We start from the raw sequence: 227,586 nt of genomic DNA, 5'->3' as shown, positions 1-227,586 counted from the left end.
TACTGCAGTATCAACACACAGTACTACAGTATCACAGTACTACAGTATCAACATACAGTACTACAGTATCAACACATAATACTACAGTATCAACACACAGTACTACAGTATCAACACATAGTACTACAGTGTCAACACACAATACTACAGTATCACACAGTACTACAGTATCAACACAAAGTACTACACTATCAACACACAGTACTACAGTATCAACACATAGTACTACATTATCAACACACAGTACTACAGTGTCAATACACAGTACTACAGTATCAACACACATTACTACAGTATCAACACACAGTACTACAGTATCACACATTACTACAGTATCAACACACAGTACTACAGTATCAACACACAGTACTACAGATTAACACACAGTACTACAGATCAACACACAGTACTACAGTATCAACACACAGTACTACAGTATCAACACACAGTACTACAGATCAACACACAGTACTACAGTATCAACACACAGTACTACAGTATCAACACACACTACTACAGTATCAACACACAGTACTACAGTATCAACACATAATACTACAGTGTTAACACATAATACTACAGTGTTAACACACAATACTACAGTATCACATAGTACTACACTGTCAACACACAGTACTACAGTATCACACAGTACTACAGTATCACACACTACTACAGTGTCAACACACAGTACTACAGTATCACACAGTACTACAGTATCAACACACAGTACTACAGTATCACACACAGTACTACACTATCAACACACAGTACTACAGTATCAACACATAGTACTACAGTATCAACACATAGTACTACAGTATCAACACACAGTACTACAGTATCACACACAGTACTACACTATCAACACACAGTACTACAGTATCAACACATAGTACTACAGTATCAACACATAGTACTACAGTATCAACACACAGTACTACAGTATCACACACAGTACTACACTATCAACACACAGTACTACAGTATCAACACATAGTACTACAGTATCAACACACAGTACTACAGTATCACACAGTACTACAGTGTCAACACACAGTACTACAGTATCACACAGTACTACAGTGTCAACACACAGTACTACAGTATCAACACATAGTACTACAGTATCACACAGTACTAAAGTATCAACACATAGTACTACAGTATCAACATACAGTACTACAGTATCAACACATAATACTACAGTATCAACACACAGTACTACAGTATCAACACATAGTACTACAGTGTCAACACACAATACTGCAGTATCACACAGTACTACAGTATCAACACAAAGTACTACAGTATCAACACACAGTACTACAGTGTCAATACACAGTACTACAGTATCAACACACAGTACTACAGTATCAACACACAGTACTACAGTATCACACATTACTACAGTATCAACACACAGTACTACAGTATCAACACACAGTACTACAGATTAACACACAGTACTACAGATCAACACACAGTACTACAGTATCAACACACAGTACTACAGATCAACACACAGTACTACAGTATCAACACACAGTACTACAGTATCAACACACACTACACACAGTATCAACACACACAGTACTACAGTATCAACACACAATACTACAGTGTTAACACACAATACTACAGTGTTAACACACAATACTACAGTATCACACACACTACTACACTGTCAACACACAGTACTACAGTATCACACAGTACTACAGTATCACACACTACTACAGTGTCAACACACAGTACTACAGTATCACACAGTACTACAGTATCAACACACAGTACTACAGTATCACACACAGTACTACACTATCAACACACAGTAATACAGTATCAACACACAGTACTACAGTATCACACACAGTACTACACTATCAACACACAGTACTACAGTATCACACACAGTACTACACTATCAACACACAGTACTACAGTATCAACACATAGTACTACAGTATCAACACACAGTACTACAGTATCACAGTACTACAGTGTCAACACAAAATACTACAGTATCACACAGTACTACAGTGTCAACACACAGTACTACAGTATCACACAGTACTACAGTGTCAACACACAATACTACAGTATCACACAGTACTACAGTGTCAACACACAATACTACAGTATCACACAGTACTACACTATCAACACACAGTACTACAGTATCAACACATAGTACTACAGTGTCAACACACAGTACCATAGCCAAAAGCCGAGTTCTGTATCAAGCATGATGATATTTGCAAATATAAATAAACAAAGGTGATAAGATTTGTTTCAGGTTACCTGGTCTGAAGGACCCATTGAGCTTATGCTGTGGTGTGGTGTCTGTTGTCAGTCAACTTTACCATTTTTATGACTTCTTGTCATTAACCTGCAGACCAAATGTCATGATATTTGGCTGGTGGGTTGCTTGGATAAAGCTCATCAAAAACTGTGAAAAAAAATGACCTTGACCTTTATTCTAGGTCACATGGGTCAAATTTGTTAAAAGCTAAAATACATCTTCTGAATAATTATAAGGGGTAGAAGTATGGTATTTGCCTGATATGTCCCCAGAATGAAGCCCGAAATAGTTTGCGAAAAGAAATTACCTTGACCCATATTGAAGGTCAAAGGGATTAAATATTTTTAAACCTGATTCTGTTTTGGTGAACATTGAATATTAGGTGAGTAATGCAGACCCATTGGGCCTCTTGTTCAATCTGAATTAGAAATTTGGACTTACTTCATCCTTAACTTACAATACACCATGTCAGGTTAGCATCCTCTTACAAAGTAGATGCCTTGTAAGTGTGATTATGTTCATCCTTCGTGTAACATTTCTGTATTACCTTCCTGTTCCTTAAACAGTTGGTGTTAACATGTTGCTGTTGAGTAAAACATGATTTGATTTGTACCCAATATCACCATTTCTATGATAGATGTCTACAGCTGACAGAAATACATTCAGGGTTTCAAAGGCTTGTTGTAGAGCACAGGAAAGTTGCCATCATGATCTTTATGGGAAATATTTGATGCCCTTAAGTAAAATGAAGTAAAATATGTTTGTTACTTGTGCCATTTTTGGTATGAGCCAGACGACGTAAACCCTTTCTGAAAAGTGTAATGTAATCTTCTTGTTTTTTCTAGGGGCTTCATGTTATTCATTTCATCAATTTTCCGTTTTCTGATGATTTTATATCAATATCTCCACAGTTCAACCATTAACTGAAAATCACAGTACAATGAACTTTATGTGATAAATCTATCTGCAGCTACATATCTACAAGTTGGATTTTAGTCCAATCAATGCATAGAACAGCCAACACTGAGGAGTAGTTTTTTTCTGAGATAAAATTATGTAATAAGTAAAAAACACACAAATACTGTCGCAAATAAATAAACAGCTTTATTGTTGTCAGATATCACAGTCAATAAATTAGATACAATAAGCACTTATCACATATTGAATGAATTGTTGATAAATTAACAATAAGATCGATCCAACTCTTTTCTACATGTTTTTGTATGTCTGTTACATCTAAGTATGTCCTGCTACCAAATCTACTTACAAGTGAGTCACATTAACAGATCTACTTACAAGTGAGTCACATTAACAGATCTACTTACAAGTGAGTCACATTAACACTTACAAGTGAGTCACATTAACAGATCTACTTACAAGTGAGTCACATTAACACTTACAAGTGAGTCACATTAACAGATCAACTTACAAGTGAGTCACATTAACATTAACACTTACAAGTGAGTCACATTAACAGATCTACTTACAAGTGAGTCACATTAACACTTACAAGTGAGTCACATTAACAGATCTACTTACAAGTGAGTCACATTAACACTTACAAGTGAGTCACATTAACAGATCTACTTACAAGTGAGTCACATTAACAGATCTACTTACAAGTGAGTCACATTAACAGATCTACTTACAAGTGAGTCACATTAACACTTACAAGTAAGTCACATTAACAGATCTACTTACAAGTGAGTCACATTAACAGATCTACTTACAAGTGAGTCACATTAACAGATCTACTTACAAGTAAGTCACATTAACAGATCTACTTACAAGTGAGTCACATTAACAGATCTACTTGGAAGATCTATTTAAAAAGAAGTTTATTCCATATTTGTATATCTTTAATTAAGAAAATCAATGCAAAAATATATCCTTTTTAAAATACAATTATATCTTTAACATTGTGGAATGTGCTTTAAAGAAACAACCAGTTCTTTTGGCGTATCAATCAATCATTTTATCCGGAAGCTGTCTCCTCTCCATAAGAATTTAATCAAACATAAGTTATACACTTTAATTCATTTTCTATGCTGAATAATGTCACAGATGTGATGAGTATACCTTTATAAGGTCAAATATAAACAGAATGTCTCTCTGCACACTTATGCTGTGACGCCGCGGAGGTAATACACCCACTGGGCATTAGAGCTACCTCCAGCCGATCGGGCACAAGACACAACAAGTTTACCCATTACCACGGCTTTAGAACCACTATCATTACCGTCGAAGCCCACTACAATACGGTGTTCTTTACGGGATCGTACACTTTCACTTTGTTTCGTTAGATGGAATAACGGATTGTCAACTTGGAACATAAATGGTGTTGTACTTGAAAACACATTACGGAAGGAGATATGTGTGGTACCACCAGCTTTGATGATGTAAGGTCCTTGTGGTTTAGGTACAATACATGTTCCAAACAGAGGGAAAAGGTATTCCCCTCCCTGTACAGAGCTCACTGTCAATGTCGCCCTTTGTTCACCTAGTCGTGAAGGCTCAAATGTCACCTCTAGATTGACCTCAGTGCCACCAGTGGAACCAGGAGCTGCAGCCACAGATTTCTCTACGTGGAAATCAGAATTATCCGTCTGGAAAATAAGATAGTTCAAACCTAATTATTGTCCATGCTAACACAAGTAAAGAAAGATCAATTTACTACTGCCAGCATAATTCCCTGACAGAAAATTCCCAGATCGTAAATAAAAACGAATCATATCAATTTCTTAGTTCACTATTCAAAGCCCCCATGATTTTTCAGTTCCAATAACAGAAAATGACTGTGTATTATACCTAGTTAATTCAGTAATCGTATGTCTGGATCTCAGGAATATCTATATATGTGTATAGGGCTGGATCTCAGGAATATCTATATATGTGTATATGGCTGGATCTCAGGAATATCTATACATGTGTATAGGGCTGAATTGCAGGAATATCTATATATGTGTATAGGGCTGGATCTCAGGAATATCTATATATGTGTATAGGGCTGGATCTCAGAAATATCTATATATGTGTATAGGGCTGGATCTCAGAAATATCTATACATGTGTGTAGGGCTGGATCTCAGGAATATCTATACATGTGTATAGGGCTGTGTGTAAAGGGCTGGATCTCAGGAATATCTATACATGTGTATAGGGCTGGATCTCAGGAATATCTATATATGTGTATAGGGCTGGATCTCAGAAATATCTATACATGTGTGTAGGGCTGGATCTCAGGAATATCTATACATGTGTATAGGGCTGAATTGCTGGATTGCAGGAATATCTATATATGTGTATAGGGCTGGATCTCAGGAATATCTATACATGTGTATAGGGCTGGATCTCAGGAATATCTATACATGTGTATAGGGCTGGATTGCAGGAATATCTATATATGTGTATAGGGCTGGATCTCAGAAATATCTATACATGTGTATAGGGCTGGATCTCAGGAATATCTATATATGTGTATAGGGCTGGATCTCAGGAATATCTATATATGTGTATAGGGCTGGATCTCAGGAATATCTATATATGTGTATAGGGCTGGATCTCAGGAATATCTATATATGTGTATAGGGCTGGATCTCAGAAATATCTATACATGTGTATAGGGCTGGATCTCAGAAATATCTATACATGTGTATAGGGCTGGATCTCAGGAATATCTATATATGTGTATAGGGCTGGATCTCAGGAATATCTATATATGTGTATAGGGCTGTGTGTTAAGGGCTGGATTTCAGAAATATCTATATATGTGTATAGGGGTGGATCTCAGAAATATCTATACATGTGTATAGGGCTGGATCTCGGAAATATCTATACATGTGTATAGGGCTGGATCTCAGGAATATCTATACATGTGTATAGGGCTGGATCTCAGGAATATCTATATATGTGTATAGGGCTGTGTGTTAAGGGCTGGATTTCAGAAATATCTATATATGTGTATAGGGGTGGATCTCAGGAATATCTATATATGTGTATAGGGCTGGATCTCGGAAACATCTATACATGTGTATGATGAGATCACAGATTCTTGGTCACAATTGTTTTTATCACTTATAAGTAAGTAAATACATGAACTTGTATATCTACTGGATCTAAGGTAGATTAATATTGGTATAACCTATAGACTTTGTTGAACAATCTAGATGTTAGCAGACATTTTGTATTTAAACACTGTTCACTTACCTTGCATGTATAGTCTGCTTTGGCCTGTTTTGCAAAGTTGAGGAATTTGGCAATGTGTGACTGTGCCTGGCCCAGACATGTCCTAAAATAAAGTGCTTTCTCAGGGCCAGCAGCAGTGGCTTTCAAGTTGAGGTCGTATGTGTAGCTGCCAAGGTCAGTACATACGTACTCAATTTTTCCCTGGAAATCACCGACCTTAAGAGGCTGGTACTCAATGCTGACTTCACCCTGTAGTAAGATAAGATGGTGTTACTGGTAACTCAGACTAAATGATTCCAAGGCCGAAATGATTTAGAGTGATCCGAATGAAAATGTGGAATGACCCATAGAGTGGGTAACATGTCTGTATCTACCCAGTTGGCTATAATATTGATCTACCTGACAATAATGGAAAAGTATTGGAACACCTGCCTGACCTTGTTCATGTACTTCAAATTTATGAATTCCAGGATACTCAGTAAATGATAAGAAAATGTAATTCTCAACAGAAGCCTGACATCTGGTAAGTACATACTTAGGTCAACATGTGAGGTGCTAAGTAGAAATCTATCTATATTATCTATGTTGTCTATGTAGGTAATTGACCCTGTATAAGCCACCAGGTAAGAACTTAGCCCTGTACAATAATCTGACATCCTTATCCATCAAAATGATGAATGATTTTTTGTAAAGCCGGATAGATGAAATCATCCTATGTTACATCCTGGAAATTGCACATTACACAAAAGCTAATGTAACAGAGAAACTTAAGTCTTTGGTTTGGATGACCTCCAATTCTTAGTGACAACTCCCATGAAAATCCATTCACACTTAATTGTGAGAGATAACAGAGTGATTTAAATCTCCCATCGATGTTTGATCTTTACTTAATAGATCGTCCTAGAGGTGGTCACTTATCACTTACCGTGGAGTTGGCTGGCACATTGAACTGAGGTGGCATGAGAATTTCAGGAACAGTACAAGTTCCGTTGAAAGATACAGCATATGCCAGTGGGTTCTCTATAGAAATAGTGTGAAGCACACTCTGCCTGACAGGGGTTGACAAATCTATTGATCCCACAGTCCCCTGCTTTGTGGCACGGAAGGTCACTTCATAGAACTGGTATTCCTGGGTCTTCTCATTGATAAAGGTGACCTGTAAAGAAAAATTACAAAATTGAAATCCATCGGATATTCTTGTTTCTCAAGAGCAGAGAAAATATTAATTAATTGTTAACATATTCTGTAGGTCAATCACCAGGTAACATTGACGAAATACTGCTACCTTCTCATAACAAATAGTATGTTTAATGGTGTTGTACTAAATTAACTAAGTCAGTTACTAGTAGTGTGTTGTGTGATTGTTTCTAGGTTTCTATAACCTCGGAGTGATGATCAGAATTACACACTTAGTGTCATGTATTAAGATACAGAATGTTCACTATGACATCTGAGTGATGATCAGAATTACACACTTAGTGTCATGTATTGAGATAAAGAATGTTCACTATGACATCTGAGTGATGATCAGAATTACACACTTAGTGTCATGTATTGAGATAAAGAATGTTCACTATGACATCTGAGTGATGATCAGAATTACGTACTTAGTGTCATGTATTGAGATACAGAATGTTCACTATGACATCTGAGTGATGATCAGAATTACGTACTTAGTGTCATGTATTGAGATAAAGAATGTTCACTATGACATCTGAGTGATGATCAGAATTATGTACTTAGTGTCATGTATTGAGATACAGAATGTTCACTATGACATCTGAGTAATGATCAGAATTACGTACTTAGTGTCATGTATTGAGATAAAGAATGTTCACTATGACATCTGAGTGATGATCAGAATTATGTACTTAGTGTCATGTATTGAGATAAAGAATGTTCACTATGACATCTGAGTGATGATCAGAATTATGTACTTAGTGTCATGTATTGAGATAAAGAATGTTTGCTATGACATCTGAGTGATGATCAGAATTATGTACTTAGTGTCATGTATTGAGATAAAGAATGTTCACTATGACATCTGAGTGATGATCAGAATTATGTACTTAGTGTCATGTATTGAGATAAAGAATGTTCACTATGACATCTGAGTGATGATCAGAATTATGTACTTAGTGTCATGTATTGAGATAAAGAATGTTCACTATGACATCTGAGTGATGATCAGAATTATGTACTTAGTGTCATGTATTGAGATAAAGAATGTTTGCTATGACATCTGAGTGATGATCAGAATTATGTACTTAGTGTCATGTATTGAGATAAAGAATGTTCACTATGACATCTGAGTGATGATCAGAATTATGTACTTAGTGTCATGTATTGAGATAAAGAATGTTCACTATGACATCTGAGTGATGGTGCACTTTCTTGCTCCATTTTTATCTTTCAAGTTGATAACATCATACATGTAACAAAATATTTACCAATAAGATTTGAAATACTTGACCATCAACCGAGTGACTTTAAACTTTAGCAAACTTCTCACTGTCCAACTTCACTTCATACTATGAACATCTTCCAATGTTTTTAACTCAGTCCAGTCACTACTTTTAATCTCCTATTCTTGTTAGTGAAGAGATCTGCTAAGGAGCCCGCAGTGCCCAAGAGCTAGCTATGTTCCCTACTTTATTTGAGGGACATTCAATACATTACAGTATATATCATGAGAAATATCAGAAGTCTGGCCTTCTCTAACCTAAGATGATAATTTCTGGAAAAGGACAGACAGACAGACTAAAGGAAACCTGCATTTCCATTCGGGGTCCTAATTAGGTTAATATTGTAATATCTATTTAAACATGACAAGTGTAATACTTTCAGCCTTGTCTAATGTAATATTAATCCACAACTATTTACAGTAACCATCAATAACCTAGCCACGAAATTTCACATTACATTTAACCGCCCCCTACCTTCAGCATTGTAGTACCCTCCTTGTGAGCATAAAAGGTCAGTTTGTAGTCCTTTTTACCGCTGGCAGGAACATCAATATACTCCATACCCTTAACTGATGTGCCTGTGTCGAGTTTGTCTGCCTTGATGGTTTCTCTTAGGACAGCAAATCTGTAGGGATAACGAATACAATGATTTATTTCACCTCAAATACTGGTAATTAGTCAGAGAGACTCCTGAAATGTGTCCAGCTGAATAAACCTGATCTCAACTGGGAGATGACATTGATATAGAATTACTGCTTACAACTTAGATATCTGTATAATGGTGCTGAAAGTGTAACTAGTTGTGTGCTGTGTGATGGATGGTTATCATCATGTGATGTTTATCATCTTATACATCCTTGATACACAGTACCTCCTCATTAACTCTAATCAGCTTGGATTCTTAACATTTATTGGACAAAATACAGCTGTTAAAGAAACAGACATTGATGTCAGAATAATGACCTACTTTCTTATTTCATTTGGATTCTGATTCATAATGTCATAACAAAATATTTTTACCAATAAAATATCAAATATTTGACCTTGACTTTATAACCTAATGACCTTGACCACAGTGTACTTCTCTTTATGAATTTTGCTTCTTAATGTTGTAAGAAGATATTTACCTGGTAAGAAATATAAAATGTGACTCTGACTTTAAACTTGTTGTAAACTTTGACCTTTCATCAGGCACTTTACCGATTTATTTTGGTCAACTTAACTTCATAACATCACGAAAAATATTTACCTTGACCTTGAGTCATGCAATTTATTTGATTTTAAACAATTCTGGTTCAGGTCACAAATGAATTTTTACCAGTAATATTTTTATTATTTAACATATTTTTGATAGTTTGTTCCTAGTTCTATTTTTAGTAACATCAGCCTTGACCATCAAAACTTTTTTCAGTGTATCATCCTATCAAATTTCAGAAGATCTGGCCTCTGGAGATGGACAGAAAAACACTGTGAGTACAGAAAATCAGAGCTTCAGATCACCCTAGAAACACTGTGAGTACAGAAAATCAGAGCTTCAGATCACCCTAGAAACACTGTGAGTACAGAAAATCAGAGCTTCAGATCACCCTAGAAACACTGTGAGTACAGAAAATCAGAGCTTCAGATCACCCTAGAAACACTGTGAGTACAGAAAATCAGAGCTTCAGATCACCCTAGAAACACTGAGAGTACAGAAAATCAGAGCTTCAGATCACCCTAGAAACACTGTGAGTACAGAAAATCAGAGCTTATGATCACCCTAGAAACACTGTGAGTACAGAAAATCAGAGCTTCAGATCACCCTAGAAACACTGTGAGTACAGAAAATCAGAGCTTCAGATCACCCTAGAAACACTGTGAGTACAGAAAATCAGAGCTTCAGATCACCCTAGAAACACTGTGAGTACAGAAAATCAGAGCTTCAGATCACCCTAGAAACACTGTGAGTACAGAAAATCAGAGCTTCAGATCACCCTAGAAACACTGTGAGTACAGAAAATCAGAGCTTCAGATCACCCTAGAAACACTGTGAGTACAGAAAATCAGAGCTTCAGATCACCCTAGAAACACTGTGAGTACAGAAAATCAGAGCTTCAGATCACCCTAGAAACACTGTGAGTACAGAAAATCAGAGCTTCAGATCACCCTAGAAAATGGGTTGGATGTCTTCAGAACTATAGACATGACTTGTAATGAGGTTCAGTGCAGTTCCTTACCTCTGAGGTCGTTTGAGCCAATTGTCCACATTGAGGAGTTCTGTGTGGGCTACCTTACATGGAACATCAAAGTGAGGTTTACCATTGGGCTTCGGAGGTTCAGACACACCCATCATATTGAACAGTAAACCTTGACCATCTGGCATTGGGAAAAAAATAGTTCCCTGCAAAATATCAGAAAGGGATGATCAGGAAAAAAGCAATTCAGTTCCTATGACCCGATAAAGTCCAGTAGACTCTAGTGGACATATTTAACAATCATATATATATTTGGTTCATATCAGTCCTGGTAAACATGACTTTCTATTGTTTGTCTATTGCTTTCTCTACAGAAATTGCTGTGACGATATCCTGCGGTAGAACATTCCGTATTGAACCTTAAGGTCTGCACTTGTATCGTTTATCTGGTATGATTTGGTCACAATTGCTTCATATCCAACAGAAGAAGAAAGACCTTGAAAAGTTTTCCCAGGGGAGTCAGACCCCTGATTTATACAATGTTAAATCCCCTCTATAATGTGATCCCTCAGACCAAAAAATATTTATCACCAGTTACAATTTCTGGAAAAACAAGAAAATCAGTAGAATTGATGGATCCTCCTCAAATAAATGCTAGTTCAGAAAGGGCTAGTTTTGACAAAATTCAGGTATGAAAAATAACAAAGGGAATTATGAAAAAGAGAGTTATGGTTCTTGTACATTGCCATTCTCCTTATCGAGAGATCAATCTATCTATGAAGTTTCATGTTGATATCTCTTAAAGGTTTTGTAATATGCTCCAAACAAAATTATGATGAATGGATATACATTGGACAAAGTGACAAATGATGGACAGGGGACAGTTAGCAGATGCCACACTGTAAGGAATAAGCTTAACAGCACTTCCAATCAGGTGAGCTTAGAAAAACACAGGATTCCTGGTGTCTTTATAAGTGATGTACATACCTGGTGTTTCTTGCCCTCAGGTGTCATAGTTAGTGGGCGATATGTCAGGGGGAACTGTTTTGTCTGACCTGCCTCCACAGTGAAGGTGACCGGCCCTGACCAATACTCTCCATCAATAATAGGTTTTAGAACCCATGTCATGTTGGTTTTGTTGGGAATGGACAGAAACTTTGTCTCAGCCTGTCTCACATGTGTAGACAGGTGCTGAGTCTCCTTTGGAGCCGGAAGACTGACACACATTCCAGTCAGGGTCAAGGTCACTGGTTTGTGTGGACTTGACTCCGGGAACATGCATCGTAAACTCTACAATAACAAATATTGAAAAATATTAACGATACATTCCACACTTATAGGTAAATGTTCATCTTCCATCATGTAGATTTGTATTGTGTATAAGGGTTTCTATAAAGGTGTAGATTTGTAGTGTGTGTATGGGTTTCTATAAAGGTGTGGATTTGTATTGTGTGTACGGGTTTCTATAAAGGTATAGATTTGTATTGTGTGTATGGGTTTCTATAAAGGTGTAGATTTGTAGTGTGTGTATGGGTTTCTATAAAGGTGTAGATTTGTAGAGTGTGTACGGGTTTCTATAAAGGTGTAGATTTGTAGTGTGTGTATGGGTTTCTATAAAGGTGTAGATTTGTAGTGTGTGTATGGGTTTCTATAAAGGTATAGATTTGTATTGTGTGTACGGGTTTCTATAAAGGTATAGATTTGTATTGTGTGTATGGGTTTCTATAAAGGTGTAGATTTGTAGAGTGTGTACGGGTTTCTATAAAGGTGTAGATTTGTAGTGTGTGTACAGGTTTCTATAAAGGTATAGATTTGTATTGTGTGTATGGGTTTCTATAAAGGTGTAGATTTGTAGTGTGTGTATGGGTTTCTGTAAAGGTGTAGATTTGTAGTGTGTGGACAGGTTTCTATAAAGGTGTAGATTTGTAGTGTGTGTACAGGTTTCTATAAAGGTATAGATTTGTATTGTGTGTATGGGTTTCTATAAAGGTGTAGATTTGTATTGTGTGTATGGGTTTCTATAAAGGTGTAGATTTGTAGTGTGTGTATGGGTTTCTATAAAGGTGTAGATTTGTATTGTGTGTATGGGTTTCTAAAAAGGTGTAGATTTGTATTGTGTGTATGGGTTTCTATAAAGGTGTAGATTTGTAGTGTGTGTATGGGTTTCTATAAAGGTGTAGATTTGTAGAGTGTGTACGAGTTTCTATAAAGGTGTAGATTTGTATTGTGTGTATGGGTTTCTATAAAGGTGTAGATTTTTAGTGTGTTTATGTGTTTCTATAAAGGTGTAGATTTGTAGTGTGTGTATGGGTTTCTATAAAGGTGTAGATTTGTAGTGTGTGTACAGGTTTCTATAAAGGTGTAGATTTGTAGTGTGTGTACAGGTTTCTATAAAGGTGTAGATTTGTAGCGTGTGTATGGGTTTCTATAAAGGTGTAGATTTGTAGTGTGTGTATGGGTTTCTATAAAGGTGTAGATTTGTAGAGTGTGTACGAGTTTCTATAAAGGTGTAGATTTGTATTGTGTGTATGGGTTTCTATAAAGGTGTAGATTTTTAGTGTGTTTATGTGTTTCTATAAAGGTGTAGATTTGTAGTGTGTGTATGGGTTTCTATAAAGGTGTAGATTTGTAGTGTGTGTACAGGTTTCTATAAAGGTGTAGATTTGTAGTGTGTGTACAGGTTTCTATAAAGGTGTAGATTTGTAGCGTGTGTATGGGTTTCTATAAAGGTGTAGATTTGTAGTGTGTAGACAGGTTTCTATAAAGGTGTAGATTTGTAGTGTGTATATGGGTTTCTACAAAGGTGTAGATTTGTAGTGTGTGGACAGGTTTCTATAAAGGTGTAGATTTGTAGTGTGTGTATGGGTTTCTATAAAGGTGTAGATTTGTAGTGTGTGTATGGGTTTCTATAAAGGTGTAGATTTGTAGTGTGTGTATGGGTTTCTATAAAGGTGTAGATTTGTAGAGTGTGTACGAGTTTCTATAAAGGTGTAGATTTGTATTGTGTGTATGGGTTTCTATAAAGGTGTAGATTTTTAGTGTGTTTATGTGTTTCTATAAAGGTGTAGATTTGTAGTGTGTGTATGGGTTTCTATAAAGGTGTAGATTTGTAGTGTGTGTACAGGTTTCTATAAAGGTGTAGATTTGTAGTGTGTGTACAGGTTTCTATAAAGGTGTAGATTTGTAGCGTGTGTATGGGTTTCTATAAAGGTGTAGATTTGTAGTGTGTAGACAGGTTTCTATAAAGGTGTAGATTTGTAGTGTGTATATGGGTTTCTACAAAGGTGTAGATTTGTAGTGTGTGGACAGGTTTCTATAAAGGTGTAGATTTGTAGTGTGTGTATGGGTTTCTATAAAGGTGTAGATTTGTAGTGTGTGTATGGGTTTCTATAAAGGTGTAGATTTGTAGTGTGTTTATGGGTTTCTATAAAGGTGTAGATTTGTAGTGTGTGTATATGGGTTTCTATAAAGGTATAGATTTGTAGTGTGTGTATGGGTTTCTATAAAGGTGTAGATTTGTAGTGTGTGTATGGGTTTCTATAAAGGTGTAGATTTGTAGTGTGTAGACAGGTTTCTATAAAGGTGTAGATTTGTAGTGTGTGTACAGGTTTCTATAAAGGTGTAGATTTGTAGTGTGTGTATGGGTTTCTATAAAGGTGTAGATTTGTAGTGTGTGTACAGGTTTCTATAAAGGTGTAGATTTGTAGTGTGTATATGGGTTTCTATAAAGGTGTAGATTTGTAGTGTGTGTACAGGTTTCTATAAAGGTGTAGATTTGTAGTGTGTGTACAGGTTTCTATAAAGGTGTAGATTTGTAGTGTGTGTATATGGGTTTCTATAAAGGTGTAGATTTGTAGTGTGTGTATGGGTTTCTATAAAGGTGTAGATTTGTAGTGTGTAGACAGGTTTCTATAAAGGTGTAGATTTGTAGTGTGTATATGGGTTTCTATAAAGGTGTAGATTTGTAGTGTGTGGACAGGTTTCTATAAAGGTGTAGATTTGTAGTGTGTGTATGGGTTTCTATAAAGGTGTAGATTTGTAGTGTGTGTATGGGTTTCTATAAAGGTGTAGATTTGTAGTGTGTTTATGGGTTTCTATAAAGGTGTAGATTTGTAGTGTGTGTATATGGGTTTCTATAAAGGTATAGATTTGTAGTGTGTGTATGGGTTTCTATAAAGGTGTAGATTTGTAGTGTGTGGACAGGTTTCTATAAAGGTGTAGATTTGTAGTGTGTGTACAGGTTTCTATAAAGGTGTAGATTTGTAGTGTGTGTATATGGGTTTCTATAAAGGTGTAGATTTGTAGTGTGTGTATGGGTTTCTATAAAGGTGTAGATTTGTAGTGTGTAGACAGGTTTCTATAAAGGTGTAGATTTGTAGTGTGTGGACAGGTTTCTATAAAGGTGTAGATTTGTAGTGTGTGTATGGGTTTCTATAAAGGTGTAGATTTGTAGTGTGTGTATGGGTTTCTATAAAGGTGTAGATTTGTAGTGTGTGTATATGGGTTTCTATAAAGGTATAGATTTGTAGTGTGTGTATGGGTTTCTATAAAGGTGTAGATTTGTAGTGTGTGTACAGGTTTCTATAAAGGTGTGGATTTGTATTGTGTGTATGGGTTTCTATAAAGGTGTAGATTTGTAGTGTGTGTATGGGTTTCTGCATCAGTACCATTACATATAGCATGTGTTAATGTCCTGTATTAAAACTGTAATGAAAACTTACATCATATCTGATATCCTGATTAAGTTCTTTTGGATGGAATGTCACCTCAAATGTTACATCCATTCCTGATGTTATGTAACCCTCAGCTGGAGTAATGGAGAAATCTGGTTGAAATTTCTTCACATCCCACTTAAACCTGAAATAGAACATTGAAACTCCATCACATCCACTTTACAACTTTAAACTCCCAGACTGTTGACACATCCTCTTTACAACTTTAAACTCCCAGACTGATGACACATCCTCTTTACAAATGTAAACTCCCAGACTGATGACACATCCTCTTTATAACTTTAAACTCCCAGACTGAGGATACATCCTCTTTACAACTGTAAACTCCCAGACTGATGACACATCCTCTTTATAACTTTAAACTCCCAGACTGATGACACATCCTCTTTATAACTGTAAACTCCCAGACTGATGACACATCCTCTATACAACTTTAAACTCCCAAACTGATGACACATCCTCTATACAACTTTAAACTCCCAGACTGATGACACATCCTCTATACAACTTTAAACTCCCAGACTGATGACACATCCTCTATACAACTTTAAACTCCCAGACTGATGACACAGCCTCTTTACAACTGTAAACTCCCAGACTGATGACACATCCTCTATACAACTTTAAACTCCCAGACTGATGACACAGCCTCTTTACAACTGTAAACTCCCAGACTGATGACACATCCTCTATACAACTTTAAACTCCCAGACTGATGACACATCCTCTTTATAACTTTAAACTCCCAGACTGATGACACATCCTCTTTACAACTGTAAACTCCCAGACTGATGACACATCCTCTATACAACTTTAAACTCCCAGACTGATGACACATCCTCTTTACAACTTTAAACTCCCAGACTGATGACACATCCTCTATACAACTTTAAACTCCCAGACTGATGACACATCCTCTTTATAACTTTAAACTCCCAGACTGATGACACATCCTCTTTATAACTTTAAACTCCCAGACTGATGACACATCCTCTTTACAACTTTAAACTCCCAGACTGATGACACATCCTCTTTACAACTTTAATCTCCCAGACTGATGACACATCCTCTTTATAACTTTAAACTCCCAGACTGATGACACATCCTCTTTACAACTTTAAACTCCCAGACTGATGACACATCCTCTATACAACTTTAAACTCCCACACTGATGACACATCCTCTATACAACTTTAAACTCCCAGACTGATGACACATCCTCTTTATAACTTTAAACTCCCAGACTGATGACACATCCTCTTTATAACTTTAATCTCCCAGACTGATGACACATCCTCTTTATAACTCTAACCTGCATCGACATCCACAAATGATGACCTTTGTTTATATTTGTATGATAAACAATTGATGACCTTTGTTTATATTTGTATGATAAACAATTGATGATCTTGGTTGAATTGAAATATGAATATTTATTCACCCTTATGTATTTGACGTAATTTCACCTTCAAGGAATTTCACGTCAACCAGTCATTTATACAAAATTAAGTAAAAGAAAGGAACATGATATTACATCGAAAGGAGGATAAGTTACTGACCTAGTATTCATATCACCCGTGTTACTCATCACAAGTTTTCGTGTACTCTGACTGTCCTTGACAACAGCACCGAATGGAATGGCATATGTGTCTAAAGTGATTTCCATGCCTAGACAGGAGCCTTGTAGTACAAATAGAGGCTGGTACAATCCAGCACACTCCAGCATTACTTCCTCAGTAAACTGAGGAATCCTGCACTTGGGTGCAAATATCACCTCAACCTTGATGGTGCCTCCCTTGGGCTCCAGTGTAATAGTGTTGGTGGGAGAGATGGAGATGACCCCAGGTTTCTGCAGGGCTACTGACACTGGAGTTAGGGCCAAATTGAAGGTTATTGGGGCTGGACTGTTGTTTACTATAGGAATATATTTCTTGACTAGATCGTTCACAACTCGTGGACCCAAGTTCAAGATTTTGTGTCTTTGATCAGCGACTTCAATCTGAAATCAAAATCAAACATTTTTAATTTATAGACTGAATAACTAGTGCATAACTGACTGCTTTGCTTTAAAACTGTGCCTTAACTCTGAATCATGATACTCTCAATCTTAAACAGTTTGAAACCAACAGACTTACTCTAGATAACTCATGCAAACCAGTGTTAACTGAAGACTGTAGTGTTACCTTCATCTCTGTTCCACTTCCCATGACTTGTATCGAGTGTTTGGACAAGCCGTTTATTTCAAAGGTCATGGTCTCGTTGTACTTGATTGCCTGTCTTGGGTAGAATGTGATGGTTACATCAACAGACTGGCCAGGCTGGATTACACATGCCTCAAAGTTGTGATGGAGATGGTTGGTTTGGGTATAGAGGCAGTCCACGCTAGAAAGCAATGATAATATTATAGTTGTAGTTGTTAGGGGGTTGAGAGGGTTGGGGGATCTGGATGTTACCAGCTGTAGTCAAGGCTGCTTTCGAGTTACACCTTAGTCCAAACCAGTCAGTATAACTCATAATCTCTACATATAACCTCAGTTTGGTCTGTAGAAGCCACATCAATATGCATTCCATGGAATTATGTGAGGGGCAGGGCCAATAGAAGTCAAACAGACTCAAATTTCCAACATCTTCTCAACACCAAGATATGGTGAAATTAAATGGTCTTCATGGATTAAAAGGTCTTAAGGTATTTTACCAAAATTGTCTAATTGTGATTAATTGTACACTGTGATCACTTGTTCCCCATCACACTATTCACTCACCTAATTTCTTTCTTATCCTTGTTTGTGAGCTTGAGGACCTTATGATGGGCAGGCATTCCTGCACGGTAAATAAAACAACTACCAAAGTTACAAGTCTGGAATGAGAAATGGAGTCCAGGGGTAACGCCTAGTCCTTCCAGTGCCACATGGTAGCTGGGGCCATTTGACACCTGTTAATATATAACACAATCAGGTATAGAAAGATTAAGTAATGTTTAAGACAGTTTATTCAAACCTACAACAAAATACAACAAACATGTTCATCCAGCATTACTGTGAAATGTAAACACCCAGAAGGTATGTCACACTATGATGTAGAAGTGATATATTCCCAATATCACAAATTATCACTATTTTGACTTATAGTGTAGACTACTTACCCGCAGTGTAAGGGAACAATCCTTCAGAGTAGTTTTACACGGAGGACAAAACAGTAGCGTACATTTCTGCTCCTCGCCATGTGCCACGCCTCCAGACATGGGTGATATTGACACCATGTCCCGCTTCTTGCTGCCCGTGTTGAGTTCCCACTGGAAGTCAAAGTTGAATTTTCCCGAATTCATAACAAAGATGTTCCTGATCTGTTGTTCATTCACTTCAACCTAAAAATAGAAAACCAAAATTAACACATGAATGAATAAAAAATTGAAGTATTTATAGATGTTTTTCAGAATCTGAGACGAGATCTGAGTCAGTCTCGATGATTACAGTTACACTCAGACTCAAATGGCTTAATTTTTTGTTGATAAGATTGAAATAATTTTACATGTGATTAGAAATAGTCTTCACTTTGGCTGTCTGTTGCGTCTTACCTCACCAAACTTGATGATGTTACGACTGTCCTGGAAGAACTCCTGCTTGTTACCCTGCGAGTCCTCACACGTAAGAGTGCAGTTCATGGAGTATCCCTCAGCCTTAACATTCAGTGTCACAGGTAATATCTTTTTCTTGATCTTACAAACAACGTTGAAATTGACCTCTTTGTCTGTGGTGGGAGTGAAGTATAGATCCACAGCCAACCTGCAATAACATGTTGACATTTGTCACAACAACAACAAACAATATCATCTCCATACCTATCTTACATTTTGCTGAATACCATCAATGAATTCTATTATCAACTTGTATATATTGATAACTGTTCTGAAGCTGCCTGGGTAGGGGTTTAATTCAATCACCGTTTTTGAAGCTGCCTGGGTAGGGGTTTAATTCAATCATCGTTTTTGAAGCTGCCTGGGTAGGGGTTTAATTCAATCACCGTTTTTGAAGCTGCCTTGGTGGGGAGTTTAATTACTGAAAAGCTCTTGTTTTCTACACTACAAACTTTCTTGCCAGAAGTGTCTGTAAACATTTCACGTCATCAGAGGAGTTTCCTCCTCGAGTACAATCATGTAGATCAAACAATTTCTCAAACTTCGTAACTGAAATGACTTTTGAAAAATGTCAAAATTTGTCATGAATACACAGAACTGTCTTTTTAACATACGAAGTTTGAATTAGTCCAGGAAAATCTGTTTATAAGTCCACTCAGGAGAGCTAAGAAAAATTGCCTTTAAACAAGTATTCAGTTATATCAATTTGGGACTCAAAACCAGTGCCCGTTAAAGTGAGGAGTTTTTTTTATATGCACACAAGGCAGGTTTGACTGTACTCTAGGTGATGTTTTATAGGATGTAGTTTCTGTAACTTACAAGGTGCTAATACTTTGATAAAAATTTGTATATAACAAACTATATATGATTATTCAAAGATTATTCATAAAACTGTTTCATTATATCAAATTAATTTACAAATATGCTCTTGTTCAAATAGTAAGAATCTTTTAATCCTTATGGAAAAATAAGGTTACAAAGCTGTACTTCTGGGTCAGCTGTTCCATTTCTTCATGGAATCTGCACCATTAATATAAACAACACCTAAATCCATTCACCTGATTACATCCCTACCAAACTCAGTTAAAATAAATATCATTGTTCTAGCTACAGAAAAATTAATGATAATTTGATATACCTTGACTTGGCAGGAATGTTGCCAGACATTGGTTCAACATGAAGGTGGTCTGAGTATCCGGCTGAATGACAAGAATCTTCCTCAAAGTTGAAGTGAAATGGTTGATCCTCCTGGTTAATGAGATACACCCTTTCTACAGCTTGGTGACCTGAAATTTGACACTTCCAATTACTATCTGCATTTTTCCACAGAGATACATTTGGAACTTTAACAGCAGGAAACATCTTGTAATTTGATTGTGTCTTCAATTTGACTGGCTAGGCCAAATAGAGGACACACATCGAGCAATGTAATTACATCAGTATAACGACGGAACCAATGAATAGAAGCAGTACGTACCTATGAGGAGAGCTTTAAAGTTCATGTGAGAGCGATCCATGGAGATGTCCGGTTCTCTTGCTTTTCCCACCAACAAGAATGGAACACTGATGTCCTGTTCCGGGATGTGGAACTTCCAAAATGATTCCACTATGTCCACTTGGTGGGAGATATATTCAAATGAAACCTGTTTAAAAATTCGAAAGAATTATGTAGAATTTTTTTTTATATAAATACAATGACCTTTTCAGTTCACAATCGTAAACCTTTATCTAACAAGAGGCCCATGGGCCTTAACGGTCATCTGACATCAAATACAAGATTTCAATTTTGAACTTGAGAAGTAGTCGAAAATGTGTTTTCAAGATGGCGGCCATGTTAGATTTCGGACCAACCTGAAATTAACAAACTTTGGTCAGGATCATGTCACGATCATTTCAGGTAGGTTCCAGCTCAATGAGACATGTAGAGCTTGAGAAGAAGTTGAAAATATTTACAGCCGACGACGGACCACGCCGGACAAAAAGTGATCGCAAAAAGGTCATCAGACTCTTTGGTCAGATGACCTAAAAATCTTGTAAGGTCAATATGTGTTAACATCAATTAAATTAAGTTGCCAAATGGCCTGAACAATCCCCCAAGTTCTGTAGAAAACTATTTAAACAATAAAACAAAATCTATGATGTAGTTGAAAAAGGTATTATATTTAACTTGGGAGATTTCTACTGACACAGTGTGGTGACAAGTCAGCAGGAATGTCTGTAGATATATATATATAGGCCTAAGTACACACACAAATTCAAAATGAGACTTACAACTAAAGTAGCAAAACTAAGAATTTTACACTATTTGGAGTTAATAGGACACTGGGCTTCATCACAAGATGCTTACTTACCACAAGGTACGAAGTTTGAATCCTTTTTTTTTCAATCAATTTAGTTGAATTGATTGCATAGTCATCCATTCTTTCAAACCTATATATAAATCATAGAAGCTAGTCCCGATTTCCTCTTTGAAGCCCTGCCCCTCAACCTCAGATGGGCCTATCAACATCTCTTTAACAATTTAGAACCTCTACCCCATGAAAGTGCTTTAGATCAAATCTGACATGTCACATGATTAGGCTGTTAAGGTTACAGAGAGAAAATTCATCCAATTTGTAAATAGTTTTTTCTGTGAGAAGTTACATGATGATGAGTTATACCTGAAACTTCTTTCCACTTTTGATGAGACCTTTAGGTACAACACAGTTGAAGGATGCAGGTTTCTTGGGATCAGCATCGTCTTCACAAGACCACTCAAAACTGTAGGGTTGGTTGGTGGGGTTCACGATAGCAAAGTTTCTGAATAATACAGACAGTGATCGTTACTACCATGTATATATGTTATAAAAACATAGGCATCATTTTAACTCTGCATCAATATCCTGCTAATGTTTCTGGGAACCATATCTCATAAGTACAGATCTTCATCTTGTCTGTAAGTGACTTGTCTGTGAGTGACTTGTCTGTGAGTTGTGAGTGACTTGTCTGTGAGTGACTTGTCCATGAGTGACTTGTCTATGAGTGACTTGTCTGTGAATAAACTTGTCTGTGAGTGACTTGTCCGTGAGTGACTTGTCCGTGAATGACTTGTCCGTGAGTGACTTGTCCATGAGTGACTTGTCTATGAGTGACTTGTCTGTGAATAAACTTGTCTGTGAGTAACTTGTCTGTGAGTGACTTGTCTGCGAGTGACTAAATACTGTGAGAAACTTACTTAATGCTCTTCACACCAACTCCAATACAGTTGAACTCTATGACCCGTGTGTTAGGATCAAGGGTGGAGCCTGCTGGAGCCCCTCCTGGTCCTCTCATTTCAGGGTTACGCCTAGAGCTGGAGATATAGTCAGAGTCCTCCAGTTCAAAGTGACAGTAGGGCATCAGACTTTTGCCCCGGAGTCCCACTACTGGTCCCTGTTGTGTCTTCTCTAGGTTTGGGATACTGAAAAAAAACATGTAAAACTTTGTCACAAAACTAATTTCTGTAATACTGAGTAACATTTCCATCTTGATTTTTAAATGAAGGTGGGAGTTGTATTAACTCTTAATCTACTTACGAGCAGATAAGTCTGGCATCATATTCATTCATATCTAGAGGTGAGAATCTGACTTTGAAACTAGCTTTCTTTCCAGCCTGTATGGTTCCGTATTCAGGTTCTATGGTAAATGGGACATAACTGCTGTCAGCCAGATCCATGCGTGACTCTGGTCGCTCGGCCTCAGACATGAATGTTACAGCCCGTTGGAAGGCAGGCATGTTCTCCATCACTACTTGCCAGCTGTAATCCATCTGAACAGTACCCTTGTTACTCAGGGTAAAACTGTAATAACAAATCATATCTGAAATATTCTAAATGACTCACATTCAATATTCATCCAATCTTCTTCACAAACTTTCCGTCATTCTTCAACTGACAAATACAGAGCTTCAGAGGAGAACCAATTTTGAACAAATTATTTATTATGACATATTTTTTTTTAGCGGTACAGATGAAAAATTGGCAGTCTATTTATAGAATGGTCATTAAGGAACAATCCTCACTAATTTTTATTACAGATTGAAAACAACATTTAAGTCTGTCAGCCACGCAGCTGTCCAAGTTCAGAAACACCAAGGCTGTAAAATGTTTCATTATAGATCCTTTGATGGATAGAATAAGTTTGCTAAAAATAGATTCCATATGAAAGAGATCCCACAAAGATCTTTGTGTTCTCTAGTGAATGATCTTCAGTGGTTCTATGCAAGAAATAAGACCAAACTACAACTGTTAAAATCCAAGACGACTGCATGTCAGCCATTTGTTTCACTCATCCATTTTTAATAAACATTGAAAAATGAATTAAAACAGAAAAAAATAACAAATAAATAAAACACTGGTTCTTCTTATGCCATGAAACAATTACTAAATCATTTACCCTATAAAATCAACCTTTATTGTATTAAAATTAATATTTATTTATCTTATAAATACTGACAAACAAGTCATTATAACTCTTGTTGGTACAGATGGAAGCACACAAGTGGTATATATGTAGTGTAGGAGGAAATCAGATCACCTGGAGATACGATGCCATGGTGAAAAAGGTTAGTGTGTTACCAATGTACCACTTGACGACCCATATTCATGTGGAATCAAATCGTGGACTTACTCGTAAATCCTTGTCTGGAACATTAGAGTGTCTCTGAAGTTTACAGCCTCTATCTTGCACTTGTATTTACTGAAGTCACACAATGCTGTAACAAGAAGGTCAACGTTGCGGCTGGTATCGGGAACCTCCGTGAACACTGGTTCTGGCTCTGTCTCAATCACCTTTTTCTTGGCAGGTCGTGACGACAGTGGGGCCTTGTTACCTCTAAAATATATATACTACACGTTACAATTGTTACACATTTAAGTACCATCTAAGGCTAAAATACAGATTGTAATAGCACAATAACATTCCCAATAATATTTGGTCAACATTCATCAGTTAACTCTACAGACTTAGTTTATCTCTTGATGACAAGTTGACAAACAGATGTCACTCCCAGGTTTCAAAATTGCTGACTTGACCTTCAGACAGGTCAACTAATAAAAAGGATATTTTTGTTTCCATTGGGTAAAAACAAAGTTAATATTCTTTCCTTATCTGTATGTCAGAATATCATTTCTGTGTAATACACACCCGTCATTGACACTGGAGGGTTGAGGAGACGTAGGAACATCCACCCATTTAACTGTCCTGATCCTATCGTCCCAATCTGCCACTTTGTCTGGTTTCTCAAATGTGATCTTCATCACCTTGCAGTTAACCTTTTCCTCGGTTAAGGTTTTGGGCTGGTCACTTTTGAATGTGATGGTCATATCTTTCGTCGATGATGGATGGAGATGGCCGACATTGGGTGAGAATTTTAATTGTGCATTTTCTGGCCATTGGAAACGGTAAATATCAGTTTTGGAATGGTTGGTCATAGCAAAAGAAAGTGTACGAGGTTCTCCAATGGCACAGTCACCAAACTTGATCAAGTTTGGTTTGGCAGCTTAAAAAAAAACAGAAAGAAAATACATCATGGCAGAATTACTCACAAGTCAAAAATAAGAAAATGTCAGCAAGGTCAACCTGGACCTTGTAACTGTCTCACAGTGAGCATTAAATGGTTCAAGGATACAGATCTTTAGAGATTAAGTCAGGGACACAATAACAATGTATATAACAGACATCACTAACAATAACCCTTTCATGTTCTACAATGATTAACACAAAATTAAGAATATGACCGAGTGTCTGAAGTTCAATCCAAATCTTTCAAGGAATGACGCCCCTAGAGTGCTGACAAGGACCTTTTTTTTCTTTAAATGACAATTTCCATGACCCTACGACCTTGTTACTTAAACTTGTCTGTGATATTACTGTCCTTTACATGAATGTTCAGTTTGTTTCTTTCTGGAATGAAACCACTAATGTACTAATAAAGATTTTCTTAAAAACAGTAGCCTACCATCTTAACACTAAAAATTGTCCAAGAATAAAGCTCTTTGTATCATTGAAATGTTTTATCAAAATCCCTCAAGGAATGAAGCCTTCATTTTAAAGTGGGCAAGTTTGACTTTTAACCTTAAACCTTGACCAATGAACCCTGATATCTAACCAAGTGTAAAACTTACTAGTATGTAGATGTTGTCATGAGAGGCAGTACTGAATCTGTTGAGGGATTTGTGAGACATGTGGAACATAAGGCTTCACAGGCGGACATATTTATAGGTATAATGAAAACTACATATAACAATAGATAAGTCAAGAATGACATAAGACTAAACAACTTACCTCCTACATCATCCTCTGCCATATTGCCTTCCTCATTTTCTGGTTCTACTGGAACCTCAACACTCATTATGTTATCAAGAGTTACCTCCTCCTCATAGCCCTCTCCTACCAGCTGGATGACAGAATCTTCATACTGGTTGTCAATCACAGTTAAGCGAATGTGAGCCTGGGACCTTTGCACAGCAATAGGTTTGAAGATGACATCAAAGGAGGCTGCCTCGTTGACATTGACAATAACAGAGGCAGTGTGTGGGCGCTTGGTGACCTCTGTAGGGAAGAAATATTGTGTGTTTGATAGACAATATCCAGTAGTGGTACAATAAACAATCCTTATTCAAACAAATCTCAAGTTTAGTAGATATTCTAAAACAACAACACTTTTCATTTGAGTTTCTCAACTTTCCATTAAAAGAATTCAGCTAAATGTACCAGCTGAACTGGAGAAGTAAAAAAGTATTAATAATGGTTCTCAGACCAATCTCAGTAAATAACAAAACGGCTCGAAGGTAGAACTTAAAAAGATGAAAACGTGAAAAGCTAAGAGCAGACTGGGGAGAACACAAAATACTAACAAATTTTTCAACAGCTTCAAATAAATTTATATGGAAAGAATACAACGCCGTTAAACAGTAAAGTTGGAACGACTGCATCCAACTGGAATGGCCGGATCCCACTGGAACCTAAACTAAAATGAAAAACATGACGAAATATTCATCCCTTTTCTGTTTGCTTCCTACTTCTTTATTGAAAAACTGCTGGTTATAAATGCCCATTTTAAGAATTTTTTCTTCCAAGATAGGACACATATAAAAATAAATATAACTGTGATCGTTACTCATTTCTCAGTGAATAAGTAAAGGTAATTTGAATATAAATAATAGTCGAGCACATCCATCACAACCCCAATGGACAGGCTTGGACAGGTGAACTTAGACAATGGAACTGATATCATTACCTCCAAAGTCGTCCTCCATGACTGCCTGTGTGGATCCCCTTGGTCTCAGCTGGAAGGCCTTGTCTGGATCTATAAGGTCAATATCTACCTTGCTAGGCAGAGTTCCATCGTTGACGAGGATCAGTGGCATCACATCGCTTCTTCCTAATAATATCCGTTTAAACAGAACCAAAGGTTGTCCCCTCTTGTTCCTCACAGTAGGTTTCTGTATACTGATACGAGGCAGGTTGCCTTCACCTGAGATGTCAAAGGTCAAAGTTCGCCCCTTGGCTTGGTTGGATGGCACGCCTTCAATGCTGGCCTCAAACGTTGCTGAAAATGTCTGCATAGATGGAGGGGTGAAGGTGACTGTAGCATACACATGACTGTGGTTCGGGATTAAAGCCTTCGCTGGCTCAATCTCAAACACATCCAGGTGTTTGGTCATTCCCTTTACAAGGATGGGCTTCAGTGACATCACCACATCACAGGGAACTTTATTCACGTTAGCAATCTTGAATCGGGCTGTTGCTTTGTGACCAACTATCACGTTATTGAACACAAACTTCTTCTCATCTTCTCCATACACTCCACCTTCATTTTCCATCTGTAGCTGTTAAATAAGAGAAAAAAACATGAAAAGTAACTAAATCGCTCACATATCATTAAAACATTAATTTGTCTTGTATCAAATTGTATACCGATTGTTAACAATATACCAAAATGTTGTTTGTGTTTACCTGGTTGTTATGTGTGTATCTGTGTACCTGTGTGTACAGACATTACCTGGTTGTTATGTGTGTACCTGTGTGTACCTGTTTTTATCTGTGTACTTGTGTGTACAGACATTACGTGGTTGTTATGTGTGTACCTGTGTGTACCTGTGTGTACAGACATTACCTGGTTGTTATGTGTGTATCTGTGTGTACCTGTGTGTACAGACATTACATGGTTGTTATGTGTGTACCTGTGTATATCTGTGTACTTGTGTGTACAGACATTACCTGGTTGTTATGTGTGTACCTGTGTGTACCTGTGTGTACAGACATTACCTGGTTGTTATGTGTGTACCTGTGTGTACCTGTGTATATCTGTGTACTTGTGTGTACAGATATTACCTGGTTGTTATGTGTGTACCTGTGTGTACCTGTGTGTACCTGTGTGTACAGACATTACCTGGTTGTTATGTGTGTACCTGTGTGTACCTGTGTGTACAGACATTACCTAGTTGTTATGTGTGTACCTGTGTGTACAGACATTACCTAGTTGTTATGTGTGTACCTGTGTGTACAGACATTACCTAGTTGTTATGTGTGTACCTGTGTGTACCTGTGTGTACAGACATTACCTGGTTGTTATGTGTGTACCTGTGTGTACCTGTGTGTACCTGTGTATATCTGTGTACTTGTGTGTACAGATATTACCTGGTTGTTATGTGTGTACCTGTGTGTACCTGTGTGTACAGACATTACCTGGTTGTTATGTGTGTACCTGTGTGTACCTGTGTGTACAGACATTACCTAGTTGTTATGTGTGTACCTGTGTGTACAGACATTACCTAGTTGTTATGTGTGTACCTGTGTGTACAGACATTACCTGGTTATGTGTGTACCTGTGTGTACAGACATTACCTAGTTGTTATGTGTGTACCTGTGTGTACAGACATTACCTAGTTGTTATGTGTGTACCTGTGTGTACAGACATTACCAAGTTGTTATGTGTGTACCTGTGTGTACCTGTGTGTACAGACATTACCTAGTTGTTATGTGTGTACCTGTGTGTACAGACATTACCTGGTTGTTATGTGTGTACCTGTGTGTACAGACATTACCTAGTTGTTATGTGTGTACCTGTGTGTACCTGTGTGTACAGACATTACCTAGTTGTTATGTGTGTACCTGTGTGTACTTGTGTATATCTGTGTACTTGTGTGTACAGATATTACCTGGTTGTTATGTGTGTACCTGTGTGTACCTGTGTGTACCTGTGTGTACAGACATTACCTGGTTGTTATGTGTGTACCTGTGTGTACAGACATTACCTAGTTGTTATGTGTGTACCTGTGTGTACAGACATTACCTGGTTGTTATGTGTGTACCTGTGTGTACCTGTGTGTACGAACATTACCTGGTTGTTATGTGTGTACCTGTGTGTACAGACATTACCTAGTTGTTATGTGTGTACCTGTGTGTACAGACATTACCTGGTTGTTATGTGTGTACCTGTGTGTACAGACATTACCTAGTTGTTATGTGTGTACCTGTGTGTACAGACATTACCTGGTTGTTATGTGTGTACCTGTGTGTACCTGTGTGTACAGACATTACCTAGTTGTTATGTGTGTACCTGTGTGTACAGACATTACCTGGTTGTTATGTGTGTACCTGTGTGTACCTGTGTGTACAGACATTACCTAGTTGTTATGTGTGTACCTGTGTGTACAGACATTACCTGGTTGTTATGTGTGTACCTGTGTGTACCTGTGTGTACAGACATTACCTAGTTGTTATGTGTGTACCTGTGTGTACAGACATTACCTGGTTGTTATGCTGCCAAATGCTCAAGTTCTTGCAGACTCTGTGTTCCTCAAAGATTGAGCCAATGTCATCTACATTGATGGAGGGAATGCATGCTTCTGCGATGAGTTTGTACGGGATACCACCAGGATGGTCATTAGGATCTCGGTCAGATATATCTATAGCCAACTCCTGTATGAAAATATTATTTCATCAGAGTTTGGAGGCCAACAAGTCATAGAATGGTTCATTGTATAACAGAGTTATTAGATGTCTACATGCCTTAAGAATAGAAAAACAATCCAGACTTTGAAAAACAAGAATGGCTTCATAATATTGAAACAGAATTTTATTTATTTTTTGAATTCTTAAATCAAGACTTACTGTTACCTACCAGTCAACAGAAAATAAATGTATCCTTTGAGAGATACAGGGGTGTATGGGTTATATAGCAACTATAAGACAATGTAGACTGTTAAAGAAGTTTAAAAGGTGATAAAGTAAATTATGTGGTATGTGCATCACCTCCTCACAGCTGCCTGGGGTCTCAGCTATACACTCCACGTTGATCACCTGGCTGTTATTACAGGAGATCATTCCAATGGCTGGTGATACTACAAACATCTGTAGAGGCAGGCGGGACTGAGTCACACCCTCCTGTCTGTAACCAACATCGTCACGTTTAAGTCAGAGGTCTACAACATCACTTGTTACTAACTGATAGGTGACACTGGGATCTTAATTACTAGCACTTTTCACAATAACTGGTTTTTATCAAGGATAACAACTCTTCCATATATAGACTTCTATGTGTAGATGTTGAAATCAGTTAGACCAATAGGGAAAGTATTACAAAACTTAACTATACTTCAATTCTCCAGGTTTAGAAACTCAAAAGATGCCTTTAGGTAATTACAATTAAAAAACAATTAAAAAACAATTAAAAAATCGAAGAAAGACAGATACATAACCATGCTAACACCATAAAAAGTGTTGTTTATTTAAAAGTGACACTTTAATTTTTGTTGACATCAGCTTGGTGGATTATTAGACAATGAAAACAAAACCATACAATATGAGGTTGTGATGTCACATTGCTAGGAGAACCAATACCACTGCTTTTATCCAGCTGACTGACAACATTTATTTCTGTATAATTTCCATTTAACCTTATTGTCTTATCCCTGAAGCAAGAGATCTCACAGAGGGATATTGGTTCTCACAGAGGGATATTGGTTCTCACAGAGGGATATTGGTTCTCACAATCTTTTGATCTTAACTTCTTAAATGTTTCATCTTTTCTCCTTCTTCTGTGTTCTTGGCTCTTTGCTTATTTTACACCAGTAATTATCAAGTAGCACAATAAGTTATGTAAAGAAGATTTCTTCTTGTCATTTAATTGCCAACTAGATAACTTGGAGATGGAAATCACCTCTAAGGACCTCGATGTCACTAAATATAGTCAATATATACAGAACCTGTTTGAGTAAAAAAATTATCATTAGGTCTAAATTGTTATAAGATGGGACATTCATGAGAATACCATTATGATATAGAAAATAGCATGTTGATAAAAAGACCTGATCATATTAAGGACTACATCTGCTTTACTTTCCATTCCACTACAATGTCAATTACATTTCTTTCAAAATTTAGAATTACTGAATTTCAGGCACTTAAATCTTTTGGCTGTAGTTTTCTTTGCCTATTTACAGCAACAAATTTACTTATACAAGTATGTCTAGTTATAGAATTTGCAAAATTTCCTTTTTTGGGCCTTCCACTCACATCTATAGAGGCCAGGTTCCATTGTTTATACAAAATTGTTTTCCCTTTCCCAAAAGGATGCTCCAGACCAATTTTGGTCAAAACCTGCTCAGATCTTCATTACAAGGAGTGATATTTGGTAAAAAAAAAAAAAATACAAACGGAAAGCCTTGCCATTGGCCTAAACTCACCAGTCCTTTGGACCTTGTGAACTAAAAACTGTAACGCAATTCTGTCAATCAACCAATGTCAACATTTGTTAACAAATATAACAAGTAAACACAATTTTAAGAAAAACCATCAAAAATTAAAAAAAAAACAAAAAACAAAAAAAAACTCAACAAATATTGACGGAAAGGTAAGCAGTCCAGACCAACAGAATGTTTGTCTTACTAGATGTCATAGCCACAGTGTTATGATACTTAAGCTATGCTGGCTAGAGCAGTCAATCAATATAGGCATGATACATGATGACTGTTTAACATATCTAAAACAAAGTTTGTATACTTCCTTGGCAGTGACAACCATTCTGCAGAAAAATCTAGGTATCCTTTAAATGTGTAAATGTTAACCTAGATATTTTGACCTTCAGACCTAATGTTATCAACAACACTATTGATCAGGAGGCACTTACTGTTATACATTTTAACTCAGATAAATTATTTTTTAGGTATGACTGACCATACAGTGGACTCATGGGTACAAACTTTAACTCTATCTCCGTCTTGAGGAAATTTTTATTTTTACATTTGTTAAATAAACATCTTAAAGACAACAGTCCTGTTATTGGTCTAGATTGCTATTTGGGTTAATACATGCAACACACTGACAGCAGATCGAGAGGTTTAAAAGCAAGCTTTCTACAGGCATTTTCTTAGGTAATAAGTTATCTGGATTAATGTCTAACCCCAGACTGATCTAACCTTCATCCCTCGGGGTTTTATAAGACATCGTCCCTTCAGTAATTTTTCCTTTGTACATAATCTATGTATATATAGTTTATTCTCATGTCCTTCCTCATCCCCCCCCCCCCCCCCCCACACACACACACACACACATTTAAACATTTAATAGCTTGGACAGCCCCTCAGTCTGGCCTTGTCTACCAACCATCCGCCCTATTAGTCCTTCCTCATCTCCGCCACATTTAATACCTTGGACAGCCCCTCAGTCTGGCCTTGTCTACCAACCATCCTCCCTATTAGTCCTTCCTCATCTCCGCCACATTTAATACCTTGGACAGCCCCTCAGTCTGGCCTTGTCTACCAACCATCCTCCCTATTAGTCCTTCCTCATCTCCGCCACATTTAATACCTTGGACAGCCCCTCAGTCTGGCCTTGTCTACTAACCATCCTCCCTATTAGTCCTTCCTCATCTCCCCTACATTTAATACCTTGGACAGCCCCTCAGTCTGGCCTTGTCTACCAACCATCCTCCCTATTAGTCCTCCTCCATCTCCCCCACATATATTACCTTGGACAGCCCCTCAGTCTGGCCTTGTCTACCAACCATTTTCCCTATTAGTCCTCCTCCATCTCACCCACAGTTAAATCCTTGAGCAGCCCCTCAGTCTGGTTCTGTCTACCACTCTTCTCAACTCCCTACTCTAAGTGTCTTGTTACAGTGCCCCTCAATCTGCCCTTGTCTACAGATTTACCCTCCCTTCCAGTATCTACATGCTAATTGCCTTCTGTGCCCCTCAATCTGCCCTTGTCTACAGATTTATACTCCATTTCAGTCCCTCCACCCTAATTGCCTTCTGTGCCCCTCAGTCTGCCCTTGTCAATGACATGAATGCAGTCATACTGTTACCTGTTGCTATTGTGCAAGCGCCTATTAACGACTACATTGTTGATGCGAGACACACCACTGGTAAGCTGAATCTGACTGTGGGTAGTGCTGTATTCACTGTGGTCAGGCAGATTGATAAAGCACACTCAAGTTTAGCACACAATGTAAGCTTTTCAAAGTAGATCAGAACTATACTAAAAGCTCTCTAAGGTCATTTAAACATTTGTTTCCAAATTTACAATTTTGAAAATTTTATTCATCTCACATTTTTTATTTGACAATATCTTTATTTTCCTTTGAGAGCTTTCTGATATTTCTGATGAGATTTTGTTTGATCTCTAATACTTTACATAAGCAATGCATGCATTTAAGAGGTGAGGTACCATTACAACTATCATCAAAGCAGAAAAAGAGTGAAAAAGTCAAAAGTGAAGAGGTAAAGCAATAGCTGTATCACATCTACTAAAAGACAACCAAGTGAATACTGTACAAACAGCAAGAGTGAGACGTACACTACACTGTAGGGGTCAGCAGTACACAAGTCTGGGGTCACACACACTACACTGTAGGGGTAAGATGTACACAAGTCTGGGGTCACACACACTACACTGTAGGGGTCAGAAGTACACAAGTCAGGGGTCACACACACTACACTGTAGGGGTCAGATGTACACATCATATTAGGGGTCACACACACTACACTGTAGGGGTCAGATGTACACAAGTCAGGGGTCACACACACTACACTGTAGGGGTCAGATATACACAAGTCTGGGGTCACACACACTACACTGTAGGGGTCAGAAGTACACAAGTCAGGGGTCACACACACTACACTGTAGGGGTCAGATGTACACAAGTCAGGGGTCACACACACTACACTGTAGGGGTCAGCAGTACACAAGTCAGGGGTCACACACACTACACTGTAGGGGTCAGCAGTACACAAGTCAGGGGTCACACACACTACACTGTAGGGGTCAGATGTACACAAGTCAGGGGTCACACACACTACACTGTAGGGGTCAGATGTACACAAGTCAGGGGTCACACACACTACACTGTAGGGGTCAGATGTACACAAGTCAGGGGTCACACACACTACACTGTAGGGGTCAGATATACACAAGTCAGGGGTCACACACACTACACTGTAGGGGTCAGAAGTACACAAGTCAGGGGTCACACACACTACACTGTAGGGGTAAGATGTACACCAGTCAGGGGTCACACACACTACACCGTAGAGGTCAGATGTACACATCATGTTAGGGGTCACACACACTACACTGTAGGGGTCAGAAGTACACAAGTCAGGGGTCACACACACTACACTGTAGGGGTCAGATGTACACATCAATTTAGGGGTCACACACACTACACTGTAGGGGTCAGATGTACATAACTCAACAGAGGTCAGACATACGCGACAAGTCTGGGGTCAGACATAGATTACAAAGCAAGAGTCAGACAAACACTACACAGCAATGGTCACATGTACACTACACAGCAATGGTCACATGTACACTACACAGCAATGGTCACATGTACACTACACAGCAATGGTCACATGTACACTACACAGGTGACAAAGGCATGTGTCAGTGCTGACCAGGGAGACACAAAAGTCAAGTGAGGCACCTACCTCACGGAGTCGGCCTTCTTTGGTCTGGCGACTGACCGCCCGGAGCTAGAGCCGTCCCGTGACTTGCTCCGTTTATTGTCCTTAATAGGGCTGATGGTGATAGAGGTATAAATAAGTCAGTGCAGCAGCAGATGTGGCAGACAGATGTGTAGGGATCATTCCTCACACACCAATTACAATGTTAAACAAAGGATCATGATATCTAATGAGCAGAATTGCTAACCTCATGTGTCTGATTTTTCTGTGACATTGATACTGACTGATAACAAACAAATGAATTTTTGAAGCAACAAGAGATACCAGAGGTAGCTGAGTCTCCATTAATGTATTTTCTTTATGACTTAAATGCGAGATCTTTTCCCTTTCCTCATCTGTGTTGAAAGGTGACTTAATTAAATGGCAATATCAATAAACAGTACTTGATGATACCATTACTAGAATACTGACATCAGAAATATATCAGTATACTGATGTCAGAAAGGGCCCTGTATACTGACATCAGAAAGGGCCCTGTTACTGATGTCAGAAAGGGTCCTGCAGACTGATGTCAGAAAGGGCCCTGTATACTGACATCAGAAAGGGCCCTGTATACTGACATCAGAAAGGGCCCTGCAGACTAATGTAAGAAAGGGCCCTGCAGACCAATGTCAGAAAGGGCCCTACATTCTGTCATCAGAAAGGGCTCTTTATACTGACATCAGAAAGGGCCCTGCAGACTGATGTCAAAAAGGGCCCTACATTCTGTCATTAGAAAGGGCCCTACATTCTGTCATCAGAAAAGGCCCTACATTCTGTACTCAGAAAGGGCGCTACATTCTGTCATCAGAAAGGGCGTTACATTCTGTCATCAGAAAGGGCGCTACATTCTGTACTCAGAAAGGGCCCTACAATGTGTTGGATCCAGCCAAGCTAGAAGGTTAATACTGATAACAAAGTTACTGTTTGTTTACACCAAACACAAACTATATGTTGCTTTAATATCTCACTGAAACAAAAGTATTTACTAGTTAGATACAGGATGTCTTACATCAAACTTATCATGTACTTATATATGTATATGTTTTATTTTGATCATCTTGGTTCAAAGGAGAAACCAGTAAAGTATTTGAATGTGACCTTGACTTTGAACCAATTGACATTTCCTTATTTGGTTGTGGTTTGCCTGGTAATGTTATAACAGAAAATATTCAAACATGACCATGTCCTTCAACATTTCAGACAAGTCATTAAAAAGTAATCCTTTAACATTTCAGACAAGCCATTAAAAAGTAATCCTTTAACATTTCAGACAAGTCATTAAAAAGTAATCCTTTAACATTTCAGACAAGTCATTAAAAAGTAATCCTTTAACATTTCAGACAAGTCATCAAAAAGTAATCCTTTAACATTTCAGACAAGTCATTAAAAAGTAATCCTTCAACATTTCAGACACGCCATTAAAAAGTAACAATCAGAGGTAAAAATTACTTTTTTTTTGTATCTGTCTACACATCTGCCATTGTAGAGCTACACAAGATTTTAATAAAGATGAAGAAAAGTTATTCTTTATAAAAATTAGACTATTCATTTGAATATATGAGAAAGGCTACATATCATGTTAAAATCAGCACAAACTTCAGTGTATTACTTTAACTGGCGTTTTGTCAGTGAGTACTTAGTGAATCTGTTACTGTAACACGATGGGTGAATCTGTTATCAGTTACTGTAACACGATGAGTGAATCTGTTATCAGTTACTGTAACACGATGAGTGAATCAGTTATCAGTTACTGTAACATGATGGGTGAATCAGTTATCAGTTACTGTAACACGATGAGTGAATCAGTTATCAGTTACTGTAACATGATGGGTGAATCAGTTATCAGTTACTGTTACACGATGGGTGAATCAGTTATTACCTGTTAATGGTCAACAAGACTGAGGATATCAGACTTTTATTTCAACACATGAAGTTTGTGCTGTTTAAAACAAGCTTAAGCTGCTGCACACATGTAAAGGTATACTGTCACAATGTTAATGATTCACCCTGTGGACAGATGGACTCCTCATCATAATAATCACAATAAATAGTCACTTTGTCTGATAAAACCACGACTGACAGGAGTTAGTGGCCATCAATACATTTGATATAGTTGTAGAAGACCTCTGTTCTTGTGGCCAATCACACTTTGAAGCCCTATTACAACCAATGGATATTCCAGCAGTTTCAAAGAAGCCTTTTGATGTGACAGTAACTGAGTTCTTCAAACAAAGTGAGCTAAATCTTTTTACTACTTTTTCATGATTACAGGAAGCCATCTATTCCAAAGGATGTATTTTTTTCATCATGATCATTTAAGAAGTTTAAAAACATCATTTAGCTTTTTTTCTTTCCTCACTTATCAATAATTAATACATTTCACATAACTTCTGCAAAAAATAAACAGGATTATGTAAGGAGCATAGAAGCTGAAAAATCAAGAAAAATATTCAAAAATATTCACTATAAGGAAAAGTGTATAAAAAGCACTGCTCTTAAGTGTCCCATAACACCTCATAGACTGTCAGAAAGGGGACTTGTAAACAGATAACATGTTATGGATGTACTTACGGACGAGCATGACGAGTCTGTGACTGCTGTGTCTCCTTAATCATCTTAACTATGGTGTATTTCATGTCAAACTCGCCCTTGTTTTGGATAACAAACTGACGAGTCTTCTTGCTATTGACTATCATTGAACCAAAGTTGATGTCATTCATGGGTAATATGTTGTATTTATTAAATCCGGCCTTGACTGTGACTTTGACAGGAATGCTTGCTATGATCTCCCCTCCTTCAGCCACATTTGGCTCGATTACAAGACATTTGAGGATGGCCTGGTCCTTGATATGGACTTCCTTCATGGACTTAAACAAGACGGTAACCTGGGTCGGCCTGTCTAGGGGACTCAAACTACCCTTCTGTGGGATAATGGTGAACAGTTTTGATGCATTTGGATTGTCAAGATCACAGTCCTCAAGGTCAAACCTGTAAATTGGTTTAAAAAGGTCATGTAATCAAAAACCTTTATAATATACAAATGAATAAACAGTAACACAGATTTACAGCCACTAAACAGTAACACAGATTTACAGCTACTAAACAGTAACACAGATTTACAGCTACTAAACAGTAACACAGATTTACAGCCACTAAACAGTAACACAGATTTATAGCTACTAAACAATAACACAGATTTACAGCCACTAAACAGTAACACAGATTTATAGCTACTAAACAATAACACAGATTTACCTCCACTAAACAGTAACACAGATTTACCACCACTAAACAGTAACACAGATTTACAGCTACTAAACAGTAACACAGATTTACAGCTACTAAACAGTAACACAGATTTACAGCTACTAAACAGTAACACAGATTTACCACCACTAAACAGTAACACAGATTTACCACCACTAAACAGAAACACAGATTTACAGCCACTAAACAGTAACACAGATTTACCATCACTTAACAGTAACACAGATTTAACACCACTAAACAGTAACACAGATTTACAGCTACTAAACAGTAACACAGATTTACCATCACTTAACAGTAACACAGATTTACCATCACTTAACAGTAACACAGATTTACCATCACTTAACAGTAACACAGATTTACCACCACTAAACAGTAACACAGATTTACAGCTACTAAACAGTAACACAGATTTACCACCACTAAACAGTAACACAGATTTACCATCACTACACAGTAACACAGATTTACCATTACTAGACCGACTTTCTATATAACCTTTGTCTAGAATCTGGTATCCACTTTCATAAGAACTGAAGCCAGATTAGACTTCCTACTTACTGATATTGTATTTCATATTTTCCTCTGTTTTTCAGTGTACATTGTTGTTTCTGTTCTTCTCCAACCCTGATTGTTCCAAAATCTAAACCACCGTCAGCCCCTGTAGATACAGAATCATTTTTACAACATACTGTTTTGGTTATAAAACAAAGTATAGTCATATACTACCAAACCAAAAGTTCTAAAAAATGCACCGAATTGTATAGAACTGTCTTAAAAGTCAAATTTCCTTTCGTATTTCATATTGTGTTTGACAAAAAAAAATCTTACATCACCTTAGATCATAGAAGTTTGAGTGGTGCTTACTACTGGTGTCTACTACAAGGAAATCTCTGATCAAACACAGAACAAGTAGAAGTTTAAACCGGTAAACACAGGCCGATACCTACCTTTGGGAAAACTCATGTCCAGAGCTATATCATAGGCCTCAGCAGTCACCGTAATGTTCTCTGTGCTGAACATGCCAAATATCTCATCCACGTCGTAGATCTTAAACACAAACAAATTAGTCACAACATTTAATTCAGTAACAGTATATATATGGACCAGTGTTATATGCTGTCATCAGTGTACTTTCAGGTACAACTAATGAAAACCATAACAAAAGGCCCTCAAGGCCTGTATTGGTCACTGGTTTCAAAACACTAATTAATAGTCACATAGTCACAAAATTGATTATTTTCAGTTACATTTCGTTTTCCAGTCTGCAAAGTGGTTCTGTGTCTGATCAGTCTCTGACCTTCGAGGAATAGAAAAAGTTTGATAAAGTTGTATGAAGCAATTATGTTCATTTTAACATACAAATACAGTTAAGTGGAACCCTGGCATCAGACACATTCCAGGGATGCTGAGAGTAATCGTAACCCCTGGAGTATCGAGGATGTAGTGATCCTAACCCCTGGAGTATCGAGGATGTAGTAATCGTAACCCCTGGAGTATCGAGGATGTAGTGATCGTAACCCCTGGAGTATTGAGGATGTAGGGATCGTAACCCCTGGAGAATCGAGGATGTAGTGATCGTAACCCCTGGAGTATCAAGGATGTAGTGATCGTAACCCCTGGAGTATCGAGGATGTAGTAATTGTAACCCCTGGAGTATCGAGGATGTAGTAATTGTAACCCCTGGAGTATCGAGGATGTAGGGATCGTAACCCCTGGAGAATCGAGGATGTAGTGATCGTAACCCCTGGAGTATCAAGGATGTAGTGATCGTAACCCCTGGAGTATCGAGGATGTAGTGATTGTAATACCTGTAGTATCGAGGATGTAATGTTTGTAACCCCTGGAGTATTGAAGATGTAGTGATCGTAACCCCTGGTGAATCGAGGATGTAGAGATTGTAACCCCTGGAGTATCGAGGATGTAGGGATCATAACCCCTGTGTCAATAATACGGGTAAAGTCATTCCTAGAAACTAAAAGTCGCTGGGAAACTCACCTCCAATCTTATCATCTTGCGAGCACTTTGTACAGGTTTCATGGCTCTAAAATAAAAATGGAGTGGGTATTCAGATCGAGGTTCTACCACTCCGTTGTCAGCAGCCACTGTGAAATCATCACCAAGGTTTTCCAGCAGGCTGAGTTTCCATCGTACGGGTAACATAGTGCTGTTCCTCAAATAGATTGTCTTTGTATCTTTCCTGTGGACAGTAGAGACAGCAATACGTAACAACACAAGAAATATCCATTCAGACTATTAAAAAAATCTGAGAGAACATTTGTAAGGCTAATTAAAGTCTTCTCTAAACATGATATATCTGTCTGTGGGATGAAACACGATTATGTAAATATCTACCTGTGTAGAAGCACTTTCTCAAAGTGCAGTGCTTTTTTGTCCAACTCCAGTTCAGCCTTCACTCCAACACAGGTAACTTTAAAGACGACAGGTTCTGGATTTTCTCTTATACAACAAACAATCGCATCTTCATATACCTCCGGAGAGCGTGGGTAAGCCCAAATGGTGAGTGTTTGAGTATCACCGGGTTTTAGTGTCATGTTAGGTGGATCTAGCAGGAATGTCTCCCCCTTACTGTCATGCTGGAAACAAAAGCTGATATCTGCCTCTAATGGCGAGGTATTGTTTACCACTAATTTCTCCATGTTCTCCGGATAACGGCCCTCCTTGTACCTGGAAAATTGAAATTGTATATAGTGGCAACACAATTTTATAATAAGTAAGACATGGTATAAACATATACTATCAGATAGGCTTTCTTCACCAGTGTTTTAAGTTTTGCCAGTCTTTGCCAGGAGACTTCACGGTAAACTGAATTCAGTTGTATTCACAGTCTTTGCCTGGAGACTGCACGGTAAACTGAATTCAGTTGAGAATTGTTGTATTCACAGTCTTTTCCAGAAGACTGCATGGTAAACTGAATTCAGTTGTATTCACAGTGTTTGCCAGGAGACTTCACGGTAAACTGAATTCAGTTGTATTCACAGTCTTTGCCTGGAGACTGCACGGTAAATTGAATTCAGTTGTATTCACAGTCTTTGCCTGGAGACTGCACGGTAAACTGAATTCAGTTGAGAATTGTTGTATTCACAGTCTTTTCCAGAAGACTGCATGGTAAACTGAATTCAGTTGTATTCACAGTGTTTGCCAGGAGACTTCACGGTAAACTGAATTCAGTTGTATTCACAGTCTTTGCCTGGAGACTGCACGGTAAACTGAATTCAGTTGAGAATTGTTGTATTCACAGTCTTTTCCAGAAGACTGCATGGTAAACTGAATTCAGTTGTATTCACAGTGTTTGCCAGGAGACTTCACGGTAAACTGAATTCAGTTGTATTCACAGTCTTTGCCAGGAGACTGCACGGTAAACTGAATTCAGATGTATTCACAGTCTTTGCCAGGAGACTTCACGGTAAACTGAATTCATTTGTATTCACAGTCTTTGCCAGGAGACTGCACGGTAAACTGAATTCATTTGTATTCACAGTCTTTGGTTCCAGCTTTTTACTTTTGACAACAACCAAACTACTGTGATTCTTACAGAATGAGCATTAAATACGACCACAACAAAATTTCTCAAGGAAAAGGATAATTTCCAAATGAGATGATGGTGGTGACCATGAAATTCCCTTTTACTGAAACATAAGAATGACAATGACTGTAACCACGTCACATCCCCTATACCTTCACAATGTGATTTAAAACAAACATTACAACAGTCCACTACTCTATTAAGAGAAAAGTTAACACATAGTTCTCATGGTAGAACAGTCAACTCTGTAATGATTTAAGACCAAAACTTAAATCTCTGAATCAGATATAAATTTTGACATATTATGTTGTTTGTGTGATACTGAGGTACATAAAAGACACCAAATATTACCTTTCTCTAGATTTCATGATAAGCAGAGGACCAAACTCGAAGGTGTCTGAAGACAGGATATACTTCTTATGTACGATTTCATCGGACTTCTTGCTCTTCTTACGACTTGGGAACACAATTCTGCAAAACAAAAACAAAATGAGCTTTGTGTCTCTCATCCCCAACCCTATACAAGTAATCTATTGATCTAGACAAAAAACAGACACTATATCTACCTTGGTTCTCTACTGATGGAGGAAAACACAGACACTATACCTACCTTGGTTCTCTGCTAATGGAAGGAAAAGCACATATTCCACGGCAGTACAGTTGGTATCTTCGTCGAGTTCCGACAATTTCAAAGTTAAGTGTCTGGTCAAATTGGCCAAGCTCTTCTGACTGGAATCGCAGACGCAGAGTTACTTCCCCATTGGCTGGGACAATCCATCGAAAGATTGACAGTCTGGTTAAATTACAAACAACATTTGACAGAGGAACCAATTAAAACGTAAAACATACACATAACATTCTCCAACATAATCATCTCAAGTACTTGTTATTTCTGTCAGACTGTTTCTTACTTAAAGTACTAGATTCAGAACAATATTTTGAGGTCCTCAGTCTACACAGTCGATCACATAGAATAACATGTATTTTTATTGTGACATATATATAACAAGAATGTCACAGTAAACTTGACAATAACTGATTAATGTTCAACTGATATTCAGTCTTCTGCTTTCCAAACCATCTAAGATATGTTGGCTCCCATTTATATGTAAATGAGTATGTCTACTCCCACTTATATGTAAATGAGTATGTCTACTCCCACTTATATGTAAATGAGTATGTCTACTCCCACTTATATGTAAATGAGTATGTCTACTCCCACTTATATGTAAATGAGTATGTCTACTCCCACTTATATGTAAATGAGTATGTCAACTCCAGCTTATATGCATGTGAGTATGTTTACTGCTCCATGTACAGGAATACTGGGTTACCTGAGCCCTGAGGTAAACTGGTTACCTGAGCCCTGATATAAATATAGTTGTTTTTATTGCTAACTGTTGTCTGATAATAATATTAATCAAGTTAGAATTATCTTTTATATCAAAACAAAAATACCCCTAAGTCTTATTTTCCTTTATAAACTACAGCAAATTTTACCCCCTCCCTTGAAGACAATTGAGTATTTTGGTTTCACAAAATTTTGAAAACATCCTAGCATATTTCCATCCATGGAAAGTTTTATTTGTCAATTTTGCAGGATCTGAATCTGGAAAAGAAGATTTCTGAAACATAAGCAAATTTCCTACTTTAATGTCCCCTTTCATTCAAGCCCTACTTTTAAGATTTCTCATGAACTACTGATGAGAAAAGGTCGCCTGAAACATCAAGTTATCTAATAAACTAAAATGATATTATTTGTGTGGTTAACATGTGACTAAAAACTTGGGTTAAGTTGTTAATTCTGCCAGAAATTGTGCAACATCCCCTCACAGAAAATTAATTTTTTTTTTCCCTTTGAAATTTCTCATCACTGATACATTCAGCTTTCAGAAATTTTTTTATTCAATACCACTAACCATGGTGTGAGGACAAATTGCATGTTTCTAGCATACTGTGTTATTAATTATAAAAATGTTAAAACACTCAGTTCCAGTTAGTAGGAAACTACCATCTGTGTGCATGAAGCGAAGGCCAGCAGTGAAAGGCCAGCAATAAGATACATCATTAGCATGGAAATCTGTCCAAAGACAAAGGGAAAACAACATGGTATCATAGCATCCACCATCAAAAGTCAAGAGAATACTTGCACTCCAACAAAAAAAAATTAAAAAGATACATAGTGTTCTCAGTATTACCCTGATACATGTCGAGTATCCTAATAAAGTCATGTCTGTTGTAATCAATGAAGCTTAGACAAACTGACCTTCTCTGAGATCAACAGACACTACAAGTGTGCAGTGTATAAAAATCATACCATGGTTATAATATACATTTACTGTTTTCTTAAACAAAGATGTCAAAGTGACCTTGCAGAATCTGACCTCTAACCTTATTACCTTGACCACATAGTTAATATATATGGTTTAAATCAGTGTTAAGTATATAGATAATGAGCGTACATAAGGTCAGTCTCGATATTGTGTGAAATATACTTATCAACTTACAAACACGTTGTGACCTCCGTCACTGACCTTGACCTTGCAGTACCAGTACATGTAATACTATGTGATGTTTACCACCGACCTTGAATCACCTGGTGAATACATGTGACTTCTAGCTTGTATTACATATGTTGACATATAAGTATAAACTAGCTAATCTTACACAGTGACATCATCTTTTTCAAAAAAAGTTGAATTGAAATGCCTATCAGGAAAAAAACACAACTTCATAAGTTCATAAGTTTGGAAATGATCGCCTGATTAGAAAAGGATGGACAGACACTGCCAAACCAAAATATGTCCTTGTTATGATTTGTAACAGACATATTTATAAAATTCTACAATTTAATTTGTTTTGAAAATAATTGTGAGGAAAACAGTGTCATAAATAAATAATAACTCCATTTTCTGAGCGTCTGTTTAGATACTGAAGTGAAAATGGAATCACTTTGTTTATCGCTATTTCCTCACGAGATGATATTTACGGTAAGGGGACCATTCCGAGTACTTGGAGTTGTAGTTGTCTGGTAATGTTGCTGGAGTTTTCATTCCTATCCAGACTCTTCAAATGTCGCTCTTTAAGCATCGTTAACTTCAGGCTTCCTGATGTTTCAGACAAACTTTGTGACTTTTGCGATGTCACTGACCCTTGCAGCGTCACTGTCTTTTGTGACGTCACAGATCTTTGTGACATCACTGACACGTTTTGTGATGTCACAGTTCTTTGTGATGTCACAGTTTTTTGTGATGTCAAAGATTTTTGTGATGTCACAGATCTTTGTGATGCAAGAGATGAAACAGACTTATTTCTACTCTGATTGGTCAACTTGCAACGAAAATATCAATATCTTAACAAAATGTTTTAATTTGAATTTTTCAGAAAAAAAATATGCAAAAACAAGACGTTGACCAAAACTGTAGTGCAAACATGCGTTTTCAACAACATTAAAAGTGGGACAACATCAAATTTACTTACTCTTGATTGAAAGTAAACAAAGCCAAATAATTTTTAAGAAATGCAATGACCTTCGAGGTAAACACTACAGACAGCATGCTCTACTTCTATTTCCTGGTGAAAATATCATAAATACTGGTATATGATGACAACTGAGCCAGCTATTTACAATGTGTAGGTGACCCGACCCATAAGTTATATTTCTGTATTAGTTAAACCTAAAAACAAATGAAAACACAGATGTAAAACAAGGTAACTTAAATGGATGATCGTGTTTTGCATCAATTAGAACTTTCAACACATCAGGAAGAATCTCACACTGTGTCTAAATCGAAAGCTGGACACAAACATGTCAGAAAGAGCTGTGCCATGTGTTTGACTCTAAACCTGAGTTATAACACCACTCAGAGAGAGCTGTGTCATGTGTTTGACTCTAAACCTGAGTTATAACACTACTCAGAAAGAGCTGTGCCATGTGTTTGACTCTAAACCTGAGTTATAACACAACTCAGAAAGAGCCCTGCCATGTGTCTGACTCTAAACCTGAGTTATAACACAACTCAGAAAGAGCCCGCCATGTGTCTGACTCTAAACCTGAGTTATAACACCACTCAGAAAGAGCTGTGTCATGTGTCTGACTCTAAACCTGAGTTATAACACCACTCAGAAAGAGCTGTGTCATGTGTCTGACTCTAAACCTGAGTTATAACACCACTCAGAAAGAGCTGTGTCATGTGTCTGACTCTAAACCTGAGTTATAACACCACTCAGAGAGAGCTGTGTCATGTGTTTGACTCTAAACCTGAGTTATAACACTACTCAGAAAGAGCCCTGCCATGTGTCTGACTCTAAACCTGAGTTATAGCACAACTCAGAAAGAGCCCTGCCATGTGTCTGACTCTAAACCTGAGTTATAACACAACCCAGAAAGAGCCCTGCCATGTGTCTGACTCTAAACCTGAGTTATAACACTACTCAGAAAGAGCCCTGCCATGTGTCTGACTCTAAACCTGAGTTATAGCACAACTCAGAAAGAGCCCTGCCATGTGTCTGACTCTAAACCTGAGTTATAACACAACCCAGAAAGAGCCCTGCCATGTGTTTGACTCTAAACCTGAGTTATAACACCACTCAGAGAGAGCTGTGTCATGTGTCTGACTCTAAACCTGAGTTATAACACAACTCAGAAAGAGCCCTGCCATGTGTCTGACTCTAAACCTGAGTTATAGCACAACTCAGAAAGAGCCCTGCCATGTGTCTGACTCTAAACCTGAGTTATAACACAACCCAGAAAGAGCCCGCCATGTGTCTGACTCTAAACCTGAGTTATAACACCACTCAGAAAGAGCTGTGTCATGTGTCTGACTCTAAACCTGAGTTATAACACCACTCAGAAAGAGCTGTGTCATGTGTCTGACTCTAAACCTGAGTTATAACACCACTCAGAAAGAGCTGTGTCATGTGTCTGACTCTAAACCTGAGTTATAACACCACTCAGAGAGAGCTGTGTCATGTGTTTGACTCTAAACCTGAGTTATAACACTACTCAGAAAGAGCCCTGCCATGTGTCTGACTCTAAACCTGAGTTATAGCACAACTCAGAAAGAGCCCTGCCATGTGTCTGACTCTAAACCTGAGTTATAACACAACCCAGAAAGAGCCCTGCCATGTGTCTGACTCTAAACCTGAGTTATAACACTACTCAGAAAGAGCCCTGCCATGTGTCTGACTCTAAACCTGAGTTATAGCACAACTCAGAAAGAGCCCTGCCATGTGTCTGACTCTAAACCTGAGTTATAACACAACCCAGAAAGAGCCCTGCCATGTGTCTGACTCTAAACCTGAGTTATAACACAACTCAAACAAAAATTGCACTTTTGATTTTAACCCTGAGGTGAAAGTCACAGTGATTTAGTTCAAGTTCACTGCATACTGCCTGTGAGTGACGCATGATTAATCCAACTTTCTTTTAGATAACTCTAAGGGTTCAAAAGTTACAAGACAAAAATTAGAAGAATAAAAAAACAATGGGAAGACCCAGAACTTGTACTAAAATGTGTCCATATAATTGGAAGTACGACTCAATAAAAATAGGATGCTTACAAATGATATTTGTCAAAAAAAAAAAAAAAAAAAACTCTGAAATGAAATTACTTGGATTTGAAAGACTGCAAATGTAGGTCTGTGGAGGTAATTGTAATATCTCAGGCACAAGAATTGTGAAATATGTTACAAATTAAACTGAGGATAAAGTGCAAGAAATATTTATGCTTTGAATAACTGAGAAGGCAAGTATGGGAATTTGGCTATAACAAAGCCTACAGCAGAATATGTAGCCTGGCTGGTGCCATTGCTGTGCTGAGTGTAGGAAAATAGTTGTGAGCCATGATCTGATGCTGATGGTACTTACTTAGGTGTTTTGGCATCAGCTACACCAAACCCTTCCCCGGTAGTGCTGGAATCAACGAGACGGGAAGCTTGTCATGCATTGCTACACAGATATAATGGTGCTATAGGAGCCTTCAACAACAAAACATTGGTGACTGTTCTGCTGAAGGAGACAGTGGATTACAAATATAAACCTTGTGATCAGTGGGGGTAAATAGAGACAAAACAAAGGGATCTCTATATGGACAAGGCAGTGAATGGTGAACAAGATAGTAAAGGGGTGAACAAGACAGTGAATGGTGAACAAGATAGTGAATGGTGAACAAGACAGTGAATGGTGAACAAGACAGTGAAGGATGAAAGGTAAATGATATATGTTTATAGTTAGGGTGAACAGAACAACGAAGGATGGAAGCGCAAAGAACATGCGTATTCAAAAGATGCTGAAAAATATAAACAAGATATTGATCAAAATTTGAACAGGGGAGGTAATGATCATGATGTCACTTCAGATGTGAAGTTTGATCAGTGAGAAAATGAATAAAAAATGAATTGAAATATAAGTATGATCAAGGGAGATAATGAAAGTGACATCAATTAAATCATAAGTTTAATCAAGGGAGATAATGAACATGACATCAATTAAAATATAACTATGATCAAGGGAGATAATGAAAGTGACATCAATTAAAATATAAGTATGATCAAGGGAGATAATGAAAGTGACATCAATTAAATCATAAGTTTAATCAAGGGAGATAATGAACATGATATCAATTAAAATATAAGTATGATCAAGGGAGATAATGAAAGTGACATCAATTAAATCATAAGTTTAATCAAGGGAGATAATGAACATGACATCAATTAAACTATAAGTATGATCAAGGGAGATAATGAAAGTGACATCAATTAAAATATAACTATGATCAAGGGAGATAATGAACACATCATTCATTTAATCTTCCACTATAAACATTTCCTGTTTCATACCCGTGGTTTTCAACTTCTATATTTTTGTCTGCACTGGAATTCTCTCAAAATTTATTTGTCAAACTAATTTTATACCTATCACTGAATTTAGCTGTGAAGTTTTTCCCCAGATTTTACAAAAGAAATCAGAAATGATTGGATTATGACGATGGATAAATATCACGATAGAAATGAAACAAGAATTGTATAATCAAAAAGTATCGGAGAAATTAAAACTTTACGTCATTATGGTAAAACCAAAAGTTTTTAAAAATATGCTTGATAATGATGGAGAGAGAGAGAGAGCATCTTTCAACAAAGCAAAAAGCAAAGGGCAATAACTCTTCCAAAACTTGTTGAGTCAAAATGCTGCAGGAGAAACGGTATTATTATATGTTTGAATGTTCAAGTATACCAAGTTTCAAAAAGATGAAAACTGGGGAAAAGGGTTTGGACAAAATAAGATTAAAATGCTGATGATAAGAGCATTAAATCCTCTTAAAATCATTGACTCTAACTGTTGTTCAGTAACAACATGAGATATATGCCTGCCAAGTTTGAAAAGAGATCAGTCAAAACAGTGGGAGAAGATTTCAGGAGAAAATTAACTGAAAGTTCCCAACAGATACCATATATCCATCCCATTTCCAGCAAAAACTGACCATCAACTTGTAGCCTCTTTCATCAGTATTTCAAATTATTTCCTATACAGTACCTGTTTAAAATGATCTGTGATATATACCCACTAAATTCCTCTACACATGGTTTACTACCCTGTCATAGCATGCTTGTAAACTGTACTGGAAAGATGACAAGGACAGGAGCTAGCACACAGGTCAAATGTCACTGATTAGATATGGAAGATGACATTGGAAGGAAAAGAACTAGCACACAGGTCAAATATTAGATATGAAAGCAAGTCCATGCTGATTATTTAAAAAAGATAAAAAAAACACAATCACTGCATAAAAGATATTAATAAACACACTATATATATACACAGAGGTTATCAAAACTTAAGTTACATGTACTACAACAAAACACAGCTGGTCAATCAAAGTTTTAAGTAAAAAATCAATTTTCTGATCAAAAGATAAATAAATAAAAAATATCACAGAGCCAAACAATACACCCTCATGTCATGATAAAGAGAATTTTTTCATTAAATCAAAATGGACACCAATGTAGGAATGAAACAATAATCGTATAATCTAAACAACTGCGGACATTTTCTGTCTGGATAGCCGTGTCAAGTTTAAAGGGTTTATAAAATGAGGGACTTATACAACTTGTACCACATCTGAATGATTCTTTACAATTTCGTTACAAAAAGTGCCACCGAATTGGATAAAATCTGAGGTAGGAAATCTCTCGACAAAATTGAATGCTGTAAAAAGGATAATAACTCCCCTAAAAGTAGTTGAACCCAAATACTATTTACAAAACAGAATCTTTGTCCTGGTAATAAAGCCTACTAAAGAAGAGATCTATTGAAAACTGGGAATGGAGATCTGTAAACACACAGACTGATATGGATGGACGGATGTGTAGATGGATAACACCTTATCATATTATGTCCTGTCAAAATTTTTGATTGGAGAATAAAAAAACGTGAGGAGTAATTAAGTTGTGATATAATGTATAGATAATTCACCTGTCCAAGTCAGATACTGGAGTGGCAGCTCCGGGGGGAGGCGATGGAACCTGCATTGAATTGCGTCGAGATGTTGTCTTGGATGTTTGTTTCCTCTCTGCACTCTTCTTCCTCTCGCCTTTCTTGTCCTCCCTGCCTCCAGACTTGTCGGTCTTGCCTGACTTGCCTTTGGTTGGAGTTGTGAGATCTTTGTCAGGAGTAACTGACTTCTCTTCCTCTGGTTCAGGATCCTTAGAATCCAAGATACCAACATTGCTGTAAAAACAAACCCAAAACGTAATTTCTCTTTGTAAACAAATAAAATCCCTAAAACTATCCTCACAGTTGTGAGTCATGATTTTAGGAAATGTTGACTGTTAAATGAGGAAACACAATGTCGTTGTGTGGGTTATATCATAATACACTGAGTGCATACATGTTAATTGAAATTTGACAGCATCTGAATCTTGGATAATGAGCGACCAGTATATGAAATGAAGAAAGAAGTGTTATAGTTGTGCTGGCTATGTCACAATTTAGCATTGTTAAATGGCACTGCCACAGTGTAACCTTATATAAGTATACTGTAGGTATACTGAAATACTTACGGATCATCTGGGGATGAAGCAACAAATATGTAACGTCCACCAAACTCAGATACAGGAGGAGCTTTCCTTTTCACAGGGTAGGGCACAACAGCAAATGTGGCTGAAGGTGGAATTGGTGGACCTTTGGGGCCAAGTCCAATTCCATCAAGGACCTGCACATAAGCAATACCTTGTAAATATTCAAAGTTGTGTCTATTTCATCATAAAAGTTACAAATCTACTAATACATATACCTGTATGTGATTGGAAGTTTGTGTAAATTACTTCTTAGTTCTGTCCTAAATTTAGCCAAGGTACTCTTTTACTTTTGTCCTAATATGACTATGTTAATTATTTTAGTCCTGAATACAACTGAGCCTATTCTCTTGGTTTTAAATACAGCTGAGTCTGTGACTGTATCTCTGTCCTAAATACAGCTGAGTCTAAATACAGCTGAACATGTTATTGTATCTCTGTCCTAAATACAGCTGAACATGTTATTGTATCTCTGTCCTAAATACAGCTGAGCCTGTGACTATATCTCTGTCCTAAATACAGCTGAGCCTGTGACTGTATCTCTGTCCTAAATACAGCTGAACATGTTATTGTATCTCTGTCCTAAATACACCTGAGTCTGTGACTGTATCTCTGTCCTAAATACAGCTGAGTCTATTCTCTTAGTTTTAAATACAGCTGAGTCTGTGACTGTATCTCTGTCCTAAATACAGCTGAGTCTGTGACTGTATCTCTGTCCTTAATACAGCTGAGTCTGTGACTGTATCTCTGTCCTAAATACAGCTGAGTCTGTGACTGTATCTCTGTCCTAAATACAGCTGTGCCTGTGACTATATCTCTGTCCTAAATACAGCTGAACATGTTATTGTATCTCTGTCCTAAATACAGCTGAGCCTGTGACTGTATCTCTGTCCTTAATACAGCTGAGCCTGTGACTGTATCTCTGTCCTTAATACAGCTGAACATGTTATTGTATCTCTGTCCTAAATACAGCTGAGCCTGTGACTGTATCTCTGTCCTAAATACAGCTGAGCCTGTGACTATATCTCTGTCCTAAATACAGCTGAGCCTGTGACTGTATCTCTGTCCTAAATACAGCTGAACATGTTATTGTATCTCTGTCCTAAATACAGCTGAGCCTGTGACTATATCTCTGTCCTAAATACAGCTGAGCCTGTGACTGTATCTCTGTCCTAAATACAGTTGTACCTATAACTGAACCTAGGTGTTAACTTAAAGCTGAGTCTTACCTCATTCATACTTGGCAGTTTCTGTAAAGCCATGAGTTTGTCAAAGGGTGTAATAGCTTTATCTGAGCAGTCTATCTGAAGGTGGGGGATACCAGATCCATCCTCCTCCTTGGTAGCTTCCTCAGCAACTTCTCCATCTGCTGGTTCTCCCTGCTGTGTAGCTGCTGCTGCCTACAATGTAATTTCCTCTCTCGTCAGAAAACTGTATCATAACTTTATATAACAAAATACACAAGTGGTCACCAGGGCAGATTTGACCACTTGTTCCTGGTATCTTTCATTTATTTTATAAACAAGAGATAGTAAAGGGATCTTTTTCCTTTCTTTTTTCATATGCTGGGGTCAGTCCTCTAACAGAATATGATCTAGCACAGGTCTCTCATCTCACACTCAATGCTTTCATTCCTTTCTCTCTTGGAATCTTTGTACCCACTACTGATAAGTTTTATCTTTTTTTCTCTTCATGCCCAACTAGAGATAAAAAAAAAAATTATCCATCTAGCACTCCTCAAGAAACTTAAATACTTTCTACCTGATGATGCTTCAGACAAAATTTGGTCAAAATCTTGTCATCCCTGCATATGGAGATGAATTTCAAAGAGCTTCCTCAATTCCTCAAATCGAGCTCAATCTCTCTTAACCCCAAGATGCACACAATGTGGACACAATTCTCACATTCCTATAGAAGGAGTGCGATCTGGATTGTCTAAATTTGCCCCATAGAGCTTAATGGAGGTCCAGACCCACCGTTTATACAAAACTGTTTCCTTTTTCTAATATTTTTAACCCCTAGTATAAACAAAATTGAATGCCTCTTCAAAAGATGCATCAGATAAAAGTTAAGCAAAATCCTGTTGTTTCTACAAAAGAGGGATTGGCTGTATTTTCTGTATTGGACTCTCCTTATCAACTTATTCAATGGTTTATAACAAGGACTGATTTAAAATGAGAATTTAACTGATGGACAAAGGGTAACAGTAGATGCCAGTCAAAAGAGATAATGTCAGTTGAGATCATTAGGGATGCTTGTTTAGCTAAACGTAGACTGCTGGAGATCCCTCGTAATCCTTAATACACACCTCTTTGGCAGCTCTTTCAGCGTTTTCTTTTTCGATCTGTTTCTGTCTTTCCTTTTCCTTCTCTTTCTCTTGTTTGTCATGTTTATCTGTGAACAGAATGACTCTAATATTACTGTAATTGTTAGGTAGTTCATCAATATATATACATGTAAGTATGTGTTTTTTCAGAACAATATTCTATATCTGTATATCTCAATCATGACCAATAATTTCAGGAAAAATGCAAATTAACTGTTATGTACATACCTTTTCCTTTGGCTTTCTTGCCAGATGGTGGGTGATGTTGTCCATCTTCTTCAGACTTTTCCGATGGTGTAGGTGGTCGTTTGATGCCAAGTGTTGTTCTGTCCCAGAATTCTATGAGGTCACCTATCTCCTTGCTGGCATGTTCAACTGTACGGAATCGTTGCATGAGCAAGATTTCAGATTCTTTGAGAGGATCACACAAAACTTCTGGTTCGCTTTCTCCTTTCTCCTTGTCCGACTTTTCCTTTCCATCACCAGGTTTCTTGCCATCCTTGCCTTTCTTACCTTTCCTATAAAGAATGTAGACTTTAGCCATCACCATACCCAGATGTACACAAACTTTAAACATTCATGTATATCACTTTAATGTTTTAACTGTTAGTGGTATCTCAGTCTGTGTTTCCATTTCAGTTAAAAACAGTCATCATGTTTTTAAGATATTCAAATAGAGTCTAACCTGCATTAAACGGCCAATGCGGGGAAATTATGAAAGTGGCCTTTATAGAGAGGTGGCCTCTTAATTGAAGTTCCTTATTTTCGAACCCAAGTTGCGGCAATTTGCACATTGATATTTGAATACAGTTTAATAATCAGGATTGTCATTGTCGTTTAAACGAGTTTTGATAGTGAGTTTGGGGACAAAAAGAGTGGCCGTTAAATTAGGTATCATTAATGAGCAAAAACGATTGGGAGGGTCTGAAAACGGCCGTTATAAGCAGGTGTCCATCTAACTAAAGCGGCAGTTATGACAGGTTAGACTGTCCTTGTAGAGTATAAAGTCTTTGCTACAATATTATTTAACATCAACAGCAAAAGACGTACCATTGAGTGGAACAATATATATCCGTCCAATGATGAAGAAATATTTCAGATTTATCATCAAAATGAATACAGATATGAAAATGGCAATACTGAGTTTAAAAAGATAGCCTTGGTAGACTTACTTCCCATCGTCCAGTACTGTGTCACTCTTCTCTGTTTGATGGGACTCAGGCCGATCAGTAACACTGGATCCAGCCTTGCTGACTGGGTGGTCACTGTCGTGGGGTTTGGGACCTCCCTGAGATTTCTGTACACGGTCTGTACTGCCTGTTTTACCTGTAGCAGCCACACTTTTTTTACCATCCTTGGCTGGCTCTTCCTTAGGTTTCTCAGGACCTTTTTTACCCTTCTTCTTGGGCCTGAAATAAATAAAGATAAAAAGACGTTTTAACTGGTAGGAAATAATACCATGTAAGATCAACGTTATTACAAGGAGTGATTTAATTACATGTCCAAGGATGCATTTCATCATTCTGACTCCTGGGGACACAGTTTATCATTCTGACTCCTGGGGACACAGTTTATCATTCTGACTCCTGGGGACACAGTTTATCATTCTGACTCCTGGGGACACAGTTTATCATTCTGACTCCTGGGGACACAGTATATCATTCTGACTCCCGGGGACACAGTTTATCATTCTGGCTCCCGGGGACACAGTTTATCATTCTGACTCCTGGGGACACAGTATATCATTCTGACTCCCGGGGACACAGTTTATCATTCTGGCTCCCGGGGACACAGTTTATCATTCTGACTCCTGGGGACACAGTTTATCATTCTGACTCCTGGGGACACAGTTTATCATTCTGACTCCTGGGGACACAGTTTATCATTCTGACTCCTGGGGACACAGTTTATCATTCTGACTCCTGGGGACACAGTTTATCATTCTGACTTCTGGGGACACAGTTTATCATTCTGACTCCTGGAGACACAGTTTACTATCAAGAGACAGACAGCAGATGATAAAGATTGTGATGTCACATCTCCTAGTTATCATCTGGTAATCAATAAAGAGCTAACAAATGTTTGAAATATTTTCAGAAATGAAATCGAGTTTAAAATCTATCTTATTTGGTATATCCTATCAAAGGTTATATTATAAGATTGTCCGCCATGAAATCCTATCAAAGGTTATATTATAAGATTGTCCGCCGTGAAATCCTATCAAAGGTTATATTATAAGATTGTCCGCCGTGAAATCCTATCAAAGGTTATATTATAAGATTGTCCGCCATGAAATCCTATCAAAGTTGATTGTCCGCCGTGAAATCCTATCAAAGGTTATATTATAAGATTGTCCGCCGTGAAATCCTATCAAAGGTTATATTATAAGATTGTCCGCCGTGAAATCCTATCAAAGTTGATTGTCCGCCGTGAAATCCTATCAAAGGTTATATTATAAGATTGTCCGCCGTGAAATCCTAAAAGGTTATATTATAAGATTGTCCGCCGGAAATCCTATCAAAGGTTATATTAAATGTTTGCCGTATTTTCAGAAATCCTATCAAAGGTTATATTATAAGATTTTGGTGAAATCCTATCAAAGGTTATATTATAAGATTGTCCGCCGTGAAATCCTATCAAAGGTTATATTATAAGATTGTCCGCCGTGCTTTGCATTCCAGTTTATTCCAGGACAATAATTAAAGACAGGAAAAAGAAGGTCATAATTAAAGTATTACTTTTCTTCTTCAAGTCTCCGTGCCTCTGCTTCAGCAGCTTCTCGCTCCAAACGATCACGTTCCATACGTTCTTCATTCTCCCTGTAACACATCAGGTATATATAACATGTAGGACTATAACATATTGATCCTTCAGATCAAATCATCTCAGAAAAATAAACGGATAGCAATGTTAGCATATTTCACTAAACCTAATGTCAACAAATTTAAGTAAACATGATGTCAACTTTTCTCAGTCAACCAGAAGTCAACATGTTTCAGTTAACATATTTCTGTTATCATGATGTCAACATATTTCATTTCAGCCAATGTCAACATATTTCAGTTAACACAATGTCAACATATTTCAGTTATCATGATGTCAACATATTTCAGTTCACCCAATGTCAACATATTTCAGTTCACCCAATGTCAACATATTTCAGTTAACACAACGTCAACATTAATATATCAGTTAACCAAATATTATTTGTTACCAAGATGTACGAGTACTACCGAGGGTCTTAATGCTCAGAGGAAACCAGGGTACCTGGTCATGAAATATTAACCATACCACACGCCTGATCAGGGAGATAAAACCTGGTGAAGTAAGTGTCACACTCCACCACCAAACACTTACTTCCTGATTCTCTCCTTCTTCATGTCCAGTCTTTTCATGTCAACAGCAGCTTTCTCCTTCTCAGGTAGAGCATCATACTCATCCTCTGACATCTCTTCAAGTCTCATTCTGTCTTTTCCTTCCTCTTCTTTAGCCAAACGATCTGTAAAAGTTCCATATTTAGCCATGTGAGATATCTACCATCAGTATGTAAAGATCTACCATCAGTGTGTTATAGAGATTTAACAGTGGTGTAATAGACTCATACAGATATACTGTATTGTACTATAACATACCATTCTCCTCCTGGGCTTTCTTTTCCTGCTCTTTAAGGACACTGTAGTCAAGTTTAAGTGTGATGAAGTATATGAAACGTCTATTGTTCAGAGCCTTCAAGATAACATTGGCAGCAGTTTGGATATTCTGAGCGAACAAAGTTTCAAGGCCATCCAGTACAACTCCACGATGGCAGTCATTTAGCTATAAATGCAAAAAAAAAAAAAAAAAATCAGTAAACCATTGAAATACACAAGTGTTATAATACAACAATATGTAAAAAATACTTCACAAGCTTTGATTGGTTGCTATTTAATTGGTTGCTCTTTGATTGGTTGCTATTTGACTGGTTGCTTCTTGATTGGTTGCTATTTGATTGGTTGCTATTTGATTGGTTGCTTTTTTATTGGTTGCTATTTGATTGGTTGCTATTTGATTGGTTGCTATTTGACTGGTTGCTCTTTAATTGGTTGCTCTTTGAATGAAGGTTTTGGATTTCCCTGAGTAATAAGTATTACAAATTCACTTACATGAAGGACAATCGACAATTTCATCAACATTTGGACTAACAATAACTATACTAAGCATCACCAACAGACATTTGCAATCTTAACCTTAGATCGGTAACTGTTTGTCAAATGACTTAATGTGATAAGAACATGTAAATGACCTGTAATCTCTCCGAGATGATGTCTACCAAGAGATCCTCAGGTAGGACGCAGCTCATCAAACCCTCTTCACCGGCTACACTGGCACTAACACTCAAGCGACGCGCAATGGGTGCAGCTAAAGGAAGCGGGGAGCTTGGCACCTATAACAATAAAAATTCTACAATTATGTTCAACCACAGAAAGTTATAATTGTAAAAGAACACTATATATGCATTTTACGATGAGTGCTTCTGATATTGTTCTGACAATACATAATGTTTATGACTGAAGTGTGAAGCTCTTAATTATTTGAACAGTGTCAAAATGCTTTATGTATAAAGCTTGCATCCCCCCTGTTCAACAACTCAGTGCAATCAATGATGGTCATTTCACCAGCAGCAGCTACAACAAAATACATAATCAGTATATTTGCTAAATAGGAGGGGTAAGCATTACATTTAAGTATACTCACCAAAACAATTGTTCGAAAGTAAAAAAAAAATCAAATTTTTACAAAAAAAGCAAATAAAAGAAAAATTGCAGTAAGTTCACATCCCTACTAACAACACAATACAGAATTAGCTGGGTTTTTTTTTTCTATCTACAGTTTTTTATCACACATCCTATGTTTAAACAAGAGATCCGGGTTGATCTTGGCACCAATTATCATACCTGTATGATCTTTATTTGTTCTATAAAAAATGGAACTTTCCCTTTTTCCCCTCTTCTTTCCTTTAATTTGCTTTAAACTAATCATTGTATTGACATGTGAGCATTTTGACATGAGTGAAACTGACATAAAAATTGAGAAAATTGTTTGATCTCCATTTGTTCTCTGAAATGTTTTTTTTTCTTCTTCTTTTCTCTTATTTGCTCTTAATCATTTGAGATTTGAGAATCCCTCTAATAAATAGCAATAATAAACTTTAACTCTTGACTTCTCAAAGACGGTTGCCTTTCAGCAATTTTGTCTTTCTCATCTATCTGAACATCAAAAGGCACAAATACATACTGCTGGGAATCTGAAGAGATCCATCCAGTATTTCTACAGAAGTAGCTATAACAAACTTTCATAGAAAAAATCAAAAAGATGGCTGCCTTCAGTCTATTTGTTTTTCTTATCACTCCAAAGATAAAAAAAAAAAGCAGTATTAGGGACCAAGGGGAACTTACATATGAAATTTGAGAAAGATCCATCCACTATTTCAAGAAATAGTGATAACAACTTTATTGTCAAAATCCAAGATGGCCACCTGTAAGCCATTTTGCTTTCTCATCATTCTGAAACTCAAAAGAGTTCAACCAGGGACCAAGGGAAATATTCATATGAAATCTGAGAAGGACCAATCCAAGCGAGAACAAGAACCGATTGACCTCAGACCATAGATAACAGTCCAGGAACGTAGAGCGATTTGAATAGCCCACCATCCGATGATGATGTGCTAAAAAAATGTCTTTTTTTATCAACACAAACACACTGAAATGGTTTGAAAACCATTCTGAAATCTACCATCACCATTGAAACTGTTAATTTGAAGCCAATTCAAACCTCAGTACAAAATCAACCAATTATACATTTGAGAATTAATTCCTAAATCATTATACAACATGTTAGTCAACTTTACCACTGATCCATTAATTAGGCTGCTATATACACAAATAAAAGGCAGGACCAGCAAAATCATGTATCTTATGTATCAAACTGGTTTTTTAAGTTAATTTGAAAAGAAAGTTTGCAGTAAGCATGAAAATAATTTCATTGTGATGCTGTCTGGTATTGTCTGTCAGATTGAATGTTACATAAATTTCACACATTCTGTTTATCTTTTGTGATGAATGTTTTTTATACCAGGAATCTACTGAATATATTGCTTATCATTTCTAAGTATTTGTCTCTGTAGTAATACATTCAATACATTCCATGCAGAAAATATGATAAGAACTGAACAGGTAGTCTAAAGAAGTTCGTTTCTGCCTTTGGTGTTTTCACAATTCAGTTATAAAACCATGAACAGCTGTATAAAACCTGAGAAATACATGTTGTAATGAATTGTGTTTGGTCAACATCACAACGTCCATGCCACACGTTTACTATATGTTACGATAATACAGTTCACACTCCTTTATACCTGCTTCGGTTTTTTGAGCGACTGTAGCTGAGATTTTTCCTGAACTAAAAACACAGAATCCTAAAGAAATGAAGAAAACACATCAAGTCTGACATTAAATTTACGGTTAGAATTCCACATGATGATAAGTCTGTGTTCATTAATGTATGGATTTAGTTTGGATGTAAAGTGTGTGTTATCAACAATATCTCCAAACCAATCTTGGAATCAACAGTATGGTTAACACAATTTGGAAAACTTTAGAAATGGAGGTTATTTTACCAGGAAAAGTTTCTATTTACTAAAGATATACCAATGATACTGCACAAACGAGGAATTAGGGGAAACAACAATGTGTCAAATATTTGATAAAGTTTTTTTTTCAGTTCAGTCTGAAATATGTTGTTTAAACTACTATATGACTACACTAAGGTACTTTTCCATTGTGGATGTAGAAACTGAACAAAATTTCCTTAACCTAGTCACAAGCCTCCAAAATCTTGTGATATATATAATTTTTTTTTAACTCCAGCACAGGAGATTACAAAAAAGGGACATAAATCCTCCCCAATCACAATAACTCCTATTAATATCAACATGGCACAGAGAACACAAAATATGTCATGCAAAATAAGAATTTTTGTGCAGCACAGACAGAAACAAAACACAATTCTACCACAAAAACAATCAAAACATGAACAAGTTAGAAATCAACCATGGGCTGAATTCTGTGTACAATGAAACAGTTCCCACTGTAGTGGTAGGGGACTAGATTATATAACAGTTCCCACTGTAGTGGTAGGGGGACTAGTTCCCACTGTAGTGGTAGGGGACTAGATTATATAACAGTTCCCACTGTAGTGGTAGGGGACTAGACTATATAACAGGTCCCATTGTAGTGGTAGGGGACTAGACTATATAACAGTTCCCACTGTAGTGGTAGGGGACTAGAGACTATATAACAGTTCCCACTGTAGTGGTAGGGGACTAGATTATATAACAGTTCCCACTGTAGTGGTAGGGGACTAGACTATATAACAGTTCCCACTGTAGTGGTAGGGGGACTAGAGACTATACTGTAGTGGTAGGGGACTAGATTATATAACAGTTCCCACTGTAGTGGTAGGGGACTAGACTATATAACAGTTCCCACTGTAGTGGTAGGGGACTAGATTATATAACAGTTCCCACTGTAGTGGTAGGGGACTAGAGACTATATAACAGTTCCCACTGTAGTGGTAGGGGACTAGAGACTATATATAACAGTTCCCACTGTAGTCTAGACCACTGTAGTGGTAGGGGACTAGACTATATAACAGTTCCCACTGTAGTGATAGGGGACTAGATTATATAACAGTTTCCAATGTAGTGGTAGGGGACTAGAGACTATATAACAGTTCCCACTGTAGTGGTAGGGGACTAGATTATATAACAGTTCCCACTGTAGTGATAGGGGACTAGATTATATAACAGTTTCCAATGTAGTGGTAGGGGACTAGAGACTATATAACAGTTCCCACTGTAGTGGTAGGGGGACTAGAGACTATATAACAGTTCCCACTGTAGTGGTAGGGGACTAGAGACTATATATAACAGTTCCCACTGTAGTGGTAGGGGACTAGAGACTATATAACAGTTCCCACTGTAGTGGTAGGGGACTAGATTATATAACAGTTCCCACTGTAGTGGTAGGGGACTAGACTATATAACAGTTCCCACTGTAGTGTTAGGGGGACTAGAGACTATATAACAGTTCCCACTGTAGTGGTAGGGGACTAGAGACTATATAACAGTTCCCACTGTAGTGGTAGGGGACTAGAGACTATATAACAGTTCCCACTGTAGTGGTAGGGGACTAGAGACTATATAACAGTTCCCACTGTAGTGTTAGGGGGACTAGAGACTATATAACAGTTTCCACTGTAGTGTTAGGGGGACTAGAGACTATATAACAGTTCCCACTGTAGTGTTAGGGGGACTAGAGACTATATAACAGTTCCCACTGTAGTGGTAGGGGACTAGAGACTATATAACAGTTCCCACTGTAGTGGTAGGGGACTAGAGACTATATAATAGTTCCCACTGTAGTGGTAGGGGGACTAGAGACTATATAACAGTTTCCACTGTAGTGTTAGGGGGACTAGAGACTATATACCAGTTCCCACTGTAGTGGTAGGGGACTAGAGACTATATATAACAGTTCCCACTGTAGTGGTAGGGGACTAGAGACTATATAACAGTTCCCACTGTAGTGGTAGGGGACTAGAGACTATATAACAGTTCCCACTGTAGTGGTAGGGAAACTAAAAGTCCTTTTACTAAAATACATTGGCATGCTACAACTGAACAAGAAACAAAAAATAAACAAAAAATAAAAAAACACCATATTTGATTGTGACAGACATTATTCTGAGAGATACATAATTTCTACCTTATTTTAATGTACAGCAGAAAGCTGTATTAATCACATCTCATTTCAATGTCATCGCAATCAAATATGGTACAATTTAAAAATTAAATAAAGGCACAAGATTGAAAAGAGCAGAAAGATAACAGAGGGGACAATATTGATATATATAACCTTATCTGAGTTAGGGATTGGGGGTTCCCCGTGCTTGGCTCGCACTGTACCATGGCCTCCCTGAGTAACCTGTTGAAAGGTATTAGTACTGACATAGACTTTTGTTAATGGTTAAGAGTTGTTCAAAAGTTCTTACAAAATCACTAACCACTTAAAAATGGTCAGTAAATCATGAAAGATAAAAATTGAGAAAAATCATTTCCCTTCACAGTCTTCTATGAATATAAGCCATATCGTTTTTAAGTGGATATGATGTTAACTTACGTCGTCTACAAATTTCTACAACAATCTGTCTGAAGTGATAAGGGATGATAAATCATATATATTATGGAAGAACATCTCTCACTACAACTTTGTACTTTTTCCTACTTTTTCAGCACTTTGGGCAATTTAACTTCTTGGAATGATGATGTGATACCCCAGTAAGTTACATTTTTTTAGATGTCCAGAAGATGGTGCCATCACTGAAGATTACCAACAATATCCAAATTCTACCTCTAATATCAACTTCTACCACCAATATCAACTTCTACCATCAATATCAACTTCTACCACCAATATCAACTTCTACCATCAATATCAACTTCTACCAATTTCTACCACCAATATCAACTTCTACCACCAATATCAATTTCTACCATCAATATCAACTTCTACCACCAATATCAACTTCTACCACCAATATCAACTTCTACCACCAATATTAACTTCTATTACCAATATCAAATTCTCAACTTCTACCACCAATATCAATTTCTACCACCAATATCAACTTCTACCACCAATATTAACTTCTATTACCAATATCAAATTCTCAAATTCTACCACCAATATCAAATTCTACCATCCATATCAACTTCTACCACCAATATCAGCTTCTACCAATTTCTACCACCAATATCAACTTCTACCACCAATATCAACTTCTACTACCAATATCAAATTCTCAAATTCTACTATCAACTTCTACCACCAATATCAGCTTCTACCACCAGTATCGAAATTCTACCTCTTATGTCAACTTCTTTAGCCAATATCAACTTCTATCTTCAATAACAAATTATGTGTGTGTGGGACAAATTCTACCTGTCTGTATTATGTGTGTGGGACATCTGATATGTCACCCTGTCTATATAATGTGTGTGGGACACCTGAACTTTTGATGTCATCCTGTCTGTATTTTGTGCTTGGGACATCTGTACTTTTGATGTCATCCTGTCTGTATTATATGTGTGGGACACCTGTACTTTTGATGTCATCCTGTCTGTATTATGTGTGTGGGACACCTGTACTTTTGATGTCACCCTGTCTGTATTATGTGTGTGGGACACCTGTACTTTTGATGTCACCCTGTCTGTATTATGTGTGTGGGACACCTGTACTTTTGATGTCACCCTGTCTGTATTATGTGTGTGGGACACCTGTACTTTTGATGACTAAAGTTTGTGCTTTTCTAGTCATTACAAAATAAATTGCTGTATACTCCAAAAAAGGACAAAAGTACAAAGCATCAGTGAGTGATTTTCTATATCAGAGATCATTTAAATGTTTATAATTTTTTTCATTTCTACTCGTAAAGGATACAAACACCACCCAATATGAACTATATTGTTTATCAGATGTCTTGACTAAATATTAAGTTATTCAGTGAACCCATTTATAACACAACATGCAAATTACAAGTATTAAGAAGTGAGCACACTGTAGAGATGGTTTACACAGACATACCTGACTGCCAGTAGCTCCATCAATAGATGAGGTGTTGATGCCAGTTTTTGCTCCAGCTACGCTGCCACCATGATGCTTGTCCTTGCCCTTCACATCTGAAACAGTGCTAGTCTTACGATTGGACACGACGGAGTGAGCCTGTGACACGGCTGCTGTGCTAGCTGTGGGTGAATGTTGCAAAAATACAGTTAGGATGGGTGATGGGTGAAAAAGGGCAAGCAAGTGAAAGCACACTCCAATACAAAGTGTTCTGTGTGATTATAACTGGTTAGTGTGTTCAATACAAAGTGTTCTGTGTGATTATAACTGGTTAGTGTGTTCAATACAAAGTGTTCTGTGTGATTATAACTGGTTAGTGTGTTCAATACAAAGTGTTCTGTGTGATTATAACTGGTTAGTGTGTTCAATACAAAGTGTTCTGTGTGATTATAACTGGTTAGTGTGTTCAATACAAAGTGTTCTGTGTGATTATAACTGGTTAGTGTGTTCAATACAAAGTGTTCTGTGTGATTATAACTGGTTAGTGTGTTCAATACAAAGTGTTCTGTGTGATTATAACTGGTTAGTGTGTTCAATACAAAGTGTTCTGTGTGATTATAACTGGTTAGTGTGTTCAATACAAAGTGTTCTGTGTGATTATAATACAGTATTGTGATAATTCACAATGTAATCATATATACAGCTGGAAAAACCAAAATGGGGCAAAATATGTCCGTACAAACCAGCAAAATAAAAAACAGTGCTGTCATACAGTGACACATATCCCCTTCAGGACAAATTGTCATACAGTAACACATATCCCCTTCAGGACAAATTGTCATACAGAGACACATATCCCTTCAGGACAAATTGCCATACAGTGACACATATCCCCTCCAGGACAAATTGCCATACAGTAACACATATCCCTTCAGGACAAATTGTCATAAAGTGAAACATATCCCCTTCAGGACAAATTGTCTTACAGCGGTTAAATACAAGGCATCACCATGTAAACTTCTTTAATCACACAAAACACTTTTGAATACTGAAGGTATATAGATATCATATTAACAGGAAGGTGTCACACATGTTGTATTAACAGGAAGGTGTCACACATGTCATATTAACAGGAAGGTGTCACACATGTCGTATTAACAGGAAGGTGTCACACATGTCATATTACCAGGAAGGTGTCAAACATGTTATATTACCAGGAAGGTGTCAAACATGTCATATTAACAGGTGACTTACAGATGAAAATTTAACTATTACATGTTCACGTCACATCAAAATCTGACATAGAATCATATTCTTGTAAATCGGGTTTAATCTGGCAGAATGACATTTTAAAAATCATAAACAAAAACAGATGAAGTAAATCTTTATAGAAAAAATGTTAGACTTGAGGCTATAGTCCAAATCATACTGCCATACTGTATCTATCAGTGGTTAAATTTGATCAATTAATTGGCTCTACTGTTAATACTGATGCATGATTTTTATTTAAAGCTGCTGTTCTCTTGTGCCTTTTGTACCATTCTTTATAAAACGTAAGAAATATTTGACTGTTACATTACGTTGTGACTTACTAGTTCCCTGTGTGTGGGCAGTAACCGCTTCAACACTCAGACCTCCACCTGGCTTCTTTTCCAGCTCCTCACCCTCCATTAACTTCAACTCCTCAGCTCTCTTACGAGCAGCTTCCTGACACATTTCACGGGCGCGCATGCCTGACTTTGTTCCCGTCGAGATAGCATCCAGGACAACCTGGTCTATCGTCAGTATTGCAGCCTCATACTTTCTAGCGAGTGCCACAGCCGTTACGGTTTTGCCTATAACAGATTGTATGACTGATACAACAGATATCCTCACTCAAATATCTATCCATGTCATCTCTTTTGAAAATATATAATAACATCTCATCTGACTACAAGTGAAATTTGTTTTTAGATCTAAAGCATTTGGAGTAAGGAAAATGGTGTCCTCCCTACCAGACATGGGTGCGCCATGGACAATCACTGCTATTCCTCTTCGATTACGTGCCGCTGTTCCTTCGGGTGTCAAATCTATTCCAAGATGTCGGGCAATGGCGGCTGACACTGGTGTGATCTCAAGTTCACCGACTCCAAGGGCACTAGTGGACCGTGCTAACAAAACAATCATGTACCAATTAACCTCACAAATTCGTTAAAAATTTGAATCCGAAACAAATGGCTTCAAAGGTCAAAGGTTATTTTGGTTGTACCAGTTGTCAAGGTTTTTTCTGTGAAAACAGGATTCATTTTCATAGGAGACAAAAACTGGTCTGGGTTTTCTTAATGTCAAGAACTGGTTTGTTTCTCTTATTTATTCAATCTTAATTCAAAGGTATCTGACTTTTACAATTCCTCAAAAACTGTAATAAGTCTATCCTGTCAAAAAAAGGGACAAATCTACCCCGTCAAAAATTGTGATAAATCTAACCCATCAAAAACCAGTGACAGATCTAACAAATCAAGATTTGAGACAGATCTCTCCCTTCAAAAATAGTGATAGATCTCTCCCTTCAAAAATAGTGATAGATCTAACCCTTCAAAAATAGTGATAGATCTAACCCCTCAAAAATAGTGATAGATCTCTCCCTTCAAAAATAGTGATAGATCTCTCCCTTCAAAAATAGTGATAGATCTCTCCCTTCAAAAATAGTGATAGATCTCTCCCTTCAAAAATAGTGATAGATCTCTCCCTTCAAAAATAGTGATAGATCTAACCCCTCAAAAATAGTGATAGATCTCTCCCTTCAAAAATAGTGATAGATCTCTCCCTTCAAAAATAGTGATAGATCTCTCCCTTCAAAAATAGTGATAGATCTCTCCCTTCAAAAATAGTGATAGATCTCTCCCTTCAAAAATAGTGATAGATCTCTCCCTTCAAAAATAGTGATAGATCTCTCCCTTCAAAAATAGTGATAGATCTAACCCCTCAAAAAACCAGGCAATGTCATCAGTGTTTGAATTTAGGCTTTATGTTTCGTGGTATGAAAGTATTGTATCTTTATTAAATTTGTAGATTCGTTTTGGCTTAAGATCAAGACCTGGATCCCATGATACATTGCTATTTCTTTGACATCTAATAGAAATGTTTGTTTTACATTTATTTTTCTTGTGAAGGGGATAAAATTTCTTTAAGAAAAACATTCATCAACATTTATTGTGATGAAAACATAATTTGATTTGGATTAAGGGAGACAACTACGTAACTTAAAAAATAAATCTTGAAAACATTCAGTATCTGGTTGGTGACTTTGAAAATAAAGCATTTTTTAATATAAGCTGGTTTCAAAATTAAGCTGAGAAATCATCTCTGAAAAAGGATATAAGACAAGAATGAAGCCAGACAGAGTCTAATCTGTTAACAGTAAAACTGGGTAATGCTGTATACAACCAACCTTCACTTTCTTCCTCCTTCTTCAGTCTGTCCTCAATGTCAATAGGCTCGACAATGGAGGGTGGTCGTGAGCCAGCAGCAGTACCTACAGCTCCATCAGTCTTAATCTCAGACTCTTCGCCTCGCCCATCACCATCTCCACTCTCTCCTGCTGTCAAAATAGAAATTTGAAAACAAAAGTTTCATAGGGTCTGTATTGCTCACCTGGTTTGATTTGGTCAAAGCTGCTTAATCCAATAATGGAGGATAAGAATTTTAAAGGTTTACCCAAATATTTCTTATTGGATCCCACACATATGTCCCAAGGGGCTCAGACCCTTGGTTTATAATAAATAGAATCATCTCCAACCCATGATTCTTCAGAACGAATTCAGTCAAAAAACCTTCATCCCTACAGAAAAGATAATTTTTAAATAATGGGGGTAAATCTGACTCTCTATACAACATTGATGATGCTTCACCCAAGATGCTTCAGACCAAATTGATGCAGAATCCAGATATTCATACAAAAGTAGGATTTTTCAGAATTTAAAATATTTTCCCTATTGGGCCCCACTCCTCACATCTCAGGTGGCTGAGACCAACTATCTGTTTACTTCACAGATATAATAATAACAATTCTGACAATACAAAGCCAACCTACCATCTTTTTCTACCTCTAGACGTGCAGCCTCTGCTGCTGACTCCTCTGCCTCCCTCCTGATGCGTTCCAGTTCCTCCAACTTCTTCATTTGCTCTATAAGACAAAGCAATGCCAAATCTATCCCAGACAAAGCGCAGACCAGTACATTAACAAATCTACCTGTTCAAATAGTGGATTTATTTTGTTTTGATGATAATCTGTAGATCCCTTTTACCAATCAATGTCTAGATATCATGTTTTTAATTGTATTTAGAGACAGGTGAACCAAAAAACTTCAATTAGCTACATTTTTAACATTTATTGCCTAAAGGCTAATCTCAGAAGGGATCTGGTGATTATTCAGCTGTATCACCCATCATACCATCATAATATTCAGTGAGTTCAGGAGGCAGTTTTTCTGAGGGTCCACGGGGTGGAAGTAAGATGGTATTCATTTCATCGTATCCCTTCATGAGGCGCAGTATCTGTGTGAAACAACAGCAACACTCAAAAGTTTCGCAAGTTGTTGTAATTAAAAGCTTTAATTAAGTTATAAAAAAGTTGATACAGATGATGAACAGGACATTTTGATGTATACAATTAACAATGTTGACTTCAGTACATTGTATTTAGAGAAATAGACAATGTTGTCTGAAGTATTGTATTTAGAGAAATAGACAATGTTGTCTGAAGTATTGTATTTAGAGAAATAGACTATGTTGTCTGAAGTATTGTATTTAGAGAAATAGACTATGTTGTCTGAAGTATTGTATTTAGAGAAATAGACAATGTTGTCTGGAGTATTGTATTTAGAGAAATAGACAATGTTGTCTGAAGTATTGTATTTAGAGAAATAGACTATGTTGTCTGAAGTATTGTATTTAGAGAAATAGACTATGTTGTCTGAAGTATTGTATTTAGAGAAATAGACTATGTTGTCTAAAGTACATTGTATTTAGAGAAATAGACTATGTTGTCTGAAGTATTGTATTTAGAGAAATAGACTATGTTGTCTGAAGTATTGTATTTAGAGAAATAGACTATGTTGTCTGGAGTATTGTATTTAGAGAAATAGACAATGTTGTCTGGAGTATTGTATTTAGAGAAATAGACTATGTTGTCTGAAGTATTGTATTTAGAGAAATAGACTATGTTGTCTGGAGTATTGTTTTCAGAGAAATAGAGTATGTTGTCTAAAGTACATTGTATTTAGAGAAACAGACTATGTTGACAGAAGGGACATGCCTTACTATCATTTGTAATGTATATCAAAACAGGAAACCTTCTAAACATTTGAAATGCAGACAAATTATAGGTAAGCTAACTACTTTATCAAACCTCCAGAACATCAAAAAATAAAATGTAGATTATTCATGATAAGATATATATATATATAGTTACTTACCTTTTCTTCTTCCAGATAATTAGAATCAAACTCTAAGTTGTAGAATTCTATTGGGAAACTACAAGGATTTCTGATAATGATGTCTTGTTCATCGCCTGTACTGTGGGGGAGAATTGGACCAAACTCCACCATGTTTCTGTCAAAGTCTAGGTGAGGCTCACGACCCTGGCCACGGCAGAGCAGCAGAATACGTTGGCTACTCTGGGCAATCCTAATGAGGATACGCTGCTCATAATATTTCTGAAACAAAAGTGAAGTGTAGGTACTAGATTCTCAACATCACAGCCCAATAAATACTTGTTACAGCATTACATGGTGTCATGTTCTTGTGTTCTGTTTATATTTCATGTACAAAAATAACATTTACACAAACAGTTCACATACAACCAACAGAAGGACATTTACACAAACAGTTCACATACAACCAACAGAAGGACATTTACACAAACAGTTCACATACAACCAACAGAAGGACATTTACACAAACAGTTCACATACAACCAACAGAAGGACATTTACACAAACTCAGTTCACATACAACCAACAGAAGGACATTTACACAAACTCAGTTCACATACAACCAACAGAAGGACATTTACACAAACTCAGTTCACATACAACCAACAGAAGGACATTTACACAAACCCAGTTCACGTATAAAAAATAATAAGACATTTTCTTTAACAAATTCAATTCACATAATAAAAGCTGCATTATGACAGACAAATTTAGTTTACATAAAAATGTCTTTGTACCTCTTCAGTGGGCATAAACTTCACTTGAACATTTTGTCGTTGACCAGGTACAAGAGTACCTGTTGCTGGCATGATCTCAAAATGGCGTGGCTTCTGCTTTTCTTGTTTCATCTTACGTCGTAAGTGCATCGGGACATGTTTGTCAATCTGTTCAACATGAAACAACAAAACATTAATGCTATGAAGAAACAAAATATTTCTATGAAATTTGTTGTTGACAAAAGAAGTTTGCATGTTCAGGCTTTTCTGCAGCCAATTGGTAATTAGATAAATATTTCTAGAGAAAGACACTTTATATCATACTGACATTGGGTAACCTTATGATAGTACTAATATCGCTGTAGTATAATTTAGGTACACTAACCTTTTTACTGTCTTTGTCAGCAGGCAGTGAGTTCCACTCACACTTCACTTGTTGGTGATTATGAAGCTGTATAGTGATCACTTTACATTCACCACACTTCGTTTCATTAAATTCTAACGTATCATCAGAGATCTCCATGTCCGGCATTGTCACCTTGGCCCGCAATCGAATTTGAATCACTGGTCCATTGATGATCTGGAAAAGGAAAGACATGTCAGCTCACAATTTACAAGTACAGCTATACTGATGTGTGAGGTTTATCTATACTGATGTGTGAGGTTTATCTATACTGATGTGTGAGGTTTATCTATACTGATGTGTAAGGTTTATCTATATTGATGTGTAAGGTTTATCTATACTGATGTGTGAGGTTTATCTATACTGATGTGTGAGGTTTATCTATACTGATGTGTGAGGTTTATCTATACTGATGTGTGAGGTTTATCTATACTGATGTGTAAGGTTTATCTATATTGATGTGTAAGGTTTATCTATACTGATTTGTAAGGTTTATCTATACTGATGTGTGAGGTTTATCTATACTGATGTGTGAGATTTATCTATACTGATGTGTGATATTTATCTATACTGATGTGTGATGTTTATCTATACTGATGTTTATCAATGAGGTTACAGGTTGATAAGAGTTATACTAACATTGATGGGAACAACAGTTTCCACAGATCCTTCTGACAGATTGGCGCCTCTGGGATCAAAGCTGACAACAAAGTCAACTGTTTCATGATCAGGTGATCCTGGCAGATTCCTGACCCGGTCCAACTCTACATGGAATCCAAAATGATGAATATCCTCTCGCTCCACCTGGAAGGAAGTGGGGAACCAGCCGGTGTTTGTTGCCCGTACGATGTGAGTCCTGACTGTTCCTAACACCACATAGCCAAAATCTAACAGGTACTCTGGCAACTTAGGTCTGAAACATAAAACAGTATAATATTTATCATATGTGTAGTATAAAGTCTTCTTCTGTTATCATGATAAGCAGCAGTAATAGAGATAATGCCTAAGAATTATATGGATCTTGTGTACAAGTCTCAGGAAAATTTGTCTGATGTTGTAGGGATTCAATATCAGTCAACTGTTGTCACAGAATAAAACCATGGTTAATAAATTAACCAAATAACTTTTTGCTGAAATTTGAAATAGAATACATATTTCATATTCAATTAAACATAAAGGGCATGTTTTTTTTAAAACTGTCACTACATCATTACTCAAACTTTTTCAGAGACCTGCCGATCAAAGTATCCAGTGTTTGATAATATACCCATAAATACCGGTACACTAAACGTATTTAAAATTCAACAGAAGGACTGAAGATAGAGATTGTCCACTTTGTGGAGAGATAGGGACAAATCTAAAATATCCTCCCTCCAGTTATGATCCCCATATCATACTCATAATGGATATCTGATTCTATTGACTGAAAAACTTCCTTCCACAAACAGATTTTTGTACAACACCCAACTGCTTCCTTCATTGTTGTTTTGGTAGAAGAAAGTTCATTTGTATTTGCTTTTGAAATAACTTACTTGACTTTTTTACGCTTTGGCCTTCCTTCAGTGTCTGTAGACTCCCGAGTCTCATTGCTGTCCGGCGGGGTGGTGTCCTGACCGGCATTCATTCGAGCCGTTTGGATTTGCTGCATGTCCAAGGCAAACTCTTTGACTGTCAGCCTTTCAAACTCCATCTGCACATCCAGCTCTGGTGGCTGAGTGGGGATGTCCTGTTCCAATAGAATTCACATATAGCTTTAACAAATGAAATTAGAAAATGATCCATCCAGTACTTCTCACGAACTTTCAATAACAAATTTTCATTGTCAGAATCCAAGGTGGCCACCTGTTAGCCATTTTGTTTTTCTGATCAATCCCAAAATCTAAAGGGCACAAAAAGGAAACCTATGTTCAAACTTTGAGAAAGACCCATCAGTACTTCTTCAGAAATAGCAAAACCAAACTTTCGATGTAAAAACTCAAGATGGCCACCTACCATCCATTATGATCTAAAGGGCACAATTAGGATGAAATTTGAGAAAGAATAATTTTGTACTTTTACAGAAATCGCAAAGTTTTCATTGTCCAAATTCATGATGGCCACTTGTCAGCAATTTTCTGATTAATCTCAAAATTTAAAGAACACAGCGAGGGACTTTCCTGAAGCTAAAAATGACATACAAGATACATTGAATACTTTTAACAGCAATAATAAAATTTGTTTACAGATGGACAGAAAAGGACAATATGATGATGGTAGGCTAAAAAATAAACAAGATTTGCAATGTGTCATAGAGATCCCCGGTCACTCTATGTGTTATAGAGATCCCCAGTCACTCTATGTGTTACAGAGATCCCTAGTCACTCTATGTGTTACAGAGATCCCCAGTCACTCTATGTGTTACAGAGATCCCTAGTCACTCTATGTGTTAAAGAGATCCCTAGTCACTCTATGTGTTATAGATATCCCTAGTCACTCTATGTGTTAAAGAGATCCCTAGTCACTCTATGTGTTACAGAGATCCCTAGTCACTCTATGTGTTAAAGAGATCCCTAGTCACTCTATGTGTTATAGAGATCCCTAGTCACTCTATGTGTTACAGAGATCCCCAGTCACTCTATGTGTTACAGAGATCCCTAGTCACTCTATGTGTTATAGAGATCCCCGGTCACTCTATGTGTTATAGAGATCCCTAGTCACTCTATGTGTTACAGAAATCCCCAGTCACTCTATGTGTTATAGAGATCCCCAGTCACTCTATGTGTTATAGAGATCCCCAGTCACTCTATGTGTTATAGAGATCCCTAGTCACTCTATGTGTTATAGAGATCCCCAGTCACTCTATGTGTTATAGAGATCCCTAGTCACTCTATGTGTTACAGAGATCCCTAGTCACTCTATGTGTTACAGAAATCCCCAGTCACTCTATGTGTTACAGAGATCCCCAGTCACTCTATGTGTTATAGAGATCCCCAGTCACTCTATGTGTTATAGAGATCCCTAGTCACTCTATGTGTTACAGAGATCCCCAGTCACTCTATGTGTTACAGAGATCCCTAGTCACTCTATGTGTTATAGAGATCCCTAGTCACTCTATGTGTTACAGAAATCCCCAGTCACTCTATGTGTTATAGAGATCCCCAGTCACTCTATGTGTTACAGAGATCCCTAGTCACTCTATGTGTTATAAAGATCCCTAGTCACTCTATGTGTTACAAAGATCCCCAGTCACTCTATGTGTTATAGAGATCCCTCGTCACTCTATGTGTTACAGAGATCCATAGTCACTCTATGTGTTACAGAGATCCCCAGTCACTCTATGTGTTACAGAGATCCCTAGTCACTCTATGTGTTATATGTGTTATAGAGATCCCTAGTCACTCTATGTGTTATATGTGTTATAGAGATCCCTAGTCACTCTATGTGTTGTAGAGATCCCTAGTCACTCTATGTGTTACAGAGATCCCCAGTCACTTTATGTGTTATAGAGATCCCCAGTCACTCTATGTGTTATAGAGATCCCCGGTCACTCTATATGTTATAGAGATCCCTAGTCACTCTATGTGTTACAAAGATCCCCAGTCACTCTATGTGTTATAGAGATCCCTAGTCACTCTATGTGTTATAGAGATCCCTAGTCACTCTATGTGTTATAGAGATCCCTAGTCACTCTATGTGATGTGGAGATCTCTAATCCTGTCAATGATTCCCTGACATCCTATCTAATGTGAAATTTGCTGTTTACCTGTGTCATAAGGGGATCCCCTGGTACTCTTTGTGAAGAGGGAAGACCACTCTGTGGGCGTTCTGTCGGTAGTTTTTGTCCTGCTTTGCCACTGTATAAATTCTCCTTAGCTTGGCGCACTGTTTCCTGGTAATGTCCCTCAGGGTCAACAGTACGTGGAAGATCCAGAGATATTCGTGGGAACACACCCTCTCCTTGGATACAAATCTTGTCTGGTTGGAAGTGTGCCACCTGGATGTGGAATGTTTTGGAGAAAACTTCTGGCACCCCTGGTAGATACTTGATGACCAGTTTCTGCTCTGACATTGGTTCAACAAAGCCCTGCAAGAAACAAACTCACTTTCAGGAATTTCCAAAGCAGACAAGCAAAATCTATCTTATTCTGGAGAAATCAGGCCTAAGTTGTAGGGGATAACAAAAACAGAATATAGTAATAGACAGTAATTACAGGTGTGCATTCCATATTCAGGTTCTGAGACTTTGACCTGAGATGAAGGTTCTGATTGTGACTTTGACCTGAGATGAAGGTTCTGATTGTGACTTTGACCTGAGATGAAGGTTCTGATTGTGACTTTGACCTGAGATGAAGGTTCTGATTGTGACTTTGACCTGAGATGAAGGTTCTGATTGTGACTTTGACCTGAGATGAAGGTTGTGATTGTGACTTTGACCTGAGATGAAGGTTGTGATTGTGACTTTGACCTGAGATGAAGGTTCTGATTGTGACTTTGACCTGAGATGAAGGTTCTGATTGTGACTTTGACCTGAGATGAAGGTTCTGATTGTGACTTTGACCTGAGATGAAGGTTCTGATTGTGACTTTGACCTGAGATGAAGGTTCTGATTGTGACTTTGACCTGAGATGAAGGTTCTGATTGTGACTTTGACCTGAGATGAAGGTTCTGATTGTGACTTTGACCTGAGATGAAGGTTCTGATTGTGACTTTGACCTGAGATGAAGGTTCTGATTGTGACTTTGACCTGAGATGAAGGTTCTGATTGTGACTTTGACCTGAGATGAAGGTTCTGATTGTGACTTTGACCTGAGATGAAGGTTCTGATTGTGACTTTGACCTGAGATGAAGGTTCTGATTGTGACTTTGACCTGAGATGAAGGTTCTGATTGTGACTTTGACCTGAGATGAAGGTTCTGATTGTGACTTTGACCTGAGATGAAGGTTCTGATTGTGACTTTGACCTGAGATGAAGGTTCTGATTGTGACTTTGACCTGAGATGAAGGATCTGATTGTGACTTTGACCTGAGATGAAGGTTCTGATTGTGACTTTGACCTGAGATGAAGGTTTTGATTGTGACTTTGACCCAAGATGAAGATTCTGATTGTGACTTTGACCTGAGATGAAGGTTCTGATTGTGACTTTGACCTGAGATGAAGATTTTGATTGTGACTTTGACCCGAGATGAAGATTCTGCTCCAATTTACCCAAGGTACTTACAGCATGAGGAACCATTATAGGAACGCCAGGAGCAGGTTTTTTAGCCAATGTTGGGTCCATCCCCATGGCACAAAAATCAAAACCAACTTTTCCACTGTTGCAAAGAGTTATTTCTGCTGAAGCCACATGGTCATACATCTGAAAATAGACACAAAGAAAAATAGATACTTTATATCTGAAAGTCAATAAGGCAACAGAATTACCATGTCTACATAGCCAATGTGTTGAGTTGATCGACAGACAGTAATGCAAGTGGTACCATATAAACATAATGCTAACAGTTGTATGCTAAAGTATTCTGTACAGTCTAAATCAATCTTACACATCCTACAGCCTTCCCTTCGACTGTTTTATACATCAGATTACAGAAAGCAATCAGTATATACAGTGTTCCAACATTTATTGACATACCTGCTTTCCGTAGTCAATCTCCTTGCAGTCTATTTTATAATCAACCAAGGAAGCCTCTCCTTTAAGGATAAGTTCATAAACAGGACCTCCTTCTACTTCACAAATTGCCTTTGTCTCCCCCCAGATATCTGCATGCCCGTAAAAGGTCATAGTCACTTGTTCTGTGTCTCCAGGCTGAAGTATACCGTACAGAGGCAGGATGTCAAACACCTCTTCAACTCCCACTGGGGTTTCATCTCGGTCATTCTCTAACAGGGCACTTAGTGCACGATTCGTCTGGAGAGGATCTTCATCAATGGCGATATCACGGAGGGAGGTCAAACTCAGACGTAGTCCATCCATTTGGTTTTTATCAATGCCTCCCTCTGGGGCCTCCTGCTGCTCTAGCTGGCCTTTTTCTGGTCTGTCATCATCACTATCAACAGCTTTCAGACTCTCGTCTTCCTGTGAGTGGAAGCTGGACTGGTGTTCCTCTGTGGCCTTGTTGTCAAATGAGCGGTCAGATTCTTGATCCTTCTGAAGATCCTCCGCATCACCATGAATACTGCTGCCTAGCAACACATCACTTTCCTACAAACAATTTATTTTGTTCATATGAAATAAAAAGCAACATGGTATTCATGGAGTATCAATAATCTATCAGATTTGTATATTTGGTAATTGTAAGTAATACAAACTTTTAAAGGGAATTTTACTGTTTTTTGTTTCTAATCTATTTTTAAATATCAAATCATTTCAAAGCAATGAAAATGAGAAAACTGGCATGCATTGTGAAGTGTTGATGTGTCTTGGTCTTGATACAAAGGGTTACTGGTGATAATAATACAAACTTTTGTGGGTTCTAGGTCGGCCTTTTCCTCCTCCTCTTCTTTGACCTCTTCTTCCTCCTCAAGCTGTGTCTGTGATGGCTCTTGTATAAGAACAGCAATCTCTGGATGGACCTCCGCAGCAGACTCTTCTGTCTCGTTAATCTGGAGCAACATCACCACAGGTTTGGGAGGGTGTCTGATGACTACATTTGGTTCCTTATCCACCAAAAATGACCATCGGTACTTCACTTCCATGGGACTGTTGTTGGTAATGTTGACGTACCGAGTTACCTCAGTATCATTCAAAATACACCCAAAGTCCACCACTGTCTTTTCAAAGTCAATGTTAGGAAAGTAAACCTCACCTCTCAGTGCTATATAGTCCTGAAAATTTACAAATACATCGGTTTCATTTATTCAAAATAGAAACAAAAAGGACAACTTTCAAATACCTAGTTTTACTGATAAATACCCAGTTTTACTGATAAATACCCAGTTTTACTGATAATACCCCCCCCACCCCACCTCCAGTATATACCATGTTGAGTGTCTACCACCTTAACTGGCATCCCTTACTTCACTGATATTGAACTTTTGTTTATTGCTTGATAGAAATAAATTGCCCATATTATTTCAAATGTGATAAATACCTTGACATGTTTTACTGATTTAAACAAATTACGCTTCAATATGTCATAACAAAAGGTCTACCAGTAAGATATATCAAATTTGACCTCAACCTCAATTTTGACCTTGAACCTATCGCCTGATGAACTTGACCTGTGGTCAGTTGACTGCTGATTTGATTTCAGACAAAACCACCTACCATGTCCTAACAAAATAGATGGCAGTTTGATATGTAAAATCTTATGCTGACTGTTGACCTTATGACCTTGATATACAGTAGGGCAACTTCTCATTTGAAGATGTGATATGTTTGCAGTATATTCCTATTTCTAAAGTAAAAATGACCTTTATCTTTGACTTTTGAACAAGAAAAGCAACTGAGAGCAAGTATTTGACAATCCGATGAAGAAAGTCCGAGTGTTATCAACAAAACAGAAGAGAAGATTTTTGGCATCAACTGATTTTCCATTTAAAGTACAATGTAAGTGACCTTGACCTTTAACCTCAGGACTCAAAAATCACTCCCACCCAAGCACTTCTTCTGAATATTGGCCCAACAGAACTTGAAATACTGTGTAAGAATAAAATCAATGAAAAGATAGATAAACACACAGACAGAAAAACAGACAACCAGATTAGTACATAACAAAACTTACTATGTGAGGATGTTCCTGGTAAGTGACATGTAGAATCTCATCAATAGTTCGTATGTGGAGATCATCTTTATAAGCTGGGTCAAACTGAATCTTGAGTGTGTACTCTTCATTGACATCAAGTCTAAGTTCCTGCGATACATAAAATATCATCAACTCATTAACTATAATAATTTAATCTGACGACAAAATTGACTCCTACAGGTAGGCAGATTGTATTTCACAAGGCTACCATCAATTAATTCACACATGAATCTATTCTCCACCATTTCCATTTAGATAGAGAGGTTTCTTTTTGCAGTAACTGAAGGTTTCAAAGATTTACCGTTTCAGAAGTCACTGAACCATCCTCTAGTATGATCTGAAAGGGATACTGTAACTTGAGACCAGTGGACAAAGGCAAGGTGGACACATTCCTCATATTGAGATCTCTCATCTGGAGTGATAATTCTTCCTCTGGCTTCTGTAAACATCACAACAAACACAACTATCTTCAGAATGGATGAAATAAACATTTGGAAAAAATAACACTGATCTGACAGTAAACCCATAATACAATATATAGTTTTACCCATGATACAATATATAGTTTTACCCATAATACAATATATAGTTTTACTATATATATATACAATATATATAGTTTTACCCATAATACAATATATAGTTATACATATAATACAATATATAGTTTTACCCATAATACAATATATAGTTATACCCATAATACAATATATAGTTTTACCCATAATACAATATATAGTTTTGTCTATAATACAATATATAGTACTACCCATAATATGATATATAGTACAATATATAATTATCATACAATATATCATACTACTTTGGTCAACATAATGGTTACCATATCATAAAAAGGGTACAGCTTATTTTACAGCCAGTATGTGGATCAAATTGTAAAAAATTGATAAAATTTGACTCAGCAGCCTATATATACAGGTGCGACTAACCATCCAGTATAACAGTATACAAGTTTGTGTTCAGTAGTTTGTAGGCACCTACAGTAGCTGTGATCCCTAATATGTAGACAGTCTCAATGTAGTGATTCCATTCCTATAAAGATGGTGCTTACCTTGTCCACTCTGAAGTAGACAGCTTTAGTTGAGAACTCTAACAATGGACTGATGAAGTCAGCTGATACATCCACTCTCATGATCAATTCCTTCCCACCTTGACGCCCAATAATGGCGTGACACAAGAGTCTTTCTTTCACATTCTGAGGACTGCAACATTAAAAATATAAAACTTTCAGTCAACAGCAATTCATGTTCAGTCCTCCTGAGCTATACCATTAGATAATAATTCATTAACACATTGATGTTCCTACATCAGTGAATGGTTGATATCATACAATTGTGACAATACTCCTGTCTCAATCATTCTGCCAGGCAAGAAAAGAAAATTAAAGTGTTGATACACTTGTCTAACGTAAGTGAATGTGGTTATACCTGTCCAGAGTGACAGTGTGAATACACCTGTCCAGAGTGACAGTGTGAATACACCTGTACAGAGTGACAGTGTGAATACACCTGTCCAGAGTGACAGTGTGAATACACCTGTACAGAGTGACAGTGTGAATACACCTGTCCAGAGTGACAGTGTGAATACACCTGTCCAGAGTGACAGTGTGAATACACCTGTCCAGAGTGACAGTGTGAATACACCTGTACAGAGTGACAGTGTGAATACACCTGTACAGAGTGACAGTGTGAATACACCTGTCCAGAGTGACAGTGTGAATACACCTGTCCAGAGTGACAGTGTGAATACACCTGTCCAGAGTGACAGTGTGAATACACCTGTCCAGAGTGACAGTGTGAATACACCTGTCCAGAGTGACAGTGTGAATACACCTGAGTGACAGTGTGAATACACCTCCAGAGTGACAGTGTGAATACACCTGTCCAGAGTAACAGTGTGAATACACCTGTCCATAGTAACAGTGTGAATACACCTGTCCATAGTAACAGTGTGAATACACCTGTCCATAGTGACAGTGTGAATACACCTGTACAGAGTGACAGTGTGAATACACCTGTCCAGAGTGACAGTGTGAATACACCTGTCCATAGTAACAGTGTGAATACACCTGTCCAGAGTGACAGTGTGAATACACCTGTCCAGAGTGACAGTGTGAATACACCTGTCCAGAGTGACAGTGTGAATACACCTGTACAGAGTGACAGTGTGTGAATACACCTGTACCAGAGTGACAGTGTGAATACACCTGTCCAGAGTCACAGTGTGAATACACCTGTCCAGAGTGACAGTGTGAATACACCTGTACAGAGTGACAGTGTGAATACACCTGTCCAGAGTGACAGTGTGAATACACCTGTCCAGAGTAACAGTGTGAATACACCTGTCCATAGTAACAGTGTGAATACACCTGTACAGAGTCACAGTGTGAATACACCTGTCCAGAGTGACAGTGTGAATACACCTGTCCAGAGTGACAGTGTGAATACACCTGTCCAGAGTGACAGTGTGAATACACCTGTCCAGAGTGACAGTGTGAATACACCTGTAAAGAGTGACAGTGTGAATACAGAGTGACAGTGTGAATACACCTGTCCAGAGTGACAGTGTGAGTCCAGACAGTGTGAATACACCTGTCCAGAGTGACAGTGTGAATACACCTGTCCAGAGTGACAGTGTGAATACACCTGTCCAGTGAGTGACAGTGTGAATACACCTGTCCAGAGTGACAGTGTGAATACACCTGTCCAGAGGAACAGTGTGAATACACCTGTCCAGAGTGACAGTGTGAATACACCTGTCCATAGTGACAGTGTGAATACACCAGTGTGAATACACCTGTCCAGAGTGACAGTGTGAATACACCTGTCCATAGTAACAGTGTGAATACACCTGTCCAGAGTGACAGTGTGAATACACCTGTCCATAGTGACAGTGTGAATACACCTGTCCAGAGTGACAGTGTGAATACACCTGTACAGAGTGTGTGAATACACCTGTCCAGAGTGTGTGAATACACCTGTCCAGAGTGACAGTGTGAATACACCTGTCCATAGTGACAGTGTGAATACACCTGTCCATAGTGACAGTGTGAATACACCTGTCCAGAGTGACAGTGTGAATACACCTGTCCAGAGTGACAGTGTGAATACACCTGTCCAGAGTGACAGTGTGAATACACCTGTCCATAGTAACAGTGTGAATACACCTGTCCATAGTGACAGTGTGAATACACCTGTACAGAGTGACAGTGTGAATACACCTGTCCATAGTAACAGTGTGAATACACCTGTCCAGAGTGACAGACACCTGTGTGACAGTGTGAATGAAGTGTGACACCTGTCCAGAGTGACAGTGTGAATACACCTGTGACAGTGTGAATACACCTGTCCAGAGTGACAGTGTGAATACACCTGTCCAGAGTGACAGTGTGAATACACCTGTACAGAGTGACAGTGTGAATACACCTGTCCAGAGTGACAGTGTGAATACACCTGTCCAGAGTGACAGTGTGAATACACCTGTCCAGAGTGACAGTGTGAATACACCTGTCCAGAGTGACAGTGTGAATACACCTGTACAGAGTGACAGTGTGAATACACCTGTCCAGAGTGACAGTGTGAATACACCTGTCCAGAGTGACAGTGTGAATACACCTGTCCAGAGTGACAGTGTGAATACACCTGTACAGAGTGACAGTGTGAATACACCTGTCCAGAGTGACAGTGTGTGAATACACCTGAATACAGTGTGAATACACCTGTCCAGAGTGACAGTGTGAATACACCTGTCCAGAGTGACAGTGTGAATACACCTGTCCAGAGTGACAGTGTGAATACACAGGTTCTTGGTACTTCCTAGATTAATGTGACGTGACCAGTACTGACCTGTCCACCATTCCCTCTATATGCATGTCCATACTGGCACCTGGTGGCAGGTCAAATCTGTTGGGGTTCAGCTTGAATATTGGCCGTCTAGGTTCTGGAGGTGGAGGGGTGTTCTGAAAACGATTTTTACACTTTTGTACCAAAAACTAGAGATAGCTCTAAATTACCAAAATATGTAACATACTAACTACCACAGACTTGTTAAGTCAGCAACAGTATCATTCAACTCATTTCAGATTTGTCCAAATTGTCTAAATATCATGTACAACTCCTACCATAATATAATACATATTACTATTACATACTATACATCCTAACATCACACACTTCACATCCTAACATCACACACCACACATCCTAACATCACACACTTCACATCCTAACATCACACACCACACATCCTAACATCACACACCACACATCCTAACATCACACACTACACGTCCTAATATTTCCTACCACACATCCTTACAATATCATAACCCCAATATTTCCAGAAAATCACACAATTATTTACTTGTAGACATACCTTAAACTTCATGTCCAAAGCATTGTATGAAGCCATTTCTTTTTTAGCCTTGGCAATAGGACCAAATCCATCCATACTCCAGACCAGCTGTTGGTGACGACGGCTCTTATTAGTCAATGTGAAAGTCTTCTGGAGGGGACGGTTACTGTTAAAACAAACAACACTTATACAATGTTTATCACAGAACTGACACATCACTCAATGTACACAACTGTTATATTTTTGTGTAATTTACCAGCTTAAACACTCATGTTTTATTTTTTGCGTATTTTAGCAGTAAAATATGATCTATTGTAACATCAGTAGATGAAATAACATTACACACTTACAGAATACATTATAATGTTGTGTTAAAGACCATCGCTGAATGATAACGTTTTGAAGATTTGAATCATGTTTAACAAGGATATTAATCTTGTTTTCATTTCATTTGCAATTTACAAAAATTGTCCAAAACCTTTCATTTTAGATGACCTGAGACATGCTTAACAGAAAAATGCAGAAGCAATCCTATATGAGAGTTAAATTTGTGTAAGGACCTATATCTTACTACATCAGTGGCAACATCATGTATAAACCCATGTACAAGGTACCAGAGCTTTGTCTATGACAAGCTTACCTGAGATTTGTCATTGACAAGTTTACCTTAAATTTGTCACTGACAAGCTTACCCGAGATTTGTCATTGACAAGCTTACCTGAGATTTGTCATTGACAAGTTTACCTTAAATTTGTCACTGACAAGCTTACCCGAGATTTGTCATTGACAAGCTTACCTGAGATTTGTCATTGACAAGTTTACCTTAAATTTGTCACTGACAAGCTTACCCGAGATTTGTCATTGACAAGCTTATCTGAGATTTGTCACTGACAAGTTTACCTGAGATTTGTCTGAGATTTGTCATTGACAAGTTTACCTTAAATTTGTCACTGACAAGCTTACCCGAGATTTGTCATTGACAAGTTTACCTGAGATTTGTCATTGACAAGCTTACCTGAGATTTGTCATTGACAAGTTTACCTTAAATTTGTCACTGACAAGCTTACCCGAGATTTGTCATTGACAAGCTTACCTTAAATTTGTCACTGACAAGCTTACCCGAGATTTGTCATTGACAAGCTTATCTGAGATTTGTCACTGACAAGTTTACCTGAGATTTGTCTGAGATTTGTCACTGACAAGTTTACCCGAGATTTGTCATTGACAAGCTTATCCGAGATTTGTCACTGACAAGTTTACCTGAGATTTGTCATTGACAAGCTTACCTGAGATTTGTCATTGACAAGTTTACCTTAAATTTGTCACTGACAAGCTTACCCGAGATTTGTCATTGACAAGTTTACCTGAGATTTGTCATTGACAAGCTTACCTGAGATTTGTCATTGACAAGTTTACCTTAAATTTATCACTGACAAGCTTACCCGAGATTTGTCATTGACATGCTTATCTGAGATTTGTCACTGACAAGCTTACCCAAGATTTGTCATTGACAAGTTTACCTTAAATTTGTCACTGACAAGCTTATCTGAGATTTGTCATTGACAAGCTGATCTGAGATTTGTCTGAGATTTGTCACTGACAAGTTTACCTGAGATTTGTCATTGACAAGTTTACCTGAGATTTGTCATTGACAAGCTTATCTGAGATTTGTCACTGACAAGTTTACCTGAGATTTGTCATTGACAAGCTTACCCGAGATTTGTCAATGACAAGCTTACCTGAGATTTGTCATTGACAAGTTTACCTTAAATTTGTCACTGACAAGCTTACCCGAGATTTGTCATTGACAAGCTTATCTGAGATTTGTCACTGACAAGTTTACCTGAGATTTGTCTGAGATTTGTCACTGACAAGTTTACCCGAGATTTGTCATTGACAAGCTTATCCGAGATTTGTCACTGACAAGTTTACCTGAGATTTGTCATTGACAAGCTTACCTGAGATTTGTCATTGACAAGTTTACCTTAAATTTGTCACTGACAAGCTTACCCGAGATTTGTCATTGACAAGTTTACCTGAGATTTGTCATTGACAAGCTTACCCGAGATTTGTCATTGACATGCTTATCTGAGATTTGTCACTGACAAGCTTACCCAAGATTTGTCATTGACAAGTTTACCTTAAATTTGTCACTGACAAGCTTATCTGAGATTTGTCATTGACAAGCTGATCTGAGATTTGTCTGAGATTTGTCACTGACAAGTTTACCTGAGATTTGTCATTGACAAGTTTACCTGAGATTTGTCATTGACAAGCTTATCTGAGATTTGTCACTGACAAGTTTACCTGAGATTTGTCATTGACAAGCTTACCCGAGATTTGTCAATGACAAGCTTATCTGAGATTTGTCAATGACAAGCTTACCTGAGATTTGTCAATGACAAGCTTATCTGAGATTTGTCAATGACAAGCTTACCCGAGATTTGTCAATGACAAGCTTACCCGAGATTTGTCAATGACAAGCTTATCTGAGATTTGTCAATGACAAGCTTACCCGAGATTTGTCATTGACAAGTTTATCTGAGATTTGTCATTGACAAGCTTATCTGAGATTTGTCTGAGATTTGTCAATGACAAGTTTACCCGAGATTTGTCAATGACAAGTTTACCTGAGATTTGTCATTGACAAGTTTACCTGAGATTTGTTAATGACAAGCTTACCCGAGATTTGTCAATGACAAGCTTACCCGAGATTTGTCATTGACAAGCTTACCCGAGATTTGTCAATGACAAGCTTACCCGAGATTTGTCAATGACAAGCTTACCCGAGATTTGTCATTGACAAGCTTATCTGAGATTTGTCATTGACAAGCTTATCTGAGATTTGTCATTGACAAGCTTATCTGAGATTTGTCAATGACAAGCTTACCCGAGATTTGTCAATGACAAGCTTATCTGAGATTTGTCTGAGATTTGTCAATGACAAGTTTACCCGAGATTTGTCAATGACAAGTTTACCCAAGATTTGTCAATGCCAAGCTTATCTGAGATTTGTCAATGACAAGCTTACTTGAGATTTGTCAATGACAAGCTTATCTGAGATTTGTCAATGACAAGCTTACCCGAGATTTGTCAATGACAAGTTTACATGAGCTTACCTAAAGTTTGGTCCAAGGTTGAGGTGAGGAGTGAGTGGAGGGTCAGACACAATAGTAGTTCCTTGTCCATACGCAGTCAGGGGCAGGAATCGTACCTGACTTTCCAGAAAATTAACTTGCAACTTATCCTGGAACCTGTCAACAAAAACATTAATACTGAAATTAATGAATTAGTGGAGAAAGATATATTTTTGTGGCATGTAGAGAACGTAACCAACCTGAGCATTACTATCACATCTCACACAATCATTGTGGTGACTATAGATTTTATATACTTACCTCACACAATCACTATGGTGACTATAGATTTTATATACTTACCTCACACAATCATTGTGGTGTCTATAGATTTTATATACTTACCTCACACAATCATTGTGGTGTCTATAGATTTTATATACTTACCTCACACAATCACTATGGTGACTATAGATTTTATATACTTACCTCACACAATCATTGTGGTGACTATAGATTTTATATACTTACCTCACACAATCATTGTGGTGTCTATAGATTTTATATACTTACCTCACACAATCATTGTGGTGACTATAGATTTTATATACTTACCTCACACAATCACTGTTTTGTCTATAGATTTTATATACTTACCTCACACAATCATTGTGGTGACTATAGATTTTATATACTTACCTCACACAATCACTGTGGTGACTATAGATTTTATATACTTACCTCACACAATCATTGAGGTTAGCTGTAACTGTAAGCTGTAGTGTCTGTTCGGCAGGGATTTCTCCTTGTGCAGGTTCTACACGGAATACTGATTTGTGTCTAACCTGAAACAGAAACTTTACAAGTGTAACAGAGGTCATTTTTTATCTAAATGCCTCCGCTAGGAATCGAACCCGGGACCCCTGGCTTACTAGTCTGACGCTCAACCAATCGAGCTAAAGAGAAGTTCTCTCTAGCCGAGTGGTATATTGCGGCTAGTATTTTTACCAGGGTTACATACTTTCAGGAAAGAACTCCTCACAGCGATGCCGATGGGGCATGGCTAAGTACTAATCCCGGGTCCCTACATGGGCGCCAATGTAAGAGAGGTCATTATTCCTTTTAATGCCTCTGCTAGGAATCGAACCCGGGACCCCTGGCTTACTAGTCTGACGCTCAACCAATCGAGCTAAAGAGAAGTTCTCTCTAGCCGAGTGGTATATTGCGGCTAGTATTTTACCAGGGTTACACAAGTTTAAAGTCTACCACCCATCAGCAGGTGTTACTATGATGACAATGATATATAAAATGCAGGCTGGTCATAGTGATTCCTTTGGAATCTTTGACCCACAGACCTAACAAGCAATAACATGCTTCCTCTCCACACAATCTACCTCAGTACCAAATATGGCCATGTTTGCCAAATATGAACAGAATCACAGCAGCATATAATCATTGTAAATACAACCAAAAATTATCAATAAAACCAAATTTAGAACAATTTTTCTTGTATCTTGTCCACAGAGATTGGATATTAAAACAAAGTATGGTCCACCTTACCATGTGTGCTGTGAACTTTGCTGGAATAAGGGATTCGTTAGACAGGGTGACTTTCATGGGGACGTCGGTCAGTACTGGGATAACATTCCAATCAATATCCATAGGAAAGATATGTACCACAGGTCCCTCTCCTGTACAGCTCATTTGTACTGACTGAAAATATACATAGGGTTCAGCATACCTCAATATCTTGTGATATAGAATAATTGTACAGCCAATAACATGTACACATTGTAATACATTATAAAGTTTGTGTGGTTTTGTTTAAGTTTTTTTGCCATTTTCTACTTTCTGTTATTTTCAAATTTGAAATTATTGCAAATATTGAACTGGCAGATTTTCACAGCTAATTAAGATATTAAAATATTTGGGTCTTGACAACATGTAAAGCAATTATGTGGTATTCTGTTTGATTCAATAATTATTAAGTAGCAAATGTCCAACATAATGAGAAGCACTATTATAGTGAAACAATAGTATGAGATTGTCATTCACTATGCTACTGTGACTGTTTTAACTATGTGCTTGGGGGAGACATGTCTTAGTCAAGTGTCTATCAGACCAAGATAATAAAGAGAGAAACATAAATACAGCAAAATTTAAAGTTAAGTGTAGAGATGTTTTCAGTATGTTTTGTATAAACAAATAAAGAAAAGTGGTACACAGTACTGGCCAAACATTGCTACATCTTGTCCTTGTAAGTTGAAATCACATATTGGCCTCTGATATGGAATCTGAGAAAGATCCAGCATGTACTTCTCAAGAAACAATGATAATGAAGTAAAATACAACTCCCCACTCGACAAAAAAGAAAAAAAAATATGTCTCCATTCCTGTGTGTCTAAAGCATTAAATAATTCAAAAAAATATATTTACCAATGGTGGATCTGGACTTCCAAATATGTTGAAATAGGAGATAACCTGCTGTTCCTCCAACATCTCAGCTTGTATAATGATGGGTACCTCACAGAGTGAGTGTGGCTCCACAATTCCCTACAACGTAAATCATTATAAATCATGTTATATACAAATAACCCCCAGTAAATGATCACCAACAAAAAAATCCCTCAAAAAACTAATACCCAAGAAATAATCCCTACAACATAAACCCTATAAAATGATCACTGTAAATAATCCCTGTAAATAATCCCTGTAAATAATCCCTGTAAATAATCCCTATAAATAATCCCTGTAAATAATCCCTATAAATAATCCCTGTAAATAATCCATGTAAATAATCCCTATAAATAATCCCTGTAAATAATCCCTGTAAATAATCCCTGTAAATAATCCATGTAAATAATCCCTATAAATAATCCCTGTAAATAATCCCTATAAATAATCCCTGTAAATAATCCCTATAAATAATCCCTGTAAATAATCCCTGTAAATAATCCCTATAAATAATCCCTATAAATAATCCATGTAAATAATCCCTATAAATAATCCCTGTAAATAATTCCTGTAAATAATCCCTATAAATAATCCCTGTAAATAATCCCTATAAATAATCCCTGTAAATAATCCCTGTAAATAACCCATGTAAATAATCCCTATAAATAATCCCTATAAATAATCCCTGTAAATAATCCATGTTAATAATCCCTGTAAATAATCCCTGTAAATAATCCCTATAAATAATCCCTGTAAATAATCCCTGTAAATAATCCCTGTAAATAATCCCATGTAAATAATCCCTATAAATAATCCCTGTAAATAATCCCTATAAATAATCCCTATAAATAATCCATGTAAATAATCCCTATAAATAACCCATGTAAATAATCCCTATAAATAACCCATGTAAATAATCCCTATAAATAATCCCTGTAAATAATCCCTATAAATAATCCCTATAAATAATCCCTATAAATAATCTCTATAAATAATCCCTATAATCCCTATAAAATCCCTATGAAATAATCAGTATGAAATAATCCCAGACAATCTCTTTTCATCTATTATAGAGATTTCTTTTATATTACCTACAAAATAGATGGAAACATGAAATTTTACCTTAGGTTTAGGGCTTTTGTAAGTGATGGGCGTGTCACTGTGTACATGCTGTCCCATCAACTCATATTTGGCAGGTAGATCTGTGTCATTATGGAGCTTCACACTGTGTTCGTAGGAATGTCTCAGGAAACAACGACCATAGTCCAGCATTGGGCTCAGCACAGATATATTGGGCACGATACATCTGTTGATATAAACATCACTGTACATGATCTAACCAGCGCATCAATTCCTTATCCTGTTCTTGTTTATTTTATAAACTTTTTAAAGAGAAATTTTAAAGAATGCAAATGTTCATCACCTTTTGGTACATCATCCAGCTTCCCTTTAACACTACAGTCTAGAGTATCATGTATGTCAAAATCCATGCAGTTCAGAAGCAGTTGAATATATAAAAATTTGTAAATTGACAAAAGCCATTAAAATGACACACTAAAATCAAAGTTTATGATTGCAACAACCATCTGAATATAAAGACCTGTAAATGATAAACAGGAGTGGTATAAATTATTAAAACAATTCTCAATTTTGGCTATAAAGTAACAAAAAAACTCCTGATTTCAGTGTCCCAACATTCTAAAGTTTAAGTGAAAGGGCACTGGTAAATCTGATTATGTGTAATGTATATCTGACTGATCCTTAAAATAACAAAACAACTTGGCCCAGACCACTTCATTTCAGGGAAGTTTCAGCTGAATGTTACCAGAAGAATGCAATTTTAACATGTGAAAATTTGTTTTGTGAATGATATACAACCATTCCTTTAAACAAACTTGGTCTAAGCATCTCAGCAAACTACTGGCCAAATAGCTTGACCCATTGGGCTTCTTGTTACTGAGGAGAACACATTGAAAGAAAAAATTTGACACCAGATTTTTGCCAGACAAGACAGACACTGCACCATGGTATCAGTAAACAAAGATGAAAACAAAACTCACTGTCTAGAAACACAAATTTTTGTCAATAACAGGGACAAACTTTCAAAGCAATGGTAGAATTTTTACTTCATGCAAAATCAACGTTAGATGTTAACAAGCTTTAATGAGAATGTACTGACTAGCTGTTAGAAACAGTATTAGTAGCCATTTGTATGTTCCCTATATATCATAGTTGTATTTTAATCCTGCTGATCTGAAATGTCTACTTACTTAGCATGAATCGGCAGTGACAAGATCTCCTCTCCAACATTGTCTACATCCACAACCATAGTCATCTCATACTTCTTAATTGTGTTGGAAATGAAGTTGACGGTAACCTTGATCTCACTTTGTGGTTGAAGGGTGCCAGAGGCAGGGATGATCTCAAACTCCTTTGGAGGTCCCACACCTGGCCTTGGCAACTGAGTACCATTGTCAAGGTCACTTGTACAACAGATACTGTTAGTGCTGCCATCTGCTGGCACTCTAAGGTGGAAAGTCATGGGCACCAGGGAGGTGTTTTGTAGCATACATGTCTGGGTATTGAGGAATCCTGACAAAACATTTAAGAAAACATTATGAAGATAGCTCTTTATATCATTTAGGTACTGTAGAGCTTGTTTTATCAATAGTTCAAATATTTCTAGATTTTACTGAAAGCTTAAAACAAAAGAATGTATATTTGGTAGAAATCATGACAGAGTTAGGATTTTTTCTGTGACAAAGTAGGGTTTTTTTGTTTGACAGAGTAGGGGTATTTGTTTGACAGAGTAGGGTTTTTTTCCAATGACAAGGTAAGGTTATTTCTATGACAGTGTAGGGTTATTTCTATGATAGAGTCGGGTCTTTTGTTTGACAGAGTAGGGTTATTTGTTTGACAGAGTAGGGTTATTTGTTTGACAGCGTAGGGTTTTTGGTTTGACAGAGTAGGGTTTATCAATTAATTCTTTTTTACAGGACATTCATTTTTATGACAGAATGAAGGAACCATGGAAATGACAAATACCCTGTCAAAGTACAACCAAAAAAAAATTCTATTCAAAATGGATTTGTTACAGCCAGTTGTTGGGGAGAAAAGATTCATTCAACTTAGCAGGTTAAAATATCAAAATTTATAATGCCAGAAGGAAGAAATTTGTTTACATTTTCAAATCAATTCAATCATTTTGATGAAGCTTACCATATGATATAACACCAAACTTCAGCTTCGGGACATTGAACTGAAAGGTTGGTCCAATCACAGAACCACTGGAACACAAGCAAATCACAAATACAGTAATATATCATCTATTACCTTATATACTACTACCTAGTAACAGCCTATATTTATATATTTATACTTATTTTACATAATCTAGGCTGTTCATTAATATTTCTTGTTTAACAAAATACTGACATCAGCCAATTCAAATCTGAGAACAATCAAACTTTACTAATATCTAATGACCTCTATCTAAGAAGTCCTTTTTACTGTGGGAGGGGGGGGGGGGGGGGGTGGGTTAAATGATTGGTGTTATTTTGTACAAAAAATTTAAAAGGATTTACCTGAATTGGACCTCCAGTATCTCTGGCTGACCATCTATTTGGAACTGAAATGTTTCCTGGAAGTCTCCAAGGTATGGACTCGAGAAGGAGATATGGATAGCCTGATGGCCACCAGGCATCACAATACCTTCTGAAGGATTGAAGGTAAAACAGGGTCCAAAGATGCTGGAGTTTGGCATCACACTGTAGATAGCGTCTATATCACCTTTGTTTGCCAACACAACTTCGTAAGTGTGCTTAGAGCCAATGAAGATGTTGCCCATGTCTAAAGATTCAAACGAGAACTGAACACTAGGTCCAACACCATCACCACGAATCCTTAAGGGCAGTCGACTTTCCCTTCCAGTGACATCACAAAAGGCAGTACGTGTGTAGCTTTGGGCTTCTCTTGGCTTGAATATAACATTGACTTCAAAGCTTGAGTTTGGCCAAATGTCTCCTTCAACTGGTTCAACTTTAACCACATCATCGTTAAATAGCATGTTGTCTTTTTCCACCAACTGCAAACCAAATATCGTGATTACTAGACATTACAGTATTACACTACATATTAGTAAGGACTAATAGAATAACTTACTGAGAATTACTTGGTAGACATAATCATTGATAAGAAAATTACCCAATACTGATTCATGATTTAGAATGATAGATTTAATGAATTGTCATCCAAAAATGTTTGTGTGTATTAAACAAGAGGCCCAAAGTTCCTGTATCATTCACATGGATAATAAACAGAAGAATGCCAAAATAATAATCATATGATTTACAAACAAGGCTAGTTTAAATCAGAAATCATACATAGTGCTAATGTTTATATACAAATAATGTTTGCTTTTGAAACTCTGGTTCAAGAAAAAGCATTTGAATTTTAGATAATCTGGCCCCTGAGAAGGTTCAGGTCAAATTGGTAACAATCCATCCCAGTCCATATGAAATATGTCAATGTCATTTATATGGGGAAACCTTGTAGCATCCATCCCTTGTACCTACAGGCCAAGGTTCAGTAGTCTGGCTTGGTCTTCTGGTACTTGAGAAGAAGATTTTTTTTTAAATATTTCACTTAATTCACTTCTTAGACCTAAACAGGTCAAGGTCATTATATCAGTAAGTACTCTGTGCTCCAACCTAGGTACCCCCAGACCAAATTTCAGTACCAAGATGCTTAGAAGAAGTTGATGGGCAGATGTTAGGACAGTTATTGGACAGTAGACAACGGACCATTCCCCACACCATAAGCTAGAGCGATTGAGTATAAACAAAATACTAATTTTTTCGCACCATTCTCCTATTCTGAAAAGTCCTTCCAAGTATGGAAAGTTTGTCACGAAGAGTTGGGTCCTGGACACACTCCTGGAGAAATTTCTCTGTATCCGACTGCTCTTCTAATGTCAATGTGCTCGTCAACCTGTCATCATAAAAACAAGTTACTGAATGGTGGTACTGCAGAGTACAACAAATTTATACAGCTTTCTTACAAGAATGAACCTTCTCTGAATCAACCAATAGTATAACACAGTACGTATCACAACCAAACAACACAGCTCCACATCTGAAATTGTTAAATATTGATAGTTGTGAGTAACATTAGTCAAACAATGACAATTACCAAAGATGGCGGCACTTTTAACAGGAAGAATGCTCACAAATTACCCCTTAGATACTCTTGATTAACTGATATTTTGCGAGGAGATTTACTTTTGTAAGTATAAAGTAATGTAACATTTTCCAACCTTTGCTTCTGCTGGTCTTCCTCTTCCTGTGTAGCAAACTGTGTCCAGCGGAAGTGAGAGATCACATCTGTCCTGTTGTGTATAGTCACGGTTCTCTCATTGGCCATGGATATGAAAGTGTTTTCAATCCTAAGCGAGTTTTTATCCAATCGCACATTTCCATCCTGGGCTTGCCCATGAAGAGCTATCAATACATCTTCCCCTGGAATTTTTTATCAATTGAATTTTAAAAGTGTGTTTACTTTACAGTAGTGAATCATCTAACAAATAAGAGACGTTTGTACATGACATTTGAGATTTTTACCCATAAACGACACTTGTACATGACATTTGAGATTTTTACCCATAAGAGACAATTGTACATGACATTTGAGATATTTACCCATAAACGACACTTGTACATGACCTTTGAGATTTTTACCCATAAGAGACAATTGTACATGACATTTGAGATATTTACCCATAAAAGACACTTGTACATGACATTTGAGATATTTACCCATAAACGACACTTGTACATGACATTTGAGATTTTTACCCATAAGAGACAATTGTACATGACATTTGAGATTTTTACCCATAAACAACACTTGTACATGACATTTGAGATATTTACCCATAAACAACACTTGTACATGACATTTGAGATATTTACCCATAAGAGACAATTGTACATGACATTTACATGACATTTACCCATAAACAATTGTACACATTGTACATGACACTTGTAGATTTTTTTTACCCATAAGAGACAATTGTACATGACCTTTGAGATATTTACCCTTAAGAGACACTTGTACATGACCTTTGAGACATTTACCCATAAGAGACACTTGTACATGACCTTTGAGATATTTACCCATAAGAGACACTTGTACATGACCTTTGAGGTGTTTACTACATAAAGACACATTTATATGGCTTTTGAGACGTTATTCAGTAAGAGACAAGCATTAAGACCTTTGACATGTTTACAACTAAGAGACATGTACATGAACCTTGAGTTGCTTACCACTAAGAGACATACATATGACCACTGAGATGTTTACCAACTTGGAGACATACAAATTAACTTTGAAAAGTTTATCAGTAACAGACATACATGACCTGAGATTTTTACCACTAAGAGACATACTATGAAAGAGACATCTAGAATTAATCACCTGTATGGTAATGTAGGTTGAGATCTTTGATGTGGTCACCTGTCTTTTTGGGGTTAAACTCCACTGTCACTTGCATGCTGTCCTGCACTGGAAGTGTACCTATCTCTGGGCTAACTGCAAATGGTCTGCAAAAAGATTCACTCAAAAATGAACATGCCCTCCTATACTGATTAAACAACAGATACACAATTAAATATTCTGCAATTCCAAGACTTCTTGTCTATAAACGATTAAATCTTCATGGAGACCTCTGAAAGAAGTAAGTGAGGAAAACTTCAGTAGAAATAATCAACAAGGGACGACTTAAATCTCTATAAACAGACAACAAAGAACAACTTAGATGTCTGTTAAGATAAAAGGGACAACTTACTTGTCTACGGAGAGAGTAAATTTGGCTTCTTTATTTCCGATGTTTCGTATCAGAAGTGTCCTGCTCATTGTATTTTTGACTGGTCCTGCAGGAAATACAATGTTATCTGGGAAGTCTAGTATAGCTCGTGATCCAATCGCCTTGACAGGAACAATGAACTTTTCACGTTCAGTAATACAGACCAACTCATGGTTGTAGTCCTGTGAACAGTAAATGATTTATTATACATAAGATGTAACTATATATCATCCACACTAAGCACAAAGTGAACAGAGATACTTATAGATAAACAATTCACTCCCTGGTTTTTTTTTCATTTTTAACTCAACCAGTTTTAGAGTTCATCAGATAAATTGTACACAAGCTTTTGGTCACTATGACCTTTAACCTTGACTGAATGGTAGGATACCCTGACCCCTTTCTCTATACTGATACCATGACTTCATTTTCCATACTCTAATTTGATTAATTTTAAAAAGAATTACTTCACTACAAATTATCTGTAAGACTTTAATGTTCCTACTCCTATGCATTCATGTATCATTGGTGAATTTGCAGAAGCTGTCATATGTGACCTTTGACCTTCATACTCTAAACCTTGATAAGACAAGGCTTTGGAATGGGACATGACATAAAACGACAGGATGGGAGAGAATTGGGACAGAATTGATGGACACTAGCCCAACACCGTTGAGCAGTCACTAGGTACTGGCTAAAGGTCAGTGTATTTTTCTCCCGAGAACTCTGTCTTTCCTCCACCACCCAAACCTGGCATTTAAGTTTCAAAAAAGCTTACCTTTTTCTCATCAGGTGTGAATTGTACTTTGAAGGTTGTGGGGAGTCCTGGTCCAACTTTGTGTCCCACATCATGTGGACTGATGACCTTGAAGTAGGGTGAATCAGCCTGTGTGACCTTGACCAGGCGAGGAACCTGAAGCAGTCATCATTTTATGTGTACAAGTCGACAAATATACAAAATTTAATACTTGAATGTTTTTATAACATTACTTATAAAACTCACTAATCAAAGAACAGTATTAACTTGTATCAACAGTCACCTCCATCCAGCACAACAACTGTTTAACGAAATGAAACAACCATGTCAACACATACTAGGCCTTTCTCAGCTTCCTGAGAAGCACAAACTGACACAAGCTGAGAAATCACACACACTGAATCTTCACTTAGGGTTAGATATGTCATCTTAATGCCATTGTTGACTACAGCCGAAAGCTTTGTCTATCAAACATCTCAAATGAAACTTGACCTGGATACCGAGATAGAGTGACGATCCCTACCTTATCATTGTTTCTCAAAATCAGTGGCACTTCATACACATCAAAGGGCTTGAAGTTCTGAAAAAATATTTCTGATGGGTAAGGCTGGAACATCGGTTCATCAATGTTGACTTGTGAGAACTGTAAAGAAAAATGATAACATTTAATCAATTTTGGTTTAATAACTATAAATGATTTTTAACACAAGGTCAAAACTTACAAAAAATCAGGTTAGTTTTTAATCATCATAATAGTGCAAATATGACAGACTCATTTTTCCTTATCAACAAAACACCTTATATATCATTAACAATGATGTCCATATGTATGACACGATTGTACATCAATACATGTATCGATATAAATATTTGACCAAGTCTATAAATAGTAACCCTGACTTTGGAATTTCTACCTCAAGTGTAAAATGCATTCAGAAAACAGCACTAATTTTACTCTATAAAAGTCATTATTGCACTAATTTGCTGGAAAGTAATATCGCTGTAAATTCTGATAGCACCAATACTAGTACAAGTATGTTTACACAATGTGATACATGCTGGGTGAGATACAAAGTGTTATATGATTATATAGTACAAGTCCAACATAACCTGAAACTCAGGAATATGAATCAACAACATCAAATACTGGAGGGGCATTAACTACCTTATAACTGAGAGTAGGGCCTTAACTTCCTTATAACTGAGAGTAGGGCATTAACTACCTTATAACTGATGGTGGGGTCTTAACTACCATATAACTAATGGTGGGGTCTTAACTACCTTATAACTGATGGTGGGGTCTTAACTACCATATAACTGATGGTGGAGTCTTAACTACCTTATAACTGATAGTAGGGCATTAATGACCTTACAACTGATAGTAGGGCCTTAACCATCTTATAACTAATGGTGGGGTCTTAACTACCTTATAACTAATGGTGAGGTCTTAACTACTTTGTAACTGATGGTGGGGTCTTAACTACCTTGTAACTGATGGTGGGGTCTTAACTATATACCCTCATCTTTTTCTAGTGATCTTAATCCTCAGAGGAGTTAGTCTATTGAGGGGTTCATGATCAAATATTAAATATATGATCTAAGATTAACAGTGACCTCTGTCCTTTAAACTTGACCAATGACCACCAAAACCTTATCAGGTGTAGACTTTGGTGTTGTGATGCTATGGTATGAATCTGAACTAAATTTGCTGATGGGTCCATGAGATTTTTTGTGCACAATATTATTGGAGATGCACACACCATGCGCATGCAGACAAAGTGATTACTATATATTTAACCTAATTGTGGGGTGTAATTGAAAGAGGCTTTGGGGCCCTAGGACCATGCTGGACTCATGATAAGTTAAACCTTCAAAATTTCGCTTTGGTTGACTTAGATTTACTGTCTAGATGTCACTCTGTGGACCCTGACAGGTAGTTACGTCCTAATACACAGCATAATCAAAACTTCTATCTTCATCATTTCATTGTCAACATCAGTTCAAATATTGGCTTGGCCAGACATTTTCACAGTTTTTTCTGAAGTCTGGTCTGGCTATCTAGTAGGGAAGTGATCATGCTTTACAACATTATGTGTCAGACAACTTATTTATCATTACCCGAAATTGTTTGGTAGATTCCTCATCCTGTAAATGAATTTTTTTAGAAAAAAAATCACAAAAAATTGAGCAACAAGTCAGTATCACTGTTACCACTAATATGTACCAAGGTAATTCCATCAAAATGCTAGGGGTGTAAAAACTGACTTGTTTGCATTCTGGGGCTGCCACATTTAATGTCTACCAAAAAGCTGTCAAAAATCATGGCTGAGTTTTAACAGTAAAGGACCTTCAAATCAAATTTATTGTATATCTATCACATTTATCAATATACAGGTGATATTCTAAATTATGTTTAGAAAATTCAATTCTTTTACCTAAACTTTGAGTGACAGACTTTGATCAACAATAATTATAGCACAATTTGAGTAGGCTATTATAACATATGTCAGGGTGTGAGTTGTCGACACAGATTACATTTCTACTGAGGTATGCAACTTTACAATTCTGTATTGTATCAATAATACAGTTATATTTTGTATATATACTTAACCTCAGCAGTGGCTTCTGAATTACATATTTGTTAGTAGCAGGTTTTTTATAAAAAAAAAAAAATACTTTAGTACAATGAAACATGTGAAGTAAGCAGAATGCTGCACCTACCCTTTGTAAGCTGGTGTCAGCCATATCCAACAAATCTATTTTCCTTGGTATTTTCATGTAGTGTGTATTGGCCAGCTTCTGCTCTGTATCCATTTGCATGTCAAACAGAAACTTGCTCGGGGTCATCTGTAAAACAGTAACAAATCCTATGACTTTCAGCTTATTTAACGGAACTGTACAAGTCTGATAAAATTCTACATGGGTCTGCTCTGTGAACATGTGAGAGCTAAGACATTGTACATAAAATGATGATGCAAACTTTCGTTGAGTAGTGTCATACATGTGCCAGCTGTCTTCTGCCTACCCTGTGTGAAGTAGAGTAATCTTTTCTCTAGTAATAACAGTAATGAAGTAATGTATCTGTCAACAATCTAGGGGTTACAAACACCCTTTGAATATGTTATGTCTCTATGTGTAACACCTTGTGGACAAGATGAAAAGATCAGGTTGGTCATTTGATGCATAAAAACAGTATATTGGAATGACTTTGAAGTTGGGTGTCGCCCCTTTGTAATCTTCTAAAGGGGCGTATCAGTCTATGACTGGTCAGTTTTTTTTAATTCCAGAACCAATCACATTACTTTGCTTGTGTCTTCAATTTTTCCCATGACATGTTCTAGAGGTGCAAAGAGTGATAGTGAGCTTAACATCTGGAGTATTGAGGATGTGTATATGAGAAACATTGGAGAATTATATTAATACCTTACAATGTAATAATCAGTACTGAGTGTATATAAAAATGAATTACAATGTATGATGCATCTGTATTGTGCTTCTAGTGTGAAGATAATAGAGTTTGACTTTTCACCTCATTTTCAAAGTCTTACACTTTACAATTATTGCATAACCTGCTTTAGTCTTTACCTTATGTCCTTCCTCATCTCCCGGCTTCAACAGTTTTGGATTCCTAGGAGCAATGACTTTGCTCTTGTAGTTCGTAGCCTCTGGACCCAGGGCCTCTAGGGTACCAGTGGTACCGACCACTTCTCCAAATGGCCCTAGAGGCATGATTCTGAGGTACAAGTCTGAAATAATGCAAGGCAAGAAGGTTAAAAACAACACAGATTATGGTACATCAACAAAGGTCACTCATGAACAGGAAAACATACACTGAATTGTAACTCGTAATGTTTTACCTCAGATCCAGTGAATCTCACTTAAAACAATGAACATGCTACTGGCTAACAAGAGGCCCTAATTGATCTAAATTGTCACATAGGCAAGAAGTTATGAAAACCACTATAGAATTTGCCTGATTTCGTATTAGATCAATATAAACTATTTGTTTCCATTTTCACTCAACAAAGTAAAACAATTAGAGCCAATGTGATGAGGAATATTACAAGTCATTGATTGGTTAAATGGTTTTCAACAGCTCTATCAGAAATAACAAATTGCTTTTTGGGTCGTAAGGCATCAATTAAAAACATACCATTGACTCAATTTACTCAATATTGTAAAAATCTGTAAGTCACCAACAATCTTTGAGAAATTATCTATCAAGGGGGCACCAAGTATGGTTGGTTCAAATAAAGGTGGCAAACTGTGTGGTGTACTCTTGAAAACTGATCCCTAGTGGTGTCAAAGTGTGGAGTTGATATATAAAACAGTAGTGTTTCAGTTTTCCATCAGACAAGAAGTCCATGCATAGGTTGAATGTCAGTGATTTGATATTCTACATCTTGTATTGAACATGATTGTAGACTAAAGAAGAGTGCAACTGTTTCACTTAAATATTTGCTAGAATGGTCATAATTCAAACCAAAAGGAAACAGGAATAAAAGACAAAATAAAATCTAAAATTTAATTATCTATACTGATTAGGTACAAAGTCTATATTGTTAGAACATATGAATGCATATAAGATATAAAAACTTGTTACATTTTATAACCATACAAATTTTTGGTTTCTAAACATATCTAGTATATGTATTTTTTTTAATATTTGTATGTACAGTATACTGTGAATTTATTCATTCATTAGGATATTATTACTTATGAATAAGTATAATTTCAACAATTAGCTCCATATCATTTTTGGAGTTAGAATACTCTGAATATCAGTTGATGTTAAATTTTAGCAAGTTAATATCAGTAAAGCTTGTAATCCTAACTTAACATTCTGTTCACTTACCTTCCATTATTTTCAGCTGAAAACAACATCTATCTGGGGTTACCAACAGACATTTCACTTGAATTATTAAAGAATCTTCTTATTCCTACATTTTTAATTATGTCATATCATTTTTACAAAATAAATCTATTCCTCCAGAATTTTATCAGCCATACCTCTATCTTAATTTTCTACATTTTTCAAGATTACCCTATATTACTCTCTATTTTTTTATTATAATTGTAAGATTTTGTGATTTATATAAAGACTCATTTAAGTTATCATTGCCAATTTGATCAATTTCCTGTGTATTAACTTGAAACATACTAGTTCAGGATGATAAGCTGATACAATTCCATGGAGATGATTTGTATTCCAAATTTACAGCAGAATGACATATTAATACTCATCATTTTGAAATTACCCAACAGCTTCAGCTACATCGACTTAAAACATATATCAAGAGCGAGACTGGGCTAAAGAAAATCAAAACAATGCGATATGTTTTATATGTTTCTCTGTCAAGTTTGCAGAGTTCATCATCCTGTAAATGCATAGCCTGCAAATAATTATGTGACAGGGTCTCAACATTGGAAATTTCTTTCCCTGAGACAAAGACTGAAACCATGATAGCTAAACCAACTCTTCACATAACCACAACTCCCCTCCTTCCTAACAACCCCTCTCTCTTCCCCACCCCACCCCCCCCCCTACCCTTTTTTTCTGGCCATCATGATCAAACACGATCTCCGTTTACGGATATAGGTGCATGAATGCTTTACAGATGAAGAATTATTATCCTAATTTCTCACCACATCATGACTGTTATCTGGTTTACATGTAAAGAAATGACACCAAGTAGTCTAAACGTGCGTCAGCAGGTGCTTGTTTGACAACTGGTCATCTCTGGCAATACGCATTCCTCCAGTTATTAACAATTTGTATGTATGATACAAATTCCATGAGTAACTTTGACTGTACGAGCGATAACTGTTGAACAGGCTTAAATCTTGATTTTTTTTACAAGGTGTAACTCTAAAATCGAAAGAATGTTTACTGTTTGGGTTTGCCGAAGAGTCGTCTACAGATGTATGCCAATTCAGCGAACGAAATAATTCTTACTAGTACACTTTTTTATCACATAAAAAGGATCTATTCCATCAAAAATACGTCAAGTGTCATACATACCTTTCCAATAAGCGAAATCAAATATTATCAACACTAAAACAAAACGGAGTTGTTTGTAAACGCCATATTGCTGTCGGTTGCTATAGCGTGCTAAAGCCTATGTCGTAAAGTAGATTATTTTCTATTGGTCACCATTTTGACCTATATTGCAGAATTGGCCAATGAAACATTTTGTAAGTGAACAACATATCAATCCGCAAAAATGTAGATCTTGTGTTAGAAAAACCCAATAAGAGAAGATTTTTTTATTAAAATTGTTACTTTCTAGCAGAGTGTATTGTAAGAATCCCTATAGCAATGTTAAACTACAAATGGTTAGTAGCAACGCTAACATTCAGTTCTGTTCCGAATGAGTGTATTCCGAACACGTGAACAATAATGGTTGAATAAATGCAGCAAGAAATGATAAATAGAGCAAGTAAGCGTTAACAAGATTAAACGCAAAAGCTCGCTGGGCCGTCAACAAAATAAAATGATAACTTGTTAAATTTCATAAGTTGAGACTAGAGTTGAGATGTTCTTGCTCGGGCAAAGTGAGCGGGGATCCCGCCAGTGGAGATTAGCATCTCCTGTCTGGCCTTCAGGAACCGATCCATACTGGCTAGAAAGGAGGTAGTATTTATACTAGCCATGCTAATTAACTGATGAAGTACTAATACACATTAGATAACAGGTAAACATGGATTGAAGTATACATGAGTTATTGACATGTTCTTGTACACATAAATGGCAACAGATTCGGCTGTTTACAACAAGATAAGGTTACACTGACCATCATACAGACTGCTACGATAGGCTTCAGGTAATTGACTTATATAATCAGTGAATGAATTAATACATGAACATGTGTAGTAGATCAGTAATGGCAGAATGCCTCTGGCCACGGGGAAATACATAAATGTTCACAGTAGATGTCGGTACTAAATTAACATAGGCAGATACATTATGATGAAACATCTGACTTATGTCTAGCATAATTATGTATCTTATATATTAACTTTTTATAGTGCAAAGTTTGTAAACGGAAACGGGCGGAGCCTATTTGAAAAATGTCTTATCTTTAGCTGTAGTATGAACAGGGGTATTTTTTAATCCATTTAAAATCAAAATCAGCATGATTAGTAAAATATATTGATAAGTTCTTTTAAAAACATTTTGTCATTTTTTCAAAGACTCCATTACATTATCAACAACAAACTTTACTTGAATTTGTAACTTTGAACTTAATTTCACTTTCTGAAATAGCATTTTATATGTTCAATACAAACCAGAGTAGATTAATATTGCCACGATAGAAATCCTGGATGATGTTCACAATGACCGGGTACTTATGATAACATAGTGATCTGCTGATCGTAGCTATGTATAATGACACACATATATTAAGTCTGCGCTCGAACTTTTGTTGGAATCAGAATTCTATCTCCACAAAAGTATATATTACTGTAGTTAATGAACTCAATACGAACTTATAACTTCACTCTTAATAATATTTCATCGGTGATGCAGTTTTTCAGTCGCAAATGCGTACATTCCGTTTAATAGCTTGAATTACAAAACATAACGAAAATATCTAATTGAAAAAAAAAAATGTCTTCGCAAGATCATCTGCAAAATCTTTGAGATTAGGAAAGTTTATACCAAGGGAGGCAACTCCTACGCGCTGATATCCAAATGATGTTTACCCGGGTCTACACTAGGAGATATAACTATTCGTAACTGTAAAGATTTCCCCCTAGCCGTTTGTTATGTCTCTCATGTATGTATTTTAATATTTTTCTATCTACATGTGTTAACGTGTCTTATATAGTTATGTGTACATACGTATTAGGACACCGCTTTTTGATGCTCTTTGATGACTGTAGTCGCACTTAGTACAACCCCATTTATGTAAAGTCCTCTTTTCGTTGCGTAAGCTTCTCCCCACACGACACCCTGAACTTGACTTGCGAAGATGAAAGAAACCGTAACTAAACACGTTTTTCAGTAAGTTTTAAACTCATGTTTTTATAACAAATTAAAATTACGAATTGCTTTTCTGGTTAAGAATGGTTTGACCAACTGTACTTAAATAGGTTACACGTGTTGGGGTAATGATCGTCTGAATTGTCGAATGTCAAATGTGTCGGCGTTACTGACGTAATAATACTCATTTATCATGAAGATTTTTTGGTGTAGACTATGTTTCTCTTTTAAATGTATACCTCCATATTTATAAACATGTATTATGTTATTGACCATACATCTCTCATGGCCAGATAGATGAATCGTGCCGGTTCCCTGTAAATGCCCTTGGAGGGACTGGCAATATCATTGGATTTGAGAGGATGTGCTGAAACTTCAAATTATCCTCTCATAACACAGGTCCCTTCTTCTTTGATCTATTATTGGTATATAAGTTAATCGGGAAATGATTGTTTAAATAACCAGTCAAAATGGCACATCCATTCCATTTCACCCTTTAAAGGTTACTTCACTCCCAAATTTCATTTTTACATTCTATTTACTGGATTCAGTTATGTAATTGCAGAGGATCCAGAGACATTACAACATATTCATTTTTACCTTAAAATCTGAGCTACAGTGGGTATCCTGATTTACCAGGATTGGGAATCACGATCATAGGATTTTTTAGAGTGCACTTAAAAGTCCAACCACAGGAATGTGACATTCTGTTTATTTGTGTAATATATAGTTATTATACTACTAAAATAGCAAATTTAAGTTTCTTTGCTATATTTTTCATAGATATAAAAAAAAAGTCTAGATTCTGTGGTCCATCAATCCTCTTATTACGTTCACAATCATGACATCTTAACATGATTGAGGATGTTATTTTTTAATCATCATTCATCATCATTAACCAGTTTAGAGTATCTAGGCCTTTGATAATGATTAATCCTTATCCAAGGGTGAGGCCTAGCTGTCCAGTGGAGAACAAAGTTCCCCTCTCCATGTTCGGCTATTCAGTTTTGTTGAAATTATGTATATACTAAAAGAATTAGATCCATTGATAAAAACCATGCAATTTTTATGTTCCTTTCAGCAACATCAATTCAGATTTCCAAAATAGTTTTAGATGAATTTAAACATCTTACTTTTAGAAGGTTCTGATTTCAACAGGCTCCAAAAATGATCATTTATGACTGGAAATGTCCACATCTTCAAAACAAAGTTACAAGTATCTAATATGAACATTATCCATCTTTTCTACAAGAAAAATCTTCATGCCTGCCTCATTTTCTGGTTCAACAAGATTCTTCATCATGTAGTATTTGTGTGTAGAAAGACAATATTAGAGTTTGATTGAGGGAGACAACTGATAGCCAAAAGTCTTTCAGTAACATTTAAGGTTAACTGTTTGGTTGTTTGAAAGACAAAGACAGGTTATTTGAAAACCTGATGTATGTCAATCTGGTGAGTCACTCATGGCAGTATGAATATCAAGTTGACCCATAGAAAATGGGTGAGTTGGCAGTAGTGTCTCTTGGATATCTTGTTGATACACATGAAACTTTAAATTGTGTCTGGGTTTCTCAAGAGAGAATTAATAGAAAACATTAGGAATTGGCTTTATCTTAGTTACCTACTTTGTATTTTAACAGAGGTATAACTAACAAAAATGTTCTTCAGAAAGTTCTATCACACAGGTTTTAGGGCAGATATATATTCTGAGAGTTCTAGTTCCAGTATAATATGAGGAACATATTGCCTTTGTAGGAGTTTTGGTAACAAACCAGTCACTAACAAAGGCTTGTATTTTCCATTGACAGACATCCTTGGGACACAGTAGTACAAGCTGTGTGGAGAAAATATCCAAATCCATTGACTAAATCTGTTTTTGGAACTGATATAGTTGAGCGCCAGATTAACAAACAAGGAATCCTGGAAACTCATAGGTTGATGAAGACCAAGTGGCATATTCCATCTTTTGCTAGAGCGGTAAGAACAAAGAAGGAAAGATCTAGGCAGTGAAAGCAATCCTACTGAAATTTGATTTCCAGATTGTATACTAGGAATTGTATTTGTAAGCAAGGGAAAATAAAGGAAAGATGTGTTTACTCTTTTTTTGATAAAGAACTGCAAGTAGTAAAGATGATATGTTGGATCTCTTGTTTTTATATATACCGCGGTATATGATATTTTTTCCAGTGATATATAATTTACATAGATTTGACCAGAGCAGTGTTTTCGAGTCACTGCATTGAAATTCTCTAATTTTCAGAGAAAAATGAAGTGAAGGAAAAATAAGTTGATTTTTTAAAGAATTTAATGTTTATTTCTGATTTTCTCTAATTTAGTATAAAACAACAGTTTTGTAAGCGATCCTTACTAGGTAACTGAATAAAATGGTAGAATACAACATAAAGTAGCCGATTCAAAATGGTGCCATCTTGTTGTCAAGTGCAACATCAAACTACCAGACATCGAAGAACTCACTTATTTTTTAACACTGCTTTATTTTATGCTTGTATTGGACCTTATTTACTTTCATTTTCATTTAAAATATAATAAAAAGAATATTGATCAGTTTCTCATTTAAAATCATTTATACTTAATTAGTAATACAGAATAACTCTTTATTTTTCACTCCTGCTTCGCACTTGTTATATAGATGTATATTCTGTCATACCCGTGAAATATATGTGATATTAAACAGGAAACCATTGAATATCATACTAATGAAATTATTAACAATTCTCTTTGTAGTTACTAGGGGACCAGAAACTTGCTTATGGAAGTGAACATTCAGAGTGTGACCCAAAAAATAAAACACTTAAACTTAACTCCACAAATGTAAGTACATCCAACTTTGGCTTAGCATCAAATATACTTAATTGTCACCTATCTATATTTAGTACTTAAAACTTTGTCTTCTAGATATCTACATTTAGTATTTATACTTTAGTGTCTCCTAGATATCTATATTTAGCTTTCATACTTGATTGTCTCATCATTAACAATTTTCCCCTATCTGTTCTACCTGTTGCCTTACTTAACATTTTATTCACAATTTTTGTTCTTCTTTACAGATAACCTACAGTTCCTTAGTTAAAATTGATGAAACTTTGACATACTCACCTTGTGCAGACAGTAAAAACAGGTAAATTTTCTGTATTTATAAATCATATCAGAACATAAACCATGAACCATTCTAATTATAACCAGGTTCTTCTATCATGTATTTTTAAGTTTAAGCTGACTGCAAGTGTAAAAAAAAAACTGTCCAATCGATATTTGAGGAACAAAGTTCAGTTTTCAAAATAATTTTGAGATGTATCCTCGACCAACACCTGCCAGTCAATGTATCTAAGGAAGTCTAGACATTTTAGTCTGCTTTGCTTAGAAACGAAAATGGTTATCTTTGGCATGAAAAGCACACAGCCTGTCATACAGGTTATTCTAACATTGACAGTGTGTAGTGTTACCAATACCACATGACATTAAGAAAAGACCAACTCAAGGGTTCTGACTACCAATCTTAGTTTTATTAGCCCACTGTCATCAGATAGTTAATAGTCTGGCATTTATCTGTAAACAATTCTTGTTCTTTTGTTATTTTGTGTACAGTATTGAATGATAGATCAAAGAAAACAAAATGACTGACCTTGCTGACAAAACTGGCTGATATTTAGTGTCAAAAACCATGATCTGGTACCCTGTATTTTACAGAAAACTGGCTGATATTGTGTATCTTTTTGACCCATTACTTGAAAATATTATTTTTATTATTTCTCCTGTGTGAAAAGATTATTGATACAGGACTTGTACTAAATTTATTCTGAGTTCTTTATATTCCACACTCCACAGATAATGTTTAATTTAGATCGCAGCCACATTCGAGACAGTCACCATCTGTAACATCTGGTAAATTGTAATATCTTGATCCTGAAAGAAAAGTTGTATGGAGACAGGAATTCTAAAAGTGAATAATTAAAAAATTGTTAACAGTTAAGAACTGTGCCTCGATGAAGATGGCTACCGTGGCTGCCATCTTGAAATCTTTTCATATTTACTTCTCTTGAAAAGAAAGTTATAATGTGACAGGACTTACAGCCTAAAACGTTTTCAGAGGTAAAATCAAATATGCCATTACAGTATAAGTTTAGCCAGGAACTTTTGTTTATGTCTGTTATAGTTGTTTTTGTAATTAAAACTATTGAGCAGTGATAAAATACTTCAGAACATCAGAACAACTTACCATTTTAATTACAAAATGTTACCTAAGACAGTAGATGTGGTCATTCATCGCCTTAACTTTTTTTTTTCAGGACATGCTTAAGTTGTTCCACGAAAGTCACAGTGAACTCTATGATACCATTTGCGGGATATTTAGAGTCTTTGGTGACTGATGCGATTGTGACCAACACTAGTACGGTAAGAAACTACAACACGTTTAAGGGCAGTATTTTTTCCCATTTTACTTGCTGTGAATATGAAAATGAGGTCTCAGTCTATTTATAACCAGGCTGACATTGATCAGACAATGATACAAACCATGGAAAAAGATTATTTTTTGTAGAATAAAAATTTGGCTGTGTTAGTTTTTGCTTGAGTATAGGGAAAGATAAGTTAAGTCATTGGTTAGTGTTTGTGCCTGGGTATAGGGGGAGATCACTTAAGTCACATGTGTGTTGTAAGAATTTGACAAAGGATTTTTTCTACTTATTGATTTCATAGAAACATTTTTTTTGGTCTTGAACCTATGGTCAGTTATAATCTGACAAACAACCCCTTTGCAAAGTTTCTAGGCTCAGGGGACTAATTAAGGCGATTATGGTATTGCTTATTCTGGAGAAGGCTTTATGAATCTTTCGCAAATTTTGTGTCTTGGTTTCTACTTGTGTGTTTTCAATGATTAGACTGATCCATGTCCGATGTCCAAGTTGGAATAGTTAAAATAAAATTCTGTCTGGTATGCATGAAAATTATCACATTTTCAAGTTTCAAATTTCGAATAGATTAGAACTGGTAAACTGTATATGGCATGTAAATGTAGCTCTGGTTATAGACAGAGATGATCTGGTGTGAACATGAACATTTTATTTGCAATTATTTGTTTTTTCAACCATAATTGACGAAATGCAAGTTTTGATATGTTGTAATCAGTTGTTTTTTTTGTTTGACAGGGACAAGATGCCATGGAATGGGTCATAGAGAAGATTAAGACAGAGGCTGAAAGTGCTATTAGAAGTATGGATGAAGTATTGAATACCATTCACCCCAGCACTTTATAACGACTGCTACCATTAGTACTGTAATGTGCCGACCAGGAAGGGTGAAGGACTTGTGCTGATCTGTGATAGATTTTTAGAGACAACTTCATAGTCCCACTTCGGGAGGCAGACTTTTAGGGAATATTTCTTATTGTACGGGCATGTGTTTTATTACAAGTCTCAGGATACATGTGCCATTTTCATGACTTCCAAAGACACCATACTTCATTTTTGTGCTGAAATGTTTTTCCTTGTTAGAATGTTGATGATAAATGTGATTCATGGAACCATAGATATAAAATTCTATGGAGTGAGTAATGTTCATGAATCTACTTTGTAAGTTGTTGTAATGTAAAATTATGACTGAATAATGTCCCAGAATTTAGCAAGGAAATACTCATTATTGAAAAAACTTAAGATTCAACTTTTAAAGGTAATTTCCAGATCCCTCAAAGGTTCAATGACGTAGGGACATCAGTCCATCTGTCAATGTATCAATGTTTTTTTTTTTCTGTTTCAATGCTCCATACCGACTATCAATCCTGAGTATTTTATTTATTTCATGTGCGTAACATAACTAAAAATTAAATCAATCTTTTGGAATTCTTTTGAGTGAAATTGTTATAAATATTGGACACAGTACTCGTCCCTGTGACAGTGTGGTGCTGGGGTCCCACACAAAGGAAACTATACATTGTCAGTGAGGAGTACTCGTCCCTGTGACAGTGTGGTGCTGGGGTCCCACACAAAGGAAATTATACATTGTCAGTGAGGAGTACTCGTCCCTGTGACAGTGTGGTGCTGGGGTCCCACACAAAGGAAATTATACATTGTCGGTGAGGAGTACTCGTCCCTGTGACAGTGTGGTGCTGGGGTCCCTCATGAAGTGAGCTTATGACATACCTCAAGGTCCATCTTCCATCTGTAAACTTGAAAATACTATATTGTAGCTATTCTGTAGTTGAATTAACTGATATGTTTGGAAAGACATCCAGCAGTAGAATAGTGATGTAATTTAGATCACTTTCAGATTATAACTTTAATTCAATTTATAATAAAAACAAATTGGTGGAGAATGTACAAATGGTGGACATGCATATGATTATGGGATCAGTGGAATGTGTTTGATACAACATTAAGTTCTTGTATTCAAATGTTTGTTGCCAAATGGCTTAAACACAGATGGCATCAAAGTTTTGATGCAAGAAAGTCTTTTTTTTTCTACATTTGGTTTCTCTCACTAAATTCCTGATTTGTGTATTCCCCAGTGGCTGTGCTTGAGGTTTCAGGTCACCCTTTACCACTTCTTAAATAAAAGGGTTGTGTACAAGATATCGCAAGAAATCCTTCATGTTTAAACCTTCAATAGGTTTAGATTAGGAGAGACAAATGAGGAACGGAGAGGGACATATCGATGTGAGCTCACAGTATACAGTAACTGTTCCACTTGAGATAGCACAAATGTAACACAGACAAGTGAAGAAAACGGTAAACACTGGGCTGTCTGAAGCACAGTGTCTGTTTTACATAAACACTGGGCTATCTTAGGCACAGTGTCTGTTTTACATAAACACTGGGCTATCTTACGCACAACGTCTGTTTTACATTAAGAAAACAATAAACACTGGGCTGTCTTACGCACAATGTCTGTTTTACATTAAGAAAACAATAAACACTGGGCTATCTTACGCACAGTCTGTTTTACATTAAGAAAACAATAAACACTGGGCTGTCTTACGCACAATGTCTGTTTTACATTAAGAAAACAATAAACACTGGGCTGTCTTACGCACAGTGTCTGTTTTACATAAAGAACACAATAGACACTGGGCTATCTTATGCAAAGAGTCTTAAAAGTGATTTCCACAGACCAGTACATTAACACAGGGTTTTACGTTTCATGTTTAATATCAATAAAGGAAGTCAATACAATATTTTGTTTTCATTCATCAATGTTTTCTTAAAAAGTATAACTACTTTCAATAAATGTGAAATTGACAAGCCAAATCTTTAAGTTATTGCAGCCATCTTGACCTCCATTAACTCTGAACTCAGACTCGGGGCGTTGCATCTATCACATTCTGTGGAGATAACCTCATGTATCTGACAGTATCATTACAAAGACATGGCCCGAATCCCTCCAAAGATATTTTGAGCATGCTTTCTCTACAAACAGACAACACATCTGCCATGCCAGCATACTCCATGACCACAAGTTTGAGTAAGTGACAGGAAAAAAATGGAGTTAAATATCTTGTAGTGGCCATTAATTCTTGCTTAAAGAGGAAAACCTATTTAAAAAAACAAATTCCACCCAGGCGTCGTCGAACAAACCCCATCAAGTCCCAGGTCCGCCCTCATGTTGATCCCAGTATTCGACCTATACAGAGAAGGATTTAGATATGGTACAGTGAAGGGCTGCCTATTGTTGCCATCTGCTAAATATAATAACACATCCAGCGTTGGCAACATCATCATAGCCTTTCAAATCGCAGAAATGACACAAGCTTGGTCCTACTATATAAAATCTATCACAAACAAGATGTATTTATGAAACACCAGGACCCAAGTTACAACAACATTCTGAAGTGGGACATTTAAACTACTGTGTAAAGCATGGGCTAATTGCGTGCACACTTTTTGAAATGCATGTCTTCATTGTGGTAAAGATTTGTTTTACTTTAAAATGAAGGTCAAAAGTCAAGTGAACAATTTCGGTACCACCAGAAAGGTCTTGTCACAAAGAACACCTTCCCAAACCTGAAAGCCCTACCGTTTATGGTGTAATAGTTATGGGAAAGGTTAAAGTTGACAACAGACAGCGCAAAAACATTCCCGATCTTTTGATCAAGGGGCATAAAAAACCGTTATCACTAAACATCTCAATCCTATTTCCATACAAATTCTGCAGTCATTAAACTTTTTTTCAAATCATGTATGTAGAACATCTCAGTCTATCGTTGAACAACCAAATAGTTTTAACAACTTCCCTTTTGAAATAACTTCTGATTCTTTCTCCACTCATCAGAATGGAGTCCTGTTTCCTTGCTTCACACAACCATAGGATTCATTAACAAGCACAAGTTGATAATCGGTGGTACTGTGAACGAATTATCTCCCCTTCATCACATGTACAAATGGAACACGTGAACAATATGGAATGGTTTAACCATGTTCATCTAAAGATGGACTTAAAGATTAATAATGCTGATGGTTGACAATAATTCAAAATCTGTACACTTTATACCACTCGGTTCAATTCACACCTGTTCACTTTATACCACTCAATTCAATTCACACCTGTACACTTTATACCACTCAATTCAATTCACACCTGTACACTTTATACCACTCAATTCAATTCACACCAGTACACATTATACCACTCAATTCAATTCACACCAGTACACTTTATACCACTCAATTCAATTCACACCTGTACACTTTATACCACTCAATTCAATTCACACCTGTACACTTTATACCACTCAATTTAATTCACACCAGTACACATTATACCATTCAATTCAATTCACACTGGTACAAATTATAGCACTCAGTTTAATTCACACCGGTTCACTTGATACCACTCAATTCAATTCACACCTGTACACTTTAAACCACTCGGTTTAATTCATACCTGCACACTTTATACCACTCAATTCAATTCACACCAGTACACATTATACCACTCGGTTTAATTCACACCTGCACACTTTATACCACTCAATTCAATTCACACCTGTACACTTTATACCACTCAATTCAATTCCACTCAATACCACTCAATTCACACCTGTACACTTTAAACCACGCGGTTTAATTCACACCTGTACACTTTATACCACTCAATTCAATTCACACCTGTACACTTTATACCACTCAATTCAATTCACACCCCTACACTTTATACCACTCAATTCAAGTCACACCTGTACACTTTAAACCACGCCGTTTAATTCACACCTGTACACTTCATACCACTCAATTCAATTCACACCTGTACACTTTATACCACTCAATTCAATTCACACCCATACACTTTATACCACTCAATTCAAGTCACACCTGTACACTTTAAACCACGCGGTTTAATTCACACATGTACACTTTGTACCACTCAATTCAATTCACACCAGTACACTTTATACCACTCAATTCAATTCACACCAGTACACTTTATACCACTCAATTCAATTCACACCAGTACACTTTATACCACTCAATTCAATTCACACATGTACACTTTATACCACTCAATTCAATTCACACCTGTACACTTTATGCTACTCAGCTCACACCTGTACACTTTATGCTACTCAGCTCACACCTGTACACTTTATGCTACTCAGCTCACACCTGTACACTTTATACCACTCATTTCAATTAACACCCGTACACTTTATACCACTCAGCTTACACCTGTACACTGTGTACTTTTCAGTTCAATTCAACTGATATTTATTACATACTATTAATCACAGAGGTAATTTGACTCCAGCACATATACAAGCCTACATTTATATAGAACATCTAACAAAACACAGAGTATTAGATCGTACTGGTTACAACCTCGCTGGTTCCCCCACAGGACTGTTATACCAATACACAAATTCTTACTTGATGAAATTATTTTATTTTTCTGACATTCAGTTTTATTTTATCGATATACTTTTTTCATCGTAAAAGGGCGTTTATAGAAAAGAAAAATGCGATTTATTTGCAATAAAATAACAAATTGTACAGACCCTGGACTGTCTTAGTATGTTGTTTGTTCGACCACGGCTGGTATTTTGTTTATCGTGTTGTCGTCTCGACAGAACGATAATTTTCGTTTTTTCGCCCCCGCTAACTGTCGTCATTTCGCAGCGACATAACGATAATTGTCACTTTGTCGCGGCTAAAAGATGACAATTAGCAGAGTGGCATGACGATATTTATAGTTTTTTTCGCTGCCAAAAGACGATAATTACATGTAACGACTTCACAATTTCGTTATTTCGCGTTAAGTTATGGCGTCTATTCCGACGTCGCTGCGGAATGACACTAATTAGTGGAAAGATGAAGATTTATAACACGAGTGAAGGTTGGTAATGAGGGTCTATACTTTTGGTTGTAGACGCTCTCTGGAGTTTCTGACTGGATAAGACCACCAACAGGAAATATCCAACCTCGGAAGTTGTTTTTACACATTTATAGACTGCGATGTGTCATCAGCCATTCCTATGTATCTAGTTTCTTCACCAGACCTTTCATCTACACAGAATCAAAATGAACTTATATACTCAGGCATGCAAATAGTTTTACTTACAGCTATATATATATACATCTGACATCCTTTGGTGCTCTCTAAAATAGAATTTTTGGTGATAGATGCTCATACAGGGGCAGGCGCCGCCTTGCGATTGTGGTAATCCAGTAAAATTAAAAGATTAGGTCGGTTCCACTCGAAGTTTTAATAAAAAAAAAATGTAGTGTTTCATTTTTATGTATAAGAAAGTATTAGCAGAGTAATTCAGCTACTGTATTGGTCTTTCCTACATGTAATTACATCGTAATTTATACAATTGATGATATACTTTCAACAAGCCAACTTTCCATAGTTCTATAAACATTCGGCATCCGATATACAAAACAACTATTCATGGAAAACTCAAAATCCCACAGTTCTATTATTATCACATTTAGTTAATGTTTTGTTCTAAATCGTAGAAACTGCAGAGTTATTGTTGAATATTTTACATAGGTAGTTCCAATATTTCTATGCTTTCTTTGTTACCGTGGAAACAAAGCCAGGACATACAGTTTATCCGGTTACGCCTTGGAAGGTGCTTTCTATGCCCTCTTCTATCAGCAATATTCTGTTTTATATTAACTTTAACACAGAGGAAAACACCGGCAATTCAACATGTTAACATGTACTCAAAATATATCGTTTCGCAGCTTTTTATATAAATGATCATGACCTATGCAAGGTGACTGATTCAAACATCTTAAATAACACGTTAAAGACTACCGATAGGTGTTTTGCCACAGAGTTCGGAGACAAGGTGCTATAATTTTCTATATAAATGACTTTAACTTTTTGTAAATATCACGGGGGTCAAATACGTTTATCCAAAGTTCTAAAAGACCAAGAGTTCTGATATCATGCCAGTATCTATATACAAACGAGCGTTGTGCAAAAATGTCATTGGAATATTTTCAAGGTCAGAGGGGTCAAATTATCTAAAAGCTTCTGAGAATCTCCTAAAAGACCAGATTATTAATATTTCACCAATAGACACATGGGACAGAATCCTTTGTAGTTTCCTTTTATATGGTCTACTTTTCGAGGTCATGGAGGTTACAACATTAAAAAGCTATCTTAGTAAGTCCCTGAAGACCTAGGGCACATATATCTGACCAGGTGTAGGCACCTGGGATGAAGTGCTATAACGCTTAGCCATATGACTGCCATTTTGAAAGGTCACAGGGGTCAATATGTTGAATTATTTTATGTTTTATTCACATTCAAAAATACCAAGAATCCTTGTATTGGTACCTAGAATGCAGCCCGTATTGAGTTCCTTCATTTCAATGACCTCGACCTTGTAGTATGGGATAAGAAATTATTAAAGCGCGCAAGTCATGAAGAAATAAAAAGTAAGGACATATTGTGAGTTGTTATTTATTTAAGCTTTCATCAGGATAAATAGCAGCTTGTACCAAACCAAGTTTCTACAGCAATAACAAGATACCGCTTCCGTAAAACATATTAGCTTTTATCTAATATTCATCGCCTTCCTCTTCTTCTTGACCTTCCGCCGAATCAACTCCCACTTCTTCATAGTCCTTTTCTAGAGCTGCCAAGTCTTCACGAGCCTCCGAGAACTCTCCCTCCTCCATACCCTCTCCCACGTACCAGTGGACAAAGGCACGCTTGGCGTACATCAGATCAAATTTGTGGTCAAGTCGAGCCCAGGCCTCAGCGATAGCTGTCGTATTACTAAGCATGCAAGTTGCACGCTGGACCTTAGCCAGATCACCTCCTGGCACAACGGTGGGTGGCTGGTAGTTGATGCCGACCTTGAAACCAGTGGGACACCAGTCAACGAATTGGATGGTCCTCTTGGTCTTGATGGTAGCAATTGCAGCGTTGACATCCTTTGGCACGACGTCACCTCTGTAGAGAAGGCAACAGGCCATGTATTTTCCGTGTCGTGGATCGCATTTTACCATCTGGTTCGCTGGTTCAAAACAGGCATTGGTGATTTCCGCGACTGTGAGTTGCTCGTGGTAGGCTTTCTCGGCGGAAATGACTGGCGCGTAGGTTGCCAGCGGGAAGTGGATGCGTGGATAAGGTACCAGGTTAGTCTGAAACTCTGTCAGGTCAACGTTCAAAGCACCGTCAAAACGAAGGGAGGCGGTGATGGAGCTGACAATCTGCCCTATCAGGCGGTTCAGATTGGTGTAGGTTGGGCGCTCTATGTCCAGATTACGGCGGCAAATATCATAGATAGCCTCGTTGTCGACCATAAAAGCACAGTCTGAGTGTTCAAGGGTAGTGTGGGTGGTGAGAATGGCATTGTAGGGTTCCACTACCGCGGTAGAAATCTGTGGCGCAGGGTATATGGCGAATTCAAGCTTAGATTTCTTTCCATAATCAACGCTCAGACGTTCCATCAGCAAAGAAGAAAATCCGGACCCGGTGCCACCTCCGAAGCTATGGAAAATAAGAAAGCCTTGTAGACCGGTGCACTGGTCAGCGAGTTTTCTGATGCGGTCAAGAACGAGGTCGATGAGCTCCTTGCCTACAGTATAGTGACCACGAGCGTAGTTGTTAGCGGCGTCCTCCTTGCCAGTGATCAGCTGCTCGGGATGGAAAAGCTGGCGGTATGTTCCAGTTCTTACCTCATCTGTAATCAGAACGTATCATGACGCTAAAATTAGCAACATAGACATAACGCTGCATATTTTTATATTCCTTATTTACAAAAAAAGCCCAGAAAATCCAGAACAACAAGTAATGTGTGTGTTTGTGTGTCTGTTTTTGCAGTTATAATGTATAATAATGTATCAAGTATGTGTGACGGAGAGAGAGAGAGGATGAGGATATGTGAATATGTGTTCGTGTGTTTGTTTGAATGTCGTATGACAATGTATGAAAGTGCGTGCGTGCAGGTTTGTTGTAGTGATATATCATGACCGTGTATAATAAATCCTTTGTTGATATATTAAGTTAATAAACATGTATTTCACCTGTCGTGGTGATGATGAATTATCTATGATTATTCTCGCTGTCGTTGTCATTGGTGATTATTTCAATATTGAAATGTTTCTCCTACAATTAACCTAGATCAATCAAGCGTAACATTGAACATAAAAAATTTACATACAATGTTTTCATTGCAGCCAGTGGACCAAGACCTCATCACGCGCCATCGCTGTTTACATCAGGCAAGGTGTTGCCAAGCACAGAACAAGAATAGTTGTGTTTAAGCTAAGCCAGCTTTCGTGGCGTCTGTTTTCACCCCGCGGACGTCGTCTTTCAACAATTTGGCGGTACTATTTCTTGAACAGCTGTATGACACGGTTTTAATAATTGTTTACCTATATTGTATCTTATTCCTAATAAGTACTGAATTACACATCTTTATATATTTGTTTAAACAGATCTGTATTATTTTTAAGATATTTTATCGATCCTCCTCGGTCGCTCCCTATTTAGGTCATTTGCACCACTGACGCGACCAGGTAGAACGAAGCAGCTGTATGCCACAGGTTTTATTTTTTTAGTATCTAATTCTAACATGATTGTGTTTTGTACGATCATAAGATCACCATGAAAAAACCTCAAAAGTCACAGATTTCTGCACTTTTTACGTTTTCGTTTTTTTTTCAACGGATAAGTTCATTTCAATGAAATTCGTCAGTTATGCGGTTATGCTTACCCTTAACAATATAATTTTAAAAAATCCATGATAAACATTTTAATTAGTGTATAAATATTTCTCCAGGCGTCATTCAAACACATTTTTACTTAATTGAAAAAACAAAAGACGTCTTTTATTATTATTATCATTTTTTATTTTTTTATTGTTTATTTTTTCTCTGACTATATCGTAATAACTTATAAATGACTGGATCTTAGGATCTGGTTTGAAGACATTTTGTGAGTAAGTCAACTAGTAATTCAAGTCCAAAAGTGCTGCGAAACTAAAAGAATGACATTGAGTAAGTTTTTAAGTCGGAGTTATCTAATGAACAACTGCTTGTCGATAACCAACTGATATGATAATGAGTCTGTACATGCACCGTGCTTGGATGAAGAGCTATCAGGCTTGTTTCAAAGAATAACCTTGACCTTAATTCAATGTTATAGAGGTCGAATGTGTTAAAGTCATAGAACGTTTTTTTCCTCGATAATCAAGAGACGTAGGGCCATGATACTTTCACATGCTTAGACGAGGAGCTACAACTAGTGTTGTAGTGACATACTGATGTTTGTGTAGGTTTTGTATTTATAAACTGATGTTTGTGTAGGTTTTGTATTTATAAACTGGTGTTTGTGTGGGTTTTGTATTTATAAACTGGTGTTTGTGTGGGTTTTGTATTTATAAACTGATTTTTGTGTGAGTTTTGTATTTATAAACAGATGTTTGTGTAGGTTTTGTATTTATAAACAAATTTTGTATTTATAAACTACAGAGCTTATTTTATCAAAGAGTAACATACCAACGACTGTGGGCTCGAGATCCACAAACACAGCCCTGGGGACGTGTTTACCAGCTCCAGTCTCGCTAAAGAAAGTATTGAAGGAGTCGTCTCCCCCTCCAATGGTCTTATCAGACGGCATCTGACCATCCGGTTGGATACCATGCTCAAGGCAATACAACTCCCAGCAGGCGTTGCCCATCTGGACACCGGCTTGACCAACATGGATACTGATGCACTCGCGCTGTAAAAGCACATATATATCAATGGATTAGTTATTTATCAGCGGCCTAGACCTTATGTTATAACATAAAGACAAGAAATAATCTATCGTGATTTTGAACTTGACACGTTAGAACTTGCGACCAATGAAGCAAAGGAGGTATTTTTAGTTTTCTTGGTTCGAGAATATTGAAGTTATTTCACAGAAGATGGTGCCAAAATAGGACCAAACCATCACACAGTGCTAAGGGTTAGTGGTTAGGGGCATCAGCCTTTCCTATCTTTACCTGAAAAGCCAACCTAAGTACGCTTTCAGGATGAAATGATTACAAACAGCAAAGGACTATAGATGAACTTAACTTGGATCTGACGTCATTCAGTTAAAAAAAAAACGAGTATCTTTATCAACACCTGGAATATTTACTACTCACGAATGTCACGTGATATTGTCTTAATTACTTGCTAGATATATAAACAGTTAACCTCTCTATCACTGAAAACAAGTATACAAACTTGCAAAATGAATAAACATCACTCACCATTTTGAAGAGGTATGTAGTGACTGCTCTATTGGGACAATAATGAATCCTACAGGCGATGTACTCGTGTATCCAAGGTTTCGTGCCTTATATACCCGGTGTTTATCACCAGTGTCTATAACAACACCGCACGTGGTACACATCAATGAATAATAAAAGGAAATCAATATCGATCCGATTCCGTAAGCCAAGCGTGTAACCATGTGATCACCATCCGTGTCTGTACCACTAATAAACCTTCCACATCATCCCCTGTATTTGTGCGTTGTCACAACCACGGCGTTAGATACAGCGCATATACACTTAATGTGGGTAAATCAAGATCTAACCGCCTCGTGACTTTCACCTGAGCGTGATATCAGTAGGTAGATATATAGTCGCAAAATATAGGGGAACAAATCTCGACAGAGGTTCCCACATCACAGAAGTCATTAAAAATTTGTAATCGCTACCAAAAATTCGTCCTTATACAGTAGTGTTGGGCTGATGTTTCTGCACTGCATCCTCCACGGGTCTTTGATTCAGAACGAGGGGTCAGCTTTGTATGTACAAAATTTGTATGATGGCCGCCATCTTGAAGTCGTTGCTTGTAGAACTCTGTGATCAAAATATGACATAGTTTTGTATAATTCTTGAGACATACATTACTTTTTACATTTGTGGCCATTTTGAAGCAGCCGGTACAGACATGTTGATTTAAAAAAAAATAATGCTGAACCGATTGTTTACTTAAATAGCAGACTTATGACAATTATCGTGTGTGTCATTAGCCATAACTGGAAAAGGTTAAAAAATCAATTGAATTGCCCAATCACTATGTGACGTTTTACGATAATAAAAATACACTAAGATGACATGTTAACCATGTCTTCAACGGTATTAATCATATCCCTTACAATGTTCTGGCAAGTGATTGCTACCACTCATATAAATAAACTATCTAGGCCACTTGAAATAATTTATAAAATGCATCTTAAGAATTGAAAATAAATACACCAAGACATCAATGTCGTAGATGGAACATATGACCCCGTGATAACCCTGCTAACGTCTCCTCTGAATTGTCCACATGTTTAACCTTAACACGAAAAGCATGAACACGTAACATATTTGTCTCTTTTAGCCCGAAGAGCCAGGTGAGCTTCTCTTCAATAACCAACATACCAGATGTCATGGTATTTGACTGGTGAATTGTTGGGATGAAGCCCAACAAAACTGCGAGAAAAGACCTTGACACATATTCAAGGTCAAAGGGGTCGAATTTGTTCAAACCTTTAAACAACTGAAAAACCAAATGCAGCAAAAGTATGGTATTTAGCTGAATGTTCCTAAGATAAAGCCCAACAAAAGAAATGACATTGACCCTTATTCAAGGTCACATGAGTCGAATATGTGAAAACCTGTAAAAGACTTCTTCTGGTAAACCAAAAGTCCGAGAAGATTTGGTGGGAAGGTGTTTCTAGATCAAACCCCGACAAATTTCGAGGGAAAAGATTAAAATTGAATGGACGTGCCCACTTTGAATGCACGTGTTTAATGTGTTTACAATATCGTCTGCCTTCATGTTGCACGGTTTTATCTCTCTGGTCCCCCAGAGTTACTGCCCTTCGCTTCACTCTGTTAGTACAGCGATAAGCTTGAAAGTCTGGAATCGAACCCCGGACGATAACATAAAAGACGACCCGACCACCATCTGATGATGCTTCAGAGATGCCTCCTCCTCGATCAACTTACACTCGCTTTAGACAGTGCCTATTTCTCACTATCAACTGTACAGACCGGAATTACCTACAAAATTGTAGGGAGTAACAAAATTATAAAACCACTTGCATTGACTGTGGTGTTTAAATTTAAAATTTGAGAAAACATCAGTTTTGGTATCTAACTCGAAAGTCAGCTAAGATGCCTTAGGAGTTATTTTCTAATTTGTGGCTTGTGGTTTCTACACAATGGAATTGAATATCAAGTGTATTTTAACTAGTATTTATGTTTCAAGGATATAACTTGTTGGAGTATGGATATTGTTATCAAGAATTAATTAAAATTCACATATTCTTAATATACTTAGTTGAATTAAAACTTTGCACTCTAAAACGGTACACATAAAAAGACATTTTGATAGAGAGAAAAATATTGAACTGGTTCCATCATGTAATTCCCTAGGTTGGCTTAACTTTTAGTATAGACTCTCTTACTTCCTGTGTTTCGGAACATAAACACCTCGGATTTTTACATAGCTTCAAGGTACCGATTGAAACATGGCTGGCATCGGCCAAGAATTTGATGAAAACGAGCTACATAATGCTGGTTTCATCTGTCCAATATGTCTGGAAATATTCACGAATCCGATTGTTTTATCTTGTGGCAACAATCACGTGTAAGTATAATAATTATATCAATACAATTGCTATTCTTCATGTGAATTATGATCGTCTCAAGTAGCCTATAACTAACCCCAAAATTCCGTTTAACCAGTAAAGACAAATTTTGCAATAAGAGATGACATTTTCAACTTAACACCCAGGATTTTGGACATGTATGTACATAACCACGACTATCGCTTTTAATCATGCATGCCTTAAATGTTGACAGGATATGCAAACACTGAATAGAACGTTGTACTTGCTAACTTATTTGTACATTACGGTATAATGAGGTACTTCCCAGGTAATTGAACGCCGTCAAATCTGGCATTGGTCGTGTCGTCAAATATCAGTGTATATGTACATATGAAGGCCTAATGAAAACAAGAGCTATACTTTATCACGGTAAGCATGTTCACTCTGGAAATAGACAATAATTTCCTTGAGCTGGTTAAATTTCCCTGTATCGTTTAGTAGTTGCATCCCTTTATCCTCATGCTCTGATGGTGAGACAGGAAGTAATTTTATTTCTTTATAAAAACACCACATATCTTGCATGCTTCCACCTCACAATTCGAATTCATGGTTTATTTTCATTGTTCGTAAAACATATGCTGAAATTGCAACTGTGGCCTAAGGCTGAATCTGCATCAAAGCCAAGGGATGTAAATCTGCAGATAACACAACAATGAACGACATCATTTTAAATCAACCTGCTGCCCTGTTTTTAAATTTGGAGGTACATAGATACTGATGATGCACTGATGAAACTTTTCAGAATGGCTTAAAAGAGGGTAACTTGGCCAAAATATACTTTTCACTGAATTATTGGTCAGCCATTTTTCCCAGCTTTTTCCCATGATTGGTTTATTATTGTCTTTCCTTGTTACAAAATGTATTTGAAATCTGCAATCTTAAATTTCAGACAATCAGGTTATGTTTGTGTGTACCAAAATTATATTTTATAGCAGGTCAGTGGTGTTTCTTCTCAAGCCTCCTTCAACCAGCTGCCTGATGACTCTGTGAAATTTAAAGGCAACACATATGGGAAGGGAGACAACTCTCTGTCCATTATCTGATTTTTATTCCCAAACTTAGCCTTTTGCAGAGCTCTGCTTAAAAGTAAAGTTAAATATCATGTGGACATCATTTCAAGATCGCTCTGAGTTTTGCAGTGGGCATTTTTGTCTTATGACCTCATGAACTTATAATCTGCATAAACTGGATAGCTTTAGTTTTTATAACATGTGATTAAATCCATTTATTGAAAAAAATATCATGAGTTTCATTGATAAATTTTGGAAATTTTTCTTCAAACACATTTTTACATGTTAGATATCCTCCCAGATATAATTGAATAACCCATTTATATATCCCTGAATATAACAGTGTTATGTTGTTTGTCAAGTGAATAAAAATTGACCATGGAGTATAAGCCATGCCTCCATCAGAGACCTAAATAGGAGAACTTTGCCACTTCCACAGTTCTCAAAGAACATTACTATATTGTCTTCTTGAAGGAAATATATTGATTTTGAAGATTTTGTAGTGATGATGCAGGGAAAAAAATTTAGATGTGAAATTACTACAAAGTTTTCAAAATTTATTAGAGGCATGGCATATATATACAGATGAAATGAGTTAAATGATTATTCTATCATTGAAATCTATAAACCAGTTTAAAATTGAGTGATAAAAAGAGGATAAGAGACCAATATGACAACACAATATAAAGTTTAATTCTACACAACATTAATGATGGTTTTTTTCTCAATTTAGTTACTAAAATATTATGAAAACCACAAATATTAAAATTGATAAAAGATGAGTTTCACATTTTGTTATTTATAACTTTACATCATTTTACCATAGGTCAAGGGTCAAACATCCAGTTGTTTTTACCTTTACATCATATTACCATAGGTCAAGGGTCAAACATCCAATTGTTTATACCTTAATATCATATTACCATAGGTCAAAGGTCAAATATCTACTGGTATTTTGTAATGAACAGGAATGTTCAGAAAACAGTTATTTTGTAGGTTTTGTTTTTATTTCATTCATATTGTAATTAGCCAGGTAACTAAAGTATTTCATTTATCAATGTGCTTAGCACTAAGATTAAAATAGGTTTGTTTAAAGAGACTAAAAACAAACGGAGAAAACAAAATGTGATTATTTGTTTGCAATTATGGATCAGTGAATCTTGTAGATATTAAGTTTGGCAAGATGTTTATCACCTAGGTATGTGTGTATGGTTACAGATACTGTGAGGAATGTGTGCTTGCATATCAACACACATCAGAACCAGAATGTCCTGAATGTCGGCAGCCATTCTGTTTGGACCAGGTGTGTCATGCCATTGACTTAATGAATCGAATATCCTCGGCTGTGTCTCGGTGTAAATGGTGCGGATTACAGGTGAGTAAACTTGATCAGGTACTATGTGGGAGTTCTCAAAACCTCCAAACTGATGATATAGACTCATTTAAACTACACCAAAAGATTATCTGATATAAATAGGGCTGAGGAGAAGGTAATTTGGAAATCTTTAGTTAGATATGACATAAACCTGTCAGCATTTCACCAGAATTACACAAAAGAAAACTAGAGGATCTTGCCTTCATGTAAGCTAAAGTACAAGGTCAGATTCTGTTATTAGGTTATCTATCAATTTGACAATAATGTTTGGATTGCTAAAATAAAGTCACATTACTATTATAGTGAATTAACCGTTTTGGACAAGAGATATTCTGTTATGTTTTTTTTTTTTTGTTATGGTTTATCCTGAAATTTTTGGTGTGTCAATGATCCAATTTTTCATCAGTTATTTCTTTCTCATAATTCACGAAGTCATGAAGAACTGAGTGGAATTTTGTTCCAATTTGGTCAGAAGCATCCTTAGGAAACGGGAAACCAGTTTTATTTCAGCGACAGGTCAGAGTGGGCCTCAAGGAGCCAGCTCCCCTAAAATAGAAATTAAGTAAACTCTTTAAAAAATGTAGAAATGATAGGATTGTGTCCAATTTTAACAAGGCTCATTTTTGTATAAGAAATGAATGTGACAAACCTGTTGTCAGAGGGGTGGGGTCCAATAGGGAAAGTACAGATGACCTTTTGAAGTCTTTTTGTAAATGAGAGGATTTTCACCAAAAGAAAATGATTTAATCTGAAGCATCCTTAAATGGGAGGAATTCAATATTGTATAAACCAAGGACCCAAAGCCATGCTTAAGAGGCCAATTGATGGGGCCTAAACACCTACAAAATACTGCTTTGGTTTGGATAAATTAATATTAACCAAACTAAATCAGTGACACAGGGTCTCAGATTTGTTTTATAAAGGAATGAGAAATATGGGAAAAGATATTACCAAATCAAGTGTCACATGAAAGAAGAATTATATCCCTGATGGTATAGTTAGACAGGTGTTAAAATAAGAAAAATGGTCTTGACAGATTCAGCCCTTTAGGCATCTTGTAGTATATTTTGGTACAAGTATTTAAGAAGATGTCTGTATGTAGAGGCCAGTGGCTTTGTGAGTCTCATTGATCACTAGGTCACTTGTGATCAATGTATAATCATATTGTTAATTTCCAACAATCAAGAAAGGTTTCTTTTTTCTTGTTGCAGCTCACTTTACCAGACTTGAAAAGACACCTGAAAATATGTCAACAGCAAAATACAAAAATTGAACAGTTTAAGCCCATAGGATGTACCTCACAAACAATCCCTAGGTTTGTATACAGATCAATTCTCACAAACAATCCCTAGGTTTGTATGCAGATCAATTCTCACAAACAATCCCTAGGTTTGTATGCAGATCAATTCTCACAAACAATCCCTAGGTTTGTATACAGATCAATTCTCACATAATCCCTAGGTTTGTATACAGATCAATTCTCACAAACAGTCCCTAGGTTTGTATACAGATCAATTCTCACAAACAATCCCTAGTCCCTAGGTTTGTATACAGATCAATTCTCACAACAATCCCTAGGTTTGTATACAGATCAATTCTCACAAACAATCCCTAGGTTTGTATACAGATCAATTCTCACAACAATCCCTAGGTTTGTATACAGATAAATTCTCACATAATCCCTAGGTTTGTATACAGATCAATTCTCACAAACAGTCCCTAGGTTTGTATACAGATCAATTCTCACAAACAATCCCTAGGTTTGTATACAGATCAATTCTCACAAACAATCCCTAGGTTTGTATACAGATCAATTCTCACAAACAATCCCTAGGTTTGTATACAGATCAATTCTCACAAACAATCCCTAGGTTTGTATACAGATCAATTCTCACATAATCCCTAGGTTTGTATACAGGTCAATTCTCACATAATCCCTAGGTTTGTATGCAGATCAATTCTCACAAACAATCCCTAGGTTTGTATACAGATCAATTCTCACAAACAATCCCTAGGTTTGTATACAGATCAATTCTCACATAATCCCTAGGTTTGTATACAGGTCAATTCTCACAAACAATCCCTAGGTTTGTATACAGATCAATTCTCACAAACAATCCCTAGGTTTGTATACAGATCAATTCTCACAAACAATCCCTAGGTTTGTATACAGATCAATTCTCACAAACAATCCCTAGGTTTGTATACAGATCAATTCTCACAAACCCTAGGTTTGTATCCAATAGGTTTGTATACAGATTTGGTTTGTATACAGACAGATCAATTCTCACAAACAATCCCTAGGTTTGTATACAGATCAATTCCAAAGGGGTGTATACAGATCAATTCTCACAAACAATATAGGTTTGTATACAGATCAATTCTCACAAACAATCCCTAGGTTTGTATACAGATCAATTCTCACAAACCCCTATGGCCCATCCACAAGGGGGTGAGGGTATACAGGATACAGATCTCAATTCTCACAAACAATCCCTAGACCATGGCCCATCCCAAGGGGGTGAGAGGCAGGACTCAAGACCATGGCCCATCCCAAGGGGGTGAGGGGCAGGACTCAAGACCATGGCCCATCCCAAGGGGGTGAGGGGCAGGACTCAAGACCATGACCCATCCCAAGGGGGTGAGGGGCAGGACTTAAGACCATGGCCCATCCCAAGGGGGTGAGGGGCTGGACTCAAGACCATGGTCAGTCCCAAGGGGGTGAGGGTCAGGACTCAAGACCATGGCCCATCCCAAAGGTGGTGAGGGGCAGGACTCAAGACCATGGCCCATCTCAAGGGGGTTGAGGGGTAGGACTCAAGACCATGGCCCATCCCAAGGGGGTAAGGGGCTGGACTCAAGACCATGACCCATCCCAAGGGGATGAGGGGCAGGACTCAAGACCATGGCCCATCCCAAGGGGGTGAGGGGCTGGACTCAAGACCATGACCCATCCCAAGGGGGTGAGGGGCAGGACTTAAGACCATGGCCGATCCCAAGGGGGTGAGGGGCTGGACTCAAGACCATGGTCAGTCCCAAGGGGGTGAGGGTCAGGACTCAAGACCATGGCCCATCTCAAGGGGGTTGAGGGGTAGGACTCAAGACCATGGCCCATGCCAGGTGCAGGACTCAAAACTGGATCAGATTTGTAAGTTTCACTAATCTCCCTTAAACAAAGACCCAGAGTGGATAATGAATCTGGGTCAGTTGGGAGTGGGCAATATCTTAGGATTTCAGTATTGATTGATGTTGTAACTATGAGGTTATTACTAATATAACACTGTTTACCCCCGGATACCAAGGGGCTAAGGTTACTCAAAATTTTGACAATATTTTTTTCATGTTGGGATTAATTAAAAACCTTCTTCAGAACATCAGGTGATCCTTAAGGACCATGAGCCTTCTAATGCTCCCCAGAAATTATCAGAGAAACATATAAATGCATATTTGTCCTTCCATCTATCCATCTTTCCGTCAGTCCTTTTGTGTCAACAGACAATAATAAGGCGAGGATCATGAAACGTGTTATATAAATTGATCATTCTAAGATGTTATTTAGAGTTTTAGCTGCTTGTTAAAATTTTGTATAAAATACAGTTGGGGAAGCACTCATCAGTTTGACTTATATCTATGTATTTTCTTTTCAGTAATCTACCAAACAGATTGACTTTCCAGTGTCCATTGTGTGACCAGCAAAACCTGACCTGTCAAGATCTTGTTCAACATTGCAATGACAACCACAGGAAGGTCAAAACTAACATGGTAAGCATCTCAGTGTCAGGCTCATTATATCAGAATCATAGCTTCTTTGTTTACTTTACAACTGTAGCATCTCTGTGTACTGTACAGCTGTAGCGTCTATGTGTACTGAGCAGGTGTAGTGTCTCTGTGTACTGTACAGCTGTAGTGTCTCTGTGTACTGTACTGCTGTAGTGTCTCTGTGTATTGTACAGCTGTAGCGTCTCTGTGTACTGTACAGCTGTAGTGACTCTGTGTACTGTACAGCTGTAGTGTCTCTGTGTACTGTACAGCTGTAGTGTCTCTGTGTACTGTACAGCTGTAGTGACTCTGTGTACTGTGAAGGTGTAGTGTCTCTGTGTACTGTGCAGCTGTAGTGACTCTGTGTACTGTACAGCTGTAGTGACTCTGTGTACTGTACAGCTGTAGTGTCTCTGTGTACTGTACAGCTGTAGTGTCTCTGTGTACTGTACAGCTGTAGTTTCACTGTGTTCTGTACAGCTGTAGTGACTCTGTGTACTGTACAGCTGTAGTGTCTCTGTGTACTGTACAGCTGTAGTGTCTCTGTGTACTGTACAGCTGTAGTCTCTGTGTACTGTGCAGGTGTAGTGTCTTTGTGTACTGTGCAGCTGTAGTGTCACTGTGTACTGTACAGCTGTAGTGACTCTGTATACTGTACAGCTGTAGTGTCTCTGTGTACTGTACAGCTGTAGTGTCACTGTGTACTGTACAGCTGTAGTGTCTCTGTGTACTGTACAGCTGTAGTGTCACTGTGTACTGTACAGCTGTAGTGACTCTGTGTACTGTACAGCTGTAGTGACTCTTTATACTGTACAGCTGTAGTGACTCTGTGTACTGTACAGCTGTAGTGTCTCTGTGTACTGTACAGCTGTAGTTTCACTGTGTACTGTACAGCTGTAGTGACTCTGTGTACTGTACAGCTGTAGTGACTCTTTATACTGTACAGCTGTAGTGACTCTGTGTACTGTACAGCTGTAGTGACTCTGTGTACTGTACAGCTGTAGTGTCTCTGTATACTGTACAGCTGTAGTGACTCTGTGTACTGTACAGCTGTAATTTTTGAGAATAAAGTTGATTTTTCATTGGAAAGAACTTGATAAAAAGTATTAAAATAAGACGACAGTTTTGATGGTATGCAGGTATTGACACTGGCTTAATGTCATCAATGTCACTATTTCTTTTTCATGACACTTGCAAGCTACTTACTCTTTAACCTTTATATTCAATATTGCTTACCTCAGATGACTTTAAAAGTCACTAGGCCTCTTGTTGCACTAGTGTGGGTCAACACTCCAGAAGCTGGGTACTACTTGAGATAGCTTTTAAGTCCAATAATTCTGACAAATATTAACAAAGATTGTTCCATATCATTTTGCCTAAATAGACAAGCTATCATCGAACCCATGTCATTGATATATAAAGCAATATACAGTCGAAACTTGTTATCTTGAAATTCAGGGGACTTTGGAAAATAATAAGACTTGTCCGAATTTCGACTCAAAGTGTTGACGATATCATCTAAGCCATATGTCATTGATATATAAGAAATTTACAGATTGTACAAAATTTTGTTCAAATTTGATGGTAAAAATTAAAGTTATTTGACGGAAAAAAGAATCAATCTATTTTAATGTTTTTTTATTCCCATAGTTCTGACAAATATTGGCAGATTTTGAGGAAATAACGAAATGGTCTATATTAAAGATTATGAAAGCAATATCCCAAATTTTGCTCAAGTCTGACTGTAAAAAACTGAAGTAATTTGGAGGAAACAACAAAATGGTCTGCTTTAAAGATTATGAAACAATAAACCAAATTTGGTTCAAATTTGACTATAAGAAATTTAATCAATTTGGTTGAAACAAAGAAATTATCTATTTTAAAGATTATAAAGCAATAAACAAATTTGGTTCAAAGCTTATGACAAGGTCAAAAGGTCAAATGAATCAAATATAGTATCAGGAATAGAATAAGACAGAAATCATTATCTCTTAATTATAACAGCGTAAAGATGTGAGTCAAAGTTGTGTGCTAACAAACAGACAGATAGAACAAAAACAAGGGGACATAGAATTGCAATGTGGATGGTCGGATGGCTCAGTGGTAATGCACTCGCCTTTCACCTAGTTGTCCGCGGTTCGATTCCCGGAATAGATATGAAAAGGTATGGGGTCTCCTGCCCAACCATGTGTGTTTTCCCTGGGTATTCTGGTTTCCTACCACAATAAGACCCCTATCCAGGCCAACAAGAGTGATTCATATAAGTTGGAAAAACTTGTTTCGCAATTGTTGTAAAATGAATCAAAGTTTTTATTTTCAACATTGAATGTGTTTTAGCAATATCCCTATTCCTTCATTTTTTTCAATGTAATTTTCTTTTGATTTTTTGCCGTATTTTGAAGAAAAAAAAATCAAGCTCTATGGAATTCTACAGTAGTTGACAGTAAGTTTCCTCACTTGTTTTTATTTAGGTTTGTCCAGTTTGTAAGGCAATGCCGTGGGGAGACCCGAACCTACAAAGCTCAGACTTTCTTCAACATCTAAATGTCCGACACAAGTTTGAGTATGATACATTTGTGGTGAGTGATTTCCTTGAATATCTTATCTATGTGAAATAAAGGGATTGTTAACATAGAGATTAAACCAGAAGCCAGCATATAAGCATTCTTAATTTTTAGCCCACCATCATCATCAGACGGGCTATTCAGATCACCCTTTGTCCATCGTCCATTCATAAACAATTTGTGTTATCACTTTTTCTTGAGAAGTGCTTGATGGATCTCTCTCAGATTTCATATGAAGGCTCCACTTGGTCTAGTTCTGCCCATTTGATTTTGGGACTGATCAGAAAAATAAAATGGCCGACAGGTGGCCATCTTGAATTTATTCAATTAAGTTTGTTATTGTCGTTTCATGAAAAGCATGAGATGGATCTCTCTCAAATTTCATATGTAGGTTTGCCTTGGTCTCTAGATGTGCCCATTTAAGTTTAGGAGTGATCAGAAAAACAAAATGGCTGACAGATGGCCATCTTTGACTTTGACATTGCAAGTTTGTTATCACTATTTATTGAGAAGTACGGGAAGGATCTTTCTTAAATTTCATATGCACTTCATGTTGGAGGTCTACTTTTAACAGTAGCAATAAGTATTGCCAGTAACAGACTCCTTCCCCTTTTGAGGAGGGGTGAGTCTTTTATGGAGTTAAAATAAATTTGTTTCAGCAAACTGAACCAGGTGAGCGATACTGTCTTTTGTTATTGTTATATAGCAGTCTTCGATTGTCCCAACTTATTTGACCCAAGTAACCTTTTAATATGGGTCAAATTTATTTCTTTTCGCAAATTTTGGTGGACTTAATTGAAAAGAAATGACTTTGACTCATGTTCAAGGTCACAGGTTTCATATCAGTAAGGCTTCTGATGTTTGGCTAAATCAGTGTCAATGAAACTCGGCAGAACCCTTCCATGGCCGAAGGTTATCCAAAATTGTAGATTATATGGTCTTTAACTTGGTAAAAATTGTAAGGATAAGGATGACAGTTCAATGTTGTGCACATATTGACCCTGGCTGATCCCTAGGGGCTGATGGGCAAGGCCAGTAAGGTCAAATTTTGGGCCTCTTGTTTTAAAAGAAATGACCTTGATCTGCATTCAATGTCAACATCTTTTTGTTAAAACTTATAAATGACTTACATTAATTGCCTAAAGGCCCAGAATCATGATATTTGGCAGATGGAGCTTGTTGGAAGTTTAAAACAGTGGTATGAAATGCTTGTGTATTTGATATATGCATTGAATAATACCCTGTGAGAGATACAGGCCCATTTGGCCTCTTGTAGTAATTATAAAACAAAAACTGTTCAATTTACCGGAGTTGAATCTTGACAGATTCCAATAAACTTGATAATAAAGAAAGTTGATTCTTACATAACCATGTATTGTAGGCTTAATATGGTAAAACATTTCCATGTATTGTAGGCTTGATATGGTAAAACATATCCATGTATTGTAGGCTTAATATGGTAAAACATACGGTATCCATGTATTGTAGGCTTGATATGGTAAAACATGTCCATGTATTGTAGGCTTAATATGGTAAAACATATCCATGTATTGTAGGCTTAATATGGTAAAACATTTCCATGTATTGTAGGCTTAATATGGTAAAACATATCCATGTATTGTAGGCTTGATGTGGTAAAACATATCCATGTATTGTAGGCTTAATATGGTAAAACATCCATGTATTGTAGGCTTGATGTGGTAAAACATATCCATGTATTGTAGGCTTAATATGGTAAAACATTTCCATGTATTGTAGGCTTAATATGGTAAAACATATCCATGTATTGTAGGCTTGATGTGGTAAAACATATCCATGTATTGTAGGCATTCCATGTATTGTAGGCTTAATATGGTGAAACATACGGTATCCATGTATTGTAGGCTTGATATGGTAAAACATATCCATGTATTGTAGGCTTAATATGGTAAAACATGTCCATGTATTGTAGGCTTAATATGGTAAAACATATCCATGTATTGTAGGCTTAATATGGTAAAACATCCATGTATTGTAGGCTTGATATGGTAAAACATATCCATGTATTGTAGGCTTGATATGGTAAAACATATCCATGTATTGTAGGCTTAATATGGTAAAACATATCCATGTATTGTAGGCTTAATATGGTAAAACATATCCATGTATTGTAGGCTTAATATGGTAAAACATATCCATGTATTGTAGGCTTAATATGAAACATATTGTAGGCTTGATATGGTAAAACATATCCATGTATTGTAGGCTTGATATGGTAAAACATATCCATGTATTGTAGGCTTAATATGGTAAAACATATCCATGTATTGTAGGCTTAATATGGTGAAACATACATATGTATTGTAGGCTTGATATGGTAAAGCATATCCATGTATTGTAGGCTTAATATGGTAAAACATATCCATGTATTGTAGGCTTAATATGGTAAAACATATCCATGTATTGTAGGCTTAATATGGTGAAACATATCCATGTATTGTAGGCTTAATATGGTGAAACATACAGTATCCATGTATTGTAGGCTTGATATGGTAAAACATATCCATGTATTGTAGGCTTAATATGGTAAAACATATCCATGTATTGTAGGCTTAATATGGTAAAACATATCCATGTATTGTAGGCTTAATATGGTAAAACATCCATGTATTGTAGGCTTGATATGGTAAAACATATCCATGTATTGTAGGCTTGATGTGGTAAAACATACAGTATCCATGTATTGTAGGCTTGATATGGTAAAACATATCCATGTATTGTAGGCTTAATATGGTAAAACATAACCATGTATTGTAGGCTTAATATGGTAAAACATATCCATGTATTGTAGGCTTGATGTGGTAAAACATATCCATGTATTGTAGGCTTAATATGGTAAAACATATCCATGTATTGTAGGCTTAATATGGTAAAACATAACCATGTATTGTAGGCTTAATATGGTAAAACATATCCATGTATTGTAGGCTTAATATGGTAAAACATATGGTATCCATGTATTGTAGGCTTGATATGGTAAAACATGTCCATGTATTGTAGGCTTAATATGGTAAAACATATCCATGTATTGTAGGCTTGATGTGGTAAAACATATCCATGTATTGTAGGCTTAATATGGTAAAACATATCCATGTATTGTAGGCTTAATATGGTAAAACATATCCATGTATTGAAACATTCTTTAAAATGTTTACTGGTTAAAAAAAACTGGCTTTTTGTTTTTTCAGGATTATGAACAAGATGATGAGGAAATGCTGCGACAAGCGATTGAGGCTTCGATGAAACATTACTGAGTGAAATCAATGTTAACAGGAAAACTCTGTGATATGCTGTAAAGCTATAGAAAAGGGGCAAAGATCTCAGTGATTTTTAATAGTAAAAGCTCCAACATTAAAATGACTATTCATTGACTTGTTTAAGTTTGTCATCTGACTTTTCTGGTTCAGGTGACCTTTATCATGTTTCTCCCATCATTGTACACTATGCATGGCAGCAATGCACTTTGAACCTCAATTTTAAAATCCTACCCCAGAGGAAAATTTTTGCAAAAACCACTCTTGCCAAATGCCTGAATGGACTTAATCCTGATACATCATTAGGGAAGGATTATAACCATATCATATATAAATGGGGGTTACATAACCCCAAGGGACCAGGATGTCGGGGACCTTGCCTTTTGGGGAATCAAGGAGTTTTGTTCAAAATGGGTATTTCTCAAAAATGCAAAGACAGATTTTGCTGAAAATTGGTAGGAAACAACAATTTAGTGTAAGAGACCAAGAGTTATTTATTTTAGTTGGTACTACTTAATTACATATTTATTAAATTAAGCTCCTGACTAACAGAATGAGGCTCCATAGGGGAAAAAAAGAGGTTAATCCTCAGGACAAAGTGAGGCTCGGGAAAATAGAAGTCAATAGTCCTCAGGACTAACATTGTGAGGTTCAATGGGAAAAAAATGTTACTCCTTGGGACTGAAAGAGTGAGGTTCAATAGGGAAAACTGGTTAATCCTCAGGACTAACAAAACAGAGTGAGGCTCAATAGGAAAAACAGGTTAACCCTTAGAACTAACAAAACAGAGTGAGGCTCAATAGGAAAAACAGGTTAACCCTTAGAACTAACAAAACAGAGTGAGGCTCAATAGGAAATAGACAGGGTAATCCTCAGGATTAACAAAACAGATAGAGGCTCAATAGGGAAACAGGTTAACCCTTAGAACTAACAAAACAGTGTGAGGCTCCATAGGGAAATGCAGGTTAATCCTCAGGACAAACAGAATGATACTCATCAGGGGAAATACAGATTAATCCATTTTTGCTTTGAATATATAGCATCTTTTTGAGTAAGGAGAACTAGGTCAGTCTGGTACCTTTGGGGGTAGAGGGCTGGGAGCTGAATGGTCCCTTTGGGGGTAGAGGGCTGGGGGCTGAATGGTCCCCTTGGGAGTAGAAGATTGGGGCTGAATGGTTCCTTTGGGGGTAGAGGGCTGGGAGCTGAATGGTCTCTTTGGGGGGTAGAGGGCTGGGGGCTGAATGGCTCCTTTGGGGGGGTAGAGGGCTGGGGGCTGAATGGCTCCTTTGGGGGGGTAGAGGGCTGGGGGCTGAATGGCTCCTTTGGGGGGTAGAGGGCTGGGGGCTGAATGGCTCCTTTGGAGGGTAGAGGGCTGGGGGCTGAATGGTCCCCTTGGGAGTGGAAGATTGGGGCTGAATGGTCCCTTTGGGGGTAGAGGGCTGGGGCTGAATGGACCCTTTCGGGGTAGAGGGTTGGGGCTGAATGGTTCCTTTGGGGGGTAGAGGGGTGGGGCTGAATGGGGCAAAGAATGTAAGTGTTTATCTCTTTATGCTCCCTAAAAACTTTGGACGGAGCATTTATGGTCACCATATTGTCCATTTTTCTGCCTGTGCTTTTATGTCTGGAGCATAACTTTGCCCATGGTTAAGCAAGCTAAGGATCATGAATACATTGGTCATACTAAGGGGATGTGCAATGTACCAAATTCAGGGCCCTCAACCCCTCAATTAAAGAGTTCCTGCTTTTTGTTAAAATTTTGTTTCCTGAGCATAACTTGCTTTCATTGAAATAAGGATAATGAAACTAGGTGTATACATTGTGCATTGTACCAAGGTTAGGGCCTGCAGCCCCTCAATACACAGTTATTTTAATCTTGTTTCATGAGCCGAACTTTGCTTGCATTAAAATTAGGATTATGAAACTTGGTGTTTAAATTGATCATACTAAGACAATATGCAGTGTACCAAATTCAGGGCCTGCAACACTTAATTACAAAATTATTGCCCTTTATTGAAATATTGTGTCCTATCAAGTTGTTTTGGGGGTAGTATTTATCAGTTTCAATGATACTCACATTTGACAGATTTTTGGGAGGGGCGTCCTTTTAGGAAGTTTCTTTTTTTAACTGATCTTGGCCTCCAGGGAACAGAGAACCAAACCCCAATTGACAGGGCATGGCAAAAACTTTCTAAAGCATACATTCTGGGATAAAGGCCAAGTTAATAGTACTTCTCTGGATGAGGAATTCACTAGTCTAGAAATTTTACATTGAAATTTTCAAACCATGAATAGACTGTTCACACAACATGTGTCAGGCTTTCAGTCAAGTTGTGAATCAGTTGTTGGTATATGCTAAAACAGCTACCAACAGTAAGTGTGCTGAACTAGTCATGATTTAAAGGACGTCCAACAACAGAGATTGTGTGAACATTGGTAATCGTTCGTGACAAATTGTGATATATTTTAAGAAGAATCTAAAGAAAAATAGCACTAACAAAACATGATATTTGTTAAAGGTCATTTTGGTTGATGTTTCTTTCAAGTCACATGTTTCATGGCATATGTCTCTGTTTTTAGTTTGTTCAACCAAGGAAAAACAAATGTAAATTTTGCCAAGCCATTTCCATTCGGATAACCTTGGTCGTCCGACTTATACCGATAACTTGGAACACTTGGACCTTATGTATACCACAGATTTGTCATAATCATTGCTAATAAAATCCTGTTTTGTTCAGAATTTGTTCCAGGAGGCACAAAATGACTTGAATACATGATAAAACTTTATGGTTTTAACAACAATCACAAAGAGAATGTGTGGGATTATGTGAAATAAATCTACACATCTGACAGAATAGTTGCCAATAAAAGTAATTTATCAGTCCGCAAAGTCCAAACATGAGGACAAGCGGACGAGTACTTGTGCCGGGCCCTGCCAAAGGGAAAATATATAGAGATGTCTTCTTCTATCTGTTCATGCTGAAATAAATGATAACAAAACGATGTCTGCTTTCATAGATTTTTATGCTGGATACAAGTAAATCAGACATGATAACAGCTTCTTGTTGATGATGGTATCTGTGTTATTTGACACATTCAATGATCTCCAGGCACAAAATAAAATGGATGGCTTTTCTCATGAAACAACAATCACACAACAGAGATACAACAATCTGACCTCAAAGGCCGACAGAATTTTTTTTAGTCATACAAAGGTCAACCATTAACGAAAGTTTAATCTCAAACACATTTTTTATAAACATATAGCTGCCCATATCATTAACGAGATCTTTGTTATGTTGCTTAAGACTTCTGGCTCCTGCGAAATCTTCACATACAATATATCAGATGTCCTGTGATGTTTGTTGGGGAGATGCTATCAAACTGATCAAATCAAAAAAGGCAATATGGTGGTTATATATCTATCTACCATTAGTAACGAAATTAGAAGGACAATTATTGGTTAATCAAATACAAGTAGGTAAATACATGTAATCATCACAGCTCTGATTAAAAGGTGGCCTTTATCATTAGCGAATTTTTACATGAAGATAAAAATTGTTATAAAACACAAAACTACATATCTGACAATATCTAATATATTGATAAATGAATATTGATTATAATGTCATCATACTGTTAACCATCTTTCTATTGAGGCCATTCCTTATTGCGATTTTAGTAATATAATGTTTGCAATGACTTACATTAGGCCTTAGAGACCTAAATCGCTCACCTGGCTAATTCAGGTATTCAGTCAACTGATAAAGAATTTCAAATATGACCAGCAATTTTCTGATATAATTTCCTTATTGAGTCACGCCCATATGGTCTAACAGAAGTCAGATTCACTATTGATAAAAAAATGCACCAGGCCAAACATGGATAATATCCTTGAGAGGAAGAAGGATTTTTTATGACCTTACATTTCCCTAACTGTAGTGACCTGTTCACAGACTGGAACGTATTTCTGGTAAAATACCCAATGCAATCGACCAGTCTAACCAACTTCAACCTTATATTGTTTGGACAGGGATGTGAGGGTTGTCCAAGTTTTCAAAAGCTTAAATGACTTCATATACAGATTACACAGTCAAAGAATTCAAACATGCTACTGATCTCAGCTGGAGATTTACAAAACGCCAAACTGCTCAGAATTGAATACTCATGGGAATGAATTGTTCTGACACTGAATTTCAGCATAGATTTACAATTGGGGTTTAACTGTATACCATATACATGGATTCAAGATAGACTGTAAGTTAAGTAGTCAGCATCATAAAGCTGCAAATGTGAAACATGATTGTTGATGTTCTTTATGTTTTAATTTGTGGCATTTAATTTTCATAATTTTATTTTAATTGCAAAATTTCGCAAAAGTAAATTGTGCACTAAAGAAATATGGTTAACAGTAGTAAAATATCAGAGCCTCTGACATAGATTCCTTCAAATGTTAACAAAAAAATCACCCAATAGGTTTGATAAAAGCAAAAATGTCATTTACAGGAAAGAGTCGTAAGATAGTTGTCGACTTCCATCACCGGATAAACACCAGGTTTTCATCAGGAAACATTTCCACTTGTTTTATCGTCTAATCTTCATCATCACTGCTATCAGTCTCGTCATCTTCCTTCTTAGGAGTGTTCACAATCTTGGTCATGGCTGAACCCTCAACATTCACAAGCTGGTCGCTGTTGAATGTAACTGTGAGGCGTCTGCGTCGGCTGTAGCGGCGATTTGGACAAAGCATAAATTCCTCCGTCACATATTCTCCTGGAGAGATAGGTTTCCTAAAGGAAAAGATAATTGTCACTTTAAAGTCACACTACCAATTGTACATGGCAAAAATGTCTACTGAGGAATACTTATTGTATAGTTGTTAATATTTGGGGGTTTTATTTCAGTATACTAATTATAGACATCGTACAATCTGACACAGACCTTTAGACAGTGTACAATATGACACAGACCTTTAGACAGTGTACAATATCACATAGACCTTTAGACAATGTACAATATGACGCAGACCTTTAGACAGTGTACAATATGACACAGACCTTTAGACAGTGTACAATATGAAATGGACCTTTAGACAGTGTACAATATGACATGGACCTTTAGACAGTGTACAATATGACACGGACCTTTAGACAGTGTACAATATGACACGGACCTTTAGACAGTGTACAATATGACACGGACCTTTAGACAGTGTACAATATGACACGGACCTTTAGACAGTGTACAATATGACACAGACCTTTAGACAGTGTACAATATGAAACACCTTTAGACAGTGTACAATATGAACAGGACCTTTAGACAGTGTACAATATGAAATGGACCTTTAGACAGTGTACAATATGACATGGACCTTTAGACAGTCTACAATATGACCTGGACCTTTAGACAGTGTACAATATGACACGGACCTTTAGACAGTGTACAATATGACACGGACCTTTCGACTGTACAATCTGACACAGACCTTTAGACAGTGTACAATATGATACAGACCTTTAGACAGTGTACAATATGACATAGACCTTTAGACAGTGTACAATATGACACGGACCTTTAGACAATGTACAATATGACACAGACCTTTAGACAGTGTACAATATGACACAGACCTTTAGACAGTGTACAATATGACATGGACCTTTAGACGGTCTACAATATGACACAGACCTTAAGACAGTGTACAATATGACACAAACCTTTAGACAGTGTACAATATGACACAGACCTTTTAGACAGTGTACAATATGACACAGACCTTTAGACAGTGCACAATATGAAATGGACCTTTAGACAGTGTACAATATGACACAGACCTTTAGACAGTGTACAATATGACATGGACCTTTAGACAATGTACAATATGACACAGACCTTTAGACAGTCTACAATATGACATGGATCTTTAGACAGTGTACAATATGACATGGACCTTTAGACAGTGTACAATATGACACGGACCTTCAGACAGTGCACAATATGACACAGACCTTTAGACAGTGTACAATATGACACAGACCTTTAGACAGTGTACAATATGACATAGACCTTTAGACAGTGTACAATATGACACGGACCTTTAGACAGTGTACAATATGACATAGACCTTTAGACAGTGTACAATATGAAACACCTTTAGACAGTGTACAATATGACACAGACCTTTAGACAGTGTACAATATGACATAGACCTTTAGACAGTGTACAATATGACACAGACCTTTAGACAGTGTACAATATGACATAGACCTTTAGACAGTGTACAATATGACACGGACCTTTAGACAGTGTACAATATGACATAGACCTTTAGACAGTGTACAATATGAAACACCTTTAGACAGTGTACAATATGACACAGACCTTTAGACAGTGTACAATATGACATGGACCTTTAGACAGTGTACAATATGACACGGACCTTTAGACAGTGCACAATATGACACGGACCTTTAGACAGTGTACAATATGACATGGACCTTTAGACAAACTAGGATATATCACAAGTTACATGTAATTATGTCCAATCATATGCAAGAGCAATTGTATTAATCACAATTATAATAAGGGATTAATTTTTAAATTTTTCCCCCTGTAGGTCCAAAGTTTTACAACTTAATCAAAACAAGAGTGCATGTCTGTATACATAAGCAATGAGCAAGCTACAGACACAAAGTTGAAAATGGCATCAATCTTACAATAATCAAGGAACTGTAAAATCGACCCTTCATGTACATAAAACCATTGTATTAGTAACATTGGGCAAGTTTTATGAAAATCTAATCATTAGTTTAGGAGGAGTTGCTTTCACAAGAAATGGACGTAAAAATAGACAGACGGAGAAGATGACGCCAATATACAACCGCCTCCAGCAGCGTATAAAAATTGAAGCATGTGAACTTACTTAATAGGTATTTTGAAACCATCACTCATAAGTCCGCTGCCTGCATCACAGGAAAACATGCCATTTGTCAAAGTGATGTTTGTAATGTTATGGAATACCACTTTGCCAGGGGTATCAGTCATGTATGGAGTCAGTGTTGGGATCTGTAATAAAGAGATAATTACATAAATTCTAAAAAAAGATAACATTTAAACTTTAATAGACAAAATTGTGATTGACACCTGTTGGCCATATTAATCTTCACAGTCGACCATCTCATGATATTAGCTTAAGGATGCTGAACATGTCATATCATTTAAAAGGAGCAGGTAAGTGTGGCACGTAGATGTGGCAAACATGGTCTCTGTCATTCAACTGACAGGTAGGTGTGACATGTACATGGTGCTAAATATGGTCTCTGTCACTCAACTGACAGGTAGGTGTGACACGTACATGGTGCTAAATATGGTCTCTGTCACTCAACTGACAGGTAGGTGTGACATGTACATGGTGTTAACTATGGTCTCTGTCATTCAACTGACATGTAGGTGTGACATGTACATGGTGCTAAATATGGTCTCTGTCACTCAACTGACAGGTAGGTGTGACACGTACATGGTGCTAAATATGGTCTCTGTCACTCAACTGACAGGTAGGTGTGACATGTACATGGTGTTAACTATGGTCTCTGTCACTCAACTGACATGTAGGTGTGACATGTACATGGTGCTAAATATGGTCTCTGTCACTCAACTGACAGGTAGGTGTGACACGTACATGGTGCTAAATATGGTCTCTGTCACTCAACTGACAGGTAGGTGTGACACGTACATGGTGTTAACTATGGTCTCTGTCACTCAACTGACAGGTAGGTGTGACATGTACATGGTGCTAAATATGGTCTCTGTCACTCAACTGACAGGTAGGTGTGACATGTACATGGTGCTAAATATGGTCTCTGTCACTCAACTGACAGGTAGGTGTGACAGGTACATGGTGTTAACTATGGTCTCTGTCACTCAACTGACATGTAGGTGTGACAGATACATGGTGTTAACTATGGTCTCTGTCACTCAACTGACATGTAGGTGTGACATGTACATGGTGTTAACTATGGTCTCTGTCACTCAACTGACAGGTAGGTGTGACACGTACATGGTGTTAACTATGGTCTCTGTCACTCAACTGACTGGTAGGTGTGACACGTACATGGTGTTAACTATGGTCTCTGTCACTCAACTGACAGGTAGGTGTGACACGTACATGGTGTTAACTATGGTCTCTGTCACTCAACTGACAGGTAGGTGTAACTTGTACATTATCACACCATCAAGTTCCACGATGAAGTTACGTGACATCACACTATCAAGTTCCACGATAACGGTACGTGACATCACACCAGGTTCCATGATGACGGTACATGACATCACACCATCAAGTTCCAAGATAACGGTATGTGACATCACACCACTAAGTTCCACACTGACTGTCTGTGACATCACACCATCAAGTTTCACTCCTGTTTAGTAGTCATCAGTGATGACTGATGACTGAATGAGTGATGCTGAAAGGTCATACTTAACCATTTTCAAAATAAAAAGCATGTTTCTGTACACGACAGAGACATGGTAAATATCCGGAAGGATTAAGTTCTTGCTTTCACCAAAACGTGGTAGCATTAAAATTTACCAAAGGAAACCTACATCTTGAGGAAATTTGAGGATGATCCATCCTGTACCAAAACAAGAAATAATTTTCCTTGTTCTTTGTTCTTGCCTTAAACATGTATTGCATCATGAGATGAATTAATTGGTAAACAAGGGCAGTATGTTTCCATTCATAGCAATATCAAATGGAATTGTAAAAATCAAAGATGGCTACTTTTCTGCAAATTGCTTTTGCAATGAGCTCCAATAATGAAATTCATCCATCGAGTTCTTCTCTAGAAACAGTGATAACAAATTACATTAATTTCTTATAGCTGTCAAAATCCAAGATGACCACTTTTAAGCCATTTTTATTTTCTGATCAGTCCCAAAATGGACAATTCATAACTAGGGACCAAGGCAAACCTACATAATTAAGAAATTTGAGAATGTTCTATGTATAGATCTAGATGGATGGACAATGGACTGACGGTCTCATTGATGATGCAAGGAGGTACAACAGGATCAGTCACTAATCCCATTGTGTTTGGGGGGCACAGTGGCAGCACACTTGCTTTCACAAAACAGATGTGAAAAAGTATGTGGTCACCTGCCCAACCATGCAGGTTTTCCCTGTACTCCAGTTTCCACAGAAAGAGCCCGTCCACACTTCCATTCTGGCCAACAAGAGCGGTGAAATCAGTTTAAAGCTTGTCTCACAATTTTTGTAAAATAAATGAAGTTGATATTATATAAACCTACATATGGCCATCAGACAAATACTTATATCAACAGTGAGGTCAGTCAACATCAACACCTCAGACAGAACATGCATGCAGCCATCAGACAAATACTTACATCAACAGTCAGGTCTGGAGTAGCCAACATCAACACCTCAGACAGAACATGCATGCGATTATTAGACACATTCTTCACATTGGCATACACCTGGAACCTTCCTTCAGGATTCCTTTTCTTTTCATATTCCTTCCCTGTTACCATCATAGTAACTGTTTCCACTGAAAAAGGAATTATAATACTATAGACTACAGTATCAGGTTATATAAACTACAGTATCAGGTTATATAGACTACAGTATCAGGTTATATATAAACTACAGTATCAGGTTATATATAAACTACAGTATCAGGTTATATATAAACTACAGTATCAGGTTATATATAAACTACAGTATCAGGTTATATAGACTACAGTATCAGGTTATATATAACTACAGTATCAGGTTATATATAAACTACAGTATCAGGTTATATATAAACTACAGTATCAGGTTATATAAACTACAGTATCAGGTTATATATAAACTACAGTATCAGGTTATATATAAACTACAGTATCATGTTATATATAAACTACAGTATCAGGTTATATATAAACTACAGTATCAGGTTATATATAAACTACAGTATCATGTTATATATAAACTACAGTATCAGGTTATATATAAACTACAGTATCAGGTTATATATAAACTACAGTATCAGGTTATATATACTACAGTATCAGGTTATATATCAACTACAGTATCAGGTTATATATAAACTACAGTATCAGGTTATATAGACTATAGTATCAGGTTATATAGACTACAGTATCAGGTTATATATAAACTACAGTATCAGGTTATATATAAACTACAGTATCAGGTTATATATAAACTACAGTATCAGGTTATATAGACTACAGTATCAGGTTATATATAAACTACAGCATCAGGTTATGATACAGTACTACACCGACTGTATGGTTGTTTATCAGGTTATAATACAGTACTACACCGACTGTATGGTTGTTTATCAGGTTATAATACAGTACTACACCGACTGTATGGTTGTTTATCAGGTTATAATACAGTACTACACCGACTGTATGGTTGTTTATCAGGTTATAATACAGTACTACACCGACTGTATGGTTGTTTATCAGGTTATAATACAGTACTACACCGACTGTATGGTTGTTTATCAGGTTATAATACAGTACTACACCGACTGTATGGTTGTTTATCAGGTTATAATACAGTACTACACCGACTGTATGGTTGTTTATCAGGTTATAATACAGTACTACACCGACTGTATGGTTGTTTATCAGGTTATAATACAGTACTACACCGACTGTATGGTTGTTTATCAGGTTATAATACAGTACTACACCGACTGTATGGTTGTTTATCAGGTTATAATACAGTACTACGCCGACTGTATGGTTGTTTATCAGGTTATAATACAGTACTACGCCGACTGTATGGTTGTTTATCAGGTTATAATACAGTACTACGCCGACTGTATGGTTGTTTATCAGGTTATAATACAGTACTACGCCGACTGTATGGTTGTTTATCAGGTTATAATACAGTACTACGCCGACTGTATGGTTGTTTATCAGGTTATAATACAGTACTACGCCGACTGTATGGTTGTTTATCAGGTTATAATACAGTACTACGCCGACTGTATGGTTGTTTATCAGGTTATAATACAGTACTACGCCGACTGTATGGTTGTTTGTCAGGTTATAATACAGTACTACGCCGACTGTATGGTTGTTTGTCAGGTTATAATACAGTACTACGCCGACTGTATGGTTGTTTGTCAGGTTATAATACAGTACTACGCCGACTGTTATAATACAGTACTACGTGTATGGTTTGTCAGGTTATAATACAGTACTACGCCGACTGTATGGTTGTTTTTCAGGTTATAATACAGTACTACACCGACTGTATGGTTGTTTGTCAGGTTATAATACAGTACTACGCCGACTGTATGGTTGTTTGTCAGGTTATAATACAGTACTACGCCGACTGTATGGTTGTTTGTCAGGTTATAATACAGTACTACGCCGACTGTATGGTTGTTTGTCAGGTTATAATACAGTACTACGCCGACTGTATGGTTGTTTGTCAGGTTATAATACAGTACTACGCCGACTTTATGGTTGTTTGTCAGGTTATAATACAGTACTACGCTGACTGTATGGTTGTTTGTCAGGTTATAATACAGTACTACGCCGACTGTATGGTTGTTTGTCAGGTTATAATACAGTACTACACTGACTGTATGGTTGTTTATCAGGTTATAATACAGTACTACACTGACTGTATGGTTGTTTATCAGGTTATAATACAGTACTACACTGACTGTATGGTTGTTTATCAGGTTGTTTATCAGGTTATAATACAGTACTACACTGACTGTATGGTTGTTTATACAGGTTATAATACAGTACTACACTGACTGTAGGTTATAATACAGTACTACACTGACTGTATGGTTGTTTATCAGGTTATAATACAGTACTACACTGACTGTATGGTTGTTTATCAGGTTATAATACAGTACTACACTGACTGTATGGTTGTTTATCAGGTTATAATACAGTACTACACTGACTGTATGGTTGTTTATCAGGTTATAATACAGTACTACACCGACTGTATGGTTGTTTATCAGGTTATAATACAGTACTACACCGACTGTATGGTTGTTTATCAGGTTATAATACAGTACTACACCGACTGTATGGTTGTTTATCAGGTTATAATACAGTGTATGGTTGTTTATCAGGTTATAATACAGTACTACGCTGACTGTATGGTTGTTTATCAGGTTATAATACAGTACTACACTGACTGTATGGTTGTTTATCAGGTTATAATACAGTACTACACCGACTGTATGGTTGTTTATCAGGTTATAATACAGTACTACACCGACTGTATGGTTGTTTATCAGGTTATAATACAGTACTACACCGACTGTATGGTTGTTTATCAGGTTATAATACAGTACTACACCGACTGTATGGTTGTTTATCAGGTTATAATACAGTACTACACTGACTGTATGGTTGTTTATCAGGTTATAATACAGTACTACACTGACTGTATGGTTGTTTATCAGGTTATAATACAGTACTACACTGACTGTATGGTTGTTTATCAGGTTATAATACAGTACTACACCGACTGTATGGTTGTTTATCAGGTTATAATACAGTACTACGCTGACTGTATGGTTGTTTGAGCTTCCATGTGTTTTATTGGTATCTTTATGAAGCCAGTATTTTTTTTATTGCATTCTACATGAAAATTTGTAGTTTTTGACAATAAACGTAATTTCTCACCCCTGTTGCCTGGAATAACACACTCCATTTTCTCGGTTTTTACTCTGCGACCAGCAATACCTGTGTAGTATGCATTTAGAACTGTAATGCGGATGTGTACTTTACGGTCCTCCTTTTCCAAGTTAATGACCTTGACCTTGATCTCAACATCTTCTCCAATCATCGTGTTGTTTGGAAGATCAAGCTCCAGATCAACTTCCTTTTTAGGCTCCTGTTCGTAAATCCTCTCCTTTCTTTTGCTTCCAAATTGATTTACAAACTTCACAACTCTTCGTTCATCAACAGATCCTTACATGGATAAACAAATAAGTATATCATCAAATTTCATATGTCTAGAAACTTTGAATGTATTCAAACAAATCATCTAGAATGCCTCATATATCAAAAAAAAACTGACACGTTCCATACAGAAGGTAACACCTTCTCATAGGACTACACCTCCCATAGCACTACTTCTCCCATAGGACTACACCTCCCACAGGACAACACCCCTCATAGGACTACATCTCCCACAGGACTACACCTCTCATAGGACTACACCTCCCACAGGACTTAACCTCCCATAGGACTCCAGACTACATCTCCCACAGGACTACACCTCTCATAGGACTACACCTCCCACAGGACTTAACCTCCCATAGGACTCCAGACTACATCTCCCACAGGACTACACCTCCCATAGGACTACACCTCCAATAGGACTACACCTCCCACAGGACTATACCTCCCACAGGTCTACACCTCCCATAGGACTACACCTCCCACAGGACTACACCTCCCATAGGACTCCAGACTACATCTCCTACAGGACTACACCTCCCACAGGACTACACCTCTCAAACGACAATTTCTCCCATAGGACTACACCTCCCATAGGACTACACCTTCCATAGGACTACACCTCTCATAGATCTGCACCTCTCATAGGACTACACCTCTCATAGAACTACACCTCCCATACGACTACTTCTCCCATAGGACTACATCTCTCATAGGACTACACCTCCAATAGGACTACACCTCCCACAGGACTACACCTCCCACAGGACTACACCTCTCATAGGACTACACCTCCCACAGGACTTAACCTCCCATAGGACTACACCTCCAATAGGACTACACCTCCCACAGGACTATACCTCCCACAGGTCTACACCTCCCATAGGACTACACCTCCCACAGGACTACACCTCCCACAGGACTACACCTCCCATAGGACTCCAGACTACATCTCCTACAGGACTACACCTCCCACAGGACTACACCTCCCATAGGACTACACCTCTCAAACGACAATTTCTCCCATAGGACTACACCTCCCATAGGACTACACCTTCCATAGGACTACACCTCTCATAGATCTGCACCTCTCATAGGACTACACCTCTCATAGGACTACACCTCCCATACGACTACTTCTCCCATAGGACTACATCTCTCATAGGACTACACCTCTCATAGGTCCGCACCTCTTATAGGACTACACCTCCCACAGGACTTAACCTCCCATAGGACTCCAGACTACATCTCCCACAGGACTACACCTCCCACAGGACTACACCTCCCATAGGACTCCAGACTACATCTCCTACAGGACTACACCTCCCACAGGACTACACCTCCCATAGGACTACACCTCTCAAACGACTATTTCTCCCATAGGACTACACCTCCCATAGGACTACACCTTCCATAGGACTACACCTCTCATAGATCTGCACCTCTAATAGGACTACACCTCTCATAGGACTACACCTCCCATACGACTACTTCTCCCATAGGACTACATCTCCCATAGGACTACACCTCTCATAGGTCTGCACCTCTCATAGGACTACACCTCCCACAGGACTTAACCTCCCATAGGACTCCAGACTACATCTCCCACAGGACTACACCTCCCATAGGACTACACCTCCAACAGGACTACACCTCCCACAGGACTACACCTCCCATAGGACTACACCTCTCAAGACTACACCTCCCACAGGACTACACCTCCCATAGGACTACACCTCTCAATACGGACTACACCTCCCATAGGACTACACTCCCATAGGACACACCTCCCATAGGACTACATAGGACTACACCTCCCATAGGACTACACCTCTCATAGGACTACACCTCTGCCATAGGACTACACCTCTAGGACTACACCTCCCATCCCTATAGGACTACACCTCCCATAGGACTACACCTCTCATAGGACTACACCTCCCATACGACTACACCTCCCATAGGACATCTCTCATAGGACTACACCTCCCATAGGACTACACCTCCCATAGGACTACACCTCCCACAGGACTACACCTCCCACAGGACTACATCTCCCATAGGACTACACCTCCAATAGGACTACACCTCCCACAGGACTATACCTCCCACAGGTCTACACCTCCCATAGGACTACACCTCCCACAGGACTACACCTCCCATAGGACTACACCTCCCATAGGACTAGACTACATCTCCTACACCTCCCACAGGACTACACCTCCCACAGGACTACACCTCCCATAGGACTACACCTCCCCATAGGACTACTACACCTCCCAGGACCATAGGACTACACCTCTCATAGATCTACACCTCTCATAGGACTACACCTCTCATAGGACTACACCTCCCATACGACTACTTCTCCCATAGGACTACATCTCTCATAGGACTACACCTCTCATAGGTCCGCACCTCTTATAGGACTACACCTCCCACAGGACTACATCTCCCATAGGACTACACCTCCCATAGGACTACACCTTCCATAGGACTACACCTCTCATAGATCTGCACCTCTCATAGGACTACACCTCTCATAGGACTACACCTCTCATAGGACTACACCTCTCACAGGACAACCCCAATGACTACACCTCTCATAGGACTACACCTCCCATAGGACTACACCTCTCACAGGACTACACCTCTCATAGGACTACATCTCCCATAGGACTACACCTCTCACAGGACAACCCCAATGACTACACCTCCCATAGGACTACACCTCTCACAGGACTACACCTCTCATAGGACTACACCTCTCACAGGACTACACCTCTCATAGGACTACATCTCTCACAGGACTTCACCTCCCACAGGACTACACCTCCCCAACGACTACACCTCTCATAAGACTACATCTCTCATAAGACTACATCTCTCATAGGACTACACCTCTCATAGGACTACACCTCTCATAAGACTACATCTCTCATAGGACTACACCTCCCACAGGACTACATCTCTCATAGGACTACACCTCCCATAGGACTACATCTCTCATAGGACTACACCTCCCATAGGACTACACCTCCCCAACGACTACACCTCCCATAGGACTACACCTCTCATAGGTCCACACCTCTCATAGGACTACACCTCTCACAGGATAACCCCAACGACTACACCTCTCATAGGACTACACCTCTCATCCTTTTTGACTGACCTCACCTTCAGGATGCTTATTCAGCGCTGTGACATCCTTATTCACTGACCTCACCTTCAGGATACTTATACAGCGCTGTGACATCCTTATTCACTGACCTCACCTTCAGGATACTTATACAGCCCCGTGATATCCTTATTCACTGACCTCACCTTCAGGATACTTATACAGCCTTGTGACATCCTTATTGACTGACCTCACCTTCAGGATACTTATACAGCCTTGTGACATCCTTATTGACTGACCTCACCTTCAGGATACTTATACAGCCTTGTGATATCCTTATTGACTGACCTCACCTTCAGGATACTTATACAGCCTTGTGATGTCCTTATTGACTGACCTCACCTTCAGGATACTTATACAGCCCTGTGACATCCTTATTGACTGACCTCACCTTCAGGATACTTATACAGCCCTGTGATATCCTTATTGACTGACCTCACCTTCAGGATACTTATACAGCCTTGTGACATCCTTATTCACTGACCTCACCTTCAGGATACTTATACAGCCTTGTGACATCCTATTGACTGACCTCACCTTCAGGATACTTATACAGCCTTGTGATATCCTTATTGACTGACCTCACCTTCAGGATACTTATACAGCCCTGTGATGTCCTTATTGACTGACCTCACCTTCAGGATACTTATACAGCCCTGTGACATCCTTATTGACTGACCTCACCTTCAGGATACTTATACAGCCCTGTGACATCCTTATTGACTGACCTCACCTTCAGGATACTTATACAGCCCTGTGACATCCTCCCTGTCACTTGAACCTATGGCCTTGGTACTGATGTTCTTGCCGATTGCAAATTTGTCAATATTGGTCACTTCCATACTCCCATCCTCATTTATCTAAAACAGTTATTAAAACAATAGTCACCAAAATTTCAAAGCAAGAGTCCTACTCAATCTGTTTTAAAGCTTTCAAAGTTGATCATGGCAATCTCCTAATGTTATACCCCTACTTCACACAACAGAATACTTACCCCTAATGTAATACCCCTACTTCACACGACAGAATACTTACCCCTAATGTAATACCCCTACTTCACACAACAGAATACTTACCCCTAATGTAATACCCCTACTTCATACAACAGAATACTTACCCCTAATGTAATACCCCTACTTCATACAACAGAATACTTACCCCTAATGTAATACCCCTACTTCATACAACAGAATACTTACCCCTAATGTAATACCCTACTTCATACAACAGAATACTTACCCCTAATGTAATACCCCTACTTCACACAACAGAATACTTACCCCTAATGTAATACCCCTACTTCATACAACAGAATACTTACCCCTAATGTAATACCCTACTTCACACAACAGAATACTTACCCCTAATGTAATACCCCTACTTCATACAACAGAATACTTACCCCTAATGTAATACCCCTACTTCATACAACAGAATACTTACCCCTAATGTAATACCCCTACTTCACACAACAGAATACTTACCCCTAATGTAATACCCCTACTTCATACAACAGAATACTTACCCCTAATGTAATACCCCTACTTCATATGACAGAATACTTACCCCTAATGTAATACCCCTACTTCACACAACAGAATACTTACCCCTAATGTAATACCCCTACTTCATACAACAGAATACTTACCCCTAATGTAATACCCCTACTTCATACAACAGAATACTTACCCCTAATGTAATACCCCTACTTCATACAACAGAATACTTACCCCTAATGTAATACCCCTACTTCATACAACAGAATACTTACCCCTAATGTAATACCCCTACTTCATACAACAGAATACTTACCCCTAATGTAATACCCCTACTTCATACAACAGAATACTTACCCCTAATGTAATACCCTACTTCACACAACAGAATACTTACCCCTAATGTAATACCCCTACTTCATATGACAGAATACTTACCCCTAATGTAATACCCTACTTCACACAACAGAATACTTACCCCTAATGTAATACCCCTACTTCACACAACAGAATACTTACCCCTAATGTAATACCCCTACTTCACACAACAGAATACTTACCCCTAATGTAATACCCCTACTTCATACAACAGAATACTTACCCCTAATGTAATACCCCTACTTCATACAACAGAATACTTACCCCTAATGTAATACCCCTACTTCATACAACAGAATACTTACCCCTAATGTAATACCCCTACTTCATACAACAGAATACTTACCCCTAATGTAATACCCCTACTTCATACAACAGAATACTTACCCCTAATGTAATACCCCTACTTCATACAACAGAATACTTACCCCTAATGTAATACCCCTACTTCACACAACAGAATACTTACCCCTAATGTAATACCCCTACTTCACACAACAGAATAAAAAGAATAAAAATAAATAAAGCAAAACTAAAATACGATTCTAGATTTTTAGTCAAGTAGAAAATAGGGTTGTTTGTGACCATACATGACCTTCTGAGTTTGAGGTGCTACAGCTTTGACACCCTAATGAGGCTGGGACAGAAGCTGAGACTGACCAGCAGCTGTATAGCCATGATGTGTGAGATCTTGACAGTCATACAAGAGACAGAAGCTGAGACTGACCAGCAGCTGTACAGCCATGTTGTGAGAGATCTTGACAGTCATACAAGGGACCGAGGCTGAGACTGACCAGCAGCTGTACAGCCAGGTCGTGTGAGATCTTGACAGTTGTACAAGGAACCAAGGCTGTGACAGACTAGCAGCTGTATAGCTATGTCTTGTGAGATTTTTCGTCCTTGCTCATGTGGAGGGGACCTGAACAAGGCAAGGGTATAAGTCTACAGAACTATGAGTACTGTTATCTTGGCTCATGGGAGGGGGGAGGTTGGTTGGTTATTAAGTGATAATCTAACAGGTATGGCTCACATTACAAGGCCAATTTATAGGGCTTTGTCACTCCTATTTAACCACCTGTGTGAACCTCTATATAACCCAGCCCAGTTCCTAGTTGACCTATGACCTACCTGCCAGTTGATTTTATCACCATTGACCTCTGAAAACACGAAGCCAACATCATAATTGAGATACACATGTCCCTCTTTAATGGCTTTCAAGGGGGCAGGTCCACACCGCATCACACCTGTGGAGATTATAACGTATAAAACATATTACAAGGGGGCAGGTCCACACCACATCACACCTGTGGAGATTATAACGTATAAAATAGATATTACAAGGGGGCAGGTCCACACCGCATCACACCTGTGGAGATTATAACAAATAAAATAGATATTACAAGGGGGCAAGTCCACACAACATCACACCTGTGGAGATTATAACGTATAAAACATATTACAAGGGGGCAGGTCCACACCGCATCACACCTGTGGAGATTATAATGTATCAAAAATATATATTACAAGGGGGCAGGTCCACACCACATCACACCTGTGGAGATTATAATGTATCAAAAATATATATTACAAGGGGGCAGGTCCACACCACATCACACCTGTGGAGATTATAACGTATGAAATAGATATTACAACGGGGCAGATCCACACCACATCACACCTGTGGAGATTATAACGTATAAAATAGATATTACAAGGAGGCAGGTCCACGCCACATCACACCTGTGGAGATTATAACGTAAGAAATAGATATTACAAGGGGGCAGGTCCACACCACATCACACCTGTGGAGATTATAACATATAAAATAGATATTACAAGGGGGCAAGTCCACACCACATCACACCTGTGGAGATTATAACCTATAAAATAGATATTACAAGGGGGCAAGTCCACACCACATCACACCTGTGGAGATTATAACCTATAAAATAGATATTACAAGGGGGCAAGTCCACACCACATCACACCTGTGGAGATTATAACATCACAGAACCCATTACATCAGACTATCAACAGACCAAATAAAATACTGTAAATTTTCGCGTATAGTGCACACTTTTTCAAGCTGAAACTGTCGTGTCAGAAAGGGGGTGTGCATTATACGCAGGAACATGCCATTCTTGGGGTTATCAGTCCCGAGTTCTGCGTCCGCCATATTGGATTACCTCCCTTCACATAGTTATATGTAAAAGTCGTCGGTCATATATGATAGTTTGGAGATAAAAACAACAAAAAATAAATAAAATAAAATAAATTTCGAATGTTTTAATCATCGGCCATTCACGCTAGCATTTCGGTGAATCTATTTTATTTTTTTTTTCGTTTCCTGTTGTTCGAATAGTGACGGTCTTACTATTGTTCGGGGCTATAGTAGTGTCTGAATTTCTGCCTCATTTTGATGATGTATCTGTGGAATTCAAGGAGTCCGGGAGTTTTTGGGCGATTGTCATTCTGTTCATAAATCAGACAGCCCATCCCACCGACGCCCTAAGTTGGTGACCCCATGACCTCTCTTGATCTGTATGGCCCGCACGTGCAGTTTTGTTGTACTGGCAGCGATGCTGGCATCTTGGCGATCGCATACAAAGTTGAATAGCTCTCTCTCCCTCTCTGGGTGTTTCGCTGTCGCACCTATGTCAGCCCTTCTGGTCAGTGGTTGGGACTTCAGACTGTCTTTTTTTTTCTTCAATGCCTTGATATTTCAATCTGGAATGTCGAAGTGGCGACCGGTGGCACGAAACTCAAGTCTCTCGGCGTAGTCAATGGCTTTCGCTGTTTCCCCATGTCGAAGTCGGTGTAAACAATCTATAACTAAGTACCTTCGGATACCGCGGTAGGTACAGATATGGGGACAAGGTATGATTGAAACTTTTCAGACAGTTAAAACAACATCGTTTTCTGAGCAGTAGTACGCGTTCAGCCGAAGCCGAATGTCATCAATCTCCTCATACTCAACGTGTTTGTTACCTGTTAAGAACCGTTAATTATCCAATTAGCCAAGCCTTTCATGCTTGTTAAGTCAGGCACCTGTGTGATTTTGTTTACATAAGGTAAATAAATATGTCAGGGTCACGATGATTGTGGTTTCCTTGTTATCAATGGATAAAACTACATCAACTGTTTCATCGCGGTAACCAGTAATCAATTAATCTTTCTATAGAAAATCTCATTTTTAAAAAAAAATCTGACCCCAAAAAAGTACCTGCGAACTATACCCGCAAATCTACGGTACTATGTTTGTTGGTTTGTTCGACTTGAATGAAGACATTGTGCATTGAAGACACTACTTTCATTGGCTGTTTAGCGGATATGTGCCTCATAGCATAGTAATAAATAATAATTAAATGAAAATATTTTGTAATTTTATACAGTAACAACATCTTTTATTTAAATAAAAAGTTATAGATATGAAAGAAAACATGTGAAATGCATGATTATTCTCTCATACACAGAACCTAGTGAAATCAATATTTAAAGTGAAACAACTTCCGTCAACAATATTTAAAAGAAAAATTCAATAAATCTGTACCCAAGAATATTCTACATTGATATAACACTACTAATACTGAGGTTGGTTACGAAGGCTGCAGCAACGTCACTGAAGCATAACTTTACACGTGAAGCACCGTGTAAGGATAACTGTCAAATGGAATAAAACATGCACTTTGTATATGTACATGTATTTCCAGTAAATGTATCTAAAATCACAAACAAATTACAAGTATTTTCAGTAATCTGGATTGGCAAGGTAGTTATCGCTTATTTTTTCCTTTCGGTTGCTTGCAGCCATGCCTATATATATAAACAACACACAGAACATTTAACAGAATACAATGTATTTTGTTTTAAGTTTGGTTTACCTTAATCTGTAGAAATTCTAACTTTCACCTTTTAATCTGTGTAAACACAGGGATTAATGCTCAATCGACAATTGCAATAGGGCTCGTTAACACAGATATGGCTGACAGATAACATTTGGGCATGCGGACTGAATTCAGGAAATTTTCACCTGAGACAAGGCGACGCCTGAATGTTCGACACAAAAAAGGAAATTTTGGTAGAATTTAGAAGGGATGGTCCACAAAATATATCGAACACAAACCAGTATTTGATACAACAGAGTTTAATTCATGTGGTTTAGTTTACTAAGATAAAGAAGAGAAAAAAACGTGACCGAACAAAACATTTAACTTATCTAATGTAAGCGTGTTCAACACAAGTGACTTTTACTGTATTTGATGCTCATCTGCTTGCCTTATGGTTCAATGGTTGTATACCTTGTTCTCATTTCAGAACATGACATTACTCACTTGGATTGACCAAGATTTACATGATGGGTGTTGTCCATTAAGCAGAAGATGCTTACTCTTCCTGAACACCTAGTCTTATATCCTTGACCCATTTTTGAGAGTTTCCTTGTAAATATTTCTTTTGTTCATGCATTGCCCTAGTTTTATTGAATCTGGATAACCAGTATAATTATGTTGACACAGTTAGATACAGAACGTGCTTCGGTTACAATGGATTATTATGATAATTAATCTCACCTTCACTTAGTTCCTGAGGTGTGCCATCATGAGCCTGCCAGCCATCATAGCCCGACGGAAGATCAAGGCGCCGGAACCAAGACTCATTCCAGACATGAAAATTCCTGCCGAAAGTAAAAATTATATTTGTGAACTTATATAGCTGTAAGTTATCTACTCATCAGATTGCATTCATATTGACAATGAATCTCGCCTGACAACCTTACCTTGGTTGAACAGCTCAGATATTATATTTGCTAGATGTGTTAAACAAATTAATTTGTCTACTTCATCAAGTTATAAAGATATTTTTCTCTGTATGTTTATTTATTCGAAGAGCTCCCAGAAAATCATGATCTTTAAAATGCTTGACGTAAAGCTATAAAGTGTGTTATCAAAGGCAATGGACAGTCGTTAGCAGTACACAAGGCAATGTGACACCAAAACAACATCATATTATTGTGTTGTGGTCTATCAGGTCTCCACCTGTGAATACAATCCAGATTAAACTCTGTTATGTAAGGAAAGAGTCATGAAAATTGAATCTTAAATTGAAAGTGTTAGAAAAGAGCCGGTTTTTATCATTGATGTTAATTCAGCACTTTTAAAAACTCCTTGCCTGTTACAGATATCAATGTAGAGAGACATTATTTGTAAATGAGAAAATCACCATGTGCTGAATGGTGGAGTAATTAAGATGAATCTTACAAAAAAGTGATATAATTTTATAAGATACCATTTGGAGTCATCAAGAGCATCTTCTGGGAAACCATCTGCACCACAATGGAAATCAATTGTCATACTACAGTCGGTGTCATGAGCAGACTCAAAGTTGGTCACAGATCTAGTTGGTATACCCAATGAGCGCAGCACTGTAATTTAAGAAATGTTGATCTCAAAATTTCTACAGTGTAACTCTTAATCAACATAGAAATATCTTTCTTAAAATTATCAACAGACTCAAAGGTTTATCATCAAAGATTCCACTTTCAATTTGGTCAAAATCCATTCAGTCATTCATGATAAGTAGCTTTAAGTAAAAATAAGCAAGAAAGATGACAGAGGGATGGATGAATGATGGCTATCACATCCTAGAATACCTAATCAGTCCTTTGTACTAACTGAACTAAAAATGTTTGATCTAAAACTGGTATTTCCTGATGTTCATAGAAATTAATGTTGAAAATTGCGAGAGATTTATACACAATTGGTAACTAACATGTGGTAACGAGACAGGAGAATACCCAACACTGGCCATATTGGACCGATTCAAGGGTCTCCATGTATTTCTTCAGTATGTTAACACTGCCACTCCACTCCCACGGACGTACACACTCAGGTGGGTACGTCTCAGTCCATCGCCCCTCCAATACACCTCCATGATCATCCATACTGTTAGCCTATTCAACAAATAAACACTTGTAGTTAACACTACCTATATCTGTAGTAAACAGGTAAACACCTGTAGCTAACACTACCTATATCTGTAGTAAACAATAAACACCTGTAGCTAACACTACCTATATCTGTAGTAAACAGGTAAACACCTGTAGCTAACACTACCTATATCTGTAGTAAACAATAAACACCTGTAGCTAACACTACCTATATCTGTAGTAAACAATAAACACCTGTAGCTAACACTACCTATATCTGTAGTAAACAGGTAAACACCTGTAGCTAACACTACCTATATCTGTAGTAAACAATAAACACCTGTAGCTAACACTACCTATATCTGTAGTAAACAATAAACACCTGTAGCTAACACTACCTATATCTGTAGTAAACAGGTAAACACCTGTAGCTAACACTACCTATATCTGTAGTAAACAATAAACACCTGTAGCTAACACTACCTATATCTGTAGTAAACAGGTAAACACCTGTAGCTAACACTACCTATATCTGTAGTAAACAGGTAAACACCTGTAGCTAACACTACCTATATCTGTAGTAAACAATAAACACCTGTAGCTAACACTACCTATATCTGTAGTAAACAGGTAAACACCTGTAGCTAACACTACCTATATCTGTAGTAAACAATAAACACCTGTAGCTAACACTACCTATATCTGTAGTAAACAGGTAAACACCTGTAGCTAACACTACCTATATCTGTAGTAAACAGGTAAACACCTGTAGCTAACACTACCTATATCTGTAGTAAACAGGTAAACACCTGTAGCTAACACTACCTATATCTGTAGTAAACAGGTAAACACCTGTAGCTAACACTACCTATATCTGTAGTAAACAGGTAAACACCTGTAGCTAACACTACCTATATCTGTAGTAAACAGGTAAACACCTGTAGCTAACACTACCTATATCTGTAGTAAACAGGTAAACACCTGTAGCTAACACTACCTATATCTGTAGTAAACAGGTAAACACCTGTAGCTAACACTACCTATATCTGTAGTAAACAGGTAAACACCTGTAGCTAACACTACCTATATCTGTAGTAAACAATAAACACCTGTAGCTAACACTACCTATATCTGTAGTAAACAATAAACACCTGTAGCTAACACTACCTATATCTGTAGTAAACAGGTAAACACCTGTAGCTAACACTACCTATATCTGTAGTAAACAATAAACACCTGTAGCTAACACTACCTATATCTGTAGTAAACAGGTAAACACCTGTAGCTAACACTACCTATATCTGTAGTAAACAATAAACACCTGTAGCTAACACTACCTATATCTGTAGTAAACAATAAACACCTGTAGCTAACACTACCTATATCTGTAGTAAACAATAAACACCTGTAGCTAACACTACCTATATCTGTAGTAAACAGGTAAACACCTGTAGCTAACACTACCTATATCTGTAGTAAACAATAAACACCTGTAGCTAACACTACCTATATCTGTAGTAAACAGGTAAACACCTGTAGCTAACACTACCTATATCTGTAGTAAACAGGTAAACACCTGTAGCTAACACTACCTATATCTGTAGTAAACAGGTAAACACCTGTAGCTAACACTACCTATATCTGTAGTAAACAGGTAAACACCTGTAGCTAACACTACCTATATCTGTAGTAAACAATAAACACCTGTAGCTAACACTACCTATATCTGTAGTAAACAGGTAAACACCTGTAGCTAACACTACCTATATCTGTAGTAAACAGGTAAACACCTGTAGCTAACACTACCTATATCTGTAGTAAACAATAAACACCTGTAGCTAACACTACCTATATCTGTAGTAAACAGGTAAACACCTGTAGCTAACACTACCTATATCTGTAGTAAACAATAAACACCTGTAGCTAACACTACCTATATCTGTAGTAAACAGGTAAACACCTGTAGCTAACACTACCTATATCTGTAGTAAACAATAAACACCTGTAGCTAACACTACCTATATCTGTAGTAAACAATAAACACCTGTAGCTAACACTACCTATATCTGTAGTAAACAATAAACACCTGTAGCTAACACTACCTATATCTGTAGTAAACAATAAACACCAGTAGCTAACACGACCTATATCTGTAGTAAACAATAAACACCTGTAGCTAACACTACCTATATCTGTAGTAAACAATAAACACCAGTAGCTAACACTACCTATATCTGTAGTAAACAATAAACACCTGTAGCTAACACTACCTATATCTGTAGTAAACAGGTAAACACCTGTAGCTAACACTACCTATATCTGTAGTAAACAATAAACACCTGTAGCTAACACTACCTATATCTGTAGTAAACAGGTAAACACCTGTAGCTAACACTACCTATATCTGTAGTAAACAGGTAAACACCTGTAGCTAACACTACCTATATCTGTAGTAAACAGGTAAACACCTGTAGCTAACACTACCTATATCTGTAGTAAACAGGTAAACACCTGTAGCTAACACTACCTATATCTGTAGTACTGATACAGATATGGTTTGTTGTAATTAGTACTGACTGGTAGAAACTGATACAGATATGGTTTGTTGTAATTAGTACTGACTGGTAGAAACTGATACAGATATGGTTTGTTGTAATTAGTACTGACTGGTAGAAACTGATACAGATATGGTTTGTTGTAATTAGTACTGACTGGTAGAAACTGATACAGATATGGTTTGTTGTAATTAGTACTGACTGGTAGAAACTGATACAGATATGGTTTGTTGTAATCAGTACTGACTGGTAGAAACTGATACAGATATGGTTTGTTGTAATTAGTACTGACTGGTAGAAACTGATACAGATATGGTTTGTTGTAATCAGTACTGACTGGTAGAAACTGATACAGATATGGTTTGTTGTAATTAGTACTGACATACACAAACTGATACAGATATGGTTTGTTGTAATTAGTACTGACATACACAAACTGATACAGATATGGTTTGTTGTAACTGGTATTGACAAGCACAGACTGTATGGCTGGTTTGTTGCTACTGCTAGTATCTTACCAGGGAGGAGATACATCTCACAATTGACACAGGACTGCCTCTCCCAGAGTCAGCCAACTCTCCCTTGTCCAACAGAAATAGAGCAGCTTCCAGGCAAGGCTCTGAGAACTGGAAATATAAGGATAGAGACACTCAATATAACTTGACATAGACTTGTAAGGGAAACAGCAGTGACAGGGACAGACTTGTACATTGTGACAGAGACAGCTGTGACAGAGACAGCTGTGACAGAGACAGTTGTGACAGAGACACAGACTTATACATTGTGACAGAGACAGCTGTGACAGAGACACAGACTTATACATTGTGACAGAGACAGCTGTGACAGAGACAGCTGTGACAGAGACAGTTGTGACAGAGACAGCTGTGACAGAGACAGCTGTGACAGAGACACAGACTTATACATTGTGACAGAGACAGCTGTGACAGGGACATAGACTTGTACATTGTGACAGAGACAGCTGTGACAGAGACACAGACTTATACATTGTGACAGAGACAGCTGTGACAGAGACACAGACTTATACATTGTGACAGAGACAGCTGTGACAGGGACATAGACTTGTACATTGTGACAGAGACAGCTGTGACAGAGACACAGACTTATACATTGTGACAGAGACAGCTGTGACAGGGACACAGATGTGTACATTGTGACAGAGACAGCTGTGCCAGGGACACAGACTTGTACATTGTGAAAGAGACAGCTGTGACAAAGACAGTTGTGACAGGGGTACAGACTTGTACATTGTGACAGAGACAGCTGTGACAGAGACACAGACTTGTACATTGTGACAGAGACAGCTGTGACAGAGACACAGACTTATACATTGTGACAGAGACAGCTGTGACAGGGACACAGATGTGTACATTGTGACAGAGACAGCTGTGCCAGGGACACAGACTTGTACATTGTGAAAGAGACAGCTGTGACAAAGACAGTTGTGACAGGGGTACAGCCTTGTACATTGTGACAGAGACAGCTGTGACAGAGACACAGACTTGTACATTGTGACAGAGACAGCTGTGACAGAGACACAGACTTATACATTGTGACAGAGACAGCTGTGACAGGGACACAGATGTGTACATTGTGACAGAGACAGCTGTGCCAGGGACACAGACTTGTACATTGTGAAAGAGACAGCTGTGACAAATGACAGTTGTGACAGGGGTACAGACTTGTACACTGTGACAGAGACAGCTGTGACAGAGACAGCTGTGACAGAGACAGCTGTAACAGAGACAGTTGAACAGAGACAGCTGTGACAGGGACATAGACTTGTACATTGTGACAGAGACAGCTGTGCCAGGGACACAGACTTGTACATTGTGAAAGAGACAGCTGTGACAAAGACAGTTGTGACAGGGGTACAGACTTGTACATTGTGACAGAGACAGCTGTGACAGAGACAGCTGTGACAGAGACAGCTGTGACAGAGACAGCTGTAACAGAGACAGCTGTGACAGAGACAGCTGTGACAGGGACATAGACTTATACATTGTGACAGAGACAGCTGTGACAGGGACACAGATGTGTACATTGTGACAGAGACAGCTGTGCCAGGGACACAGACTTGTACATTGTGAAAGAGACAGCTGTGACAAAGACAGTTGTGACAGGGGTACAGACTTGTACATTGTGACAGAGACAGCTGTGACAGAGACAGCTGTAACAGAGACAGTTGTAACAGAGACAGCTGTGACAGGGACATAGACTTGTACATTGTGACAGAGACAGCTGTGCCAGGGACACAGACTTGTACATTGTGAAAGAGACAGCTGTGACAAAGACAGTTGTGACAGGGGTACAGACTTGTACATTGTGACAGAGACAGCTGTGACAGGGACACAGATGTGTACATTGTGACAGAGACAGCTGTGCCAGGGACACAGACTTGTACATTGTGAAAGAGACAGCTGTGACAAAGACAGTTGTGACAGGGGTACAGACTTGTACACTGTGACAGAGACAGCTGTGACAGAGACAGCTGTAACAGAGACAGTTGAACAGAGACAGCTGTGACAGGGACATAGACTTGTACATTGTGACAGAGACAGCTGTGCCAGGGACACAGACTTGTACATTGTGAAAGAGACAGCTGTGACAAAGACAGTTGTGACAGGGGTACAGACTTGTACATTGTGACAGAGACAGCTGTGACAGAGACAGCTGTGACAGAGACAGCTGTGACAGAGACAGCTGTAACAGAGACAGCTGTGACAGAGACAGCTGTGACAGAGACAGCTGTGACAGGGACACAGATGTGTACATTGTGACAGAGACAGCTGTGCCAGGGACACAGACTTGTACATTGTGAAAGAGACAGCTGTGACAAAGACAGTTGTGACAGGGGTACAGACTTGTACATTGTGACAGAGACAGCTGTGACAGAGACAGCTGTAACAGAGACAGTTGTAACAGAGACAGCTGTGACAGGGACATAGACTTGTACATTGTGACAGAGACAGCTGTGACAGAGACAGCTGTGACAGAGACAGCTGTGACAAAGACAGTTGTGACAGGGGTACAGACTTGTACATTGTGACAGAGACAGCTGTGACAGGGACACAGATGTGTACATTGTGACAGAGACAGCTGTGCCAGGGACACAGACTTTTACATTGTGAAAGAGACAGCTGTGACAAAGACAGTTGTGACAGGGGTACAGACTTGTACATTGTGACAGAGACAGCTGTGACAGAAGCTGTGACAGAGACAGCTGTACAGAGACAGTGAACAGAGACAGCTGTGACAGGGACATAGACTGTGTACATTGTGACAGAGACAGCTGTGCCAGGGACACAGACTTGTACATTGTGAAAGAGACAGCTGTGACAAAGACAGTTGTGACAGGGGTACAGACTTGTACATTGTGACAGAGACAGCTGTGACAGAGACAGCTGTGACAGAGACAGCTGTAACAGAGACAGCTGTGACAGAGACAGCTGTGACAGGGACATAGACTTGTACATTGTGAAAGAGACAGCTGTGAAAGAGACACAGACTTATACATTGTGACAGAGACAGCTGTGACAGGGACACAGATGTGTACATTGTGACAGAGACAGCTGTGCCAGGGACACAGACTTGTACATTGTGAAAGAGACAGCTGTGACAAAGACAGTTGTGACAGGGGTACAGACTTGTACATTGTGACAGAGACAGCTGTGACAGAGACAGAGACAGTGTAACAGAGACAGCTGTGACAGGGACATAGACTTGTACATTGTGACAAGACAGCTGTGCCACACAGACTTGTACATTGTGAAAGAGACAGCTGTGACAAAGACAGTTGTGACAGGGGTACAGACTTGTACATTGTGACAGAGACAGCTGTGACAAGGACATAGACTTGTACATTGTGAAAGAGACAGCTGTGAACAGAGACAGTTGTGACAGGGGTACAGACTTGTACATTGTGACAGAGACAGCTGTGACAGGGGTAGACTTGTACATTGTGACAGAGAGAGTTGTGACAGAGACAGCTGACAGAGACAGCTTTGACAGAGACAGTTGTGACAGAGACAGCTGACAGAGACAGCTTTGACAGAGACAGTTGTGACAGAGACAGCTGTGACAGAGACAGCTGTGACAGAGACAGCTGTGACAGAGACAGTTGTGACAGAGACAGTTGTGACAGAGACAGCTGTGACAAAGACAGTTGTGACAGAGACAGTTGTGACAGAGACAGCTGTGACAAAGACAGTTGTGACAGAGACAGCTGTGACAGAGACAGTTGTGACAGAGACAGAAAACAGATTTAATTTTCACTTTCTTACAGTATTACAAGATCCATTAACAAATGTGATATTTAAAGGTGTTTACATACCTGTCCGAAATTCCAGTTCTTTCCAAAATTCCGGTTCCAACTCCCGACCCAAACGTTACCTTCTTCATTGAGGACATACTCCTTTCTCCATGCTGGTTCAGCCAGGTATACAGTATCATCTAAACCATACCATAAATAGTGCTTCATCTAAACCATACCAAAAATAGTGCTTCATCTAAACCATACCAAAAATAGTGCTTCATCTAAACCATACCAAAAATAGTGCTTCATCTAAACCATACCAAAAATAGTGCTTCATCTACACCATACCAATTATAGTGCTTCATCTACACCATACCAAAAATAGTGCTTCATCTAAACCATACCAAAAATAGTGCTTCATCTAAACCATACCAAAAATAGTGCTTCATCTAAACCATACCAAAAATAGTGCTTCATCTACACCATACCAATTATAGTGCTTCATCTAAACCATACCAAAAATAGTGCTTCATCTAAACCATACCAAAAATAGTGCTTCATCTAAACCATACCAATTATAGTGCTTCATCTACACCATACCAAAAATAGTGCTTCATCTAAACCATACCAATTATAGTGCTTCATCTACACCATACCAAAAATAGTGCTTCATCTAAACCATACCAATTATAGTGCTTCATCTACACCATACCAAAAATAGTGCTTCATCTAAACCATACCAATTATAGTGCTTCATCTAAACCATACCAATTATAGTGCTTCATCTACACCATACCAAAAATAGTGCTTCATCTAAACCATACAAATTATAGTGCTTCATCTACACCATACCAAAAATAGTGCTTCATCTAAACCATACCAATTATAGTGCTTCATCTACACCATACCAAAAATAGTGCTTCATCTAAACCATACCAATTATAGTGCTTCATCTACACCATACCAAAAATAGTGCTTCATCTAAACCATACCAATTATAGTGCTTCATCTAAACCATACCAAAAATAGTGCTTCATCTAAACCATACCAATTATAGTGCTTCATCTACACCATACCAAAAATAGTGCTTCATCTAAACCATACCAATTATAGTGCTTCATCTACACCATACCAATTATAGTGCTTCATCTACACCATACCAAATATAGTGCTTCATCTACACCATACCAATTATAGTGCTTCAACGACTCTGATTTAATTAATTATATGGTTCAGCCACAAGGACCCCTTTCCCACCATCCTATTCAGCGTTTTATTGTTTATGGTAGTATGATTGCCACTGGATACTGATTAATTCTGCGTGTTCAATACAAATACTTATATTTCACATTGATCATTTCACAAGATGCCTAATGGACCTGCATCGCTCATCTGGTATTCAATGTTCATCAAAAATAGAATTGGTGTTGATATCACTAATATATTGACATGTACAGTAAAGCACGTTTATAACAAACACGCTTACAACCAATTAATGGTCATAACACAGTGTTTTTCATTCCCCATCAATTGCCCTATCATTTATATGTTAAAATCAAAATATATAACAAATTTCACATAACGAATTAATGTCTATAATGTAGCAGCTTTTGGGTCCACTCAGGTGAATATCAGTGCTAATTAATAACCATATAACAGTCATCACACCTGAGTGAAGTAAGTCGTGTGTCCTGTATCGACACCCGTGTCAAGGTAAGTTTCAATATTACGTACATTTCAGATTGACAAATTAAGTGAGTTGTTGTTATACGAACCTGCGTTCTATTGTTTTTTGAGTTTTGAGTTACTGAACTGATTTTATCAATACAAAATCTTTGCATTCTGTTGTTGTTGTCATCATTTTGGAAATGGCTTCGTCATCGCCATCTCGTAAGCGGAAGATGTTAACAATTGAAACCAAATACCAACTTATTTGTGCAGTAGTCAATGATGAAAAGGCAACAATGAGTACAATTTTAATTCAATGCATTACATACCATTCAAAAGACCCTTAACAAGATCTAAGACAGTAACAAAAAGCACACTTTCATTTGAGATTTTTTCAAGTTACTATTCAAGTTTTTCCGAAGCAATGTGAATTGTTGTTTATTTGGACATACTATACATGTAATAAAATACAGTCATGAAATAAGACCCCTTTATTTTTATTGTATGTACAATTCCTATAACGAATTATGCGTGACTGCATGCCAAAATTCATTATATGTGTATAACGAACTATGTTTATAACGGACTAAATTTCTTGGTCACAGAGGTTTGTTATAAATGTGTTTTACTGTACACTATTTGCATTTTAAAATGGGGCATATCAAATCAATTTTAACCAATTTCCACAACAAAGAACTTCTAATACTCAACTCTAAACAGTGACAGTTATGACCCTAGATTTCAAGTGAATTCCATTTCTTTTTCTTTTGAAACTGACCAGAACAAATCTTTTACTGGTTTAAAAAAATTTGTCCCTGTGACCCTCAGTATGGGTCAAGGTCATTTCTTTTGAAAGCGTTGTCAGTCATCACGCAAGTAACTTATCAGCCAAATACCATGCTTCTGTGCATTTCAGTTAGACAGCAGACCCTATTTTAACACTTCAACCAGTTCAACAATTTTGACCTTTAATAAGGGTCAAGGTCATTTCTTTTATCAAATTTTGTTGGGCTTCATTCTAGGAAGCTATCAGGTGAATACCATACTGCTAAGCGATATGGTTATTCAGAAGAAGCTGTTCTAATGTTTTAAAGGCACTAAATGGTTAGATTTCGTTATTTTCCCTATACATTTGATTTCAGGCAAACATTGTAATACTTAAAATTCGACTCGTCATAAAATTAGAACACTCTCTGAGTGAAATCAATAAAGATAGCTAGTCAACACTCGCTGTTGTGTCTACCACCTATCGCTGTTTTGATCGGAGATAGCCGACTTCATCACGTGACCCTTCGGAGCCTTGTTTTAACCTGCAGTTTTGATATGATTTCTTACAATGTTTAATAATATTATTACCCAAAAGTTAATTTGCCAGCCATGTTTCAATCCTCACTTTGTAAAATGACCTCTCCTTTCATGCTATATGCATAACTGAGCAAAATAAAATAAATTTGAATTGATTGAAATCTAAATTTGCAAGCGCAAAAACATTGTTTACACTCTCCAAATTAAATGATATAAATTAGTGTTGGGTCAATCCTATATCATTTTAAATTTTTGACGTTAATAAAATGGTTATGCAAACTTAAAAATATAATGATAGAAAGTACACATCTGCAAGCAGATATTTAAATGTTATAATGCTTTTTATCAGTTATGAAATGAATATCTAACTATTTAGTATCTTTAACAAATTTGACCCCTTTAACCCACCTGTACACCATATCACAGAAACACACCTGTACACCATATCACAGAAACACCCACCTGTACACCATATCACATAAACACCCACCTGTACACGATATCACATAAACACCCACCTGTACACCATATCACATAAACACCCACTTGTACACCATATCTCATAAACACCCACTTGTACACCATGACATAGAAACACCCACTTGTACACCATATCACATAAACACCCACCTGTACACCATATCACATAAACACCCACCTGTACACCATATCACAGAAACACCCACCTGTACACCATGGGTTGAAGAGAATGATGACTTCGTTTTCACATTTGTATCGTTTGGCCTTGTCCTCCTCCTTCAAGTTACTTTCCACAAATAGGTTGTACCTTCCGATGCAGGCGTCTGGAGGAGCTGTCAAGCCAAGGCTGAGAGATTGCTTACTGGTGTCTAGTGTACATACTTCCCAGCATCCGGTCATGTCTGCAGACTTTCCCTTCGACAATGAGACTGGAATTCGAACCAGAGATCCTTTACTCTCCTTTGGTTGGTCACCTGTAAAAAAGTATTTGGATATTTTAAGGTCCTCCATATTTATAAATTTGAGTGTCCAATTATGCTCCAAGCCAAATTTGGTCAAAATTCCTTCAGGCTAAAATTCATATGACTTAAGTGACATTGACCTTGGTTAAGGTTAATTATTAGAACAAACTTGATAGCAACTCTTTATAGCCTGCTTCTTGTCCAATGTAATGCCTCTTGTCTACTCAAATGACATTATATAACAAGAGGTCTATAGGGTCTGTATCACTCACATGGTTTATGTTGCTGAAATTAATTTATTTTAACAAAGGGAAATGTATTCAAAACACTTGCATCTATTTCCCCATAATAATAGCTCTCTTCACCAAGAATGTCTTCAGTTTGAACCTAACACAGATTTTAAGGTCTTTGCTCTATTTCCACTATTTGGCCCCATCCCACCCACCTCAAGGGGCTAGAACCCAGTGTTCATACAATACTGATCTCTTTGACCCAAGCATACTTCAGGCCAAATTGAGACAACATCCAGGTATTTCTACAGAAGAAGAAGGGACTATAAAGAAATGTTCTAGTGGGCCTTTGCCCCCTGCCCCACCCCACCACCTTCAAAGGACCAAAACCAAAAGTTTACATAAATTTCTCTTCATCTAAGGGATCTTCAGACCAAACATGTGCAATATCCAATTATTCCTACAAGAGAAAAAGGATTTTTAAGAAATTTTGCTCACATGTTACTTTAGAAGTATGACTTTGAAAGTTGGGCAGTCTAGAAAACTTGAAAATGAAAACTTTCATTGTGTAAATCCAAGATGGCCACCTGTCACCCATTTTGTTTTTCTGATCAGTCCTAAATTCAAAGAGGCACTTGTAAGCACCAAAGGGAACCTACAATATGAAATTTGAAAAAGATCCCTACAGTGTTTTTTTCTCAAGAAATAGGGATGAAAATGATTTACATATTGACAGACAGATGACAGATGACGTATGAAGGGTGATTTGAGTGGCACATTATCTGATGATGACAGGCTAAAAGTTAACAGGTGATTTTAAAGCTCTCAATGCAATTCTAATCATATGTAATCAATTTGACCTTTTTGCTAAATCCATGCCTATACCCAGAATTTGAAATGATTTCATACCATAAGTGACCTGGAATATCACTTTGTCATGAGCCTGGTCAATCTCACGGTCAAATTCAATGGTCAGTTTGAATTCCTGTCCACGTCTCACAATCAAGTCTTCCTGATCGAACTCCTTAGTGTGGTGCTTCCTTCGATTCTCCTGCAGGTAGTTGGTTATGGAAATTACCTTAAGGGCAGAACCCGCTGTCAGAAAAAGAAATATTCACTTTACATTCTCACCAAGTAAAAAAAAAAAAACATTATGGTAAACATTCATTCAGATCAAACAATACATTACATAAACAAGCAGTTCTGATGAAACTGGTACTCCACTGGTGTCAATGTTACTGCTATGATTTCACTTTTCATCAGTCATTTAAAGCAAGGTTTCAATCTAAAGGTCCTGCCTCAATGCAATTTCTGTTCAAGAAAAAAACCTACAAAAAAATTGTCAAGACAACAGCTGGAGGTTGAAATCACAGAGATTATACAAAACACATACAAGTGAATAGAACCTGAGATAAAATTACCAGTAACAGTAAAGTTAAACAACGAATGAGTTTGTTGATCATTCACAAACCAATATTTAGAAGTCCTAGAGGCATGGATCCAAAATTAGGACCAATCATGGACCACCAACAGCTCAGAGGAAGTCTTGATTTACTTTCAAGAAACAAAGAGATGATATTTTGATGCTGATCCAGCCATCATCACCTTATTTAGGACCATCTGTGGACCATCAACCATCACCTTATTTAGGACCATCTGTGGACCATCAACCATCACCTTATTTAGGACCATCTGTGGACCATCAACCATCACCTTATTTAGGACCATCTGTGGACCATCAACCATCACCTTATTGAGGACCATCTGTGGACCATCAACCATCACCTTATTGAGGACCATCTGTGATCATTTATAATCACCTTATTAAGGACCATCTGTGGACAATTCACTATCACCTTATTTAGAACCATCTGTGGACCATCAACCATCACCTTATTTAGGACCATCTGTGGACCATCAACCATCACCTTATTTAGGACCATCTGTGGACCATCAAATATCACCTTACTGAGGACCATCTGTGGACCATCACTCATCACCTTATTGAGGACCATCTGTGGACCATCAACCATCACCTTATTGAGGACCATCTGTGACCATTTATCATCACCTTATTAAGGACCATCTGTGGACAATTCACTATCACCTTATTTAGAACCATCTGTGGACCATCAACCATCACCTTATTTAGGACCATCTGTGGACCATCAACCATCACCTTATTTAGGACCATCTGTGGACCATCAAATATCACCTTACTGAGGACCATCTGTGGACCATCAACCATCACCTTATTTAGGACCATCTGTGGACCATCAACCATCACCTTATTGAGGACCATCTGTGACCATTTATCATCACCTTATTAAGGACCATCTGTGGACAATTCACTATCACCTTATTTAGAACCATCTGTGGACCATCAACCATCACCTTATTTAGGACCATCTGTGGACCATCAACCATCACCTTATTTAGGACCATCTGTGGATCATCAACCATCACCTTATTTAGGACCACCTGAGGACCATCTGTGGACCATCAACCATCACCTTATTTAGGACCATCTGTGGACCATCAACCATCACCTTATTTAGGACCATCTGTGGACCATCAACCATCACCTTATTTAGGACCATCTGAGGGCCATCTGTGGACCATCAACTATCACCTTACTGAGGACCATCTGTGGACCATCAACCATCACCTATTTAGGACCATCTGTGGACCATTAACCATCACCTTATTTAGGACCATCTGTGGACCATTAACCATCACCTTATTTAGGACCATCTGTGGACCATCAACCATCACCTTATGGAGAACAATTTGTGGACCATGACTGTGATCCTTCTACCATAATTGTGTGAGGTGGACAAAGTGATGAATTGTGTGAGGCGGACAAAGTGATGAATTGTGTGAGGTGATAAAGTGATCAATTGTATGAGGTGATAAAGTGATGAATTGTATGAAGTGACAAAGTGATGAATTTTTGAGGTGATAAAGTGATGAATTTTTGAGGTGACAAAGCGATGAATTTTTGAGGTGACAAAGTGATGAATTGTGTGAGGTGGACAAAGTGATGAATTTTTGAGGTGACAAAGTGATGAATTTTTGAAGTGACAAAGTGATGAATTTTTGAGGTGACAAAGTGATGAATTTTTGAGGTGACAAAGTGATGAATTTTTGAGGTGACAAAGTGATGAATTGTATGAGGTGACAAAGTGATGAATTTTTGAGGTGATAAAGTGATGAATTGTGGGAGGTGATAAAGTGATGAATTGTGCAAGGTAGATAAAGTGATGAATTGTGTGAGGTGGACAAAGTGATGAATTTTTGAGGTGACAAAGTGATGAATTTTTGAGGTGACAAAGTGATGAATTTTTGAGGTGACAAAGTGATGAATTGTATGAGGTGACAAAGTGATGAATTTTTGAGGTGATAAAGTGATGAATTGTGGGAGGTGATAAAGTGATGAATTGTGCAAGGTAGATAAAGTGATGAATTGTGTGAGGTGGACAAAGTGATGAATTTTTGAGGTAGATAAAGTGATGAATTTTTGAGGTAGACAAAGTGATGAATTGTATGAGGTGACAAAGTGATGAATTTTTGAGGTGATAAAGTGATGAATTGTGGGAGGTGATAAAGTGATGAATTGTGGGAGGTGATAAAGTGATGAATTGTGTGAGGTGGACAAAGTGATGAATTTTTGAGGTAGATAAAGTGATGAATTTTTGAGGTAGATAAAGTGATGAATTGTACGAGGTGACAAAGTGATGAATTTTTGAGGTGATAAGTGATGAATTGTGGGAGGTGATAAAGTGATGAATTGTGCAAGGTAGATAAAGTGATGAATTGTGTGAGGTGGACAAAGTGATGAATTTTTGAAGTAGATAAAGTGATGAATTTTTGAGGTAGATAAAGTGATGAATTGTGCGAGGTAGATAAAGTGATGAATTGTGCGAGGTGATAAAGTGATGAATTTTTGAGGTGACAAAGTGATGAATTTTTAAGGTGACAAAGTGATGAATTTTTGAGGTGACAAAGTGATGAATTTTTGAGGTGACAAAGTGATGAATTGTATGAGGTGACAAAGTGATGAATTTTTGAGGTGATAAAGTGATGAATTGTGGGAGGTGATAAAGTGATGAATTTTTGTGGTAGATAAAGTGATGAATTGTGTGAGATGGATGAAGTATTACGTTTCTCCTCCGCATCCAAAATCTTCATTTTTGACTTGAAGTATTCATCCGTGACAACCTTGACTCGTCCCTCTTGTTCCTTGGAAAGCCTTAACAGTCTTTTTCGCCGACTTCTATAAACACACCAAACAAAAATTAAGAAACAAAGACAAGTGTTTTTGATAACTTATATATTGTCTTAATGATCAATATGTCATCTTAGAGTAGCTACTGTAAACCCACGATCTACAGCTAGAGCCTGTAGTGATAAGGGTAAACCCATGATCTACAGCTAGAGCCTGTAGTATGGAGGGTAAACCCACCATCTCCAGCTAGAGCCTGTAGTGTTGAGGGTAAATAGATGATCTACAGCTAGAACCTGTAGTGAGGAGGGTAAACCCATGATCTACAGCTAGAGCCTGTAGTGAGGAGGGTAAATAGACAATCTACAGCTAGAGCCTGTAGTGTTGAGGGTAAATAGATGATCTACAGCTAGAGCCTGTAGTGAGGAGGGTAAACCCACGATCTACAACTAGAGCCAGTAGTGAGGAGGGTAAACCCACGATCTACAGCCAGAGCCTGTAGTATGGAGGGTAAACCCACCATCTCCAGCTAGAGCCTGTAGTGTTGAGGGTAAATAGATGATCTACAGCTAGAACCTGTAGTGAGGAGGGTAAACCCATGATCTACAGCTAGAGCCTGTAGTGAGGAGGGTAAATAGACAATCTACAGCTAGAGCCTGTAGTGTTGAGGGTAAATAGATGATCTACAGCTAGAGCCTGTAGTGAGGAGGGTAAATAGACAATCTACAGCTAAAGCCTGTAGTGAGGAGGGTAAACCCATGATCTACAGCTAGAGCCTGTAGTGAGGAGGGTAAATAGACAATCTACAGCTAGAGCCTGTAGTGTTGAGGGTAAATAGATGATCTACAGCTAGAGCCTGTAGTGAGGAGGGTAAACCCACGATCTACAGCTAGAGCCTGTAGTGAGGAGGGTAAACCCACGATCTACAGCTAGAGCCTGTAGTGAGGAGGGTAAATAGACAATCTACAGCTAGAGCCTGTAGTGTTGAGGGTAAACCCACGATCTACAGCTAGAGCCTGTAGTGAGGAGGGTAAATAGACAATCTACAGCTAGAGCCTGTAGTGAGGAGGGTAAATAGACAATCTACAAGAGTATTGTGGAAGAGCTAACAGAGGATGTATGGACAGATACCATACCATGGTAATATGAAAAATAATCTAAAAATAACAAAAACACTATAATAACAAGCATCAGTCTTCCTATTAATATAAAATTCCTCTTCATCTTAGGATCCTCATACCAAATTAAGATATTTCAGACAAAATTCTGTCATTCCAAGAACTTATCAAACATCCCCTTTTTTACCCTTTGTCCCTGTGCATGAGACCTCAGACCAAAAGAAGGCCCAGACCCACCATTTATAAAAATATGTTTCCCTTCACCCAGGAATCCTTACTAACAATGCCAAACACTGTTATTCCTACAGAAGGAGGATTTGACAGAATTTAGTATATATTCCCTACTGGGCCTACGCCTCTGACCCTGGGTTGCCCAAACCCTCCCTTCAAAACTAACTTGTATTCCTTCCCCTATGGCCATTCCTACAGTAAGGAATGAATCCACTATATATCCCCTATTTGGTCTCAAGAGGTGGGGGAAGAGCAGCCCATCACTTCATAAAACATTGATTCCCTCTTCCCCATAGGGATGCTCCTGACTGAATTTGGTTAAAATTTACCATTCATGACAAGTACCAATTTAAAAAGAAAGTTGACTGCCAGATGATGATGCACCACCATGGGATAAATCTCACAGGTCCTTCCGGCCACTGACGACCTAAAAGAAATGCCATGTAGGCTATAACCCCATAGGGAAGCACTGTGTGATGGCTGAGTTTACACAGTCCAAAGAAAGTTTTGGGAAAAAAAACAATTTATGATAACACAGCAACCTAGACATTTGATGTTTGGACCTTAAAAGCATTCCCAACCAAGCCTTCACAATAAGAAAGCAATGTGGGAAGTTTGAATTTCATTGGTCCACATGAACTTACTTCATTGTCGAGAACGGGTGATGTGGAGGGTTTTACGGACAGAATGACAGACTGACAGCAACATTATTACAATATCCCCTTCCAATCTTCAATTGCGGGGTAAAAGATACTTTCAAAACTGTTAATACCAGTAGGATCTTAGCGCCCACCATTGTATGATCTTCATTTGTTCTTTAAAAATCAGACTTTTCCATTCTTTTCTTTCTTCTGATTTGCTGTCAAATGAAATTTGAGAATTTCTCTGACGAAAAAGCAATATAATCTTCAGTTGTCAAATAAAAGGTGGTCACCTGTCAGTCTGTTCTTTTCCTCAAAGTCCAACAATCTATGAGGCACGACAGGGTCAAGGGAAACCTATATATAAATGTCAATGTCAAAATCCAAGATGGCCAAATAACGGCCATTTTGTTTTTATGATAAGACTGAAAATTAAATGAGCACAATAAAGAGGAGGAACCTACACATGAAATTTGAGACAAATCCATGCGGTACTTAAGATTAACAAACTTTCATAGTCAAAATTCAACATGGAAACCTTTCAGCCATTTTGTATTTATGATCATTTCTAAAATCAAAAGGGCAAGACAAGGGAACCTAAATATAAAATGTTGTAAAAATCCATCCAGTACTATTCCAGAAATAACAATGCAAAATTATGACTCTCATAAACCAAGATGTCTGCATGGTCAGATTAAAAATAGACTATAAACAACTCGAGACAAAGGCAAACCTATAAATATGAAATTTGAGAATGATCCAATGAATGTTTCTAACCAAACAGTGATAACACACTATAACTGTCATAACCCAAGATGGCCGCCTGACAGCAATATGTTGCTTTTTGGATCAGTCCAAATACGGGAAAGATGCATCACTACATATAGGGACCAAGGGGTCCTTAAACATATGAAATTTGAAAAAAAATATCCAGTACATTTCCAGAAAAAGCAATAAATAGTTAGTACTGTCAAAATCAAAGATGGCCACCTAATTGTCATGTGATTTTTGGATCCGTCTGGAAATGGGACAATGCACAACAAGGGACCAAGGAGAAAATATCATGAAATTTGAAAAAGATTTATTCTGTAATTCTCTAGAAACATTGATAAGAAAAATTGTTTAAGAACAGGCAGGCGGACATTAGACAACAGACCATACCTGCAGGGTTTTAGAGCAACTCAGATGTTCCTGTAGCAGGGGTCTGGAAAAATATTTTAAACCACTAGGCACAGGACTAGTGGACTGAAAAATTTACTCGTCCAGATTGGAAATTTACTCGTCCAAATTCAGCCATGAAATGGCAACTTAATCAGCGAGGATGTGACAAGTGACTTTTTTCTGTATTTATTTTAAGTGAAAAAAACTATGCAGTGATTGCTGCTTTGCGTCAGACATTGTGCGCGACTTAGGCCTAGCTGTAGAGTTTGTTTATATCCTACTGACTAGGTGCTGCTAAATACAGACCGGTACATGTTGGTACCACCCGAGAGCACCTGACACGGAAAAATGACTAAGGTATTCCGAATGCTATATTTGACGTCATGGGAGTTCCGGTGTAATCAAAAGTTAGAGTGCAGACTGGAATATTTTGTTTTCTAAGTACCGTAAACACGTTTCTTTGTTTTAAATTTTCTTAACATTTTTAGTAACATTAATTTTACTGGAAAAAAGTACTCATCCGACGGACGACTGACAAGGATAAACCTGGTTGTCCGAGACAATTTTCACTCGTCCATGACGACCAGACAAGTGCTTTTCCGGACCCCTGCTGTAGACTTATTATTCTATTCTGAAATTTAGGCCCCAATATACGTAACATCTACCAAAAATTCAGTGTAGAATCACACATAATTATTGAGATATTCTCTCTAAGATGTTAAAATTAAGTTATTCAAACAATAGTTACCATGACTTTGTGCATAAAGTATTGATATATGAGCAGTTGAAACTCGCTATTTGTAAACACACCTCCATTTTAAACACGCTGCCATCGAAATTACGATTGTTGCCGAACCACGTCGGAAAGTTCATGACCTGATCTCGCGAGAGTTGAGGTTTCTACTTATAGAGGAAGCACATGCAGATATGTCTACGGTAAGTTTTTGTTTACAAACATTGTTTGCAAAGTCTTGTCGAAGACTTGAGGTATTCCTGTGATAAACATTCAGTTTTTAGGAAATTATTAGAAGGAATAATTAGTTTAGAAACGATATGACGCACAATTATAACGTAAGAATTCAGAACTGGCCTGATGTATGATTGGAAAAAAAGGAAGCGACTGGTGAACGTCTGTACTGTGTCTGCCATGTTTACACACGCGGAATATGCGCAATGTCATTGCTACGAGCGGTAATGTATGAATTATTGTGGGTCCCACATTGTTTATTTTCCTATTTTTTCAATTTTTATTTAAATTGAAAACAGTCAGTTTTATTTTCTTTAACTAAAGGAAAGTATCTGTTTTGTTACATATATTACGGGGAAAATAAGATAAAGTTTGTTTTTTTATAGTGATTTTTATGTATATTGGGGCTTTAATGGACTGTAAGTAAGTTTTACTCTTGTAAGATTGAGTAACTATAATAGTCTCCTTGACAGTTTGAATTAAAAAACCTGACCAAGTTAAAAACCTAAACAAATTATTTGAGTATCATATTGATGAAATGAATCAATATGTTTAAAAGCCATTCAGGCACTTCGTCATAGTCTAGACTTTTTGCTTCAATAACAGCTCTCCTTCTATGTAATAACCTTGAGAGAATACAGCACAATGATTAGTCTCCACACAAAACACATGCTGCTCAGTCACTTAAATTAACTGCAAAACAAACAAGATCACGTGACCTGTATCACTAACCAGACATTCAGCAATCACGATGAAGGGGATCACATACTAGAGCTAGGTGGGCGAGAGGGGAAAGGGGGAGAGGGGGGAAAGGGAGAAGGGGGAGAGAGAGAGAAAGGGGAGAGGGGGAATGGAGAAGGGGAGATGGGAAGGGGGAAAGGGGGAGGGGAAAGGGGGAGAGGGGAGAGGGGAAAGGGAGGAGGGGAAAGGGGGAGAGGGAGGAAGGGGGAGAAGGGGGAGAGGGGGGAGAGGGGATAAGGGGGAAGAGGGGAAGGGGGAGAGGGGGAAGGGGGGAATGGGGAAGGGGAGAAGGGGGAAGGAAAGAGGGGAAGGGGAAGAGGGGAGAAGGGGGAAGGGGAGAACGGGGAGAGGGGATAAGGGGGAAGGGAGAGGGGAAGGGGGAGAGGGGAGAAGGGGAGAAGGGGATAAGGGGGAAGGGGAAGGGGGAGAGGGGAGAGGGGGAGAGGGGAGAATGGGGAAGGGGAGAGGGGAAGGGGGAGAGGGGGAAGGGGAGAAGGGGAAAAGAGGAAGGGGGGAAGGGGGAGAGGGGAGAAGGGGGAAGGGGAGAGGGGAAGGGGGAGAGGGGAGAAGGGGAAGGGGAGAGGGGAGAAGGGGGAAGGGGGGAAGGGGGAGAGGGGATATGGGGGAAGAGGGGAAGGGGAGAAGGGGGAGAGAGGGGAAAAGGAGGAAGGGGGGAAGGGGGAGAGGGGAGAAGGGGGAAGGGGAGAGGGGGGAAGGGGGAAGGGGAGGAGGGGATAAGGGGGAAGGGGAAAAGGGGGAGAGGAGATAAGGGGGAAGGGGAAAGGGGGTGAGGGGAGAAGGGGGAATGGGAGAGGGGAAGGGGAGAGGGGGGAAGGGGAGAAGGGGGAGAGGGGATAAGGGGGAAGAGGGGAAGGGGAGAAGAGGGAGAGAGGGGAGAAGGGGAGAGGGGGGAAAGGGGAGAGGGGCCAAGGTTCTTATACTCAAGGTTTCAGGGGATCATATCCTTGGGGGCACAACCCTTCCCACAGAGTTAAATCCATAGGGGTGAGATCTTGGTTCCAAAGGATAAGATCCTAGACCCCGGGGGATGATCCTTGTCCAGTGGAATCAGATCCTGGTTTCTGAGGGCAAGATCTTTGCCCATGGGGCCAGGTCTCTCAATCAGGCCTCAGGGAAACTAGTACATGTGTTGATACAAAACTGATGTAAAAATGCTCCACAACAGTTGTGGTCAAAATCTACACTGTTGACACATGCACACACACCAATATTGCACCAAGACATAAGTTAACTAGTCAATTGGAGCAGACGAGCGAATGCCCTTTTTTTTCTCCACAAGCAAATTACATGATTTACAGCCTATACAGGAATATCTAATTTTAGCCACACAGACTTCCCGAAATACGTCAGAGCAACGGACATAACTGATCAATTTTTATGACGTCCGACTTTTTAAAATCCGGATCGGTCCGACTGTATTATGAAGGTGCCAAACCTGGGAAAAAATGAAAATATACACCAGAGGAGTGCAGAAAATAAAAAATAATACAAAAAGAAGAGACCTGAGAGAAAATTTAATGAAACATGGTAGCAGGGCCAAGAATGGTTGGTGTACGACTCGGAGAAGGTGATAATGCTCTGCACGGACTGTGGCAATTTTCACAGCGAGAAAATTACAACTGAAAAAAGTCTGAGAAATACAAACACGTTTATTCTTGGTTGCACAAATTTCAGGGCATCTACGGTTGAGGATCATAAGAAATCAAGAGTGCACCAAAAAGCACATATTCACGTGCAAAATAAAACGAAATCTCCCGTGGAAAAAGTCCAGTCAGTTGCTGGCAGAGCCCTTAAAACTGAAGCAGGCAGAAATAAACAGATTAGTGAATTAGTTTTAAAATGCCGATGCAATAGCTAAAAATAATTGTCCCTTAACAGATTATAATGTAGCTTTGTTATATTGACAGATCCAAACAGATAGACATTGGCAGTCTCCCAACTACAACTGTTGAAAACATGTAGATGCTCTCGTCTGGGATCAACATTGCTGAATGACTTTATGATTGTGAAACTGGAATCCCCAGAAATTGAGTCTGATACTGAAGATGACCAACAAAGATCAGGGTCACAAGATCCTCAAGTTAGTCAAGAGTCACATGACAGTGAGGAGGATGTCACCGAGCCAGCTGGAAGCTTGGTATCTCTGAGGCACAGGAGGAAGTCATTGAAGTGAGTCTTCTGATGTGTCCCTTGAAAGGGACATTAACATTCTGTGCGATAAAGATTCTGATCCAGATACTGAAGGAGAGTGCTTTGACGTTCAACATGAACTATCAAACTTTGATAAGTTAATGGAATTCAGCAGAGAATAAATATGAATGTAGAAATAGTTTTGACATGAAAGTAAATGAAACATTAAATAAATGTGACAAGATTTGGTTTGTTTTTGTTTAATTTCGTTTGGTCTGACAGATTTCTTTTTGGTCTGACAGTTGTTCAGGGTACATCAGACCAAATGTCTGACACCTTTTTTGAACATTAGGGAAGTCTGGCCACTAAACTTTACCATGAATAAGGAGTATCTCGGGTTTATAGAAAGCCCTCTATTCATGCCATTACTTTGTTTAACCACATCTTACAGGTAAATATTATTAACAAAGAATATTGAACCCTGCTGTCTCGCACCCCTTATCAGACAGTCTCTTTAAATATTTGAATTAGTTACGACATACATGTATCTACAGGAGTGCACCGAGTGAAAATGTCCACACCTGTGCTGCACTACCTGTTAAGGTTATTTTTAACATTTTAAATTTTTTTAATCAAATGAATAAGGGCTGAATGATTCACTGAATAGGTCATAGTTCATACAGTGTATGCATGCGTTAGGTAATGAGAGATCTGATTGGCTAAGTGAGTAAACAGGTGAGTGCACAAATATGCATTGAAACATCTGTGAAGAAGTTAGCCTGTCAACCACAGGAGAAACAATCTAGGACTTAATCAGCAATTGATACCCTTTAATGAAATGGCTTCTGTAGTTGTCCCTATAGCGTTATTTTACAAATCCTTTTTTTTCTGACTTCTGAATGCTGTAATAGATCTCTTTTGATTGACTGTGTAATGAAACATGCTGAAAATACCAATGTATTCCTAAAGACAAATACCATGGGAGATGGAGTAATTCTAGCTGAAATGTGGTATACAACAGAGGGTGGTATTTCTAGCTGAATGTGGAATACAATGTTCTGTGGTATTTCTAGCTGAATGTGGTATACAACAGAGGGTGGTATTTCTAGCTGAATGTGGTTTACAATAGAGGGTGGTATTTCTAGCTGAATGTGGTATACAACAGAGGGTGGTATTTCTAGCTGAATGTGGTATACAATAGAGGGTGGTATTTCTAGCTAAATGTGGTATACAATGTTCTGAGGCATTTCTAGCTGAATGTGGTTTACAATGTTCTGTGGTATTTCTAGCTGAATGTGGTATACAATGTATGGTGGTATTTCTAGCTGAATGTGGTATACAATAGAGGGTGGTATTTCTAGCTGAATGTGGTATACAACAGAGGGTGGTATTTCTAGCTGAATGTGGTATACAATGTTCTGTGGTATTTCTAGCTGAATGTGGTATACAATAGAGGGTGGTATTTCTAGCTGAATGTGGTATACAACAGAGGGTGGTATTTCTAGCTGAATGTGGTATACAACAGAGGGTGGTATTTCTAGCTGAATGTGGTATACAATGTTCTGTGGTATTTCTAGCTGAATGTGGTATACAATAGACGGTGGTATTTCTAGCTGAATGTGGTATACAATGTTCTGAGGCATTTCTAGCTGAATGTGGTATACAATGTTCTGTGGTATTTCTAGCTGAATGTGGTATACAATAGAGGGTGGTATTTCTAGCTGAATGTGGTATACAATGTATGGTGGTATTTCTAGCTGAATGTGGTATACAACAGAGGGTTGTATTTCTAGCTGAATGTGGTATACAATAGAGGGTGGTATTTCTAGCTGAATGTGGTATACAACAGAGGGTGGTATTTCTAGCTGAATGTGGTATACAATGTATGGTGGTATTTCTAGGTGAATGTGGTATACAACAGAGGGTGGTATTTCTAGCTGAATGTGGTTTACAATAGAGGGTTGTATTTCTAGCTGAATGTGGTATACAATAGAGGGTTGTATTTCTAGCTGAATGTGGTATACAATAGAGGGTGGTATTTCTTGCTGAATGTGGTATACAATGTAGAGTCAGGGGTCAGATCGAACACTCGTCCGACCGGGCACGACAAGTAAAATTTTGGTTTGACGAGTAAGGGTTCTTTGTTATCATACTTGTCCACCGGACGAGTGGTTTTGACTGCCTTGGTTTTGATAAAAAATGTTCTCATGAATTCATAGACATTTAACTAGAAATAAAACGTCAACTTCCGAAGTTCCGTGAACGCTCGACATGGCCGTGATATAAATGGTAAACTTGTAGCACACACAAATTAAGTTCACAATGGCTGCTAAAAACATCATAACGTTCACACTTTTCTTTCCTATCATTGAAAACAGTTTATCTTACAATCAAATAGAATTTCGTTCAAATTTTCTCAGAAATGTCTGCAATTAATAATCAGTGACATTGCACCATTGGTTAAGAATAAAATACGATTTATTTTTGCATGTTCAATATATCGGTAGCGCTACCCATTTTACCCTCGAAACAATCAGTTCAGAATGAGGCTTGCTAGTAACCAAGCAAGCAAAGTCGCGCTAAGATGGCGGAACAGAAGAAACTAACTTCGTTCTTCACTTCAAAAAATAAAAATAAAGAGTCAGAGGGTCAAGAATTAACAGACAATCTTGTTACTTACAAACAACACAACATCCCCATAACGACTGCCACAACGGCTGGATCTAGCAGTAGCAGTACGGAGACATGTAAAAGGAAACCCACACATTCACACAGTGGTGTGAATGTGAAACCAAAAAAAGATTTGTATGAAAGGAAGTCTAGATACAGATCATTTAAGGCACATTGGGTTGATAGTTACCCGTGGATTATCCACGATGAAGACAATGATTGTATGTATTGTAATATCTGCCGAAAATATCCTCATGTAGCAGATGTAAAATCCTCTTTATATATCAGATGCGGAATGGGTGGTACGTTTAGAGAAGATTCTCTCGATTGGCATAATAGGTCTGAAAAGCACAAGAGATGTATGGCTATGAATGAGAATGAAAGTAGGGTGCAAAGGACTGGACCGTTAGAAGCATGTGTGAAAGCGTTAGCTACAAAATTAGATGAGAGAACTGCTAACATTATGCATAATCTATTTAACACTGCATACTATGTTGCAAAAGAAAATGTTGCCTTCTCCAAGTACAGATCTCTTTGTGAACTACAAGTAAAAAATAATCTTGACTTGGGTAAATTATACATGAATGAAGATGGTTGTAGGGAATTTATATTCAACATAGCAGCCTCCATGTCAGATGATCTGATTACAAAGTTGAAAAATACTAGCTTTGTATGTGTGTTGGCAGATGGTGCAACAGATTCGTCAGTTATTGAGCAGGAAACAGTTTATGTTAGGTTTGTTGATGATGGTTGCTTACGTACTGAGTTTGCAGATGTCGTTCAATTAAAACATGCTAATGCAGAAGGAGTTCTGGAAGGTATAGTAGAGGGCTTGAACAATGTAGGAATCGAATCCAATGAGTTAGAAAAGAAGTTGATTGGGTGTAATTTTGATGGTGTTGCAGTTATGTTAGGCAAGAGAGGAGGTGTTGCTAAGAAACTGGAGGAAAAGGTTGGACATCCAATAGTGGCTATTCAATGTGTTGCTTATAATCTTGAGTTGGGTGTTACAGATGCAGTTAAGTCAATCAAATATATGTCCAAGTTCCAGGATACCATACATCAAATTTACAAGTTTTATTACTATTCACCCAAGAGGAGGAGGGAAATGAAGGAAATTGCTTCTATTCTTGATGAAATGCCAATTCAGCAGACAGGTTTGCAAAAAACTAGAAGGGTAGCGTCCAGATTACGAGCAACAGCTGCTGTGATTAAAAGTCTGCCAATCATAGTCTCTCATATGGAAAATGCTAGCAATGGTAAGGGTGAAGAGGCAGCTAAGGTGAAAGGCATGTTGAAAGAAATTTTGTCTGTGAGATTTGTGAAAATGTTGAATTTCATGCAGGATGTATTGGCCAAGCTTTCTGATCTTAGTAAACAATTTCAAGATAACAGAATGATTATTACAGATGTTGTAGCAAAACTTGAGGTGTGCTTACTGAGTTTAGAGAAGTTGAAACATACTCCTGGTGCTTCATTTTCCAAGTTCAAATCCTCACACTGTACAGACAGTGGAAAATTTTTGTGTGGCAAGAGTGAGTCACAGGAAATTATCTTGTCTCAGGCACGTCTAGGCTCTAATGCAGATGATAACATAGACAAAATGATGATGAGCTATCTAGACAAAGTGATTGATTATGTAAGTAGCAGGTTCAAGACACTTCAAGAGCCCCCTTTTTCTCATTTTGATATTTGATCACAGAGATCTTCCCAGGGACAAAGGGCAGTTGTTCCAATATGGCAAATGTGAAATACGGGGTCTTCTTGAAGTGTTTAAATGTCATTTTTCTGAGGGGACTGACACTGAAAATGTCATGCAAGAATGGAATGAACTGAAATTCAGGTTAGTTAAGCAACAGAATAAGCACCCTTTGGATATTTATTTACAGTTTTTGTCTGGTAATTATGAGGGACTGCAGAATATTTTGCTTCTTCTGCAAATCATGCTCACAGTGTCACCTTCCACTGCTGAATGCGAGAGAAGTTTCTCGGCCACGAATAGAATTAAATCTTGCTACAGAACATCTCTTAGTCAAAGTATGCTAGGTTGCTTGATGAAAATCCATGCTGCGGGTATTTCTCTACAGGATTTCAGTCCTAAACCTTCCATTATACCTTGGATGTCGACCACCAAAAAAAGGGACAGCCTGATTGTTTCAGGTAGTGGAAGTAAGAGGGTAGTAGATGCAGTGCCCAGTTCATCAAGTGCTAGTGTTGGTTCAGCTCCTGTATCAGAATGTTCTGTCGACCTCACACAATCTCCATCTAATCACAATTAATGTTACTAAATAAATCTTGATCTGTGTAGTATTAGTTACTATCTATATGATCTAGTATTGTGGACATATTATTATTTACCCCATTATTAACATCAAAGTAAGGAGTGTTGCAAATAATGATTATGTGAATATCATGTTTAATTAGAAGTTCTTGAATCTTCAGGAAGAGATATATCTGAACTTTGTAATCCACCTAGACCAGCCTGCATGCATATCATTTCCTTTATACAACTGGTAAATAAATGCATGATTTTGAAAATACTCTTGTTTTCTTGTAATTATTTCAAAGATAACTGGCAACTGTAATTCAAAATATTTGGAATATATAGTTTATTTATCTGTGGGTCTGGTGCTTTTAAAATAACTTTGTGTCTTAAGATGCTAAAAAGCTCTTGTAAACACAAATCAGTAGGCACATTATTTACTAGTAACTAATCACTTTTAATGGACAAGTACTTTTTCATTTTGGACGAGTAAAGTTTGCTGTGTACTCGTCCAATGGACGAGTGCTTCAGCAACTTTCGATCTGACCCCTGAGAGTGGTATTTCTATCTGAATGTGGTATACAATAGAGGGTGGTATTTCTAACTGAATGTGGTATATAATAGAGGGTGGTATTTCTAGCTGAATGTGGTTTACAATGTTCTGTGGTATTTCTAGCTGAATGTGGTATACAATGAATGTGGTATACAATGTTCTGTGTGGTATTTCTAAGCGAATGTGGTATACAATGTTCTGTGGTATATCTTGCTGAATGTGGTATACAACAGAGGGTGGTATTTCTAGCTGAATGTGGTATACAACAGAGGGTGGTACAACAGAGGGTGGTATTTCTTGCTGAATGTGGTATACAATGTTCTGTGGTATTTCTAGCTGAATGTGGTATACAATGTTCTGTGGTATTTCTTGATGAATGTGGTATACAATAGAAGGTGGTATTTCTAGCTAAATGTGGTATACAATGTTCTGTGGTATATCTTGCTGAATGTGGTATACAACAGAGGGTGGTATTTCTAGCTGAATGTGGTATACAACAGAGGGTGGTATTTCTAGCTGAATGTGGTATACAACAGAGGGTGGTATTTCTAGCTGAATGTGGTATACAATGTTCTGTGGTATTTCTTGCTGAATGTGGTATACAATGTTCTGTGGTATTTCTAGCTGAATGTGGTATACAATGTATGGTGGTATTTCTAGCTGAATGTGGTATACAACAGAGGGTGGTATTTCTAGCTGAATGTGGTATACAACAGAGGGTGGTATTTCTAGCTGAATGTGGTATACAATGTTCTGTGGTATTTCTTGCTGAATGTGGTATACAATGTTCTGTGGTATTTCTAGCTGAATGTGGTATACAATGTATGGTGGTATTTCTAGCTGAATGTGGTATACAATAGAGGGTGGTATTTCTAGCTGAATGTGGTATACAACAGAGGGTGGTATTTCTAGCTGAATGTGGTATACAATAGAGGGTGGTATTTCTAGCTGAATGTGGTATACAATGTTCTGTGGTATTTCTAAGTGAATGTGGTATACAATGTTCTGTGGTATTTCTAGCTGAATGTGGTATACAATAGAGGGTGGTATTTCTAGCTGAATGTGGTATACAATGGGGGTGGTATTTCTAGCTGAATGTGGTATACAATAGAGGGTGGTATTTCTAGCTGAATGTGGTATACAACAGAGGGTGGTATTTCTAGCTGAATGTGGTATACAATAGAGGGTGGTATTTCTAGCTGAATGTGGTATACAATGTTCTGTGGTATTTCTAAGTGAATGTGGTATACAATGTTCTGTGGTATTTCTAGCTGAATGTGGTATACAATAGAGGGTGGTATTTCTAGCTGAATGTGGTATACAATAGAGGGTGGTATTTCTAGCTGAATGTGGTATACAACAGAGGGTGGTATTTCTAGCTGAATGTGGTATACAATGTTCTGTGGTATTTCTAAGTGAATGTGGTATACAATGTTCTGTGGCATTTATAGCTGAATGAAGTATATAACAGAGGGTGGTATTTCAGTTGGAAATACAAATTGCATGTGTTGTGTTTTTAAATTGTCAAAATAAACTTTAATTTCTGTGTCGTAGCTTTAACAAAGAGATTACAAAGTCAGTCTCATATATTTATATCACATGTTCTATGGTTTAGGGGATCTGTTTCTGTAAATCCTTCAGTCTGGATCAAGCAATTGTGACAAACAAAGGCATGCGAGTGATACAGGCTCCGTGGGCCTCTCTGTCACTAATCTAGTACTTTCCGTGTATGCTACTTAACAGGAAACTAACATAGTATATGTGTACAGTACTTACACAAACACTCACACATACAAAAATATTGACTGTCTTCACTGTAGATCTTCATCAACACATAGTTAAACATCGTGATATTGTGATAAGAACATTGAGCCCCTGATACAGTATGTTTTCATTGGCTACTGTTTAAGAACTACCGAAGAATTGGTAAACACATGTTTGAAGATTTGTCTTATTTGAAATAAACCGGCGTACCCGGTGTAAATAGTTTGTAACATAAATACCTGGTACTCCTCAGGTTATACCGTCTACGCTTATGTACCACATGGCCATCGCTACCTTCGGTGTGATCACGAGGTCTTCTAAGCATTTTGAAAATTTAACGAAGAGCTACCCTGACGCTGTTTAGTTTGCTCTCTGGTTTGCTCAAAATATAGTGCTGCAACTGACGCGTTCTCGGAGCAAACTGGTACTGTGTTCCGGAAGAGTGAGTTTGACGGATCAGTGAACACAGTCGACTCATGTACCGACCGGTTTGTGTTATTTGTTATGCAGCAGTTATTTATAGAGCAATCCAGATCCGTTAACAGGTAGAATTATCCCGTTTCTGATGCATGATATGTAAATGAACAGTGTTTGGTATATATTTATGTAATAGCTATATTACGAGTGTCAATTAGGTATCTGTTTTATCCAATGACCACCGAGGTATTCTCATCCACGTGCCAAGGGGTGGAGCTAGAACCTATTAGGAGCCGATTAGTGTCGATGATTTTCCCGCTAATTTCTTACCCACCCATTTTCTGACACAGTAATAATTCATTTCATTGGTAGATGTCTGAGATGTTGGAAATACTTTTTAGAAACATCGACGCCGGTGTGTTCGGCTGCAATGTAAACTTTTATTCAATGTAGTGCTATACAGTGTTCGTGTGCTGACCTCTGCTCTCGCGTAAGTAACGCGTTGTACTTTTTACAGAACTGTTTGAATGTGTTAACTAACGTCAAAACGACGAATATCAATTTAACAAAATCTTTCTTGTTTTTTTTTATATTGTTTTTTATGTATTAAAGATTCGCTCGAAATCTTTCCTATGTCTTTGTTTATCTGTCTCGCCAACTTGGAAATGGGCACCACCTTCCTAATGAGGTGTGGACCAATCAGAGACAATCGCATATGTGATATCTGAAATATCGCATGGCATGGGATTACCGCCAGAAAAAGATCAAAGTAAAAACCAAGGCGTCATTGGATAATGTGGAACTGGATTTGAAGTTTGTCTTAATAATTAACACATATAAGTCCAACATCCATACCAACAATTCTTTAACAAATAAAACATTTTAACACTGTATGTTAATACCCATAGTCGAAAAAGTCGAACGGCAGAGCAGAGTCTCGTGGGATTCGGACGGTTGGTGACTATGTTTCCTGATTGTATAGAAACTAAATACATGTGTGTTTGTTGTGGGAAGAGAGACGTATGTGTTTCCTTGTCCTGAATGGATAAGAAATCGTCACGTGTCAGTTCATGATATATGAACACATGTCTCAAAATCTTGCAATGCCTGACATATGAACTTTATGTTTCTAAATTTAGAACAGCCGGACCACATGTGAACCCCGGAATTATACATGATATATGTGTCATAGGGGATAATTTATGATAGTTTAATTTAGGTTTTATGTTTGTTAAAAGACTTTTAAACTGTTGTATACTATAAACAATATAACCGATTTATTGTTCATTCACCTGAAGATTCAATTTCAGCAGAATAACATCACATAAATTACATGACAATTAACTAATTAATATGGTGATTTATCAACCTGATATAAAAATGTTGACCGATGAATTAATTCTGTATCCTAATTCAGGTAATTTATGTGTTAAAAGGATCTTAACAATAAACAAGTTACCAATACATACGTAATAATGACGGTACTGGTCAGGCGCAAAGGCAATACTGGTCGGGCGCAATGGAAATACTGGTCAGGGGCAATGGAAATACTGGTCAGGCGCAAAGGCAATACTGGTCAGGCGCAATGGAAATACTGGTCAGGGGCAATGGAAATACTGGTCAGGCGCAAAGGCAATACTGGTCGGGCGCAATGGAAATACTGGTCAGGGGCAGTCAGATGCAACAGAAATACTGATGAAAACCCCATCATCGCTGGACAAATACTTCTATGTATTTTTAAAAAATGACATCAAAACCCGATAATGGACACTCGCTTAATTCGCTCAAGAAATGTTCATGCCGAGTACCGTTCTTACTCAGTGTACATTACCGGCCGAGTACCGTTCTTACTCCGTGTACATTACCGGGCGGGTGTCGTTTCTACTCAGGGTACATTACCGGGCGGGTGTCGTTTCTACTCAGTGTACATTACCGGACGGGTGTCGTTTCTGGTCGGTGTACATTACCGGGCGGGTGTCGTTTCTACTCGGTGTACATTACCGATCGGGTGTCGTTTCTACTCAGTGTACATTACCGGCCGGGTGTCGTTTCAGCTCGGTGTACATTACCGGGCGGGTGTCGTTTCTGTTCGGTGTACATTACCGGGCGGGTGTCGTTTCTGTTCGGTGTACATTACCGGGCGGGTGTCGTTTCTACTCGTGTACATATATATATATTTCGATTGTCGTTTTAACTCACAAACATTTTGCTGTCGAGTGTCGTTTCTACTCGGTGAACATTTCTGTCAAAACCGTCAAATACTCGCTGGCCTCTGTTGTATTACGCGTAGATATTAAAGAGCTTAAATTACTTATATGATGTGAGCACTGATAAAGAAAAAAGAAAGAAAGAAAAAAAACGGCACTAATGAGTGACATGTGTAAGTTTCGTAACGACGGAGCTGTAAAGAAAATACCATAATGAAGTTAAACTCGGCTCGAGTATTGGGTGAGATCAAAGGACCACGAGATCACAGGACCACGAATTCTCAGTCCGTCTGTATACGTAGTATTTCACCCTTCGGCATCCGTAATATTAACGTATTCACGTGGAGTGGGATGAAAACAGAATAAAATTTTAACGACGTAAACAAAGTAGGGCTATTTTACTCGGTTTTTAACGTCTGTCGCTGACTGTCTTTTCTCCAGTAGAATAGTACTGGCTGATTGTTACTGATGTTTAAATATATTTATTGAGTTTCGATAGCAGCAGGACTGGATACAAGTTGTACAACTGATACCAAGTATGAAGTAGCAAAATTCATGATGATATTTACAATACAAAAATACATCATTAAAAAAATCATCAACTTTGTAAACTTTAACATAAGGTGAATAATATTTTCATTAAGCCTGAATATCCGTTTCTCAAGTACTACCGGCGTCGGATCGGAAAAGATGGGATAGTCTAATCTTTATACTAATACACCAATCGTTTGTTTTAATTTTTTAAGAGAGAGGAACAGACAGAGAAAGTGTGTGTGACGGGGGGGGGGGGGGGGGGGGGGGGGGGGGGGGGGGTTAACAAAAGCTAAAGCTACGTTGTTGGAACTCACACCAGTCATAAGACTAACATTTTGGGAATTGTTCACTATAATTGGGAATTTTTTCTAGTTCCCCACAATGACATAGAGTATATTTTCGTTATCTTGTTGTAAATCTGAACTAAATGAGTCCTAACATGGAAAATTCCTCATAATACTGTCATCGACTTATCACTTCACCGTTAAACCTGTGTGTAGGAATCATGGGTAAGTTGACCTTTTGACCCCAAACTCAATCCCACTCTCCATTACCTCATACGCTAGTATCGTATGAAGTTTCAAATATGTATGTATGTGTGTGTGCGTGCGTGCGTGCGTGGACGGATTTGTTGTGTGTGTATGTATGATGTATGTATGTAACTATCAATGTGATTTGTTTATAATAATTTACACTATGGATTTGTTGATTGACCTATTGTAGCACACGGATTGTGTGTCCGCAGAGAGAATAAATTGAATCCTGTACACCGAGGGAAGAAACAATGACATCTGTTACGATTTTATAAGTAAAGTGGTTAGTTTTAGAATGATGATTCATTTTCAGGGAGAAACAGGATATTTAAATGTAAGGCTACGGAAGGTAGAATGATGATAGGCTTTTGTTGGGAGATCTTGGACATAAATGTACACACAAGTACAGATGTACAGCCATCGCGGGAATAGAGGGGTCGTTGGTAATTTGAAGGGATTTGTTGTGTTCAAATTACGTGTTTAGGCAATAATTTATAAACACACACACACACACACACACACACACACACACACACACACACACACACACACACACACACACACACACACACACACACCCTCACACACCCTCACACACACACACACACACACACACACACACACACACCCTAACACTAACACACACACACACACACCCTAACACTAACACACACACTAACACACCCACACCCTAACTCTAACACACACACACACACACACACACTCACACACACACACACACACACACACACACACACACACACACACACACACACACACACACACACCCTAACACACACACACACACACACACACACACACACACACACACACACACACACACACCCTAACACTAACACACATACACACACACTAACACACACACAAATACGGAAGCCCATTGGTACAATTTAAAGGGGTTTGCTGTTTTCAAATAACCCGTTCACGCAATAATGTATAATCACATACACACTCATCTAGGAAGGACACGAGAATACTTATCAAGTTTGACCTTCAAGTAGATTTACCGTACATTGAAGTTTTGTTTTAATTATCATCATCATCATCATCATCATCATCATCATCATCATCATCATCATCATCATCATCATCATCATCATCATCATTCTCGATACTCCATGTTTTACACTCACTAACGATCTCTGTACCCCTGGAACCATCCTCGATACTCCATGTTTTACACTCACTGTCGATCTCTGTACCCCTGAAACCATCCTCGATACTCCATGGTTTACACTCAATGTCGCTCTCTGTACCACTGGAACCATCCTCGATACTCCATGGTTTACACTCACTGTCGATCTCTGTACCTCTGAAACCATCCTCGATACTCCATAATTTAAACTCACTGTCGATCTTTGTATCCCGGGAACCATCCTCGATACTCCATGGTTTACACTCACTAACGATCTCTGTATCCCTGGAACCATCCTCGATACTCCATGGTTTACACTCACTGTCGATCTCTGTACCTCTGAAACCATCCTCGATACTCCATAATTTAAACTCACTGTCGATCTCTCTATCCCGGGAACCATCCTCGATACTTCAGGGGCTACACTCACTGTCGATCTCTGTATCCCTGGAACCATCCTCGATACTCCATGGTTTACACTCACTAACGATCTCTGTATCCTGGGAACCATCCTCGATACTCCATGGTTTATACTCACTGTCGGTCTCTGTATCCCGGGAATCATCCTCGATACTCCATGGTTTACACTCACTAACGATCTCTGTATCCTGGGAACCATCCTCGATACTCCATGGTTTACACTCACTAACGATCTCTGTATCCTGGGAACCATCCTCGATACTCCATGGTTTACACTCACTGTCGATCTCTGTATCCCGGGAACCATCCTCGATAATCCATGGTTTACACTCACTAACGATCTCTGTATCCTGGGAACCATCCTCGATACTCCATGGTTTACACTCACTGTCGGTCTCTGTATCCCTGGAATCATCCTCGATTCTCTAGGTATATCTACGTGTATGTTTCTATATCTGGAAACCGTTGTGCGTCGTTCAAAAACATTCGGTTAATATGTAATACTTACATAGACATGTATGTATATGCACTTTTCTTTTTGTTTAATAATTAATATTTGGTAAAGGAAATACATTAATTTTTTCACCGTAAATCATGAAGAAATGTTTATCAGACCTCGTATTGTATCATGTTTAGTCTGTTATGTTGTCAGGCGTACTGTGTGTGTTTTTGTTGTTGCTTGACCAATGTATATGGATAAGAAATCGCAATGTTAATGTTTAATGAAGGGGTGATCATACTGTTTAAGTTCCAGAGGTGTGTCGTTATTATACTTTTCCGGAGGTGTTTTCTGATAATACTGCTCCGGAAGTGTTTTGTAATAATACTGCTCCGGAAGTGTTTTGTAATAATACTGCTGCGGAAGTGTTTTGTAATAATACTGCTCCGGAAGTGTTTTGTAATAATACTGCTCCGGAAGTGTTTTGTAATAATACTGCTCCGGAAGTGTTTTGTAATAATACTGCTGCGGAAGTGTTTTGTGATAATACTGCTGCGGAAGTGTTTTGTGATAATACTGCTCCGGAAGTGTTTTGTGATAATACTGCTCCGGAAGTGTTTTGTAATAATACTGCTCCGGAAGTATTTTGTGATAATACTGCTCTGGAGGTGATTTATTGGTAATACTGCTGCGGAAGTGTTTTGTAATAATACTGTTCCGGAAGTGTTTTGTGATAATACTACTCCGGAAGTGTTTCGTGATAATACTGCTCTGGAGGTGATTTATTGATAATACTGCTACCATTAACTAATCTCTCTGCATTTGTGGTGATTGTCTTGTCTTGTTATAGCTTTTACATGTAGGAGTTATTTCCCTTGGTTCACTAGCATCTCCGATGTTGCGGCGGACCTCCTCGGTTAAAAAAAACAATAATAAGTTTGAAGAAGCTTACATGCACACAGATCAAGTAAAAAAGGTGTAGATTAAGTTAACTCTTCGTGTGACGTCATCTAAGGTTATATTAAGGCTGTTACTATTGATTTCTGCCTAATTTCGTGCTACGTTTCCGGTGCTCTACTGTCTAAGTGTCAAGTTCTAAGTAGTACAGATCTTTTCTGATAATTGGGTGATGTGACCTACGGTTTTACCTACAGCCAGTAAGTGGATCGTTTGTAGTTCTAACAGGGACGTATGATACAGATATAGCTCTATAGGCCCCATACTTCTATACCCGTATCATAATTCAGTGAAAGGTCTCTGTGTTTAAATTACTTTATACCCTAAAGCGTATTGTTATGCCGAGTCAACTCCGTTGAGCATGACCTTGTTATTATTATAAAACTACTATTACTGACAATAGTATAATATATTTCCGGTACTGAGTTTAAATTATAAAATAAAACTACTATAGTATGATATTAAAAGGAATATCGATTTTGTATATCAAATATTGGGAATCAAAACATGAATAAGTAGAGGATGTGCTGTATGCAGCTTTACAATAGTACTGTATTATATCACCGCTATATTGATGTAAAAGAATTAAAATATGTAACCATGGTTTTGACATGTCTGTATATTCCACAATACAATAAAACAGACGTGTGTAGATAATTCACCAGTCCTTGCCCTGCGGCCGGTAAGGTATCAGTTTATTTTGTTTCTACTTAAGTACAAAGAGAACAATAATGTCGATTATGTTACATTGTGATTTAAGTTTTTCACGATACCAACATTTTCTCGAGAGTAAATTTTCCTTTTAACCTGTGCACCTAAAAGAAACACGCGGCGCTTGTTTTCTATGCACGACATGCGACGAGTTTCCTGTATGCTGTTCTGTGAAGAAGTCACCAACTACATCGAGGAGACGCTGCCTCAAAATGATGCGGACACTTTACAGAGTGATAAAACCAACAAAGAAAATGTTGCGGACACTTTACAGAGTGATAATACCAACAAACAAAATGGTTGCTGATCGTGGAAACCTTCTACTCAATGAATGACATTTACAATTTTGTCTGGTGGTTTGATGGTTTTTCGCTTCGCGCGCTGAAATTTTACAATTATTCAAATAGCTACAAGTGCGATCTTATGCTACGTTTACACTATGTTCCCGGCGGCCACAGCAACCCCGTGTCGGGCCACCGTGGACAAAACGGGGTAGGCGTGAGGCAACGCGAGAGAACGGGATGGGCGTGAGGCTACGCGAGAGAACGGGATGGGCAAACGTGACAGGGCCTGTTTGCCGTGGTTGCCGTGCCAGATTTTTAACTGTCAAAAAATTTGCCACGGCAGTCACGGCGGAAATGAGAAACCTTACACGCCCTAGTAAAACGGGGTAAACGCAACAACACGTGACAGGCCGTAGTAAAACGGGTTGAACGCAACAACACGTGACAGCACGTGATAGGCGGTAACAAAACTAGGAGGCGGTCCGTAGTGGGACGGGAAGGTTGTGCATTCCACGGCATATCACGGTCCTTTCAAGTTGTGTTACGTTCTGCCGCGTTTAGTGCGCGGTTTGTCAGGGATGCTGCGCGTTCTGTCCCGTTTTGCAAGCTAAGGGGTATGGTAGTCGTATCGTCACGTTCAATCACGGCGCGCCTCGGCGTGTGACGGTTAACAGACCCCGGTGCGCTACGGCACGTTGCGTTCTTCTACGGTCTGACAAGGCACGCGCGGTCTGGGAGTATAAAAAGTCGGAGAAATCGGCCACACAGCCAATATTCCGCACCCATTTGGATCTTAGCGTTCTCATACGCCTTCTGCTTGCCTGCTGAACTCTTGCATTTCCTCTTTGTAAGTGCTGCTGACACTTACACATTATATATGCCCACAGCAAACATGCAAATACAAAATCTTCTTCGTCTTGGGCATCCATGCTCTCTCGTTGAAGTCTGAGGATTCAATGGTTGCTATTGCTAGAGAGGCCTCGTTTTATACCGTGGGGTACAAACGTGCTCCAGAGTTGCCCGGTGTCCACGTTTCATCCGTAGAAAGCCTTGAGAGAACGTGAAAACCGTATCAGACCTTGATAAGAACGTGAGAAACGTGAGGGATCCCATCGGAACGTGATGAGCCTTGGCAGAACGTACTGTCATCCGTGGAAGACCGCGGGCCGAGCCGTAGTGCGCCTTTGAGTCTTCTGGAAAACATCAGCCCCGCTCTCTCAAAATCAGTCACGGATGCCGTGACAGACCGCGAGAAAACGTAACAAAACTTGAATGCGGAGATAAAAATAACCCAAGTCCCACGGCGCACTACGTTTCAGGCAAACGGGGCTGCCGTGGTCGCCGGGAACATAGTGTAAACGTAGCATACGGTGTAATTAAGTTTTATACACATAAACTTCCTGGCAGAAACATCATAGATCGCAATGCGTATGAAATCAATAGAAGTAAACAAGGATATCTTTTCCCAGATGTATCTGATATTTCGATGGTGACCACGAGGAGTAGGATGGTTTGTTCTACATCCTGTTGATGGTAGTCAGAAAAAGGATTTGTGGAAGGTGACAGAAGTAATTTCCTGTGTTCTGTTTACATATAACTTGTCTCACAAACGAAATAATGTCCATTTTATTATCCCATGACTAGACAAGATAATACAGCTCCGATGTATAGACACTTGGTAAATAAAACTATGTGAGTAACCAGATAGCGCAGTGGGTAACGCACTCGCCTTTCACTTAGCGGTCCGGGGCTGGAATGCCGGAACGGACGTGAAAATATAGTGCGGGGTGGAGGCGGGGGTCACCTTTCCGACAACGTGGGGATTTGCCGGATATTCCGGTTTCCCGCACCATAACACTTCTCGTGCGCTTACATCTGGGCCTCTCTTAACTCTGAACAAGAGTTTAGTATCACTTTGAATATCTTTTCTTTTTGCAACTTTGTAAAATAAATAAAGATGACATTAAGGTTAATAATCGATAGATTGACACTTGGTTAATAAGACCATGCGTTCCAGAGGAGGAAGTGAATGAATATCTAAGCCTATCCAATTAATGTCATGTTCTGAAAACGAGAACCGTGTTAATTACACAATTCGACATACTTTAGGGAATCCACATGTACACTTCATATCACTCAAATAAATAAACAATAATTACAATTATGAAACTGGTCATTAACTGTCCCAAGTAGTATTTTATATAGGTGTTTGTGTGTACGAGAGTTTAGGTGATAGTGTGTACAAGAGTGAAAGAGAGTTTATGTGATAGTGTGCTCGAGAGTGTACGAGAGTTAAGGTGTGAGTGTACTAGAGTGTACGAGAGTTTAGGTGTTAGTGTACTAGAGTGTACGAGAGTTTAGGTGTTAGTGTGTACTAGAATGTACGGGAGTTTAGGTATTAGTGTGTACTAGTGTGTACTTGAGTGTACGAGAATTTAGGTGCTAGAGTGTACTAGAGTTATGTGTTAGTGTGTACGAGAGTTTAGGTGATAGAGTGTACTAATGTGTACGAGAGTTCAGGTGATAGTGTGTACAAGAGTGAAAGAGAGTTTATGTGATAGTGTGTACGAGAGTGTACGAAAGTTGAGGTGTTAGTGTGTACGAGAGTGTACGAGAGTTTAGGTGTTAGTGTGTCCAAGAGTTTAGGTGTTAGTGTGTCCAAGAGTTTAGGTGTTAGTGTGTGCGAGAGTGTACGAGAGTTTAGGTGCTAGTGTGTGCGAGAGTGTACGAGAGTTTAGGTGTTAGTGTGTCTAGAGTGTACGAGAGTTTAGGTGTTAGTGTGTCTAGAGTGTACGAAAGTTGAGGTGTTAGTGTGTACGAGAGTGTACGAGAGTTTAGGTGATAGTGTGTACTAGAGTCTACGGGAGTTTTGGTGTTAGTGTGTACGAGAGTTTAGTTGTTAGTGTGTACTAGAGTGTACGAGAGTTCAGGTGTTAGTGTGTACTAGAGTGTACGAGTGTTTAGGTGTTAGTGTGTACTAGAGTGTACGAGAGTTGAGGTGTTAGTGTGTACTAGAGTGTACGAGAGTTGAGGTGATAGTGTGCACTAGAGTGTTAATGAAAAGCGGTTGTGTAATAGATAGAATGTAAATATTAAATTTCCACTTCCTTGCCTCAATAATTGTAAATACTTCGGCGAAAGTTTGCACACGGAATCAATTATGTTGAGAACCCGCTGCTTTACGGAGGCAGAAACGTGACTTACGATGATCAGAAAAAACCCTCTCCTACCTAATCTTGATGTCGCTGTTGGATAGATAATGATTACGAACTCACGTCGAGCTGGTCACGCGACACGAGTCAGAGCAAACCGCTACTGTTCTTATACGTATATTTAAGAGTTGAACGAAATTGATCGAAATCGATATAAACATGTGCAATGGGTATAATTAAAGTCTCTATCAAACCGAAGTTGAGTTTTTCCTGTTGCAACTATTTTTACACATGGAACTGTCGTCACTGATCACTTAACAGCCATCAAAATGGCCGAATGCACTGCCTCATATAACCTGTGCGTTGGCACGGAGCTTGACCAGAATAAGTGAGCTATAAACCGGCCGCTTTCGTTAAACATATTTAATCAATTATTTGTGATGACGAAAAATGTGTTGTTTTTCTTATTGTTTTTATTGGTACGAGCAGGGACGTATATGAGAGAAAATTGGACGCCTTCCTGTACATTACAACCAAACACTTTTGTACACATGTAAACCATTTAATTGATGTATAAATTGGCCGAAATGCACGATCGTGCATGCTATATTAGGGGAAGGGATTTCAAAATTTATATTTATTTATTTATTTACTTGACATGTACATCGTACAAACGTTCAAGTAATGTAAAACAGTGCAAGGGAGGTAACCGTTGTCTTCCTTGCCAAAGCGAAAAGTTTACAGAAAAATACAAGGTAGTAGAAATTCAAACGTTGACTGGTATGTGTATTTAAACGTGGACGTGCGAGTCTGATTGACTGGTTGATGCATGTGTGTCTAAGTAGCAGTGGGGAGTGTATAACGATACACTGAATGTCGAAACAGGACGACGCACGGGCCAGAGAATTAATCATTGCGAGGCGACAATATACGATATCTTTGAAATCAACCATACAAATTAGCGGACCTTATGTAATTTGAAATACAGGGATTCGACGATAAACTAAGACATTATAAAAAAAATGTTTCAAAACTTGTTTATCAATTTACCGTGTGGATTTGATTTTGGCGTATGGTTTAATATTCAAATAATGAGATTTAAAAAAAGAAGAAAGAAAAAACCAAACAAACAAAAAAAAAAAAAAAAAAAGAAAAATTACATGTATGTCACAGCTGAACATCGAATCTTGAGAAGTGTTTGGCTCTGAAAAGGGTCGTTGTTTCGGGTTTCAGCTTAGATCAATGTAGAAGACTTGAACATCTTAATGGCAGGATCAAAAGAAATTTCTTAATTTAAAGACCGTCATTAACATATCTAAAGACGAAGATTTTAGGCCCTTCATCATAAGATTGTCTGGATAGCTATGCTATTTAATTTCCCGCTGAACATTGACGTAAGCAAATTTGGATAATTAGTTTTTCCTTGACAATTTTCTGGCTCAGATCACCAGTCACATTAATTAGCTGTCTGTGTTAATTATTTACGGTCGTTACTCATCAACGTCTTAATGGTTTTATCGATAATAGAAAGTTATGTTAGCAAATCGACATTCTACTGTATAAATATACATTAATCACAAATTTTAACTGTATCCTTGAAATGAACTTTCTAAATAATTTAAAGTAGTGTGTATTCTGTTCTTAACTATTCGGCAGTTTCTGGATAATGGGACTGTGGAACAAATCAATTAGTGACACAGGGAAATGTTTTAAGGTCATAATGAACATGTACAATACAATTAAGGCTGAAGTCATTAAAACAGCACAGTCTTTAATTAGTTTGTTGTAGATACGATAGACAAGGGGGAAATGTGTCACCATTGTAGCTTTCCATCTTTTTAAATGATTTTGAAATCACATGATTGTAGAGGCCTATATAATTTGGTGGGAAAATTCTTATAAGTTTACATCATATTTACGACCTTTTCTATTGTCAGATTCTGTCGAGGATGTACAACAACGTCTAAATATATCTAACACATATCGAAAATAAAATTGTATTAAAATTAAAGTTTATATAACATGAATTAAACAATGGTTATCGTTAGTGGGACTTTGTCTCGCTATAATGTTAATGATATAGAAATCGTGGAAAGTTTCACGTTTCTGGGCGTTTTACTTCACCCGAAATGGTTTTACACATTTAAACATCAAACAATTTATATCAAAAGGCCTTAAGACAGTGTATCGCGCTAAATGTAAAAAAAAATCTGACCAATTATAATCTATTGGCTGTACATAAATAAATAAATAAATAAATAAATAAAATCAAGAAAATACCAACTAGCGAACATAATCATATCCCAAACCCAGATTCCATAAAACTAGGGCAAAATAGGAACAAAAGAAAGATTTACACGGAGACTCATGAAAAAGACCAGGTGTTGCGGAAGAGTAAGCGTCTTCTGCTTCATCGACGTCACCCGCCATGTAAACCTTGGTCAATTAAAGTAAGTAATATCACGTTCTCAAGTAGTCGGAGATGTAGTCAGTAGGGCAATCGGGAGGTTAATATATCTAGGCGACATAAAGTCTTCGTTTCGAATTGGTCAGTTCTATCCATACACCCTCGAAATTGGTCTCTAAATCAGGTCTATGTTCACATTGAAGATTCGAGATCACAGTAAGTAAAACACCTCCACCCCTTCCTTTTGTAGCATCAGATAAGGATCTGTCATTTCTAAAACATTGAAAAACGAGCTGTCAAACAACTCACCGCTTAAGACTCCGTCGTGCAACAAGGTTTCACTGAGAGCTATCATATCGAAATCCATGGACCAAAAATTGGAATGCGATATCTTTATTTAGATAACAATGCTCCAAGCATTCTGATGATAATAGTTAAGTTGTATAGGCCCAGGGTGAGGATTCACATCTCCGCATCTCAACAGAGGGGACAGAAAAGCCATTATACAACGGTTACTGTGTTTGTTTACATTGGTACCCCAGAAAAGTGAACTCGCATCGCACAACAGACCTCGCCTCAAAAATTCAAAGTCTCCTCGGCAGGAATCACAAGGAGTCCACAACAAGCTAAATACATCACTGTGATTAAAACCACAACAGAAGGCAAAAACGGTGATCGTCAGAGAAGTAAACACGTGATCAAATCAAAATTACTGACAGAGCAATTAACGCCCCGCCTGCACCGGCGACCATCTTGACCTTTCTGTTTGCTCTTTTATTGTGTTTTCGTCGTGTCTTTTGTTGTTTCCTTCATTGTGTTTTTTGTTGCTTTGTCTTTTGTAGCGTTTCGTTGTGTCTTTTTGTTGTGTCTTTTGTCCCGTTTCGTTGTGTCTTTTTGTTGTATCTTTTGTCGCGTTTCGTTGTGGCTTTTTGTTGTGTCTTTTGTCGCGTTTCGTTGTGGCTTTCTGTTGTGTCTTTTGTCGCGTTTCGTTGTGGCTTTTTGTTGTGTCTTTTCAACATTTCTTTTCTACTTTAACAACTAATATCATAGAAATCTTACTGAAATCCATATTAAAACCAAAAAATGTGAAAATTTGCCCTATCGTATTTCTGGATTCTGAAAACATGTTACTAAGTATTTGCTGAAGTTGTTGAAAGAACGGTGGTATTCGCAATTTTTTATGTCAAAATACTTTCTATGTATGTTGACTTTATATTACAAATATGTCTGAATTTCCAACCAACTTCGGTACCTTGTCGATGTTTACATCCTCTTGTATCAGGTTGGTAAACATTCATGTTTTTTCTGTTCCTTTTTCAATCAACAAGTTTGCAGTAGCATACTTCAGCCTTAATATGTATTTAAAGTTGACATATGCAAATGTGATAAAGTTGAGTCTGACGTGTGAAATAGTTCACCTTGTCCTGTAGGATAGCTGGAAATTTATCACAGAAGATGGCGACAAACTACAAGACACTTTAAGTATGATTAACACAATAGAATGACGTCACATTAGTGGTTTAATCAAACAAGAAAGAAGAACCCAAGATACAGTAAAAAAGTCGACATTAGAAAACATGGAATTAGTACAAGGAACAGAGACAGGTTTTCCTCCGGGACACGTTCGGACAAGCCACATCAACTTCAATATGTATTCACTTGCTGATTGGATGCTGTTTTCAAACAGATTGCAAAATTAAAGATGGCCGCCACTAGCGTTTATCTAAATATTCACTAATATTCGCTATATAACTGTCCAGTACGTGATAAGAGAAATCTATCCCGTACATGTGTACATGGTAAGCTAGAGTGGTTTCCGGCATGGTTGATTGATCAACACTCGGATATGGACGGACGGGCGGACGTTTGACGTAAAGATAATGCAATAAATTTAAACTCAATATCACAATGTTCTACACTTGGAGACAACACATAACTGCCCAAATGTCTTGCACACCTAAAACGAATGACAGCCATGCTGGGTTTACAAGTTGTTCGATGAAAGGAAATCACCATCACCATACACACACGAAATCGGCCAGAGGAGAACAATTTGAAACATGTAATACATGGTCACAGAATGCCTGACCAAGTCCATCTCTACCTCGAGAGAATGATATACGCTAAGGACTCCCTTGATATAAGACTTATACTCCAAACACGTATATTTAGTTCCTCATGATATTTCTTTTGGAGTCTGAAATTTCCGAGATTAGGAAATCTGTTTTTCCGTGTCATAAAAATGGACTGTACTGTTTGTTACGGTGACTGTTGTCGTAGTGAAGTTGTTGAATGAAAAAGTTTTTTTTTGGAAATGGCGACATCAGGAGAACATAAACTCCTGCATTCCATCACGTGACAATTTACTAAATAATTTACTCGAGTGTTGCATCTTAAAGGCCAAAGCTGAAGATATAGACTGTTCCGATTCCGCCCACGTGACCCTGGTAATAAACTGATCAAGTGAATGGAGACCACGTATTCCCTGATTAATATCCAGACCTGGAAAAAAAATTAATAAACAATACAAAGGTTTTATAATAACAGTTATACAGATCATTTGGGTATTCGATGATTTATTAATTACACATGTATTTATATTATTTATCGATCATATTAAAACTCTTGCGATGTATAACGCTACATGTTTCTAGATAAATGTTGACTGTCTGGTCTATCTTAGAACATCATATAGTTCATCTTTAAAACAACAACAAACCTTTTTCTGTTATTTGAAATATTAGTTAAATAAAATGTGTGAGTTTTACAACATTATTGATATATATAGCAGATGTTTACCTGTGTGAGTTTTACAAATTTACTGATATATATAGATGTTTACCTGTGTGAGTTTTACACATTTACTGATATATATAGATGTTTACCTGTGTGAGTTTTACACATTTACTGATATATATAGTAGATGTTTACCTGTGTGAGTTTTACAACATTATTGATATATATAGCAGATGTTTACCTGTGTGAGTTTTACAAATTTACTGATATATAAAGTAGATGTTTACCTGTGAGTTTTACACATTTACTGATATATATATAGTAGATGTTTACCTGTGTGTGTTTTACACATTTACAGATATATAAAGTAGATGTTTACCTGTGTGAGTTTTACACATTTACTGATATATATATAGTAGATGTTTACCTGTGTGAGTTTTACACATTTACTGATATATATAGCAGATGTTTACCTGTGTGAGTTTTACACATTTACTGATATATATAGTAGATGTTTACCTGTGTGTGTTTTACACATTTACTGATATATATATAGTAGATGTTTACCTGTGTGTGTTTTACACATTTACTGATATATATAGTAGATGTTTACCTGTGTGTGTTTTACACATTTACTGATATATATAGTAGATGTTTTACAACATTACTGATATATAAAGTAGATGTTTACCTGTGAGTTTTACACATTTACTGGTATATATAGTAGAAGTTTACCTGTGTGAGTTTTACAACATTATTGATATATGTAGCAGATGTTCACCTGTGTGAGTTTTACAACATTACTGATATATAAAGTAGATGTTTACCTGTGTGAGTTTTACACATTTACTGATATATATAGCAGATGTTTACCTGTGTGAGTTTTACACATTTACTGATATATATAGTAGATGTTTACCTTGTGTGGTTTACATATTTACTGATATATAAAGTAGATGTTTACCTGTGTGAGTTTTACACATTTACTGATATATATAGCAGATGTTTACCTGTGTGAGTTTTACACATTTACTGATATATATATAGTAGATGTTTACCTTGTGTGTTTTACATATTTACTGATATATAAAGTAGATGTTTACCTGTGTGAGTTTTACACATTTACTGATATATATAGTAGATGTTTACCTGTGTGTGGTTTACAACATTACTGATATATATAGTAGATGTTTACCTGTGTGAGTTTTACACATTTACTGATATATATAGTAGATGTTTACCTGTGTGTGTTTTACACATTTACTGATATATATATAGTAGATGTTTACCTGTGTGTGTTTTACACATTTACTGATATATATAGTAGATGTTTACCTGTGTGTGTTACCATTTACTGATATATATAGTGTGTTTTACAACATTATTGATATATAAAGTAGATGTTTACCTGTGTGTGATATATATAGTAGAAGTTTACCTGTGTGAGTTTTACAACATTATTGATATATGTAGCAGATGTTCACCTGTGTGAGTTTTACAACATTACTGATATATAAAGTAGATGTTTACCTGTGTGAGTTTTACACATTTACTGATATATATAGCAGATGTTTACCTGTGTGAGTTTTACACATTTACTGATATTACCTGTGTGTGGTTTACACTGATTTAAAGTAGATGTTTACTGATATATATAGCAGATGTTTACCTGTGTGAGTTTTACACATTTACTGATATATATATAGTAGATGTTTACCTTGTGTGGTTTACATATTTACTGATATATAAAGTAGATGTTTACCTGTGTGAGTTTTACACATTTACTGATATATATAGTAGATGTTTACCTGTGTGTGTTTTACACATTTACTGATATATATATAGTAGATGTTTACCTGTGTGAGTTTTACACATTTACTGATATATATAGTAGATGTTTACCTGTGTGAGTTTTACACATTTACTGATATATATATAGTAGATGTTTACCTGTGTGTGGTTTACAACATTACTGATATATATAGTAGATGTTTACCTTGTGTGGTTTACATATTTACTGATATATAAAGTAGATGTTTACCTGTGTGAGTTTTACACATTTACTGATATATAAAGTAGATGTTTACCTGTGTGAGTTTTACAATATTATTGATATATATAGTAGATGTTTACCTGTGTGGAAGTTACAAGAGAGAGCAGCCTCCCCCTCGACCACCACAAACATATCACAGTCATCGAAATAAGCCACCGTCTCACATTTTTGTGTGTATCTCACTTCAAACAGACGCGGACTGTACTTCATATGGTTGAGGACGAACGACTCGCTCAAACTTGGCTCGGATTTCATTTTGTACGTATTGAAACATTTAAGGAAAATATTTCGCATCATCTGAGGAAAAAGAAGACAATGTTTCAACATTGATGATAAAACAAACACACGTGGGTGCTCTTTAAAACAACATAGGCGGGGAAAGTGTTAACGACTGTATATTACAGTATAATATTAGAATACAACACGGTATGACATTACAATACAGACACGGTATGACATTACAATACAGACGCGGTATGACATTACAGTACAGACACGGTATGACATTACAATACAGACACGGTATGACATTTCAATACAGACACGGTATGACATTATAACACAGACACCGTGTGACATTACAATACAGACACGGTATGACATTACAATACAGACACGGTATGACATTACAATACAGACACGGTATGACATTACAATACAGACACGGTATGACATTATAATACAGACACGGTATGACATTACAGTACAGACACGGTATGACATTACAATACAAACACGTTATGACATTACAATACAGACACGGTATGACATTACAATACAGACACTCTATGACATTACAATACAGACACGTTATGACATTACAATACAGACACGGTATGACATTACAATACAGACACGGTATGACATTACAATACAGACACGGTATGACATTACAATACAGACACGGTATGACATTACAATACAGATTTGAGTTATTCTGTTGTCAGCCGAAACACCGACAGTACGAGTCTCAGTAATAAATGATTCTGAGTAATTTCGACATTCTTTAACTGAAACTGATCGAGCTGAGAAAGGTGATCTGAAGAAGTTTAGAGATCAATGGTGTTTTACTGACCACTTGCCTCCAAAGGGAGACAATCGCGGTTAATACCAAATTATTTGGGATACGTCCGAATTACTTTGTCTATGTAATAGACTATGACTTATCATTTTAATCTCTTCTGGTAAATAAGCATCTAAGAGTTTTAGCAGTTGTCTTTTACCTTATAGTTGGGTTGATGTTATTTTGGATCGCTGAGAGATTCACCGGTTGATGACCCTAATGACCTTTTATGTGTTGACAGGCCAATAAGATTGTAATAATAATAATGATAATAATCACAGTTACTTTATACAATCTTTTAACAATTAAATAGGTCACACAATATCCCTTACACTCTAGAGTTCATTTAATGTCACAAAGTATCCCTACACTCTACATAATGTCACACAATATCCCTACACTCTGAACATAATGTCACACAATATCCCTACACTCTATACATAATGTCACAAAGTATCCCTACACTCTGTACGTAATGTCACACAATATCCCTACACTCTATACATAATGTCACACAATATCCCTACACTCTCACAATATCCCTACATAATAATGTCACACAATATCCCTACACTCTACATAATGTCACACAATATCCCTACACTCTATACATAATGTCACACAATATCCCTACACTCTGTACATAATGTCACACAATATCCCTACACTCTGTACATAATGTCACACAATATCCCTACACTCTATACATAATGTCACACAATATCCCTACACTCTACATAATGTCACACAATACCCCTACACTCTACATAATGTCACACAATACCCCTACACTCTATACATAATGTCACACAATATCCCTACACTCTGTACATAATGTCACACAATACCCCTACACTCTATACATAATGTCACACAATATCCCTACACTCTACATAATGTCACACAATACCCCTACACTCTATACACAATGTCACACAATATCCCTACACTGTACATAATGTCACACAATATCCCTACACTCTATACATAATGTCACACAATATCCCTACACTCTACATAATGTCACACAATACCCCTACACTCTGTACATAATGTCACACAATACCCCTACACTCTACATAATGTCACACAATACCCCTACACTCTATACATAATGTCACACAATATCCCTACACTCTACATAATGTCACACAATATCCCTACACTCTACATAATGTCACACAATATCCCTACACTGTACATAATGTCACACAATATCCCTACACTCTACATAATGTCACACAATAATCCCTACACTCTACATAATCCCTACTCTATACATAATGTCACACAATATCCCTACACCCTATACATAATGTCACACAATATCCCTACACTCTGTACATAATGTCACACAATATCCCTACACTCTGTGCATAATGTCACACAATATCCCTACACTCTATACATAATGTCACACAATATCCCTACACTCTATACATAATGTCACACAATATCCCTACACTCTGTACATAATGTCACACAATATCCCTACACTCTACATAATGTCACACAATATCCCTACACTCTATACATAATGTCACACAATATCCCTACACTCTATACATAATGTCACACAATATCCCTACACTCTATACATAATGTCACACAATATCCCTACACTCTATACATAATGTCACACAATATCCCTACACTCTACATAATGTCACACAATATCCCTACACACTGTACATAATGTCACACAATACCCCTACACTCTATACATAATGTCACACAATATCCCTACACTCTACATAATGTCACACAATATCCCTACACTCTACATAATGTCACACAATATCCCTACACTCTACATAATGTCACACAATATCCCTACACTCTGAACATAATGTCACACAATATCCCTACACTCTACATAATGTCACACAATATCCCTACACTCTATACATAATGTCACACAATATCCATACACTCTATACATAATGTCACACAATATCCCTACACTCTACATAATGTCACACAATATCCCTACACTCTATACATAATGTCACACAATATCCCTACACTCTATACATAATGTCACACAATATCCCTACACTCTACATAATGTCACACAATATCCCTACACTCTGTACATAATGTCACACAATATCCCTACACTCTGTACATAATGTCACACAATATCCCTACACTCTGAACATAATGTCACACAATATCCCTACACTCTACATAATGTCACACAATATCCCTACACTCTATACATAATGTCACACAATATCCCTACACTCTATACATAATGTCACACAATATCCCTACACTCTATACATAATGTCACACAATATGTCACACAATACACTACACTCTACATAATGTCACACAATATCCCTACACTCTACATAATGTCACACAATATCCCTACACAATATCTGTACATAATGTCACACAATACACCCATACACAATATCTCTACATAATGTCACACAATATCCCTACACTCTATACATAATGTCACACAATATCCCTACACTCTACATAATGTCACACAATATCCCTACACTCTATACATAATGTCACACAATATCCCTACACTCTACATAATGTCACACAATATCCCTACACTCTACATAATGTCACACAATATCCCTACACTCTACATAATGTCACACAATATCCCTACACTCTACATAATGTCACACAATATCCCTACACTCTACATAATGTCACACAATACCCCTACACTCTACATAATGTCACACAATATCCCTACACTCTGTACATAATGTCACACAATATCCCTACATATCACACATATCCCTATGCCAATGTCACACAATATTTACAATCTGTACATAATTTCCTTTAACACATTATTTTTGTATTAGTGTGATATAAAACCCACACAGGATATCCCTAACTGTAAGGTGTCACAAATATCTCCACAGTTGACATAATTTTTGTATTAGTGTGATACACATGCTGAAATATTTGATTCAATATCCCTAACTCTGTATAATGTCACACATTATTGATCTGTAATTCTGTAACCAGTGAGGCATCTCAAAATCACCAGGCAATTTATTACTTCCGGCTAAATGCCATTACTTGAAAGTCCAATACCTTGCCCCCTGCATGTATAAAACAGGTCCTTAACACCCAGGTGTACTGGTGCTGAGTGATATTTTATAATGTATAAAACAGGTCCTTAACACCCAGGTGTACTGGTGCTGAGTGATATTTTATAAGGTATAAAACAGGTCCTTAACACCCAGGTGTACTGGTGCTGAGTGGTATTCTATAACATATAAAACAGGTCCTTAACACCCAGGTGTACTGGTGCTGAGTGATATTTTATAAGGTATAAAACAGGTCCTTAACACCCAGGTGTACTGGTGCTGAGTGATATTCTATAACGTATAAAACAGGTCCTTAACACCCAGGTGTACTGGTGCTGGGTGGTATTTTATAACGTATAAAACTGGTCCTTAACACCCAGGTGTACTGGTGCTGAGTGGTATTTTATAACGTATAAAACAGGTCCTTAACACCCAGGTGTACTGGTGCTGAGTGATATTTTATAATGTGTAAACAGGTCCTTAACACCCAGGTGTACTGGTGCTGGGTGATGTTCTATAACGTATAAAACAAGTCCTTAACACCCAGGTGTACTGGTGCTGGGTGGTATTTTATAACGTATAAAACAGGTCCTTAACACCCAGGTGTACTGGTGCTGAGTGATATTTTATAACGTATAAACAAGTCCTTAACACCCAGGTGTACTGGTGCTGGGTGATTTTTTATAACGTATAAAACAGGTCCTTAACACCCAGGTGTACTGGTGCTGAGTGATATTTTATGTAACACCCAGGTGTACTGGTGCTGAGTGATATTTTATGTAACACCCAGGTGTACTGGTGCTGAGTGATATTTTATAACGTATAAAACAGGTCCTTAACACCCAGGTGTACTGGTGTTGAGTGATATTTTAGATATATCGGAAGGTGAAGTACATCCCACACAACTGTCATCCTCGTTATTTCGCTAGATATGTATATAGTCGAGTCTCGATTATGTAAATGTCGCCAGTTTGTTTGGTTAAGCAGACAAATTACTTTGGAAACCATTGTTTTGCTATCGGTTTGATAATGGGTTCCTGTAAGGGTAGGGACAGAAATGATTATCACCTCAGTAGTAAAGTAATAACGGGATTATTTCCATGTCATCAGTGAGATGTAGAGTTTGTATAGCATTTAAAACGTCAATCAATCAATAAATATAATGACTTTGATACCATATCTTTACTTTAAAGCTCTCAAGCGACTTCCTAATTTCTAGGTTTTTTAACAAATACATTTCAGCGAGGTCCGTGAAGTCAGGTGCAGTAGGAACGAATGTTATCAAGTTGGTGTGTAAGGTATGGCGCTCCATGACTGCTGAATGCCAATATAAAATAGATTTCAGCATTTACGTGGATTTGTAGATTTACCGCCGATATTTAGTGTATTAGCCAGAAAACTCATCCAAAAGTCTTCCCCACATTTGAAAAACCTCCAATCCATTAAAAATGGTTGGAAATCTGTATGAAAAACGACTGGGAATGACTGCAACAGTGTGCATTGAAAAACACGTAAAAACAGAGACAAATGAGTTTTCAAAAGAGAGTATGTGATAGACTTCCAAATCTTTCATTAGAGTCATATCTGTACTAAATTTATCAAACAATTCCCCAGTGACGACAACACAGCGTGATATTACTTGGCATCAAGGCGAGATACTGGAGTCTTGCAGCACATAATTTCCAGAGGGCAGCCTTTTCTCTTTAAAGTCACAATAGATTTGTCTAGTGAACAAGGTGGCTGGACAATCTGTTCTACTGTCTGCTGTCTCTTGTTTCGAAAGGTTTCGTTTGCATGATCAAGCATTGTCGTGAATATGCTAAATGTCATTCAGTCGTTTACTTGGACGAATTTTAGCTCAGTCTTTTTAAGTAATCCGTTTGTCACAGTGTTTCAACTTCATAATATATAAATATGTAAAAAAAAAAAAAAAGTTTTTTTTTTTTTTTTTTTTGGAGGAAGTGTCACAGTGTTTCAACTTCATAATATATAAATATGTAAAAAAAAAAAAAAAAAAAAGTTTTTTTTTTTCAATTTTATATCTCCGTGTAGAGTCAGCTATATTAGATATTTGTACCTTTTTGAAGAATACGAGACTCCTTGTAAACTTAATCATTACAAAGTCACTTTACATAATATTATTATTTGGCATGGTTATTAAGTATAGCTTTCATTAAAACTTCATTCAAGATGTCCATGTCAAACAACTGAGGAATAGCTAGCATAACAAGTTTCTGTCAGAACCAGTCTACATTGTTATTATTGAACCTTTTAGTTAATTAGCGTCAGGATTTACTTCCAAAATCTTCAAAGAGATGTTTTTACTAGCTTGCAATTAAGGGGTCTGTTAACACTATTCCGTTACGTCACAGCACTACAGCATAAGGTGAGTTATTATTGACAGGTCTCAACAGGTACGCTGACACAGGTCATCTTGTCAGTTGAATTAGTTATGTAAAGTTAGATCTTATTGGTCAGTTACGAAGATGTTAGCTTAATTGATCTGTAAAATTTAGTTTGATTGGTTAAGGACAAATCAGAGAATTCTTTACCTATAGTGTCCACGGCGTTCCTTGTTACTTTCGAACAAGACGCCATCGAATAAAGACCGATTTGGACACTTAAGAATTCTCTTCGTCGTTTTAAGGTAAAAACAGTTTTGTATCTTTTCTAATCATTTTGATATATAAAGTTTTACTTTTTTTTTTCTTACGGGAAGTTGTAAGGATATTCACTTTTGTTTATTTTTGCAAATGCTTGTTGTAAGCCTGTTAATATGTTTTGTAGTATAAAGTTCAATTGATAACTTTTGGACTTTTATCATTCGTTTTACAATTTGTTTCAATATTTTTGTATTTAATCATTTGTTCTACGATTTTTCATCAAAGATGTTTATTAGCTGAAAGTGTAAATTTATCTGACAAAACTACAAATATACTTTTTCTAATTAATAAGTAGCGATTCACGTTAATTCACATTTTTATTTTAGTTTCAATTATATGAATTGTCCTAGATCATTTTCATTCCGGATAGTTTCGGCCAGTTTTGTATTTCACATTAATAATTGTACATTCCGGAAAACTTATCTATCCGTCTCTCTAAGTGTAATTACACACTTCATCTCCATATCCGGGAGAAAGTTTTGGCTGCTAGATTTAGGAGAAAAGGACTTCAAATCATTGTTATCAGGGAGTATATCTTTGCATGAATCACAGATTATATATGTATTTTGTGTTGCGATTTATATAGATATTTTGTTGATCATGACTGGAGAACATGTATATTGAAACTCTGTTTATTAAGTGATTTTTCGTACATGTGGTTCACCATTACCGTAGTTATCATAAAAATGTTTTGGCATGGAAATATTATAGTAGTTATGTATTTTTATATAGTTAATTCAAAGAATGTTCTTGTATGTATGTAATTTCATAATTCTCATGTTAATTTTGGCTAAAGACAAACTGTATAATATTTTGGTCAATGTCTAAATTTTAATTGTATTTTAATATTGCACGATGTATTATCATATGTTGTTACTTTCGAACAAGACGCCATCGAATAAAGACCGATTTGGACACTTAAGAATTCTCTTCGTCGTTTTAAGTTTGTTGCAGAATCTAGTACTACGTGACCACGTTAGCCCAACATCATCACTAGCTAATTCCCTGGGTAATAACAGCGTCACACGTTGATATATTACTTGGCGTTGACTGATTGTTAGAGACAGCAGAACAGTCATTAGTACTACTGGGAGTGATCTGTGACGTAGTGGTAACGCACTTTCACCTTGACGACAGCGCTTACACCATTCCATTACGGCCAACAAATGTGATTAATAGAAGTTATAAGCTTGGTCAGCATTTGTTGTAAAATGATAATTTCGTTTGAATAGTTATGTAACGTGCCTGTTTTTAATTAGTGTGTAGAAGATGGAGGGAACACGAACATCTGTCAAACACTTATTACCTAAGAACTTAAATAACTATAAACATTTTGTAGCGAAAACTGAGGAAATTATCTCCCTTGGTTATCACCACTGACGCAAGGTGACATCGCGAGATCTCGTGGAGCTCCTGTGACAGTTTGGCGCGAAACCACAAGAGCCGTCTTGACGCTTGATCACCTAACCGAACAGACTTGTTTACCAGACGTGAATAGTATCACTGTGCCGTTGGTTGGTTGGGAGCTGGGAGCTACTGTAGAGGTTCCTGTGTGAATACAAACACGGGATATTTCTACAATATGTATGGAAATAGTATACAGTTCAGCTAAAACGTTTGTAATGAACGTGATGTAGATACAAACATCACAATAATCAAGATCAAACTTGTACAGAAATTAGTAAAACGTGACAGTCAATGAGAATGGGCAAAATCATGGATTCATTTATAGAGGATTTCGTCGGAGTAACTAAGGGCGATGGCCGTGGATAGGGAGGAATTCGCAATGGCGTCTGGTGGTAAACAGCCTTCTAAACAGAGAGTAAGAGCACGAGAATTAACACAGATGTACGGTCCAGTGGTATTTACAGACAAACGACACAATCTGAAACACTGATTGGTCTCCCAAACATTTTACTTCGTTCAATGAATACACAGCCATCGGGAGCGAATCCCCTTCAGTCACATCAGATGACTTACAGAATACCGATATCGAACCCGAAATCAACGAATAGAGTGCAAAATTAGAACAAAGGAAAGATTCACACTAAAACCCTAAAATGGACAATAATAATAATTATTATTATAACATTCTTAACGGCCCGTCAACACATAAAAGGTCATTAGGGCCATCAACTGATAAAACACACAGCGATCCAAAAGGAAATAACTTTAAACAAACCAAAAAGTAAAAGACAAATGCTAATCAAAGTACTGAAAGTACTGGTATGCTAAGACCATTAAAAAAAACAAATTCTTTGTTATTAGCTTGCTATATACTGAAACCAACTATATGCAAGCAGTAAATCATTACAGCCCATAAAATGACCAGCAGATATCAGAAATAACAAGCATAGTAGTATTACTTATGTAATACATGTCCCAAGTAGGCTCCAAGATGCAATGATAGGGAAGTTGTCCATTTCTTTGGATACATTGTAGGAAATGTTGATCTTGGACACCATATTATCACTTTAAAGACTGCGTATCTTATTGGTTTAAGACCATTAGTTAGACCATCATGCAAATAACATGCTACATACAAATATTGGGCAGCTTCATTTTCCAGATTTTCTGTAAATGACTGCATAAGAGTGCCAATTTTCTAAAACAAACATGATATGTCACCATATCTTAAAATAAAAGATGCCTGTTCTTTCGGAACACCTGGTCTTATTCTCCTTGTACTTTTTCAGGGAATCTTCGAGTAGATATTGCCTTTGTTTCAATTTTACAATTGTTTTACTGGTTCTACAATTCTGTTGACATGTTTATATATTCTTTGTTCTCTAAAACTTGTCGCAAGATATTTTATTCCTCTTGTATTATAATTTTTACATACTAACAGTGACCTTGAACCTTGAAATTTGCAAGATGTGAATATCTTTTAAGTTGTGAAATTTGATAGAAAAATGAGGGTAATGCAAAGAACACCCCCATGCATCTATCCGTTTTTTGACTGTGACCTTGATCTTCGACATCTGACCCTGAAGTTCTAAAGAAACCGACTTCCCATAAGGGATACATGTTCCAAATTTGATTAAGGTATACTGTCTTAGTCTCAATGCGTTTACAAGGTAATCATATAGTACTTATGCAAGTACTGTGACCTCTACATTCAATCCTCAAAATCATTACTATATCCTCTGCACATTGCCCAGGGATAACTGAAACTGTAATCCAAATGATAACTAATACCCCCCAACACCCACAGCCTTAGCTATCTCCCCATGGTGACCTTTTGCACAGAAACATCCTCTGAAACACAGCGGCATGTGCACGTTCCCCTACATTCCTGCAAAGTTTTGTTGAAATTGGTCCACAGGTTTAGAAGTTGACCGACGAGCAAAACCCGTCTATATTGACCAGTTGCCATGGCAATGAATATTTCGAGGGAAAATGGTGCATGCACATCTACACATTGTCCCGAATATTACTGAAAAGTTTCATTGGAGTTGTCCAGACAAGATGTGTCTACAGACAGACAAACAGATGGATGGACGGATAGACAACCTGATTCCAGTTTACCCACCCTTTTGGTGGTATAAGAACGCACAAGAGTGCTTACAAATTCCATGTGGACAGACATTATGGAAAAATAATAATAATAATAATAAAAACATGATACAGATGCTTATATCTTGTTTTATTAAGTTTTTAGATACAGTATTCTTTCCATGCTTTGATCAGCAATGTAATCTTGTCATGTCAATATCCTAGTACAAGATTGCATACACAAAATTGCTGTAGGTAGACTTTTAAGATACATAAAAAAATACATGCCTAAGTTTAAATGAAAGTTTTAAACAGAAGTCATATTATGTTCAGTATACAGTGATTTTTCTAGACAATTGTAAACTATAAACTCTGTATACAGCGATCTTTTCTACACATTTGTAAACAACAAACTCAGTATGCGGTGATCTTTTCTACAAAAAGTTTTTTTATAGATCGTATACACTAAACTTAGAAAAAAAACAAATAAGTAAACCTTTCTATGTACACTACAAACTCAGTATACAGTGATCCTTTCTACACAAACTTGGTATAACTAGTGAATCTTTCCACTCAAGTAAATTGAAGATTGTATATAAATTTACTACAAATGCAGTATACAATGATCTTTTCCACATTTTTTTAGTTTCCGCCATTTGTTGATTCTTCTTTTGTGATGGTAAATATATTTCCGCCTTTAGAGAGTACTGTGACATTAAAAGGCAACATGGTTGTTAGCATCTCCTCAAGTGATTAATCATCTTCAACATCTAATTGGAGGCCGGAAAGAAGGACGTTTTTCTCCACCATAAGGTCCTCAAATCCATTGTTGGTCACCATGGCCAATTCCAACTTAGAAGAGTCAATAGAGATACCTTCTACCATTCCCGATTTCATTTCTTCAGGGACATTCACTTGCTGAAAGAGAGTAAGGGAAATAAATAACTATATTTCATTATTGCTATGATTATGTGCAAAAAATACACACTTCTGTATAAGCTTATAGTCTTCCCAATAGGAGTCTATATTAAATATACTGTAATTAATTACTTTGACGTTCAGGACTGTCAAATTATTAAGCGATGGACAGCTAGCAAAATGATAATATCTTGACCATGGTCATACAGAGATTGAATCATAAAATTAAATTTGTGTGATAAATCTGTGCAGTATGATAATTTATTTTGACATTTGTATTTCAAAAAAAATCATTTTGACTTGAAAAGTAATGTATAATTTAATTAATTACATTGGACCGTCATGTAATGGTTATTTAATTATTTTGAAAATACCGGTAATGGCAATGCCATTTTCATAATGTAATTGTAATTTAATTAATTACATCATCATGTAATTGAACCCATGCCTGTTACAAACAGTAGCTGTCCTAACTGATCCTAAAATTAACTTTGGCTACATCTATCACAAAATTAACTTTGGCTATGTCTATTACAAATGCCACATTTAGCTACAGTAGAGGTATTTCAAAAATGTACGTCATTATAGCTGAAAGGACATAATTAATGGTTACTTAACCAGAACTACAGTTCTGAACAAACCACTACAAAGCCTGGTTATCTGTACAGACAATGTCCTCTCAATTAATCAATTTCATTGATTATTGACATCTTATTCTTGTACTTCCGGTCACTTGAGTTTCTTAAAGTTTCAATTTGACTTTTAATAAGGCCCAGTGTGATAATACTGTAATGTCTTAATAAGCTCTTGAGGGGTATTGGTTAGACTATTTATCCCATTTCATTCCATTCACCATGGAAACAAAACTCTAAAATGCTTATAAACAGTCGACAATTAATGACAAATATTGAGCCTAGGGCTGTGTAAAATTGATGAATCAAGTGTTGAACTGAAAGTTGACGCAGTTGACATAATACTGAAATTTCTGAGATGAACAAATACAGTACATATATTAAAAGTTCAGGCATAATAAGAATTGTACCAATGAGACCTAACATTTTGCTAGGTTTATCCTAATCTTCATTAAAACACTTTCCGGGATTCAGATGTTAATTGACATCTTCATTATTCCCAATCTTCATATTGTAAACGTTCACATGCATCACTCTTCAACAGAATCAACGAGACATCATGTCAGAAAGACAAAAACTAAATTTAAGCTAAAACTATATATATAAACTTCAATTGGCATAGCTGTAGAGTTCCCGTACGATTTCATACCCTGGACTTGGGGTACTTATAAATTATCTCCGATCAGAAATTTGAAAGAGCTAGATCTACAATAGCACGGACAGTGACCGATATTTGAAAGTAAAATCGATATATTACACAGATAGATTCCTAGATTTATTCACGGTAGCGTAAGTAGTACAGTACAATATTACGGATAAGTTTTTTTCTGTTTAATTTCCGATCTGTTGGGCCACTCACGATCATTCAAAATTAAATTTATTTCAAAACACTGAAATACTTTACGGAAGCAACAAATGCTTACATAACATTTTTCAAATGCATACTGCTTCAAAGGAAAAGTCTTGAAAATATTTTGAAAAAAGTGCCATGGCGGCAGTGCCTAGCTTGCGCGTCGCCGTCGAGCATAAATTCAATACATGCGATAGCTCATTTCAAATGAGTATTTTGCAAAAAATGCAATTGCTAGTTCAGTTTAAGTATTGACTTTAAATTCAGCTTATATATATATATAGTGATACTTACTTGCATCAAATACCCGCCATCTTCTTTCTGCCGCCGTCTTCTTTCAGGGTCCAGCAGCAATTCCGTCAAAATTTTATGCTACTCTAAATCATTCTTATTTTAGTTTCATTCTTATTTTCAACTACATATTTCAGTATTTTCAAAAGTTTTCAACAGTATTAAACGGGATGAAAATTTTCGAAAAAGAAAAAAAAAGAAAGATATATGACACCCACAATGCATCGCGCGGGAAAGAAAGTTAAGCCGCCATATTGGCATCGCCTCGCAAAATTTACCACCATAAAACGTGAGTCTTCATCACTGTATTTACAAATTTCGATGTCTGATTATCATTAATACACAACACAAAACGTTTTCTTGATGTACAAGTAATGAATAAAATGTCGATAAGGTTGTTTCATTTAATGACTAGGATCAGCAACTTTGTAGGGGCGATAATCCAATGATTACGGTAATGTCCGGCAGATGGAGTAGGAGTAAACTTTCGATTTATGAACCAATGAAAACGAAGTACTGATACTCAGGGCCAGGGGCGACAGCAACATGCTGAAGAGCATTGAAAATGCTCTTAGCATAAAAATCTTAAATGGGCATATTAACACAAAATGTTAAAATGGTACGTCATAGCCTATTATATAGACCAACTTCTTTCAGGTAATTGTAGAATTTTAAACATGTAATGTTACGATAAAAACATTCTCGAGTAGACAGAAGGTAAATGCAGTCCAATAAAAAGTGTTTTGACAGTGAATGGCTCATCACATCCTATGCACCGAGGATTATCTTCCCCTTTCAACATATATGAATGTGTACGGTATGTATGACCCATCCGAAGACGGGAAAGGACAATTTCGTCTCGGTGGTTGTCTCTATAGCATGGAGACCATTCACCGAAAATTGGTTTTACGGAGTACACTTTGTTATTGGTATATGTATTCCATTCCTCCTGCCACTGAGGTTTTAAAATTTGTCTAAAAGATGGTTAAAAATGATACAATTAAGTCAGCCATTGAATAAGACGAATGAGTTCAGGAATGATAAGCGTCCTCTACTTCTAGGTCAAGCTTACAAAGTTATGAGAACAACGTAAATCACCATCGGGTTCAACAGAAAAAAAAGCGAGAAACAGAGAAAACTACAAAAAGGAATCGTACACCTGACTGTATCATCATCATTGTACACTGACGGTATCATCATCATTGTACACTGACTGTATCATTGTACACCTGACTGTATCATTGTACACCTGACTGTATCATTGTACACTGACTGTATCATCATCATTGTACACCTGACTGTATCATCATCATTGTACACTGACGGTATCATTGTCATTGTACACCTGACTGTATCATTGTACACTGACTGTATCATCATCATTGTACACCTGACTGTATCATCATCATTGTACACTGACGGTATCATCATCATTGTACACTGACTGTATCATTGTACACCTGACTGTATCATCATCGTTGTACACCTGACTGTATCATCATCATTGTACACTGACGGTATCATCATCATTGTACACTGACTGTATCATTGTACACCTGACTGTATCATTGTACACTGACTGTATCATCATCATTGTACACCTGACTGTATCATCATCATTGTACACCTGACTGTATCATCATCATTGTACACCTGACTGTATCATCATCATTGTACACCTGACTGTATCATTGTACACCTGACTGTATCATTGTACACCTGACTGTATCATCATCATTGTACACCTGACTGTATCATCATCATTGTACACCTGACTGTATCATCATCATTGTACACCTGACTGTATCATCATCATTGTACACCTGACTGTATCATCATCATTGTACACTGACTGTATCATCATCATTGTACACCTGACTGTATCATTGTACACCTGACTGTATTGTACACCTGACTGTATCATCATCATTGTACACCTGACTGTATCATCATCATTGTACACCTGACTGTATCATCATCATTGTACACCTGACTGTATCATCATCATTGTACACCTGACTGTATCATCATCATTGTACACCTGACTGTATCATCATCATTGTACACCTGACTGTATCATTGTACACTGACTGTATCATTGTACACCTGACTGTATCATTGTACACCTGACTGTATCATTGTACACTGACTGTATCATCATCATTGTACACCTGACTGTATCATCATCATTGTACACCTGACTGTATCATCATCATTGTACACTGACGGTATCATCATCATTGTACACCTGACTGTATCATCATCATTGTACACCTGACTGTATCATCATCATTGTACACCTGACTGTATCATCATCATTGTACACCTGACTGTATCATCATCATTGTACACCTGACTGTATCATCATCATTGTACACCTGACTGTATCATTGTACACCTGACTGTATCATCATCATTGTACACCTGACTGTATCATCATCATTGTACACCTGACTGTATCATCATCATTGTACACCTGACTGTATCATCATCATTGTACACCTGACTGTATCATCATCATTGTACACCTGACTGTATCATCATCATTGTACACCTGACTGTATCATCATCATTGTACACCTCATCATTGTACACCTGACTGTATCATCATTGTACACCTGACTGTATCATCATCATTGTACACCTGACTGTATCATCATCATTGTACACCTGACTGTATCATTGTACACCTGACTGTATCATCATCATTGTACACCTGACTGTATCATCATCATTGTACACCTGACTGTATCATTGTACACCTGACTGTATCATCATCATTGTACACCTGACTGTATCATCATCATTGTACACCTGACTGTATCATCATCATTGTACACCTGACTGTATCATTGTACACCTGACTGTATCATCATCATTGTACACCTGACTGTATCATCATCATTGTACACCTGACTGTATCATCATCATTGTACACCTGACTGTATCATCATCATTGTACACCTGACTGTATCATCATCATTGTACACCTGACTGTATCATTGTACACCTGACTGTATCATCATCATTGTACACCTGACTGTATCATCATCATTTACACTTGTACACCTGACTGTATCATCATCATTGTACACCTGACTGTATCATCATCATTGTACACCTGACTGTATCATCATCATTGTACACCTGACTGTATCATCATCATTGTACACCTGACTGTATCATCATCATTGTACACCTGACTGTATCATCATCATTGTACACCTGACTGTATCATCATCATTGTACACCTGACTGTATCATCATTGTTCACTGACTGTATCATCATCATTGTACACCTGACTGTATCATCATCATTGTACACCTGACTGTATCATCATCATTGTACACCGGACTGTATCATCATCATTGTACACCTGACTGTATCATCATCATTGTACACCTGACTGTATCATTGTCATTGTACACCTGACTGTATCATCATCATTGTACACCTGACTGTATCATCATCATTGTACACCTGACTGTATCATCATCATTGTACACCTGACTGTATCATCATCATTGTACACCTGACTGTATCATCATCATTGTACACCTGACTGTATCATCATCATTGTACACCTGACTGTATCATCATCATTGTACACCTGACTGTATCATTGTACACCTGACTGTATCATCATCATTGTACACCTGACTGTATCATCATCATTGTACACCTGACTGTATCATCATCATTGTACACCTGACTGTATCATTGTACACCTGACTGTATCATCATCATTGTACACCTGACTGTATCATTGTACACCTGACTGTATCATCATCATTGTACACCTGACTGTATCATTGTACACTGACTGTATCATTGTACACCTGACTGTATCATTGTACACCTGACTGTATCATCATCATTGTACACCTGACTGTATCATCATCATTGTACACCTGACTGTATCATCATCATTGTACACCTGACTGTATCATTGTACACTGACTGTATCATTGTACACCTGACTGTATCATTGTACACCTGACTGTATCATTGTACACCTGACTGTATCATCATCATTGTACACCTGACTGTATCATCATCATTGTACACCTGACTGTATCATCATCATTGTACACCTGACTGTATCATTGTACACCTGACTGTATCATCATCATTGTACACCTGACTGTATCATTGTACACTGACTGTATCATCATCATTGTACACTGACTGTATCATCATCATTGTACACTGACTGTGGACCAATAGTCATCAGACTTAGTGGCAACCTGTTTTGTGACCGATTGGCTATGGACAGTGACGTCACATGACAACCTGTTTTTTGACCGATTGGCTATGGACAGTGACGTCACATGACAACCTGTTTTATGACCGATTGGCTATGGACAGTGACGTCACATGACAACCTGTTTTGTGACCGATTGGCTATTGACAGTGACGTCACATGACAACCTGTTTTGTGACCGATTGGCTATGGACAGTGACGTCACATGACAACCTGTTTTGTGACCGATTGGTTATATACAGTCGTTTTCACGCCATGTACAGTTACCGGCATTCGACTTTCTGACTTACTCCATTAGACTAGCAAAAGAGATTAAGGATGTAGTAACGTGACTTTACCGAGCATTACAGGCCCGTATAATTCAATGCCTGAATTAATTAACACTTGACAGTTGAATACGGCTTCTTATCAGTGATGGAGATATAACACAGCTATCAAAGGCTCTTTATGTGACGTTTCTCTACACAATATACCACGACAAAGTCATTGTGAATCGATCGTTTTGTTCACTTTATCGCTAACTAAATATTGTATCAGGGCAACGACACAGGCATGAATCAATGGCATTTATGATACCTGGTCATCTATGAATTTACTGTAGATAAATAATACTGCCACCATGCAAAAGATCCCATGGGCATCCTCATACATTTTTCAACATGAACTTATGCACTGCATTTATTCCTATACACATATGCGTGCGTGCGTGCATAAGTGCGTGCGTACGTACGTACGTACATACATACATACATACATACATACATACATACATACATACATACATACATACATACATACAAACATACATACATACATACATACATACATACATACATACATACATACATACATACATACATACATACACACATACGCGTGTACATATATACATACGCACACACATACTAATTAACGATATTTTTAACTAATAAACTAGGAACGTGTCTGATAGAGCATACTGTACTTCGGTGACTAACTACTGAATTACTAAATATCAATACCTGTAAATTACCAGTATATTTTGTTTACGTATTAGTATATGGTGAATAACAGTCACACACAAGTAATCTAATCCTTGATCACTTCCTGATACCATGGTGACTGTACTCTGGGTTGTTACAATGGACGAGCCTGGCGATAACCTGTACAGACCACGCCGACCTACACATCAGGTGTAGCTGTCTAATCAGAATGTAATACAGGGTAATTAGTGTCTTTCTATCTTGTCTCTTTTGATGAGCTGCAAACCTCAAAATAATGATAGAAAGACAATACCGAGCCAAATGTCAAACGGGGAAGTCCAAGGTAGATTGACGAGTAGATCAGTGACGTATGGAACTCCAAGGCAGATTGACGAGTAGATCAGTGACGTAGAGAAGTCCCAGGGAGATTGACAAGATAGATCAGTGACGTATGGAATTCCAAGGAAGATTGACGAGATAGATCAGTGACGTAGAGAAGTCCAAGGGAGATTGACGAGATAGATCAGTGACGTAGAGAAGTCCAAGGGAGATTGACAAGATAGATCAGTGGAAGATTGCAAGATAGATCAGTGACGTATGGAATTCCAAGGAAGATTGCAAGATAGATCAGTGACGTAGGGAATTCCAAGGGAGATTGACGAGATAGATCAGTGACGTAGGATGTCCAAGGGAGATTGACGAGAAAGATCAGAGACGAAGAGAAGTCCAAGGGAGATTGACAAGATAGATCAGTGACGTAGGATGTCCAAGGGAGATTGACGAGAAAGATCAGAGACGAAGAGAAGTCCAAGGGAGATTGACGAGATAGATCAGTGACGTAGGATGTCCAAGGGAGATTGACGAGAAAGATCAGTGACGTAAAGAAGTCCAAGGGAGATTGACGAGTAGATCAGTGATGTAGAGAAGTCCAAGGGAGATTGACGAGATAGACAAGTGACGTAGGGAAGTCCAAGGGAGATTGACGAGATAGATCAGTGATGTAGAGAAGTCCAAGGGAGATTGACGAGATAGACAAGTGACTTAGGGAAGTCCAAGGGAGATTGACAAGATAGACAAGTAGATCCAAGTGACGTAGATCTGAGAAGTCCAAGGGAGATTGACGAGATAGACAAGTGACGTAGGATGTCCAAGGGAGATTGACGAGATAGATCAGTGACGTAGGGAAGTCCAAGGGAGATTGACGAGATAGACAAGTGACGTAGGGAAGTCCAAGGGAGATTGACGAGATAGACAAGTGACGTAGGGAAGTCCAAGGGAGATTGACGAGATAGATCAGTGACGTAGGGAAGTCCAAGGGAAATTGACGAGATTGACAAGTGACGTATGGAAGCCCAAGGTAGATTGACGAGATAGATCAGTGACGTAGGGAAGTCCAAGGGAGATTGACGAGATAGACAAGTGACGTAGGGAAGTCCAAGGGAGATTGACGAGATAGACAAGTGACGTAGGGAAGTCCAAGGGAGATTGACGAGATAGATCAGTGACGTAGGGAAGTCCAAGGGAAATTGACGAGATTGACAAGTGACGTATGGAAGCCCAAGGTAGATTGACGAGATATATCGGTGACGTAGGGAATTCCAAGGAAGATTGACGAGATAGATCTGTGAAGTAGAGAAGTCCAAGGTAGATTGACAAGAAAGATCAGTGACGTAGGGAATTCCAAGGAAGATTGACGAGATAGATCAGTAAGGGAGATTGACGAGATAGATCAGTGACGTAGAGAAGTCCAAGGGAGATTGACAAGAAAGATCAGTGACGTAGAGAAGTCCAAGGGAGATTGACGAGATAGACAAGTGACGTAGGATGTCCAAGGGAGATTGACGAGATAGATCAGAGACGTAGGGAAGTCCAAGGGAGATTGACGAGATAGATCAGTGACGTATGGAAGCCCAAGGGAGATTGACGAGATAGATCAGTGACGTGGAGAAGTCCAAGGGAGACTGACGAGATAGATCAGTGACGTATGGAAGCCCAAGGGCGATTGACGAGATAGACAAGTGACGTAGAGAAGTCCCAGGGAAATTGACGAGATAGATCAGTGACATATGGAAGCCCAAGGGAGATTGAAGAGATAGATCAGTGACGTATGGAAGCCCAAGGTAGATTGACGAGATAGATCAGTGACGTAAAGAAGTCCAAGAGAGATTGACGAGATATATCAGTGACGTATGGAAACCCAAGGGAGATTGACGAGATAGATCAATGACGTATTGAACTCCAAGGCAGATTGACGAGATATATCAGTGACGTAGGGAAGTCCAAGGGAGATTGACGAGATAGATCAGTGACGTAGAGAAGTCCAAGGGAGATTGACGAGAAAGATCAGTGATGTAGAGAAGTCCAAGGGAGATTGACGAGATAGACAAGTGACGTAGGGAAGTCCAAGGGAGATTGACGAGATAGACAAGTGACGTAGGGAAGTCCAAGGAAGATTGATTGACGAGATAGATCAGAGACGAAGAGAAGTCCAAGGGAGATTGACGAGATATATCAGAGACGTAGGGAAGTCCAAGGGAAATTGACGAGATAGATCAGCGACGTATTGAACTCCAAGGCAGATTGACGAGATAGATCAGTGACGTAGGGAAGTCCAAGGAAGATTGACGAGATACCATATCTACAGGACATCGTGTATAACATTTATATCTGGACCATATCTATAGGACATCGTGTATAACATTTATATCTGGACCATATCTATAGGACATCGTGTATAACATTTATATCTGGACCATATCTATAGGACATCATGTGTAACATTTATATCTGGATCATATCTATAGGACATCGTGTATAACATTTATATCTGGACCATATCTATAGGACATCATGTGTAACATTTATATCTGGACCATATCTATAGGACATCGTGTATAACATTTATATCTGGACCATATCTATAGGACATCATGTGTAACATTTATATCTGGACCATATCTATAGGACATCGTGTATAACATTTATATCTGGACCATATCTACAGGACATCGTGTATAACATTTATATCTGGATCATATCTATAGGACATCGTGTATAACATTTATATCTGGACCATATCTATAGGACATCGTGTATAACATTTATATCTGGACCATATCTATAGGACATCGTGTTAAACATTTATATCTGGACATCGTGTATAACATTTACATCTGGACCATATCTATAGGACATCGTGGTATTGTTGATAGATCATCTTGGTTAAATAGCGAAGGATAAAGATGGAATAAGCTGTGAACATTATAGAAAGGACTGTACCCTTACTTCGGTGAGGCTCGGGACAATACATTACAGACATGCACTTACCTTAGATCCAAAACGAACTTGACAGTGTCGACCCAGGCACTGGATTTGATCTAAGACGTATTGTAGGTAAACTCCGACTTTTGTATAAAATAACCCTAATTCGTGACAGCCTTCAATATTATTGAAATCTACACCGACACTTTCCAAGAAAGAGAAACTATTGGCGTCAAACGTGATTTGATAAGGACTGTTTATAATCCGTTCCCGCGAGGCTTCCTCGTAAACGGTTACTTTCCCCACCCTCGGGTTGTGCAAGGCTATGAACGTAGCGGTGAGACCCACGGGGCCCGCCCCTACTATCACTACGTCCAGTTTCTGTATCTTCCTCCGGAATTGTCCGTAAACTGCTCGGCCCCCACAGAATGCCAACAACAGTATCACTGTCATACATATATGGCCCTCGGCCGGCGCATATTTCGAGATGAGCCATCCATTTGACAAATTTAAGTTATCCTCAGTCATGATTTGTCTAAAACAGCTATTTGTTGACAGCACTAGGTGGATATGTATGTAGGCTAATCGCCACGTCAGTAAAACCACTATTGAATTTCGGTGGCACAAGAGATTACAACCTGGAGTGTTAAATGTCAGCTGTGTCACAACACCGGTTTAAAAACACCGAGGCCACGAACATCAGGCAAAACATATCAAACGATATGATTCACAGAGGTGAAATTGATATGTCTCATCTGACTGCAACTAGTCACAGGTGGTCGGCTTTGCCAGTAATTATAATTAATTCTCGACGACCTGTATAGGTAAACAAACACCATTTAGCTGGTGTGATCTACATGAGTAACATCTGGTATGTCAATTCTTTTAAACACCTCGTACAATCTAGCTGCCAGCACTGACTGGAAACCAGTAAATATTTCACTCAATCAAAAAGAATCAAATGCACTTCATTTACGTCACTTTCCAAAACATAAAACACAAGTACAAAGTAATTTCACATCACGTGTAAAAATATTGTATTCGTCCTGTTAACAAATCCTCATTAACGTGACACAGCATAGTGGTGCCTGGGATGAGAATGAGAGTTGCTACCTCGTGAAACCGGCAGGAGCGGAACCTGTAGGTGACTGAGATCGAACGCCTGTATGCATAGTTATATGTTACTGTGCTGTATACTTCTACTGGGTTAAACGCTGGGCAGATCAAGTACAGGTGAAAAGCTGGTGTGTTATTAAAAGTAAGGCTAGTGGTAAATTGGCTATTATAATCGGCAACGTTCACAGATACATATGTGTATCGTCTTGTTTAATTTCCATGTTTAAACATATTGCATACCATATGTTAACAGAGTTCTTGTTTATTCGTAGTTTCTGTAAAATAACTTAATCATC

The 227,586-nt window shown here is 37.7% G+C and overlaps 7 protein-coding genes across 7 annotated transcripts; 3 read left to right on the top strand and 4 right to left on the bottom strand.

Moving 5' to 3' along the window:
* Positions 1-4,242: 4,242 nt before the first annotated feature.
* LOC132551489 (hydrocephalus-inducing protein-like) lies at positions 4,243-98,920 on the bottom strand. The gene is made up of 78 exons (XM_060215634.1): positions 98,777-98,920; positions 97,913-98,038; positions 95,715-95,834; positions 95,213-95,347; positions 94,417-94,616; positions 94,047-94,171; positions 92,881-93,082; positions 92,429-92,555; positions 91,151-91,650; positions 90,786-90,853; positions 89,837-90,158; positions 88,689-88,872; positions 87,549-87,665; positions 86,673-86,825; positions 85,854-85,957; positions 85,155-85,289; positions 82,057-82,201; positions 81,528-81,640; positions 78,734-78,884; positions 77,963-78,100; positions 77,641-77,769; positions 76,375-76,741; positions 75,549-76,099; positions 75,138-75,275; positions 73,682-74,002; positions 71,472-71,665; positions 70,579-70,852; positions 69,922-70,116; positions 69,558-69,704; positions 68,803-69,042; positions 67,780-67,882; positions 67,419-67,511; positions 66,777-66,923; positions 65,341-65,496; positions 64,939-65,181; positions 63,368-63,528; positions 56,971-57,111; positions 56,321-56,504; positions 56,046-56,187; positions 55,427-55,507; positions 53,861-54,097; positions 52,917-53,206; positions 52,671-52,756; positions 51,592-51,762; positions 50,348-50,499; positions 49,761-50,015; positions 47,157-47,201; positions 41,898-42,080; positions 41,639-41,758; positions 40,096-40,428; positions 39,739-39,940; positions 38,691-38,790; positions 38,302-38,431; positions 37,042-37,458; positions 34,453-34,542; positions 29,774-29,909; positions 29,261-29,440; positions 26,754-27,339; positions 25,799-26,065; positions 24,659-25,013; positions 24,143-24,346; positions 23,050-23,313; positions 22,710-22,934; positions 22,156-22,294; positions 20,973-21,138; positions 20,634-20,781; positions 19,436-19,643; positions 19,004-19,225; positions 18,624-18,793; positions 18,045-18,243; positions 17,421-17,860; positions 15,850-15,985; positions 12,116-12,418; positions 11,171-11,334; positions 9,429-9,579; positions 7,415-7,645; positions 6,511-6,738; positions 4,243-4,911 (listed from the first exon to the last, which is right to left on the bottom strand). The coding sequence occupies exons 1-78, from the start codon at positions 98,918-98,920 to the stop codon at positions 4,426-4,428; spliced, it is 15,735 nt and encodes a 5,244-aa protein (XP_060071617.1). The 3' UTR covers positions 4,243-4,425.
* A 4,192-nt stretch (positions 98,921-103,112) lies between these two features.
* Positions 103,113-109,036, top strand: LOC132551486 (protein slowmo-like). Its single transcript, XM_060215631.1, has 6 exons — positions 103,113-103,199; positions 104,987-105,155; positions 105,924-106,010; positions 106,247-106,317; positions 107,486-107,591; positions 108,344-109,036. The coding sequence occupies exons 1-6, from the start codon at positions 103,168-103,170 to the stop codon at positions 108,449-108,451; spliced, it is 573 nt and encodes a 190-aa protein (XP_060071614.1). The 5' UTR covers positions 103,113-103,167; the 3' UTR covers positions 108,452-109,036.
* Positions 109,037-115,198: 6,162 nt separating this feature from the next.
* LOC132551487 (tubulin alpha-1 chain) lies at positions 115,199-118,370 on the bottom strand. The gene is made up of 2 exons (XM_060215632.1): positions 118,148-118,370; positions 115,199-116,328 (listed from the first exon to the last, which is right to left on the bottom strand). The coding sequence occupies exons 1-2, from the start codon at positions 118,326-118,328 to the stop codon at positions 115,199-115,201; spliced, it is 1,311 nt and encodes a 436-aa protein (XP_060071615.1). The 5' UTR covers positions 118,329-118,370.
* A 2,775-nt stretch (positions 118,371-121,145) lies between these two features.
* LOC132551490 (E3 ubiquitin-protein ligase RNF166-like) lies at positions 121,146-134,493 on the top strand. The gene is made up of 6 exons (XM_060215635.1): positions 121,146-121,264; positions 123,515-123,671; positions 124,883-124,986; positions 127,319-127,433; positions 129,902-130,009; positions 133,222-134,493. Exons 1-6 carry the CDS (start codon positions 121,146-121,148, stop codon positions 133,285-133,287), a joined length of 669 nt encoding a protein of 222 aa, XP_060071618.1. The 3' UTR covers positions 133,288-134,493.
* On the bottom strand, positions 134,354-135,488 carry LOC132551480 (uncharacterized). Its single transcript, XM_060215625.1, has 2 exons — positions 135,362-135,488; positions 134,354-134,799 (listed from the first exon to the last, which is right to left on the bottom strand). The coding sequence occupies exons 1-2, from the start codon at positions 135,486-135,488 to the stop codon at positions 134,354-134,356; spliced, it is 573 nt and encodes a 190-aa protein (XP_060071608.1).
* An 811-nt stretch (positions 135,489-136,299) lies between these two features.
* On the bottom strand, positions 136,300-187,136 carry LOC132551484 (protein-glutamine gamma-glutamyltransferase K-like). The gene is made up of 15 exons (XM_060215628.1): positions 186,934-187,136; positions 172,373-172,485; positions 169,119-169,304; positions 167,725-167,991; positions 164,144-164,262; positions 160,311-160,418; positions 157,081-157,261; positions 156,598-156,733; positions 155,883-155,986; positions 152,443-152,558; positions 150,174-150,300; positions 145,984-146,271; positions 142,693-142,853; positions 140,210-140,352; positions 136,300-138,074 (listed from the first exon to the last, which is right to left on the bottom strand). The coding sequence occupies exons 1-15, from the start codon at positions 187,017-187,019 to the stop codon at positions 137,876-137,878; spliced, it is 2,334 nt and encodes a 777-aa protein (XP_060071611.1). The 5' UTR covers positions 187,020-187,136; the 3' UTR covers positions 136,300-137,875.
* On the top strand, positions 177,531-178,031 carry LOC132551493 (glycine, alanine and asparagine-rich protein-like; the record flags this gene model as incomplete). Its single annotated transcript, XM_060215637.1, has 2 exons — positions 177,531-177,643; positions 177,923-178,031. Coding segments are annotated over 2 exons (222 nt in total), but the record flags the coding sequence as incomplete, so codon positions are not given.
* Positions 187,137-227,586: the final 40,450 nt, after the last annotated feature.

This window comes from Ylistrum balloti, unplaced genomic scaffold, assembly GCF_031769215.1.
Source record: "Ylistrum balloti isolate Yb309-2 unplaced genomic scaffold, AGI_CSIRO_Ybal_v1 Utg370202, whole genome shotgun sequence".
Lineage (NCBI taxonomy): Eukaryota > Metazoa > Mollusca > Bivalvia > Pectinida > Pectinidae > Ylistrum > Ylistrum balloti.
Note: the sequence above shows the minus strand (reverse complement) of the source record. Positions and strands in the feature narration are given on the sequence as shown.

Coding starts and splice junctions, on each gene's coding strand:
- LOC132551489 (XM_060215634.1), bottom strand. CDS start 98,920: ATGCCTCTAGGGCCATTTGGAGAAGTGGTCGGTACCACTGGTACCCTA. Junction 69,705..69,921: donor CTGACAAAGACAGTAAAAAG/GTTAGTGTACCT, acceptor CATGTTGAACAG/ATTGACAAACATGTCCCGAT. Junction 56,188..56,320: donor GAAAGCCCAGGAGGAGAATG/GTATGTTATAGT, acceptor GAACTTTTACAG/ATCGTTTGGCTAAAGAAGAG.
- LOC132551490 (XM_060215635.1), top strand. CDS start 121,146: ATGGCTGGCATCGGCCAAGAATTTGATGAAAACGAGCTACATAATGCT. Junction 121,265..123,514: donor TCTTGTGGCAACAATCACGT/GTAAGTATAATA, acceptor GTATGGTTACAG/ATACTGTGAGGAATGTGTGC. Junction 123,672..124,882: donor GTAAATGGTGCGGATTACAG/GTGAGTAAACTT, acceptor TTCTTGTTGCAG/CTCACTTTACCAGACTTGAA.
- LOC132551480 (XM_060215625.1), bottom strand. CDS start 135,488: ATGTATGCTTTAGAAAGTTTTTGCCATGCCCTGTCAATTGGGGTTTGG. Junction 134,800..135,361: donor CTCCCAAAAATCTGTCAAAT/GTGAGTATCATT, acceptor TGCCCCATTCAG/CCCCACCCCTCTACCCCCCA.
- LOC132551486 (XM_060215631.1), top strand. CDS start 103,168: ATGAAAGAAACCGTAACTAAACACGTTTTTCA. Junction 105,156..105,923: donor TTCCATCTTTTGCTAGAGCG/GTAAGAACAAAG, acceptor TTCTCTTTGTAG/TTACTAGGGGACCAGAAACT. Junction 106,318..107,485: donor TGTGCAGACAGTAAAAACAG/GTAAATTTTCTG, acceptor TTTTTTTTTCAG/GACATGCTTAAGTTGTTCCA.
- LOC132551484 (XM_060215628.1), bottom strand. CDS start 187,019: ATGCTTAGAAGACCTCGTGATCACACCGAAGGTAGCGATGGCCATGTG. Junction 167,992..169,118: donor GATATTCCAGGTCACTTATG/GTATGAAATCAT, acceptor ACTTTTTTACAG/GTGACCAACCAAAGGAGAGT. Junction 152,559..155,882: donor ACCTCAGGAACTAAGTGAAG/GTGAGATTAATT, acceptor TAATCTCCACAG/GTGTGATGCGGTGTGGACCT.
- LOC132551487 (XM_060215632.1), bottom strand. CDS start 118,328: ATGGGCAACGCCTGCTGGGAGTTGTATTGCCTTGAGCATGGTATCCAA. Junction 116,329..118,147: donor TCTCGAGCCCACAGTCGTTG/GTATGTTACTCT, acceptor TTCTGATTACAG/ATGAGGTAAGAACTGGAACA.